The sequence below is a fragment of the Rutidosis leptorrhynchoides genome, chromosome 3 (genome assembly GCF_046630445.1).
Source record: "Rutidosis leptorrhynchoides isolate AG116_Rl617_1_P2 chromosome 3, CSIRO_AGI_Rlap_v1, whole genome shotgun sequence".
Lineage (NCBI taxonomy): Eukaryota > Viridiplantae > Streptophyta > Magnoliopsida > Asterales > Asteraceae > Rutidosis > Rutidosis leptorrhynchoides.
This window is the reverse complement of record NC_092335.1, coordinates 679,214,656-679,503,013: the sequence shown is the minus strand read 5'-3', so window position 1 is coordinate 679,503,013 and position 288,358 is coordinate 679,214,656. Positions and strand designations below refer to the sequence as shown.

General features: G+C 33.7%; 4 protein-coding genes across 4 annotated transcripts; 2 read left to right on the top strand and 2 right to left on the bottom strand.

Annotated features, from left to right (window-relative positions):
• Positions 1–2,255: 2,255 nt before the first annotated feature.
• LOC139899430 (proline-rich receptor-like protein kinase PERK10) lies at positions 2,256–6,926 on the top strand. The gene is made up of 9 exons (XM_071882258.1): positions 2,256–2,594; positions 2,857–2,944; positions 3,026–3,216; positions 3,621–3,992; positions 4,092–4,304; positions 4,452–4,823; positions 5,233–5,476; positions 5,589–5,736; positions 6,277–6,926. Exons 1-9 carry the CDS (start codon positions 2,516–2,518, stop codon positions 6,649–6,651), a joined length of 2,082 nt encoding a protein of 693 aa, XP_071738359.1. The 5' UTR covers positions 2,256–2,515; the 3' UTR covers positions 6,652–6,926.
• Positions 6,927–7,279: 353 nt separating this feature from the next.
• Positions 7,280–9,887, bottom strand: LOC139899429 (receptor-like protein kinase ANXUR2). The gene is made up of 2 exons (XM_071882257.1): positions 9,218–9,887; positions 7,280–9,114 (listed from the first exon to the last, which is right to left on the bottom strand). The coding sequence occupies exons 1-2, from the start codon at positions 9,723–9,725 to the stop codon at positions 7,280–7,282; spliced, it is 2,343 nt and encodes a 780-aa protein (XP_071738358.1). The 5' UTR covers positions 9,726–9,887.
• Positions 9,888–61,558: 51,671 nt separating this feature from the next.
• On the top strand, positions 61,559–64,892 carry LOC139899428 (pentatricopeptide repeat-containing protein GUN1, chloroplastic). The gene is made up of 4 exons (XM_071882256.1): positions 61,559–63,455; positions 63,568–63,784; positions 64,210–64,394; positions 64,487–64,892. The coding sequence occupies exons 1-4, from the start codon at positions 61,570–61,572 to the stop codon at positions 64,740–64,742; spliced, it is 2,544 nt and encodes an 847-aa protein (XP_071738357.1). The 5' UTR covers positions 61,559–61,569; the 3' UTR covers positions 64,743–64,892.
• An 8,099-nt stretch (positions 64,893–72,991) lies between these two features.
• LOC139902656 (uncharacterized) lies at positions 72,992–197,504 on the bottom strand. Its single transcript, XM_071885262.1, has 3 exons — positions 197,250–197,504; positions 73,802–74,176; positions 72,992–73,729 (listed from the first exon to the last, which is right to left on the bottom strand). Exons 1-3 carry the CDS (start codon positions 197,502–197,504, stop codon positions 72,992–72,994), a joined length of 1,368 nt encoding a protein of 455 aa, XP_071741363.1.
• Positions 197,505–288,358: the final 90,854 nt, after the last annotated feature.

The window sequence follows — 288,358 nt, the reverse complement described above, 5'->3', positions numbered from 1 at the left end:
CAAAACATTTTAATTATTTAAATTATAACAACAGCATGAAATGAGTAATATGTATGCGTGTGACATACAATATCATATCTTAGGGTTAAAAAGTGCTAATTTCCAATATTGTGAGCATTCGTGAGCGTTCATGAGATGATCATCAATTAACAATTATTGTAGAATAAAAAAGGTTCAAAATACATAAGTAATCTAGTAAAAAAAACATAGACTCCCAAAGCTTTATTACGAAATCACATTCAGACAAATCTTGAATTGAACCATACAATACACCTTCAATTCAAATACGTGAAATAGATTTTGTTGTATTTCATTAGTTTTTAGAAGAGCCGGACCTGGGGTAGGGCCGCGGGTGCGACCGCACCGGGCATCAAGTTAGAAAGGGCATCACGTATGGTGTTCAGATTTTTTTTTTTTTTTTCAAAACTAAAAATAAAAAAACAAATAACCAAGTTGTAAAGAATGGGTAAAGAGATGAATGAGAATAAAGAAAAAGAAAATATGGAGTGACGTCAAGGGAGAAAATATATACATTACTTTATAGTACAAGTAATGCATTTACATGTATTTTTTGAAGCTATATGAATATTTTAAGTAACAATGAATTGGTAATTGTGAAATGATGAAAAAATTTAGTGTCTTTAAAAACTTCATATATTAATATATTTAGATCAGTAAAAAATATATTTCTTCTATTTTGTTTCTTTGTTATAGTATATTAAACGAGATACACGATTTTTATATACAAATTTGATGTTTCTAGATTATGTTAAATACATGAATTATACAGATTAGTATTTATTTAGATAACTCTTGATTATTTTACTTTATTAATATAATAAGTTATGGTAATCATGCTCTCTTAAATAAATTTTGCAGACTATGTAATTATTTACTAAAAAGTTAAAATATATTTTTGAACTCTAATATTTTTCTAGTATCAAGTCTCACTATTACGATTAGAAAAGAACTTAGATTTAGTATTAGAATTAATTTTTGAATTTATCGATCTCATACTTGACTTATAATACGAATTATCATTATCATTATCATTTTTAAATGTAGTTTGTCTTTTCAAACGGTTGCACTATACTGTACGGAGTATTTGTTAAGATATTAATGTGAGAATGAGCAATATAAACTAGCGTTTCAAGCAATCATTGTAGTAAGTTTATAAATCTTAATAGGAGCATCTTATTGTCATCTCGCACTGGCAACAAAACTCTTAGGACCGGCCCTGGTTTTTAGTTTGTTGTTATTTAACAAACAAACAACAATATGACACTTTGGATTATTTGACAGTTAGAAAGTTTGAGATCCAATATGTTTAAATATTGCAATTGGTTTCAAATTGTTTTACATCATAATACCTGTTTCATTCAAAATATTAAAAATTGCATGATTAAATAGCATACAAAAGAGAATAACATTTTTGTTGCAATACAAAAAAAAAAAAAATGAAATAAAAAACATACAAATCGTACTACCTGCTTTTTGAAGATTTTTTTTTCTTGAGAGGAAAATACTGAGAGCCTAAACAGTGATATGAACCTATTATTGTTTTAAACTCTACCTTCCTCCTATTAATTTGGAAATTATTTATTATACGTATATTTTACCCATTTTTTATTTTTATTTATTTAAATTTAATTCATTTTAAAAAATTGTTAATTACTTGCTGACGTCACATACCTTGATGCTAATGTCACACGTGTTATGATTAAGGTTAAATTAAGGGTGAATTAGCCTAAGTGTGATATCATAATTTTAGAATTTTAATGGAATTTATAGATAGATAGATTGCATTATTTTTACTTATAAAAAATAAAGTTCTATATAATTTTACGAAGTTATGGATGGCTTATAAACTAGTAATAAAAAATAAATAAATTTAAAAAATTTACTGCATAGTATAAACGAGTACTATATATTAAAGTTTAAACTTGATGATTATGATTACTTGTAACTTTTAAGCAACATTATCCAAGTGTCCATCTCCTCACAACTCACAACAACTACTATAAAAGTGATTGACTAGTGACGTCATTACATCAATTTAACAATTGCACGGTGACGAGATTGACGGTGATAGTTTTTAACCGTTACAACACTTTCCGTTAATTTCACACGTTACCCCCAAAATACCTACACAGCTTTTAATTAAATTAAATTTAAATTAAATAATATATAATATAAATAAAAAATAATTTCATCATTTTCTACTACTAGTAATTCATAAGCTTCTCAGTACTATAATACTTCTGCAATTGATTGCTGAGTAAACCTAACGATACCTTCATTTCATTCCACATCACGTGTTTATCATTCTTAATTCTTTAATTTTTAGTTCTTGATTTTATGAATGAATTTCAATAAAATTGAATTACCGGAGGTCCGAATCTGGAATTTTCAAGCTCCGATTTAGTATAGCCATACTATACTTATATAATTATCAAATTTATTCTCATTTCAATCCAATGGATTATAAACATTGTTCTCGATTTTAGCAAGTGATATGGCTGCTGGATTGTTCAGATCTGAAGCGTCGGTGATGTCTGAACCGATTAAATCGGTCACTATTTCCAGTTCCACCGGTTCGAATTTTACTTAATTATGTATTAATTTATTGTTAATTGTAGTTTTTTTTATTTTTTATGTATATTATGTTTTTGTTACAGTTCATTAAGTTAGGGTTTGGAAAACATGTAGTTGATAATTTGAAAATATATTGACATGTTGATAAAATTAACACCGTGTATTCTAGGTTCACGGAAGTTTGTTTTATATATATTTGCACTGATGTGGATTGTTTTATACATGGTAGATCTGATAATGTAAACCCTAATTAAATTGCAGGTTCAGTTTACAGGATAGGTTGTTGTTTGTTATTTAAACAGTTTTTCGTGTTATTTATTGTTGTAAGCACGGTTGATGCTCGTTTAGCTGATAGTCGAACTGGGTCACGGATAGTAACACGGCCTATGAGACGTGTTTCGCACCATGGTGTGCCAAGGATTTTGCTAGCACCAATTGAGCCACCGAACTATGGGCCGTTGATAACTTCTGGTCATGCTCCGTCAAGCTCACATCTGTCGAAACCTTCGATGAAGAAGACTGAGACTGCACCATCTGTTGCCGACATTGCTCCTAGTCAATCTGGTCCTGGCTCATTACCTACTGGCTTAGCCCAGCCGCCCTTGTCTCCTCGTACCTCCAGTAAGGCATCTTTCTTTTTATACATTTGGGAACGAAAATTGGTGGATCATCGGTTTATGTTATTAGTTTGACTATCAGACTATGTTATTTGGGTGATGGATATGTCTAGAATTGGCAATTCCAACCCATTGACATACGAATGGGTCGTTTTGGGTTATGTTCTAATACACATGTGTTTGTGTGAGATAGGTTTAAACAAGATGTACTTGGGTAAAAAGAGGGTGGGTTAAGTGGTCAAATGGGTTAGATTGATATTAACAATAATTTAATGTTTCAATTATAATTTACTTATTTACCTATTAAAGCTTTAAGTAAATGGACCAAAATGTGTTTGCACATTGCAAGCCAATCATGTTTGGGTGATTGATATGCTCTTCTAACAATATTTTGTTTGTGTTTGGCAGATTGTTGCGGACCTGAAACGGTGCAGAAACGAGACACTGAGGGCTGCCACTGTGTATATCCTATAAAACTAGATATTCTCCTGTTTAATGTGTCATCAAGCCCAAATTGGAATCTATTTCTTCAGCAGTTTGCTACTCAACTTGGTCTACGGGTTTCTCAGATTGAGTTAATAAACTTCTATTTGCTCAGCTTATCAAGACTTAATATCTCAATGGACATAACTCCACATACAGGTGTCAGTTTTACATCAAATGAAGTTTCTGCAATTAACTCTTCACTTTCTACACATAAGGTTCAGTTAGATCCTAAACTCGTGGGTGGCTATGAACTTCTTAACTTAACATGGTTCAAGCCTGTTGCTCCTGCTCAGGGTAATTTCATGATTATGTAATACGGAGTATAAAATTGTCATACTTACTTTTTTTCTTTTTGCATATTAAAACTTTATTATTTAAAAAAAATATCTGCAGCACCTCACATCGCTACACCGCCCACTAAACCACCTCCGTCGATGCCTTCATCTCCAACAACCACAAATACTTCGAGGGGTGGAAAACGCCTTAGCCTGATTCTTGTTGTTGGCATTGGTGCCTGTATTCTTTGTGTTGCTGTTATTTGCGTTCTTATACTATGTTCATGTGCTTCACGTCGACGTAAGCCAGAATTATTGCCAAAAGAAGCCGGTATGATTTTAGCTTATTATATATATGCATATACATACATATTTGTATATATTCGTCATCTGATTGCTTTTTCAAGTGACTGATAATCAGTTTTTAATGTACTTCATTATTATATTTCTTATGCTACCTTTTATCTCTTAAAATCAGCTAAACCAAGAACCATGGAAGCTCTTCAATCAGCAGGATCGTTTGCACATCCTACTAGTACACGATTTCTTGCATACGAAGAGTTAAAAGAAGCCACAAATAATTTTGAACATGCTAGTATACTTGGTGAGGGCGGATTCGGAAGAGTTTTTAAAGGTGTATTAAGTGATGGGACACAAGTAGCTATAAAAAGGCTTTCTACTGGAGGCCAACAAGGCGATAAGGAGTTTTTGGTCGAAGTCGAAATGCTTAGCAGATTACATCATCGAAACCTTGTCAAACTTGTTGGTTACCATAGCAATCGTGACAATTCAGAAAATCTACTTTGCTATGAACTTGTACCAAATGGAAGTTTGGAGGCTTGGCTACATGGTAATGTTTGTACTCTTCTGTTAATTTATACATGCATTATGGGTATGTTTGGCAAAACTAGCTGGTAGCTTTTACCCTTTTAGCTGATAACTGGTAGCTTTTAGCTGGTAACTGGTAGCTTTTAGCTGGTAACTGGTAGTTTTTAGATTTATAGATATATTTAGTGTTTGACAGAGTAGCTGAATATGTTAAATAAAAAGTAAAATGACAAAAAGGTAGAAGCTAAAAGCTAAATGCTACTTCCAAGTAGCTTTTAGCTTTTTCCACGTCTAAAAGCTTAAGCTCCTGTAATCAAACGGAGCTTTTTATTAAATAGGAGCTTTTTCATAAAAGCTAAAAGCTTTAATAAGCTCGTCGCCAAACATAGCCTATATAAAACTGTGTTAAGGGTATTTTTGTAACTTTGCAGGGCCACTAGGGGTTAATTGTCCATTGGATTGGGATACGAGAATGAAGATTGCACTTGATGCTGCAAGAGGACTTGCATATCTGCATGAGGATTCACAACCTTGTGTGATTCATAGAGATTTTAAGGCCTCTAATATTTTACTGGAGAACAACTTTAATGCTAAAGTTGCGGACTTTGGGCTCGCTAAACAAGCCCCAGAAGGCAGAGCAACTTACTTGTCTACTCGTGTTATGGGTACATTCGGGTTAGTTCGTTTAATCATTTATATGCATCCCCAAGTTCTATTAAGCTTTGTAGTTACATAATCTTTTAAAAGGTAATTTATTTACACTTGATAAATTGGATCTTGTATACAGGTATGTGGCCCCTGAATATGCTATGACTGGCCATCTGCTGGTCAAGAGCGATGTGTATAGCTATGGTGTCGTGTTGCTTGAATTACTGACTGGAAGAAAGCCCGTTGATATGACCCAACCATCAGGACAAGAGAATCTTGTCTCATGGGTGAGTTGACTTTAATAATTCATCATTTAACATTACCTAGTCAACCTTTTAAGAATGCATTGAAATTGACAATCCTTAGAGCAGACAAAATGGGCTGGTTGTGTAACAGGTAACAATGGTCTGGTTGGGTAACGGGTCAAAATGGGCTTATTGGGTAACGGGTCAAATTGACAATTTTGACAATTACCTAATCAACCTTTTAATTCATCATTTAACAATTACCTAATCAACCTTTTATAGATGAACTGGAATTGACAATACTTGGGTAACGGGTCAAAATGGGCTGGTTGGGTAACAGGTCAAAATGTGCTGGTTGGTAACGGGTCAAAATGTGCTGGTTGGTAACGGGTCAAAATGGGCTTGTTGGTAACGGGTCAAATTGGGTTTTGGCTCTTAGCAGGTAATCATTTTGGTACATGTCCGGTCAGGATGGGTTGAATGTCTTGATTCTGACCCGTTTGACCCATTTTCTTTTTTAGCCTGTCTGTTTTTTTTTAGCGCTATAATAATATTGAATGAATGAATGTTGGTTATATGCAGTCAAGGCCAATTTTAAGAGATAAGGACCGACTAGAAGAACTTGCAGACCCAAAGTTGGGAGGAAAGTATCCAATTGAAGATTTGGGTCGTGTTTGTACAATTGCAGCTGCTTGTGTATCCCCCGAGGCAAATCAACGACCTACTATGGGGGAAGTTGTTCAGTCACTAAAAATGGTGCAACGTGTGACAGAATATCAAGATACGACAACACCCACTGATACCCGACCCGCCCAAAAGCAATCATCCACTACTTTTGAATCCGATGGAACATCTTCGATCTTCTCATCAGGTCCTTACTCGGGTCTAAGTGCTTTTGACCATGATAATATTTCTCGTACAGTTTTGTTTTCAGAAGACCTTCATGAAGGGAGATAACTACTTGTTTCCGCACGTTTATCTAATACCCGTGAGTTTCGCAAGTGGAAATTTGGACAATTTGGGCCCGGCTTGGCGGTAGCAACAAGCGAAATGACGAAAACTTTTATCGGCTTTCAGGCAAATATTGAACATCGAGACGTGTTCACGTAAACAGAAAGAGGAAAACCGCCATTACTGTTAGTGTTTCCATACTTGCATTGTACAGTAGATATTGTTGTGTATGGTGTTTTCCCCCTAATTTTTATAAGACTTTTCCTAAGAATTATTTTTCATCTTTTTCTTGTGTTTCAAGTGTTTTTAACAAACATATTACTGTCTATGATCATGTCGAAACCAGATTTACATTTTTAACTATGGCATTTAGAGCCATACAATTACTAATCAAAGGAAGCATGCTAATTAATATTCAATTACTGTTTACATAAACATCATGAGCAGTTTGTTGCTTCAGTACAGTTGTTAGCGGTTATTGGATCCTTTCGATCCCGAGCGCAACATATTGCTTCATTTCTTTCCCACCTTTTTTCGCCAACTGAATTCAAAGTTAATGATTCTGATTCCCTCGGTCGTATGGGAAAATCGACTCAAATGGATAATGATTTCTGCAGTATTTTTACGTCATCGATCATCTTCCTTTTGGAGCAACAATTTGTGAGAATGCAGCAGCACTATTAGCATCATCATCATCATCATCCAATTCCTCATCGCTATCTAGGTTTAAAGTGTTGAGATGCATGGCGATCATATCACTACTTTGTATCGGAAACTCAACCCTACCACCACCCGATGACCCTGATTTCGTCTCGGGTTTTGGTCCTTCATCACTAGGCTCCAATTTAAGCACGAACTCTAGAGTCCATAAAACATCTCCCATCGTGGGTCGTTCTAGCCCATGGTCCGCCAAACACCTCAACGAGCAATCAGTAAACTTCTTAAACGCCTCTGGCTTAATCGTCCCTTTCAAATGTGGGTCCACCATCTCCTCCAACGTCCCTTTCCTCGCAGATTGCAATGCAAAATCTGCTAAACTCACTTGCTCTTTCGGGAGGCTCGAGTTCAAAGCGGGCCGAGCACACAACACCTCAAAAAGAACCACCCCAAATGAATAAACATCTGACTTTTGAGTCAATTGTTGCCTTCTAAAATATTCAGGATCCAAATACCCGAAACTACCCTTTACCACGGTGCTAACGTGGTTCTGGTTAATATCCGGGCCCGTTTTCGATAACCCAAAATCAGACACTTTCGCGACCCAGTTATCGTCACATAAAATGTTGGTCGTTTTCACGTCTCGATGGATGATCGTGTATTTCGCTCCCGTGTGCAGGTAATGAAGTCCTTTAGCAGCACCAATTAAAAGGTCTAATCTTTGTTTCCATGAAAGTGTAATTTTGTTACCTTTATAAAGATGTTCACGCAATGTTCCTTTACCCATGTAATCATAAACCAACACCATCTCATTACCTTCTTCACAAAACCCGATTAACGACACTAAATGCCGATGTCTTAATTGCGACAACATCTCGATTTCTGTGATAAACTCGTTAACACCTTGCTCAGAAGACGGGTTTGATCGCTTCACCGCTACTTTCACGTTACCATCGATAACCCCTTTATACACCTTCCCGAAACCCCCAACTCCAATCACATTCGACTCATCGAAATTATTAGTTGCACTTTTGATCTCGACTAATGAAAAGTAACGACAATTGCATACCGCATCTGTTGACAAACTGCTACCGCATTGGCTTTTCCCGGATGTACTTGATCTACTATTCGAATGACCATAAACTGGTAGCCAACTAGTAACACCCGAATTCGACCCTGTTCCCCTTCTTTTCTTTTTAATCATGAATAATACCATAAACGCAATCCCCATTGTTGCGACCCCACCAACTGCACCCCCAACAACATGTTTCATTTGGATCGCGTCCGGGTCATAAGCTTCCCGGTTCGCGATCAACTGTTTTTGCATCATTTCGGACGGAACAGGATTCGGTCCTGCCAAGTTTGATTTCGAATCACTAATCTTAAAAATCTCCAAACCATTCAAAAGTACATCATAAAACTCCGGTTTTAAGTCGATATTAGTATGCAGAGTCACCCATATCTCCTCATCCCCTTTCTTATCACCAACATATACCGCGTAATCTTTCCTAGTCGGAACCCCCTTTTCACCCGTCCACGCAATAATATCTGCAGTGGCGAAAGCAGTTTCGTTGTTCAAATAAATCTCAAACACCCTTTGGTTAATCTTCTCAAGTTGATACTCACAAAAATGGAACCTAACAAGATAAGTAAAATTTGCATCAACATGAAACACCCATGTCACATTGCTTTGTTTGTTTATATTCGGGTCGGGCCCTTGAGATCTCGCTGTCCGGTAAACATCCACCGGAGCCGTAGCCTCCGGCAAGTCCTTATAATCAATGGTAACATTTGCTATATGCTTAATCGTACCTATTAACACAAAAACGGATTTGTTAAACCATAAGTTTTATAACAAATACAAACATATAAGGTTTTCCTATTCAGATGTACACGACGTAATCGAATTATTTACCTGCACCAAACATGTAAGGTGTGTCATCATACCAACTTCTCATCAATCCTCCAGAGTCATTCGTCGGCGGTATAAACTGTCCGCCGACGTTTAACCGGAACATGTTCTGCATGTTCGACAAAACACCGTCGATCGTGCCAGAACCTTCCGCTACACCAACTAACCCAGCTTGATCATCAAAAAGCTCGGGTTCCGTGATCAATTCAATCCCATTAACAAACCCAAACGATTTCTTTTCCGGTTTAAAAGTAACCGTAATCGAATCGGAATCAAAAGCAGCTAACGAATACTCTTTAATCAAATAAGCTTGTGAAAGTGCTTCAGCCGTTACAAAAGCGCTAAAGTTTTTTAATAATGTGATTGAGTTTGTTGTGACAATGAAATAAGAATTTGAAATATTGTAATCAGGGTAATTTGAAGGGTAAAAATGTAAACGGATAATGTAACGACTTGTTGAATTAACGTTAAATTTGTACGAGGTTTCACCGGTGAAGATTCTGGCTGTCATGTAAGGTATATCGGATGAAAGTGATGGGTCTTGTGTTAAGGCGGTTGAGGTGGTAGATTTGTCGGAAGATACGAGGTATTTGTTGTCGGATTCCCATTTTCGATTGTCGGAATCATGCCCGCTGTCTTTTGAACCGCAGTTTAAGGATAAAGGTGGTGGTGGTTGAGAAACGGTTAGGAAGTTGGAAAGAAGAGATAACAGGATTATTAAACAATTGATTAGGGAGAGGGAGTTTTTGTTAGGGTTCATTATATTATTGAGTCTGTATTCATAAAAACTGTTTTGTTGTAACTAATGAAGAAAAATGTGTTTTGTTTGATGGGGTTGTGAGATTAGCGAAAAAACCATTTTTTGTTGGCAATGGATGTCGGTTTAAAGATGATAGATTATTAAGGGTGATTAGAGAAGTTTGTGTAATTGGTGTACGTTAATTTGTTACTCCGTATATTTTTTACTTTTTTGCTTGGTCAATGTTTAATTGTGTTTTTAAATAACAAAATTACACAATTAGTCCTTAATTGTTGCTTAAAGTTTCATATATAGGCTGAAAATATTTATTTAATGTAAATGACCCTAATGTTTGAAAATGGTGCGGTCCCTGAATGTAATAGACGTTATTTTCCCATTGTTAGGGTGCACCTCGTGAGATGCACACGAGGACTTTTTAGTCATTAACAATGGGGAAATAACTATCTTATTGACGTGATGCACACTAGCAATGGGGAAAAATGTCTATTACATATGTAAAGCCCTCGTATGCATTGCAAATGTTTCACACTAGCGATGAGAAAATTAACGTCTGTTATATTCAGGGATCAACGACACAACATTTTCAAACATATAGATTATCGACGTCAACGAAATACTTTAGATCCATGTACAAAACTTTGAACAAACATTAAGAGCACATAACGTGATTTTGTTTTTTTTTAAAAGATAACATGTGAATGCGATCATTAAAAGGGAAAAAGGTGACAAAATTTGCATTAGTTATTTATCCTACGAATGTAATTAGTACGTAATCCGATTAGTTCCAACATACTAACTCTTCTTATGGTTTTAGACCATTTCGTAACGGTGAGTGGCGTTTCTTTTGGTGTCACTTGCCTTTTTGCACTTTTTAGATGACTAGGACGTGTTACTTGTTTGGGTGGAGTAGTGGTGATGTTACTTTTTGGTGTTAGTTAAGAGTATTGTGGTGATGTGTTAAAATATAATTGGGTTAAGTATTAAAAGGGGGTAAAAATAATATTTTTAAATTAATAAAAAATAAAAAAATGCAAGTGACATGCGTTTCTTGCTCCGTTGGAATGAAACGGAAACCATGGAAACGCCGGGAAGTGACACACCGCTACTCCATATGGTGGCGTTTCTTGTCCTCCAGCTAAGCAATTTGTGGCGTTTCTTCCTCCCGATACAAACAGTCTTACACTTAAAGTCACACGTGTAAGAAACAAAACAACCATAGTAGTAATAGTCTACATCATGTGTAAGTACTTCTTTGTCAGAAAATAGTTTATTATCGATGAAGCTTTTCATGGAAGGTGTAATTGTACAATGACATCTTTGAGATCGAAAATTTGGCAAGCGACGGAATGGACTTGTGTTTATCTAATGTGGCGAAATCGTAACTTCAAAGTATTTTCAAACAAATGTTAAAGTGGACCGACAACTCTAATGAAAATCCAACTCAAAGCATTCGAATGGATATCTAATCGACTCAAGAACTTGAAGATCGAGTGGATAGAATGGTTCTCTAACTCTCACTCTTATGTCGTTTAGTAAGGATAGCTAGGATAATTCTGTTTTAATTGTCCCAAGATGTTCAGTTGCGTATTCGGCAACCTAGCTGTGTTATTGTGTTAAACTGCTCCTTCTACTCGATCCCTTTGAAATGTCCCGTTCTTATTGATTAAAAACGTTCCATATTAATTGATTTCGTTGCGAGGTTTTGACCTCTATATGAGACATTTTTCAAAGACTGCATTCATTTTTAAAACAAACCATAACCTTTATTTCATAAATAAAGGTTTAAAAAGCTTTACGTAGATTATTAAATAATGATAATCTAAAATATCCTGTTTACACACGACCATTACATAATGGTTTACAATACAAATATGTTACATCGAAATCAGTTTCTTGAATGCAGTTTTTACACAATATCATACAAACATGGACTCCAAATCTTGTCCTTATTTTAGTATGCAACAGCGGAAGCTCTTAGTATTCACCTGAGAATAAACATGCTTTAAACGTCAACAAAAATGTTGGTGAGTTATAGGTTTAACCTATATATATCAAATCGTAACAATAGACCACAAGATTTCATATTTCAATACACATCCCATACATAGAGATAAAAATCATTCATATGGTGAACACCTGGTAACCGACATTAACAAGATGCATATATAAGAATATCTCCATCATTCCGGGACACCCTTCGGATATGATATAAATTTCGAAGTACTAAAGCATCCGGTACTTTGGATGGGGTTTGTTAGGCCCAATAGATCTATCTTTAGGATTCGCGTCAATTGGGGTGTCTGTTCCCTAATTCTTAGATTACCAGACTTAATAAAAAGGGGCATATTCGATTTCGATAATTCAACCATAGAATGTAGTTTCACGTACTTGTGTCTATTTTGTAAATCATTTATAAAACCTGCATGTATTCTCATCCCAAAAATATTAGTGATAATGCTAAAAACGAACATATATTTCATAGCATTATTCCCCAAGAAATACAAGCTTTTGGTTGCAATTGTTCTATTTACAAGTGATATTCGTTTAAATATTAAAAGGTGAAGACAAAAGACAGATTCGACGAATTGAAGACGCAAATGACCAAAAAGCTCAAAAGTACAAAATACAATCAAAGTGGTTCCAATTATTGATAAGAAACGTCTCGAAATTACAAGAGTACAAGATTCAAAACGTAAAGTACAAGATATTAAATTATTCGCAAGGACGTTCGAAAATCCGGAACCGGGACCAGAGCCAACTCTCAACGCTCGACGCAACGGACTAAAAATTACAAGTCAACTATGCACATAAATATAATATAATATTTAAATAATTCTTATAATTATTTATATATTATATAATATATTATAAACCGTCGGCAAGAAAGGCTCCAAACTTGTGTGAGCTGTAAAAGCAAACTCCGCGAGTTGCGGAGTTTGCAGTGCAAAAATTACGCGAGTCGCGGAGACCCCCTGAACTCAATTCCCTATAAAAGCAAACGAATTCTGATCATTTTAAATCATCCAATATATCCATCCATCTATCTATACGTAATATTTATATTTATATTTTAATTTTAATTTTAATTTTAAATCCTAATAATAAGGGTATGTTAGCGAATGTTGTAAGGGTGTAAGTCGAAATTCTATCCGTGTAACGCTACGCTATTTTTAATCATTGTAAGTTATGTTCAACCTTTTTACATTAATGTCTCGTAGCTAAGTTATTATTATGCTTATTTAATCCGAAGTAATCATGATGTTGGGCTAATTACTAAAATTGGGTAATTGGGCTTTGTACCATAATTGGGGTTTGGACAAAAGAACGACACTTGTGGAAATTAGACTATGGGCTATTAATGGGCTTTATATCTGTTTAACTAAATGATAGTTTGTTAGTGTTAATATAAAGATTTACAATTGGGCGTCCCTATAAATAACCATTTACACTCGATCGGACACGATGGGCGGGGTATTTATATGTATGAATAATCGTTCATTTAACCGGACACGGGAATGGATTAATAGCCACTAGAATTATTAAAACAGGAGTGAAATTATGTACAAGGACACTTGGCATAATTGATAACAGATTATTAAAACCTTGGGTTATACGCAGTCGATAACCTGGTGTAATTATTAAACAAAGTATTAAAATCTTGTTACAGTTTAAGTCCCCAATTAGTTGGAATATTTAAACTTCGGGTATAAGGATAATTTGACGAGGACACTCGCACTTTATATTTATGACTGATGGACTGTTATGGACAAAAACCAGACGGACATATTAAATAATCCAGGACAAAGGACAATTAACCCATGGGCATAAAACTAAAATCAACACGTCAAACATCATGATTACGGAAGTTTAAATAAGCATAATTCTTTTATTTCATATTTAATTTCCTTTATTTCATATTTAATTGCACTTCTAATTATAGCACTTTTATTTATTGTTATTGTATTTAATTGCACTTTTAATTATCGTACTTTGTAATTATCGCAAGTTTATTTTATCGCACTTTTATTATTCGTAATTTCATTATCGTTATTTACTTTACGCTTTAAATTAAGTCTTTTATTTAATATTTTACATTTGGTTTTAACTGCGACTGAAGAATTAAAATCGACAAACCGGTCATTAAACGATAAAAACCCCCTTTATAATAATAATATTACTTATATATATATTTGTATTTTTATAAAAGTAAACTAATATAGCGTTAAGCTTTGTTTAAAGATTTTTCCTGTGGAACGAACCGGACTTACTAAAAACTACACTACTGTACGATTAGGTACACTGCCTATAAGTGTTGTAGCAAGGTTTAAGTATATCCATTCTCTAAATAAATAAATATCTTGTGTAAAATTGTATCGTATTTAATAGTATTTCCTGCTAAAATTTAATAGTATTTTATACCCCTTAGCTTTGACATCAAGTATTTTTGGCGCCGCTGCCGGGGAGAAATCTAACTTAAAAGCCGGAAGCACAACGCTAAATAAATAAATAAATAAAAAAAAATTTTAGTTTACTTTTATTAAAATTCACTTTTGTAAAAATACGTTTTTAATTATTCGAAAATATAAAAAGAAAACAAAAATTTATATATATATTTTTTTAAGATTTTGTTAAATATTTAAGTTTTATAAAGTTTCTTTATTTTTATTATATAAAAATATAAGTATTATTTAAATATTTTTATTTAAAACATAAAAAAAACCGAAAAAAATTTAATATATATATAAATCTATTTTTAAGATATTTTTAAATTATAAAGTAGTTCTATTTTTATTTTAGTTTTTAAATATAAGTTTTTATTATATAAATATTTTTATTTAAACGGAAAATATAAAACAGAATATAAAAAAAAAGCGTCGAATTTTAATCAACCTGTCATCTGAAAATTGGAACCCCGCGACTCGCGGAGTTTGCAGCTTCGAATACCGCGACTCGCGGAGACACTCTGACACGCCGACAGAAACCCTAATCAGGCATTAAATACGGGGTAACTATTATTTATTTATTATTATTAACCCTAATTACTTATTTATTAGTTTTAAGTTTTTAAATTAAATTGTATTTTAGTTAAATTAGTTTAATTAAAATATAAAATTAATCGTTTAATAAAATAAATAATATAAAAATAATATTTTTATAAAAATTATAATTTTTACAACTTTTAGTATATTTTTATATTTTTTGTCCCTTTTTAATTGTTTTAGCGTAATATTTGTATTTTTCACTCGTATTTAGTTTTAAGATATAGTTTTTGCCATAGTTATTTTTTTTACTTCTAGATTTTTAGGCTTTGCCGTAAAATCCCTTAAGTGTTTTTTCTTAAGACTAAGATTTAGGTACTTTAGAATTTTGCGACGCCTTTTTAAGTTTTAGTTTCTTTTTAAGTTATTGCCATTTGGGATATAGTTTTTCTTGTAAGCTTTAATATTTTTAGACACCTTTTACCTATGTATCAATTATCATTCCAATTAGTAATCTCAATTTACGATTATAATTTTAAGTTAGTGATAGTAATAAGGTTGGGTTAGTCTAGTGTTTTTAAGTTCTATAAGTCACTCTTTTTCTTTCTTATTTTTATTTTTCGATCTTTTTCCGACACGCTCTTTTTCTTTCTTATTTCTCGCTATTCTAGTTTTTAGGACATAGATTTTTTATTCTACTTCTTATCTAAATTTCTTAAAATTGCGAAAATTTATTTTAAGTGGTTAAATTGATAGACATCAAAATTTTCTGGTTCGTAGTAATAGTTGGATTTGTACGTGGACCGGGTTATTGGAGCCAAACAGTCCTCAATTATATTGAGACCAAACGAATCCTGCCCCTCTGCTGCATCTTTTGGCTATTCGAAACGTGGGCAAAATCAGAAAAGTCTATTGATTGGATAACTTATATAATTTTTCTTTCCTTTTTAAAAACTAATAGGATATTCAGTGAATGCACCGAGCAAGACGTTCACCACCTTTTGTACGTTCACCACCTGTAACTAGATCAAGACATTTAGCAAATATTACCGCCGTTGATTTTTCATTAGAATCGTCATCCAGTCGACCAAGTACTCCAGTTCAAATTTCCGATAATCCATTTTTTGAACCCGACCTCACAATTGAGAATCCGGAGAATATTCAGGGACGATTCATAGATCCCGAACCATTAAATTTTCCTCCGGAACCACCAATCATTCAAACAGAGATTGTTGAGGAACGAACCATTAAATCAGAATCCTCTAGTGATTCCGATTCAACAAATTCAATTATGGAGAATCTGGAACCTTTAAGTATGGAAGACCGAATGAGAGCTAAACGCACTAGCCAAGGTCACGCAATTACTCATCCTGACATTAATGCGCCAGATTATGAAATCAAAAGACAAATTCTACACATGGTGACTAATCAATGCCAATTTAGTGGTGCACCGAAAGAAGATCCAAATGAACATCTTCGTACCTTTAATAGGATCTGCACACTATTTAAAATAAGAGAAGTGGAAGATGAACAGATATATCTCATGTTATTTCCCTGGACTTTAAAGGGAGAAGCCAAAGATTGGTTAGAATCGTTACCTGAAGGGGCGATTGATACATGGGGCGTTTTAGTTGAAAAATTTCTTAAACAATTCTTTCCGGCATCTAAAGCCGTAAGACTTCAAGGAGAAACTGTTACGTTTACATAGAAGCCAAATGAAACTCTATATGAGGCGTGGACAAGATTTGGAAAGTTATTAGAGGATGTCCGCAACATGGTTTAGATACCTGTCAAATAGTACAAATATTCTAACAAGGATGTGACATCACTACAAGGAAAGACATAGATATAGCAGCTGGTGGTTCCATTATGAAGAAAACCGAAACTGATGCTTATAAAATTATTGATAACACTGCTTCCCACTCACATGAGTGGCACCAAGAAAAAGATATCGTTAGATCATCTAAAGCAGCTAGAGCCGATTCTAGCCATGACTTAGATTCCATTTCCGCAAAGATAGATGCTGTCGAGAGACGAATGGAAAAGATGACTAAGGATATTCACTCAATACGAATTAGTTGTGAGCAGTGTGGAGGACCACATTTGACAAAAGATTGTCTCAGTATTGAACTAACAATGGAACAAAGAGAGAATGTTTCATATCTAAACCAAAGACCTGGAAATAATTATCAGAATAATTATCAACCGCCAAGACCGATCTACAATCAAAACCAGAACTATAACCGAAATATTCCATACAACAACCAACAAGGTCCTAGCAATCAACAAGTGTCCAACAATAATTACAATCAGCAAAGACCTAATTTTCAAAACAAACCACCACAAACCGATGATAAAAAGCCGAATTTAGAAGATATGATGACGAAGCTAGTTGAAACTCAAACGCAGTTTTTCACATCTCAAAAACAAACTAATGAACAAAATGCCCAAGCATTTAGAAATCAACAAGCTTCTATTCAAAATCTGGAACAAGAACTAAGTAACCTAGCAAGGTTAATAGGTGAAAGAAAACCGGGAAGTTTACCTAGTGATACAAATGCTAACCCCCGGAATGAAACAGCTAAAGCCATTACCACAAGAAGTGGTACAACACTTAAACCACCTGAAATACTTGTAACTTCTGATGAAGCTATTCCTACTCCACAAGAACCACAACCTGATCAAGATAAGGAAAAAGAACTGGTAGTTGAAAAGGTTAATGAAGATAACACAGTTAAGGCTAAACCTTATGTTAAACCATACCAACCACCACTTCCTTACCCGAGTAAAATGAAGAAAGAGAAACTTGAAGCCGAGCAATCCAAATTCTTGGATATGTTTAAACAGATAAATGTAAATCTTCCTTTCATTGATGTAATTTCAGAAATGCCTAGATATGCTAAATTTCTGAAAGATCTAATATCAAATAGAAAGAAAATGGAAGAACTCTCGGCTGTTACTATGAACGCTAATTGTTCAGCAGTGCTGTTGAATAAGATACCAGAAAAACTATCTGATCCAGGAAGTTTCACAATTCCATGTTTTCTGGGTAGTCTTAGTTCAATAGAAGCATTGGCAGACTTAGGTGCTAGTATAAATCTAATACCGTATTCACTATACGCTAAACTAGACCTTGGAGAATTGAAACCAACAAGAATAAGTATACAACTAGCCGATCGATCAATAAAATATCCTAGAGGGATAATGAAGAACATGCTAGTTAAAGTTGGTACTTTAGTATTTCCAGTAGATTTTGTTGTTCTGGACATGGAAGAAGATTCTCAAGTTCTTCTCATATTAGGAAGACCATTCTTAAACACGGCTAAAGCAATGATAGACGTGTTCGGTAAGAAATTGACCCTAAGTATAGAGGACGAGAGTGTTACCTTTTCAGTTGATAGAACAATGCAACAACAGCAATCTACAGATGATACATGTTATTATATTCAAACTATAGATTCACATGCAGAATTATTAGAAGAATTTCCAGAATTACAAGGAGCAGGAGAATGTTCTTTAGGAGAAGGAACTGAACCAATTGATGAAGCTGAAATGTTAGCTACACTTATAGCTAATGGATATGAACCAACAACAGAAGAAATTCAAATGCTAAAAGAAGAAGACAGATATCGATACAAATCATCGATAGAAGAACCTCCGAAATTAGAGCTAAAGCCACTTCCAAACCATTTGGAATACGCTTATTTACATGGTGAATCTGAATTACCTGTAATAATATCGTCTTCTCTTACTGAAAATGAGAAATCACAACTCATTTCTATGTTGAAAGCTCATAAACCAGCCATTGCATGGAAGATTCATGATATTAAAGGAATAAGTCCTTCGTATTGCACACATAAAATCCTTATGGAAGAAGGTCATAAAACGTATGTGCAACGCCAACGAAGACTAAATCCTAATATGCAAGATGTAGTTAAGAAAGAGATTATTAAACTGCTAGACGCAGGTCTAATTTATCCAATCTCTGATAGTCCATGGGTAAGCCCAGTTCAATGCGTGCCTAAGAAGGGTGGCATGACTGTCATTACAAATGAGAAAAATGAGCTTATTCCTACTAGGACTGTAACAGGATGGCGTGTGTATATTGATTATAGAAAATTAAATGACGCCACCAGAAAAGATCACTTTCCCTTACCTTTCATTGATCAAATGTTGGAAAGATTAGCCGGAAATAGTTACTATTGTTTTCTAGATGGATTTTCCGGATATTTTCAAATTCCAATAGCACCCGAGGACCAAGAGAAAACCACGTTCACGTGCCCTTATGGTACTTTTGCTTACAAACGCATGCCATTTGGACTTTGCAACGCCCCTGCAACCTTTCAAAGGTGTATGATGGCGATTTTTCACGACATGATAGAAGAATGCATGGAAGTTTTCATGGATGACTTTTCAGTCTTCGGTGATACATTTGAAACATGTCTAGCTAATCTTGAACGAATGCTGATTAGATGCAAACAATCAAATCTAGTACTTAATTGGGAGAAATGCCATTTCATGGTTAAAGAAGGCATCGTTCTTGGACATAAAATCTCAAAAGAAGGAATTGAAGTGGATAGAGCTAAAGTAGATGTAATTGCTAAACTTCCACATCCCACCAATGTTAGAGGAGTTAGGAGTTTTCTAGGGCATGCCGGTTTTTACCGACGTTTCATAAAAGATTTTTCTAAAATTGCCACTCCTATGAATAAACTCCTAGAAATGGATGCTCCATTCATCTTTTCAGATGAATGTATCAAATCTTTTAATATTCTTAAAGAGAAACTCACTAATGCGCCGATCATGATAACACCAAATTGGAATCTACCATTTGAACTAATGTGCGATGCAAGTGATTTTGCAATGGGAGCCGTTTTAGGACAAAGGATTGAAAAAAGATTTCAACCTATATATTATGCTACTAAGACGTTACAAGGAGCACAAACAAATTACACAACTACTGAAAAAGAACTCCTTGCTATTTTCTTTGCTTTTGACAAATTTCGTTCATATCTCGTTCTAGCAAAAACGGTGGTCTATACCGACCATTCTGCTCTTAGATACCTATTTTCGAAACAAGATGCCAAACCAAGATTAATCCGTTGGATCTTACTCTTACAAGAGTTCGATATTGAAATCCGAGATAAAAAAGGAGCAGAAAATCTCGCCGCTGATCATCTTTCTCATCTTGAAAATCCCAAATTAGAAGTTCTAAATGAATCGGCCATACAAGACAACTTTCCTGATGAATATCTATTGAAGATAGATTATAATGAAATTCCATGGTTTGCAGACTATGCAAACTATTTAGTATGTGGATTCCTTGAAAAAGGATTATCGTACCAAAAACGAAAGAAATTCTTCAGTGATATAAAACACTATTTCTGGGAAGATCCACATCTGTTTAAAAGTTGTCCCGATGGAATAATACGCCGATGTGTATTTGGAGATGAAGCTAGTAAAATTTTAAACCATTGTCACACAGGACCAACAGGAGGGCATTATGGGCCTCAATTAACAGCAAGAAAAGTTTATGAAGTTGGATTCTATTGGCCTACAATTTACAAAGATGCACACCTTCTTTGCAAATCCTGTGATGCATGTCAAAGGGCCGGAAAAATAAGTCAACGTGATGAAATGCCACAAAATGTCATCCAAGTATGTGAAGTATTTGACATTTGGGGTATTGACTTTATGGGTCCATTTCCAAAATCTCATAATAATCTCTATATTCTCGTTGCCATTGATTATGTATCTAAATGGGCAGAAGCACAAGCTCTCCCAACTAACGATGCACGAATTGTAGTCAACTTTTTAAAACGTCTTTTTGCAAGGTTTGGAACACCGAAAGCTTTAATAAGTGATCGGGGAACTCATTTCTGTAATAATCAACTTGAGAAAGTTCTTAAAATATACGAAGTAACTCATAAAATCTCCATCGCATATCATCCACAAACAAGTGGACAAGTTGAAAATACCAACCGAGCTTTAAAACGTATTTTAAAGAAAACCGTAGGATCAAATCCGAAGGAATGGTCCATTAAATTGGAGGATGCACTCTGGGCTTTTAGAACAGCCTACAAAACTCCAATTAGAACCACACCTTTTAGATTTGTTTATGGAAAAGCATGTCATCTTTCAGTAGAAATTGAACACAAAGCATTTTGGGCTTTGAAGACATGTAATCTTGATATACATGAAGCTGGACGTCTACGATTAAGTCAACTAAACGAATTAGAAGAATTAAGATATGAAGCATACGAAAATTCGTTAATCTATAAAGAAAGAACGAAGAAATGGCATGATAAAAGAATCAGAAGTTTAAAAGAATTTAAAGAAGGAGACAGAGTTCTTCTTTTCAATTCACGATTCAAGCTATTTCCTGGAAAATTGAAATCAAGATGGTCTGGACCATTCATAGTCAAAAGAGTTTTCCCATACGGAATGATAGAATTAATAAATTCAAATGGGATTGAATTTAAAGTTAATGGTCACAGAGTTGAACACTACATAGATAGTCCAATGGAAGTTGACAACGAAGTTAATCACAATTTCGATACCACAGCTAACTAAGTGTGGGGAGAATAAAATCTTTAAAGGATTTTATGTATTTCTGTTAGAGTTATATTGTCTGTTTTCGTGTAGTTCTCGAAAATGGAACCCAAATGGTCTTTCCCTAGCAGACCCTAAAGAACTAGTCTTCTCCCCCCATTCTGAATTTTTATTTTTTTAGGTTTTTACGAAATGAAGACTGCCTGTGAAATAAACCATGGTCTAATGCTACACGCTTTGATCACTAAACGTAATAATGACACACTTCCGAGTGAAATAGTATCAGTAATCAGAGAAAGATTGGACGGAGTAAGAAAAGAATCCAGATGCGAAGATAATAAGTTACAATTTGGTAAAGGAAAATCAAAATCCGCAGCAAAAAGAAGAGCACGACACCTAGAAAGATGTCACAAATGCGGAAAATGGTCACATGGAGGTAAATGTTCAAATAATCAAACCTATTCAAATACCGAATTTGTTACTTTATGCAGAGACGGACCGTTCATATGTTTAGAAGAAAAAACACTGAATGCTCGAGGTTACGCCTATGTAGCCATGGAAAATCAATTAAACCGACTATCTTATGAATGGGATAGATCATATAACTAAGAATACTATCTCGCAGGTAAGTCTGTACAGTTTTTTATTTTTATTTTTAACCTTTTGATAATAAACGCTAATTTGTTCGCTATAAAGTATTAAATTGGTATTGAATAAAATTAGGTTTGGCGACCGAAATTATTGATATCATTCAAAAATTTATTACATCACTGCGAAATTTAACGTTTATTCTTAAGGTATAAATATCTTTAATCAATCAACCCAAAATATTTCAAAAATTCGTCATGAGTTAAATTAGGTCTTGGAACCAAAATTACTTTACCGAAAAGAGGGGCGCATATTTTTGATAATATTTGATTGATTAAAGTGGGATAAAAAGCCAAAAAGATTTTTAATTTTATTTTTACCATGTTTTTAAAATTAATATATAAATCTTAAATTAATATTGTAAACTTTGTAAAAACAATATATTTAAAATTGTAAATATTTGAAAAATTAATATAAGTTTGGTGTGAATTTATAATATGAATTTTTAAATTAAGTTTGGTGTGAATTTTTAATTTTTAAAATATGAATTTTTAATTTTATGCATTTTAAATTTTAAGTTTGGTGTGAATTTTTAATATTAATTTTGAATTTTATGTATTTTTATTTTAAGTTTGGTGTGAATTTAAAAATAAAAATATACTTTATCTCATTAAGTTAAAAATATGATTTTTAAAATTCGTCGTAAGTTGAAGACTAGGTCTTTGAACCGAAATTGCTTTACCCGAGAGAGGGACGAGAACTTTTATTATCATTATTTTTAATCTTATTGAATTAAAGTATACCAAAAACATAAAAAAAAAAAAACCCCAAAAATCTTAGCTTTTAAAACAATCGCTACAAAAAGACAAATTTTAAAATTTTATCGAAGGACGGACTAGGACATCGATCCGAAACGACCTCGTCCTAAATAACAAGGGAAACAAAATTTTAAAATTAATTACTTAATTGTTTTAATTAGTATAAGATATAAAAAAAAAATACAAACTCCGCGACTCGCGGAGTTTGAAGGGTAAAATACCGCGACTCGCGGAGTTCCAAAAATACAGAAAAAAATAAAAGGGCCAAAACTGATCAGTTGCACAACCCAACACACCACAAATTCTGCGAAATAAAACCCGAAAATACACGAAAAAGACCTCCCAAATTCACAATTTTTCACCGTTAATCATCAAATCTTTTACTAAAATCATGTTGAGAAGGATGCTATCAAGGAATTACTCAAGAAAAACGGTAAATTTCTACACCTAAACACCATTTAATCCGAAAATTAGTGTTCTTGAGCAATTTTTCCCCCAATTCAATTTTGATGCTTTTTAGTGTAATTATGCTTAAATTGCTTATGTATTATGCTTGTATAACCTAGATTGATGCTATTTAACATGATTAGAAGCCTTAAACTTCAAATTTTGAGTAATCTAGGGTTTGTGTTCTTGAGCAAATTTGGGGCTTTTTGATATAAACAGGTTATGGCCGATTTTTGTCATGAATTGTTGCTAAATTAAGTAGTGTAACATGTTTAGATAGTTAAATGATCCAAACTTTGAGCCTAAGCATGATTTTGAGAATTAAAGTGAACTTTTTCAAGTCTAAAATTCATGAACTTGATTTTTGAGAGATAATACCATTTGAAACTTGTTTAATTGCTAGTAATGATTATTTTGACATGTTATTTGAGTTGAATGCTTATAAACTTGGCGAACATTTTCGTATATACTTATTTGAAAAAGTGTAGATTTGATGAAAATATGAAAATGAGCTTAAGTTTGATATAAATTGATCATGTTATTGTAATTATTTTGATTAATGATTTTGCTGACACTAATGCATATTTGGATGCACAAAAATTGTGTTTGATGTGTTTTGCAGACTGAAAGGGGTGAATCTTCATCCCAAGCTCGCAATGCTCCTGCTGAGAATGCGGAACAACAGGAGGTGGATAACTACTACAAACAAGATATACCTCATCCAGTCATGACATTTTCTGATATGCACTTGGAAGATTTGCACCCGAACCTGAGATTTGACAGACTTTGGATAGATTATCCAAAATACCAAAGGAGTTTGCATACTCTTCATTCTAAAGCTGTTGAAGTACCTAGGGTCATAGAATGGGGACCATTAGAAGCTGTAGAATTGGCCGGGCCAATTAGGGAATTACTTGCACAGAGGTATGGTAATTCTACTTTTAACGATTGGGTACGGTTATTCAACATGCGTAGATCTGTATATAAAGTATGGTGTGAAGAATTGTTGTGTAGTATAGAATTAAATGATCGGGTAGCTAGTTTAACCGATCAATCTTTTATTAGATTTTTGTTAGGAGGTTCGATGCGCCACATGTCTTTACTAGACATGGCTCAGGCTTTACGTATATATACGCCTGAGGAGCTCGCATTTGCCGATTGTAGAGGGTTGATACTAAATGGTAGAAAGATAGACGAAAATTTTGATACGCATGGTGTATGGAGTCAAATGACTAGCCATCACCGATTTAAAGGGGGAAATTACTCTTATTTGGATATAGATAGAGCTGAATTAAGAGTAATTCATAGGTTTTTATCCAATTCGATTACACAACGAGGTAAGAACAAGGAAAAGGTAAATGAACAGGATTTGTTTTACCACATGTGTATTCGAGACCCACAAAGCGCTGTAAGTATACCTTATTGTGTGGGTTATTATTTATCAGCTATGGTTAGGGGGATGAGACCGCATAGCATAATAGGAGGTGGTATATTTATTACTTTGATTGTTGAATATCTCGGTGTGGATATAAGTCGGGGGGATTACTAATCAAAGAACCAGAACCCCGAGATACAATAGGTTTAAATGTATACCATGGTGCGAAAGTTTTGAAGAGGCGAAATAACGCCGCAGTACGATATAATGGTAGACATCCACAGGTTGAGAGAAACCAACAGCAAGGTAATGTAGGAGGGGGAAATGAAATGGCAGAAATGCAAAGGTTTATAGCTTCACAAGAGTATGAAAATGCTAGACATAGAGCATTTGAAGATTGGCAAGTTCATTAAAACCAAATCATAGCTTATTGCCAACATATAGGTAGAAACTATATTCCTACTCCATCGCCCATATTCCCTCCCTGGTCTATAGAGATCCAACCACCGTATCCTACGTATAACCCCGCCGAAGCATTTTATAACACCTATGGTTATGCATGGAACCCCTACTGGTATCAGTATCATCCATAGTCTACTTAGTTTTATTTATTTTATAATTTGTAATGTTGATACATTTAATACTTATGTTGGATTTGTATTAGTTTTTATAATTTTCTAAATTTTATTATTAGATTTTAATAATTTTTGAATGTGGGGTAATATACCAAACTTCAAAAATATGTATATATGTTTGCAGTTTATTTTATGTACACAACAGGGTAAAACAACGCATTTTCAAAGACTGGCATTAAATTCAGCAAAAGCAACTAATTTTGACGACAAGATGCAAAACATATGTGAAATAACAACAAGACGGAATGAACAAATGATATGCACCATTTATCATTCAGCAAGCAAACACAAATATGTTTGGAAACTTTGGTAAAATTTAATCATTTTCACACAAATCACCCTCAATAATTTAAATTGTTACTGATTTCTTGCAAATGAGGGCATTGCAAGATCTTAAGTGTGGGAAGGGGTTAAATTCTTTCGGATTTTAAAATTTTTACTTTATACACTTGGTTACCATTAGAAATACTAGTAAAGTAGTAGTTGTATTAGAATCTAGTACTCTCTGATAATAAAGAACAGCCCTAGTCTTATATACTGACTACCCAATTCTAGTAAAAATTTTCAAAATTTTCAATTAAATGAACTCAAAATCATGTTTATACATATTTATGAACGATAAAACTAGGTGTTAACACCGAAATAATTGTTACCTCGGAAAGGACATAAATTGAGAAACAAATCAAAATGTTAAAATTCATTTAAAATGGAATAGAGAACAATAAAAAGGAAAATAAAAGCCAAGTGTGGGAAAAATTACCAAGTTATCTTAAACATATGTCACATATTTCTGTAAAAAAATAACCAAAAATACTTTTGCTTTGGACTAAACTAAACTGTTTTACCCGATGAAAGAAAAGAAGAGATGGATCTACACGATGAATCAATTCCATCGTTAAAAGGAAGTAAAGTCTTTCGAAAAAGAAACGCGCTTCTTGACTTAGGTCAAGAAATTGTCGTCCAGACCAGCTGTAGGTTGACGAAAAATCTAGAAAAGTCATCTCTAAAATCAGCAGGAAATCCACGGACCTCAGCATCAAACAGGGTCGCCAGGTGGTCAGATTTATCCTAACCATGAGAAGGATTTATCTCGTACAATGGGGGGGGGCACCGTGCAAATTAGCTTGATAAGACTAATGAATCAGATCCCCAGAAAGGATAATCTCCTTAAAGATTAAAAATTAGCTTTTAAGCCTGATATTACTCAATCCTTGAGATTGACCTTAAAGATTGAGAATTACAAATGTAGTGACCCGAACTATTCCATGTTTATATATATTAATTGAGATTGATGTTTACATGATTAAATGTTTCCAACATGTTAAGCAATCAAACTTGTTAAGACTTGATTAATTGAAATAGGTTTCATATAGACAATTGACCACCCAAGTTGACCGGTGATTCACGAACGTTAAAACTTGTAAAAAAAACTATATGATGACATATATATGGTTATATATATAGTTAACATGATATTATGATAAGTAAACATATCATTAATTATATTAACAATGAACTACATATGTAAAAACAAGACTACTAACTTAATGATTTTGAAACGAGACATATATGTAACGTTTATTGTTGTAACGACATTTAATGTATATATATCATATTAAGAGATATTCGTACATCATAATATCATGATAATATAATAATTTAAAATCTCTTTTGTTATTATAAACATTGGGTTAACAACATTTAACAAGATCGTTAACCTAAAGGTTTCAAAACAACACTTACATGTAACGACTAACGATGACTTAACGACTCAGTTAAAATGTATATACATGTAGTGTTTTAATATGTATTTATACACTTTTGAAAGACTTCAATACACTTATCAAAATACTTCTACTTAACAAAAATGCTTACAATTACATTCTCGTTCAGTTTCATCAACAATTCTACTCGTATGCACCCGTATTCGTACTCGTACAATACACAGCTTTTAGATGTATGTACTATTGGTATATACACTCCAATGATCAGCTCTTAGCAGCCCATGTGAGTCACCTAACACATGTGGGAACCATCATTTGGCAACTAGCATGAAATATCTCATAAGATTACAAAAATATGAGTAATCATTCATGACTTATTTACATGAAAACAAAATTACATATCCTTTATATCTAATCCATACACCAACGACCAAAAACACCTACAAACACTTTCATTCTTCAATTTTCTTCATCTAATTGAACTCTCTCAAGTTCTATCTTCAAGTTCTAAGTGTTCTTCATAAATTCCAAAAGTTCTAGTTTCATAAAATCAAGAATACTTTCAAGTTTGCTAGCTCACTTCCAATCTTGTAAGGTGATCATCCAACCTCAAGAAATCTTTGTTTCTTACAGTAGGTTATCATTCTAATACAAGGTAATAATCATATCCAAACTTTGGTTCAATTTCTATAACTATAACAATCTTATTTCAAGTGATGATCTTACTTGAACTTGTTTTCGTGTCATGATTTTGCTTCAAGAACTTTGAGCCATCCAAGGATCCATTGAAGCTAGATCCATTTTTCTCTTTTCCAGTAGGTTCATCCAAGGAACTTAAGGTAGTAATGATGTTCATAACATCATTCGATTCATACATATAAAGCTATCTTATTCGAAGGTTTAAACTTGTAATCACTAGAACATAGTTTAGTTAATTCTAAACTTGTTCGCAAACAAAAGTTAATCCTTCTAACTTGACTTTTAAAATCAACTAAACACATGTTCTATATCTATATGATATGCTAACTTAATGATTTAAAACCTGGAAACACGAAAAACACCGTAAAACCGGATTTACGCCGTCGTAGTAACACCGCGGGCTGTTTTGGGTTAGTTAATTAAAAACTATGATAAACTTTGATTTAAAAGTTGTTATTCTGAGAAAATGATTTTTATTATGAACATGAAACTATATCCAAAAATTATGGTTAAACTCAAAGTGGAAGTATGTTTTCTAAAATGGTCATCTAGACGTCGTTCCTTCGACTGAAATGACTACCTTTACAAAAAAGACTTGTAACTTATTTTTCCGACTAGAAACCTATACTTTTTTTGTTTAGATTCATAAAATAGAGTTTAATATGAAACCATAGCAATTTGATTCACTCAAAACGGATTTAAAATGAAGAAGTTATGGGTAAAACAAGATTGGATAATTTTTCTCATTTTAGCTACGTGAAAATTGGTAACAAATCTATTCCAACCATAACTTAATCAACTTGTATTATATATTATGTAATCTTGAGATACCATAGACACGTATACAATGTTTCGACCTATCATGTCGACACATCTATATATATTTCGGAACAACCATAGACACTCTATATGTGAATGTTGGAGTTAGCTATACAGGGTTGAGGTTGATTCCAAAATATATATAGTTTGAGTTGTGATCAATACTGAGATACGTATACACTGGGTCGTGGATTGATTCAAGATAATATTTATCGATTTATTTCTGTACATCTAACTGTGGACAACTAGTTATAGGTTACTAACGAGGACAGCTGACTTAATAAACTTAAAACATCAAAATATATTAAAAGTGTTGTAAATATATTTTAAACATATTTTGATATATATGTATATATTGTTATAGGTTCGTGAATCAACCAGTGGCCAAGTCTTACTTCCCGACGAAGTAAAAATCTGTGAAAGTGAGTTATAGTCCCACTTTTAAAATCTAATATTTTTGGGATGAGAATACATGCAGGTTTTATAAATGATTTACAAAATAGACACAAGTACGTGAAACTACATTCTATGGTTGAATTATCGAAATCGAATATGCCCTTTTTATTAAGTCTGGTAATCTAAGAATTAGGGAACAGACACCCTAATTGACGCGAATCCTAAAGATAGATCTATTGGGCCTAACAAACCCCATCCAAAGTACCGGATGCTTTAGTACTTCGAAATTTATATCATATCCGAAGGGTGTCCCGGAATGATGGGGATATTCTTATATATGCATCTTGTTAATGTCGGTTACCAGGTGTTCACCATATGAATGATTTTTATCTCTATGTATGGGATGTGTATTGAAATATGAAATCTTGTGGTCTATTGTTACGATTTGATATATATAGGTTAAACCTATAACTCACCAACATTTTTGTTGACGTTTAAGGCATGTTTATTCTCAGGTGAATATTAAGAGCTTCCGCTGTTGCATACTAAAATAAGGACAAGATTTGGAGTCCATGCTTGTATGATATTGTGTAAAAACTGCATTCAAGAAACTTATTTTGTTGTAACATATTTGTATTGTAAACCATTATGTAATGGTCGTGTGTAAACAGGATATTTTAGATTATCATTATTTGATAATCTACGTAAAGCTTTTTAAACCTTTATTGATGAAATAAAGGTTATGGTTTGTTTTAAAATGAATGCAGTCTTTGAAAAACGTCTCATATAGAGGTCAAAACCTCGCAACGAAATCAATTAATATGGAACGTTTTTAATCAATAAGAACGGGACATTTCAGTTGGTATCCGAGCGTTGGTCTTAGAGAACCAGAAAATTTGCATTAGTGTGTCTTATCGAGTTTGTTAGGATGCATTAGTGAGTCTGGACTTCGACCGTGTTTTCTTTAAAAATGATTGCTTAACATTTTTGTTGGAAACTATATATTTTTAACATATGAATATTATGTGATATATTAATCTCTTAACGTGTTTGATATTATGTGATAGATGTCTACCTCTAGAACAAGTCCCATTGACTCACCTAATAATAATGAAGAGTCAAATGTAAATTGGAATGATTTGTGGACTGATTCACAAGTTCCCGAAGAGGAACCGGAAGAAGAGTCGGAACCGGAAGAAGAATCGGAACCGGAAGAAGAATCGGAACCTGATGAAGAAATAGAACCGGTGGGGGAAGTAATAAAACGGTTAAGTAAAAGAAAATCCTCAACCAACCGACCAAAGTTAATTATGGTCAATGGTGTTTCCGCCAAGGAAGCAAAATATTGGGAGGATTACCAATTCTCCGATGAATCGGATTCCGACGAGAATTCCGATGATGTTATAGAAATTACCCCAACTGAATTTAAAAAGGCAAAAGAAAATAATAAGGGAAAGGGCATAAAAATAGAGAAATCTAATTCCAACCCCGATGAACTTTATATGTATCGTCAACCCCCGAAGTCCTTAAGTTGTAACAATGACCCGGGAACCTCTAAACCACCAGGTTTTTCTAAACCAATGTGGACAACGACGGCTCGTATTAGGGGAACATCATATATCCCTAGAAACTTGGCAAAACGAACCAAAACCGAAGAAGAAGAAACGAGCGAGTCGGAATAAGATAGTTGTATTCGTGTGGTGTAATATATGGAATATAGTGTTCTTATGCTTTATGATATATGTAAAAATTGCTTGTATTAATAAGTATTTTTTTTATGAATCTAACTCTTGTCTATTTTACAGTTTAAAAACACAAAATGGATAGACAACCCAATATTTTAAGAGACCTACCCGGAGACATGATTGATGAAATCTTGTCTAGAGTCGGCCAGAATTCTTCGGCACAACTATTTAAGGCGAGATCAGTTTGTAAGACATTCGAAGAACGTTCCAAGAATGTCTTGGTTTATAAGAGACTTTCGTTTGAAAGATGGGGGATATCACATTGGGAAACCCATAAGTTACGATGTGTTTACTTTGACGCATATATTGCGGGGAACCCAAATGCTATTTTACGCAACGGGTTAAGAAATTATTTTGACTCAATATATCCGAATATTGGACTTCGTGATTTAGAAAAAGCGGCTAACATGCAACATAAAGAAGCATGTTATGCTTATGGATTAGTAATGTTCGCTTCTCACCAAAGTGAGAACAAGAACATCGGGCTACAACTATTAAACAAAACGTTTCCACAAGTGACGGAGTCGGTAATTGGGGTAAGAAATGAGGTTTTTAGATTATTACGGGACTGTTGGACATTACGTAACCCTCGTCCCTTTGATGACGTTACAACACGCTGTCTTATCAACGGCCATAACGGTTATGTTGCACAAGACCAAGGATGGGAAGTAGTCCTAGTAAAACCAGAATGCATGACTTGTTTCTGGACGTATGAATTACGTGTCTTTATTGCCTTTGCTGAACGACTTGTGTACTAGCTAGAATTGTCTTCACAACTATCTTGTATCAAAGTTATTGTGTGCTATATTTCATGCTTTATGTAAAATAAGCGGTATTGTAAGTTTGTAAAATATTGTATAAAAGTTTGAACGCGAAATATTATTATAATCAGTTTTTCATATAGAATTGTAGTAGTTGAATTGTATATTAGCTACTAAGTATGAACTTAACGGGTAGGTACTACCCGAATTTAAACTTATAAAACGCTAATATGAAGAAAAAGCTTTTATAAATGAGTTCATATTATGCTACGAAATACTATTAACTACTCTTAATATTCTGTATGATTAACTTGTTCCATTTAACTATTTTGAAGGAAATGGCACCGACTACTCGACACACCGTGAATATGAATGAAGAGGAATTCCGTACTTTTCTAGCTTCAAACATAGCCGCAGTACAGGCTGCGCTACATACCAACAATAACCTTGGATCTAGCAGTACAGGAAATCGTGTAGGATGCACCTACAAAGAATTCACTGCCTGCAAACCTTTGGAATTTGATGGAACCGAAGGACCGATCGGATTGAAACGGTGGACCGAGAAGGTTGAATCGGTGTTTGCCATAAGTAAGTGTACTGAAGAGGACAAAGTGAAGTACGCTACGCATACCTTCACAGGTTCTGCGTTAACATGGTGGAATACCTATCTAGAGCACGTGGGACAAGACGATGCGTACGCACTACCGTGGTCAGCATTCAAGCACTTGATGAACGAGAAGTACCGTCCCAGAACCGAGGTCAATAAGCTCAAGACAGAACTTAGAGGGTTACGAACCCAAGGATTTGATATTACCACGTACGAAAGACGATTCACAGAATTGTGCCTATTGTGTCCGGGAGCATTCGAAGATGAGGAAGAGAAGATCGACGCGTTTGTGAAAGGATTACCGGAAAGAATCCAAGAAGATATAAGTTCACACGAGCCCGCCTCCATACAACAGGCATGTAGAATGGCTCACAAACTAGTGAACCAGATTGAAGAAAGAATTAAAGAACAGACTGCTGAAGAGGCCAATGTGAAGCAAGTCAAAAGAAAGTGGGAGGAAAACGGTGATAAGAATCACCAATACAACAACAACAGCAATTACAACAATAATCGCAACAATTATCCCAACAATCGCAACATCAATCGCAACTACAACAAACGGCCCAACAACAACAACAACAACAACAACAGCAACTACAACAATCATCCCAACAACAATAATAACCGCAACAACAACAACAATCAGAAGCAACTATGCCAAAGGTGTGAAAAGAATCACTCGGGGTTCTGCACCAAATTTTGCAACAAGTGTAAAAGAAATGGTCATAGCGCGGCAAAGTGTGAGGTCTACGGACCAGGGGTTAATAGAACGAATGGAACAAATGGTGTCGGAACGAGTAATGGCGGAGCAAGTAGTGTCGGAGCAAGTTATGCCAATGTAGTTTGTTATAAATGTGGAAAACCAGGCCACATTATTAGAAATTGCCCGAACCAGGAGAACACGAATGGACAAGGCCGTGGAAGAGTTTTCAATATTAATGCGGTAGAGGCACAGGAAGACCCGGAGCTTGTTACGGGTACGTTTCTTATTGACAATAAATCTGCTTACGTTTTATTTGATTCGGGTGCGGATAGAAGCTATATGAGTAGAGATTTTTGTGCTAAATTAAGTTGTCCATTGACGCCTTTGGATAGTAAATTTTTACTCGAATTAGCAAATGGTAAATTAATTTCAGCAGATAATATATGTCGGAATCGAGAAATTAAACTGGTTAGCGAAACATTTAAGATTGATTTGATACCAGTAGAGTTAGGGAGTTTTGATGTGATAATCGGTATGGACTGGTTGAAAGAAGTGAAAGCGGAGATCGTTTGTTACAAAAATGCAATTCGCATTATACGAGAAAAAGGAAAACCCTTAATGGTGTACGGAGAAAAGGGCAACACGAACCTACATCTTATTAGTAATTTGAAGGCACAAAAACTAATAAGAAAAGGTTGCTATGCTGTTCTAGCACACGTCGAGAAAGTACAAACTGAAGAAAAGAGCATCAATGATGTTCCCATTGCAAAAGAATTTCCCGATGTATTTCCGAAAGAATTACCGGGATTACCCCCACATCGATCCGTTGAATTTCAAATAGATCTTGTACCAGGAGCTGCACCAATAGCTCGTGCTCCTTACAGACTCGCACCCAGCGAGATGAAAGAACTGCAAAGCCAATTACAAGAACTTTTAGAGCGTGGTTTCATTCGACCAAGCACATCACCGTGGGGAGCTCCTGTTTTGTTTGTCAAGAAGAAAGATGGTACATTCAGGTTGTGTATCGACTACCGAGAGTTGAACAAACTTACCATCAAGAACCGCTACCCACTACCGAGAATCGACGACTTATTTGATCAACTACAAGGCTCGTCTGTTTATTCAAAGATTGACTTACGTTCCGGGTATCATCAAATGCGGGTGAAAGAAGATGATATTCCAAAGACTGCTTTCAGAACACGTTACGGTCATTACGAGTTTATGGTCATGCCGTTTGGTTTAACTAATGCACCAGCTGTGTTCATGGACCTTATGAACCGAGTGTGTGGACCATACCCTGACAAGTTTGTCATTGTTTTCATTGATGACATACTTATTTACTCAAAGAATGACCAAGAACACGGTGAACATTTGAGAAAGGTATTAGAAGTATTGAGGAAGGAAGAATTGTACGCTAAGTTTTCAAAGTGTGCATTTTGGTTGGAAGAAGTTCAATTCCTCGGTCACATAGTGAACAAAGAAGGTATTAAGGTGGATCCGGCAAAGATAGAAACTGTTGAAAAGTGGGAAACCCCGAAAACTCCGAAACACATACGCCAGTTTTTAGGACTAGCTGGTTACTACAGAAGGTTCATCCAAGACTTTTCCAGAATAGCAAAACCCTTGACTGCATTAACGCATAAAGGGAAGAAATTTGAATGGAATGATGAACAAGAGAAAGCGTTTCAGTTATTGAAGAAAAAGCTAACTACGGCACCTATATTGTCATTGCCTGAAGGGAATGATGATTTTGTGATTTATTGTGACGCATCAAAGCAAGGTCTCGGTTGTGTATTAATGCAACGAACGAAGGTGATTGCTTATGCGTCTAGACAATTGAAGATTCACGAACAAAATTATACGACGCATGATTTGGAATTAGGCGCGGTTGTTTTTGCATTAAAGACTTGGAGGCACTACTTATATGGGGTCAAAAGTATTATATATACCGACCACAAAAGTCTTCAACACATATTTAATCAGAAACAACTGAATATGAGGCAGCGTAGGTGGATTGAATTATTGAATGATTACGATTTTGAGATTCGTTACCACCCGGGGAAGGCAAATGTGGTAGCCGATGCCTTGAGCAGGAAGGATAGAGAACCCATTCGAGTAAAATCTATGAATATAATGATTCATAATAACATTACTACTCAAATAAAGGAGGCGCAACAAGGAGTTTTAAAAGAGGGAAATTTAAAGGATGAAATACCCAAAGGATCGGAGAAGCATCTTAATATTCGGGAAGACGGAACCCGGTATAGGGCTGAAAGGATTTGGGTACCAAAATTTGGAGATATGAGAGAAATGGTACTTAGAGAAGCTCATAAAACCAGATACTCAATACATCCTGGAACGGGGAAGATGTACAAGGATCTCAAGAAACATTTTTGGTGGCCGGGTATGAAAGCCGATGTTGCTAAATACGTAGGAGAATGTTTGACGTGTTCTAAGGTCAAAGCTGAGCATCAGAAACCATCAGGTCTACTTCAACAACCCGAAATCCCGGAATGGAAATGGGAAAACATTACCATGGATTTCATCACTAAATTGCCAAGGACTGCAAGTGGTTTTGATACTATTTGGGTAATAGTTGATCGTCTCACCAAATCAGCACACTTCCTACCAATAAGAGAAGATGACAAGATGGAGAAGTTAGCACGACTGTATTTGAAGGAAGTCGTCTCCAGACATGGAATACCAATCTCTATTATCTCTGATAGGGATGGCAGATTTATTTCAAGATTCTGGCAGACATTACAGCAAGCATTAGGAACTCGTCTAGACATGAGTACTGCCTATCATCCACAAACTGATGGGCAGAGCGAAAGGACGATACAAACGCTTGAAGACATGCTACGAGCATGTGTTATTGATTTCGGAAACAGTTGGGATCGACATCTACCGTTAGCAGAATTTTCCTACAACAACAGCTACCATTCAAGCATTGAGATGGCGCCGTTTGAAGCACTTTATGGTAGAAAGTGCAGGTCTCCGATTTGTTGGAGTGAGGTGGGGGATAGACAGATTACGGGTCCGGAGATTATACAAGAAACTACCGAGAAGATCATCCAAATTCAACAACGGTTGAAAACCGCCCAAAGTCGACAAAAGAGCTACGCTGACATTAAAAGAAAAGATATAGAATTTGAAATTGGAGAGATGGTCATGCTTAAAGTTTCACCTTGGAAAGGCGTTGTTCGATTTGGTAAACGAGGGAAATTAAATCCAAGGTATATTGGACCATTCAAGATTATTGATCGTGTCGGACCAGTAGCTTACCGACTTGAGTTACCTCAACAACTCGCGGCTGTACATAACACTTTCCACGTCTCGAATTTGAAGAAATGTTTTGCTAAAGAAGATCTCACTATTCCGTTAGATGAAATCCAAATCAACGAAAAACTCCAATTCATCGAAGAACCCGTCGAAATAATGGATCGTGAGGCTAAAAGACTTAAGCAAAACAAGATACCAATTGTTAAGGTTCGATGGAATGCTCGTAGAGGACCCGAGTTCACCTGGGAGCGTGAAGATCAGATGAAGAAGAAATACCCGCATCTATTTCCAGAAGATTCGTCAACACCTTCAACAGCTTAAAATTTCGGGACGAAATTTATTTAACGGGTAGGTACTGTAGTGACCCGAACTATTCCATGTTTATATATATTAATTGAGATTGATGTTTACATGATTAAATGTTTCCAACATGTTAAGCAATCAAACTTGTTAAGACTTGATTAATTGAAATAGGTTTCATATAGACAATTGACCACCCAAGTTGACCGGTGATTCACGAACGTTAAAACTTGTAAAAAAAACTATATGATGACATATATATGGTTATATATATAGTTAACATGATATTATGATAAGTAAACATATCATTAATTATATTAACAATGAACTACATATGTAAAAACAAGACTACTAACTTAATGATTTTGAAACGAGACATATATGTAACGTTTATTGTTGTAACGACATTTAATGTATATATATCATATTAAGAGATATTCGTACATCATAATATCATGATAATATAATAATTTAAAATCTCTTTTGTTATTATAAACATTGGGTTAACAACATTTAACAAGATCGTTAACCTAAAGGTTTCAAAACAACACTTACATGTAACGACTAACGATGACTTAACGACTCAGTTAAAATGTATATACATGTAGTGTTTTAATATGTATTTATACACTTTTGAAAGACTTCAATACACTTATCAAAATACTTCTACTTAACAAAAATGCTTACAATTACATTCTCGTTCAGTTTCATCAACAATTCTACTCGTATGCACCCGTATTCGTACTCGTACAATACACAGCTTTTAGATGTATGTACTATTGGTATATACACTCCAATGATCAGCTCTTAGCAGCCCATGTGAGTCACCTAACACATGTGGGAACCATCATTTGGCAACTAGCATGAAATATCTCATAAGATTACAAAAATATGAGTAATCATTCATGACTTATTTACATGAAAACAAAATTACATATCCTTTATATCTAATCCATACACCAACGACCAAAAACACCTACAAACACTTTCATTCTTCAATTTTCTTCATCTAATTGAACTCTCTCAAGTTCTATCTTCAAGTTCTAAGTGTTCTTCATAAATTCCAAAAGTTCTAGTTTCATAAAATCAAGAATACTTTCAAGTTTGCTAGCTCACTTCCAATCTTGTAAGGTGATCATCCAACCTTAAGAAATCTTTGTTTCTTACAGTAGGTTATCATTCTAATACAAGGTAATAATCATATCCAAACTTTGGTTCAATTTCTATAACTATAACAATCTTATTTCAAGTGATGATCTTACTTGAACTTGTTTTCGTGTCATGATTTTGCTTCAAGAACTTTGAGCCATCCAAGGATCCATTGAAGCTAGATCCATTTTTCTCTTTTCCAGTAGGTTCATCCAAGGAACTTAAGGTAGTAATGATGTTCATAACATCATTCGATTCATACATATAAAGCTATCTTATTCGAAGGTTTAAACTTGTAATCACTAGAACATAGTTTAGTTAATTCTAAACTTGTTCGCAAACAAAAGTTAATCCTTCTAACTTGACTTTTAAAATCAACTAAACACATGTTCTATATCTATATGATATGCTAACTTAATGATTTAAAACCTGGAAACACGAAAAACACCGTAAAACCGGATTTACGCCGTCGTAGTAACACCGCGGGCTGTTTTGGGTTAGTTAATTAAAAACTATGATAAACTTTGATTTAAAAGTTGTTATTCTGAGAAAATGATTTTTATTATGAACATGAAACTATATCCAAAAATTATGGTTAAACTCAAAGTGGAAGTATGTTTTCTAAAATGGTCATCTAGACGTCGTTCCTTCGACTGAAATGACTACCTTTACAAAAAAGACTTGTAACTTATTTTTCCGACTAGAAACCTATACTTTTTTTGTTTAGATTCATAAAATAGAGTTTAATATGAAACCATAGCAATTTGATTCACTCAAAACGGATTTAAAATGAAGAAGTTATGGGTAAAACAAGATTGGATAATTTTTCTCATTTTAGCTACGTGAAAATTGGTAACAAATCTATTCCAACCATAACTTAATCAACTTGTATTATATATTATGTAATCTTGAGATACCATAGACACGTATACAATGTTTCGACCTATCATGTCGACACATCTATATATATTTCGGAACAACCATAGACACTCTATATGTGAATGTTGGAGTTAGCTATACAGGGTTGAGGTTGATTCCAAAATATATATAGTTTGAGTTGTGATCAATACTGAGATACGTATACACTGGGTCGTGGATTGATTCAAGATAATATTTATCGATTTATTTCTGTACATCTAACTGTGGACAACTAGTTATAGGTTACTAACGAGGACAGCTGACTTAATAAACTTAAAACATCAAAATATATTAAAAGTGTTGTAAATATATTTTAAACATATTTTGATATATATGTATATATTGTTATAGGTTCGTGAATCAACCAGTGGCCAAGTCTTACTTCCCGACGAAGTAAAAATCTGTGAAAGTGAGTTATAGTCCCACTTTTAAAATCTAATATTTTTGGGATGAGAATACATGCAGGTTTTATAAATGATTTACAAAATAGACACAAGTACGTGAAACTACATTCTATGGTTGAATTATCGAAATCGAATATGCCCTTTTTATTAAGTCTGGTAATCTAAGAATTAGGGAACAGACACCCTAATTGACGCGAATCCTAAAGATAGATCTATTGGGCCTAACAAACCCCATCCAAAGTACCGGATGCTTTAGTACTTCGAAATTTATATCATATCCGAAGGGTGTCCCGGAATGATGGGGATATTCTTATATATGCATCTTGTTAATGTCGGTTACCAGGTGTTCACCATATGAATGATTTTTATCTCTATGTATGGGATGTGTATTGAAATATGAAATCTTGTGGTCTATTGTTACGATTTGATATATATAGGTTAAACCTATAACTCACCAACATTTTTGTTGACGTTTAAGGCATGTTTATTCTCAGGTGAATATTAAGAGCTTCCGCTGTTGCATACTAAAATAAGGACAAGATTTGGAGTCCATGCTTGTATGATATTGTGTAAAAACTGCATTCAAGAAACTTATTTTGTTGTAACATATTTGTATTGTAAACCATTATGTAATGGTCGTGTGTAAACAGGATATTTTAGATTATCATTATTTGATAATCTACGTAAAGCTTTTTAAACCTTTATTGATGAAATAAAGGTTATGGTTTGTTTTAAAATGAATGCAGTCTTTGAAAAACGTCTCATATAGAGGTCAAAACCTCGCAACGAAATCAATTAATATGGAACGTTTTTAATCAATAAGAACGGGACATTTCAACAAACTCATGGAATTCAATGATATCTAAACTCGAGCTTGAACGAGAAAATATTTTGATCAAATTATAAACCAATTTGTTTTATGAAAAACCATTTTCAATGCGTTCATTACCATTGAACGTAAAATCCTAGGAATTCACCCGAAATTCATTAGGTCACCTGAACCAAATCGGGTGTCAACCGTAAGAACGGTGGTTGTATAGCATGGTCAAAGACAGGACCTTGTGCCAGACCAAAAAATCATAAGGGTGAGCTTTACTATTGCTCCTACCAAGGATAGTAATTGCGTCCGACACGTTATAGACCATAATTAAAAGCATGTCAGGGGACATTGCCTTAACAGTTGCTTGTTCAACGCTTTCCTTTACAACCGGACGGTAGTTTACCGAAAGGTAATATACGGGACAAGTAAACTGGACGTGTTGCTTTCCAAATACAAGGTTAACAAGTGGGTGACACAAAACCATAAGTTTTGAGCTAAAATTTTCAAATATGAAACCCACCAAACCCACAAAAATAATTTGCAAACACCGGTAAAGGGTTATTCCGGAAAACTTATCTAGGGTAAAAACTAGATTTAATTTTCAAAAGATCAAATATTTTCATAAAGATCCAATTTCCTTAATGGATCTAAATTTTTATAGTCATGTGGGACTGTAAACCATATCGTTATTACCATTGTTTATACCGCCGTATAGAAATCACTGATGTACAAAGTGTGAAGAATAAAGAAGTGATTCTAGTATTTCAAGACTATATTGCTTGAGGACAAGCAACGCTCAAGTGTAGGAATATTTGATAATGCTAAAAACGAACATATATTTCATAGCATTATTCCCCAAAAAAGACAAGCTTTTAGTTGCAATTGTTCTATTTACAAGTGATATTCGTTTAAATATTAAAAGGTGAAGACAAAAGACAGATTCGACGAATTGAAGACGCAAACGACCAAAAAGCTCAAAAGTACAAAATACAATCAAAGTGGTTCTAATTATTGATAAGAAACGTCTCGAAATTACAAGAGTACAAGATTCAAAACGCAAAGTACAAGATATTAAATTATTCGCAAGGACGTTCGAAAATCCGGAACCGGGACCAGAGCCAACTCTCAACGCTCAACGCAACGGACTAAAAATTACAACTCAACTATGCACATAAATATAATATAATATTTAAATAATTCTTATAATTATTTATATATTATATAATATATTATAAACCGTCGGCAAGAAAGGCTCCAAACTTGTGTGAGCTGTAAAAGCAAACTCCGCGAGTTGCGGAGTTTGCAGTGCAAAAATTACGCGAGTCGCGGAGACCCCCTGAACTCAATTCCCTATAAAAGCAAACGAATTCTGATCATTTTAAATCATCCAATATATCCATCCATCTATCTATACGTAATATTTATATTTATATTTATATTTTAATTTTAATTTTAAATCCTAATAATAAGGGTATGTTAGCGAATGTTGTAAGGGTGTAAGTCGAAATTCTGTCCGTGTAACGCTACGCTATTTTTAATCATTGTAAGTTATGTTCAACCTTTTTACATTAATGTCTCGCAGCTAAGTTATTATTATGCTTATTTAATCCGAAGTAATCATGATGTTGGGCTAATTACTAAAATTGGGTAATTGGGCTTTGTACCATAATTGGGGTTTGGACAAAAGAACGACACTTGTGGAAATTAGACTATGGGCTATTAATGGGCTTTATATTTGTTTAACTAAATGATAGTTTGTTAGTGTTAATATAAAGATTTACAATTGGGCATCCCTATAAATAACCATTTACACTCGATCGGACACGATGGGCGGGGTATTTATATGTACGAATAATCGTTCATTTAACCGGACACGAGAATGGATTAATAGCCACTAGAATTATTAAAACAGGAGTGAAATTATGTACAAGGACACTTGGCATAATTGATAACAGAGTATTAAAACCTTGGGTTACACGCAGTCGATAACCTGGTGTAATTATTAAACAAAGTATTAAAATCTTGTTACAGTTTAAGTCCCCAATTAGTTGGAATATTTAAACTTCGGGTATAAGGATAATTTGACGAGGACACTCGCACTTTATATTTATGACTGATGGACTGTTATGGACAAAAACCAGACGGACATATTAAATATCCAGGACAAAGGACAATTAACCCATGGGCATAAAACTAAAATCAACACGTCAAACATCATGATTACGGAAGTTTAAATAAGCATAATTCTTTTATTTCATATTTAATTTCCTTTATTTCATATTTAATTGCACTTCTAATTATAGCACTTTTATTTATTGTTATTGTATTTAATTGCACTTTTAATTATCGTACTTTTTAATTATCGCAAGTTTATTTTATCGCACTTTTATTATTCATAATTTCATTATCGTTATTTACTTTACGCTTTAAATTAAGTCTTTTATTTAATATTTTACATTTGGTTTTAACGGCGACTGAAGAATTAAAATCGACAAACCGGTCATTAAACGGTAAAAACCCCCCGTTATAATAATAATATTACTTATATATATATTTGTATTTTTATAAAAGTAAACTAATATAGCGTTAAGCTTTGTTTAAAGATTTTCCCTGTGGAACGAACCGGACTTACTAAAAACTACACTACTGTACGATTAGGTACACTGCCTATAAGTGTTGTAACAAGGTTTAAGTATATCCATTCTCTAAATAAATAAATATCTTGTGTAAAATTGTATCGTATTTAATAGTATTTCCTGCTAAAATTTAATAGTATTTTATACCTCTTAGCTTTGACATCAATTAGATTTTAAAAGTGGGACTATAACTCACTTTCACAGATTTTTACTTCGTCGGGAAGTAAGACTTGGCTACTGGTTAATTCACGAACCTATAACAATATATACATATATATCAAAGTATGTTCAAAATATATTTACAACACTTTTAATATATTTTGATGTTTTAAGTTTATTAAGTCAGTTGTCCTCGTTAGTAACCTACAACTAGTTGTCCACAGTTAGATGTACAGACATAAATTGATAAATATTATCTTGAATCAATCCACGACCCAGTGTATACGTATCTCAGTATTGATCACAACTCAAACTATATATATTTTGGAATCAACCTCAACCCTGTATAGCTAACTCCAACATTCACATATAGAGTGTCTATGGTTATTCTGAAATATATATAGATGCGTCGACATGATAGGTCAAAACATTGTATACGTGTCTATGGTATCTCAAGATTACATAATATACAATACAAGTTAATTAAGTTATGGTTGGAATAGATTTGTTACCAATTTTCACGTAGCTAAAATGAGAAAAATTATCCAATCTTGTTTTACCCATAACTTCTTCATTTTAAATCCGTTTTGAGTGAATCAAATTGCTATGGTTTCATATTGAACTCTATTTTATGAATCTAAACAGAAAAAGTATAGGTTTATAGTCGGAAAAATAAGTTACAAGTCATTTTTGTAAAGGTAGTCATTTCAGTCGAAAGAACGACGTCTAGATGACCATTTTAGAAAACATACTTTCACTTTGAGTTTAACCATAATTTTTGGATATAGTTTCATGTTCATAATAAAAATCATTTTCCCAGAATAACAACTTTTAAATCAAAGTTTATCATTGTTTTTAATTAACTAACCCAAAACAGCCCGCGATGTTACTACGACGGCGCAAATCCGGTTTTACGGTGTTTTTCGTGTTTTCAGGTTTTAAATCATTAAGTTAGCATATCATATAGATATAGAACATGTGTTTAGTTGATTTTAAAATTCAAGTTAGAAGGATTAACTTTTATTTGCGAACAAGTTTAGAATTAACTAAACTATGTTCTAGTGATTACAAGTTTAAACCTTCGAATAAGATAGCTTTATATGTATGAATCGAATGATGTTATGAACATCATTACTACCTCAGGTTCCTTGGATAAACCTACTGGAAATGAGAAAAATAGATCTAGCTTCAAAGGATCATTGGATGGCTTGAAAGTTCTTGAAGCAGAATCATGACATGAAAACAATTTCAAGTAAGATTTCCACTCGAAATAAGATTGTTATAGTTATAGAAATTGAATTAAAGTTTGAATATGATTATTCCTTGTATTTGAAAGATAACCTACTGTAAATAACAAAGGTTTCTTGATCTTGGATGATTACTTGGAATGGATTTAGAAAACTTGGAAGTAAACTTGCAATCTTGGAAGTATTCTTGATTTTATGAAACTAGAACTTTTGGAATTTATGAAGAACACTTAGAACTTGAAGATAGAACTTGAGAGAGATCAAGTAGATGAAGAAAATTGAAGAATGAAAGTGTTTGTAGGTGTTTTTGGTCGTTGGTGTATGGATTAGATATAAAGGATATGTAATTTTGTTTTCATGTAAATAAGTCATAAATGATTACTCATATTTTTGTAATTTTATGAGATATTTCATGCTAGTTGCCAAATGATGGTTCCCACATGTGTTAGGTGACTCACATGGGCTGCTAAGAGCTAATCATTGGAGTGTATATACCAATAGTACATACATCTAAAAGCTGTGTATTGTACGAGTACGAATACGGGTGCATACGAGTAGAATTGTTGATGAAACTGAACGAGGATGTAATTGTAAGCATTTTTGTTAAGTAGAAGTATTTTGATAAGTGTCTTGAAGTCTTTAAAAAGTGTATGAATACATATTAAAACACTACATGTATATACATTTTAACTGAGTCGTTAAGGCATCGTTAGTCGTTACATGTAAATGTTGTTTTGAAACCTTTAGGTTAACGATCTTGTTGAATGTTGTTAACCCATTGTTTATTATAATAAATTAGATGTTAAATTGTTATATTATCATGATATTATGATATATAATATATCTTAGTATGATATATATATAGTTAAATGTCGTTACAACGATAATCGTTACATATATGTCTCGTTTCGAAATCATTAAGTTAGTAGTCTTATTTTTACATATGTATTTCATTGTTAATACACTTAATAATATATTTACTTATCATTTAACATAATTAACCAAGTGTATCAATATCTTAATATGATTCATATGTGTAGTGACCCGAACTTTTCCATGTTTATATATATTAATTGAGATTGATGTTTACATGATTAAATGTTTCCAACATGTTAAGCAATCAAACTTGTTAAGACTTGATTAATTGAAATAGGTTTCATATAGACAATTGACCACCCAGGTTGACCGGTGATTCACGAACGTTAAAACTTGTAAAAAAACTATATGATGACATATATATGGTTAATATATAGTTAACATGATATTATGATAAGTAAACATATCATTAATTATATTAACAATGAACTACATATGTAAAAACAAGACTACTAACTTAATGATTTTGAAACGAGACATATATGTAACGTTTATCGTTGTAACGACATTTAATGTATATATATCATATTAAGAGATATTCGTACATCATAATATCATGATAATATAATAATTTAAAATCTCTTTTGATATTATAAACATTGGGTTAACAACATTTAACAAGATCGTTAACCTAAAGGTTTCAAAACAACACTTACATGTAACGACTAACGATGACTTAACGACTCAGTTAAAATGTATATACATGTAGTGTTTTAATATGTATTTATACACTTTTAAAAGACTTCAATACACTTATCAAAATACTTCTACTTAACAAAAATGCTTACAATTACTTTCTCGTTCAGTTTCATCAACAATTCTACTCGTATGCACCCGTATTCGTACTCGTACAATACACAGCTTTTAGATGTATGTACTATTGGTATATACACTCCAATGATCAGCTCTTAGCAGCCCATGTGAGTCACCTAACACATGTGGGAACCATCATTTGGCAACTAGCATGAAATATCTCATAAGATTACAAAAATATGAGTAATCATTCATGACTTATTTACATGAAAACAAAATTACATATCCTTTATATCTAATCCATACACCAACGACCAAAAACACCTACAAACACTTTCATTCTTCAATTTTCTTCATCTAATTGAACTCTCTCAAGTTCTATCTTCAAGTTCTAAGTGTTCTTCATAAATTCCAAAAGTTCTAGTTTCATAAAATCAAGAATACTTTCAAGTTTGCTAGCTCACTTCCAATCTTGTAAGGTGATCATCCAACCTCAAGAAATCTTTGTTTCTTACAGTAGGTTATCATTCTAATACAAGGTAATAATCATATTCAAACTTTGGTTCAATTTCTATAACTATAACAATCTTATTTCAAGTGATGATCTTACTTGAACTTGTTTTCGTGTCATGATTGTGCTTCAAGAACTTTGAGCCATCCAAGGATCCATTGAAGCTAGGTCCATTTTTCTCTTTTCCAGTAGGTTCATCCAAGGAACTTAAGGTAGTAATGATGTTCATAACATCATTCGATTCATACATATAAAGCTATCTTATTCGAAGGTTTAAACTTGTAATCACTAGAACATAGTTTAGTTAATTCTAAACTTGTTCGCAAACAAAAGTTAATCCTTCTAACTTGACTTTTAAAATCAACTAAACACATGTTCTATATCTATATGATATGCTAACTTAATGATTTAAAACCTGGAAACACGAAAAACACCGTAAAACCGGATTTACGCCGTCGTAGTAACACAGCGGGCTGTTTTGGGTTAGTTAATTAAAAACTATGATAAACTTTGATTTAAAAGTTGTTATTCTGAGAAAATGATTTTTATTATGAACATGAAACTATATCCAAAAATTATGGTTAAACTCAAAGTGGAAGTATGTTTTCTAAAATGGTCATCTAGACGTCGTTCTTTCGACTGAAATGACTACCTTTACAAAAACGACTTGTAACTTATTTTTCCGACTAGAAACCTATACTTTTTTTGTTTAGATTCATAAAATAGAGTTCAATATGAAACCATAGCAATTTGATTCACTCAAAACGGATTTAAAATGAAGAAGTTATGGGTAAAACAAGATTGGATAATTTTTCTCATTTTAGCTACGTGAAAATTGGTAACAAATCTATTCCAACCATAACTTAATCAACTTGTATTATATATTATGTAATCTTGAGATACCATAGACACGTATACAATGTTTCGACCTATCATGTCGACACATCTATATATATTTCGGAACAACCATAGACACTCTATATGTGAATGTTGGAGTTAGCTATACAGGGTTGAGGTTGATTCCAAAATATATATAGTTTGAGTTGTGATCAATACTGAGATACGTATACACTGGGTCGTGGATTGATTCAAGATAATATTTATCGATTTATTTCTGTACATCTAACTGTGGACAACTAGTTGTAGGTTACTAACGAGGACAGCTGACTTAATAAACTTAAAACATCAAAATATATTAAAAGTGTTGTAAATATATTTTGAACATACTTTGATATATATGTATATATTGTTATAGGTTCGTGAATCAACCAGTGGCCAAGTCTTACTTCCCGACGAAGTAAAAATCTGTGAAAGTGAGTTATAGTCCCACTTTTAAAATCTAATATTTTTGGGATGAGAATACATGCAGGTTTTATAAATGATTTACAAAATAGACACAAGTACGTGAAACTACATTCTATGGTTGAATTATCGAAATCGAATATGCCCCTTTTTATTAAGTCTGGTAATCTAAGAATTAGGGAACAGACACCCTAATTGACGCGAATCCTAAAGATAGATCTATTGGGCCTAACAAACCCCATCCAAAGTACCGGATGCTTTAGTACTTCGAAATTTATATCATATCCGAAGGGTGTCCCGGAATGATGGGGATATTCTTATATATGCATCTTGTTATTGTCGGTTACCAGGTGTTCACCATATGAATGATTTTTATCTCTATGTATGGGATGTGTATTGAAATATGAAATCTTGTGGTCTATTGTTACGATTTGATATATATAGGTTAAACCTATAACTCACTAACATTTTTGTTGACGTTTTAAGCATGTTTATTCTCAGGTGATTATTAAGAGCTTCCGCTGTCGCATACTTAAATAAGGACAAGATTTGGAGTCCATGCTTGTATGATATTGTGTAAAAACTGCATTCAAGAAACTTATTTTGTTGTAACATATTTGTATTGTAAACCATTATGTAATGGTCGTGTGTAAACAGGATATTTTAGATTATCATTATTTGATAATCTACGTAAAGCTTTTTAAACCTTTATTGATGAAATAAAGGTTATGGTTTGTTTAAAAATGAATGCAGTCTTTGAAAAACGTCTCATATAGAGGTCAAAACCTCGCAACGAAATCAATTAATATGGAACGTTTTTAATCAATAAGAACGGGACATTTCAGTTGGTATCCGAGCGTTGGTCTTAGAGAACCAGAAAATTTGCATTAGTGTGTCTTATCGAGTTTGTTAGGATGCATTAGTGAGTCTGGACTTCGACCGTGTTTTCTTTAAAAATGATTGCTTAACATTTTTGTTGGAAACTATATATTTTTAACATATGAATATTATGTGATATATTAATCTCTTAACGTGTTTGATATTATGTGATAGATGTCCACCTCTAGAACAAGTCCCATTGACTCACCTAATAATAATGAAGAGTCAAATGTAAATTGGAATGATTTGTGGACTGATTCACAAGTTCCCGAAGAGGAACCGGAAGAAGAGTCGGAACCGGAAGAAGAATCGGAACCGGAAGAAGAATCGGAACCGGATGAAGAAATAGAACCGGTGGGGGAAATAATAAAACGGTTAAGTAAAAGAAAATCCTCAACCAACCGACCAAAGTTAATTATGGTCAATGGTGTTTCCGCCAAGGAAGCAAAATATTGGGAGGATTACCAATTCTCCGATGAATCGGATTCCGACGAGAATTCCGATGATGTTATAGAAATTACCCCAACTGAATTTAAAAAGGCAAAAGAAAATAATAAGGGAAAGGGCATAAAAATAGAGAAATCTAATTCCAACCCCGATGAACTTTATATGTATCGTCAACCCCCGAAGTCCTTAAGTTGTAACAATGACCCGGGAACCTCTAAACCACCAGGTTTTTCTAAACCAATGTGGACAACGACGGCTCGTATTAGGGGAACATCATATATCCCTAGAAACTTGGCAAAACGAACCAAAACCGAAGAAGAAGAAACGAGCGAGTCGGAATAAGATAGTTGTATTCGTGTGGTGTAATATATGGAATATAGTGTTCTTATGCTTTATGATATATGTAAAAATTGCTTGTATTAATAAGTATTTTTTTATGAATCTAACTCTTGTCTATTTTACAGTTTAAAAACACAAAATGGATAGACAACCCAATATTTTAAGAGACCTACCCGGAGACATGATTGATGAAATCTTGTCTAGAGTCGGCCAGAATTCTTCGGCACAACTATTTAAGGCGAGATCAGTTTGTAAGACATTCGAAGAACGTTCCAAGAATGTCTTGGTTTATAAGAGACTTTCGTTTGAAAGATGGGGGATATCACATTGGGAAACCCATAAGTTACGATGTGTTTACTTTGACGCATATATTGCGGGGAACCCAAATGCTATTTTACGCAACGGGTTAAGAAATTATTTTGACTCAATATATCCGAATATTGGACTTCGTGATTTAGAAAAAGCGGCTAACATGCAACATAAAGAAGCATGTTATGCTTACGGATTAGTAATGTTCGCTTCTCACCAAAGTGAGAACAAGAACATCGGGCTACAACTATTAAACAAAACGTTTCCACAAGTGACGGAGTCGGTAATTGGGGTAAGAAATGAGGTTTTTAGATTATTACGGGACTGTTGGACATTACGTAACCCTCGTCCCTTTGATGACGTTACAACACGCTGTCTTATCAACGGCCATAACGGTTATGTTGCACAAGACCAAGGATGGGAAGTAGTCCTTGTAAAACCAGAATGCATGACTTGTTTCTGGACGTATGAATTACGTGTCTTTATTGCCTTTGCTGAACGACTTGTGTACTAGCTAGAATTGTCTTCACAACTATCTTGTATCAAAGTTATTGTGTGCTATATTTCATGCTTTATGTAAAATAAGCGGTATTGTAAGTTTGTAAAATATTGTATAAAAGTTTGAACGCGAAATATTATTATAATCAGTTTTTCATATAGAATTGTAGTAGTTGAATTGTATATCAGCTACTAAGTATGAACTTAACGGGTAGGTACTACCCGAATTTAAACTTATAAAACGCTAATATGAAGAAAAAGCTTTTATAAATGAGTTCATATTATGCTACGAAATACTATTAACTACTCTTAATATTCTGTATGATTAACTTGTTCCATTTAACTATTTTGAAGGAAATGGCACCGACTACTCGACACACCGTGAATATGAATGAAGAGGAATTCCGTACTTTTCTAGCTTCAAACATAGCCGCAGTACAGGCTGCGCTACATACCAACAATAACCTTGGATCTAGCAGTACAGGAAATCGTGTAGGATGCACCTACAAAGAATTCACTGCCTGCAAACCTTTGGAATTTGATGGAACCGAAGGACCGATCGGATTGAAACGGTGGACCGAGAAGGTTGAATCGGTGTTTGCCATAAGTAAGTGTACTGAAGAGGACAAAGTGAAGTACGCTACGCATACCTTCACAGGTTCTGCGTTAACATGGTGGAATACCTATCTAGAGCAAGTGGGACAAGATGATGCGTACGCACTACCGTGGTCAGCATTCAAGCACTTGATGAACGAGAAGTACCGTCCCAGAACCGAGGTCAATAAGCTCAAGACAGAACTTAGAGGGTTACGAACCCAAGGATTTGATATTACCACGTACGAAAGACGATTCACAGAATTGTGCCTATTGTGTCCGGGAGCATTCGAAGATGAGGAAGAGAAGATCGACGCATTTGTGAAAGGATTACCGGAAAGAATCCAAGAAGATATAAGTTCACACGAGCCCGCCTCCATACAACAGGCATGTAGAATGACTCACAAACTAGTGAACCAGATTGAAGAAAGAATTAAAGAACAGACTGCTGAAGAGGCCAATGTGAAGCAAGTCAAAAGAAAGTGGGAGGAAAACGGTGATAAGAATCACCAATACAACAATAACAGCAATTACAACAATAATCGCAACAATTATCCCAACAATCGCAACATCAATCGCAACTACAACAAACGGCCCAACAACAACAACAACAACAACAACAGCAACTACAACAATCATCCCAACAACAATAATAACCGCAACAACAACAACAATCAGAAGCAACTATGCCAAAGGTGTGAAAAGAATCACTCGGGGTTCTGCACCAAATTTTGCAACAAGTGTAAAAGAAATGGTCATAGCGCGACGAAGTGTGAGGTCTACGGACCAGGAGTTAATAGAACGAAAGGAACAAATGGTGTCGGAACGAGTAATGGCGGAGCAAGTAGTGTCGGAGCAAGTTATGCCAATGTAGTTTGTTATAAATGTGGAAAACCAGGCCACATTATTAGAAATTGCCCGAACCAGGAGAACACGAATGGACAAGGCCGTGGAAGAGTTTTCAATATTAATGCGGTAGAGGCACAGGAAGACCCGGAGCTTGTTACGGGTACGTTTCTTATTGACAATAAATCTGCTTACGTTTTATTTGATTCGGGTGCGGATAGAAGCTATATGAGTAGAGATTTTTGTGCTAAATTAAGTTGTCCATTGACGCCTTTGGATAGTAAATTTTTACTCGAATTAGCAAATGGTAAATTAATTTCAGCAGATAATATATGTCGGAATCGAGAAATTAAACTGGTTAGCGAAACATTTAAGATTGATTTGATACCAGTAGAGTTAGGGAGTTTTGATGTGATAATCGGTATGGACTGGTTGAAAGAAGTGAAAGCGGAGATCGTTTGTTACAAAAATGCAATTCGCATTATACGAGAAAAAGGAAAACCCTTAATGGTGTACGGAGAAAAGGGCAACACGAAGCTACATCTTATTAGTAATTTGAAGGCACAAAAACTAATAAGAAAAGGTTGCTATGCTGTTCTAGCACACGTCGAGAAAGTACAAACTGAAGAAAAGAGCATCAATGATGTTCCTATTGCAAAAGAATTTCCCGATGTATTTCCGAAAGAATTACCGGGATTACCCCCACATCGATCCGTTGAATTTCAAATAGATCTTGTACCAGGAGCTGCACCAATAGCTCGTGCTCCTTACAGACTCGCACCCAGCGAGATGAAAGAACTGCAAAGCCAATTACAAGAACTTTTAGAGCGTGGTTTCATTCGACCAAGCACATCACCGTGGGGAGCTCCTGTTTTGTTTGTCAAGAAGAAAGATGGTACATTCAGGTTGTGTATCGACTACCGAGAGTTGAACAAACTTACCATCAAGAACCGCTACCCACTACCGAGAATCGACGACTTATTTGATCAACTACAAGGCTCGTCTGTTTATTCAAAGATTGACTTACGTTCCGGGTATCATCAAATGCGGGTGAAAGAAGATGATATTCCAAAGACTGCTTTCAGAACACGTTACGGTCATTACGAGTTTATGGTCATGCCGTTTGGTTTAACTAATGCACCAGCTGTGTTCATGGACCTTATGAACCGAGTGTGTGGACCATACCTTGACAAGTTTGTCATTGTTTTCATTGATGACATACTTATTTACTCAAAGAATGACCAAGAGCACGGTGAACATTTGAGAAAGGTGTTAGAAGTATTGAGGAAGGAAGAATTGTACGCTAAGTTTTCAAAGTGTGCATTTTGGTTGGAAGAAGTTCAATTCCTCGGTCACATAGTGAACAAAGAAGGTATTAAGGTGGATCCGGCAAAGATAGAAACTGTTGAAAAGTGGGAAACCCCGAAAACTCCGAAACACATACGCCAGTTTTTAGGACTAGCTGGTTACTACAGAAGGTTCATCCAAGACTTTTCCAGAATAGCAAAACCCTTGACTGCATTAACGCATAAAGGGAAGAAATTTGAATGGAATGATGAACAAGAGAAAGCGTTTCAGTTATTGAAGAAAAAGCTAACTACGGCACCTATATTGTCATTGCCTGAAGGGAATGATGATTTTGTGATTTATTGTGACGCATCAAAGCAAGGTCTCGGTTGTGTATTAATGCAACGAACGAAGGTGATTGCTTATGCGTCTAGACAATTGAAGATTCACGAACAAAATTATACGACGCATGATTTGGAATTAGGCGCGGTTGTTTTTGCATTAAAGACTTGGAGGCACTACTTATATGGGGTCAAAAGTATTATATATACCGACCACAAAAGTCTTCAACACATATTTAATCAGAAACAACTGAATATGAGGCAGCGTAGGTGGATTGAATTATTGAATGATTACGATTTTGAGATTCGTTACCACCCGGGGAAGGCAAATGTGGTAGCCGATGCCTTGAGCAGGAAGGATAGAGAACCCATTCGAGTAAAATCTATGAATATAATGATTCATAATAACATTACTACTCAAATAAAGGAGGCGCAACAAGGAGTTTTAAAAGAGGGAAATTTAAAGGATGAAATACCCAAAGGATCGGAGAAGCATCTTAATATTCGGGAAGACGGAACCCGGTATAGGGCTGAAAGGATTTGGGTACCAAAATTTGGAGATATGAGAGAAATGGTACTTAGAGAAGCTCATAAAACCAGATACTCAATACATCCTGGAACGGGGAAGATGTACAAGGATCTCAAGAAACATTTTTGGTGGCCGGGTATGAAAGCCGATGTTGCTAAATACGTAGGAGAATGTTTGACGTGTTCTAAGGTCAAAGCTGAGCATCAGAAACCATCAGGTCTACTTCAACAACCCGAAATCCCGGAATGGAAATGGGAAAACATTACCATGGATTTCATCACTAAATTGCCAAGGACTGCAAGTGGTTTTGATACTATTTGGGTAATAGTTGATCGTCTCACCAAATCAGCACACTTCCTACCAATAAGAGAAGATGACAAGATGGAGAAGTTAGCACGACTGTATTTGAAGGAAGTCGTCTCCAGACATGGAATACCAATCTCTATTATCTCTGATAGGGATGGCAGATTTATTTCAAGATTCTGGCAGACATTACAGCAAGCATTAGGAACTCGTCTAGACATGAGTACTGCCTATCATCCACAAACTGATGGGCAGAGCGAAAGGACGATACAAACGCTTGAAGACATGCTACGAGCATGTGTTATTGATTTCGGAAACAGTTGGGATCGACATCTACCGTTAGCAGAATTTTCCTACAACAACAGCTACCATTCAAGCATTGAGATGGCGCCGTTTGAAGCACTTTATGGTAGAAAGTGCAGGTCTCCGATTTGTTGGAGTGAGGTGGGGGATAGACAGATTACGGGTCCGGAGATTATACAAGAAACTACCGAGAAGATCATCCAAATTCAACAACGGTTGAAAACCGCCCAAAGTCGACAAAAGAGCTACGCTGACATTAAAAGAAAAGATATAGAATTTGAAATTGGAGAGATGGTCATGCTTAAAGTTTCACCTTGGAAAGGCGTTGTTCGATTTGGTAAACGAGGGAAATTAAATCCAAGGTATATTGGACCATTCAAGATTATTGATCGTGTCGGACCAGTAGCTTACCGACTTGAGTTACCTCAACAACTCGCGGCTGTACATAACACTTTCCACGTCTCGAATTTGAAGAAATGTTTTGCTAAAGAAGATCTCACTATTCCGTTAGATGAAATCCAAATCAACGAAAAACTCCAATTCATCGAAGAACCCGTCGAAATAATGGATCGTGAGGTTAAAAGACTTAAGCAAAACAAGATACCAATTGTTAAGGTTCGATGGAATGCTCGTAGAGGACCCGAGTTCACCTGGGAGCGTGAAGATCAGATGAAGAAGAAATACCCGCATCTATTTCCAGAAGATTCGTCAACACCTTCAACAGCTTAAAATTTCGGGACGAAATTTATTTAACGGGTAGGTACTGTAGTGACCCGAACTTTTCCATGTTTATATATATTAATTGAGATTGATGTTTACATGATTAAATGTTTCCAACATGTTAAGCAATCAAACTTGTTAAGACTTGATTAATTGAAATAGGTTTCATATAGACAATTGACCACCCAGGTTGACCGGTGATTCACGAACGTTAAAACTTGTAAAAAAACTATATGATGACATATATATGGTTAATATATAGTTAACATGATATTATGATAAGTAAACATATCATTAATTATATTAACAATGAACTACATATGTAAAAACAAGACTACTAACTTAATGATTTTGAAACGAGACATATATGTAACGTTTATCGTTGTAACGACATTTAATGTATATATATCATATTAAGAGATATTCGTACATCATAATATCATGATAATATAATAATTTAAAATCTCTTTTGATATTATAAACATTGGGTTAACAACATTTAACAAGATCGTTAACCTAAAGGTTTCAAAACAACACTTACATGTAACGACTAACGATGACTTAACGACTCAGTTAAAATGTATATACATGTAGTGTTTTAATATGTATTTATACACTTTTAAAAGACTTCAATACACTTATCAAAATACTTCTACTTAACAAAAATGCTTACAATTACTTTCTCGTTCAGTTTCATCAACAATTCTACTCGTATGCACCCGTATTCGTACTCGTACAATACACAGCTTTTAGATGTATGTACTATTGGTATATACACTCTAATGATCAGCTCTTAGCAGCCCATGTGAGTCACCTAACACATGTGGGAACCATCATTTGGCAACTAGCATGAAATATCTCATAAGATTACAAAAATATGAGTAATCATTCATGACTTATTTACATGAAAACAAAATTACATATCCTTTATATCTAATCCATACACCAACGACCAAAAACACCTACAAACACTTTCATTCTTCAATTTTCTTCATCTAATTGAACTCTCTCAAGTTCTATCTTCAAGTTCTAAGTGTTCTTCATAAATTCCAAAAGTTCTAGTTTCATAAAATCAAGAATACTTTCAAGTTTGCTAGCTCACTTCCAATCTTGTAAGGTGATCATCCAACCTCAAGAAATCTTTGTTTCTTACAGTAGGTTATCATTCTAATACAAGGTAATAATCATATTCAAACTTTGGTTCAATTTCTATAACTATAACAATCTTATTTCAAGTGATGATCTTACTTGAACTTGTTTTCGTGTCATGATTGTGCTTCAAGAACTTTGAGCCATCCAAGGATCCATTGAAGCTAGGTCCATTTTTCTCTTTTCCAGTAGGTTCATCCAAGGAACTTAAGGTAGTAATGATGTTCATAACATCATTCGATTCATACATATAAAGCTATCTTATTCGAAGGTTTAAACTTGTAATCACTAGAACATAGTTTAGTTAATTCTAAACTTGTTCGCAAACAAAAGTTAATCCTTCTAACTTGACTTTTAAAATCAACTAAACACATGTTCTATATCTATATGATATGCTAACTTAATGATTTAAAACCTGGAAACACGAAAAACACCGTAAAACCGGATTTACGCCGTCGTAGTAACACAGCGGGCTGTTTTGGGTTAGTTAATTAAAAACTATGATAAACTTTGATTTAAAAGTTGTTATTCTGAGAAAATGATTTTTATTATGAACATGAAACTATATCCAAAAATTATGGTTAAACTCAAAGTGGAAGTATGTTTTCTAAAATGGTCATCTAGACGTCGTTCTTTCGACTGAAATGACTACCTTTACAAAAACGACTTGTAACTTATTTTTCCGACTAGAAACCTATACTTTTTTTGTTTAGATTCATAAAATAGAGTTCAATATGAAACCATAGCAATTTGATTCACTCAAAACGGATTTAAAATGAAGAAGTTATGGGTAAAACAAGATTGGATAATTTTTCTCATTTTAGCTACGTGAAAATTGGTAACAAATCTATTCCAACCATAACTTAATCAACTTGTATTATATATTATGTAATCTTGAGATACCATAGACACGTATACAATGTTTCGACCTATCATGTCGACACATCTATATATATTTCGGAACAACCATAGACACTCTATATGTGAATGTTGGAGTTAGCTATACAGGGTTGAGGTTGATTCCAAAATATATATAGTTTGAGTTGTGATCAATACTGAGATACGTATACACTGGGTCGTGGATTGATTCAAGATAATATTTATCGATTTATTTCTGTACATCTAACTGTGGACAACTAGTTGTAGGTTACTAACGAGGACAGCTGACTTAATAAACTTAAAACATCAAAATATATTAAAAGTGTTGTAAATATATTTTGAACATACTTTGATATATATGTATATATTGTTATAGGTTCGTGAATCAACCAGTGGCCAAGTCTTACTTCCCGACGAAGTAAAAATCTGTGAAAGTGAGTTATAGTCCCACTTTTAAAATCTAATATTTTTGGGATGAGAATACATGCAGGTTTTATAAATGATTTACAAAATAGACACAAGTACGTGAAACTACATTCTATGGTTGAATTATCGAAATCGAATATGCCCCTTTTTATTAAGTCTGGTAATCTAAGAATTAGGGAACAGACACCCTAATTGACGCGAATCCTAAAGATAGATCTATTGGGCCTAACAAACCCCATCCAAAGTACCGGATGCTTTAGTACTTCGAAATTTATATCATATCCGAAGGGTGTCCCGGAATGATGGGGATATTCTTATATATGCATCTTGTTATTGTCGGTTACCAGGTGTTCACCATATGAATGATTTTTATCTCTATGTATGGGATGTGTATTGAAATATGAAATCTTGTGGTCTATTGTTACGATTTGATATATATAGGTTAAACCTATAACTCACTAACATTTTTGTTGACGTTTTAAGCATGTTTATTCTCAGGTGATTATTAAGAGCTTCCGCTGTCGCATACTTAAATAAGGACAAGATTTGGAGTCCATGCTTGTATGATATTGTGTAAAAACTGCATTCAAGAAACTTATTTTGTTGTAACATATTTGTATTGTAAACCATTATGTAATGGTCGTGTGTAAACAGGATATTTTAGATTATCATTATTTGATAATCTACGTAAAGCTTTTTAAACCTTTATTGATGAAATAAAGGTTATGGTTTGTTTAAAAATGAATGCAGTCTTTGAAAAACGTCTCATATAGAGGTCAAAACCTCGCAACGAAATCAATTAATATGGAACGTTTTTAATCAATAAGAACGGGACATTTCAATATGTACCTAGTAAGACGTTATTATAACGATAATTGTTATATATATCGTTTTCGAGTTTCTTAAATTAATAGTCTCATTTTTATGTATATAACTCATTGTTAAAATACCTAATGAGATACATACTTATAATAAAATCATGTTAACTATATATATAACCATATATATGTCATCGTATAGTTTTTACAAGTTTTAACGTTCGTGAATCACCGGTCAACTTGGGTGGTCAATTGTCTATATGAAACCTATTTCAATTAATCAAGTCTTAACAAGTTTGATTGCTTAACATGTTGGAAACACTTAATCATGTAAATAAAAATTTCATTTAATATATATAAACATGGAAAAGTTTGGGTCACTACAGTACCTACCCGTTAAATAAATTTCGTCCCGAAATTTTAAGCAGTTGGAGGTGTTGACGTATCTTCTGGAAATAAGTGCGGGTATTTCTTCTTCATCTGATCTTCTCGTTCCCAGGTGAACTCGGGTCCTCTACGAGCATTCCATCGAACCTTAACAATTGGTATCTTGTTTTGTTTAAGTCTTTTAACCTCACGATCCATTATTTCAACGGGTTCTTCGATGAATTGAAGTTTTTCGTTGATTTGGATTTCGTCTAATGGAATAGTGAGATCTTCTTTAGCAAAACATTTCTTCAAATTCGAGACGTGGAAAGTGTTATGTACAGCTGCGAGTTGTTGAGGTAACTCAAGTCGGTAAGCTACTGGTCCGACACGATCAATAATCTTGAATGGTCCAATATACCTTGGATTTAATTTACCTCGTTTACCAAATCGAACAATGCCTTTCCAAGGTGCAACCTTAAGCATGACCATCTCTCCAATTTCAAATTCTATATCTTTTCTTTTAATGTCGGCGTAACTCTTTTGTCGACTTTGGGCGGTTTTCAACCGTTGTTGAATTTGGATGATCTTCTTGGTAGTTTCTTGTATTATCTCCGGACCCGTAATCTGTCTATCCCCCACTTCACTCCAACAAATTGGAGACCTGCACTTTCTACCATAAAGTGCTTCAAATGGCGCCATCTCAATGCTTGAATGGTAGCTGTTGTTGTAGGAAAATTCTGCTAACGGTAGATGTTGATCCCAACTGTTTCCGAAATCAATAACACATGCTCGTAGCATGTCTTCAAGCGTTTGTATCGTCCTTTTGCTCTGCCCATCAGTTTGTGGATGATAGGCAGTACTCATGTCTAAACGAGTTCCTAATGCTTACTGTAATGTCTGCCAGAATCTTGAAATATATCTGCCATCCCTATCAGAGATAATAGAGATTGGTATTCCATGTCTGGAGACAACTTCCTTCAAATACAGTCGTGCTAACTTCTCCATCTTGTCATCTTCTCTTATTGGCAGGAAGTGTGCTGACTTAGTGAGATGATCAACTATTACCCAAATAGTATCAAAACCACTTGCAGTCCTTGGCAATTTAGTGATGAAATCCATGGTAATGTTTTCCCATTTCCATTCCGGAATTTCGGGTTGTTGAAGTAGACCTGATGGTTTCTGATGCTCAGCTTTGACCTTAGAACACGTCAAACATTCTCCTACGTATTTAGCAATATCGGCTTTCATACCCGGCCACCAAAAATGTTTCTTGAGATCCTTGTACATCTTCCCCGTTCCAGGATGTATTGAGTATCTGGTTTTATGAGCTTCTCTAAGTACCATTTCTCTCATATCTCCAAATTTTGGTACCCAAATCCTTTCAGCCCTATACCGTGTTCCGTCTTCCCAAATATTAAGATGCTTCTCCGATCCTTTGGGTATTTCATCCTTTAAATTTTCCTCTTTTAAAACTCCTTGTTGCGCCTCCTTTATTTGAGTAGTAAGGTTATTGTGAATCATTATATTCATAGATTTTACTATAATGGGTTCTCTGTCCTTCCTGCTCAAGGCGTCGGCTACCACATTTGCCTTCCCCGGGTGGAAATCATTAAGTTAGTAGTCTTATTTTTACATATGTATTTCATTGTTAATACACTTAATAATATATTTACTTATCATTTAACATAATTAACCAAGTGTATCAATATCTTAATATGATTCATATGTACCTAGTAAGACGTTATTATAACGATAATCGTTATATATATCGTTTTCGTGTTTCTTAAATTAATAGTCTCATTTTTATGTATATAACTCATTGTTAAAATACCTAATGAGATACATACTTATAATAAAATCATGTTAACTATATATATAACCATATATATGTCATCGTATAGTTTTTACAAGTTTTAACGTTCGTGAATCACCGGTCAACTTGGGTGGTCAATTGTCTATATGAAACCTATTTCAATTAATCAAGTTTTAACAAGTTTGATTGCTTAACATGTTGGAAACACTTAATCATGTAAATAACAATTTCATTTAATATATATAAACATGGAAAAGTTTGGGTCACTACACCCTTGGTAATATGGTTTGGGCTCCCAGAATTAGTCATGTAATAACACGTCCCACATCGGCTACACATTGAAAGTATTGGTCCCTTATAAGCTTTGAGTTGTGGCTAATTAGTATCACTCACCATGGTTTTTAGTGGAGATTCCGGGTTAGTTCACTTCTTACACTTATGACGGATGATTGTCTTCCGGGTTGCGACCAGCACTCTGCTCGTGCATCTCTTGGGGCCGATTAAAGGGTCGTTTCATTTGGTATCAGAGTCATATGCCTCTCGAGGTGTGGCATACACTCAGTTCGTGCATCTCCTGAGGTATCCTCATCGGGTGTGACGGGCACGATGTTCGTACATATCATGGGATATTTATCTTGGTATTAAGAATGTTTCGGCCTGACGAGGACGTCATGAATTTAAGTGGAGAGTTTGTAACAACCCGTCCCACATCGACTACATGTTGAAAGTATTGATCCCTTATAAGCTTAGAGTTGTGGCTAATTAGTATCTCCCACCATGGTCTTTCAACATTGAAACCTGGAGATACTCGGTTACTTCACTGCTTACGCTTATGAGGGGCGATTGTCTCTCGGGTTGCGACGAGTACTCGACTCGTGCATCTCTTGGGTCCGATTCGAGGGTCGTTTCAAGTCCGTTCGTGATTTAAATAAAGTTTTGTTTTTCGAAAAAAAGGAAAACATGATTTTTTAATAATATTATTATTATTATAATTATTACTATTACTACTATTATTATCATTACCGAGTATTACATTAACTTTTTTGAGCTATAAATTAAATTTGTTGTATATAGTATTTTGATATTTGATATTATAAATTAACTTTCAAGTTTCATATGATAAATAGATATTTAAATGTTCGAGATAATATTTTTCCTCTTATTTATATGAACTTTTCTCACTACATCAATTTTAAATTTTGTTTACCGTCTGTAACAAAAGTAGATACAATAAGATAAAATGTAGTACTCTACTAAAATTTACAAAACCGAAAAAAGTAAATTAAAATATGAAGTTTAGAATCTGTGTGCCCTAAAATAGCATAACAAAAAGCTAAAGGGTCAAAACTTAAAAAAACTAACTACAAATAGTTGTCTTCAAACTCTTTTTGTTGACTTACATATTCAGCTGCTTATGTGGATTTTGATTGTATATTCCAATGTTTAGGTAAACACATCACTCCCTCACCTCACCTCACCTATCTATACACCCACTCTGTATCTATAACCAAACCCTAATCACCACCCACCCTTATCCGGTGATGGCGTCATCCACCCCACCCACCCTCACCACCGCTAAACCCTACCAAAACCACCGTATCCCCGGAATCCAAAACCACAATCACCGCCGTGCTGCCACCGGCCACCACCCACCTCCAAGAAACCCCACAGCCACCGTAGGTAAACCTCCGGCCGCGGTACCCACCACCGTTTCAGCTTCTGGGCCGTCTTTTCGGAACCCTAATTTCATACCCTTATCATCAAAATCCGAACTTGCCGCCGATTTCTCCGGCCGCCGGTCAACCCGGTTCGTTTCCAAGATGCATTTTGGTCGGGTCAAAACCGGGTCAGGTAGCAGACATTCGATACTAGCTGAAGATGCTTTGCAACATTTGATTCGTTGTAGTGGTGATGATAAGTTAATTGACTCTGTTTTACTTAATTTTCAATCCAAATTGTGTGGTTCTGATGATTACAATTTCTTGTTAAGAGAATTAGGTAATAGAAATGAATGGTCAATGGCAATTCAATGTTTCGAATTCGCGGTTTCTCGCGAAAGACGTAGAACTGAACAAGGTAAATTAGCTAGTTCTATGATTAGTGTACTTGGTAGATTAGGTAAAGTCGAAATAGCTAGAAATGTATTCGAAACCGCAGTTAGTCAAGGGTACGGAAACACTGTTTATGCTTACTCTGCTTTAATAAGTGCTTATGCTAAAAGTGGTTTATGTGATGATGCTATTAAACTATTCGAAACAATGAAAGTTACTAGTTTAAAACCAAATCTTGTTACTTATAATGCGTTAATTGATGCTTGTGGTAAAGGGGGTGCAGATTTCAAACGGGCTTCGGAGATTTTTGATGATATGTTGAGTAACGGGTTTCAACCCGATCGAATTACTTATAACTCGCTTCTTGCGGTTTGTAGTGGTGGCGGGTTATGGGAAACCGCGATGAATTTGTTTAACGAAATGAGTTATAGAGGGATCGAACCCGATATTTATACGTATAACACTCTTTTAGATGTTGCTTCGAGTGGTGGCCATATGGATGCCGCGTTTCAAATAATGGCCGAAATGCCTATAAAGAATATAATGCCTAATGAGGTGACATATAGTACCGTTATTCGTGGGTGTGCAAAATCGGGGAGGTTGGATCAAGCGTTAAGTTTAGTAAGTGAAATGAAGTATGCAGATATTCGTCTTGATCGGGTTTCATACAACAATTTATTAGCAATTTATGCAAGTTTGGGTCGATTTGAAGAAGCGTTAAACGTCGTGAAAGAAATGGAAAACACGGGTTTTAGGAAAGACGTTGTTACTTACAACGCGCTTCTTGATGGGTTTGGAAAACAGGGGAGGTACGATAAAGTTAAAGAATTGTTTAAAAGGATGAAAACCGAAAAAGTTCCCGCTAATTTATTAACGTATTCGACGTTAATTAGTGTATATTTAAAAGGTGGGTTGTATCAAGAAGCTACGGATGTGTACAAGGAGTTTAAGAAAGAAGGGTTGAAAGCCGACGTTGTTTTGTATAGTGAAATAATCGATTCGTTATGTAAAAAAGGGTTTGTGAAATCATCGGCTTTATTACTTGATGAGATGACTAAAAAAGGGATTCAACCAAATGTTGTAACATATAATTCCATCATTAATGCTTTCGGTCAGTCAGCTAATACAAATTTTTCGATTGATTCTAAACGTAAGATCGAGTGTTTAGAAAATGGTGATAAGAAGATTGATAACCGAGATGAAGATAGAATTGTCAAGGTTTTTGAGCAGTTAGCTTCTGGCGATTTGAATATCGTTGAAAATGCTAATAAGGATCAAAAGGAGATTATATGTGTCTTAGGTGTATTCAAGAAGATGCATGAACATGAAATTAAACCGAATGTGGTGACGTTTTCAGCTATTCTAAACGCGTGCAGGTTTGTACTTGCCCTTATAATCATTAAGCAATTCACTAATTACTTGCATATTATTATAGAATATATATAATATATGTAGAATTATAAAGTGTTACTATGTATATGTTTGTAGTCGTTGTAGTTCGTTTGAAGAAGCTTCATTGTTGTTAGAAGAACTGCGTTTATTCGATAATCAAGTGTATGGAGTTGCACACGGGCTTTTGATGGGGTATAGAGAAAATGTATGGGTTCATGCTCTTTCGCTTTTTGATGATGTGAAACGTATGGATTCTTCAACTGCGTCTGCCTTCTATAATGCCTTAACAGACATGCTATGGCATTTTGGACAGGTATGAATTACTTTGTTCTAAAATCCAAATTACGGATAGTTTGTTAATCTTATAATTTGACACTAAGGGGCGTTTGATTACCTCTCAATTGAATGGTTCAGCACTCTGAACCATTCACATTCAGAGCGTTTATTTTGATTTCTGAATGACATATGGTACGGAATGGTTCAGCTTAGTGCCCAACCATTCAGAGTTAAAATACTCTCTTAACCATTAAACACCTATATTTTATGTAATCTAAAAGGTTAATAAGGTAATTTTACATCATTTACATTGTTTATTCAAATTGATAATCAAACATTTTATTGTCATTTAATACCAAGTTCATCTGGGACCTTTGAATCATGATTATGAATCATTAAACTCCTAATCATTGAGTTTTATCAAAAACGCACAAGTTAAATATTGATTTTGTAATGATTTAGAAACGAGGAGCTCAACTAGTTGTGCTTGAAGGAAAACGTAGACAAGTTTGGGAGAACAATTGGTCCAATGATTGTTTAGATTTACATCTCATGTCTTCGGGTGCTGCTCGAGCCATGGTTCACGCTTGGTTGCTAAATATATGTTCAATCGTTTACGAAGGCCACGAGTTGCCAGGTTTATTGAGGTGAGCCGATTTTTTTACATTTTACCTTCAATATCAAATATTATCCTAGTATCCATGAACTCGTGACATATTTCTAGTCCCCGTTGAAACAGCATATTAACAGGGTGGGGTAAACATAGCAAAGTAGTAGGCGATTGTGCGCTTAAACGAGCTATTGAAGCACTCTTAGGTAGCATGAATTCGCCTTTTAGGGTTGCTACATCTAATATCGGCCGGTTCATATCACCGGGCCCCATGGTTGCTGCGTGGATGAGAGAATCAGACACACCTAGGTTACTTGTTCTTCAAGATGATCGAGCTTACTCTAATAATGTTACCGCTAAATTGCAACCACTTCTTCCATTGTAGTAGTTTACGTGTGTATTTGTTTTGTTACCCCTTTTATTCCGTCATTAAGATGGTAATTTTGTGTTAATTGTAAAAGGGAACGAACGGTTACCTTCTCATCCATGTATATTGAACTTAAATCGGTAAATATATGCTTTGACGTTGCGTCTAGTTTATCTTCTTCACTTAAAACCCGTGATTTCACGGGTCATGCAACTAGTTAATTATTATAATGCTATTACTTTAGGACAATGGTAAGTAGCAGTTTTAACTTTGAACTACAAGTAAATGTATTAATTTAATGCCTTCAAAACTTTGTTTAATCTGTGAAGTTATGATATTAGTAAGTACTCACGGTTAAAGATGTGAAGAAAACGATCCAACGTTTGATCATTACCTTCTTACGGTTCAAAAATACGGTTGCTTGATGGAAGGGATTCGTAAAGTGCTTGTAATGATGACCATCGTGTTTTTTGTAGCAGTGGAAGGTTGAAGAATCACTAACGACACGATTGAACGAGGTTAGTGTTGGTGGTGGCTTTGACGGCGAGTTTGGCGGTGAAAATGGTGGTTTTGGTGGTGGTGGTTATTGTTATGGGTGGTTATACAAATTCATAGTTAGAAATGATATAACATACTGTTAATATTTCTATATATTTATGTATTTATGTCTTAGATAAATTGTATGTGATGTATGATGTATTCTTGATGCATATACGATCTGATCATCATATTTTTGTAATTTTATATAGTATTATTTATGGATTTTTATTTTTATCAACATCAGTTCATAATTAAATTATGTTTTCCTAAACAATTTTCATATTTGAACATACACTAACAAATTAAACGAGTTGGGTTTCTTCACGCGTTGCGCCGGAAGAACATTTGTTGAATTCGATAGATAAAAGAAAAATAGAAGCAAAAGGAAACAAATCGAATTGAGTGAAAATCCCAAGTTTTTTTAATGGATGTTGTCACTCATTTTTGTGTTTTAGATAGTTGTTTGATTTAATTTAAATTAAATTGGAAAAATAGTACGCAGTATTAGAAAAAATAGGGTTAATAACGTTGTTGCATTGCCTCCGTTACTAGTTCTTGATAATACTTGCTCCACCTGCAATTTGTAACATCTCATTTAGATATTAACTCCAAATCTACATCTACATATTTAATCAAAGTCATCCAGAAATAGGTACAAAATCACAAGCACCAATTTAAACATCTACTTAAATCTAGATAAAACATCATGATTCACAATTAATTAAATTAATTCAAATTACAAACAAAATAACCAAAGTAAAGAAAACAGAAACAAGATAAGAATAAAACGAGATATATTATTTGAAACAAACCCAGCCAGAAGAATATAATCAAGAAATTGAGCTTCCTCTTAATAACTAGTTTGCAATCGAAAAGACATATTACGAGTTTGTGCGTGAATCTAAGAAACCAAATACTAGAGTAGTACGTAATAATTAACCTAGCTCATGAAAACAATATTTGACGACGGCCATGGATCGAGGGAGTGGATTCAGCCACATGAAATTCCTCATGAAGAAGAATCTGCAAAATATCCCGACAAGAAAAGAAGACTATATTAGATGAATTTTGCAGAGTTACATTTCACAAATAAACATGTTGTGTGATCATCCTGCAAAAATGTCCCTTGATTATTATCAATTAATTTAATGGATGGAGGCATAACACGATATCTTCTTCTTTTACCTCACTTTGTGTAATTTTTATAATTAATTCACGCAAAGAAATCGAGACATTAATTAAAATGTATTACAAAAAATTAACGTAGTGAAAGACCCAAAGTTCATCGGATAGATAAGAAGCACAAAACACACCATTAGTAGTCACGATGGTAGCAGCAGCAGCAGCAGCAGCAGCAGCTGCTGCTGCTTCTTTCTCAGCAACTTCTCTCGCATACTCCGCCTTGCGTTCGTGTAATTCCCATTTTAACCGTTCGATCTAATCACATCAATTATATAGCAGCAGCTCAATTTACAACACACGGGTCAAGTTAAGTTGAAATGAATAGCCAGACAAACATGTTATCAGCAAGTTAACCAATTAAGTGTGTAAACAATGTACTATATTAATTAATAATTGATCAACATTCAAACCGTTTTTGCATAAACTGCCCGTCGATCTGGCGTCCGTAACGTATAGCAGGTCTAAAAAAAAACATTGCTTAATGAACATTCTTATATTCTATGTAATGTAAATATGTAATACACATGCATGAGAGAGTGCTTACGTCATTCAATAGTTCCGGGTCTTCATCTTTAGTAAGATTAAGATACACCGCCAAAAGGCCTAAAATATATATAGTACATACCATGACAATTTTAGTTAGCATTTACATACGAATTTACAAGGATATATCTAAAATATAATCAATACTACATTTGCCGGTCCTCAAACCCACCGGTTGCCGATCCGACGTGGTAAAAGCAGATCTCGATGGATCGATCTTAGAACACGCCGATACGGCACGCTCCCCCCGGGTTCCAAGCTCCCTGATTTGAGTGACGTACGATTCATACGTACGCACACTCAAAAGACGACCTTGTGGATAATGGAGGGAGCCGCGGATGTCCCGGTACCCGTTGAGTACGGCATGTGGATGAAACCCATCATCCACCAAGGCAGTTTAATACTGTACTTACTAGCTAATGTTGATAATCACTGTTCCAAAATTAGCCAACTACTTAAAATAAACTGTGATAATTGGCAAACCAAAAACAAATAACTCGAAATCCTTGCAATCAACGTGTGTTTAGCAGCACCTTTTACCCTTTATACTATAACAAACAGCTCAACATGTTTAGCAGCACCTTTTACCCTTTATACTATAACAAAACTTAAACAATATATTTAACAAACTGCATCATACTGCATAAACCCTAAAATTATGCAACCCACAAAAGTAACAGAACAATTATATAAAAAAAACACATACACACATATGTAGCTTTCCGTAAACCCTAGCAAACTAACATTACACAAATAATTTATAATTTATTGCAACAGGCAACAGGCCAATAGCATAATCGATTAAATACTGTAAAATAACGAAAACAGGATAAACGCAATTAATAAGTTATTAGGATGAAAAAAGATTACAAGCTCCGCCGGTTATTGCCACTTTTCCAAGATTAATCATCCGATCCATAGTCATAGAATTAGAGAAAGTTTGGAGAGTAAGCTTCGAGAACGAGAATATATTTATTATTTATTATTTATTTATTTATATTACTATTATTATTACTGTTATTATTACTATTACTATTACTATTACTATACTATTATTATTACCATTACCCTATTGTATTAAACCATTAATAATATCAAGGTCATTTTCATCTTTTTACTTTTTTTCCTCTTTTCAAAAAACCTCACACTTTCTCTCTTTCCAAAAACCTACAACACTTTGTTCGAAATTTAAAAACGACCCCTCAAACAGGGGGTAAAGTGTCAAATCAACATTTTCATAAATAATCTTGACTAAACTCCACCCAAATATTCAACAGGTCATATCTTCTCGCCCGCAACGAGTTAAATTTTTTCGACACCATCGTTAAGCTCGAAATAATTTTACGAACACAATGTCACTAACTATACGCAAAACGGACGCTTCTTAAAAAACGCTAAATATTTGAGTCCACCTTTCATACACGTTGATTTTTTTCTTACGGGCTCCGTACCTATTTTTATCTATTAACAACATATACATATGGGTCTTATTATTTTTTTAAAAAAATTATTTAGTAATTTTTTTTGATATTACTCAGTAAATATTCTATTCTTAAATCATACGGAGTGTTAATATAAGCTAACGAGTTAATTGCGTTAAATTTTAAAAAGTCAACAACTCCATAGCGAAACGCGAAAATACACATATTGTTAATTTAAAATAACATCTAAAACTTTGACGGGTTATATCTTTTCGTTCGACTCGAGTTGCGCTTCAACGACATCATCGTTAGCCACAAAATAATTTTGCAAAATAAACATAATAAAATACATTGGAAACCGAACCCCGGCGCGAAGCGAGGGTTGAAAAACTAGTTTCTATCTACCTACCAGGTACTCATAAAAAGACTCATTTGTTTACTGTAACAGGGATAGCTTAGTAATTTCATCTAGGTGTCCGACTTCCAATGCTTAATGATATCTACCACCAAACACAAAAACTACATGATATCACCAAAAACGTGTCATTCAGTCATTAAGACCAAATTTTGTTAGGATTATTGGACCCAACAATAAGAGTGATTTGCAGAAATCACCCACTCACAATAGGTAAATGAAGACAAAAAATAAAGAAAACAAGAACGCGAAGATTTAACGTGGTTATATGTAATCAACGGATTGATTACTTTAATCCACATACCAAACTAGAGAGATTTTATTGATAATTTTCGTGATACATTGTATGGGTTACATTAGGGTGCTTAAATAGGCAAACCTCAACAAGGAAACAACTTTGGGAACAAGAAAACTCGTTTCTAAAATGTTCTCCCGTCAGGACCCACTTCGCGACCTCGATAGAAAAGTTATGGTCGCAACTTTTGACTTCCAAGCTAACTGATCTTCTGATGAGCTTTTCGCGATCATAGCTCACTTTTATCCTGTCGCGAAAGGAACTTGGTGACTGCTTGGTGACCGCGAGTCATCCTCCTATGGTCGCAAGAATCAGAAATAAGGAAATTCTTCTTTTTGTTTCAATCTTCTTCACCACTCCAACAATCTCCCACTTGAAGGAGTATTTAAACAAACCCAATCTTCATCAACCCAACACATCAACAAACTAACCAAGATAGTCGAACCACCATACATACCGCCAAAACGACATTTGGGATACGCACACTCATCACATACGTCGAATGAGTAGACTTTCGATACAAGGTCTTCAACACTTCTTGTTAGACTCGAACCATCATCTCTCTATCTCTCTAGTAGGTCATCTTCTCTCATCAATTCATGAGAAGAACGTTTGAGGCAATGCAAAACCTCAAATTGTCCGTCGTCACCACCTTAGTAAACATATCCGCGGGACTCTCTTTACCAAGGACTTTCTTCAAAATTAAAGTACCATCTCTTATATGATGTCGAATGAAATGATACCACAACTTGATGTGTTTCGTACGAATATGAAACACCGGAATCTTCCCAAGATGAACCGCACTTTGATTATCACAATACAAGACGCAATAGTCTTATCTTTTACCCAACTCACTCAAGAAGTCCTTCAACCACATAAGCTCTTTAGTAGCTTCCGCGATAGCCATGTATTCGGCCTCCGTTGTAGATAAAGCAACACTTCTTTGTAGTCGAGACATCCAACTAATCGCCTTCTTCCCTAATGTGAAATAATTAGCCGTAGTGCTTTTCCCCGAATCATCACATCCACCCAAATTAGCATCCGCATAACCTTGAAGTATGACATTGTTTTTAGTGAAACACAATCCCATATTAGAAGTACCTTTCAAGTAACGAAGCAATCATTTGACCGCTTCTCAATGCTCTTTCCCTAGTTTAGACATATAACGGCTTATTACTCCCACTGCATGGGCAATATCCGGTCTCGTACAAACTATGGCATACATAACACTACCCACGGCCGATGCATACGGAACCTTTTCCATCTCCGCTTTGTCTTCTTCCGTTTTAGGTGATTGACGTTTCGATAACCTCATTGAGCTTCCCAAAGGCATAGAACGAGCCTTTGAATTCTCCATGTTGAACCTCTCTACTACTTTCTCAATGTATTTAGTTTGAGACAAGTATAGAGTTCCTTTCACATGATCACGCACAATACTTATCCCAAGTATTTGCCTAGCTCCACCAAGATCTTTCATCTCGAACTCATGGGAAAGTAATCTCTTCAATGTGACGACCCGGAAATTTCCGACTAAATTTAAACTTTATCTTTATATTATTCTGACACGATAAGCAATGTTTATTAAGTTAAATCTCAAGGATTTTAAACTATGTTTATACATTCATTTAAACCTCGACCAAATTCCAATGATTCACGAACCATTAAATGAACATATATGAATATGTATGTATATGTGTATATGTTATAAATTGAAAATGTCAACAAAGTATTTAAACATATAATGCTTTATATGAACGTATTTGTTTCAATATAATTATCGACGAAATTAAAAAAAATAATATATTAAATGATTGGATTATCAGAAACATTGAATTATGATTACAAGTCTCTGTTGAGAGGTCCACTATGATTTGAGAAAATCTATTCCTCTTAACGATATTCGGAATAATTTGTAAAGCTATTTATAAATAAAAATAAAAAGTGTCATTTACGAAAGTTAGACAAAAGCTAGTGGAGAATTGGTTTCCATAATATTCTATTAATCTATTTTCAAACGTACAAAAACGTTTTCAGTTTAAAAAGAACTTTATTATTAAAACGTATATAACTTTTCTAAATATCTAGAATCACTTTTGACAACTCATTACTTAACCAGTATAATAAATATAACGATATTTATATTTTATTTCATTAAATATATATAACGATTTAAATTAATATTATATATATTTATACGCGTATTATACATACATAGTTTTTATACTTTTACTATACTTTAACTTTACTTTTATTTTACTTTTACTTTACTTTAACTTTAATAATTCATACTTTAATAATTCATACTTTAATAATTCACTTTAATAATTCATACTTTAATAATTCATACTTTAATAATTCACTTTAATAATTCATACTTTAATAATTCACTTTAATAATTCATACTTTAATAATTCATACTTTAATAATTCACTTTAATAATTCATACTTTAATAATTCACTTTAATAATTCAAAAATCTATTATAAATAGAATTCAATAGGTTTCATTATTTCATAAAAACTTGAAAATATATTTCTCTAAACTCTTTCAATCGATTTATATATATATATATATATATATATATATATATATATATATATATATATATATATATATATATATATATATATATATATATTTGCTCTGTATTATTTCAAGATATTATTAGTATACATAAAATATTATGACGGAGTGATGTCCGAGTGATTTCAAAATAGTTTTTTGAATGAGTCGAAGCTAAGAAAATTATGGTTATAGCTATGGAGGTGATGAGTATGGTTCATGGGTATGCTCGTGAGGTCAACCTAACGTTTATCATTTTCAGTGCCATCATATACATAATTGCTACGAAATACAGTATGGTGAGTTTCATTACTCCCTTTTTATATATATTTTTGGGCTGAGAATACATGCGCTGTTTTATAAATGTTTTACGAAATAGGCACAAGTACTAAAAATAATTCTATGTGGGTTTAAACCAGAAATATACCCTTAGCTTGGTAACATTAAACTACTTGTCTATGTACGGTAGGCGCGAATCCTAAAGATAGATCTATTGGGCATGACAAACCCCATCCTGACTATGAGATGCTTTAGTACTTCGAGGTTATTTTAAACACACCTAATCTGGTGTACTTCAGAGGGTAAAACATGAATGTTAAGGCTTGTTACCGGGTGCCTACAAACCGATTTGACAAGAGAAAGTCGACCCCCAGACGAAAGCATATTGCTTTTCCACGCTGAAAGTTTAGCACGAAACTTTAAAATCAAAGAGTCCCCATTCTTACATAAATTCATATTAGCTCCGATAGGAACACCTAAGTACTTAGTAGGAAAAACGCCAACTCTAGCACCCGTCATAGCAGTAAATGAATTGATCTCATCCTCAATAGTTCCAACACCAAATAAATGAGACTTGGAAACATTAATTCTCAACCCCGAAACCAAATAAAAAATCTCTAGAATCATAAGAATTCTATTCAATTCTCTAACGTTCCAATCAGAAAAAATAATAACGTCGTCAGCATAGATAAAATGGGAAAGACGAAGATTATCGGAACCCACACAAATACCACGAACCAAACTACACTCTGTCGCTTTTTTAAACGCCAAATGGAGACCTTCCATGACAATAATAAACAAAAAGGGCTTAACGGGTCACCTTGACGAAGACCCCGTTTTATATCAAATTCACGTGTGGGACTTCCGTTCACTAGAACCGACGTTTTAGCTGAACTAAGACAACCCATGATCCATGAACACCATTTTTGTTCGAAACCTAACGGAGATAACATGAACATGAGGTACCCCCAATGAACCGAATCATAAGCCTTTTCGAAATCTACTTTAAACAAGAGCATTTTTTTATTCAACTACTTATACGAAGAGATAATCTCTGACAGCATCATCGGACCATCTAAAATCTGGCGTCCCGCGATAAATGCAGATTGAACCGGACTAATAACTTTATCAATAACATGTAACAATCGATTTGTAAGAATTTTCGAAATAATCTTATAAAAGAAACCCACTAACGAAATGGGTCGAAAATCGGTAACTACCGTCGGATTAGCAATCTTTGGAATCAACGAAAAGAAAGCTGATTTAGCACCATGAGGCATAGTGTTATGAGTAAAAAATAACCTGATGTCCCTGCACAAATCATGTTGCAAAATGTCCCAAAAATGTTTTATAAAACGAAAAGACATACCATCAGGTCCAGGAGCTTTAAAACTCCCGCAATCACACACCGCTCTTTTTATCTCCGCGTCGTCAATATCTCTTTCAAGATTCGCTACCTCATCAGAAGATAACACATAATTAGGCGATATAGATGTACAAGAAGCATCCGTATCAAAAGCATCGAATTTACTTTTGAAAAACTCGAAAAACGTATTCTTGACATCATTCGGATCATCTACCCAAACACCATTAACCATTAAGCCATGAATCTGTTGAACACTTCTTTTACGTTTAAGGTAAGCATGGAAAAATTTCGAATTTTCATCCCCTTCCACGTCCCATTTAACTCTAGCTTTTTGAATAGCATCAGAATTAACAAGAGCCAAAAGATCGTAACGTTCATTAAACAACTTGTTCCTTAACATGACCTGCTCCGAATTAGCATTTCCCCCATCAATAATCACATCAAGTTCATCAATCTGTTGAGCTAACTATTTTACACGACTTGCTTCAAACGAACGTGACTGATGAATCCATGCTTTAAGTTTCGATTTCATGATTCTAAGTTTAGCAACAATGTCCAAATCACGCGTAGTACAAATTGAATCCCAAGCCGATCGAACAGTTACATCGAAGTCAGTTCTATCGAACCATGAGTCGAAAATCTTAAAGTATGTAGGGCCAAAATCAACCTTATCTTGAAAAAGAAAAATCGGAGAATGATCCGAATAACCACGAGACAAAACCGATCCTTTGATATCATCAACAACGGAAAGCAAATTATTGGATAAGAAGAACCTATCCAATTTACTTAATTTGGAGCCCGCTTTGTTGCGATAAGTAAAACGTAACCCTCCAAGAGGTAACTGATAATGCTAAAAACGAACATATATTTCATAGCATTATCCCTCAAGAAAGACAAGCTTTTAGTTGCAATTGTTCTATTTACAAGTGATATTCGTTTAAATAATAAAAGGTGAAGACAAAAGACGGATTCAACAAATTGAAGACGCAAACGACCAAAAAGCTCAAAAGTACAAAGTACAATCAAAGTGGTTCAAATTATTGGTGAGAAACGTCTCAAATTACAAAAGTACAAGACGCAAAATGTAAAATACAAGATATTAAATTGTACGAAAGGACGTTCGAAAATCCGGAACCGGAACCAAAGTCAACTCTCAACGCTCGACGCAACGGACTAAAAATTACAAGTCAACTATGCACATGAATATAATATAATATATAATTAATTCTTAAAATTATATATATATATATATATATATATATATATATATATATATATATATATATATATATATATATATTATATTTATAAAACCGTCGGCAAGAAGAAACAAACTCATGTGAGCTGGAAAAAGAGGCCATGCGATCGCATGGCCTGGCAGTTATAATACCATGCGATCGCATGGTGAACAGTAGCTGGCCACACTCCTATAAATTTCGCAGTTTGGTGATCAATTTAACACATCTTTATCTTTTTCTTCTCCTCAATCTCAACGTATATATATATATATATATATATATATATATATATATATATATATTATAATTTTAATTTTAATTTTAATTTTAATTTTAATTTTAATAATAAGGGTATGTTAGCGAATGTTGTAAGGGTGTAAGTCGAAATTCTGTCCGTGTAACGCTACGCTATTTTTAATCATTGTAAGTTGTGTTCAACCTTTTTAAATTAATGTCTCGTAGCTAAGTTATTATTATGCTTATTTAAGCCGAAGTAATCGTGATGTTGGGCTAAATATTAAAATTGCGTAATTGGGCTTTGTACCATAATTGGGGTTTGGACAAAAGAACGACACTTGTGGAAATTAGACTATGGGCTATTAATGGGCTTTATATTAACTAAATGATACCTCGTTAATTTAATATATAGACTTATAATTTGACGTATTTATATATAACCACATACGCTTGACTAGGTACGGTGGGCGGGATATCTATAAATACCAATTATTGTTCATTTTACCAGACAAGGAACTGGATTAATTGTTAATAGACTTGTTAAAACAGGGGTGGATTACATTCAAGGGTAATTGGTGTAATTGTTAACAAAGTGTAACGACCCGGATTTTTCCGATCGTTTTACACTTATAAGATTAATATTTACATAAATTAAACCTTACCAACATGATAAGCAATCTAAATTGTTGAGATTTATGTTTTTGAAAAGAGTTTTACACAACGTTTGACCGTCCAATTTGACCGATGATATCACGAACTATATAACATACGATAATTATACGTTTGTGTATATATATGTATTTATATATATTCAACATGATCTAAGAATGTTTTAACATCCCATTGTGTATTAATAACAATGAGTTATAAGTATATTTTGAAACTACTAACTTAAGTTTTCAAAATGATAACTATACGTAACGTTTTTCGAAATAAATACTTATAACCTATAATATTTATACATGCATTGTATAGATATGTATTTTATCACTTTTAAAGGGCTTACATACATAAAACAATATAAGTATATTTACAAAAGATAGCTATATTTGAATCCTCGTTCCGTTTTCTCAAAGATTTCTATACGTACACCTAGGGTATAGGTACCCGTATCATACCCATCTTCTAGATGTATTTACTATTGGTATATACACATCAAATCAACCTTTTTAATCAGCCATGTTATTGCCTTATGTATAAGGTAATTGGAATTTGGAAGTTTTTTGACTAATTTCACAAGATTACAACATAAAAATTTGTCCTTGTTTTTACCATTCATGTTTTTAAAGGCTCTCCATCATTTCATTTTTAACTCATCATCTCACTTCCAAATTACTCTCTAAAAACACCTACTTACAAGTCATAAGGAACCCATAACCATTCAGCTAGTATCCATGAAGATCTAGCCATAAAAACAACACTTAAATACCATAAGAAAATCCTTCCAAAAACACTTCAAAAATCCTTCCAAATTTACAAGTTTACTTCCAACCTTTTGATCCAACTCCACCACTCTTTTGGTTCTAGGATTTTACTCATCTTTTACAGTAATCTTTTCCAAGTAACTTGAGGTAGTAACCTTGTTCATAATTTTATTCGATTCATATTTATATAGCTATCTTATTTTGTGATATAAAATTTTAACAACAAGAACATAGTTTGAATGATTTCAAATTTGTTCGCAAACTAAATAGATCCTTCTAACTTAACTTTTAAAATACTTCAAGACTTGTAATATATCATAATGATATGCTAATTTAACAAGATACAACTTGTTTTTACAAAGAACACCTTAAAACTGAATCTATGTCGTCGGAGTGTAACCGGAGGCTGTTTTGGGTTGGATAATTAAAAACCATCTTGAACTTTGAATTAGAAGTTCATGTTCTGAAAAAATGATATTTCTTATGAATATGTTAACACATAAAAATTTCATGGTTTAATTCAAAGTATAAGTATTTTTAGAAAAATGACCATTAAATGTTGTTTTTATGACAAAAATGATTACTTTCATAAGATTCACCTAGAGTTTGGACTATAACCTGTGATTCCGAATGTAAAACAAGGTATTTACAGTTCATATTCTTAAAATTTGACTCGATCCAAGGAAGTGGCAAGTTGAATCAACAAAAACGGAGTTGTAACGAAGAAACTACGACTAAAATAAGATCGGGTATCCAAAGCTTGTTTAACAACGAAAATAATTGGAGAAAAATTAAATAAATCATATCTTTCCTAATTAATATGATATTTCATATATATTTACTCATGATTTAATTTTATATATTTCAGGACCACCCGTAAACAATACGAGAAGATTAATCATAAGACCTCATGTACGTACGCAACACGTCATTTGACAACACGGTACTTTATGTACGCAACACGTCATTTGACAACACGGTACCGTGGGTCAAGATTAATTCCGATCAACATGAATACGATGGGGTCTTTATTTTTTTTTAGCAACTAATTGTGGACTACTAACATCGGACTGCTAACTACGGACTAAGAAATTATTAAAAGTATTAAAAGTATATATATGAAACGTTTATTTCTTAAAAAGAAAATATGTTAATATATCATATATATGGTTAGGTTCGTGATATCTATCGGAGACCAAGTCGAGTTAAATACCTTCAAGACAAAAGTGAGTATATAGTCCCACTTTTAAACTCTAAATATTTCGGGATGAGAATACATGCATTTTATGATTTACGTTATGGACACAAGTGATTAAAAATATATATTCTACGTTGATTTGTACCACTGGCATACTTCCCTGTAACTTGGTAACTACTATTTACATGAGGTATTGTAAACGCGAATCCTGTTGATAGATCTATCGGGCCTGACAACCCCAACCGGACTGGACGACCAGTATTCAACGGTTGCACAGTACTTCATTTCGGTGACTACACTTGGTACGGTGTAGTAAGATTTCATAATAAAGGGAATATGCGACGTTGATTAAATGTTAAGTATGGTTATCAAGTGCTCAACAACTTAGAATATTTTTATTGAAACGTTTATATATGAAATCTTGTGGTCTATATTTATAACGCTGCCGGCATTAAACCTATATCTCACCAACTTTATATTGACGTTTTAAGCATGTTTATTCTCAGGTGATAACTAAAAGCTTCCGCTGCAACATGTTGAATTTAAGCAAGATCTTGAGTATGCATATTTGTGTCAAAAATAAAACTGCATATCGGAGGATTTGTAATGTAAAATATGTTGGAGGTCGTATTGTTATTATCACATGTAAAGTTTGTAAGTCTAAGATTATTGCTAAACGATAATCATTATTAAGTTGTTTAAACCTTGTATTTGTAATAAAAGCTATGGTTTGTATTGTAAAAATAAATGCAGTTTTTGAAAAATGTCGCATATAGAGGTCAATACCTCGCGATGAAATCATATGTTATTGTATTCGTCCTTATGGTTAAGGTCGGGTCGTCTCATGTGGTATCAGAGCGTTGGTCTTAGAGAACCAGAAAATTTGCATTAGTGTGTCTTATCGAGTTTGTTAGGATGCATTAGTGAGTCTGGACTTTGACCGTGTTTGATTTTGAAAAAAATATTGCTTATCATTGTTGGTTAAAAATTAATATGTAAATATTATGTGATACTAATTTACTAGTTGTTATGTGATAGATGTCTGGCTTAGAACTTGTTATCACATTCAGCGACTCCGAACCAGAATCTTCAGATGGTGTTCCAGTCATTAACCTATCCGATGATGAAAACGACACCTTTGGGGAAGACTCACAAGTTCCGGATGAATCAATTGAAGAGGAAACGGAAAGTGATCCTGAGGAGAAAGAAATACAGGAAATTACGAAAGACAAGTTCGAACGAGGAAGGAAACGAAAGGCTACTGAAATAGAAAATCAAAATCCCGAGTCTAGAGAGGATGTTGTGGCACCAACTCCACCAGATACTTCCACACCTATTCCCGCTATTCCTATTCGTTCTATCCCGACATCCAGTTCTTCGGTTCCTCAGCCAAAATGCAGGGAGACAACCAGGATAACCTTTAAGCGATTTCTTTGAACACAAACGCTTTGGGTTAAATGATGCGCTGTTGTTTTAAACCATGGGATCATATAATGTTGTGTATAATATTACTAGTGTGGTTTGCTTAATGTTTGATGTAAGATAAGCATATGTAAAATAGTGAAGTGTGAAATGCAATAATTTTCCATGGTTAAGTATTATTTGGGTGGTAGTAAATGATTTTCGTACTAAGCTATTAAGTATGAACTTTAACGGGTAGGTACTACCCTAGATATAATTATAAAACGCTAATAAGAAGAAAAGGCTTTTATAATAATAACTGGTTCATATTATTAATAAGCTACGATGTACTGTAAATACATACTACATCTATAATATTCCATGTGAATAATTATTTTTTTTCATTCTTATTGAAGATTATGGCGCGATTGAACCGAATGACGGAACAAGAAATCCAGGAACTCATCAATCAGCGAGTGAACGACAGAATGTTATGGGTCGAGGCTGCAAGAGGTGCTGCAGTTAACCCAAATCCTCGTGTGGGGTGCACTTACAAAACTTTTCAAGGTTGCAAACCCTCATCATTCAGTGGAACAGAAGGACCGGTTGGTTTAACCCGGTGGATTGAAAAGACTGAGTCTGTGTTTAAAATCAGTGGTTGTATTGAGAAGGACATGACCAAGTATGCATCGTGCACCCTACAAGATAGTGCACTCACGTGGTGGAAAAACTATGTGAAGGCCGTAGGAGGAGATGTAGCTTATGATACTCCTTGGGAAGAATTCAAAACAATGCTAATCAACGAATATTGTCCAAGGAACGAGGTTAGGAAGTTGGAAGCTGAATTACGAAGCCTGAAAGCTATTGGTACTGAACTCACCAACTACAATCAGCGATTCATGGAATTAGCTTTGCTATGTCCCGAATTGGTACCAACCGAAGAACGGAAGATTGAACTGTACAAAGACGGTTTGCCTAAAAAGGTTAAGGCAAATGTTACAGCATCCAAACCCAAGACTATTCATGAAGCTATCACCATGGCGAACGAATTGATGGACCAGATTATTCTGGATAAGAACACCGATGTCAAGACATCGGGAAACAAAAGAAAGTGGGAAGGTAATCATCAACAATCCAACAAGAAACAAGAAACCACGCAAGGTGCGGGTAGCGGTTCAAACTCAGGTTACAAAGGACGAAATCCTTTATGTAACAGATGCCACAAACATCACTCTGGTTATTGTAACGTGGTGTGCAACAATTGTAATCGAAAAGGTCATCTTGCTGAAGATTGTAGGGTTCCCGCTACAAATACAAACGGTACCAAGACTCCTGCCACCAATGCAAATAGAACTGCCTTGGCCACTGTTACTTGTTATGGGTGTGGGAAACAGGGTCATTATAAGGGCCAGTGTCCGAATCCAGAGAAGAATAATGGATCTGCACGTGGAAGAGCATTTGTTATTAATGCTAGAGAGGCATGTGAAGACCCGGAGCTTGTTACGGGTACGTTTACCATTAATAACTTATCTGCATCTATTATATTTGATACTGGTGCCGATAAAAGTTACGTGAGTAGAGACTTTTACGCTAAATTGAATTGTTCATTATTACCTCTAGATGCTAAGTACATGATTGAGTTAGCTAATGGTAAACTAATTAAAGCCGATAAAATTTGCCGTGATTGTAAAATAAATTTAGCCGGAGAAACATTTAAGATTGATTTGATACCCGTAGAATTAGGAAGTTTTGATGTAATAGTCGGCATGGACTGGATGTCCAAAATAGGAGCTGAAGTTGTGTGCGCCAAGAAGGCAATTCGTATTCCTCGTAAGGATAAAATGCCAGTAATGATTTATGGAGAGAAGGGTAACTCAAAGCTAAAACTCATTAGTTATTTGAAAGCTCAAAAGTGCTTGAAGAAAGGGTGCTATGCTATCTTAGCACATGTTAATAAAGTCGAAACGAAGGAGAAAGTGAAGAGCATCAATGACATGCCTGTGGCAAGAGATTTTCCTGAAGTCTTTCCAGAAGAGTTGCCGGGATTACCTCCATTTAGATCTGTAGAATTTCAAATAGATCTAGTACCAGGAGCTGCACCAGTGGCTCGTGCTCCATATAGACTTGCACCATCTGAGATGAAAGAGTTACAAAGCTAGTTACAAGAATTACTGGACCGTGGTTTCATTCGACCAAGCACTTCACCGTGGGGAGCTCCGATTTTATTCGTCAAGAAGAAAGACGGATCTTTCCGAATGTGTATAGATTATCGTGAATTAAATAAGTTAACTATCAAGAATCGGTATCCACTACCGAGAATTGATGACTTATTTGATCAATTGCAAGGATCATGTGTTTACTCAAAAATCGACCTAAGGTCGGGCTATCATCAACTACGCGTCAAAGAAGAAGATATTCCGAAAACTGCTTTTCGGACACGCTATGGTCATTATGAATTTTTGGTCATGCCGTTTGGATTAACGAATGCGCCAGCTGTATTCATGGACCTCATGAATCGAGTTTATAGTCCGTATTTAGATAAGTTTGTTATCGTTTTCATTGACGATATTCTTATCTATTCCAAGAGTGAGCAAGAGCATGAACAGCATTTAAGATTGGTATTAGAATTGTTAAGAAAAGAACAATTATACGCCAAATTTTCTAAGTGTGCGTTTTGGTTGAAAGAAGTGCAATTTCTTGGCCATGTTGTTAGTAGCAAAGGAATTCAGGTTGACCCAGCTAAAATTGAGGCCATTGAAAAATGGGAGACTCCTAAGACACCAACGCAGATACGCCAATTTTTGGGTTTAGCCGGTTATTATAGAAGGTTTATTCAAGATTTTTCCCAAATAGCTAAACCATTGACAGCGTTAACACAAAAAGGGAAGAAGTACGAATGGACCTTTGAGTAGGAGAGTGCATTTCAATTACTCAAGAAGAAGTTGACCACGGCACCTATTTTATCGTTACCTGAAGGGAACGATGATTTTGAGATATATTGTGACGCCTCGCGACAAGGTTTTGGTTGCGTCCTTATGCAACCAAAGAAAGTTATTGCATACGCATCCCGACAATTGAAGATTCACGAGCGGAATTATACGACGCATGATCTAGAATTGGGGGCAGTAGTGTTTGCATTGAAGATATGGAGACACTATTTATATGGAGTTAAATGCACTGTGTTTACTGATCATAAAAGCCTTCAACATATTTTCGATCAGAAACAGCTGAACATGAGGCAACGTAGGTGGGTCGAGCTGATAAATGACTACGATTGTGAGATTCGCTATCATCCCGGGAAAGCGAATGTAGTGGCCGACGCTTTAAGCAGAAAGGAACGAGAACCAATTCGAGTACGAGCAATGAACATAAAAATTCGCATGAATCTCAACTCACAAATCAAAGAGGCTCAACGAGAAGCTATTACTAAAGAAAACATAGGAAATGAAATAATGAAGAAGTATGGGAAATAACTCATTATGCGGGAAGATGGAATTCGATATTTTGCAAACCGTATTTGGGTACCAAAGTTGGGTGGATTAAGGAAGTTAATATTGAATGAGGCACATAAGACAAGATACTCGATACATCCTGGAGTTGGAAAGATGTATCAAGATCTTAAGACGCATTATTGGTGGCCTAATTTGAAGACAGACGTTGCAACATATGTTGGGGAATGTTTAACTTGTTCCAAAGTCAAAGCAGAACACCAGAAGCCGTCAGGATTACTTCAACAACCAGAAATCCCAGAATGGAAATGGGATGGTATTACCATGGATTTCATCACAAAATTACCTAAGACTGCCTGGGGTTATGACACCATTTGGGTAATAGTTGATCGTCTCACCAAATCTGCACATTTCTTGCCTATAAAGGAAACGGATAGAATGGAGAAACTATTAAGATTATACATAAAGGAAATTGTTTCAAGGCATGGAATACCTATTTCCATTATATCCGATCGTGATAGTAGATTTACATCAAAGTTCTGGCAATCACTACAGGAGGCCCTAGGAACTCGTTTGGATATGAGTACCGCATATCATCCGCAAACTGACGGGCAGAGTGAAAGAACAATTCAGACTCTTGAAGACATGCTTAGGGCATGTGTGATCGATTTTGGAAACGGATGGGATAAATATCTACCATTAGCAGAATTCTCGTATAATAATAGTTATCATGCGAGCATTAAAGCTGCACCATTCGAAGCACTGTATGGAAGGAAGTGTAGATCCCCTATCTGTTGGAACGAAGTAGGAGATCGACAATTAACTGGACCCGAGATCATATATGAAACTACTGAGAAGATAGTGCAAATCAAGGAGAAATTGAAAACAGCCCGTAGTCGCCAAAAGAGCTACGCCGATGTCCGAAGGAAACCATTAGAGTTTCAGATCGGTGACATGGTTATGTTAAAGGTGTCACCTTGGAAAGGTGTAATACGTTTTGGAAAAAGAGGTAAACTGAACCCAAGGTATATAGGCCCGTTCAAGATCATCGAACGCATTGGACCGGTAGCTTATCGACTCGAATTACCACAACAACTCGCCGGAGTACATAATACATTTCACATCTCAAACCTTAAGAAATGTCTTGCAAAGGAAGATCTCACCATTCCTCTTGAAGAAATTCAAGTCAACGAGAAACTACAATTCATAGAAGAACCAGTTGAAATCATGGACCGTGAGGTTAAACGGCCTAAGCAGAGCAACATACCAATCGTCAAGGTTCGTTGGAATGCTCGAAGGGGTCCCGAGTTTACTTGGGAATGAGAGGATCAAATGAAACAAAAGTACCCACATCTGTTTTCCGATGACGCACAATAGGTACAATTTTAAAATTTCGGGACGAAATTTATTTAACGGGTAGGTAATGTAACGACCCGGATTTTTCCGATCGTTTTACACTTATAAGATTAATATTTACATAAATTAAACCTTACCAACATGATAAGCAATCTAAATTGTTGAGATTTATGTTTTTGAAAAGAGTTTTACACAACGTTTGACCGTCCAATTTGACCGATGATATCACGAACTATATAACATATGATAATTATACGTTTGTGTATATATATGTATTTATATATATTCAACATGATCTAAGAATGTTTTAACATCCCATTGTGTATTAATAACAATGAGTTATAAGTATATTTTGAAACTACTAACTTAAGTTTTCAAAATGATAACTATACGTAACGTTTTTCGAAATAAATACTTATAACCTATAATATTTATACATGCATTGTATAGATATGTATTTTATCACTTTTAAAGGGCTTACATACATAAAACAATATAAGTATATTTACAAAAGATAGCTATATTTGAATTCTCGTTCCGTTTTCTCAAAGATTTCTATACGTACACCTAGGGTATAGGTACCCGTATCATACCCATCTTCTAGATGTATTTACTATTGGTATATACACATCAAATCAACCTTTTTAATCAGCCATGTTATTGCCTTATGTATAAGGTAATTGGAATTTGGAAGTTTGTTGACTAATTTCACAAGATTACAACATAAAAATTTGTCCTTGTTTTTACCATTCATGTTTTTAAAGGCTCTCCATCATTTCATTTTTAACTCATCATCTCACTTCCAAATTACTCTCTAAAAACACCTACTTACAAGTCATAAGGAACCCATAACCATTCAGCTAGTATCCATGAAGATCTAGCCATAAAAACAACACTTAAATACCATAAGAAAATCCTTCCAAAAACACTTCAAAAATCCTTCCAAATTTACAAGTTTACTTTCAACCTTTTGATCCAACTCCACCACTCTTTTGGTTCTAGGATTTTACTCATCTTTTACAGCAATCTTGTCCAAGTAACTTGAGGTAGTAACCTTGTTCATAATTTTATTCGATTCATATTTATATAGCTATCTTATTTTGTGATATAATATTTTAACAACAAGAACATAGTTTGAATGATTTCAAATTTGTTCGCAAACTAAATAGATCCTTCTAACTTAACTTTTAAAATACTTCAAGACTTGTAATATATCATAATGATATGCTAATTTAACAAGATACAACTTGTTTTTACAAAGAACACCTTAAAACTGAATCTATGTCGTCGGAGTGTAACCGGAGACTGTTTTGGGTTGGATAATTAAAAACCATCTTGAACTTTGAATTAGAAGTTCATGTTCTGGAAAAATGATATTTCTTATGAATATGTTAACACATAAAAATTTCATGGTTTAATTCAAAGTATAAGTATTTTTAGAAAAATGACCATTAAATGTTGTTTTTATGACAAAAATGATTACTTTCATAAGATTCACCTAGAGTTTGGACTATAACCTGTGATTCCGAATGTAAAACAAGGTATTTACAGTTCATATTCTTAAAATTTGACTCGATCCAAGGAAGTGGCAAGTTGAATCAACAAAAACGGAGTTGTAACGAAGAAACTACGACTAAAATAAGATCGGGTATCCAAAGCTTGTTTAACAACGAAAATAATTGGAGAAAAATTAAATAAATCATATCTTTCCTAATTAATATGATATTTCATATATATTTACTCATGATTTAATTTTATATATTTCAGGACCACCCGTAAACAACACGAGAAGATTAATCATAAGACCTCATGTACGTACGCAACACGTCATTTGACAACACGGTACTTTATGTACGCAACACGTCATTTGACAACACGGTACCGTGGGTCAAGATTAATTCCGATCAACATGAATACGATGGGGTCTTTATTTTTTTTTAGCAACTAATTGTGGACTACTAACATCGGACTGCTAACTACGGACTAAGAAATTATTAAAAGTATATATATGAAACGTTTATTTCTTAAAAAGAAAATATGTTGATATATCATATATATGGTTAGGTTCGTGATATCTATCAGAGACCAAGTCGAGTTAAATACCTTCAAGACAAAAGTGAGTATATAGTCCCACTTTTAAACTCTAAATATTTCGGGATGAGAATACATGCATTTTATGATTTACGTTATGGACACAAGTGATTAAAAATATATATTCTACGTTGATTTGTACCACTGGCATACTTCCCTGTAACTTGGTAACTACTATTTACATGAGGTATTGTAAACGCGAATCCTGTTGATAGATCTATCGGGCCTGACAACCCCAACCGGACTGGACGACCAGTATTCAACGGTTGCACAGTACTTCGTTTCGGTGACTACACTTGGTACGGTGTAGTAAGATTTCATAATAAAGGGAATATGCGACGTTGATTAAATGTTAAGTATGGTTATCAAGTGCTCAACAACTTAGAATATTTTTATTGAAACGTTTATATATGAAATCTTGTGGTCTATATTTATAACGCTGCCGGCATTAAACCTATATCTCACCAACTTTATGTTGACGTTTTAAGCATGTTTATTCTCAGGTGATAACTAAAAGCTTCCGCTGCAACATGTTGAATTTAAGCAAGATCTTGAGTATGCATATTTGTGTCAAAAATAAAACTGCATATCGGAGGATTTGTAATGTAAAATATGTTGGAGGTCGTATTGTTATTATCACATGTAAAGTTTGTAAGTCTAAGATTATCGCTAAACGATAATCATTATTAAGTTGTTTAAACCTTGTATTTGTAATAAAAGCTATGGTTTGTATTGTAAAAATAAATGCAGTTTTTGAAAAATGTCGCATATAGAGGTCAATACCTCGCGATGAAATCATATGTTATTGTATTCGTCCTTATGGTTAAGGTCGGGTCGTCTCACAAAGTAATAAAACCTTGGATTACACGTAGTCGATAACCTGATGTATTCATTAAACAAAGTATTAAGACTTTGTAACAATTCGAATCCCTAATTAGTTGGAATATTTGACTTCGGGAATAAGAATAATTTGACGAAGACTTCCGCACTTTATGATTATGACTGATGGACTATTATGGACAAATCCTTATGGACATATCGAATAATCCAGGACAAAGGACAATTAACCCATGGTACTAATCTAGAAACAACACGTCGAACATCATGATTACGGAAGTTTAAATAAGCATAATTCCTTTATTTCATATTTAATTGCACTTTTAATTATCGCACTTTTATTTACTGTCATTTTATTTAATTGCACTTTTAATTATCGTACTTTTTAATTATCGCAATTTTATTTATCGCACTTTTATTAATCGCAATTTCATTATTGTTATTTACTTTACGCTTTAAATTAAGTCTTTTATATATTTAATATTTTACATTAGGTTTTAACTGCGACTTAAGTTTTAAAATTGTAACACCCTAGGCAAATCCCACATCGCCCACATACATGAGTGATCATGGGATTATAAGGTAATACTCACGCTTAAATGACACAACGCGTTTTGGGATCACAAGCTGAGTAGAAGTGCGAGTACGTTGTGGTTAAGCATGCTCGGGCGAGAGCACTACCAGGATGGGTGACCTCCTGGGAAAGTGCTTCTCGTGTGTGGTCGCCAAGAAAAAGCCGTGCGCCTGCGGGCAAAGCGGACAATATTGTGGTCATGTTAAGCTGGGGTGTTACAGAATGGTATCAGAGCCACTCATGTGCCGTTGGGGGTGGTGGGGCAAACCTCATCGAGGACGATGAGTCCCTAAGGGGGGGTGAATGTAACACCCTAGGCAAATCCCACATCGCCCACATACATGAGTGATCATGGGATTATAAGGTAATACCCACGCTTAAATGACACAACGCGTTTTGGGACCACAGGCAGAGCGAGTGTGCGAGTACGTTGTGGTTAAGCGTGCTCGGGCGAGAGCACTACCAGGATGGGTGACCTCCTGGGAAAGTGCTTCTCGTGAGTGGTCGCCAAAAAAAAGCCGTGCGCCTGCGGGCAAAGCGGACAATATTGTGGTCATGTTAAGCTGGGGTGTTACAGAATGGTATCAGAGCCACTCATGTGCCGTTAGAGGTGGTGGGGCAAACCTCATCGAGGACGATGAGTCCCTAAGGGGGGATGAATGTAACACCCTAGGCAAATCCCACATCGCCCACATACATGAGTGATCATGGGATTATAAGGTAATACTCACGCTTAAATGACACAACGCGTTTTGGGATCACAAGCTGAGTAGAAGTGCGAGTACGTTGTGGTTAAGCGTGCTCGGGCGAGAGCACTACTAGGATGGGTGACCTCCTGGGAAAGTGCTTCTCGTGTGTGGTCGCCAAGAAAAAGCCGTGCGCCTGCGGGCAAAGCGGACAATATTGTGGTCATGTTAAGCTGGGGCGTTACAAAAATCGACAAACCGGTCATAAAACGATAAAACCCCCCTCTTATAATAATAATACTACATATATATATTTTTATATTTGTTAAAAATATAGCGTTAAACTTGGTGAGTTCCCTGTGGACGAACCGGACTTACTAAAAACTACACTAATGTACGATTAGGTACACTGCCTATAAGTGTTGTAGCAAGGTTTAGGTATATTCATTCTATAAATAAATAAATATCTTGTGTAAAATTGTATCGTATTTAATAGTATTTTGTAGAAAAAATTATCTATTTTGTATACACCTCTACGCACATCAAGTATTTTTGGCGCCGCTTTCGGGGACATTAAAATGCCGAAAGCGCAACTCTATATATATATAAAAAAAGATCCTTAGTTTACTTTTGTAAAAATACGCTTTTGTAAAAATAAGTTTTTAATTATTAAAAATATATAAAAATATTAAAAGAAGAAAAGAAAAACAAAATATATATATTTTTAAGAGTTGTTAAATATATATAAAGTTAAAAAGTATTTTTATTTTAGTTTTTAAAATTAAATTTTTATTTAAGTTATATATATATTTTATAAAAACAGAAATTAAAAACATATAATATATATATATATATATATATATATATATATATATATATATATATATATATATATATATATATATAGTGACCCAAACTTTTCCATGTTTATATATATATATATATATATATATATATATATATATATATATATATATATATATATTAAATGAAATTGTTATTTACATGATTAAGTGTTTCCAACATTTTAAGCAATCAAACTTGTTAAGACTTGATTAATTGAAATAGGTTTCATATAGACAATTGACCACCCAAGTTGACCGGTGATTCACGAACGTTAAAACTTGTAAAAACTATATGATGACATATATATGGATATATATATATAGTTAACATGATATTATGATAAGTAAACATATCATTAAGTATATTAACAATGAACTACATATGTAAAAACAAGACTACTAACTTAATGATTTTGAAACGAGACATATATGTAACGATTATCGTTGTAACGACATTTAATGTGTATATATCATATTAAGAGATATTCATACATCATAATATCATGATAATATAATAATTTAAAATCTCATTTGATATTATAAACATTGGGTTAACAACATTTAACAAGATCGTTAACCTAAAGGTTTCAAAACAACACTTACATGTAACTACTAATGATGACTTAACGACTCAGTTAAAATGTATATACATGTAGTGTTTTAATATGTATTCATACACTTTTGAAAGAGACACTTATCAAAATACTTCTACTTAACAAAAATGCTTACAATTACATCCTCGTTCAGTTTCATCAACAATTCTACTCGTATGCACCCGTATTCGTACTCATACAATACACAGCTTTTAGATGTATGTACTATTGGTATATACACTCCAATGATCAGCTCTTAGCAGCACATGTGAGTCACCTAACACATGTGGGAACCATCAATTGACAACTAGCATGAAATATCTCATAAAATTACAAAAATATGAGTAATCATTCATGACTTATTTACATGAAAACAAAATTACATATCTTTTATATCTAATCCATACACCAATGACCAAAAACACCTACAAACACTTTCATTCTTCAATTTTCTTCATCTAATTGATCTCTCTCAAGTTCTATCTTCAAGTTCTAAGTGTTCTTCATAAATTCTACAAGTTCTAGTTTCATAAAATCAAGAATACTTTCAAGTTTGCTAGCTTACTTCCAATCTTGTAGAGTGATCATCCAACCTCAAGAAATCTTTCTTATTTACAGTAAGATATCTTTCTAATACAAGGTAATACTCATATTCAAACTTTGATTCAATTTCTATAACTATAACAATCTTATTTCGAGTGGAAATCTTACTTGAACTTGTTTTCGTGTCATGATTCTACTTCAAGAACTTTCAAGCCATCCAAGATCCTTTGAAGCTAGATCCATTTGTCTCTTTTACAGTAGGTTTATCCACAAAACTTGAGGTAGTAATGATGTTCATAACATCATTCGATTCATACATATAAAACTATCTTATTCGAAGGTTTAAACTTGAAATCTCTAGAACATAGTTTAGTTAATTCTAAACTTGTTCGCAAACAAAAGTTAATTCTTCTAACTTGAGTTTTAAAATCAACTAAACACATGTTCTATATCTATATTATATGCTAACTTAATGATTTAAAACCTGGAAACACGAAAAACACCGTAAAACTGGACATACGCCGTCGTAGTAACACCAAGGCTGTTTTGGGTTTGATAATTAAAAACTATGATAAACTTTGATTTAAAAGTTGTTCTTCCGGGAAAATAATTTTTCTTATGAACATGAAACTAAATCCAAAAATCATGGTTAAACTCAAAGTGGAAGTATGTTTTTCAAAATGGTCATCAAGACGTCGTTCTTTCGACTGAAATGACTACCTCTTACAAAAACAACTTGTAACTTATATTTCCGACTATAAACCTATACTTTTTCTGTTTAGATTCATAAAATAGAGTTCAATATAAAACCATAGCAATTTGATTCACTCAAAACGGATTTAAAATGAAGAAGTTATGGGTAAAACAAGATTGGATATTTTTGATTTTTGTAGCTACGGGAAATATTAACAATTCTATACAAATCATATCCTAGCTAACTTATATTGTATTATACATGTATTCTAATATATTATGTAATCTTGGGCTACCATAGACACGTATGCAAATGTTTTGACATATCATATCGATCCATGTATATATATTATTTGGAACAACCATAGACACTCTATATGCTGTAATGTTCGAGTTCGCTATACAGGGTTGAGGTTGATTCCAAAAATATATATACTTTGAGTTGTGATCTAGCCTGAGACGTGTATACACTGGTTCGTGGATTGATTCAAGATAATATATATCAATTTATTTCTGTACATCTAACTGTGGACAACTAGTTGTAGGCTACTAACGAGGACAGCTGACTTAATAAACTTAAAACATCAAAATGTATTAAAAGTGTTGTAAATATATTTTGAACATACTTTGATATATATGTACATATTTGTTAAAGGTTCGTGAATCGAATAGTGGCCAAGTCTTACTTCCCGACGAAGTAAAAATCTGTGAAAGTGAGTTATAGTCCCACTTTTAAAATCTAATATTTTGGGATGAGAATACATGCAGTTTTATAAATGTTTTACGAAAAAAACACAAGTAATTGAAACTACATTATATGGGTGAATGATCGAAGTCGAATATGCCCCTTTTGCTTGGTAGCCTAAGAATTAGTAAACCGATCTACTAATTGACGCGAATCCTAAAGATAGATCTATTGGGCCTAACGAACCCCATCCAAAGTACCAGATGCTTTAGTACTTCGAATTCGTTATTATCATGTCCGAAGAATTTCCTGGAATGATAGGGGATATTCTTATATGCATCTTGTTAATGTCGGTTATCAGGTGTTCACCATATGAATGAATTTTATCTCTATGTATGGGATGTATATTGAAATATGAAATCTTGTGATCTATTATTATGATTTGATAATATATAGGTTAAACCTATAACTCACCAACATTTTTGTTGACATTTTAAGCATGTTTATTCTTAGGAGATTATTAAGAGCTTCCGCTGTTACATACTAAAATAAGGACAAGATTTGGAGTCCATGCTTATATGATATTATGTAAAAACTGCATTCAAGAAACTTATTTTTGATGTAATATATTCTTATTGTAAACCATTATGTAATGATCTTGTGTAAACGGTATATTTTAGATTATCATTATTTGATAATCTACGTAATGGTTTTTAAACCTTTATCGATAAAATAAAGGTTATGGTTGTTTTAAAAATGAATGCAGTCTTTGAAAAACGTCTCATATAGAGGTCAAAATCTCGCGACGAAATCAATTAATATGGAATGTTTATAATCAATATGTGAAAGGACCCGTTCATATACATTATAAACGATTCACAATAGTTGATTACATCGCGAGGTATTTGACCTCTATATGATACATTTTACAAACATTGCATTCGTTTTTAAAAAACAAACTTTCTTTACAACGAAAATTGACGTTATTCACACCATTTCATAATACATCCAACTATAATTGACTTAATAATAATCTTGATGAACTCAATGACTTGAATGCAACGTCTTTCAAAATATGCCATGAATGACTCCAAGTAATATCTTTAAAATGAGCTAATGCACAGCGAAAGATTTCTTTAATACCTGAGAATAAACATGCTTTAAAGTGTCAACCAAAAGGTTGGTGAGTTCATAGGTTTATTGATAATGCTAAAAACGAACATATATTTCATAGCATTATTCCTCAAGAAAGACAAGCTTTTAGTTGCAATTGTTCTATTTACAAGTGATATTCGTTTAAATAATAAAAGGTGAAGACAAAAGACAGATTCGACGAATTGAAGACGCAAACGACCAAAAAGCTCAAAAGTACAAAAGACAATCAAAAAGGTTCCAAATATTGATAAGAAACGTCTCGAAATCACAAGAGTACAAGATTCAAAACGCAAAGTACAAGATATTAAATTGTATGCGAGGACGTTCGAAAAACCGGAACCGGGACCAGAGTCAACTCTTAACGCTCGACGCAACGGACTAAAAATTACAAGTTAACTATATATATAAATATAATATAATATATAATTAATTATATTAATTATATATATATTATATATATATATTTAAAACCGTCGGCAGCAGGAATCTCCAAGGGTGTAAACTGAAAATACCTCTCCGCGACTCGCGGAGTTTGAAGGCCTTTTTGCCGCGAGTCGCGGAGCCACAAAAATCATTCCTGGCTATAAATCAACCCGAATTCTGATCAAAATTATCATCATTTTTTCTTCTCATTCATACGAAATAATATATATTTATATTTATAATTTATATTTTAATTTTAATTCTAATAATAAGGGTATGTTAGCGAATGTTGTAAGGGTGTAAGTCGAAATTCTGTCCGTGTAACGCTACGCTATTTTTAATCATTGTAAGTTATATTCAACCTTTTTATATTAATGTCTCGTAGCTAAGTTATTATTATGCTTGTTTAAAACGAAGTAATCATGATGTTGGGCTAATTACTAAAATTGGGTAATTGGGCTTTGTACCATAATTAGGGTTTGGACAAAAGAACGACACTTGTGGAAACTAGACTATGGGCTATTAATGGGCTTTATATTTGTTTAACTAAATGAAAGTTTGTTAATGTTAATATAAAGATTTACAATTGGGCGTCCCTATAAATTACCATATACACTCGATCGGACACGATGGGCGGGGTATTTATATGTACGAATAATCGTTCATTTAACCGGACACGGGAATGGATTAATAGCCACTAGAATAATTAAAACAGGGGTGAAATTACATTCAAGGGTAATTGGTGTAATTGTTAACAAAGTAGTAAAACCTTGGTTTACACGCAGTCGATAACCTGGTGTATTCATTAAACAAAGTATTAAAACCTTGTTACAATTCGAATCCCCAATTAGTTGGAATATTTATCTTCGGGTATAATAATAATTTGACAAGGACACTTGCAATTTATATTTATGACTGATGGACTGTTATGGACAAAAACCAGACGGACATATTGAATAATCCAGGACAAAGGACAATTAACCCATGGGCATAAAACTAAAATCAACACGTCAAACATCATGATTACGGAAGTTTAAATAAGCATAATTCTTTTATTTCATATTTAATTTCCTTTATTTTATATTTAATTGCACTTCTAATTATCGCACTTTTATTTATTGTTATTTTATTTAATCGCACTTTTAATTATCGTACCTTTTAATTATCGCAATTTTATTTTATCGCATTTTTATTCGCAATTTCATTATCGTTATTTACTTTACGCTTTAATTTAAGTCTTGTATTTATTTTATATTTTACATTAGGTTTTAACTGCGACTAAAGTTTTAAAATCGACAAACCGGTCATTAAATGGTAAAAACCCCCCCTTTATAATAATAATATTACTTATATATATATTTGTAATTTTAATAAAAGTAAACTAATATAGCGTTGAGCTTTGTTTAAAGATTTCCCTGTGGAACGAACCGGACTTACTAAAAACTACACTACTGTACGATTAGGTACACTGCCTATAAGTGTTGTAGCAAGGTTTAAGTATATCCATTCTATAAATAAATAAATATCTTGTGTAAAATTGTATCGTATTAAATAGTATTTTCTAATAAAATTTAATAGTATTTTATACCCCTCTGCTTTGACATCAAGTATTTTTGGCGCCGCTGCCGGGGACCATCTTAAAATCCGGAAGCGCAACGCTAATAAAAAAAAAAAAAAAAAAAAGATTTTTATCTACTTTTATTAAAAGTCGTTTTTGTAAAAATACGTTTTAATTATTCAAAAATATAAAAAGAAAAACAAAAATATAAGTATTTTTAGGATTTTGTTAAATATTTAAGTTTTATAAGTTTCTTTATCTTTATTTTAATTTATAAAAATATAAATTTTATTAAAAATCGTTTATTTAAACTAAAAACAGAAAAAAAAGAAAATAAAAAAAAAAAAATAAAGAAAAACGCGTAAAAAGTGAAACCTGTCAACTGTTTTTCTGAACCCCGCGACTCGCGGGGTTTTCTTCTCTTTTTGCCGCGACTCGCGGAGGTCTTCTGACACACGGACAAAACCCTAAAGTTGCATTGATTACGGGGTTTTAATTATTATTATTATTATTTAACTTAATTATTATTATTATTATTATTAATTTTAAGTTTTATTTTTACTTTTTACTTTATATTTATGTATTTTGTTTAATTAGTTTTATTAAAATTGTAAAATTAGTAGTTTTTATTAAATAATAATATAAAAATAATATTTTTTATAAAAATTGTACTTTTTACATCTTTTTGTATATTTTTATATTTTGTACCTTTTTAATCGTTGTAGCGTAACTTTTGTATTTTTAGCTCATAATTAATTTTAAACTTAGTTTTTGCTATAGTTATTTTTACTCCTAGATTTTTAGGCTTTGCCGTAGAATTCCTTAAGTGCTTTTTCTTTAGACTAAGATTTAGGTGCTTTAGAATTTTGCGACACCTTTTTAAGTTTTAGTTTCTTTTTAAGATATTTCCATTTGGGACTTAGTTTTTCCTGTAAGCTTTAATATTTTTAGACACTTTTTACTATGTATCAATTATCATTCCAATTAGTAATATCAATTTGCGATTATAATTTTAAGTTAGTTATAGTAATAAGGTTAAATTAGTTAAGTATTTTTAAGTTTTTATAAGTTTCTTTTATTTTTCCGTCACCTTTTATTTTTCAACCATTTCTTTTTCGACATTTTGCGACGAACTCTTTGTCTTTCTTATTTCTCGCTATTCTAGTTTTAGGACTTAGAATTTTTTCTACTTCTTATCTAAATTTCTTAAAATTACGAAAATTTATTTTAAGTGGTTAAATTGATAGACATCAAAATTTTCTGGTTCGTAGTAATAGTTGGATTTGTACGTGGACCGGGTTATTGGAGCCAAACAGTCCTCAATTATATTGAGACCAAACGAATCCTGCCCCTCTGCTGCATCTTTTGGCTATTCGAAACGTGGGCAAAATCAGAAAAGTCTATTGATTGGATAACTTATTATAATTTTTCTTTCCTTTTAAAAACTAATAGGATATTCTGTGAATGCACCGAGCAAGACGTTCATCACCTTTTGTACGTTCACCACCTGTAACTCGATCAAGACATCGTTTAACAAATATAACCGCCGTTGATTTTTCTTTAGAATCGTCATCCAGTCGACCAAGTACTTCAGTTCAAATTTCCGATAATCCATTTTTTGAACCCAACCTCACAATTGAGAATCCAGAAAATATTCAGGAACGGTTCATAGATCCTGAACCATTAAACTTTCCTCCGGAACCACCAATCATTCAAACAGAGATTGTTGAGGAACGAACCATTAAATCTGAAGCATCTAGTGATACCGAGTCAACGAATTCAATTATGGAGAATCTGGAACCTTTAAGTATGGAAGACCGAATGAGAGCTAAACGCACTGGCCAAGGTCACGCAATTACTCATCCAGACATTAATGCGCCAGATTATGAAATCAAAGGACAAATTCTACACATGGTGACTAATCAATGCCAATTTAGTGATGCGCCGAAGGAAGATCCAAATGAACATCTACGTACCTTTAATAGGATCTGCACACTATTTAAAATCCGAGAAGTGGAGGATGAACAGATATATCTCATGTTATTTCCCTGGACTTTAAAGGGAGAAGCCAAAGATTGGTTGGAATCATTACCTGAAGGGGCGATTGATACATGGGACGTTTTAATTGATAAATTTCTTAAACAATTCTTTCCTGCATCTAAAGCCGTAAGACTTCAAGCAGAAATTGTTACGTTCACACAGAAACCAAATGAAACTCTATATGAGGCGTGGACAAGATATGGAAAGTTGTTAAGAGGATGTCCGCAACATGGTTTAGACACCTGTCAAATAGTACAAATATTCTACCAAGGATGCGACATCACTACAAGGAAAGACATAGATATAGCAGCTGGTGGTTCGATTATGAAGAAAACCGAAACTGATGCTTACAAAATTATTGATAATACTGCTTCCCACTCACATGAGTGGCACCAAGAAAAAGACATCATTAGATCATCTAAAGCAGCTAGAGCCGATTCTAGCCATGACTTAGATTCCATTTCCGCAAAGATAGATGCTTTCGAGAGACGAATGGAAAAGATGACTAAGGATATTCATGCTATACGAATTAGTTGTGAGCAGTGTGGAGGACCACATTTGACAAAAGATTGTCTCAGTATTGAATTAACAATGGAACAAAGAGAGAATATTTCATACATAAACCAAAGGCCTGGAAATAATTATCAGAATAATTATCAACCGCCAAGACCGATTTACAATCAAAACCAGAATTATAACCGAAATATTCCATACAACAACCAACAAGGTCCTAGCAATCAACAAGTATCCAATAATACTTACAATCAGCAAAGACCGAATTTTCAAAACAAACCACCACAACAAACCGATGATAAAAAGCCGAATTTAGAAGATATGATGACGAAGCTAGTTGAAACTCAAACGCAGTTTTTCACATCTCAAAAACAAACCAATGAACAAAATGCTCAAGCATTTAGAAATCAACAAGCTTCTATTCAAAATCTGGAACAAGAAGTAAGTAACCTAGCAAGGTTAATAGGTGAAAGAAAACCGGGAAGTTTACCTAGTGATACAAATGCTAACCCCCGGAATGAAACAGCTAAAGCTATTACCACAAGAAGTGGTACAACACTTAACCCACCTGAAATACCTGTAACTTCTGATGAAACTATTCCTACTCCACAAGAACCACAACCTGATCAAGATAAGGAAAAAGAACCGGTAGTTGAAAAGGTTAATGAAGATAACATAGTTAAGGATAAACCTTATGTTAAACCATACCAACCACCACTTCCTTACCCGAGTAAAATGAAGAAGGAAAAACTTGAAGCCGAGCAATCCAAATTCTTGGATATGTTTAAACAATAAATATAAATCTTCCTTTCATTGATGTGATTTCAGGAATGCCTAGGTATGCTAAATTCTTGAAAGATCTAATCACGAATAGAAAGAAAATGGAAGAACTCTCGGCTGTTACTATGAATGCTAATTGTTCAGCAGTGCTGTTGAATAAGATACCAGAAAAACTATCTGATCCAGGAAGTTTCACAATTCCATGTTTTCTGGGTAGTCTTAGTTCAATAGAAGCATTAGCAGATTTAGGTGCTAGTATAAATCTAATGCCGTATTCACTATACGCTAAACTAGACCTTGGAGAATTAAAACCAACTAGAATAAGCATACAACTAGCCGATAGATCAATAAAATATCCTAGAGGGATAATGGAGAACATGCTAGTTAAAGTTGGTACTTTAGTATTTCCAGTAGACTTTGTTGTTTTGGACATGGAAGAAGATTCTCAAGTTCCTCTCATATTAGGAAGACCATTCTTAAACACGGCTAAAGCAATGATAGACGTGTTCGGTAAGAAACTGACCCTAAGTATAGAGGATGAGAGTGTTACCTTTTCAGTGGATAGAGCCATGCAACAACCACAATCTGCAGATGATACATGTTATTATATTCAAACTATAGATGCACATGCAGAATTATTAGAAGAATTTCCAGAATTACAAGGAACAGGAGAATGTTCTTTAGGAGAAGGTAATGAACCAATTGATGAAGCTGAAATGTTAGCTACACTTATAGCTAATGGATATGAACCAACAACAGAAGAAATTCAAATGCTAAAAGAAGAAGACAGATATCGATATAAATCATCGATAGAAGAACCTCCGAAATTAGAGTTAAAGCCACTTCCAAATCATTTGGAATACGCTTATTTACATGGTGAATCTGAATTACCTGTAATAATATCGTCTTCTCTTACTGAAAATGAGAAATCACAACTCATTTCTGTGTTGAAAGCTCATAAACCAGCCATTGCATGGAAGATTCATGATATTAAAGGAATAAGTCCTTCGTATTGCACACATAAAATCCTTATGGAAGAAGGTCATAAAACGTATGTGCAACGCCAACGAAGACTAAATCCTAATATGCAAGATGTAGTTAAGAAAGAGATTATTAAACTGCTAGATGCAGGTTTGATATATCCAATTTCTGATAGTCCATGGGTAAGCCCAGTTCAATGCGTGCCTAAGAAGGGTGGCATGACTGTTATCACAAATGAGAAAAATGAGCTTATTCCTACTAGGACTGTAACAGGATGGCGTGTATGTATTGATTATAGAAAATTAAATGACGCCACCAGAAAAGATCACTTTCCCTTACCTTTCATAGATCAAATGTTGGAAAGATTAGCCGGAAATAGTTACTACTGTTTTCTAGATGGATTTTCCGGATATTTTCAAATTCCAATAGCACCCGAGGACCAAGAGAAAACCACATTCACGTGCCCTTATGGTACTTTTGCTTACAAACGCATGCCATTTGGACTTTGTAACGCCCCTGCAACCTTTCAAAGGTGTATGATGGCGATTTTTCACGACATGATAGAAGAATGCATGGAAGTATTCATGGATGACTTTTCAGTCTTCGGTGATACATTTAAATCATGTCTAGTTAATCTGGAACGAATGCTAATTAGATGCGAAAAATCAAATCTAGTACTTAATTGGGAGAAATGCCATTTCATGGTTAAAGAAGGCATCGTTCTTGGACATAAAATTTCAAAAGAAGGAATTGAAGTGGATAGAGCTAAAGTAGATGTAATTGCTAAACTTCCACATCCCACCAATGTTAGAGGAGTTAGGAGTTTTCTAGGGCATGCCGGTTTTTACCGACGTTTCATAAAAGATTTTTCTAAAATTGCCACTCCTATGAATAAACTCCTAGAAAAGGATGCGCCATTCATCTTTTCAGATGAATGTATCAAATCTTTTAATATTCTTAAAGAAAAACTCACTAATGCACCGATCATGATAACACCAAATTGGAATCTACCATTTGAACTAATGTGCGATGCAAGTGATTTTGCAATGGGAGCCGTTTTAGGACAAAGGATTGAAAAACGATTTCAACCTATATATTATGCTAGTAAGACGTTACAAGGAGCACAAACGAACTATACAACTACTGAAAAAGAACTCCTTGCTATTGTCTTTGCTTTTGACAAATTTCGATCATATCTCGTTCTAGCAAAAACGGTGGTCTATACCGACCATTCTGCTCTTAGATACCTATTTTCAAAACAAGATGCTAAACCAAGATTAATCCGTTGGATCTTACTCTTACAAGAGTTTGATATTGAAATCCGAGATAAAAAAGGAGCAGAAAATCTCGCTGCTGATCATCTTTCTCGTCTTGAAAATCCCAAATTAGAAGTTCTGAATGAATCGGCCATACAAGACAACTTTCCTGATGAATATCTATTGAAGATAGATTATAAAGAAATCCCATGGTTTGCAGACTATGCAAACTACTTAGTTTGTGGATTCCTTGAAAAAGGATTATCGTACCAAAGACGAAAGAAATTCTTCAGTGATATAAAACACTATTTCTGGGAAGATCCACATTTGTTTAAAAGTTGTCCCGATGGAATAATACGCCGATGTGTATTTGGAGATGAAGCTAGTAAAATTTTAAACCATTGTCACACAGGACCAACAGGAGGGCATTATGGGCCTCAACTAACAGCAAGAAAAGTTTATGAAGCTGGATTCTATTGGCCTACAATTTACAAAGACGCGCACCTTCTTTGCAAATCCTGTGATGCATGTCAAAGGGCCGGAAGAATAAGTCAACGTGATGAAATGCCACAAAATGTCATCCAAGTATGTGAAGTATTTGACATTTGGGGTATTGACTTTATGGGTCCATTTCCAAAATCTCATAATAATCTATATATACTCGTAGCCATTGATTATGTATCTAAATGGGCGGAAGCACAAGCTCTCCCAACTAACGATGCACGAGTTGTAGTCAACTTTTTGAAACGTCTTTTTGCAAGGTTTGGAACACCGAAAGCTTTAATAAGTGATCGGGGTACTCATTTCTGTAATAATCAACTTGAGAAAGTTCTTAAAAGATATGGAGTAACTCATAAAATCTCCACCGCATATCATCCACAAACAAGTGGACAAGTTGAAAATACCAACCGAGCTTTAAAACGTATTCTAGAGAAAACCGTAGGATCAAATCCGAAGGAATGGTCCATTAAATTGGAGGATGCACTCTGGGCTTTTAGAACAGCCTACAAAACTCCAATTGGAACCACACCTTTTAGACTTGTGTATGGAAAAGCATGTCATCTTCCAGTAGAAATTGAACACAAAGCATTTTGGGCTTTAAAGACATGTAATATTGATTTACATGAAGCTGGACGTCTACGATTAAGTCAACTAAACGAATTAGAAGAATTAAGACATGAAGCATACGAAAATTCGTTAATCTATAAAGAAAGAACGAAGAAATGGCATGATAAAAGAATCAGAAGTTCAAAAGAATTCAAAGAAGGAGACAGAGTTCTTCTTTTCAATTCACGATTCAAGCTATTTCCTGGAAAATTGAAATCAAGATGGTCTGGACCATTCATAGTCAAAAGAGTTTTCCCATACGGAACGATAGAATTAATAAATTCAAATGGGATTGAATTTAAAGTTAATGGTCACAGAGTTAAACATTACATACATGGTCCGATGGAAGTCGACAACGAAGTTAATCACAATTTCGACACCACAGCTAACTAAGTGTGGGGAGAATCAAGTCTTTAAAGGATAATATGTATTTCTGTTAGAGTTAGATTGTCTGTTTTCGTGTAGTTCTCGAAAATGGAACACGTATGGTCTTTCCCTAGCAGACCCTAAAGAACTAGTCTTCTCCCCCCATTCTGAATTTTTATTTTTTTAGGTTTTTACAAAATGAAGACTGCCTGTGAACTAAACCATGGTCTAATGCTACACGCTTTGATCACTAAAAGAAATAATGACATACTACCGAGTGAATTAGTATCAGTAATCAGAGAAAGAATGGACGGAGTTAGAAAAGGATCCAGATGCGAAGATAATAAGTTACAATTTGGTAAAGGAAAATCAAAATCCGCAGCGAAAAGAAGAGCACGACACCTAGAAAAATGTCACAAATGCGGAAAATGGTCACATGGAGGTAAATGTTCAAATAATCAAACCTATTCAAATACCGAATTTGTTACTTTATGCAGAGACGGACCGTTCATATGTTTAGAAGAAAAGACAATGAATGCTCGAGGTTACGCCTATGCAGCCATGGAAGACCAATTAAACCGACTATCTTATGAATATAATAGATCATATAACTAAGAAATCTATTTCACAGGTATGTCTGTACAGTTTTTATTTTTATTTTTATTTTTAACCTTTTGATAATAAACGCTAATTTGTTCGCTAAAAAGTATTAAATTGGTATTAAATAAAATTAGGTTTGGCGACCGAAATTATTGATATCATTCAAAAATTTATTACATCACTGCGAAATTTAACGTTTATTCTTAAGGTATAAATATCTTTAATCAATCAAACCAAAATATTTCAAAAATTCGTCATGAGTTAAATTAGGTCTTGGAACCGAAATTACTTTACCGAAAAGAGGGGCGCATATTTTTGATAATATTTGATTGATTAAAGTGGGATAAAAAGACAAAAAGATTTTTAATTTTATTTTTACCATGTTTTTAAAATTAATATTTAAATCTTAAATTAATATTGTAAACTTTGTAAAAACAATATTTTTAAAATTGTAAATATTTGAAAAATTAATATAAGTTTGGTATGAATTTATGAATTTTTAAATTAAGTTTGGTGTGAATTTTTAATTTTTAAAATATGAAATTTTAATTTTATGCATTTTAAATTTTGAGTTTGGTGTGAATTTTTAATTTTAATTTTGAATTTTATATTTAAGTTGTGTGAATTTAAAAACAAAAATTTACTTTATCTCATTAAGTTAAAAATATGATTTTAAAATTCGTCGTAAGTTGAAGACTAGGTCTTTGAACCGAAATTGCTTTACCCGAGGGAGGGACGAGAACTTTTATTATCATTATTTTTAATCTTGTTGATTTAAAGTATGCCAAAAACATAAAAAAAAAAAAAAAAAACCCAAAAATCTTAGCTTTTAAAACAATCGCTACAAAAAGACAAATTTTAAAATTTTGTCGAGGGACGGACTAGGACATCGATCCGAAACGACCTCGTCCTAAATAACAAGGGAAACAAAATTTTAAAATTAATTTCTTAATTGTTTTATAAGTTAAAGATTATAAAAAAAAAAAAAAAAAAAAAAAAAAAAGTAACTCCGCGACTCGCGGAGTTTTCAGTAAAAACCTCCGCGACTCGCGGAGGGTCCAAAACCCAGAAAAAAAAAATAAAAGAGCTGCTCGACTGATCACTCACACACACACAAAAACACCCAAATACAGCTCGAAAAAACCCGAGAAAACCCACGAAAATCATCCCAAAAACTCGATTTTTCACCGTTAATCTTCAAATTTTTCACTACAATCATGTTGAGAAGGATGATATCTAGGAACTACTCAAGAAAACAGGTACAATTACACCCCAAATCACCTTTAAATCCGAATTTTAGTGTGTTCTTGAGCATATTTTCATAATTTGAATTTTGTTAATTTTTAGTGTAATTAGTGTTAAATTGTTAGTATATTATGCATGTAAAACCTAGATTGATGCTTGTTAACATGATTTGAAGCCAAAAACTTCAAAATCTTTAGAATCTAGGGTTTGTGTTCTTGAGCAATTTGGGGCTTTTTGATATAAACAGGTTATGGCCGATTTTTGTCATGAATTGTTGCTAAATTGAGTAGTGTAACATGTCTAGGTAGTTAAATGATCCAAACTTTGAGCCTAAACATGATTTTGAGAATTAAAGTGGACTTTTTCAAGTCCAAAATTCATGAACTTGATTTTTGAAAGATAATGCCATTTGAGACTTGTTTATTTGCTAGTAATGATTATTTTGACATGTTATTTGAGTTGAATGCTTATGAACTTGGCGAAAATTTTCGTATATGCTTATTTGAAAAAGTGTAGAATTGAAAAAAATGTGAAAATAAGCTTAAGTTTGATATAAATTGATAATGTCATTATAATTATTTTGATTGATGATTTTGCTGACACTAATGCATATTTGGATGCACAAAATTTGTGTTTGATGTGTTTTGCAGAATGAAAGGGGTGAATCTTCATCCCAAGCCCGCCATGCTCCTGCTGAGAACTTGGAACAACAGGAGGTAGATAACTACTACAAGCAGGATGTACCTCATCCAGTCATGACCTTTTCAGATATGCACTTGGAACAGTTGCACCCGAACTTGCGATTTGACAGACTTTGGATAGATTATCCAAAATATCAACGGGGTTTGCATACTCTTCACTCAAAGGTTGTTGAGGTACCGAGGGTCATAGAATGGGGACCCTTGGAAGCTGTAGAATTGGCCGGGCCAATTAGGGAATTACTGGTACAGAGGTATGGTAATTCTTATTTTAATGACTGGATATGTTTATTCACCATACGCAGACCTGTATATAAAGTATGGTGTGAAGAGTTGTTATGTAGTATAGAGTTGAATGATCGGATAACTAGTTTAACCGATCGTTCTTTTGTTAGATTTTTGTTAGGCGGTTCGATGCGCCACATGTCTTTACTGGACATGGCTCAGGCTTTACGTATATATACGCCTGAGGAATTAGCGTCTGCCGATTGTAGAGGATTGATACTAAACGGTAGGAAAATAGATGAGAATTTTGATACACACGGTGTGTGGAGTCAAATGACAAGCCACCACCGTTTCAAAGGGGGAAACTACTCTTATTTGGATATAGATAGAGCCGAATTAAGAGTAATACATAGGTTTTTAGCTAATTCGATTACACAAAGGGGTAAAAACAAAGAAAAGGTAAATGAACAAGATTTGTTTTACCATATGTGTATTCGAGACCCACACAGCGCTGTAAGTATACCATATTGTGTGGGTTATTATTTATCAGCTATGGTTCGAGGGATGCGTCCACATAGCATAATAGGGGGTGGTATTTTTATTACTTTGATTGGTGAATATCTCGGTGTGGATATAAGTCGGGGGGGATTATTAGTAGAAGAGCCGGAACCCCGCGACACTATAGGTTTAAATGTGTACCATGGTGCGAAAGTGTTGAAGCGGCGAAATAACGCCGCAGTACGATACAATGGTAGACATCCACAGGTAGAGAGAAACCAGGAACAAGGTAATGTAGGAGGGGGGCAAGAAATGCATAGGTTTATAGCTTCTCAGGAATACGAAAATGCTAGACAGAGAGCATTTGAAGATTGGCAAGTTCATCAGAACCAGATCATAGCGCATTGCCAACACATAGGTAGAAACTATATTCCTACACCGAAACCCGTCTTCCCTCCTTGGTCGATAGAGATGCAGCCACCATATCCTACGTATGACCCTGCCGAAGCATTCTATAGCACTTATGGTTATGCGTGGAACCCCTATTGGTACCAATATCATCCTTAGTTTACTTATTTTATTTTTTATTATTTTGTAATTTGTAATTATTGATACATTTAATATTTTTGTTTATATTGTAATCATTTTTATAATTTCTAACTTTTATTCTTAGATTTTAATAATTTTTGAATGTGGGGTAATAAACCAAACTTCAAAAATATGTATATATGTTTGCAGTTTATCTTATGTAAACAACAGGGTAAAACAACGCATTTTCAAAGACTGGCATTAAGTTCAGCAAAAGCAAGTAATTTTGACGACAATGATGCAAAATGTATGTGAAATAACAACAAGACGGAATAAACAAATGACGTGCACCATTTATCATTCAGCAAACAAACGCCAATATATTTGGAAACTTTGGTAAAAATTTAATCATTTTCACACAAATCACCCTCAATAATTTAAATTGTTACTGATTTCTTGCAAATGAGGGCATTGCAAGATCTTAAGTGTGGGAAGGGGTTAAATTCTTTCGGATTTTAAAACTTTTACTTTATACACTTGGTTACCATTAAAAATACTAGTAAAGCAGTAGTTGTATTAGAATCTAGTGCTCTCTGATAATAAAGAACAGCCCTGGTCTTATATACTGACTACCCAATTCTAGTAAAATTTTTAAAAATTTTCAAATAAATGAATTCAAAATCATGTTTAAACATATTTATGAACGATAAAACTAGGTTTTAACACCGAAATTATTGTTACCTCGGAAAGGAGATAAAGATTGAGAAACAAACTAAAATGTTAAAATTCATTTAAAATGGAATAGAGGACGATAAAAAGAAATAAAAAGCCAAGTGTGGGAAAATTTACCAAGTTATTTTAAACATATGCCACATATATTTGTAACAAATAACTGAAAATACTTTTGCTTTGGACTAAACTAAACTGTTTTACCTGATGAAAGAAAAGAAGAGATGGATCTACACGATGAATCAATTCCATCATTAAAAGGAAGTAAAGTCTTCCGAAAAAGACACGCGCTTCTTGATTTAGGTCATGAAGTTGTCGTTCAGACCAGCTGTAGGTTGACGAAAAATCTAGAAAAGTCATCACTAAAATCAGCAGGAAATCCACGGACCTCAGCATTAAACAGGGTCGTCAAGTGGTCAGATTTATCCTAACCATGAGAAGGATTTATCTCGTACAATGGGGAGGCACCGTGCAAATTAGCTAGATAAGACTAATAAATCAGATCCCCAGAAAGGATAATCTCCTTAAAGATTAAAAATCAGCTTTTAAGACTGATATTACTCAATCCTAGAGATTGACCTTAAAGATTGAGAATTCAAACTCATGGAATTCGATGATATCTAAACTCGAGCTTGAACGAGAAAATATTTTGATCAAAAATACAAACCGATTTGTTTTCTGAAAACCCTATTTTCAATACGTTCATTACCATTGAACGTAAAATCCTAGGAATTCACCTGGAATTCATTAGGTCACCTGAACTAAATCGGGTGTCAACCGTAAGAACGGTGGTTGCATAGCATGGTCAAAGACAGGACCTTGTGCCAGACCGACAAATTATAAGGGTGAGCTTTACTATTGCTCCTACCAAGGATAGTAATTGCGTCCGACACGTTATAGACCATAATCAAAAGCATGTCACGGGACATTGCCTTAACAGTTGCTTGTTCAACGCTTTCCTTTACAACCGGACGGTAGTTTGCCGAAAGGTAATATACGGAACAAGTAAACTGGACGTGTTGCTTGCCAAATACAAGGTTAGCAAGTGGGTGACACAAAACCGCAAGTTTTGAGCTAAAATTTTCAAATCTGAAACCCACCAAACCCACAAAAATATTTTGCAAACACCGGTAAAGGGTTATTCCGGAAAATTTATCTAGGGTAAAAACTAGATTTAATTTTCAAAAGATCAAATGTTTTCATAAAGATCCAATTTCCTTAATGGATCTAAATTTTTATAGTCATGTGGGACTGTAAACCATATCGTTACTACCATTGTTTATACCGCCGTATAGAAATCACTGATGTACAAAGTGTGAAGAATAAAGAAGTGATTCTAGTATTTCAAGACAATATTGCTTGAGGACAAGCAACGCTCAAGTGTGGGAATATTTGATAATGCTAAAAACGAACATATATTTCATAGCATTATTCCTCAAGAAAGACAAGCTTTTAGTTGCAATTGTTCTATTTACAAGTGATATTCGTTTAAATAATAAAAGGTGAAGACAAAAGACAGATTCGACGAATTGAAGACGCAAACGACCAAAAAGCTCAAAAGTACAAAAGACAATCAAAAAGGTTCCAAATATTGATAAGAAACGTCTCGAAATCACAAGAGTACAAGATTCAAAACGCAAAGTACAAGATATTAAATTGTATGCGAGGACGTTCGAAAAACCGGAACCGGGACCAGAGTCAACTCTTAACGCTCGACGCAACGGACTAAAAATTACAAGTTAACTATATATATAAATATAATATAATATATAATTAATTATATTAATTATATATATATTATATATATATATTTAAAACCGTCGGCAGCAGGAATCTCCAAGGGTGTAAACTGAAAATACCTCTCCGCGACTCGCGGAGTTTGAAGGCCTTTTTGCCGCGAGTCGCGGAGCCACAAAAATCATTCCTGGCTATAAATCAACCCGAATTCTGATCAAAATTATCATCATTTTTTCTTCTCATTCATACGAAATAATATATATTTATATTTATAATTTATATTTTAATTTTAATTCTAATAATAAGGGTATGTTAGCGAATGTTGTAAGGGTGTAAGTCGAAATTCTGTCCGTGTAACGCTACGCTATTTTTAATCATTGTAAGTTATATTCAACCTTTTTATATTAATGTCTCGTAGCTAAGTTATTATTATGCTTGTTTAAAACGAAGTAATCATGATGTTGGGCTAATTACTAAAATTGGGTAATTGGGCTTTGTACCATAATTAGGGTTTGGACAAAAGAACGACACTTGTGGAAACTAGACTATGGGCTATTAATGGGCTTTATATTTGTTTAACTAAATGAAAGTTTGTTAATGTTAATATAAAGATTTACAATTGGGCGTCCCTATAAATTACCATATACACTCGATCGGACACGATGGGCGGGGTATTTATATGTACGAATAATCGTTCATTTAACCGGACACGGGAATGGATTAATAGCCACTAGAATAATTAAAACAGGGGTGAAATTACATTCAAGGGTAATTGGTGTAATTGTTAACAAAGTAGTAAAACCTTGGTTTACACGCAGTCGATAACCTGGTGTATTCATTAAACAAAGTATTAAAACCTTGTTACAATTCGAATCCCCAATTAGTTGGAATATTTATCTTCGGGTATAATAATAATTTGACAAGGACACTTGCAATTTATATTTATGACTGATGGACTGTTATGGACAAAAACCAGACGGACATATTGAATAATCCAGGACAAAGGACAATTAACCCATGGGCATAAAACTAAAATCAACACGTCAAACATCATGATTACGGAAGTTTAAATAAGCATAATTCTTTTATTTCATATTTAATTTCCTTTATTTTATATTTAATTGCACTTCTAATTATCGCACTTTTATTTATTGTTATTTTATTTAATCGCACTTTTAATTATCGTACCTTTTAATTATCGCAATTTTATTTTATCGCATTTTTATTCGCAATTTCATTATCGTTATTTACTTTACGCTTTAATTTAAGTCTTGTATTTATTTTATATTTTACATTAGGTTTTAACTGCGACTAAAGTTTTAAAATCGACAAACCGGTCATTAAATGGTAAAAACCCCCCCTTTATAATAATAATATTACTTATATATATATTTGTAATTTTAATAAAAGTAAACTAATATAGCGTTGAGCTTTGTTTAAAGATTTCCCTGTGGAACGAACCGGACTTACTAAAAACTACACTACTGTACGATTAGGTACACTGCCTATAAGTGTTGTAGCAAGGTTTAAGTATATCCATTCTATAAATAAATAAATATCTTGTGTAAAATTGTATCGTATTAAATAGTATTTTCTAATAAAATTTAATAGTATTTTATACCCCTCTGCTTTGACATCATTTATCATAACAATCATTTCAATATATTAATAGACCACAAGATTTCCGTTTATAAATATATGTACACTCGCAAGTGTATAAAAGTATTCTATAAGTTGTAGGCACCCGGTAACAAGCCTTAACGTTCATATTTTACCCTCTAAAGTACACCAGATCAGGTGTGTTTAAAATAACCTCGAAGTACTAAAGCATCCCATAGTCAGGATGGGGTTTGTCAGGCCCAATAGATCTATCTTTAGGATTCGCGCCTACCGTACATAGACAAGTAGTTTAATGTTACCAAGCTAAGGGTATATTTCTGGTTTAAACCCACGTAGAATTAGTTTTAGTACTTGTGCCTATTTCGTAAAACATTTATAAAAACAGCGCATGTATTCTCAGTCCCAAAAATATATATAAAAGGGAGCAAATGAAACTCACAATACTGTATTTTGTAGTAAAAATACATATGACGTCATTGAACAAGTGCAATGTTGGCCTTGGATTCACGAACGTATCAATATTGAGATTCAATATTGCAGAAAAAGTACGTAGACGCAACGGAGATGATAAACACTAGTTTGACTCACGAGCAATACTCCCGAACCATACCCATAACCTCCATAGCTTTAACCCATAATTTTCTTAGCTCTATCCCGCTCGAAAAACAATTTCGAAATCACTCGGACAGCACTCCGTCGTAATATTTTATGTATACTGTTAATATCTTGAAATAATACGGAGTAAATATATATATGTAAATCGATTGAGAGAGTTTAGAGAAAATATTTTCAAGTTTCTATCAAATAATGAAACCTATTGAATTCTATTTATAATAGATTTTTGAATTATTAAAGTGAATTATTAAAGTATGAATTATTAAAGTGAATTATTAAAGTATGAATTATTAAAGTGAATTATTAAAGTATGAATTATTAAAGTGAATTATTAAAGTATGAATTATTAAAGTGAATTATTAAAGTATGAATTATTAAAGTGAATTATTAAAGTATGAATTATTAAAGTGAATTATTAAAGTATGAATTATTAAAGTGAATTATTAAAGTATGAATTATTAAAGTGAATTATTAAAGTATGAATTATTAAAGTGAATTATTAAAGTATGAATTATTAAAGTGAATTATTAAAGTATGAATTATTAAAGTATGAATTATTAAAGTGAATTATTAAAGTATGAATTATTAAAGTGAATTATTAAAGTATGAATTATTAAAGTTAAGGTAAAGTAAAAATAAAGTAAAGGTAAAGTTTAAGTATAGTAAAAGTATAAAACTATGTACTTATAATACGCGTATAAATATATATAATATTAATTTAAATCGTTATATATATTTAATAAAATAAAATATAAATATCGTTATCTTTATCATACTGGTTAAGTAATGAGTTGTTAAAAGTGGTTCTAAATATTTATAAAAGTTATATACGTTTTAATAATAAAGTTCTTTTTAAACTGAAAACGTTTTTGTATGTTTGAAACTAAATCAAATAAATATGATAATTTTGTTTTCCAAAACTAAATATATTTAAGAAGCATTTTGTTTAAAGGTTAAAATAATGTAAATCGTTATATCATAAAACGTTTTAGAAAAGTAAAATCATATATTTTCATAATAGGTTTCAAGTTTTTAAATTACAGTCTGTTGGTGAAGCATGCGATAAAGTTCAAAGGTTAAATAAACGTATGAAATAATCTTAATGAAAAATGTCGAGTTACTTAACTTATCGATATCCAACATCTAAGTTATTTACACTCCACGTTCTTACTTATAAATCACTTTACCATTTTCGGAATGTCGTCAAAAAAAAAAAAATAGATTTCTTAAATCACAGTGGACCTTATAACATAGACCCGTAATCATATCACAATGTATCTAATAAATCAATCATTTGATATTATCTTCTAATTCCATCGATAAACATATTGAAACAAATACGTTCATGTAAAGTATTATACGTTTAATACTTTATTAATATTTTTAAGTTATAATATATATATATATATATATATATATATATATACATACATATATATACATATTTATTTATATATAACGGTTCGTGAATCGTCGGAATTTGGTCGAGGTTATAATGAATGTATGAACACAATTTAAAATTCTTGAGATTTAACTTAACAAACTTTGCTTATCGTGTCGGAATAATATAAAGATAAAGTTTAAATTTGGTCAGAAATTTCCGGATCGTCACAGTACCCACCCGTTAAAGAAATTTCGTCCCGAAATTTGAGTAAGGTCGTCATGGTTAACCATAAAACCGTTTTCATGACGAATATGAGTTAATAAATAGAGTTTCATCATTACTGAGTAATGTAGATAAAACGATTCGATTATGTGAAGCGTACGAGGTTAGCTGTCACAACAGTTTGAGATAGAAATTTAACTTTTGACGTAGTCACGGTGGATTTCTGGAATTCAAGGGATTTAAAGAAATCTTTAAAATCTGAATAAAATTTGATTCTTCAGAGATTAAGGAATAGGATCTTCTTTGGTTAAATGCGATAATCTGTTTTGATTGCTCTGTCGGATATTTCATTATAAATCCACCCTCTTTATTTTCTTTATATTTTGGAGTTCCATCCTTTTGTTTTCTCTTCTCGACTTTAAGTCAGCGAATAATGGTTCAAAATTCGTAAGTATGGAGTTTCGAATGAACATGACTAATGTTCTAAGGAAGAAATTGTAACAACACGATCTTGATTGGTTAAATTACCAGAATTCAAGAGAAAAGACAGAATTATCAAGAAATTATGTTCTTGATATGTTTAGAGATTAGATAGAATGTAAGAGTCGCGTAACATGGCACATGATGATGTTATAGTCTGTGAAACATCATGTTTCATTAGAAACTCAGCATGACTTACTGTAATATAATCACGTTGATCAAGTGTCATTATATTATACTAACTCATGTTTTAGTTCCCAACACTACTTCGAAAACATTCATACTTCAAACTCGAAGATTTTAGATTTTAGAAACTAAATAGTTTCCTTTATGATATAACACTGATATCGCGAAGGGATAAATGATTTCGGACAAGAATACTTATGAAAATATCCTCAGAAATATAGAAAATATTTATGATGATATTTTTGGAATTTCTAAGATCGAAGGTTGATGAAGAAAGATATTCCGCAAGATTTTAACATGACTTCGAAGCAGGATATTCTCTAAAGATTTCATCGAATCCAGAATTACCTAGATTCTTTGAATATAGGGTTTGGTCCTTGTATTTGTCCTTGGTCTCCTTCATGGTTAGCTCAATCTGTTTTTCAGTACCAAATTTTCTATCAAGCGTTCCCAACATTCTATTCTTTATTATCAAACTTTTGGCCGTTTAGACCATCTACGATTTTGCTGTTTCCTCTGCATTTAATGCTACCATATCTGGGTCATCGATTATTAATCCGAGGTGGTTTCAAGAGAATTGTGTTTTTAGATGATTAAACGTTAATGGTAATATGGTGGAATATAAAAGGTTCCCCGGTAACAATAAAGAGCACGCATATATATCAAAATTATGATATGGTTGTTTCGAACGAAAAGTCAAAGTTGATTTGCTGGAGCTGTGACAAAATTTGCTACTTTGAAAAGGAATTGCAAAGTGATTTTCGGTAATAACAACGCCCAGGGAGCTAGCACAGATACGTGTTAAACGTTTACTCAGGTTCCGAGTGTTTTCAGGTGCATAACTATATGCATCGATCTTTTCTTCCGTAGATGAAGTGCGGTTGGTTTATCCTCTCGATTGAGGTGTTTTCAAGAATCATGAAAGATTTGAATGCAGATTGTAACCGTCAAGATACAAATGAAGTTTAGGATGAAATCAAGTGGCAAACTTGAAGAATTGTTTAGTTTCATATGTTATAATCAATATTTTAATTCATTTTAATTGTCCAATGTTATTAGTCCACAGTCGATAGTCCACAGTTAGCAGTCCAATAATTCATATATAGTTTAATATATAATATTTGAATTAATTAATACGTATCGTGACCCGTATACATGTCTCAGACTCGATCACAACTCAAAGTATATATATTATTGTAGAATCAACCTCAACCCTGTATAGCTAACTCCAGCATTACTGCATATAGAGTGTCTATGGTTATTCCAAATAATATATATATATATGCGTCGATATGATATGTCAAAACCTTGTATACGTGTCTCGATATTTAAAGTGCGTAAAAATAAATAACAGAAATTAAATGACGATAAATAAAATTGCAAGAATATAAATTGCGATAAATAAAATGTAATCAGTTAGCTAGGAACAGTTAGCTAGGAACAGTTGGCGTGGATTCTTAACAAAATTTCTCATAGTTAATTTGTTTGTTTCTAACAAATTTTATTTTGTCCAATGTTTTCTTCATTATGCCACTTGTTGGATTCTGATAGGTCAAAATCCAAATATAAAATTGGATGAAAATGATTATTCTGCGGTGAACGGATACGTATATCGGTGGTTGTAAGTAGGATAGTAAATGACTGTTGAATCAGATTCGAAGAATGTACAATGTAACTTATTAATGTGAAATCTAAATATTCCTCAGGTATTACCTACTCGTTAAAATATTTTCACCATTAACAGTTTGTACGAAAGAATTTTTAATTACAATCTTTATGAAAAAAATATATATATACCTATATATTTTCTTCGGATGTAATCATGGATTTAATGAGTCAATATGATATTAAACTCATTTGATTTACCATTAGAACAAGAATATATAATCTCTAAAACATTAGAGATTACATAATCGCTATGTCGAATGAAAATAAATGATGTAGAATGTCATGTAGAACGATGATTATACTCGAGGTACAGAATGAGATGTCGAAGCTGGTGACACGGATGTTGTTGTTGGTGGTACTAGTGCTGTTGGTGCTGAGGCTGGTGATGTTACTGGTGTTGATGATACTGCAGGTGCTTGCAAATTGTGTATCGTGCTCTCTAAAGTTAACACTCGAGCTCCGAGTTCTTTAACTTCTTCTACTAACCCTGGTTAGTTATCGGTGTGAGGTAAAGGTCAGATATCTTCTCTAGTTCCGTTAATGGTAGTCTCAAGACGAAAAATTCTTGCAAAAAGGGTATAAACGGTGTTGCGAACGGGTTCGCCGGTTAGCGGGTCAAGTACTCCAAGGTTAGGTGGTAGATTTGGTTCATGATATGGAGTACCTTCTTCCCTTCTCCATAGGGTGAGTATGTCACGAACCCACCCCCATTTTCTCCAGTAATCACGGTAGTTGATTAGTTGGTGTGCTCCTGTCACGCTGTCTTCGGAGTCAGAGGAACTTGGTCGATTCGTAGAGGCCATCTTAAGCGATCACAGAAAAGATTTTTGGTATGAAGAGTTTAGTGACAGAAATTGATAGTTGGATGGTATTCTCAATGCATAATGTGCATAGATATATATAGTACCAGGAGCCCTTAAATTACGGAGAAATTTACGAGAGATATCAGGCAAGGTCTACGGTAACAGATACGCTAAGATATGAATTTTGTCTATACACTTATTCATGCAATCAATGCAGTAAAAGGTGTCTAGACTAAGAATAATGAGCAGGTAATTTCCTAAAGATGATAAGCAAATGATTTTTGACAAAAATGATAAGCGAAACTTTTGACATGCAGACACGGTCGAAGTCCAGACTCACTAATGCATCCTAACGACTATCAGTTAGACACACTAATGCAGACCTGGTTCGCTAAGACCACCGCTCTGATACCAACTGAAAGGACCCATTCATATACATTATAAACGATTCACAATAGTTGATTACATCGCGAGGTATTTGACCTCTATATGATACATTTTACAAACATTGCATTCGTTTTTAAAAGACAAACTTTCTTTACAATGAAAATTGACGTTATGCACACCATTTCATAATACATCCAACTATAATTGACTTAATAATAATCTTGATGAACTCAATGACTTGAATGCAACGTCTTTCAAAATATGCCATGAATGACTCCAAGTAATATCTTTAAAATGAGCTAATGCACAGCGGAAGATTTCTTTAATACCTGAGAATAAACATGCTTTAAAGTGTCAACCAAAAGGTTGGTGAGTTCATAGGTTTATCATAACAATCATTTCAATATATTAATAGACCACAAGATTTCCGTTTATAAATATATATACACTTGCAAGTGTATAAAAGTATTCTATAAGTTGTAGGCACCCGGTAACAAGCCTTAACGTTCATGTTTTACCCTCTGAAGTACACCAGATCAGGTGTGTTTAAAATAACCTCGAAGTACTAAAGCATCCCATAGTCAGGATGGGGTTTGTCAGGCCCAATAGATCTATCTTTAGGATTCGCGCCTACCGTACATAGACAAGTAGTTTAATGTTACCAAGCTAAGGGTATATTTCTGGTTTAAACCCACGTAGAATTAGTTTTAGTACTTGTGCCTATTTCATAAAACATTTATAAAAATAGCGCATGTATTCTCAGTCCCAAAAATATATATAAAAGGGAGCAAATGAAACTCACAATACTGTATTTTGTAGTAAAAATACATATGACGTCATTGAACAAGTGCAATGTTGGCCTTGGATTCACGAACGTATCAATATTGAGATTCAATATTGCAGAAAAAGTACGTAGACGCAACGGAGATGATAAACACTAGTTTGACTCACGAGCAATACTCCCGAACCATACCCATAACCTCCATAGCTTTAACCCATAATTTCCTTAGCTCTATCCAGCTCGAAAAATAATTTCGAAATCACTCGGACAGCACTCCGTCGTAATATTTTATGTATACTGATAATATCTTGAAATAATACGGAGTAAATATATATATGTAAATCGATTGAGAGAGTTTAGAGAAAATATTTTCAAGTTTCTATCAAATAATGAAACCTATTGAATTCTATTTATAACAGATTTTTGAATTATTAAAGTGAATTATTAAAGTATGAATTATTAAAGTGAATTATTAAAGTGTGAATTATTAAAGTGAATTATTAAAGTATGAATTATTAAAGTGAATTATTAAAGTATGAATTATTAAAGTGAATTATTAAAGTATGAATTATTAAAGTGAATTATTAAAGTGTGAATTATTAAAGTGTGAATTATTAAAGTGAATTATTAAAGTATGAATTATTAAAGTGAATTATTAAAGTATGAATTATTAAAGTGAATTATTAAAGTATGAATTATTAAAGTGAATTATTAAAGTATGAATTATTAAAGTGAATTATTAAAGTGAATTATTAAAGTATGAATTATTAAAGTTAAGGTAAAGTAAAAATAAAGTAAAGGTAAAGTTTAAGTATAGTAAAAGTATAAAACTATGTACTTATAATACGCGTATAAATATATATAATATTAATTTAAATCGTTATATATATTTAATAAAATAAAATATAAATATCGTTATCTTTATCATACTGGTTAAGTAATGAGTTGTTAAAAGTGGTTCTAAATATTTATAAAAGTTATATACGTTTTAATAATAAAGTTCTTTTTAAACTGAAAACGTTTTTGTACGTTTGAAACTAAATCAAATAAATATGATAATTTTGTTTTCCAAAACTAAATATATTTAAGAAGCATTTTGTTTAAAGGTTAAAATAATGGAAATCGTTATATCATAAAACGTTTTAGAAAAGTAAAATCATATATTTTCATAATAGGTTTCAAGTTTTTAAATTACAGTCTGTTGGTGAAGCATGCGATAAAGTTCAAAGGTTAAATAAACGTATGAAATAATCTTAATGAAAAATGTCGAGTTACTTAACTTGTCGATATCCAACATCTAAGTTATTTACACTCCACGTTCTTACTTATAAATCACTTTACCATTTTTGGAATGTCGTCAAAAAAAAAAATAGATTTCTTAAATCACAGTGGACCTTATAACATAGACCCGTAATCATATCACAATGTATCTGATAAATCAATCATTTGATATTATCTTCTAATTCCATCGATAAACATATTGAAACAAATATGTTCATGTAAAGTATTATACGTTTAATACTTTATTAATATTTTTAAGTTATAATATATATATATATATATATATATATATATACATATATATACATATTTATTTATATATAACAGTTCGTAAATCATCGGAATTTGGTCGAGGTTATAATGAATGTATGAACACAATTTAAAATTCTTGAGATTTAACTTAACAAACTTTGCTTATCGTGTCGGAATAATATAAAGATAAAGTTTAAATTTGGTCGGAAATTTCCGGATCGTCACAATCTGAACGGGACATTTCAGTTGGTATCCGAGAGTTGGTCTTAGAGAACCAGAAAATTTGAATTAGTGTGTCTTATCGAGTTTGTTAGGATGCATTAGTGAGTCTGGACTTCGATCGTATTTTCTTTAAAAATGATTGCTTAACATTTTTGTTGGAAACTATATATTATTAACATGTAAATATTATGTGATATATTAATCTCTTAACATATTTGATATTGTGTGATAGATGTCTATCTCTAGCACAAATCCCATTGACTCACCTAATAATAACGAAGAGTCGAATATATATTGGCAAGATTCACAAGTTCCAGAATGTGACAACCCGGAAATTTCCAACCAAATTTAAACTTTATCTTTATATTATTCCGACACGATAAGCAAAGTTTGTTAAGTTAAATCTCAAGAATTTTAAATTGTGTTCATACATTCATTATAACCTCGACCAAATTCCGACGATTCACGAACCGTTATATATAAATAAATATGTATATATATGTATATATATATTATAACTTGAGAATATTAATAAAGTATTAAACGTATAATACTTTACATGAACGTATTTGTTTCAATATGTTTATCGATGGAATTAGAAGATAATATCAAATGATTGATTTATCGATTACATTATGATATCATTACGGGTCTATGTTATGAGGTCCACTGTGATTTAAGAAATCTATTCTTTTTGACAATATTCGAAAAATGGTAAAGTGATTTATAAGTAAGAACGTGAAGTGTAAATAACTTAGATGTTGGATATCGACAAGTTAAGTAACTCGACATTTTTCATTAAGATGATTTCATACGTTTATTTAACCTTTGAACTTTATCTCATGCTTCACCAACAAACTGTAATTTAAAAACTTGAAACCTATTATGAATATATATGATTCTACTTTTCTAAAACATTTTATGATATATAACGATTTCCATTATTTTAACCTTTAAACAAAATGATTCTTAAAAATATATTTGGTTTTGGAAAACAAAATTATTATATTTATTTGATTTAGTTTCAAACGTACAAAAACGTTTTTAGTTTAAAAAGAACTTTATTATTAAAATGTATATAACTTTTATAAATATCTAGAACCACTTTTGACAACTCATTACTTAACCAGTATGATAAAGATAGTGATATTTATATTTTATTTTATTAAATATATATAACAATTTAAATTAATATTATATATATTTATACGCGTATTATACGTATATAGTTTTATACTTTTACTATACTTAAACTTTACCTTTACTTTATTTTTACTTTACTTTAACTTTAATAATTCACTTTAATAATTCATACTTTAATAATTCATACTTTAATAATTCACTTTAATAATTCAAAAATCTATTATAAATAGAATTCAATAGGTTTCATTATTTCATAGAAACTTGAAAATATTTTTCTCTAAACTCTAAACTCTCTCAATCGATTTACATATATATATTTACTCCGTATTATTTCAAGATATTATTAGTATACATAAAATATTACGTCAGAGTGCTGTCCGAGTGATTTCGAAATTGTTTTTCGAGTGGGATTGGATTAAGGAAATTATGGGTTATAGCTATGGAGGTGATTGGGTATGGTTCATGGGTATGCTCGTGAGGTCAATATAGTGTTTATCATCTCCGTTACGTCTACGTACCTTTCCTGCAATATTGAATCTCAATATTGATACGTGAGTACTCATAATTTAACTTTTACATACTAATAGTGTATACCTGACTAGTGCTCGAGTATATAGGATTATGCATGTTTGTTTTTTTGATATTACCTTTAGTTAGGTTATGTTGAATCCTGAATTAGTTATATATGCGACTGAGATAAGGTATAAGATATGCATGTCGTTGGAAAGCTAGTAAAAAATTAAGAACTTTTCATTTAGATATCGAATGATTTCGATGAACGGATTTGAAGTTATAGTCCATCGAATTTTTGTATTATTATTAAAAATGATTATTATTATCGTCGTTATTATCGTCGTTCTAGTTTTATCTTATTATTATTATTATTATTATTATTATTATTATTATTATTATCTTTATCAATAAAAGGATTTATCATTAAAAAATGTTATTTTTTTTATTATTACTATCGTTATTATCGTTAAAGTTATAATTAGTATTATTATTATTTTCCAATTATTATTATTATTATTATTATTATTATTATTATTATTATTATTATTATTGGTATTATTATTATTATTATCATTATTAATATATATATCATTATTTAAAAATGGTTATTGTTATTGTTATTATTATTATTACTATATTATCATTAAGATAATTATTAGTATTATCGTTAATAATGTTATAGTAACTATCATTATTAATATTAGTGTAATTAAAATAAATATTTGTAACACCTAATTATTTTGATTACTATTATTATCATTATTACCAACACGATATAAAAGACGATTAAAAGCTATTAAATGAAACGATTAGAAAATAATGGGTAAGAGTATCATGATGAAATTAAAATATTATAAGATATTGATTTAGATAAAATTATCGTTCTTATTATTTTTATCATTACTATTATTATTAAAATTATCGTTAGTATTAAAACTATCATTTTAACAAAAATTATCATTTTAATAGAAATGTCATTGTTACTATAAAATATTATTATTATTATTATTATTTTAAATAGAATTATTATTTTAAAGATAATATTAAAAATTATTGTAAATATTAAAGTTATCATAATTAGAATTATCGTTTTATCATAATGTCATCTTAGTAATTCTAAATATTGATATTTTTATAATAATAATTATTATTACAAAATAATACAACTTTTACTTACTATCATTATAGATATTATTTTATCAAATAAATATTTGATACAAACATATTTTACTACGTGTAATAACTTACTTTAATAATACATATCATATTATCTTTATAATATTAAATGAACCCTATAAATTTTATTACTTAATATATATAAAAGTATATTTTATTATATAAATATAATATAAAATTTTATTTATTAATAAATAAATTATATTATTTACTCTAATAAATCTTTTAAAAATATTTAAAAATATAAAACGACGATATTTAAACTATATATTAATCATGTATAGATTTTTGGAAATTATTTTTAGTCAAATTTACTTTTGTTGACTTTTGCATATTAGTCTCGAGCATTAGGATTGTGGTACACTATGACTTGACCTAATTTGTTAGACAAATATTGACCAACACATAAATATATATAATTAATTTAGGTTCGTGAATCCGAGGCCAACCTTGCACTTGTTCAATGACGTTATATGTATTTTTACTACGAAATACAGTATGGTGAGTTTCATTTACCTTTTTACCCTTTATATTTTTGGGACTGAGAATACATGCGCTTTTATAAATGTTTGACGAAATAGACACAAGTAATTGAAACTACATTCTATGGTTGAATTATCGAAATCGAATATGCCCCTTTTTATTAAAGTCTGGTAATCTAACAATTAGGGAACAGACACCCTAATTGACGCGAATTCTAAAGATAGATCTATTGGGCCTAACAAACCCCATCCAAAGTACCGGATGCTTTAGTACTTCGAAATTATATCATGTCCGAAGGAGGATCCCGGAATGATAGGGGATATTTTTATATGTATCTGGTTAATGTCGGTTACCAGGTGTTCACCATATGAATGATTATTTTTTGTCTCTATGCATGGGACGTATATTTATGAGAACTGGAAATGAAATTCTTGTGGTCTATTAAAATGATGGAAATAAATGATTATGATAAACTAATGAACTCACCAACCTTTTGGTTGACACTTTAAAGCATGTTTATTCTCAGGTATTAAAGAAATCTTCCGCTGTGCATTTGCTCATTTTAAAGATATTACTTGGAGTCTTTCATAGCATATTTCGAAGAACGTTGCATTCGAGTCATTGAGTTCATCAAAGATTATTATTAAATCAATTTATAGTTGGATAGTGGATATTATGAAATGGTATGCATGCCTGTCAATTTTTGATGTAAAGAAAGATTGTCTTTTAAAAACGAATGCAATGTTTGTAAAATGTATCATATAGAGGTCAAATACCTCGCAATGTAATCAACTATTGTGAATCGTTTATAATGTATATGAACGGGTCCTTTCAGTTGGTATCAGAGCGGTGGTCTTAGCGAACCAGGTCTGCATTAGTGTGTCTAACTGATAAGTCATTGGGATGCATTAGTGAGTCTGGAATTCGACCGTGTCTGCATGTCAAAAGTTTTGCTTATCATTTCTAGTCGGAAATCATCTGCTTATCATCCATAGGAAATTACCTGCTTATCATTATTAGTCTAGACACGTCTTGCTACATTAATTGCATGAGTAGTGTATAGACAAAATTCATATCTTAGCGTATCTGCTAAATCATATCTTATCGTATCTGTTACTTTAAACTTTGCCTGACATATCCCGCAAATTCCTTCGTAATCTATGAAATCTTTTGATCTCTATATATAGATATCCTACGTAAATAGAATACCACCCGATAACCGAAAAATCATTTTTATATCGAAAATCTTTTATCCAATCGTACGAAATGGAATTTGTCATCAGTTCAAGTCACTCGGATTCCGAAATGGAATCTCACTCAAGCTCCGAAAGCAGTGTGACCGGAATGGATCAACCAATCAGACATCACCTATTCTGGATGAATTGGGGATGGGTTCGTAGCCTCCTTAATCATTGGAAACAAGAAGAAGGCGATCATTTCCATCCACCACATTGCCCTATTGGCGAAGAACCTGAAGCACTTACCGGCGAACCTGTTCGAGACACCATTTTCTCTCTCATTTCCAGGGTATCTCGTCACGATTATATACTACATCAAATTCTAGATTTTATTTATTCGCTCGTTCCGACCGACAATCATCCTGGAATAATAGAAGAAGTCAACGAACTTCGCGCTCGGGTAGTGGCTTTGGAGAATATGGTGCAGAGATTACAAACACTAGCAGCAGCACCAGCAGCATAACCAGTACCACCATCATCAACGCTAACAGTACCATTACCACCTCCAACCACAACCGCGTTGTAAACCTCAACTTCACAATCTATCCCACGAGCATCAACGTCATACGCACCATAGATACCAAGGAGTACCAACAACAATAACTGACGATGTATTAATTCATAACTTCATTGGAGAAACATTCCGCGGCGATTATATAATCTCTAAAGTCTTAGAGATTATCTAATCTAGCCCTAACCATAAATCAGTTAAGCGAACCAAAATGATAGAAGGAAGAGTAGAAACCCTGATAAAAATGGTGTGTGATTAACAAGTTAAACTTGTTTTACCAACAGCATCAACAGTATCTTCAACGTCATCAGCATCGTCAGTACAGTCAACATCAGAATCAACAACACCTATAACATCACAAACTCCGTCAGTTCAAGAATCACTGTGGACATCATTACGAATCAATAACGTGTATATTGTATCAACAAGTTATGAAGAATTAACTCATTCCCTCTGAAGAAATTATATATATATATTTTGAAATAAAAAATAAATCTTTTCGTGCTAAGCTATTGTGTGTGAATCTTAACTACTCGGTTAATTCATATTACAAATATGCAATAATGTACGTCCCTCGCCCGCGACTTAACCATCGTTAACTACAATCTCTGTCTCAATTCAACAAATTCCAATTCCTAATAAATCAAGTATATATTTGATTTTACACTTCATCATTGATGTAACCGAAACTTTTCAGATAACATCATTCGTACTTTGCGAAGTTCACAAGAATTTAACGAAAACCAACATCACATCTCAACAAATAACGAAGTATTGATTCATAATTTCAATATTATTGAAGAAATACTTATGTAACCTCTAAAGCCTTCAAGGAATTATTCAATTCTAGTTCCAACCGTAAATCGAATGAGTTTAATTTAGTATTAACTCATTAAAATCTATGTTACATCTGAGGAGAATATATACATATATATTTTCATAAAGACTGTAATAAAATTCTTATGTACAAAATATTAATTGTAAAAATTTTTTTACCGGGTAGGTAATACTCGAGAGATATATATAAATTCACAATTAATATGTTACATTCTTCGAATCAGATTAAGCAAATTATCAATTATACTTCCTACTTTCACAATAATATACATTCTTTCATAGAAATCAAAACAATCATACTCATTCAAACCCAATTACATATTATGCTTTTAAAATATCAGAATTCAATTCGAGATATAACCGGTACCATCACTTTTAGATTCCTACATCTTTCAAAGCTATACTTTAACTTCAAAAGTGTGTTAGAATATCAAATGTATACAAACGATTACAATCTGTGTTAAAACCCTTCAAAAATCTCTGAAGACACTTCAAATAATGAGCAATCGAGATGATGATCCAACCACATATTACCCATAGTTATGTACTTAAAAAGTTCTCGAAACCAAAGTCATAATTCAACACATATCTGTGTCAGATCTTTTGGCATTTATTAGCAAAAATAACCTTGCAATTCCTTTGCAAAGTAGCAAATTATATCACAGCTCCAGCAAGGCAACTTCGATTTTTTCATTCGGAGTAGCCTTATCATAATTTTGATATATGTGATTACCCTTTTGTTACCGAAGAACCTTTCATATTCCACCACATTAGCAATAAACTTACCAACAACTTCACTGATCTTGGGCATTCCGAAGAATCTTTATATTTATCGAAACCTCATCATTTACTCATCTGCCTCTTGTAACGAGAATTGCCATACGAATCATTGGGAATTAGCAATCAGTATTTTGAAATCTCACAGCATGTTGACTCCAACAGTTATACATAACGTCTATTTCCAAGGCTTACATACTTCGATTGTGAAGTTTCTAAAAAATACTCTGAACCGTGAACTAGTTCTCGAAATGCTGATGAAGCAACAAAAACTGTAAACGACCTTAGCAGTAAAAAGTTTGATGATAAAGATTAGTGTAGTAACAAAGCTCAGAAATAGAGAAGTTTTGGAACTGGAAAACGGATTGAGCAAAGTATGAAGGAGGCTGTGGACAAATCACAAAGACTGAACCTGCCTTCAAAGAATTCAAATGATTCAGTGTCTGCTGAATTCATTAACAAATACCTTGCTCCTGATACAAAACCCTTACAGACAATATTCTTCATCATTCTCTGATATTAGAAATTTTAAGATATCATCGTATCTTTCATTATAAATATCCTCCATATTTCTGAAGATATTTCCATAACTATTCTTATCTGGAATCATTTATCTCTTTGCGCTATCTGTATTACATCAAAAAGGAAACTGTTTAGTTCCTATACTCTGTAAACCTTTGAGTTTAAAATATGAATGTTTTTGAAGTAGTGTTGGAAACTGAAGCATGAGTTAGTATAATATAATGACACTTGATCAACGTGATTATATTACAGTAATTCATGCTGAGTTTCTAAATGGAACGTGATGATTCACAGATCATAACATCATCATGTGCCATGTTATACGACTCTTTTATTCTATTTAACCTCTAAAATATCAAGAAAATATTTCTTGATGATTCGGCCTTTTCCAAGGTATTCTAGTAATTTGACAAGTCAAGATCGTGCCATCACAATTTCCTTCCTAGAACATTAACAATGTTCATTCCGAAATTCATATCTGTGAATTCTGGACCATTACAAGCGGTGCTTAATCACAAGAAGAAGAAACGAAAGGACAAAACTCCGAAATAGAAATTGGGGTATAAATTGCAGCAAATAAAAGAGAGCATTAACTATGGATGCCAATGATTATAGAAGATAGAAACAGAGACTTTGAAATATAAGGGAAGATATAAAGCCCAACGACAAATCAAAAAAATTATAAATCATATATATCGATGCATATAGCAATATAAAGACACGGGAGAACTAGAAACACTATAAACCCAAGAGTATAGTAGAAGTAAATAGATTCTTCCGGCGGTAGATGAAAAAGAAGAATGACCGATATGAAAGTTATAAGTATATCGAGAATCAGAACTGGATGGAGCATATTGATGAATACTTTAAAATATGAGTTGAGGGGGAAAGAATAGAAGGTGATGAAACATGACTAGGAACTTAGAAATCAACAGATTTAACTCACACAATGACGGAATAAGTGAATCAAACCCTCTAGTGAATAGGTTAAGCTTTTTGGGATTAATTTAGTCATACCACAACTAAATCAAGTGTGATTAGATCAACACCTAGAGCTATTATTCACCACCTGGGTGATTTGGGTTGAGAGAGAATCGGAGGAGCTCACCATATCTGAGTGTGTGTAACAAATGAGAGGCTTAACCTAAAATGAAGAACATAAGACTTTATATGCCCCTGCTGTTGACTCACCCGTACGATTCATCCATCACACATACGAGTTGGCTTCATCAGCCGTACGGGTGATCACTCACTCGTGTCTTCTCATTTTGGTTGTAATTGTGACTTAGCTCAGCATCAACCGTGCGTATGAGCCTGTCAGTCGTACGAGTGAGGCTTCACTCGGACGTCTGACTAAGTCTAACATAGTCAAACATCTAAATCTCGTTCCTGCAGTTGCTGTAACCACATACAAACACGGATAGGATAATAATGAACGATCATGGTGGCCTATAAACTGTTGTACCTGCAATGGACGTGGGTAGATGTCCAGGGACTTGCATAAAATGTATCAACAGAAGGTGTGAGTTGTAAGAAAACGAAGGAGGTGAATTTATAAGAAAATCTCTGACAGAACAATTAAAATGGACGATCGCATTTAAAGCGGATCCTAATTCCTTTTGTTACCGGAGAATCAAATCTTATTACAAAGATTTTCTTCAAATCCCTTGAAATCTGGAAATCAATCAAATCTACGTCAAACGATAAGATGAATCTACACTTACTCATTTCACTCTTCTATGTTAGCTTCATTCGTACTCTTCATATAAATGGATTGTTTATCTAAATTATTCGCTGATGATAAAACTCTAATTTTCAGCCTGTATGCATCATGAAAACATAATTATTATCATTCACGACCTTTCCACTCAAATTTCGGGACGAAATTTCTTTAACGGGTAGGTACTGTGACAACCCGGAAATTTCCAACCAAATTTAAACTTTATCTTTATATTATTCCGACACGATAAGCAAAGTTTGTTAAGTTAAATCTCAAGAATTTTAAATTGTGTTCATACATTCATTATAACCTCGACCAAATTCCGACGATTCACGAACCGTTATATATAAATAAATATGTATATATATGTATATATATATTATAACTTGAGAATATTAATAAAGTATTAAACGTATAATACTTTACATGAACATATTTGTTTCAATATGTTTATCGATGGAATTAGAAGATAATATCAAATGATTGATTTATCAGATACATTATGATATCATTACAGGTCTATGTTATGAGGTCCACTGTGATTTAAGAAATCTATTCTTTTTGACAACATTCGGAAAATGGTAAAGTGATTTATAAGTAAGAACGTGAAGTGTAAATAACTTAGATGTTGGATATCGACAAGTTAAGTAACTCGACATTTTTCATTAAGATGATTTCATACGTTTATTTAACCTTTGAACTTTATCTCATGCTTCACCAACAAACTGTAATTTAAAAACTTGAAACCTATTATGAATATATATGATTCTACTTTTCTAAAACATTTTATGATATATAACGATTTCCATTATTTTAACCTTTAAACAAAATGATTCTTAAAAATATATTTGGTTTTGGAAAACAAAATTATTATATTTATTTGATTTAGTTTCAAACGTACAAAAACGTTTTCAGTTTAAAAAGAACTTTATTATTAAAACGTATATAACTTTTATAAATATCTAGAACCACTTTTGACAACTCATTACTTAACCCGTATGATAAAGATAGTGATATTTATATTTTATTTTATTAAATATATATAACGATTTAAATTAATATTATATATATTTATACGCGTATTATACGTACATAGTTTTATACTTTTACTATACTTAAACTTTACCTTTACTTTATTTTTATTTTACTTTAACTTTAATAATTCACTTTAATAATTCATACTTTAATAATTCATACTTTAATAATTTACTTTAATAATTCATACTTTAATAATTCACTTTAATAATTCAAAAATCTATTATAAATAGAATTCAATAGGTTTCATTATTTCATAGAAACTTGAAAATATTTTTCTCTAAACTCTAAACTCTCTCAATCGATTTACATATATATATTTACTCCGTATTATTTCAAGATATTATTAGTATACATAAAATACTACGTCAGAGTGCTGTCCGAGTGATTTCGAAATTGTTTTTCGAGTGGGATTGGATTAAGGAAATTATGGGTTATAGCTATGGAGGTGATTGGGTATGGTTCATGGGTATGCTCGTGAGGTCAATATAGTGTTTATCATCTCCGTTGCGTCTACATACCTTTCCTGCAATATTGAATCTCAATATTGATACGTGAGTACTCATAATTTAACTTTTACATACTAATAGTGTATCCCTGACTAGTGCTCGAGTATATAGGATTATGCACGTTTGTACTTTTGATATTGCCTTTAGTTAGGTTATGTTGAATCCTGAATTAGTTATATATGCGACTGAGATAAGGTATAAGATATGCATGTCGTTGAAAAGCTAGTGAAAAATTAAGAACTTTTCATTTAGATATCGAATGATTTCGATGAACGGATTTGAAGTTATAGTCCATCGAATTTTTGTATTATTATTAAAAATGATTATTATTATCGTCGTTATTATCGTCGTTCTAGTTTTATCTTATTATTATTATTATTATTATTATTATTATTATTATTATTATTATTATTATTATTATTATCTTTATCAATAAAAGGATTTATCATTAAAAAATGTTATTTTTTTTATTATTACTATCGTTATTATCGTTAAAGTTATAATTAGTATTATTATTATTATCCAATTATTATTATTATTATTATTATTGGTATTATTATTATTATTATCATTATTAATATATATATCATTATTTAAAAATGGTTATTGTTATTGTTATTATTATTATTACTATATTATCATTAAGATAATTATTAGTATTATCGTTAATAATGTTATAGTAACTATCATTATTAATATTAGTGTAATTAAAATAAATATTTGTAACACCTAATTATTTTGATTACTATTATTATCATTATTACCAACACGATATAAAAGACGATTAAAAGCTATTAAATGAAACGATTAGAAAATAATGGGTAAGAGTATCATGATGAAATTAAAATATTATAAGATATTTATTTAGATAAAATTATCGTTCTTATTATTTTTACCATTACTATTATTATTAAAATTATCATTAGTATTAAAACTATCATTTTAACAAAAATTATCATTTTAATAGAAATGTCATTGTTACTATAAAATATCATTATTATTATTATTATTTTAAATAAAATTATTATTTTAAAGATAATATTAAAAAGTATTGTAAATATTAAAGTTATCATAATTAGAATTATCGTTTTATTATAATGTCATCTTAGTAATTCTAAATATTGATATTTTTATAATAATAATTATTATTACAAAATAATACAACTTTTACTTACTATCATTATAGATATTATTTTATCAAATAAATATTTGATACAAACATATTTTACTAGGTGTAATAACTTATTTTAATAATACCTATCATATTATCTTTATAATATTAAATGAACCCTATAAATTTTATTACTTAATATATATAAAAGTATATTTTATTATATAAATATAATATAAAATTTTATTTATAAATAAATAAATTATATTATTTACTCTAATAAATCTTTTAAAAATATTTAAAAATATAAAACGACGATATTTAAACTATATATTAATCATGTATAGATTTTTGGAAATTATTTTGAGTCAAATTTACTTTTGCTGACTTTTGCATATTAGTCTCGAGCATTAGGATTGTGGTACACTATGACTTGACCTAATTTGTTAGACAAATATTGACCAACACATAAATATATATAATTAATTTAGGTTCGTGAATCCGAGGCCAACCTTGCACTTGTTCAATGACGTTATATGTATTTTTACTACGAAATACAGTATGGTGAGTTTCATTTACCTTTTTACCCTTTATATTTTTGGGACTGAGAATACATGCGCTTTTATAAATGTTTGACGAAATAGACACAAGTAATTGAAACTACATTCTATGGTTGAATTATCGAAATCGAATATGCCCCTTTTTATTAAAGTCTGGTAATCTAACAATTAGGGAACAGACACCCTAATTGACGCGAATTCTAAAGATAGATCTATTGGGCCTAACAAACCCCATCCAAAGTACCGGATGCTTTAGTACTTCGAAATTATATCATGTTCGAAGGAGGATCCCGGAATGATAGGGGATATTTTTATATGTATCTAGTTAATATCGGTTACCAGGTGTTCACCATATGAATGATTATTATTTGTCTCTATGCATGGGACGTATATTTATGAGAACTGGAAATGAAATTCTTGTGGTCTATTAAAATGATGGAAATAAATGATTATGATAAACTAATGAACTCACCAACCTTTTGGTTGACACTTTAAAGCATGTTTATTCTCAGGTGTTAAAGAAATCTTCCGCTGTGCATTTGCTCATTTTAAAGATATTACTTGGAGTCTTTCATAGCATATTTCGAAGAACATTGCATTCGAGTCATTGAGTTCATCAAAGATTATTATTAAATCAATTTATAGTTGGATAGTGGATATTATGAAATGGTATGCATGCCTGTCAATTTTTGATGTAAAGAAAGATTGTCTTTTAAAAACGAATGCAATGTTTGTAAAATGTATCATATAGAGGTCAAATACCTCGCAATGTAATCAACTATTGTGAATCGTTTATAATGTATATGAACGGGTCCTTTCACCGAAGAACCGAAAACGAAACCGGAAGAAGAGGAACCGGAAGAAGAGGAACCAGAAGAAGAGGAACCAGAAGAAGAAGAGGTTCCGGAGGGGGGAATAGTAGGAACCACATAAAACCGGTCAAATAAAAGAAAATCCTCAACCAATGGACTAAAGTTAATAATGGTCAATGGTGTTTCCGCTAAGGAAGCAAAATATTGGGAAAATTACCAATTTTCCGATGAATCGGATCCTGATGAGGATTCTGATGATGTTATAGAAATTACCCCGACCCAATTTAATGAGGCAAAAGAAAATAATAAGGGAAAAGGCATCAAAATAGAGAAATCTGATTCCGACCTCGATGAACTTTATATGTACCGTCAACACCCGTATTTTCAATATTGTGACAATAACCCGGGAACCCATAAACCACCAAGTTTTTCTAAACCAATGTGGAAAACGATGACTCGTATTAGAGGAACATCATATATCCCTAGAAGATTAGGAAAAAGAACCAAGTCTGAAGAAGAAGAAACCAGCGATTCAGATTAAAGGGGTGTGAGCATGTTGTGTAATAAATGTATTGTAGTATGCTTGTACTTTTATGTTCTATGTAAAAATTGCTTGTATTGTTTGTTATTACGAATCTAATCCTTGTCTATTTTACAGTATAAAAATAAAATGGACGTTAAGGGTAGACAATCGAATATTTTAGAAGACCTACCAGAGGATATGACTGAGGAAATCTTGTCTAGAGTCGGTCAGAATTCATCAGCACATTTAGTTATGGCGAAATTAACTTGTCAAACATTTGAAAGACTTTCCGGAAATGCCTTAGTTTATAAAAGGCTTTCCTTTGATAGGTGGGGTATATCACATTGGGGAGACCGTAAGTTACGCCGTATTTTCTTTAAAGCATTAAATGCGGGGAACCCAAATGCAATTTTACACTACGAGTTAAGAACCTATTTTGACTCAACATATCCCAACATAGGATTTCGTGAATTAGAAAGAGCTTCTAACATGTAACATAAAGAAGCATGTTATGCTTACGGGTTAGTGAAGTTCGCTTCTTACCAAAGTGAGAAAAAGAATATCGGATTGCAACTTTTAAATAAAACCTTCCCACAAGTGACGGATTTAGTAGTTGGGGTGAGAAACAAGGTTTTTAGATTATTACGGGACTATTGGACATTACGAAACCCTCGTCCTTTTGACGACGTTACAACATGCTGCCTAGCCAATGGTCATAACGGTTATTTTCCACAAGACTAAGGATGGAAAGTTGTCTTAGTAAAACCAGAATGCATGACTTGTTTCTGGACTTATGAATTACGTGTCTTTATTTCCTTTGCTGAACAACTTGCGTATTAACTAGATTTATCTTCAAAACTGTCCTGTATCATAGTGTACTATATTTCATGTTATATGTAATATAGCGAAGTTGTAAGTTTGAAGAATATTTGTATGTGATATATTATTATAATCAGTTTTTCATATGGAATTGTAGTAGTTGAATTGTATATTAGCTAATAAGTATGAACTTAACGGGTAGGTAGTACCCGAATTTAAGCTTATAAAACGCTAATATGAAGAAAAAGCTTTTATAAATGAGTTCATATTATGCTACGAAATACTATTGACTACTCTTAATATTCTGTATGATTAACTCAATTCAATTGTCTATTTTGAAGAAAATGGCACCGACTACTCGACACACCATGAATATGAACGAAGAGGAATTTCGTACCTTTCTTGCTGCAAACATAGCCGCAGTACAGGCTGCGCTATATACCAACAATAACGTTGAATCTAGCAATGTAGCTAGCGGCGCAAGAAATCGTGTAGGATGCACCTACAAAGAATTCACTGCCTGCAAACCTTTGGAATTTGATGAAACCGAAGGACCAATTGGATTGAAACGGTGGACCGAGAAACTCGAATCGGTGTTTGCCATAAGTAAGTGTACTGAAGAGGACAAAGTTAAGTACGCTATGCATACCTTCACAGGTACTGCGTTAACTTGGTGGAACACCTATCTTGAACAGGTAGGACAAAATGCTGCTTACGCACTACCGTGGTTGGCATTCAAGTAATTGATGAACGAGCAGTACCGTCCTAGAAACGAAGTCAATAAACTCAAGGCAGAACTTAGAGAGTTACGAACACAAGGGTTCGACGTTACCACATATGAACGACGATTCACAGAGTTGTGCCTATTGTGCCCGGGAGCATTCGAAGATGAAGAAGAGAAGATCGACGCGTTTGTAAAAGGGTTACTAGTAAGGATTCAATAAGATGTAAGTTCACACGAGCCCGCTTCTATATAGAAGGCAAGTCGAATGGCTCATAAACTCATAAATCAGATTGAGGGAAGAATTAAAGAGCAGGCGGCCGAAGAAGCCAACACGAAACAACTCAAGAGGAAGTGGGAGGAAAACGGTGACAAGTGTTACAGTACAACAACAATAACAATTACAACCACAATCGCAACAACTATCCCAACAACCGCAACAACAATCGCAACAATAACCGCAATCCTAACAATAACTACAACAAACATCCCAACAACAACAACAACAACTACAACAACCATTTCAATAACAATAACAATCCAAACAACGATCTCAATAACAACAACGGCAACAAAAACCAAAAACAGCCATGTCATAGGTGTGAAGAAAATCACCAGGGGTTTTGCACGACATTTTGCAACAGGTGTAAAAGAAATGGTCATAGCGCGACAAAGTGTGAGGTCTACGGACCAAAGTTTAATAGAACTAAGGGAGCAAATAATACCGGAACAAGTAATGCCGAAACGAATAGTGTCGGAGCAAGTAATACCAACGCTGTTTGTTATAAATGTGGAAAACTGGGCCACATTATTAGAAATTGCCCGAATAAGGGGAATACTAATGGGCAGGGCCGTGGAAGAGTTTTCAATATTAATGCGGCAGAAGCACAGGAAGACCCGGAGCTTGTTACGGGTACGTTTCTTATTGATGATAAATCTGCTTATGTTTTATTTGATTCGGGTACGGATAGAAGCTATATGAGTAGAGAATTTTGTGCTAAATTAAGTTGCCCATTGACGCCTTTGGATAGTAAATTTTTACTCGAATTAGCAAATGGTAAATTAATTTCAGCAGATAATATATGTCGGAATCGAGAAATTAAACCGGTTAGCGAAACATTTAAGATTGACTTGATACCAGTAGAGTTAGGGAGTTTTAATGTGATAATCGGTATGGACTGGTTGAAAGAAGTGAAAGCAGAGATCGTTTGTTACAAAAATGTAATTCGCATTATACGAGAAAAAGGAAAACCCTTAATGGTGTACGGAAAAAAGAGCAACGTAAAGTTAAATCTTATTAGTAACCTGAAGGCACAAAAACTAATAAGAAAAGGTTGCTATGCTGTGCTAGCACACGTCGAGAAAGTCAATTCTGAAGAAAAGAACATCAATGATATTCCCGTGGCAAAAGAATTTCCCGATGTATTTCCGAAAGAATTACCGGGACTACCTCCACACCGATCCATTGAATTTCAAATAGACCTTGTACCGGGAGCTGCACCAATAGCTCGTGCTCCATAAAGACTCGCACCTAACGAAATGAAGGAACTTCAGAGCCAATTACAAGAACTTTTAGAGCATGGTTTCATTCAACCAAGCACATCACCATGGGGAGCTCCTGTTTTTTTTTTCAAGAAGAAAGATGGTACATTCAGGTTGTGTATCGACTACCGAGAGTTGAACAAAATTACCATCAAGAACCGCTATCCACTACCGAGAATCAACGACTTATTTGTTCAACTACAAGGCTCGTATGTTTATTCGAAGATCGATTTACATTCTGGATATCATCAAATGCGGGTGAAGGAGGATGATATTCCAAAGACTGCTTTTAGGACGCGTTACGGTCATACGAGTTTATGGTTATGCCATTTGGATTGACTAACGCACCAGCTGTGTTCATGGACCTCATGAACCGAGTGTGTGGGCCATATCTTGACAAGTTTGTCATTGTTTTCATCGATGACATACTTATTTACTCGAAGAATGATCAAGAGCACGAAGAACACTTGAGAAAAGTGCTAGAGTTGTTAAGGAAAGAAAAACTGTACGCTAAGTTTTCAAAATGTGCATTTTGGTTGGAAGAAGTTCAATTCCTCGGTCACATAGTGAACAAAGAAGGTATTAAGGTGGATCCGGCAAAGATAGAAACTGTTGAAAAGTGGGAAACCCCGAAAACTCCGAAACACATACGCCAGTTTTTAGGACTAGCTGGTTACTACAGAAGGTTCATCCAAGACTTTTCCAGAATAGCAAAACCCTTGACTGCATTAACGCATAAAGGGAAGAAATTTGAATGGAAGGATGAACAAGAGAAAGCGTTTCAGTTATTGAAGAAAAAGCTAACTACGGCACCTATATTGTCATTGCCTGAAGGGAATGATGATTTTGTGATTTATTGTGATGCATCAAAGCAAGGTCTCGGTTGTGTATTAATGCAACGAACGAAGGTGATTGCTTATGCGTCTAGAAAATTGAAGATTCATGAACAAAATTATACGACGCATGATTTGGAATTAGGCGCGGTTGTTTTTGCATTAAAGACTTGGAGGCACTACTTATATGGGGTCAAAAGTATTATATATACCGACCACAAAAGTCTTCAACACATATTTAATCAGAAACAACTGAATATGAGGAAGCGTAGGTGGATTGAATTGTTGAATGATTACGACTTTGAGATTCGTTACCACCCGGGGAAGGCAAATGTGGTAGCCGATGCCTTGAGCAGGAAGGACATAGAACCCATTCGAGTAAAATCTATGAATATAATGATTCATAATAACCTTACTACTCAAATAAAGGAGGCGCAACAAGGAGTTTTAAAAGAGGGAAATTTAAAGGATGAAATACCCAAAGGATCGGAGAAGCATCTTAATATTCGGGAAGACGGAACCCGGTATAGGGCTGAAAGGATTTGGGTACCAAAATTTGGAGATATGAGAGAAATGGTACTTAGAGAAGCTCATAAAACCAGATACTCAATACATCCTGGAACGGGGAAGATGTACAAGGATCTCAAGAAACATTTTTAGTGGCCGGGTATGAAAGCCGATGTTGCTAAATACGTAGGAGAATGTTTGACGTGTTCTAAGGTAAAAGCTGAGCATCAAAAACCATCAGGTCTACTTCAACAACCCGAAATCCCGGAATGGAAATGGGAAAACATTACCATGGATTTCATCACTAAATTGCCAAGGACTGCAAGTGGTTTTGATACTATTTGGGTAATAGTTGATCGTCTCACCAAATCCGCACACTTCCTACCAATAAGAGAAGATGACAAGATGGAGAAGTTAGCACGACTGTATTTGAAGGAAGGCGTCTCCAGACATGGAATACCAATCTCTATTATCTCTGATAGGGATGGCAGATTTATTTCAAGATTCTGGCAGACATTACAGCAAGTATTAGGAACTCGTCTAGATATGAGTACTGCCTATCATCCACAAACTGATGGGCAGAGTGAAAGGATGATACAAACGCTTGAAGACATGCTACGAGCATGTGTTATTGATTTCGGAAACAGTTGGGATCAACATCTACCATTAGCAGAATTTTCCTACAACAACAGCTACCATTCAAGCATTAAGATGGCGCCGTTTGAAGCACTTTATGGTAGAAAGTGCAGGTCTCCGATTTGTTAGAGTGAAGTGGGGGATAGACAGATTACTGGTCCGGAGATAATACAAGAAACTACCGAGAAGATCATCCAAATTCAACAACGGTTGAAAACCGCCCAAAGTCGACAAAAGAGCTACGCTGACATTAAAAGAAAAGATATAGAATTTGAAATTAGAGAGATGGTCATGCTTAAAGTTGCACCTTGTAAAGGCATTGTTCGATTTGGTAAACGAGGGAAATTAAATCCAAGGTATATTGGACCATTCAAGATTATTGATCGTGTCAGACCAGTAGCTTACCGACTTGAGTTACCTCAACAACTCGCGGCTGTACATAACACTTTTCACGTCTTGAATTTGAAGAAATGTTTTGCTAAAGAAGATCTCACTATTCCGTTAGATGAAATCCAAATCAACGAAAAACTTTAATTCATCGAAGAACCCGTCGAAATAATGGATCGTGAGGTTAAAAGACTTAAGCAAAACAAGATACCAATTGTTAAGGTTCGATGGAATGCTCGTATAAGACCCGAGTTCACCTGGGAACGAGAAGATCAGATGAAGAAGAAATACCCGCATTTATTTCCAGAAGATACGTCAACACCTCCAACTGCTTAAAATTTCGGGACGAAATTTATTTAACGGGTAGGTACTGTAGTGACCCGAAATTTTCCATGTTTATATATATATATGTAGTGACCTGAACTTTTCCATGTTTATATATATTAATTGAGATTGATATGTACATGATTAAATGTTTCCAACATGTTAAGCAATCAAACTTGTTAAGACTTGATTAATTGAAATATGTTTCATATAGACAATTGACCACCCAAGTTGACCGGTGATTCACGAACGTTAAAACTTGTAAAAACTATATGATGACATATATATGGATATATATATAGTTAACATGATACTATGATAAGTAAACATATCATTAAGTATATTAACAATGAACTACATATGTAAAAACAAGACTACTAACTTAATGATTTTTAAACGAGACATATATGTAACGATTATCGTTGTAAAGACATTTAATGTATATATATCATATTAAGAGATATTCATACATGATAATATCATGATAATATAATAATTTAAAATCTCATTTGATATTATAAACATTGGGTTAACAACATTTAACAAGATCGTTAACCTAAAAGTTTCAAAACAACACTTACATGTAACGACTAACGATGACTTAACGACTCAGTTAAAATGTATATACATGTAGTGTTTTAATATGTATTTATACACTTTTGAAAGACTTCAATACACTTATCAAAATACTTCTACTTAACAAAAATGCTTACAATTACATCCTCGTTCAGTTTCATCAACAATTCTACTCGTATGCACCCGTATTCGTACTCGTACAATACACAGCTTTTAGATGTATGTACTATTGGTATATACACTCCAATGATCAGCTCTTAGAAGCCCATGTGAGTCAACTAACACATGTGGGAACCATCATTTGGCAACTAGCATGAAATATCTCATAAAATTACAAAAATATGAGTAATCATTCATGACTTATTTACATGAAAACAAAATAACATATCCTTTATATCTAATCCATACACCAACGACCAAAAACACCTACAAACACTTTCATTCTTCAATTTTCTTCATCTAATTGATCTCTCTCAAGTTCTATCTTCAAGTTCTAAGTGTTCTTCATAAATTCCAAAAGTTCTAGTTTCATAAAATCAAGAATACTTTCAAGTTTGCTAGCTCACTTCCAATCTTGTAAGGTGATCATCCAACCTCAAGAAATCTTTGTTTCTTACAGTAGGTTATCATTCTAATACAAGGTAATAATCATATTCAAACTTTGGTTCAATTTCTATAACTATAACAATCTTATTTTAAGTGATGATCTTACTTGAACTTGTTTTCGTGTCATGATTCTGCTTCAAGAACTTCGAGCCATCCAAGGATCCATTGAAGCTAGATCCATTTTTCTCTTTTACAGTAGGTTTATCCAAGGAACTTAAGGTAGTAATGATGTTCATAACATCATTCGATTCATACATATAAAGCTATCTTATTCGAAGGTTTAAACTTGTAATCACTAGAACATAGTTTAGTTAATTCTAAACTTGTTCGCAAACAAAAGTTAATCCTTCTAACTTGACTTTTAAAATAAACTAAACACATGTTCTATATCTATATGATATGCTAACTTAATGATTTAAAACCTGGAAACACGAAAAACACCGTAAAACCGGATTTACGCCGTCGTAGTAACACCGCGGGCTGTTTTGGGTTAGTTAATTAAAAACTATGATAAACTTTGATTTAAAAGTTGTTATTCTGAGAAAATGATTTTTATTATGAACATGAAACTATATCCAAAAATTATGGTTAAACTCAAAGTGGAAGTATGTTTTCTAAAATGGCCATCTAGACGTCGTTCTTTCGACTGAAATGACTACCTTTACAAAAACGACTTGTAACTTATTTTTCCGACTATAAACCTATACTTTTTCTGTTTAGATTCATAAAATAGAGTTCAATATGAAACCATAGCAATTTGATTCACTCAAAACGGATTTAAAATGAAGTAGTTATGGGTAAAACAAGATTGGATAATTTTTCTCATTTTAGCTACGTGAAAATTGGTAACAAATATATTCCAACCATAACTTAATCAACTTGTATTGTATATTATGTAATCTTGAGATACCATAGACACGTATACAATGTTTCGACCTATCATGTCGACACATCTATATATATTTCGGAACAACCATAGACACTCTATATGTGAATGTTGGAGTTAGCTATACAGGGTTGAGGTTGATTCCAAAATATGTATAGTTTGAGTTGTGATCAATACTGAGATACGTATACACTGGGTCGTGGATTGATTCAAGATAATATTTATCGATTTATTTCTGTATATCTAACTGTGGACAACTAGTTATAGGTTACTAACGAGGACAGCTGACTTAATAAACTTAAAACATCAAAATATATTAAAAGTGTTGTAAATATATTTTGAACATACTTTGATATATATGTATATATTGTTATAGGTTCGTGAATCAACCAGTGGCCAAGTCTTACTTCCCGACGAAGTAAAAATCTGTGAAAGTGAGTTATAGTCCCACTTTTAAAATCTAATATTTTTGGGATGAGAATACATGCAGGTTTTATAAATGATTTACAAAATAGACACAAGTACGTGAAACTACATTCTATGGTTGAATTATCGAAATCGAATATGCCCCTTTTTATTAAGTCTGGTAATCTAAGAATTAGGGAACAGACACCCTAATTGACGCGAATCCGAAAGATAGATCTATTGGGTCTAACAAACCCCATCCAAAGTACCGGATGCTTTAGTACTTCGAAATTTATATCATATCCGAAGGGTGTCCCGGAATGATGGGGATATTCTTATATATATGCATCTTGTTAATGTCGGTTACCAGGTGTTCACCATATGAATGATTTTTATCTCTATGTATGGGATGTGTATTGAAATATGAAATCTTGTGGTCTATTGTTACGATTTGATATATATAGGTTAAACCTATAACTCACCAACATTTTTGTTGACGTTTTAAGCATGTTTATTCTCAGGTGATTATTAAGAGCTTCCGCTGTCGCATACTTAAATAAGGACAAGATTTGGAGTCCATGCTTGTATGATATTGTGTAAAAACTGCATTCAAGAAACTTATTTTGTTGTAACATATTTGTATTGTAAACCATTATGTAATGATCGTGTGTAAACAGCATATTTTAGATTATCATTATTTGATAATCTACATAAAGCTTTTTAAACCTTTATTGATGAAATAAAGGTTATGGTTTGTTTAAAAATGAATGCAGTCTTTGAAAAACGTCTCATATAGAGGTCAAAACCTCGCAACGAAATCAATTAATATGGAACGTTTTTAATCAATAAGAACGGGACATTTCAGTTGGTATCCGAGCGTTGGTCTTAGAGAACCAGAATTTTGCATTAGTGTGTCTTATCGAGTTTGTTAGGATGCATTAGTGAGTCTGGACTTCGACCGTGTTTACTTGAAAAATGATTGCTTAACAAATTTTGTTGGAAACTATATATTTTTAACATGTGAATATTATGTGATATATTAATCTCTTAACGCGTTTGATATTATGTGATAGATGTCTACCTCTAGAACAAGTCCCATTGACTCACCTAATAATAATGAAGAGTCAAATGTAAATTGGAATGATTCGTGGACTGATTCACAAGTTCCCGAAGAGGAACCGGAAGAAGAGTCGGAACCGGAAGAAGAATCGGAACCGGAAGAAGAATCGGAACCGGATGAAGAAATAGAACCGGTGGGGGAAATAATAAAACGGTTAAGTAAAAGAAAATCCTCAACCAACCGACCAAGGTTAATTATGGTCAATGGTGTTTCCGCCAAGGAAGCAAAATATTGGGAGGATTACCAATTCTCCGATGAATCGGATTCCGACGAGAATTCCGATGATGTTATAGAAATTACCCCAACTGAATTTAAAAAGGCAAAAGAAAATAATAAGGGAAAGGGCATAAAAATAGAGAAATCTAATTCCAACCCCGATGAACTTTATATGTATCGTCAACCCCCGAAGTCCTTAAGTTGTAACAATGACCCGGGAACCTCTAAACCACCAGGTTTTTCTAAACCAATGTGGATAACGACGGCTCGTATTAGGGGAAAATCATATATCCCTAGAAACTTGGCAAAACGAACCAAAACCGAAGAAGAAGAAACAAGCGAGTCGGAATAAGATAGTTGTATTCATGTGGTGTAATATATGTAATATAGTGTGCTTATGCTTTATGATATATGTAAAAATTGCTTGTATTAATAAGTATTTTTTTTTATGAATCTAACTCTTGTCTATTTTACAGTATAAAAACACAAAATGGATAGACAACCCAATATTTTAAGAGACCTACCCGGAGACATGATTGATGAAATCTTGTCTAGAGTCGGTCAGAATTCCTCGGCACAACTATTTAAGGCGAGATCAGTTTGTAAGACATTCGAAGAACATTCCAAGAATGTCTTGGTTTATAATAGACTTTCGTTTGAAAGATGGGGGATATCACATTGGAAAACCCATAAGTTACGATGTGTTTACTTTGATGCATATATTGCGGGGAACTCAAATGCTATTTTACGCAACGGGTTAAGAAATTATTTTGACTCAATGTATCCGAATATAGGACTTCATGATTTAGAAAAAGCGGCTAACATGCAACATAAAGAAGCATGCTATGCTTATGGGTTAGTAATGTTCGCTTCTCACCAAAGTGAGAAAAAGAACATCGGGCTACAGCTATTAAACAAAACGTTCCCACAAGTGACGGAGTCGGTAATTGGGGTAAGAAATGAGGTTTTTAGATTGTTACGGGACTGTTGGACATTACGTAACCCTCGTCCCTTTGACGACGTTACAACACGCTGTCTTATCAACGGCCATAAAGGTTATGTTGCACAAGACCAAGGATGGGAAGTAGTCCTAGTAAAACCAGAATGCATGACTTGTTTCTGGACGTATGAATTACGTGTCTTTATTGCCTTTGCTGAACGACTTGTGTACTACCTAGAATTATCTTCACAACTATCTTGTATCAAAGTTATTGTGTGCTATATTTCATGCTTTATGTAAAATAAGCGGTATTGTAAGTTTGTAAAATATTGTATAAAAGTTTGAACGCGAAATATTATTATAATCAGTTTTTCATATAGAATTGTAGTAGTTGAATTGTATATTAGCTACTAAGTATGAACTTAACGGGTAGGTACTACCCGAATTTAAACTTATAAAACGCTAATATGAAGAAAAAGCTTTTATAAAAGAGTTCATATTATGCTACGAAATACTATTAACTACTCTTAATATTCTGTATGATTAACTTGTTCCATTTGACTATTTTGAAGGAAATGGCACCGACTACTCGACACACAGTGAATATGAATGAAGAGGAATTCCGTACTTTTCTAGCTTCAAACATAGCCGCAGTACAGGCTGCGCTACATACCAACAATAACCTTGGATCTAGCAGTATAGGAAATCGTGTAGGATGCACCTACAAAGAATTCACTGCCTGCAAACCTTTGGAATTTGATGGAACCGAAGGACCGATCGGATTGAAACGGTGGACCGAGAAGGTCGAATCGGTGTTTGCCATAAGTAAGTGTACTGAAGAGGACAAAGTGAAGTACGCTACACATACCTTCATAGGTTCTGCGTTAACATCGTGGAATACCTATCTAGAGCAAGTGGGACAAGACGATGCGTACGCACTACCGTGGTCAGCATTCAAGCACTTGATGAACGAGAAGTACCGTCCCAGAACCGAGGTCAATAAGCTCAAGACAGAACTAAGAGGGTTACGAACCCAAGGATTTGATATTACCACGTATGAAAGACGATTCACAGAATTGTGCCTATTGTGTCCGGGAGCATTCGAAGATGAGGAAGAGAAGATCGACGCGTTTGTGAAAGGATTACCGGAAAGAATCCAAGAAGATATAAGTTCACACGAGCCCGCCTCCATACAACAGGCATGTAGAATGGCTCACAAACTAGTGAACCAGATTGAAGAAAGAATTAAAGAACAGACTGCTGAAGAGGCCAATGTGAAGCAAGTCAAAAGAAAGTGGGAGGAAAATGGTGATAAGAATCACCAATACAACAACAACAGCAATCGCAACAATTATCCCAACAATCGCAACATCAATCGCAACTACAACAAACGGCCCAACAACAACAACAACAACAACAGCAACTACAACAATCATCCCAACAACAATAATAACCGCAACAACAACAACAATCAGAAGCAGCTATGCCAAAGGTGTGAAAAGTATCACTCGGGGTTCTGCACCAAATTTTGCAACAAGTGTAAAAGAAATGGTCATAGCGCGGCGAAGTGTGAGGTCTACGGACCAGGGGTTAATAGAACGAAAGGAACAAATGGTGTCGGAACGAGTAATGGCGGAGCAAGTAGTGTCGGAGCAAGCTATGCCAATGTAGTTTGTTATAAATGTGGAAAACCGGGCCACATTATTAGAAATTGCCCGAACCAGGTGAACACGAATGGACAAGGCCGCGGAAGAGTTTTCAATATTAATGCGGCAGAGGCACAGGAAGACCCGGAGCTTGTTACGGGTACGTTTCTTATTGACAATAAATCTGCTTACGTTTTATTTGATTCGGGTGCGGATAGAAGCTATATGAGTAGAGATTTTTGTGCTAAATTAAGTTGCCCATTGACGCCTTTGGATAGTAAATTTTTACTCGAATTAGCAAATGGTAAATTAATTTCAGCAGATAATATATGTCGGAATCGAGAAATTAAACTGGTTAGCGAAACATTTAAGATTGATTTAATACCAGTAGAGTTAGGGAGTTTTGATGTGATAATCGGTATGGACTGGTTGAAAGAAGTGAAAGCAGAGATCGTTTGTTACAAAAATGCAATTCGCATTATACGAGAAAAAGGAAAACCCTTAATGGTGTACGGAGAAAAGGGCAACACGAAGCTACATCTTATTAGTAATTTGAAGGCACAAAAACTAATAAGAAAAGGTTGCTATGCTGTTCTAGCACACGTCGAGAAAGTACATACTGAAGAAAAGAGCATCAATGATGTTCCCATTGCAAAAGAATTTCCCGATGTATTTCCGAAAGAATTACCGGGATTACCCCCACATCGATCCGTTGAATTTCAAATAGATCTTGTATCAGGAGCTGCACCAATAGCTCGTGCTCCTTACAGACTCGCACCCAGCGAGATGAAAGAACTGCAAAGCCAATTACAAGAACTTTTAGAGCGTGGTTTCATTCGACCAAGCACATCACCGTGGGGAGCTCCTGTTTTGTTTGTCAAGAAGAAAGATGGTACATTCAGGTTGTGTATCGACTACCGAGAGTTGAACAAACTTACCATCAAGAACCGCTACCCACTACCGAGAATCGACGACTTATTTGATCAACTACAAGGCTCGTCTGTTTATTCAAAGATTGACTTACGTTCCGGGTATCATCAAATGCGGGTGAAAGAAGATGATATTCCAAAGACTGCTTTCAGAACACGTTATGGTCATTACGAGTTTATGGTCATGCCGTTTGGTTTAACTAATGCACCAGCTGTATTCATGGACCTTATGAACCGAGTGTGTGGACCATACCTTGACAAGTTTGTCATTGTTTTCATTGATGACATACTTATTTACTCAAAGAATGACCAAGAACACGGTGAACATTTGAGAAAGGTGTTAGAAGTATTGAGAAAGGAAGAATTGTACGCTAAGTTTTCAAAGTGTGCATTTTGGTTGGAAGAAGTTCAATTCCTCGGTCACATAGTGAACAAAGAAGGTATTAAGGTGGATCCGGCAAAGATAGAAACTGATGAAAAGTGGGAAACCCCGAAAACTCCGAAACACATACGCCAGTTTTTAGGACTAGCTGGTTACTACAGAAGTTTCATCCAAGACTTTTCCAGAATAGCAAAACCCTTGACTGCATTAACGCATAAAGGGAAGAAATTTGAATGGAATGATGAACAAGAGAAAGCGTTTCAGTTATTGAAGAAAAAGCTAACTACGGGACCTATATTGACATTGCCTGAAGGGAATGATGATTTTGTGATTTATTGTGATGCATCAAAGCAAGGTCTCGGTGGTGTATTAATGCAACGAACGAAGGTGATTGCTTATGCGTCTAGACAATTGAAGATTCACGAACAAAATTATACGACGCATGATTTGGAATTAGGCGCGGTTGTTTTTGCATTAAAGACTTGGAGGCACTACTTATATGGGGTCAAAAGTATTATATATACCGACCACAAAAGTCTTCAACACATATTTAATCAGAAACAACTGAATATGAGGCAGCGTAGGTGGATTGAATTATTGAATGATTACGACTTTGAGATTCGTTACCACCCGGGGAAGGCAAATGTGGTAGCCGATGCCTTGAGCAGGAAGGACAGAGAACCCATTCGAGTAAAATCTATGAATATAATGATTCATAATAACCTTACTACTCAAATAAAGGAGGCGCAACAAGGGGTTTTAAAAGAGGGAAATTTAAAGGATGAAATACCCAAAGGATCGGAGAAGCATCTTAATATTCGGGAAGACGGAACCCGGTATAGGGCTGAAAGGATTTGGGTACCAAAATTTGGAGATATGAGAGAAATGGTACTTAGAGAAGCTCATAAAACCAGATACTCAATACATCCTAGAACGGGGAAGATGTACAAGGATCTCAAGAAACATTTTTGGTGGCCGGGTATGAAAGCCGATGTTGCTAAATACGTAGGAGAATGTTTGACGTGTTCTAAGGTAAAAGCTGAGCATCAGAAACCATCAGGTCTACTTCAACAACCCGAAATCCCGGAATGGAAATGGGAAAACATTACCATGGATTTCATCACTAAATTGCCAAGGACTACAAGTGGTTTTGATACTATTTGGGTAATAGTGATCGTCTCACCAAATCCGCACACTTCCTACCAATAAGAGAAGATGACAAGATGGAGAAGTTAGCACGACTGTATTTGAAGGAAGTCATCTCCAGACATGGAATATCAATCTCTATTATCTCTGATAGGGATGGCAGATTTATTTCAAGATTCTGGCAGACATTACAGCAAGCATTAGGAACTCGTCTAGACATGAGTACTGCCTATCATCCACAAACTGATGGGCAGAGCGAAAGGACGATGCAAACGCTTGAAGACATGCTACGAGCATGTGTTATTGATTTCGGAAACAGTTGGGATCGACATCTACCGTTAGCAGAATTTTCCTACAATAACAGCTACCATTCAAGCATTGAGATGGCACCATTTGAAGCACTTTATGGTAGAAAGTGCAGATCTCCGATTTGTTGGAGTGAGGTGGGGGATAGACAGATTACGGGTCCGGAGATTATACAAGAAACTACCGAGAAGATCATCCAAATTCAACAACGGTTGAAAACTGCCCAAAGTCGACAAAAGAGCTACGCTGACATTAAAAGAAAAGATATAGAATTTGAAATTGGAGAGATGGTCATGCTTAAAGTTGCACCTTGGAAAGGCGTTGTTCGATTTGGTAAACGAGGGAAATTAAATCCAAGGTATATTGGACCATTCAAGATTATTGATCGTGTCGGACCAGTAGCTTACCGACTTGAGTTACCTCAACAACTCGCGGCTGTACATAACACTTTCCACGTCTCGAATTTGAAGAAATGTTTTGCTAAAGAAGATCTCACTATTCCGTTAGATGAAATCCAAATCAACGAAAAACTTCAATTCATCGAAGAACCCGTCAAAATAATGGATCGTGAGGTTAAAAGACTTAAGCAAAACAAGATACCAATTGTTAAGGTTCAATGGAATGCTCGTAGAGGACCCGAGTTCACCTGGGAGCGTGAAGATCAGATGAAGAAGAAATACCCGCATCTATTTTCAGAAGATTCATCAACACCTTCAACAGCTTAAAATTTCGGGACGAAATTTATTTAACGGGTAGGTACTGTAGTGACCCGAACTTTTCCATGTTTATATATATTAATTGAGATTGATATTTACATGATTAAATGTTTCCAACATGTTATGCAATCAAACTTGTTAAGACTTGATTAATTGAAATATGTTTCATATAGACAATTGACCACCCAAGTTGACCGGTGATTCACGAACGTTAAAACTTGTAAAAACTATATGATGACATATATATGGATATATATATAGTTAACATGATACTATGATAAGTAAACATATCATTAAGTATATTAACAATGAACTACATATGTAAAAACAAGACTACTAACTTAAGGATTTCGAAACGAGACATATATGTAACGATTATCGTTGTAAAGACATTTAATGTATATATATCATATTAAGAGATATTCATACATGATAATATCATGATAATATAATAATTTAAAAATCTCATTTGATATTATAAACATTGGGTTAACAACATTTAACAAGATCGTTAACCTAAAAGTTTCAAAACAACACTTACATGTAACGACTAACGATGACTTAACCACTCAGTTAAAAAGTATATACATGTAGTGTTTTAATATGTATTTATACACTTTTGAAAGACTTCAATAAACTTATCAAAATACTTCTACTTAACAAAAATGCTTACAATTACATCCTCGTTCAGTTTCATCAACAATTCTACTCGTATGCACCCGTATTCGTACTCGTACAATACACAGCTTTTAGATGTATGTACTATTGGTATATACACTCCAATGATCAGCTCTTAGCAGCCCATGTGAGTCACCTAACACATGTGGGAACCATCATTTGGCAACTAGCATGAAATATCTCATAAAATTACAAAAATATGAGTAATCATTCATGACTTATTTACATGAAAACAAAATTACATATCCTTTATATCTAATCCATACACCAACGACCAAAAACACCTACAAACACTTTCATTCTTCAATTTTCTTCATCTAATTGATCTCTCTCAAGTTCTATCTTCAAGTTCTAAGTGTTCTTCATAAATTCCAAATGTTCTAGTTTCATAAAATCAAGAATACTTTCAAGTTTGCTAGCTCACTTCCAATCTTGTAAGGTGATCATCCAACCTCAAGAAATCTTTGTTTCTTACAGTAGTTTATCATTCTAATACAAGGTAATAATCATATTCAAACTTTGGTTCAATTTCTATAACTATAACAATCTTATTTCAAGTGATGATCTTACTTGAACTTGTTTTCGTGTCATGATTCTGCTTCAAGAACTTCGAGCCATCCAAGGATCCGTGAAGCTAAATCCATTTTTCTCTTTTCCAGTAGGTTTATCCAAGGAACTTAAGGTAGTAATGATGTTCATAACATCATTCGATTCATACATATAAAGCTATCTTATTCGAAGGTTTAAACTTGTAATCACTAGAACATAGTTTAGTTAATTCTAAACTTGTTCGCAAACAAAAGTTAATCCTTCTAACTTGACTTTTAAAATCAACTAAACACATGTTCTATATCTATATGATATGCTAACTTAATGATTTAAAACCTGGAAACACGAAAAACACCGTAAAACCGGATTTACGCCGTCGTAGTAACACCGCGGGCTGTTTTGGGTTAGTTAATTAAAAACTATGATAAACTTTGATTTAAAAGTTGTTATTCTGAGAAAATGATTTTTATTATGAACATGAAACCATATCCAAAAATTATGGTTAAACTCAAAGTGGAAGTATGTTTTCTAAAATGGTCATCTAGACGTCGTTCTTTCGACTGAAATGACTACCTTTACAAAAATGACTTGTAACTTATTTTTCTGACTATAAACCTATACATTTTCTGTTTAGATTCATAAAATAGAGTTCAATATGAAACCATAGCAATTTGATTCACTCAAAATGGATTTAAAATGAAGAAGTTATGGGTAAAACAAGATTGGATAATTTTTCTCATTTTAGCTACGTGAAAATTGGTAACAAATCTATTCCAACCATAACTTAATCAACTTGTATTGTATATTATGTAATCTTGAGATACCATAGACACGTATACAATGTTTCGACCTATCATGTCGACACATCTATATATATTTCGGAACAACCATAGACACTCTATATGTGAATGTTGGAGTTAGCTATACAGGGTTGAGGTTGATTCCAAAATATATATAGTTTGAGTTGTGATCAATACTGAGATACGTATACACTGGGTCGTGGATTGATTCAAGATAATATTTATCGATTTATTTCTGTACATCTAACTGTGGACAACTAGTTGTAGGTTACTAACGAGGACAGCTGACTTAATAAACTTAAAACATCAAAATATATTAAAAGTGTTGTAAATATATTTTGAACATACTTTGATATATATGTATATATTGTTATAGGTTCGTGAATCAACCAGTGGCCAAGTCTTACTTCCCGACGAAGTAAAAATCTGTGAAAGTGAGTTATAGTCCCACTTTTAAAATCTAATATTTTTGGGATGAGAATACATGCAGGTTTTATAAATGATTTACAAAATAGACACAAGTACGTGAAACTACATTCTATGGTTGAATTATCGAAATCGAATATGCCCCTTTTTATTAAGTCTGGTAATCTAAGAATTAGGGAACAGACACCCTAATTGACGCGAATCCTAAAGATAGATCTATTGGGCTTAACAAACCCCATCCAAAGTACCGGATGCTTTAGTACTTCGAAATTTATATCATATCCGAAGGGTGTCCCGGAATGATGGGGATATTCTTATATATGCATCTTGTTAATGTCGGTTACCAGGTGTTCACCATATGAATGATTTTTATCTCTATGTATGGGATGTGTATTGAAATATGAAATCTTGTGGTCTATTATTATGATTTGATATATATAGGTTAAACCTATAACTCACCAACATTTTTGTTGACGTTTTAAGCATGTTTATTCTCAGGTGATTATTAAGAGCTTCCGCTGTCGCATACTTAAATAAGGACGAGATTTGGAGTCCATGCTTGTATGATATTGTGTAAAAACTGCATTCAAGAAACTTATTTTGTTGTAACATATTTGTATTGTAAACCATTATGTAATGGTCGTGTGTAAACAGGATATTTTAGATTATCATTATTTGATAATCTACGTAAAGCTTTTTAAAACCTTTATCTATGAAATAAAGGTTATGGTTTTTTTAAAAATGAATGCAGTCTTTGAAAAACGTCTCATATAGAGGTCAAAACCTCGCAACGAAATCAATTAATATGGAACGTTTTTAATCAATAAGAACGGGACATTTCAGTTGGTATCCGAGCGTTGGTCTTAGAGAACTAGAATTTTGCATTAGTGTGTCTTATCGAGTTTGTTAGGATGCATTAGTGAGTCTGGACTTCGACCGTGTTTACTTGAAAAATGATTGCTTAACAAATTTTGTTGGAAACTATATATTTTTAACATGTGAATATTATGTGATATATTAATCTCTTAACGCGTTTGATATTATGTGATAGATGTCTACCTCTAGAACAAGTCCCATTGACTCACCTAATAATAATGAAGAGTCAAATGTAAATTGGAATGATTCGTGAACTGATTCACAAGTTCCCGAAGAGGAACCGGAAGAAGAGTCGGAACCGGAAGAAGAATCGGAATATGAAGAAGAATCGGAACCGGATGAAGAAATAGAACCGGTGGGGGAAATAATAAAACGGTTAAGTAAAAGAAAATCCTCAACCAACCGACCAAGGTTAATTATGGTCAATGGTGTTTCCGCCAAGGAAGCAAAATATTGGGAGGATTACCAATTCTCCGATGAATCGGATTTCGACGAGAATTCCGATGATGTTATAGAAATTACCCCAACTGAATTTAAAAAGGCAAAAGAAAATAATAAGGGAAAGGGCATAAAAATAGAGAAATCTAATTCCAACCCCGATGAACTTTATATGTATCGTCAACCCCCGAAGTCCTTAAGTTGTAACAATGACCCGGGAACCTCTAAACCACCAGGTTTTTCTAAACCAATGTGGATTACGACGGCTCGTATTAGGGGAACATCATATATCCCTAGAAACTTGGCAAAACGAACCAAAACCGAAGAAGAAGAAACAAGCGAGTCGGAATAAGATAGTTGTATTCGTGTGGTGTAATATATGTAATATAGTGTGCTTATGCTTTATGATATATGTAAAAATTGCTTGTATAAATAAGTATTTTTTTTATGAATCTAACTCTTGTCTATTTTACAGTATAAAAACACAAAATGGATAGACAACCCAATATTTTAAGAGACCTACCCGGAGACATGATTGATGAAATCTTGTCTAGAGTCGGTCAGAATTCTTCGGCACAACTATTTAAGGCGAGATCAGTTTGTAAGACATTCAAAGAACGTTCCAAGAATGCCTTGTTTTATAAAAGGCTTTCGTTCGAAAGATGGGGGATATCACATTGGGAAATCCATAAGTTCCGATGTGTTTACTTTGACGCATATATTGCGGGGAACCCAAATGCTATTTTACGCAATGGGTTAAGAAATTATTTTGACTCAATATATCCGAATATTGGACTTCGTGATTTAGAAAAAGCGGCTAACATGCAACATAAAGAAGCATGTTATGCTTACGGATTAGTAATGTTCGCTTCTCACCAAAGTGAGAACAAGAACATCGGGCTACAACTATTAAACAAAACGTTCCCACAAGTGACAGAGTCAGTAATTTGGGTAAGAAATGAGGTTTTTAGATTGTTACGGGACTGTTGGACATTACGTAACCCTCGTCCCTTTGACGTCGTTACAACACGCTGTCTTATCAACGGCCATAACGGTTATGTTCCACAAGACCAAGGATGGGAAGTAGTCCTAGTAAAACCAGAATGCATGACTTGTTTCTGGACGTATGAATTACGTGTCTTTATTGCCTTTGCTGAACGACTTGTGTACTAGCTAGAATTATCTTCACAACTATCTTGTATCAAAGTTATTGTGTGCTATATTTCATGCTTTATGTAAAATAAGCGGTATTGTAAGTTTGTAAAATATTGTATAAAAGTTTGAACGCGAAATATTATTATAATCAGTTTTTCATATAGAATTGTAGTAGTTGAATTGTATATTAGCTACTAAGTATGAACTTAACGGGTAGGTACTACCCGAATTTAAACTTATAAAACGCTAATATGAAGAAAAAGCTTTTATAAATGAGTTCATATTATGCTACGAAATACTATTAACTACTCTTAATATTCTGTATGATTAACTTGTTCCATTTCACTATTTTGAAGGAAATGGCACCGACTACTCGACACACCGTGAATATGAATGAAGAGGAATTCCGTACTTTTCTAGCTTCAAACATAGCCGCAGTACAGGCTGCGCTACATACCAACAATAACCTTGGATCTAGCAGTACAGGAAATCGTGTAGGATGCACCTACAAAGAATTCACTGCCTGCAAACCTTTGGAATTTGATGGAACCGAAGGACCGATCGGATTGAAACGATGGACCGAGAAGGTCGAATCGGTGTTTGCCATAAGTAAGTGTACTGAAGAGGACAAAGTGAAGTACGCTACGCATACCTTCACAGGTTCTGCGTTAACATGGTGGAATACCTATCTAGAGCAAGTGGGACAAGACGATGCGTACGCACTACCGTGGTCAGCATTCAAGCACTTGATGAACGAGAAGTACCGTCCCAGAACCGAGGTCAATAAGCTCAAGACAGAACTTAGAGGGTTACGAACCCAAGGATTTGATATTACCACGTACGAAAGACGATTCACAGAATTGTGCCTATTGTGTCCGGGAGCATTCGAAGATGAGGAAGAGAAGATCGACGCATTTGTGAAAGCATTACCGGAAAGAATCCAAGAAGATATAAGTTCACACGAGCCCGCCTCTATACAACAGGCATGTAGAATGGCTCACAAACTAGTGAACCAGATTGAAGAAAGAATTAAAGAACAGACTGCTGAAGAGGCCAATGTGAAGCAAGTCAAAAGAAAGTGGAAGGATAACGGTGATAAGAATCACCAATACAACGACAACAGCAATTACAACAATAATCGCAACAATTATCCCAACAATCGCAACATCAATCGCAACTACAACAAACGGCCCAACAACAACAACAACAACAACAGCAACAACAACTACAACAATCATCCCAACAACAATAATAACCGCAACAACAACAACAATCAGAAGCAGCTATGCCAAAGGTGTGAAAAGTATCACTCGGGGTTCTGCACCAAATTTTGCAACAAGTGTAAAAGAAATGGTCATAGCGTGGCGAAGTGTGAGGTTTACGGACCAGGGGTTAATAGAACGAAAGGAACAAATGGTGTCGGAACGAGTAATGGCGGAGCAAGTAGTGTCGGAGCAAGTTATGCCAATGTAGTTTGTTATAAATGTGGAAAATTGGGCCACATTATTAGAAATTGCCCGAACCAGGAGAACACGAATGGACAAGGCCGCGAAAGAGTTTTCAATATTAATGCGGTAGAGGCACAGGAAGACCCGGAGCTTGTTACGGGTACGTTTCTTATTGACAATAAATCTGCTTACGTTTTATTTGATTCGGGTGCGGATAGAAGCTATATGAGTAGAGATTTTTGTGCTAAATTAAGTTGTCCATTGACGCCTTTGGATAGTAAATTTTTACTCGAATTAGCAAATGGTAAATTAATTTCAGCAGATAATATATGTCGGAATCGAGAAATTAAACTGGTTAGCGAAACATTTAAGATTGATTTGATACCAGTAGAGTTAGGGAGTTTTGATGTGATAATCGGTATGGACTGGTTGAAAGAAGTGAAAGCAGAGATCGTCTGTTACAAAAATGCAATTAGCATTATACGAGAAAAAGGAAAACCCTTAATGGTGTACGGAGAAAAGGGCAACACGAAGCTACATCTTATTAGTAATTTGAAGGCACAAAAACTAATAAGAAAAGGTTGCTATGCTGTTCTAGCACACGTCGAGAAAGTACAAACTGAAGAAAAGAGCATCAATGATGTTCCCGTCGCAAAAGAATTTCCCGATGTATTTCTGAAAGAATTACCGGGATTACCCCCACATCGATCCGTTGAATTTCAAATAGATCTTGTACCAGGAGCTGCACCAATAGCTCGTGCTCCTTACAGACTCGCACCCAGCGAGATGAAAGAACTGCAAAGCCAATTACAAGAACTTTTAGAGCGTGGTTTCATTCGACCAAGTACATCACCGTGGGGAGCTCCTGTTTTGTTTGTCAAGAAGAAAGATGGTACATTCAGGTTGTGTATCGACTACCGAGAGTTGAACAAACTTACCATCAAGAACCGCTACCCACTACCGAGAATCGATGACTTATTTGATCAACTACAAGGCTCGTCTGTTTATTCAAAGATTGACTTACGTTCCGGGTATCATCAAATGCGGGTGAAAGAAGATGATATTCCAAAGACTACTTTCAGAACACGTTACGGTCATTACGAGTTTATGGTCATGCCGTTTGGTTTAACTAATGCACCAGCTGTGTTCATGGACCTTATGAACTGAGTGTGTGGACCATACCTTGACAAGTTTGTCATTGTTTTCATTGATGACATACTTATTTACTCAAAGAATGACCAAGAACACGGTGAACATTTGAGAAAGGTGTTAGAAGTATTGAGGAAGGAAGAATTGTACGCTAAATTTTTAAAGTGTGCATTTTGGTTGAAAGAAGTTCAATTCCTCGGTCACATAGTGAACAAAAAAGGTATTAAGGTGGATCCGGCAAAGATAGAAACTGTTGAAAAGTGGGAAACCCCGAAAACTCCGAAACACATACGTCAGTTTTTAGGACTAGCTGGTTACTACAGAAGGTTCATCCAAGACTTTTCCAGAATAGCAAAACCCTTGACTGCATTAACGCATAAAGGGAAGAAATTTGAATGGAATGATGAACAAGAGAAAGCGTTCCAGTTATTGAAGAAAAAGCTAACTACGGCACCTATATTGTCATTACCTGAAGGGAATGATGATTTTGTGATTTATTGTGACGCATCAAAGCAAGGTCTCGGTTGTGTATTAATGCAACGAACAAAGGTGATTGCTTATGCGTCTAGACAATTGAAGATTCACGAACAAAATTATACGACGCATGATTTGGAATTAGGCGCGGTTGTTTTTGCATTAAAGACTTGGAGGCACTACTTATATGGGGTCAAAAGTATTATATATACCGACCACAAAAGTCTTCAACACATATATAATCAGAAACAACTGAATATGAGGCAGCGTAGGTGGATTGAATTGTTGAATGATTACGACTTTGAGATTCGTTACCACCCTGGAAAGGCAAATGTGGTAGCCGATGCCTTGAGCAGGAAGGACAAAGAACCCATTCGAGTAAAATCTATGAATATAATGATTCATAATAACCTTACTACTTAAATAAAGGAGGCGCAACAAGGAGTTTTAAAAGAGGGAAATTTAAAGGATGAAATACCCAAAGGATCGGAGATGCATCTTAATATTCGGGAAGACGGAACCCGGTATAGGGCTGAAAGGATTTGGGTACCAAAATTTGGAGATATGAGAGAAATGGTACTTAGAGAAGCTCATAAAACCAGATACTCAATACATCCTGGAACGGGGAAGATGCACAAGGATCTCAAGAAACATTTTTGGTGGCCGGGTATGAAAGCCGATGTTGCTAAATACGTAGGAGAATGTTTGACGTGTTCTAAGGTCAAAGCTGAGCATCAGAAACCATCAGGTCTACTTCAACAACCCGAAATCCCGGAATGGAAATGGGAAAACATTACCATGGATTTTATCACTAAATTGCCAAGGACTGCAAGTGGTTTTGATACTATTTGGGTAATAGTTGATCGTCTCACCAAATCAGCACACTTCCTGCCAATAAGAGAAGATGACAAGATGGAGAAGTTAGCACGACTGTATTTGAAGGAAGTCGTCTCCAGACATGGAATACCAATCTCTATTATCTCTGATAGGGATGTCAGATTTATTTCAAGATTCTGGCAGACATTACAGCAAGCATTAGGAACTTGTCTAGACATGAGTACTGCCTATCATCCACAAACTGATGGGCAGAGCGAAAGGACGATACAAACACTTGAAGATATGCTACGAGCATGTGTTATTGATTTCGGAAACAGTTGGGATCGACATCTACCGTTAGTAGAATTTTCCTACAACAACAGCTACCATTCAAGCATTGAGATGGTGCCGTTTGAAGCACTATATGGTAGAAAGTGTAGGTCTCCGATTTGTTGGAGTGAGGTGGGGGATAGACAGATTACGGGTCCGGAGATTATACAAGAAACTACCGAGAAGATCATCAAAATTCAACAACGGTTGAAAACCGCCCAAAGTCGACAAAAGAGCTACGCTGACATTAAAAGAAAAGATATAGAATTTGAAATTGGAGAGATGGTCATGCTTAAAGTTACACCTTGGAAAGGCGTTGTTCGATTTGGTAAATGAGGGAAATTAAATCCAAGGTATATTGGACCATTCAAGATTATTGATCGTGTCGGACCAGTAGCTTACCGACTTGAGTTACCTCAACAACTCGCGGCTGTACATAACACTTTCCACGTCTCGAATTTGAAGAAATGTTTTGCTAAAGAAGATCTCACTATTCCGTTAGATGAAATCCAAATCAACGAAAAACTTCAATTCATCGAAGAACCCGTCGAAATAATGGATCGTGAGGTTAAAAGACTTAAGCAAAACAAGATACCAATTGTTAAGGTTCGATGGAATGCTCGTAGAGGACCCGAGTTCACCTGGGAGCGTGAAGATCAGATGAAGAAGAAATACCCGCATCTATTTCCAGAAGATTCATCAACACCTTCAACAGCTTAAAATTTCGGGACGAAATTTATTTAACGGGTAGGTACTGTAGTGACCCGAACTTTTCCATGTTTATATATATTAATTGAGATTGATATTTACATGATTAAATGTTTCCAACATGTTAAGCAATCAAACTTGTTAAGACTTGATTAATTGAAATATGTTTCATATAGACAATTGACCACCCAAGTTGACCGGCGATTCACGAACGTTAAAACTTGTAAAAACGACATGACGATATATATATATATGGATATACATATGGTTAACATGAGATTATGATAAGTAAGTATCTCCATAAGTATATTAACAATGAGTTATATACATATAAACAAGACTACTAACTTAAGGATTTCGAAATGAGACATATATGTAACGATTATCGTTGTAACGACATTTAAATGTATATATATCATATTAAGATATATTAATATATCATAATATCATGATAATATAATAATTTAACATCTCATTAGATATAATAAACAATGGGTTAACAACATTAATTGAGATCGTTAACTTAAAGGTTTCAAAACAACACTTACATGTAACGACTAACGATGACTTAACGACTCAGTTAAAATGTATATACATGTAGTGTTTTAATATGTATTTATACACTTTTGAAAGACTTCAATACACTTATCAAAATACTTCTACTTAACAAAAATGCTTACAATTACATCCTCGTTCAGTTTCATCAACAATTCTACTCGTATGCACCCGTATTCGTACTCGTACAATACACAGCTTTTAGATGTATGTACTATTGGTATATACACTCCAATGATCAGCTCTTAGCAGCCCATGTGAGTCACCTAACACATGTGGGAACCATCATTTGGCAACTAGCATGAAATATCTCATAAAATTACAAAAATATGAGTAATCATTCATGACTTATTTACATGAAAACAAAATTACATATCCTTTATATCTAATCCATACACCAACGACCAAAAACACCTACAAACACTTTCATTCTTCAATTTTCTTCATCTAATTGATCTCTCTCAAGTTCTATCTTCAAGTTCTAAGTGTTCTTCATAAATTCCAAATGTTCTAGTTTCATAAAATCAAGAATACTTTCAAGTTTGCTAGCTCACTTCCAATCTTGTAAGGTGATCATCCAACCTCAAGAAATCTTTGTTTCTTACAGTAGGTTATCATTCTAATACAAGGTAATAATCATATTCAAACTTTGGTTCAATTTCTATAACTATAACAATCTTATTTCAAGTGATGATCTTACTTGAACTTGTTTTCGTGTCATGATTCTGCTTCAAGAACTTCGAGCCATCCAAGGATCCGTGAAGCTAAATCCATTTTTCTATTTTCCAGTAGGTTTATCCAAGGAACTTAAGGTAGTAATGATGTTCATAACATCATTCGATTCATACATATAAAGCTATCTTATTCGAAGGTTTAAACTTGTAATCACTAGAACATAGTTTAGTTAATTCTAAACTTGTTCGCAAACAAAAGTTAATCCTTCTAACTTGACTTTTAAAATCAACTAAACACATGTTCTATATCTATATGATATGCTAACTTAATGATTTAAAACCTGGAAACACGAAAAACACCGTAAAACCGGATTTACGCCGTCGTAGTAACACCGCGGGCTGTTTTGGGTTAGTTAATTAAAAACTATGATAAACTTTGATTTAAAAGTTGTTATTCTGAGAAAATGATTTTTATTATGAACATGAAACCATATCCAAAAATTATGGTTAAACTCTAAGTGGAAGTATGTTTTCTAAAATGGTCATCTAGACGTCGTTCTTTCGACTGAAATGACTACCTTTACAAAAACGACTTGTAACTTATTTTTCTGACTATAAACCTATACATTTTCTGTTTAGATTCATAAAATAGAGTTCAATATGAAACCATAGCAATTTGATTCACTCAAAACGGATTTAAAATGAAGAAGTTATGGGTAAAACAAGATTGGATAATTTTTCTCATTTTAGCTACGTGAAAATTGGTAACAAATCTATTCCAACCATAACTTAATCAACTTGTATTGTATATTATGTAATCTTGAGATACCATAGACACGTATACAATGTTTCGACCTATCATGTCGACACATCTATATATATTTCGGAACAACCATAGACACTCTATATGTGAATGTTGGAGTTAGCTATACAGGGTTGAGGTTGATTCCAAAATATATATAGTTTGAGTTGTGATCAATACTGAGATACATATACACTAGGTCGTGGATTGATTCAAGATAATATTTATCAATTTATTTCTGTACATCTAACTGTGGACAACTAGTTGTAGGTTACTAACGAGGACAGCTGACTTAATAAACTTAAAACATCAAAATATATTAAAAGTGTTGTAAATATATTTTGAACATACTTTGATATATATGTATATATTGTTATAGGTTCGTGAATCAACCAGTGGCCAAGTCTTACTTCCCGACGAAGTAAAAATCTGTGAAAGTGAGTTATAGTCCCACTTTTAAAATCTAATATTTTTGGGATGAGAATACATGCAGGTTTTATAAATGATTTACAAAATAGACACAAGTACGCGAAACTACATTCTATGGTTGAATTATCGAAATCGAATATGCCCCTTTTTATTAAGTCTGGTAATCTAAGAATTAGGGAACAGACACCCTAATTGACGCGAATCCTAAAGATAGATCTATTGGGCTTAACAAACCCCATCCAAAGTACCGGATGCTTTAGTACTTCGAAATTTATATCATATCCGAAGGGTGTCCCGGAATGATGGGGATATTCTTATATATGCATCTTGTTAATGTCGGTTACCAGGTGTTCACCATATGAATGATTTTTATCTCTATGTATGGGATGTGTATTGAAATATGAAATCTTGTGGTCTATTATTATGATTTGATATATATAGGTTAAACCTATAACTCGCCAACATTTTTGTTGACGTTTTAAGCATGTTTATTCTCAGGTGATTATTAAGAGCTTCCGCTGTCGCATACTTAAATAAGGACGAGATTTGGAGTCCATGCTTGTATGATATTGTGTAAAAACTGCATTCAAGAAACTTATTTTGTTGTAACATATTTGTATTGTAAACCATTATGTAATGGTCGTGTGTAAACAGGATATTTTAGATTATCATTATTTGATAATCTACGTAAAGCTTTTTAAAACCTTTATCTATGAAATAAAGGTTATGGTTTGTTTTAAAAATGAATGCAGTCTTTGAAAAACGTCTCATATAGAGGTCAAAACCTCGCAACGAAATCAATTAATATGGAACGTTTTTAATCAATAAGAACGGGACATTTCACATGTGAGTCACCTAACACATGTGGGAACCATCATTTGGCAACTAGTATGAAATATCTCATAAAATTACAAAAATATGAGTAATCATTCATGACTTATTTACATAAAAACAAAATTACATATCCTTTATATCTAATCCATACACCAACGACTAAAAATACCTACAAACACTTTCATTCTTCAATTTTCTGCATCTAATTGATCTCTCTCAAGTTCTATCTTCAAGTTCTAAGTGTTCTTCATAAATTCTACAAGTTCTAGTTTCATAAAATCAAGAATACTTCCAAGTTTGCTAGCTTACTTCCAATCTTGTAGAGTGATCATCCAACCTCAAGAAATCTTTCTTATTTACAGTAAGATATCTTTCTAATACAAGGTAATACTCATATTCAAACTTTGATTCAATTTCTATAACTATAACAATCTTATTTCGAGTGAAAATCTTACTTGAACTTGTTTTCGTGTCATGATTCTACTTCAAGAACTTTCAAGCCATCCAAGATCCTTTGAAGCTAGATTCATTTGTCTCTTTTCCAGTAGATTTATCCACAAAACTTGAGGTAGTAATGATTATCATAACATCATTCGATTCATACATATAAAGCAATCTTATTCGAATGTTTAAACTTGAAATCACTAGAACATAGTTTAGTTAATTCTAAACTTGTTCGCAAACAAAAGTTAATCCTTCTAACTTGAGTTTTAAAATCAACTAAACACATGTTCTATATCTATATGATATGATAACTTAATGATTTAAAACCTGGAAACATGAAAAACACCGTAAAACTGGACATACGCCGTCATAGTAATACCGCGGGCTGTTTTGGGTTTGATAATTAAAAACTATGATAAAATTTGATTTAAAAGTTGTTCTTCTGGAAAATTATTTTTCTTATGAACATGAAACTATATCCAAAAATCATGGTTAAACTCAAAGTGGAAGTATGTTTTTCAAAATGGTCATCAAGACGTCGTTCTTTCGACTGAAATGACTACCTCTTACAAAAACAACTTGTAACTTATATTTCCGACTATAAACCTATACTTTTTCTGTTTAGATTCATAAAATAGAGTTCAATATGAAACCATAGCAATTTAATTCACTCAAAACAGATTTAAAATGAAGAAGTTATGGGTAAAACAAGATTGGATATTTTTGATTTTTGTAGCTACGGGAAATATTAACAATTCTATACAAATCATATCCTAGCTAACTTATATTGTATTATACATGTATTCTAATATATTATGTAATCTTGGGATACCATAGACACGTATGCAAATGTTTTGACATATCATATCGACCCATGTATATATATTATTTGGAACAACCATAGACACTCTATATGCAGTAATGTTGGAGTTAGCTATACAGGGTTGAGGTTGATTCCAAATATTAATATACTTTGAGTTATGATCTAGCCTGAGACGTGTATACACTGGGTCATGGATTGATTCAAGATAATATATATCGATTTATTTCTGTACATCTAACTGTGGACAACTAGTTGTAGGTTACTAACGAGGACAGCAGACTTAATAAACTTAAAACATCAAAATGTATTAAAAGTGTTGTAAATATATTTTGAACATACTTTGATATATATGTACATATTTGTTATAGGTTCGTGAATCGACCAGTGGCCAAGTCTTACTTCCCGACGAAGTAAAAATCTGTGAAAGTGAGTTATAGTCCCACTTTTAAAATCTAATATTTTGGGATGAGAATACATGCAGTTTTATAAATGTTTTACGAAATAGACACAAGTAATTGAAACTACATTATATGGGTGAATGATCGAAGCCGAATATGCCCCTTTTGCTTGGTAGCCTAAGAATTAGTAAACCGATCTACTAATTGACGCGAATCCTAAAGATAGATCTATTGGGCCTAACGAACCCCATCCGAAGTACCGGATGCTTTAGTACTTCGAATTCGCTATTATCATGTCCGAAGGATTTCCCAGAATGATAGGGGATATTCTTATATGCATCTTGTTAATGTCGGTTACCAGGTGTTCACCATATGAATGAATTTTATATCTATGTATGGGATGTATATTGAAATATGAAATCTTGTGGTCTATTATTATGATTTGATAATATATAGGTTAAACCTATAACTCACCAACATTTTTGTTGACGTTTTAAGCATGTTTATTCTCAGGTGATTATTAAGAGCTTCCGCTGTTGCATACTAAAATAAGGACAAGATTTGGAGTCCATGCTTGTATGATATTATGTAAAAACTGCATTCAAGAAACTTATTTTTGATGTAATATATTCTTATTGTAAACCATTATGTAATGATCGTGTGTAAATGGTATATTTTAGATTATCATTATTTGATAATCTACGTAATGCTTTTTACACCTTTATCGATAAAATAAAGGTTATGGTTGTTTTAAAAATGAATGCAGTCTTTGTAAAAGTCTCATATAGAGGTCAAAACCTCGCAACGAAATCAATTAATATGGAACGTTTATAATCAATATGAACGGGACATTTCAGTATAAGTACTCGGCCCAGAACTGTAGCAGTCCAATTTTTGAACCGGATCCGAGGCTCATGCGATCGCATGAGATTTTAACTATCAAACCATGCGATCGCATGGCTTGATTTGACCCGTCTGGTAACCTCTGCCGACTGCATTAATTACGGGTTAATTATTATTATTATTATTAAACCCTAATTAGGGTTATATTTTATATTAATTTGTTTAGTTTTAGTATTTAATTTGTATTATTTAGTTTTAATGTTGTTTTAATTAATATATAAAATTAATAGTTTTATAAAATAAATAATATAAAAATAATATTTTTATAAAAATTGTACTTTTTACAACTTTAAGTTTATTTTTATATTTTGTATCCTTTTATTTGTTTTAGCGTAATATTTGTATTTTTTTTGTTCGTAATTAGTTTTAAGTCATAGTTTTTGCCGTAGTTATTTTTATTTCTAGATTTTTAGGCTTTGCCGTAAAATCCCTTAAGTATTTTTTCTTTAGACTAAGATTTAGGTGCTTTAGAATTTTGCGACGCCATTTTTATAAATTTTTGTACTTTTTAAGTTTATACTGTTTTGAATATAGAATTCCTTTTAAGCTTTAATATTTTTAGACGCAACTTTTAATTCTTAGTTTTTAGACTTTTAAGTTTTGACGCGCTACGTTCTTTTTATTATTTTTCGACCTTTTATTTTTCGACGTTTTTCAACGCATTTTTTTTCTTTCTTATTTTTCGCCGCTCTAGTTTTTAGGACATAGATTTTTCTATTTCTTCTCTAAAATTTTTTTAAATTTCAACGAAAAATTATTTTAAGTGGTTAAATTGATAGACATCCAAATTTTCTGCTTCGTAGTAATAGTTGGATTTTTTAGTGGCTGAGTTGTGAGCTTCCGATTTAAAGGGTTCTGGCTCCCTGCTACATCTTTTGGCTATTCGAAACGTGGGCAAAAGCAGAAAAGTATTTAATTTGATAACTTATATAATTTTTATCTGTTATAACTAATAGGATATTCAGTGAATGCACCGAGCAAAATGTTCACCACCTTTTGTACGTTCACCACCTGTAACTCGATCAAGACATCTAGCTAATATTGTCGCCGTTAATTTTTCTTTAGAATCGTCATCCAGTCGACCAAGTACTCCAATTCAAATTTTCGATAATCCATTTTTTGAACCCGACCTCACAATTGAGAATCCGGAGGATATTCAGGGACAATTCAGAGATCCTGAACCACGAATCTTTCCTCCGGAACCACCAATCATTCAAACAGAGATTGTCGAGGAACAACTCATTAAATCAGAATCCTCTAGTGATTCAGATTCAACAAATTCAATCATGGAAAATCTGGAACCTTTAAGTATGGAAGACCGAATGAGAGCTAAACGCACTGGCCAAGGTCACGCAATTACTCAACCAGACATTAATGCGTCAGATTATGAAATCAAAGGACAAATCCTACACATGGTGACTAATCAATGCCAATTTAGTGGTGCGCCGAAGGAAGATCCAAATGAACATCTTCATACATTTAATAGGATCTGTACTTTATTTAAAATCCGAGAAGTGGAGGATGAACATATATATCTCATGTTATTTCCCTGGACTTTAAAGGGAGAAGCCAAAGATTGGTTGGAATCGTTACCTGAAGGGGCGATTGATACATGGGACGTTTTAGTTGAAAATTTTCTTAAACAATTCTTTTCGGCATCTAAAGCCGTGAGACTTCAAGGAGAAATTGTTACGTTCACACAAAAGCCAAATAAAACTCTATATGAAGCGTGGACAAGATTTGGAAAGTTATTGAGAGGATGTCCGCAACATGGTTTAGACACTTGTCAAATAGTACAAATATTCTACCAAGGATGCGACATCACTACAAGAAAAGACATCGATATAGCAGCTGGTGGTTCCATTATGAAGAAAACCGCAACTGACGCTTACAAAATTATTGATAACACTGCTTCCCACTTACATGAGTGGCACCAAGAAAAAGATATCGTTAGATCATCTAAAGCAGCTAGAGCCGATTCTAGCCATGACTTCGATTCCATTTCTGTAAAGATAGATGCTGTCGAGAGACGAATGGAAAAGATGACTAAGGATATTCACTCAATAAGAATTAGTTGTGAGCAGTGTGGAGGACCACATTTGACAAAAGATTGTCTCAGTATTGAACTAACAATGGAACAAAGAGAGAATGTTTCATACATGAACCAAAGGCCTGGAAATAATTATCAGAATAATTATCAACCGCCAAGACCAATCTACAATCAAAACCAGAATTATAACCGAAATGTTCCATACAACAACCAACAAGGTCCTAGCAATCAGCAAGTATCCAATAATACTTACAATCAGCAAAGACCTATTTTTCAAAATAAACCACCACAAACCGATGATAAAAAGCTAAATTTAGAAGATATGATGTCGAAGCTAGTTGAATCTCAAACGCAATTTTTCACATCTCAGAAACAAACCAATGAACAAAATGCTCAAGCATTTAGAAATCAACAAGCTTCTATTCAAAATTTAGAAAAAGAAGTAAGCAACCTAGCAAGGTTAATAGGTGAAAGAAAACCGGGAAGTCTACCTAGTGATACAAATGCTAACCCCCAGAATGAAACAGCTAAAGGCATTACCACAAGAAGTGGTATTACACTTAAACCACCTGAAATACCTGTAATTTCTGATGAATCTATTCCTACTCCACAAGAACCACAGCCTGAGCAAGATAAGGAAACAGAACCGGTAGTTGAAAAGGTTAATGAAGATTGTGATGCCCCGTACAAAACCATCGTGTACGAATCATCAACAACAAGATCATTACAAGGTTAAGTACTATATGCTGTAATAAAAAAAGTTGCATTAACGATAAAAAGGTGACGTCATAACCGACATCAAATGTTTTACACCAACAGTATGCTTCTATGAATATCAAGCATGAATAAATGTATGAGACCCTTAGGTCGTTACAAAACATAGTTCAAAAGTATTAAAGTTTGAATGCAAGATAAACAGTTCATGCGATGATAACACTAGAGCAACGGGTGTCTACGGCAAGGCTCGCATGACAGCGAAAGCAAATAACCTTAAGCATCTGAGAAAAACATGCTTAAAAACGTCAACACAAAGGTTGGTGAGCTATAGTTTAAGTATAACAGTATGTAAGGTAGGCCATGAGATTTCAGTGCTACAAAGAGCGTTTCAAAACAGTATGATAAAGTATATGTTAACCGTGGGCACTTGGTAACTAACTTAACGTTTATACCCCCTGAAAGTACACTTGGAAAGTGCTTATGTTTACGAAGTATTAAACACTCATTAAATGCTAGCGCTACTAGCCCGAGTGGGGATGTCAAACCCTATGGATCCATATCTAAGATTCGCGTTCACCGGTTCAAAAACCAATGACTGAACGTTACCGTGCTAAGGGGAATGTTTATGCCGTTGTATAACCCACACACATATAAAGTTTAAGTACTCGTACCTAACATGTAAAACGTAAAAGCGCATGTATTCTCAGTCCCAAAAATAGTAAAAGTGGTAAAAAGGGATGCTATAACTCACAATGATAAAGTAGCGGTAAAGTATGACTCGGAAAGTAAGCAAGTAATGAAGGTTGTCCAAACGGGTCCTCAACCTAAGTCAAATAGTACTAAGTCAGTAAATCGTCCGAATAGGTTTAAAAGTATGTAAACAAGGTCTTAAAGGTCATCATCATTCATCATTAAACAAAAGGCGTAAACTAAGTTTCGTTTATGAAAGTAGTTTAAAACAAAGGCTGAGTTCGGTCAGTCACCACGGCCTCTATACCTACTGTAATAAGGTGAGACCAGTGGACATGGCTCCGTCTATGAGTCCTTTAAGTGTGGTAAAATTTACAGAAGCAAACTCATCTTGGTTTGACCGTGGCGACGGTCTAAGTGCGAGTGGGTCAGAAATTTCTGCACAACGTTAAAAGACATAGTGACGATCGGAGGGCCATAAATCCTAAACCGTAACTCGGATTAAGTCGAGTCCTATATGAAAAGTTATCTAATCGAAAAGATCTATCTGATAATAATGGTTACAGTAGCCCAGGTGTAATGGTATGTTACAGAAACCAGAAAACAGTAGGTAGAAGACAGAAAGCAGAAAAATAATAGGTTCCGGTGAGTTTGGTGCTTGATGTTCATCATGGTTCTCTTCCTTGATGCCTATAGCTTCAAGTGTACAACTCATTGATGTATTTACATCATCTTTACCATGGTTTGACCATCATAACCCAAGTGTAAGTCTAAGACATGAAGCACAACTCAGTTAAGAGTTGTATGAAGTTTGATGAACCAAAGTTACATCAAAGTCTTAGATCTAACACTTACATGAACTTTAAAAGTAAAAACAAGTTACAAACTTGAAAGTAGACTTATGTAAACAAGATCTTAAGTTGTAGAACATAGTTCTTAGTTAGATCTTGAAGATCTTAGACCCAAAAGTCTAGATCAAACAATAGTGTACAAAGTTATAATTAAAGAGTTTCATTTACATGTTCTTGAACTAGTAAAGTTAACTTTTAGTTCAAGAGAAATGAGATCAAGACTAACTTGTAGTACTTGACCATTTAAACTAACTACATGAAATTAAAGTGCATGATGTAAGGAAATAAACTAAGTAAAACAACTAGTTCATGGGTTGTTCATACTTTAAAGATTCAAACCAAAGTTTGATCATTAAGAAAGTAAACTTTAAAGTTTACTAACATGAATTACAAGTATGAGTTTTACAACCATGAACTTACAAACTTATGAAACAATAAATGAAGAACATAAGCTAGAAACTTTATGTTCTTGTATGCCTTGTAAGAACAAGTTAGATGAAGAATCAAACTAATAAGTTTGGTTCTTGAAAGCTAGTAAGTAACAACAACTAGTAACTACAAGTAATCAAACATTAAACAAGAACAAGTAGCAACAACAAATGATGATGATGATATAAAGGGGTGTGTATGGTCACGGTTTTACAAGAGAAAAAGAAAGAAGAACACAAGCTTGTTACTTACAAAAAATGAGAGAAAAAGAGAGGAAAGTGTGAAGTGTTTTGTGAGTTGTAAAATGAAATGAAGATTATTGAAAGAGTAATAAGGAAATTCAAAAAAAGAACTCCCCACATGGCCATAAGGCCTACGGCTTCAGCAGAAAAAAAAGGGAGGAAGAGTAATGTTTAATGGTTCTTCATGTGTTAAAGCTTAAAAGTTGGATAATGAGGATGCATGCATGGGGATTATATGTTAACTAGATTCCATGTACTTAAACTAACTAGTTACATGTTCTAAATAATACTTACAAGGAAGAGTGGGCTAGTTAGTCCACTTAAAAGGTAGGGTGAGCTTATAAGCCCAATATCATGAGTCCATTACACTAATAAAGCCCAAGTTCAATTAATTAACAAATAAAGTCCAACAAAAGCCCAAGTAATTAACCAACAACCTTAGTTAATTAAAATGATTAATAAACTTAATCATGAATGTAAATAATACTTGAAAATATTATTCGTGAAGTTTCGTGTGTCACAAAGACGTTTCGGGTAATTAAATTCAAGTGCGGGTAATCATGGCAACATGTAAATGTAATAACATACATTTGTTTTATCACAAGTATTAATAATAACAATTATTAATAAACAAACGTTGGAAAATCCAGGGTCGTTACATTACCCACCTGTTAAAGAAAATTTCGTCCCGAAATTTAAGCTGAGGTAGATGGAGGAGTCGGGAAAAGGTGAGGATACTTCCGCATCATTTGATCCTCTCGCTCCCAAGTAAACTCAGGTCCTCGTTTGGAATTCCATCGCACTCGGACGATCGGAATCTTGTTGCGTTTCAAAGTTTTGATCTCACGATCCATAATTTCAACTAGTTCTTCTATAAAGTGGAGTTTGTCGTCAATTGTAAGTTCTTCCAGTGGTATGATAAGTTCAGGTGCAGCAAGACACTTCTTCAGGTTTGACACATGGAAGGTAGGATGAACTGAGCTCAATTGTGCTGGTAGATCCAAACGGTATGCAACGGGTCCAACACGTTCTAAAATTTCAAAAGGACCAATGTATCGTGGGTTTAACTTTCCATGTTTCCTAAATCGAATCACACCTTTCCAAGGTGCAACCTTTAACATTACACGATCACCAACGTTGAATTCAAAGTCTTTACATTTAAGATTGGCATAACTCTTCTGACGATCGCGGGCAGTCTTAAGTCTAGCTTAAATCTGAGCAATCTTCTCAGTTGTTTTGTGGACTACCTCGGGTCCAGTGATTTGATTTTCGCCTACTTTGGCCCAACAAATAGGAGATCGGCACTTACGGCCATACAATGCTTCAAAAGGTGCAGCATTAATGCTTGAGTGATAACTGTTGTTGTACGAGAATTCGGCTAGTGGCAAATGCCTTTCCCAGGCTTTTCAAAAGTCAATGACACATGCACGTAACATGTCCTCCAAGGTTTGAATCGTTCGTTCACTTTGCCCGTCAGTCTGAGGATGATACGCAGTACTCATGTCGAGACGGGTTCCCATGGCTTCTTGCAAAAAACGCCAAAATCTGGAAACAAAATGGGGATCGCGATCGGAGATGATCGATAAAGGTACACCATGACGAGATACAACATATTTGATGTATAATTGAGAAAGTCTCTCCATCGTATCTGTTTCCTTCATCGCTAGGAAGTGTGCTGATTTAGTAAGGCGGTCAACAATAACCCAGATGGTATCTTATCCGCCCACCGTCTTTGGTAGCTTGGTGATGAAATCCATTGTTATCCTTTCCCACTTCCATTGTGGGATTTCTGGTTGCTGAAGTAACCCAGAAGGTCTCTGATGCCCGGCTTTAACCTTCGAGCAAGTCAAACACTTACCAACATAAGTTGCAACGTCTTTCTTAAGATTCGGCCACCAATACTGTTCTTTAAGGTCGTGGTACATTTTGCCCGCTCCAGAATGAATCGAATATCTCGACTTGTGTGCTTCATCAAGTATAAGGTTCCGTAGATCTCCATAAAGAGGTACCCAAATTCTTCCGGCATAACATCAGAGTCCAAACTCCCTAATCTCGAATCGAGAGACATGTATGTTCAAATGTTCATGAGATATGTTCTCCTTCCTGAGAGCCTCATCTTGGACTACTCTGATCTGGCTGTTGAGGTTCGAATGGATGGTGATGTTCAGAGCCCTAACACGAAGAGGTGCCGTCCTCTCCTTTCGGCTTAAAGCGTCAGCTGCAACATTGGCCTTGCCAGGATGATAACAGAGTTCACAATCGTAGTCGTTTAGCATCTCGATCCATCGACGCTGTCTCATATTCAGTTGCTTCTGATCGAAGATGTGCTGCAGACTCTTGTGATCGGTGAAGATAGTGCTCTTAGTTCCATACAAATAGTGTCTCCATAATTTGAGCGCAAAGACAACGGCTCCAAGTTCAAGATCCTGAGTAGTGTAGTTCCGCTCGTGAATCTTCAATTGGCGGGAGGCATAGGCAATAACTTTTGATCGTTGCATCAGTACACAACCAAAACCACTCTTCGATGCATCACAATAAACAACAAAGTCGTCAATGCCCTCAGGAAGTGATAGGATAGGTGCGGTGGTTAACTTCTTCTTCAAAGTTTGGAATGCTGATTCATGTGCGGGTTCCCAAATGAACTTTTTGCCCTTGTGAGTCAGTGCGGTCAAAGGACGCGCAATCAGAGAAAATCCTTCAATGAACCTTCGGTAGTAACCGGCGAGACCTAGGAATTGGCGAATATGAGTTGGAGTAGTGGGGGTCTCCCACTTGCTGATGGCTTCAATCTTGGCGGGATCAACTTTGATACCCCGGTTGCTCACAACATGACCCAGAAACTAAACTTCCTTCAACCAAAATTCACACTTGGAGAATTTGGCGTAAAGTTGCTCTTGTCTCAAGAGTTCAAGTACTAGTCGGAGGTGTTGCTCATGCTCTTCTTCGCTCTTAGAGTAGATGAGGATATCATCTATGAAGATGTTAACAAACTTGTCCAAGTACGGCTTGCAGACACGATTCATGAGATCCATGAACACGGCAGGTGCATTTGTCAAACCGAATGGCATCACGAGAAACTCATAATGACCATAACGAGTTCTAAATGCAGTCTTCATCACGTCACTTTCCTTCACCCTCAACTGGTGATAACCGGATCGTAAATCGATCTTTGAGTAGACACTCGATCCTTGTAGTTGATCAAAAAGATCATCAATTCGTGGAAGAGGATACCGATTCTTGATAGTCAATTTGTTGAGTTCACGGTAGTCGATACACATACGGAAGGATCCATCCTTCTTCTTCACAAACAGAACAGGTGCGCCCCAAGGCGAGAAGCTTGGTTGGATAAATCCTCGATCAAGTAGTTCTTGTAGTTGGCTTTGTAATTCTTACATCTCGGAACGTGCGAGTCTATAAGGTGCACGAGCCACAGGTGCAGCTCCTTGCACTAAGTCGATCTGAAACTCTACTGCTCTCGGCGGCGGTAATCCAGGCAATTCTTCAGGGAAGACATCGGAAAATTCGTTCACAATTCGAACGTCGTTCACACTCTTCTCCTCAGTTTCTACCGCTTTCACATGTGCTAGGACAGCAAAACGTCCCTTCTTCATAATCTTTTGCGCTTTCATGCAACTAATGAGGTTCAACTTCGAGGTACATCTTTCTCCATAGATAACCAGTGGTTCGCCATCTCCTTGTGGTATGCGAAGTGCTTTATCTCCGCAGATAATATCGGCCCTTATCTTGCTCAACCAATCCATACCGACGATTACATCAAAACTTCCCAGTTTGATAGGTATCAAATCAATTTCGAAATCTGCACCAGCTATGTTGATAATAGCTCCTCGACTAAAAGCATACTCTCTTTTAACGGGACTAATGACCAATTAATCTTATCGCAAAAATGTCTACATACATAACTTCTATCTTCACCAGTATCAAACAAGACAGAAGCTAAAAGATTGTTGATTTTGAATATACCTGTCACCAAGTTGGGGTTTTCGCGTGCGTCCCTTGCATTAACATTGAAAGCTCTAGCGCGGGGTGATCCGCCATCTTTTCGCTTATTTGGACACGCATTTCGGAAATGGCCCGTCTGCCCGCATTCGTAACACTTCTTCGGCCCTGTGGGGTTCGGCTTCCCATTCAAAGTGGTGATCTTGCAGTCTTTTCCAACATGCCCAGACCGTTGGCACTTCTCGTAGACAACATTGCAATACCCAGTGTGGTGTTTGTAACACCTCTTGCATTGAGGTATGGTTCCCTTGTAGTTCGGGTTGGAGTTGGTGTTGTTGTTGGGGTTGGGGTTTCCACCGTTGTTGTTTCCCCCGAAACCCTCATGTCGTTTCACCGGGTTCTATTCATAGTTCCTTCTCCTGTTGTTGTTGTTGTTGTTGTTGTTGTGGTTATCCCATTTGCGCTTCTCACTAGTACCTGCTCCAGGCTTAGTTTTCTCCGGTTCATCGATGGTTATCTGATTCATTAAAGTATGCGCCATGCGCATTGCTTCGGGAACATTTGGTGGTTTGGATGAGGTGACGTTTCCCTTAATGCTCTTAGGGAGTCCCCAGAAGTATCTCTCCATTCGCTTGAATTCCGGGGTGACCATTGTCGGACACATCAGGGCTAGTTCCAAAAATCTCCTGTTGTAACCATCAAGGTCGTTCCCAACGGCCTTTAACTGCATGAATTCCATTTCCATCTTTTGTATTTCGGTTCTCGGACAATACTCCTCAATCATGGCACACTTAAATTCTTCCCATGGCGTAGCATACGCCTCATAAATGCCTTGTGCCTGTGCCAATGTGTTCCACCACGTGAGCGCGCCGTCAGATAGTGTGCAAGAAGCAAATTTGGTTTTGCTGTCCTCCGAACAGTTGCTAACTCGGAATACTGATTCAAGTTTCTCGAACCATCTGGTGAGACCAACCGGTCCCTCGGTTCCACTGAAGTTATGTGGTTTGCAGCTCTGGAATTCCTTGTAAGTACACCCATTTCAAACGGGTGGGATAACCGGTGGTGGTGGCGGTGGAGCTTGGAGGTTTCTTTCTGCTAGGGCTGCGGCTACACGTTCTTGGATCATCTCTTCAATTTGAGCAGCAGTAGCCAGTAGGTGTGGATCGACCGTTAGCCATGGTGTTCTATACAAACATTTTGACTCAAGTCAAAATCCAGCATTCAATATATAATAATATAGTATATAACAACCAACATGTAAACAGCACAACACATGTTAATTAAGTAACGCAAGTTGATACAAGTACTGCAAAACACCATACAGTAACGTAAATAGAACACTTGTGCAAAAAGTAACATCACAAAGTTTCCATTCATTAATAATAAGTTTCATACATCATGATAGATTCGTACAATACATAAGTGAAATATGAAACTACAACTAGATTACATCATGAAATCTAATACAAAAGGTCCTACGGTGAAGGTAGGTGAAGGATGTCCATAACCTCAGACAACTGCTCCTCAAGCTCAGCTACCCGAGCTCGGAGGATCTCCACCTCCCTTGTCAATTCCTCGACAGTGGGAGATGGCGGGGCTGGTGGTGCCGGTGGTGCAGGTGGTGCCGGTGGTGCGGGTGATACAGATTGCATGAAGCAGGGTGCAGATGTCCCGGCTCCAGAAATAGTCAGTACGTAATGAGGTGCCTTACGTATGAGTGGGTCGGCAGGGTACGGCACAAGCCGCTTACAGGCAGTAACCCTCCGACGCCGACCAAAAGTGTCAGTGAAAGCACGACCTCCATTCACCCCTGGAATGACGGTACCATCAGGACGGTACTGCTTCTTCGGCGGGGTGGAGGGTGCCTGTATAGGTACGTCATCAAGGTTCTCTTCGTCGGAGTTACTGGAGTCATCTGTAGAGGAGTCATCGGATGAAGGATCATCAGAATCATGTGGTGGTGACACGGGTGGCTGAACTGGTCGTCCATGAGCGGCCATCATCTGTCTGTATTTGAATGGCAGAATCGGCACTAAACGTCCATTAGGAGCGCGTCGGCACGGCATGCGCATATGGTTACGGAATGGCCCTTCCCCGAACTCCGCGGGAATCACAACACCACCGATGCGGGGCTGTGGCTCAGAGGGTCCGGGAGTAGACGGAGCTGGAATCTCTGTAGGGTCCACGTGTCCGTCAATAGTAGCCACTGGTGAAGGCGGCTGGCTGCTAGTCCCAGAAGATGATGCGCCGGGGTCACTCGTGCGTATTGGGATCGGTGGATCAGCAATGGTGGTAGGTGGGGTAGCTGAAGAGTCTAAACTGCCCAAAACGATAGCAGGTGGAACATCCAACATCTAAACAAGGAAAAATAAATTTTCCATGTCAGTAAGTCATAAAGCAAGCACGTATTAGGCCAACAGTTTAAATCATGTATAACAATAAGTAGCATGGCAATAATAACGAGTCGTACAGAAGTAGCATGCAATCGAAAGTAAGTGATATCATACAGTAGTGAAATCATGTAGTAGCATACGGCATATAGCAGTAAAAGTGAGCAGCAGCATGCAGTAAGTTCAGTAGAAACACGTAAACTAGCAAGTTGTAGATTAGTCCTATTAGTGAATCCTAATCGGGTCGGTCTTAGACTCACTAATGCAACTTAATTCCCTACAACCAATGCTCTGATACCAAATGTGATTCCCCGTACAAAACCATCGTGTACGAATCATCAACAACAAGATCATTACAAGGTTAAGTACTATATGCTGTAATAAAAAAGTTGCATTCACGATAAAAAGGTGACGTCATAACCGACATCAAATGTTTTACACCAACAGTATGCTTCTACGAATAGCAAGCATGAATAAATGTATGAGACCCTTAGGTCGTTACAAAACATAGTTCAAAAGTATTAAAGTTTGAATACAAGATAAACAGTTCATGCGGTAATAACACTAGAGCAGCGGGTGTCTACGGCAAGACTAGCACGATAGCGGAAGCAAATAACCTTAAGCACCTGAGAAAAACATGCTTAAAAACGTCAACACAAAGGTTGGTGAGCTATAGTTTAAGTATAACAGTATGTAAGGTAGGCCACGAGATTTCAGTGCTACAAAGAGCGTTTCAAAACAGTATGATAAAGTATATGTTAACCGTGGGCACTTGGTAACTAACTTAACGTTTATACCCCCTGAAAGTACACTTGGCAAGTGCGTATGCTTACGAAGTATTAAACACTCATTAAATGCTAGTGCTACTAGCCCGAGTGGGATGTCAAACCCTATGGATCCATATCTAAGATTCGCGTTCACCGGTTCAAAAACCAATGACTAAACGTTACCGTGCTAAGGGAAATGTTTATGCCGTTGTATAACCCACACACATATAAAGTTTAAGTACTCGTGCCTAACATGTAAAACGTAAAAAGTGCATGTATTCTCAGTCCCAAAAATAGTAAAAGTGGTAAAAAGGGATGCTATAACTCACAATGATAAAGTAGCGGTAAAGTATGACTCGGAAAGTAAGCAAGTAATGAAGGTTGTCCAAACGGGTCCTCAACCTAAGTCAAATAGTACTAAGTAACTAAATCGTCCGAATAGATTTAAAAGTATGTAAACAAGGTCTTAAAGGTCATCATCATTCATCATTAAACAAAAGGCGTAAACTAGGTTTCGTTTATGAAAGTAGTTTAAAACAAAGGCTGAGTTCGGTCAGTCACCACGGCCTCTATACCTACTGAAATAAGGTGAGACCAGTGGCCATGGATCCGTCTATGAGTCCTTTAAGTGTGGTAAAATTTACAGAAGCAAACTCATCTTCGTTTGACCATGGCGACGGTCTAAGTTCGAGTAGGTCAGAAATTTCTGCACAACGTTAAAAGACATAGTGACGATCGGAGGGCCATAAATCCTAAACCGTAACTCGGATTAAGTCGAGTCCTATATGAAAAGTTATCTACTCGAAAAGATCTATCTGAAAATCAAGGTTACAGTAGCCTAGGTGTACTGGTCTGTTACAGAAACCAGAAAACAGTAGGTAGAAGACAGAAAGCAGAAAAATAATGGGTTCCGGTGAGTTTGGTGCTTGATGTTCATCATGGTTCTCATCCTTGATGCCTATAGCTTCAAGTGTACAACTCATTGATGTATTTACATCATCTTTACCATGGTTTGACCATCATAACCCAAGTGTAAGTCTAAGACATGAAGCACAACTCACTTAAGAGTTGTATGAAGTTTGATGAACCAAAGTTACATCAAAGTCTTAGATCTAACACTTACATGAACTTTAAAAGTAAAAACAAGTTACAAACTTGAAAGTAGACTTATGTAAACAAGATCTTAAGTTGTAGAACATAGTTCTTAGTTAGATCTTGAAGATCTTAGACCCAAAAGTCTAGATCAAACAATAGTGTACAAAGTTATAATTAAAGAGTTTCATTTACATGTTCTTGAACTAGTAAAGTTAACTTTTAGTTCAAGAGAAATGAGATCAAGACTAACTTGTAGTACTTGACCATTTAAACTAACTACATGAAATTAAAGTGCATGATGTAAGGAAATAAACTAAGTAAAACAACTAGTTCATGGGTTGTTCATACTTTAAAGATTTAAATCAAAGTTTGATCTTTAAGAAAGTATACTTTAAAGTTTACTAACATGAAATACAAGTATGAGTTTTACAACCATGAACTTACAAACTTATGAAACAATAAATGAATAACATAAGCTAGAAACTTTATGTTCTTGTATGCCTTGTAAGAACAAGTTAGATGAAGAATCAAACTAATAAGTTTGCTTCTTGAAAGCAAGTAAGTAAGTAACAACAACTAGTAACTATAAGTAATCAAACATTAAACAAGAACAAGTAGCAACAACAAATGATGATGATGATATAAAGGGGTGTGTATGGTCACGGTTTTACAAGAGAAAAAGAAAGAAGAACACAAGCTTGTTACTTACAAAAAATGAGAGAAAAAGAGAGGAAAGTGTGAAGTGTTTTGTGAGTTGTAAAATGAAATGAAGAGAAAAAGGGAGGAAGAGTAATGTTTAATGGTTCTTCATGTGTTAAAGCTTAAAAGTTGGATAATGAGGATGCATGCATGGGGATTATATGTTAACTAGATTCCATGTGCTTAAACTAACTAGTTACATGTTCTAAATAATACTTACAAGGAAGAGTGGGCTAGTTAGTCCACTTAAAAGGTAGGGTGAGCTTATAAGCCCAATATCATGAGTCCATTACACTAATAAAGCCCAAGTTCAATTAATTAACAAATAAAGTCCAACAAAAGCCCAAGTAATTAACTAACAACCTTAGTTAATTAAAATGATTAATAAACTTAATCATGAATGTAAATAATACTTGAAAATATTATTCGTGAAGTTTCGTGTGTCACAAAGACGTTTCGGGCAGTTAAAGTCAAGTGGGGGTAATCATGGCAACATGTAAATGTAATAACATACATTCGTTTTATCACAAGTATTAATAATAACAATTATTAATAAACAAACGTTAGAAAACCCAGGGTCGTTACAAAGATAACACAGTTAAAGCTAAACCTTATGTTAAACCATACCAACCACCACTTCCTTACCCTAGTAAAATGAGAAAAGAGAGACTTGAAACCGAACAATCCAAATTCTTGGATATGTTTAAACAAATAAATGTTAATCTTCCTTTTATTGATGTGATTTCAGGAATGCCTAGATATGCTAAATTCTTGAAAGATCTAATCACAAATAGAAAGAAAATGGAAGATCTATCGGCTGTTAATATGAATGCTAATTGTTCTGCAATGCTGTTGAATAAGATACCAGAAAAATTATCAGATCCAGGAAGTTTCACAATTCCATGTTTTCTGGGTAGTCTTAGTTCAATAGAAGCATTGGCAGATTTAGGTGCTAGTATAAATTTAATGCCGTATTCACTATACGCTAAACTAGACCTTGAAGAATTGAAACCAACACGAATAAGTATACAACTAGCAGATCGATCAGTAAACTATCCTAGAGGGATAATGGATAACATGCTAGTTAAAGTTGGTACTTTAGTATTTTCAGTAGATTTTGTTATTCTGGACATGGAAGAAGATTCTCGAGTTCCTCTCATATTAGGAAGACCATTCTTAAACACGGCTAAAGCAATAATAGACGTGTTCGGTAAGAAACTGACCCTAAGTATAGAGGACGAGAGTGTTATCTTTTCAGTTGATAGAGCCATGCAACAACCGCAATCTGCAGATGATACATGTTATTATATTCAAACTATAGATTCACATGCAGAATTGTTAGAAGAATTTCCAGAATTACAAGGAACAGGAGAATGTTCTTTAGGAGAAGGAACTGAACCAATTGATGAAACTGAAATGTTAGCTCCACTTATGGCTAATGGATATGAACCAACAACAGAAGAAATTCAAATGCTAAAAGAAGAAGACAGATATCGATATAAATCATCGATAGAAGAACCACCGAAATTAGAGTTAAAGCCACTTCCAAACCATTTGGAATATGCTTATTTACATGGTGAATCTGAATTACCTGTAATAATATCGTCTTCTCTTACTAAAAATGAAAAATCTCAACTCATTTCTGTTCTAAAAGCTCATAAACCAGCTATTGCATGGAAGATTCATGACATTAAAGGAATAAGTCCTTCGTATTGCACACATAAAATCCTTATGGAAGAAGGTCATAAAACGTACGTACAACGCCAACGAAGACTAAATCCTAATATGCAAGATATTGTTAAGAAAGAAATTATTAAACTGCTAGATGCAGGTTTAATTTATCCAATCTCTGATAGTCCATGGGTAAGCCCAGTTCAACGCGTACCTAAGAAGGGTGGCATGACTGTTGAAATGTCCCGTTCTTATTGATTAAAAACGTTCCATATTAATTGATTTCGTTGCGAGGTTTTGACCTCTATATGAGACATTTTTCAAAGACTGCATTCATTTTTAAAACAAACCATAACCTTTATTTCATAAATAAAGGTTTAAAAAGCTTTACGTAGATTATCAAATAATGATAATCTAAAATATCCTGTTTACACACGACCATTACATAATGGTTTACAATACAAATATGTTACATCGAAATTAGTTTCTTGAATGCAGTTTTTACACAATATCATACAAACATTGTGACGATCACTCCAAATCCATATGGACAAACACGTCATTCATTGATTTCATTGCGAGGTATTTGACCTCTATATGATACATTTTGTAAACATTGCATTCTTTTGAAAAGGCACACCATAAATGAATATTTAAATCAAAGGTTTTCGACATCTGATGATTTCTACATATAGACAATCACCATAAATAATAGTTTACAACAGTATTTCCGTTGACAATGCAGTCAAAATAAGATACATGGTGATGATTTGGTGAATGCAACGTCTCCTTGAAAAATATGTCATGTAAGACTCCATGCACATAGCTTGTTTAACATCTAAGCAAACAGCGGAAGACTTCTAGGAAACCTGAGAATAAACATGCTAACAAGTGTCAACACAAAGGTTGGTGAGTTCATAGTTTTAATGTTGCGCATAATCTGTATATAAAGGTGGATCACAAGATTTTAGTTGTTTCATCTAGAAACGTTTATCAAAATATTCTACAAGATTGAGCACCCTGGTAACTAAACTTTAACGTCTATATAATAAGTACCCTTTGTATAATCATCTTAATAATACACGCAAACCAACGTGTACGCTTCTCAAATAGCATACGTCTGTTAAAAGGCTAGTGCTCTAGCTCGGACGGGGATATCAAGCCCTATGGATCCATATACTACTACTCGCGCCCACCAGTTCTTATAACTGACAGTTACTAGTTACCAAAGCTAAGGGATTTTTGGTTCAAACTCAGTGTAGAATTTAGTATGTACTTGTATCCATTGCGTTTAAAATAAAGTGCATGTATTCTCAGCCCAAAAATATATATTGCAAAAGCAATTAAAAAGGGAGCAAATGAAACTCACACTTTATAATTATTGTAAAACAGTTATTAAAGCATTTGCATGTATTCTCAGCCCAAAAATGTAAAGGGTAAAAGGGATCATATGAAACTCACACTTTATAATTATTGTAAAACAGTTATTAAAGCATTTGCATGTATTCTCAGCCCAAAAATGTAAAGGGTAAAAGGGATCATATGAAACTCACGCATATAAATATTGTATATCGGTTAATAAAACATTTGCATGTATTCTCAGCCCAAAAAATGTAGAGAGTAAAAGGGATCTTATGAAACTCACGCATATAAATATTGTATATAGGTTAATAAAACATTTGCATGTATTCTCAGCCCAAAAAATGTAGAGAGTAAAAGGGATCTTATGAAACTCACGCATATAAATATTGTATATCGGTTAATAAAACATTTGCATGTATTCTCAGCCCAAAAAATGTAGAGAGTAAAAGGGATCTTATGAAACTCACGCATATAAATATTGTATATCGGTTAATAAAACATTTGCATGTATTCTCAGCCCAAAAAATGTAGAGAGTAAAAGGGATCTTATGAAACTCACCTTAGCAGCATATAAAGTCGTTCACCAAAATGTGATCGAAACTCAGAGTATCAAATAACCGTAGATCTCAACGTATCAATATTGTGATTCAATATTGCAGAAATGATAAATACTAGATTTGATTCACAAATATACCCCCGAACATTACCCATAACCTCCTTGGCAATAACCCATAATTTTGTTAGCTCTATCCCGCTCAAAACCCATTTTGAAAGTGACACGCTCAAGACCTCGTCGTGGTATTTTATGTATAATAATACTACTAATAATAATAAGATTAATAATAATAATCTTAATAATAATAATAATAATAATAATAATAATAATAATAATAATAATAATAATAATAATAATAATTATAATAATAATACGGAGTAAAAAAAAATAGATTGAGGATATATATTGGCCAAATGATCGAGCTTTATAATGTCTCCTGGAAATCCTTGCCATGCGATTGCATGGCATATGTGAGGGGAACCCATGCGATCGCATGGCCCCTGGTGACAGCTCAAAGTTGCTTGTTTTCTTGCTTGTCGACATAATATTATAATATATATAATATATTTAATTTAAATAATTAATTATATATTATATTAAATTCACGTGCATAGTTGACTTGTAATTTTTGTTCCGATAAATCGTACGTCATTACGCGACTTATGTCCCGGTATCAATTTTTACTGTAGCAATTCAGTGTAGCAAAGTCAATTTCACTGTAGCAAATAGTGATTTTCGAAAACACTGTAGCATTTTGGGTACTGTAGCAATTTGAAAATGTTACTATCGTTTACTAAATAACTTGAAATTATATATATGTATATATCTTTTTTAATATACATAAATCAGTTTTTAAATACACATTGGAAGTTATTTATAAATAAATTTTAATAATAAATATTTCAACTTATCATATATATTCAAATAGATATTTAAACCAATAAATTTAATGTACGGTATCAAATAATTAATACATTGTTACCTTTTCAAGTTATAGTATATATGTATCTATTTACATATAATTGTTCGCGAATCGTCGAAAATAACCGAAGGGTATTTAAATATATAAAAGTAGTTCAAAAATTTTGAGATTCAGTTTTACAGACTTTGCTTATCGTGTCGAAAATGTTAATCATACAAAGATTAAGTTTAAATTTGGTCAGAAATTTTCGGGTCATCACAAACATGGACTCCAAATCTTGTCCTTATTTTAGTATGCAACAGCGGAAGCTCTTAGTATTCACCTGAGAATAAACATGCTTTAAACGTCAACAAAAATGTTGGTGAGTTATAGGTTTAACCTATATATATCAAATTGTAAAAATAGACCACAAGATTTCGTTTTTCAATACACATCCCATACATAGAGATAAAAATCATTCATATGGTGAACACCTGGTAACCGACATTAACAAGACGCATATATAAGAATATCCCCATCATTCCGGGACACCCTTCGGATATGATATAAATTTCGAAGTACTAAAGCATCCAGTACTTTGGATGGGGTTTGTTAGGCCCAATAGATCTATCTTTAGGATTCGCGTCAATTAGGGTGTCTGTTCCCTAATTCTTAGATTACCAGACTTAATAAAAAGGGGCATATTCGATTTCGTAAATTCAACCATAGAATGTAGTTTCACGTACTTGTGTCTATTTTGTAAATCATTTATAAAACCTGCATGTATTCTCATCCCAAAAATATTAGATTTTAAAAGTGGGACTATAACTCACTTTCACAGATTTTTACTTCATCGGAAAGTAAGACTTGGCCACTAGTTGATTCACGAACCTATAACAATATATACATATATATCAAAGTATGTTCAAAATATATTTACAACACTTTTAATATATTTTGATGTTTTAAGTTTATTAAGTCAGCTGTCCTCGTTAGTAACCTACAACTAGTTGTCCACAGTTAGATGTACATAAATAAATCGATAAATATTATCTTGAATCAATCCACGACCCAGTGTATACGTATCTCAGTATTGATCACAACTCAAACTATATATATTTTGGAATCAACCTCAACCCTGTATAGCTAACTCCAACATTCACATATAGAGTGTCTATGGTTGTTCCGAAATATATATAGATGTGTCGACATGATAGGTCGAAACATTGTATACGTGTCTATGGTATCTCAAGATTACATAATATACAATATAAGTTGATTAAGTTATGGTTGGAATAGATTTGTTACCAATTTTCACGTAGCTAAAATGAGAAAAATTATCCAATCTTGTTTTACCCATAACTTCTTCATTTTAAATCCGTTTTGAGTGAATCAAATTGCTATGGTTTTATATTGAACTCTATTTTGTGAATGTAAACAGAAAAAGTATAGGTTTATAGTTGGAAAAATAAGTTACAAGTCATTTTGGTAAATGTAGTCATTTCAGTCGAAAGAACGACGTCTAGATGACCATTTTAGAAAACATACTTCCGCTTTGAGTTTAACCATAATTTTTGGATATAGTTTCATGTTCATAATAAAAATCATTTTCCCAGAATAACAACTTTTAAATCAAAGTTTATCATAGTTTTTAATTAACTAACCCAAAACAGCCCGCGGTGTTACTACGACGGCGTAAATCCGATTTTACGGTGTTTTTCGTGTTTCCAGGTTTTAAATCATTAAGTTAGCATATCATATAGATATAGAACATGTGTTTAGTTGATTTTAAAAGTCAAGTTATAAGGATTAACTTTTATTTGCGAACAAGTTTAGAATTAACTAAACTATGTTCTAGTGATTTCAAGTTTAAACCTTCAAATAAGATAGCTTTATATGTATAAATCGAATGATGTTATGAACATCATTACTACCTCAAGTTCCTTGGATAAACCTACTGGAAATGAGAAAAATGGATCTAGCTTCAAAGGATCCTTGGATGGCTTGAAAGTTCTTGAAGCAGAATCATGACACGAAAACAATTTCAAGTAAGATTTCCACTCGAAATAAGATTGTTATAGTTATAGAAATTGAATTAAAGTTTGAATATGATTATTACCTTGTATTAGAAAGATAACCTACTGTAAGTAACAAAGGTTTCTTGATCTTGGATGATTACTTGGAATGGATTTAGAAAACTTGGAAGTAAACTTGCAATCTTGGAAGTATTCTTGATTTTATGAAACTAGAACTTTTGGAATTTATGAAGAACACTTAGAACTTGAAGATAGAACTTGAGAGAGATCAATTAGATGAAGAAAATTGAAGAATGAAAGTGTTTGTAGGTGTTTTTGGTCATTGGTGTATGGATTAGATATAAAGGATATGTAATTTTGTTTTCATGTAAATAAGTCATGAATGAATGATTACTCATATTTTTGTAATTTTATGAGATATTTCATGCTAGTTGCCAAATGATGGTTCCCACATATGTTAGGTGACTCACATGGGCTTCTAAGAGCTGATCATTGGAGTGTATATACCAATAGTACATACATCTAAAAGCTGTGTATTGTACGAGTACGAATACGGGTGCATACGAGTGAATTGTTGATGAAACTGAACGAGGATGTAATTTTAAGCATTTTTGTTAAGTAGAAGTATTTTGATAAGTGTCTTGAAGTCCTTCAAAAGTGTATGAATACATATTAAAACACTACATGTATATACATTTTAACTGAGTCGTTAAGTCATCGTTAGTCGTTACATGTAAATGTTGTTTTGAAACCTTTAGGTTAACGATCTTGTTGAATGTTGTTAACCCATTGTTTATTATAACAAATGAGATGTTAAATTGTTATATTATCATGATATTATGATATATAATATATCTTAGTATGATATATATACAGTTAAATGTCGTTACAACGATAATCGTTACATATATGTCTCGTTTCGAAATCATTAAGTTAGTAGTCTTATTTTTTACATATGTATTTCATTGTTAATACACTTAATAATATATTTACTTATCATTTAACATAATTAACCAAGTGTATCAATATCTTAATATGATTCATATGTACCTAGTAAGACGTTGTTATAACGATAATCGTTATATATATCGTTTTCGAGTTTCTTAAATTAATAGTCTCATTTTTATGTATATAACTCATTGTTAAAATACCTAATGAGATACATACTTATAATAAAATCATGTTAACTATATATATAACCATATATATGTCATCGTATAGTTTTTACAAGTTTTAACGTTCGTGAATCACCGGTCAACTTGGGTGGTCAATTGTCTATATGAAACCTATTTCAATTAATCAAGTCTTAACAAGTTTGATTTCTTAACATGTTGGAAACATTTAATCATGTAAATAACAATTTCATTTAATATATATATAAACATGGAAAAGTTCGGGTCACTACAGTACCTACCCGTTAAATAAATTTCGTCCCAAAATTTTAAACAGTTGGAGGTGTTGACGTATCTTCTGGAAATAAATGCGGGTATTTCTTCTTCATCTGATCTTCACGCTCCCAGGTGAACTCGGGTCCTCTACGAGCATTCCATCGAACCTTAACAATTGGTATCTTGTTTTGCTTAAGTCTTTTAACCTCACGATCCATTATTTCGATGGGTTCTTCGATAAATTGAAGTTTTTCGTTGATTTGGATTTCATCTAACGGAATAGTGAGATCTTCTTTAGCAAAACATTTCTTCAAATTCGAGATGTGGAAAGTGTTATGTACAGCCACGAGTTGTTGAGGTAACTCAAGTCGGTAAGCTACTGGTCCGACACGATCAATAATCTTGAAAGGTCCAATATACCTTGGATTTAATTTCCCTCGTATACCAAATCGAACAACGCCTTTCCAAGGTGCAACTTTAAGCATGACCATCTCTCCAATTTCAAATTCTATATCTTTTCTTTTAATGTCAGCGTAGCTCTTTTGTCTACTTTGGGCGGTTTTCAACCGTTGTTGAATTTGGATTATCTTCTCGGTAGTTTCTTGTATTATCTCCGGACCCGTAATCTGTCTATCCCCCACTTCACTCCAACAAATCGGAGACCTGCACTTTCTACCATAAAGTGCTTCAAACGGCGCCATCTCAATGCTTGAATGGTAGCTGTTGTTGTAGGAAAATTCTGCTAACGGTAGATGTCGATCCCAATTGTTTCCGAAATCAATAACACATGCTAGTAGCATGTCTTCAAGCATTTGTATCGTCCTTTCGCTCTGTCCATCAGTTTGTGGATGATAGGCAGTACTCGTGTCTAGACGAGTTCCTAATGCTTGCTGTAATGTCTGCCAGAATCTTGAAATAAATCTGCCATCCCTATCAGAGATAATAGAGATTGGTATTCCATGTCTGGAGACGACTTCCTTCAAATACAGTCGTGCTAACTTCTCCATCTTGTCATCTTCTCTTATTGGCAGGAAGTGTGCTGATTTGGTGAGACGATCAACTATTACCCAAATAGTATCAAAATCACTTGCAGTCCTTGGCAATTTAGTGATGAAATCCATGGTAATGTTTTCCCATTTCCATTCCGGGATTTCGGGTTGTTGAAGTAGACCTGATGGTTTCTGATGCTCAGCTTTGACCTTAGAACACGTCAAACATTCTCCTACGTATTTAGCAATTTCGGCTTTCATACCTGGCCACCAAAAATGTTTCTTAAGATCCTTGTACATCTTCCCCGTTCCAGGATGTATTGAGTATCTGGTTTTATGAGCTTCTCTAAGTACCATTTCTCTCATATCTCCAAATTTTGGTACCCAAATTCTTTCAACCCTATACCGGGTTCCGTCTTCCTGAATATTAAGATGCTTCTCCGATCCTTTGGGTATTTCATCCTTTAAATTTCCCTCTTTTAAAACTCCTTGTTGCGCCTCCTTTATTTGAGTAGTAAGGTTAGTGTGAATCATTATATTCATAGATTTTACTCGAATGGGTTCTCTGTCCTTTCTGCTCAAGGCGTCGGCTACCACATTTGCCTTCCCCGGGTGGTAACGAATCTCAAAGTCGTAATCATTCAACAATTCAATCCACCTACGCTGCCTCATATTCAGTTGTTTCTGATTAAATATGTGTTGAAGACTTTTGTGGTCGGTATATATAATACTTTTGACCCCATATAAGTAGTGCCTCCAAGTCTTTAATGCAAAAACAACCGCGCCTAATTCCAAATCATGCGTCGTATAATTTTGTTCGTGAATCTTCAATTATCTAGACACATAAGCAATCACCTTCGTTCGTTGCATTAATACACAACCGAGACCTTGCTTTGATGCGTCACAATAAATCACAAAATCATCATTCCCTTCAGGCAATGACAATATAGGTGTCGTAGTTAGCTTTTTCTTCAATAACTGAAACGCTTTCTCTTGTTCATCCTTCCATTCAAATTTCTTCCCTTTATGCGTTAATGCAGTCAAGGGTTTTGCTATTCTGGAAAAGTCTTGGATGAACCTTCTGTAGTAACCAGCTAGTCCTAAAAACTTGCGTATGTGTTTCGGAGTTTTTGGGGTTTCCCACTTTTCAACGGTTTTGATCTTTGCCGAGTCCACCTGGATACCTTCTTTGTTCACTATGTGACCGAGAAATTGAACTTCTTCCAACCAAAATGCACACTTTGAAAACTTAGCGTACAGTTTTTCTTTCCTCAATACTTCTAGCACTTTTCTCAAATGTTCTTCGTGCTCTTGATCATTCTTTGAGTAAATAAGTATGTCATCGATGAAAACAATGACAAACTTGCCAAGATATGGCCCACACACTCGGTTCATAAGGTCCATGAACACAGCTGGTGCGTTAGTCAATCCAAACGGCATAACCATAAACTCGTAATGACCATAACGCGTCCTAAAAGCAGTTTTTGGAATATCATCCTCCTTTACTCGCATTTGATGATATCCAGAACGTAAATCGATATTCGAATAAACCGACGAACCTTGTAGTTGATCAAATAAGTCGTCAATTCTCGGCAGTGGATAACGGTTTTTGATGGTAAGTTTGTTCAACTCTCTGTAGTCAATACACAACCTAAATGTACCATCCTTCTTCTTGACAAACAAAATAGGAGCTCCCCATGGTGATGTGCTTGGTCGAATGAAACCACGTTCTAATAGTTCTTGCAGTTGGCTTTGCAGTTCTTTCATCTCGCTGGGTGCGAGTCTATAAGGAGCACGAGCTATTGGTGCAGCTCCTGGTACAAGATCTATTTGAAATTCAACGGATCGATGTGGGGGTAATCCCGGTAATTCTTTCTGAAATACATCGGGAAATTCTTTTGCAACGGGAACATCATTGATGCTCTTTTCTTCAGTTTGTACTTTCTCGACGTGTGCTAGAACAGCATAGTAAACATTTCTTATTAGTTTTTGTGCCTTCAAATTACTAATAAGATGTAGCTTCGTGTTGCCCTTTTCTCCGTACACCATTAAGGGTTCTCCTTCTTCTCGTACAATGAGAATTGCATTTTTATAACATACGATCTCTGCTTTCACCTTCTTCAGCCAGTCCATGCCAACTATTACATCAAAACTCCCTAACTCTACTGGTATCAAATCAATCTTAAGTATTTTGCTACCCAGTTTAATTTCTCGATTCCGGCATATATTATCTGCTGAAATTAATTTACCGTTTGCTAATTCGAGTAAAAATTTACTATCCAAAGGTGTCAATGGACAACTTAATTTAGCACAAAAATCTCTACTCATAAAGCTTCTATCCGCACCCGAATCAAATAAAACGTAAGCAGATTTATTGTCAATAAGAAACGTACCCGTAACAAGCTCCAGGTCTTCCTGTGCCTCTGCCGCATTAATATTAAAAACTCTTCCGCGGCCTTGTCCATTCGTGTTCTCCTGGTTCGGGCAATTTCTAATAATGTGGCCCAGTTTTCCACATTTATAACAAACTACATTGGCATAACTTGCTCCGACACTACTTGCTCCGCCATTACTCGTTCCGACACCATTTGTTCCTTTCGTTCTGTTAACCCCTGGTCCGTAGACCTCACACTTCACAGCTCTATGACCATTTCTTTTACACTTGTTGCAAAATTTGGTGCAGAACCCTGAGTGATACTTTTCACACCTTTGGCCTAGCTGCTTCTGATTGTTGTTGTTGTTGTTGCGGTTGTTATTGTTGTTGAGATGATTGTTGTAGTTGTTGTTGTTGTTGTTGTTGTTGTTGTTGTTGTTGTTGTTGTTGGGCCGTTTGTTGTAGTTGCGATTGATGTTGCGATTGTTGGGATAATTGTTGCGATTATTATTGTAATTGCTGTTGTTGTTGTATTGGTGATTTTTATCACCGTTTTCCTCCCACTTTCTTTTGACTTGCTTCACATTGGCCTTTTTAGCCGTCTATTCTTTTATTCTTTCCTCAATCTGGTTCACTAGTTTGTGAGCCATTCTACATGCCTGTTGTATGGAGGCAGGCTCGTGTGAACTTATATCTTCTTGGATTCTTTCCGGTAATCCTTTCACAAACGCGTCGATCTTCTCTTCCTCATCTTCGAACGCTCCCGGACACAATAGGCATAATTTTGTGAATCGTCTTTCGTACGTGGTAATATCAAATCCTTGGGTTCGTAACCCTCTAAGTTCTGTCTTGAGCTTATTGACCTCGGTTCTGGGACGGTACTTCTCGTTCATCAAGTGCTTGAATGCTGACCACGGTAGTGCGTAAGCATCATCTTGTCCCACTTGCTCTAGATAGGTATTCCACCATGTTAACGCAGAACCTGTGAAGGTATGCGTAGCGTACTTCACTTTGTCCTCTTCAGTACACTTACTTATGGCAAACACCGATTCGACCTTCTCGGTCCACCGTTTCAATCCGATCGGTCCTTCGGTTCCATCAAATTCCAAAGGTTTGCAGGCAGTGAATTCTTTGTAGGTGCATCCTACACGATTTCCTGTACTGCTAGATCCAAGGTTATTGTTGGTATGTAGCGCAGCCTGTACTGCGGCTATGTTTGAAGCTAGAAAAGTACGGAATTCCTCTTCATTCATATTCACGATGTGTCGAGTAGTCGGTGCCATTTCCTTCAAAATAGTCAAATGGAACAAGTTAATCATACATAATATTAAGAGTAGTTAATAGTATTTCGTAGCATAATATGAACTCATTTATAAAAGCTTTTTCTTCATATTAGCGTTTTATAAGTTTAAATTCGGGTAGTACCTACCCGTTAAGTTCATACTTAGTAGCTAATATACAATTCAACTACTACAATTCTATATGAAAAAACTGATTATAATAATATTTCGCGTTCAAACTTTTATACAATATTTTACAAACTTACAATACCGCTTATTTTACATAAAGCATGAAATATAGCACACAATAACTTTGATACAAGATAGTTGTGAAGATAATTCTAGCTAGTACACAAGTCGTTCAGCAAAGGCAATAAAGACACGTAATTCATACGTCCAGAAACAAGTCATGCATTCTGGTTTTACTAGGACTACTTCCCATCCTTGGTCTTGTGGAACATAACCGTTATGGCCGTTGATAAGACAGCGTGTTGTAACGTCGTCAAAGGGACGAGGGTTATGTAATGACCAACAGTCTCGTAATAACCTAAAAACCTCATTTCTTACCCCAATTACCGACTCCGTCACTTGTGGGAACGTTTTGTTTAATAGCTGTAGCCCGATGTTCTTTTTCTCACTTTGGTGAGAAGCGAACATTACTAACCCGTAAGCATAGCATGCTTCTTTATGTTGCATGTTAGCCGCTTTTTCTAAATCATGAAGTCCTATATTCGGATACATTGAGTCAAAATAATTTCTTAACCCGTTGCGTAAAATAGCATTTGGGTTCCCCGCAATATATGCGTCAAAGTAAACACATCGTAACTTATGGGTTTTCCAATGTGATATCCCCCATCTTTCAAACGAAAGTCTCTTATAAACCAAGACATTCTTGGAACGTTCTTCGAATGTCTTACAAACTGATTTCGCCGTAAATAGTTGTGCCGAAGAATTCTGACCGACTCTAGACAAGATTTCATCAATCATGTCTCCGGGTAGGTCTCTTAAAATATTGGGTTGTCTATCCATTTTGTGTTTTTATACTGTAAAATAGACAAGAGTTAGATTCATAAAAAAAATACTTATTAATACAAGCAATTTTTACATATATCATAAAGCATAAGCACACTATATTACATATATTACACCACACGAATACAACTATCTTATTCCGACTCGCTCATTTCTTCTTCTTCGGTTTTGGTTCGTTTTGCCAAATTTCTAGGGATATATGATGTTCCCCTAATACGAGCTGTCATTTTCCACAACGGTTTAGAAAAACCTGGTGGTTTAGAGGTTCCCGGGTCATTGTTACAACTTAAGGGCTTCGGGGGTTGACGATACATAAAAAGTTCATCGGGGTTGGAATTAGATTTCTCTATTTTTATGCCCTTTCCCTTATTATTTTCTTTTGCCTTTTTAAATACAGTTGGGGTAATTTCTATAACATCATCGGAATTCTCATCGGAATCTGATTCATCGGAGAATTGGTAATCCTCCCAATATTTTGCTTCCTTGGCGGAAACACCATTGACCATAATTAACCTTGGTCGGTTGGTTGAGGATTTTCTTTTACTTAACCGTTTTATTATTTCCCCCACCGGTTCTATTTCCTCCTCCGGTTCCTCCTCTTCCGGTTCTGATTTTTCTTCCGGTTCTTCTTCGGAAACTTGTGAATCAGTCCAATATATATTCGACTCTTCGTTATTATTAGGTGAGTCAATGGAATTTGTGCTAGAGGTAGACATCTATCACACAATATCAAACATATTAAGAGATTAATATATCACATAATATATACATGTTAATAATATATAGTTTCCAACAAAAATGTTAAGCAATCATTTTTAAAGAAAACACGGTCGAAGTCCAGACTCACTAATGCATCCTAACAAACTCGATAAGACACACTAATGCAAATTTTCTGGTTCTCTAAGACCAACGCTCGGATACCAACTGAAATGTCCCGTTCTTATTGATTAAAAACATTCCATATTAATTGATTTCGTTGCGAGGTTTTGACCTCTATATGAGACGTTTTTCAAAGACTGCATTCATTTTTAAAACAAACCATAACCTTTATTTCATAAATAAAGGTTTAAAAAGCTTTACGTAGATTATCAAATAATGATAATCTAAAATATCCTGGTTACACACGACCATTACATAATGGTTTACAATACAAATATGTTACATCGAAATCAGTTTCTTGAATGCAGTTTTTACACAATATCATACAAACATGGACTTCAAATCTTGTCCTTATTTTAGTATGCAACAGCGGAAGCTCTTAGTATTCACCTGAGAATAAACATGCTTCAAACGTCAACAAAAATGTTGGTGAGTTATAGGTTTAACCTATATATATCAAATCGTAACAATAGACCACAAGATTTCATATTTCAATACACATCCCATACATAGAGATAAAAATCATTCATATGGTGAACACATGGTAACCGACATTAGCAAGATGCATATATAAGAATATCCCCATCATTCCGGGACACCCTTCGGATATGATATAAATTTCGAAGTACTAAAGCATCCGGTACTTTGGATGGGGTTTGTTAGGCCCAATAGATCTATCTTTGGGATTCGCGTCAATTAGGGTGTATGTTCCCTAATTCTTAGATTACCAGACTTAATAAAAAGGGGCATATTCGATTTCGATAATTCAACCATAGCATGTAGTTTCACGTACTTGTGTCTATTTTGTAAATCATTTATAAAACCTGCATATATTCTCATCCCAAAAATATTAGATTTTAAAAGTGGGACTATAACTCACTTTCACAGATTTTTACTTCGTCGGGAAGTAAGACTTGGCCACTGGTTGATTCACGAACCTATAACAATATATACATATATATCAAAGTATGTTCAAAATATATTTACAACACTTTTAATATATTTTGATGTTTTAAGTTTATTAAGTCAGCTGTCCTCGTTAGTAACCTACAACTAGTTGTCCACAGTTAGATGTACAGAAATAAATCGATAAATATTATCTTGAATCAATCCACGACCCAGTGTATACGTATCTCAGTATTGATCACAACTCAAACTATATATATTTTGGAATCAACCTCAACCCTGTATAACTAACTCCAACATTCACATATAGAGTGTCTATGGTTGTTCCGAAATATATATAGATGTGTCGACATGATAGGTCGAAACATTGTATACGTGTCTATGGTATCTCAAATTACATAATATACAATACAAGTTGATTAAGTTATGGTTGGAATAGATTTGTTACCAATTTTCACGTAGCTAAAATGAGAAAAATTATCCAATCTTGTTTTACCCATAACTTCTTCATTTTAAATCCGTTTTGAGTGAATCAAATTGCTATGGTTTTATATTGAACTCTATTTTATGAATCTAAACAGAAAAAGTATAGGTTTATAGTCAGAAAAATAAGTTACAAGTCGTTTTTGTAAAGGTAGTCATTTCAGTCGAAAGAACGACGTCTAGATGACCATTTTAGAAAACATACTTCCACTTTGAGTTTAACCATAATTTTTGGATATAGTTTCATGTTCATAATAAAAATCATTCTCCCAGAATAACAACTTTTAAATCAAAGTTTATCATAGTTTTTAATTAACTAACCCAAAACAGCCCGCGGTGTTACTACGACGGTGTAAATCCGGTTTTACGGTGTTTTTCGTGTTTCCAAGTTTTAAATTATTAAGTTAGCATATCATATAGATATATAACATGTATTTAGTTGATTTTAAAAGTCAAGTTAGAAGGATTAACTTTTATTTGCGAACTAGTTTAGAATTAACTAAACTATGTTCTAGTGATTTCAAGTTTAAACCTTCGAATAAGATAGCTTTATATGTATAAATCGAATGATGTTATGAACATCATTACTACCTCAAGTTCCTTGGATAAACCTACTGGAAATTAAAAAAATGGATCTAGCTTCAAAGGATCCTTGGATGGCTTGAAAGTTCTTGAAGCAGAATCATGACACGAAAACAATTTCAAGTAAGATTTCCACTCGAAATAAGATTGTTATAGTTATAGAAATTGAATTAAAGTTTGAATATGATTATTACCTTGTATTAGAAAGATAACCTACTGTAACTAACAAAGGTTTCTTGATCTTGGATGATTACTTGGAATGGATTTAGAAAACTTGGAAGTAAACTTGCAATCTTGGAAGTATTCTTGATTTTATGAAACTAGAACTTTTGGAATTTATGAAGAACACTTAGAACTTGAAGATAGAACTTGAGAGAGATCAATTAGATGAAGAAAATTGAAGAATGAAAGTGTTTGTAGGTGTTTTTGGTCGTTGGTGTATGGATTAGATATAAAGGATATGTAATTTTGTTTTCATGTAAATAAGTCATGAATGATTACTCATATTTTTGTAATTTTATGAGATATTTCATGCTAGTTTCCAAATGATGGTTCCCACATGTGTTAGGTGACTCACATGGGCTGCTAAGAGCTGATCATTGGAGTGTATATACCAATAGTACATACATCTAAAAGCTGTGTATTGTACGAGTACGAATACGGGTGCATACGAGTAGAATTGTTGATGAAACTGAACGAGGATGTAATTGTAAGCATTTTTGTTAAGTAGAAGTATTTTGATAAGTGTCTTGAAGTCCTTCAAAAGTGTATGAATACATATTAAAACACTACATGTATATACATTTTAACTGAGTCGTTAAGTCATCGTTAGTCGTTACATGTAAATGTTGTTTTGAAATCTTTAGGTTAACGATCTTGTTGAATGTTGTTAACCCATTGTTTATTATAACAAATGAGATGTTAAATTGTTATATTATCATGATATTATGATATATAATATATCTTAGTATGATATATATACAGTTAAATGTCGTTACAACGATAATCGTTACATATATGTCTCGTTTCGAAATCATTAAGTTAGTAGTCTTATTTTTTACATATGTATTTCATTGTTAATACACTTAATAATATATTTACTTATCATTTAACATAATTAACCAAGTGTATCAATATCTTAATATGATTCATATGTACCTAGTAAGACGTTGTTATAACGATAATCGTTATATATATCGTTTTCGAGTTTCTTAAATTAATAGTCTCATTTTTATGTATATAACTCATTGTTAAAATACCTAATGAGATACATACTTATAATAAAATCATGTTAACTATATATATAACCATATATATGTCATCGTATAGTTTTTACAAGTTTTAACGTTCGTGAATCACCGGTCAACTTGGGTGGTCAATTGTCTATATGAAACCTATTTCAATTAATCAAGTCTTAACAAGTTTGATTGCTTAACATGTTGGAAACACTTAATCATGTAAATAACAATTTCATTTAATATATATATATATATAAACATGGAAAAGTTCGGGTCACTACAACTGTCATCACAAATGAGAAAAATGAGCTTATTCCTACTAGGAGTGTAACAGGATGGCGTGTTTGTATTGATTATAGAAAATTAAATGACACCGCCATAAAAGATCACTTTCCCTTACCTTTCATTGATCAAATGTTGGAAAGATTAGCCGGAAACAGTTACTATTGTTTTCTTGACGGTTTTTTCGGATATTTTCTAATTCCAATAGCACCCGAAGATCAAGAGAAAACCACATTCACGTGCCCTTATGGTACTTTTGCTTACAAACGCATGCCATTTGGACTTTGCAACGCCCCTGCAACCTTTCAAAGGTGCATGATGACGATTTTTCACGACATGATAGAAGAATGCATGGAAGTTTTCATGGATGACTTTTCAGTCTTCGGTGATACATTTGAATCATGTCTAGTTAATCTTGAACGAATGCTTATTAGATGCAAACAATCAAATCTAGTACTTAATTGGGAGAAATGCCATTTCATGGTTAGAAGGCATCGTTCTTGGTCATAAAATCTCAAAGGAAGGAATTGAAGTGGATAGAGCTAAAGTAGATGTAATTGCTAAACTTCCACATCCCACCAATGTTATATCTCATATACCAAATCCAATATATTGGATAGAGCTAAAGTAGATGTAATTGCTAAAACTAACGGGTAGATGGTATATAACGCGCCAATATCTTTTACCTTAGCCATGATAATCAAGTCGTTCTCATTAACCGAAATAATATCCGTCTCATCTAACACCAATTTCTTCTTAAACTGTTTCTTTTCTGTAGCGACCCGGCCAAATCATGTTTGACGGTGCCGTCTACGTAGGTCCCATTACATGGTCATAAGTCTATAAGACAAAGTTTGACCGAAAATATGTCGCAATCATTTCATAAGTGTGGATGTTTCAAAGTTTACAAAAGTAGTTTCCATAACTAGTACATAACGATGTTTAAAGTACAAATGAAACACGTGCGACACAGTTTAAAGTAGCCAAAAGACGCTCCAACTATGCAAGTATACTCGACATCCAAAGCAAGTATCAAAAAGAATGTGCGGAAGCATGTATCACCTAATGTTCAAGGACCTGAGAAAAACATAGAAATCTGTCAACGAAAACGTTGGTGAAATCATAGGTTTAAGTAAGTAAGTATGTAAAAGTAAGTCGAACCACAAGATTTGCATCATTGATAAATAGTAATACATTCTAAAAGTTAATATTCACGAGCACCCAATTATCAAGGCTTAACGTTTCCTTCCATAGAACCCCATCACAATAGTGTTAGAACATACACTGTTTCTCGAAAATATATTTCACCCGTAGACGGTAGCGAACCGTCCGAAGTGAGGGTTTGTCAAACCCATATGGCCATACAACATAAGTTCACACCTACACTTACACCCTACAAGTGTAACTAATGATAATCGAATTGAGGATTTTGTTCTGAACTCGTATGTAGAATGTTTGTTTTCATGTACTTGTGTTCACTTAGTTAAAAGAATTGTTTATGTTTTCTCATCCCAAAAGTAAGTTCAAAAGAGTAAAAGTGGGACTATGATCTCACCTTGAGTGAAAGAGTAAATAAGTACTTCGACAAGTAACGTGTGCAAAGAACAATGCTAGCCTTGACCTAAACAAATAGGTCGTATCAATAACGGTAAACACGATAGGTCAAAGGTGTTCAATTAGTCCTATGGCTCATCATGACTCGATTATGTAGCATGTGAATCAAATTGTCAAGTTTCATGCAAGATACAAGTATAGAATCATGTTAGAAAGATTGCATAATCATTTGGCTAAGTTTGACAAAAAGTCAAACTTTGGTCGGTCAAAGTCAACGCGTTCGGGTCGGGTCCCGAACTATTTTCCTGAGGTTTTTAATCATATATGAGTATGTTAGAACAAGTTTTATGTGAATCGGAGGTCCATAGTATGCCAAACATTTTTCATATTTTGGACATGGAGGTCAGAACCTGACCACGTTATATGTCGTGCCGCGACCCAAGACTGCCGCGCCGCGGCATATAACGGGTGCTGGTACCTGGTCAGTTTCAATTGTTCAAGTCTTTTTCCGAACTTCGATCGAACACAAATCACAAATCGTAAACACTTATGACTCGCATTTTATATCGTTGGAAAGCTAATTTGACAAAGAACACAACTAAACACATTTCACCAACCGAAAACATTATTTGCAATAACCGACATTTCAAATCAAATGATCAATCAATGCACACATTTAATGCAAGTGCACATTTATGATTCGGGCATTTAATGCATACATACTACACGTCGTTTTGTAGGTAATCGAGCATACAATACAACTAACTACTTACTAACAACAATTCATGGCATTCAATGCATCAAATATTCATTTCAAGCTTATCAAACCCTAACCCAAATTCACCAAAATCACTAATCAAGTTTATGGAGTTTTCTCAAGCAACCTACACATCAAATTGAAGCTAGTGATACTAGGAACACATTTAATACATGCATATATAACATTTAACAACATTCAAACAACCAAATCACCAAATCAAACACACCAAAGTTCATACTCAAGCTAGTTACTTCAAATAACGAAATCGAGCATATAAATCATATATTCATGTTAGACTTGAGCCATAGACACTAATTAACAACTTTATAAGTTAAAAACATCAAGAACACAAAATCTAGTGATTTTTGAAAGTTACCCAAATGAGATGTAATCGGTATGGAATCGAAGAGGAAGTTGCAAGGATTCCAAATATGTAATTAGTTTAGATTGAAGCTTGCTAGATTTTGATTAGATGATGAATCTTTGAAATGGTGTTTGAGAGAATTTGTGAAAGTATTAGAGAAAAATGGAAAAAGAAAAGAAATAATGAATGGAGGAGGAAGAGTGTTGACTCTTTGACCTAGTCACCTCTTTGCTCCTTTGTCAAACTTAGTCCCTCAACTTTGGAAACGGTTGCGTGAATTACCTAAACGAGATAATTTAAAACGCGTATTAACGGGGGATGTTATAAACATATAACGGAGTTTAAAATAGTATAACGGAAAAGTAAACGGAAAAGGCGGGATGTTACATTTTCCGAGACTTTAGACGCGTATGATTGTCCATCATTCTGTTTATCCCCGTTATTTACAATCTCCTCAACAACAGGAGAAGGAATCACAGGTGGCTTAACAGGTTTTTGAACAACGTGAGTCTGCGGTACGTTATTCTTCTTTGGAGGCACAACTTTATCAACCGATCTAGTCGTCTTTGCTGAATCAAATCTAGAGGCTTCAACATACAAGTGAAAATTATCGATCCAAACATCAGCTAATCTATTCTCCATCTCCAATACATTCTTCCGGTTAAAAACCTAACGAAAGCGAACCTCTTACCGGATTTAGCCCGCTTGTTAGCAACATACACATTCGTCAGGCAGCCATATAATTCGAAAACTCTCCACAAATCTGATCTAGTAACGTGTTCTGGGAAATTAGTTACGTAGAAAGATTGTGAATCGTTAGTCTTGCCTTCTGAAATATCGACGCCAATCTTACGAAACGTGTCCTTATTGTTTCTCTGTTCCAAAACGTACCAACCATCATTCGTTTGTGTTGATCGAATGTTTCCAGCCATGATCCGGCGTTTGATCCCGCCTGTGAATCAGTTGATCCGAAGAAAAAACCTTGCCGTCGCCCGAGGTTTTTGGAGTATTAGGGTTTTTGGAGTATGAATTTAAATCGTTTGTCAACTCCCTTGTATCTCCTTATCTCCAGAAGTAACAAGAGGCTTAAGATACAAACTTTAATTACAAATGATACCTTGAGAGCGAAAATAACGTTATTGATGTCTCTTTTGCTTTAGACCTCTGTTTTTATTTTTAACGGCCAAAGAATAAATATAATAAAAAAAACTACTTAACTTACAGTCTTACTGTGTTGTTAATAAAAAAGCAAAATTAAACTAGTTTGTTGAAGTGGTTCTGTTTACAAGAACTTTTCATTAGACAAAAGTGGTTTCTAATATTCATGGGAAGAATGTGTCTACATCTACATTTACAGTGGGTAACGGCCTGGGTGACAAAATTGTGTTTGTTCGACTGATGGGTGTTTTGGGGTGTGCAATAAACGTTTTTTTTTTCACAAGAAAAATTGGGTTCCTGATCAAACGTATTTCCGTCAACTATAGGCGTAGTCGGTTGACGTCAATATCCTTGAGTGCAGTTGTTTTTGGGATATTAGTTAAAACTTGCCAAAAGATACGGTATATAATTGTATCTGAAATCAAGTTTCTTAATATGATGAAAGATTGGTTGAGATTAGTAGACGACATAGTTCTCGTAAGCCATAAGGCTATATGTTGTGACTTGTGACGATTGAGATTCCAATATAATTTCAAACTTAGATAAAATTAAGTCTTAATATAGGCTAGTGAAATAGGTTTCTACTAGCTAGTACTATGTATAAACAAGGGTACAAAAAGAGAAGTCTCAAACTTAATAGAGGCCGAAGCTAGTTTATATTCAAACCCAAGCCTATGAAATATAGAATATGGCATACCATTAATCCCTACACCTAAATCCGCAAGAACTACATATTTACCATCATCATCACCCATTGAACAAACAATCAAAATCAAATACTCACCATGATCCTTGAGCTTAGGCGGAATCGAATATTGCACTATAAACTCACTTTTTAATGGTGTCAATTCAGGGCCGGACCTGGGGTGGGGCTGGAGGTGCAACCGCACCTGGGCATCATGAAAGAGAGGGCATCATGTGTTCAATGGTTGTTCTTGAGTTTTTACAGATTTGAGATACGTAAGTGTGTAAAAATCGAGTTTTGAACAATTTAAGTATGTTATATATATATATATATATATATATATATATATATATATATATATATATATATATATATATATATATATATATATATATATAGTATGTTTAGATGGTTAATTTTTGTTTCTTGGCACGAACTTAAAAGCTTCATTTAGGTTTATGGAGTTAGGATGTTGCAGAGAATTTTGGAGAAAATTTGGAGAATGTGATTCCCTGACACGATCAATTAACTTTTTTGCTACTTACCCCTTCACTATTATACTAACTTACATATTAACCCTTCTCTTTAGATTTTATTATTTAAAACTTTTTTTATCAATACTCCATTATTGTAATTATATACGAGTAGTACTGTATGTGAGTATATTAAAGAATTAAAGAACACTTTTGTACTTGTAATACAAAATAAAATAGGACCATATAATGTACTCGTATGTTATTTAGTTTGTGTCAATTTATATCTAGACTAAAAGATATAGTTTAAATTAATAAATTAATAAAAAATTATTTTAATATTAATGTATAAACATATTTGAAATCTAATTGAATGAATATATTAATATTAATATTAACGTGATATTTTTACAAACTAGAATAAGTGAAATATTTATTTGAATTCTTAATTTTGTTTAAGAATCATACAATCACATATGATTGGATCTTAAAATCACGTGTGATTGTCATGACAATCACATGTGATGGATCCGTCAAATCACATTTGATTTTAATTCTAGCCATTGATTATTTTAATCCAAAGGCTGAGTTTCAGCTCTTGGTTTTCAAACAAAATTAAGTATTAAAATGAATATTTCTCAATAGAACATATGTAGCATGTATTAATAAACCTTGCAAGTTGACTTGAAGTGAGGTTATATTTTTTAGTGTCTATATTATTCTATAAATGTATGTATTATAGCATATATTCAGTTAAATAAAACATAAAATTTAACACAAGGTTATAACCATTTATTTATACTTATATTTTTAAAGATAGTATAATAGTACTATTTGCTTACAAAAATTAAAGGGGCATATTTTTATATTTATGCACCGGGCATCAAAAATGACAGTACCGGCCCCGTGTCAATTGCACCCATAGAGTCAGATGTGCCTTCGCCTCTATGTATTAGACCTCTCGCAACCTTAACAAAGTCGTATGTTGTACTTTTTGATTAGAAAAAATAACTTTGACGTGGTAGTGTCACTTTTTGACACTGAATAGTAGTGAGTTTCAGTGTCAAATTTTACTTGGACTTACCAGTTTTTTATTTTTACTCTCTCCATTACTAATAATAAATAAATATAAAAGCGGTCTGAAGATTATCATGCCTTTTTAATTAGGCAAGAGTTTGCCTCGGAGTCTTTGTAATACCCTCCTTATACTTTGCCAAACTATCCATAAAGTCTTCCACTTTCGATGACTGAGAACTAAATAAATAAAACATTTTCATTTAAAAATATGTTTGGACGACCTTGCAGTGTCAGTCCCGCCGCCGCATTAACGATGTTAGGAGGCGTTAGAAATGTCAGATTTTATCAATACAAAAGAAACGTGACTCGTGAAGGCTACCCATCACATTGTGTTTATTTATTTGTCCATCTTTTTAAAGGACCGATATGACGTGCTGCCACATGGTAGCATAATCCATGCGAGACAAATTTATTGACCGGAACAATTTGTTGGGTTATCAAGTTTCTCCCTGGAGATTTTCAGTCATGTTAAAAGGATGAGTAAGCGTTGCTGGTTGATTGGTCCCCTACAATGTTTTTGTAAAATACCCGTTCGTGAAACAGATGCAGATTTTGTGACATACATACACATCAACTAAGTTGGAAAATTATCATGTAAGCATTTAACTTAAACAGTTACATGTCATGTACCAGAAAAAAGAAAACACAAATCAATAAAATCATGACAGATATCGTTGACGATTCACGAGACCCAAAACGAATGTTGCCTACAAGAAAAGGAGAGTTGTTTTTACACTAGCTAGTGTGTAACTAATAATAATAATCTGGTGTAGATATCATCATCATCATCATCATCATTATCCATCAACCTCTCGTCCTGCTATGGCATCTCGATAGATAGACATAGCTTGTTCCATCACATAAGGTTCAGACAGCAATTTGCTTCGTGTCATTCCACATGGATGGGTACAAGTGTAATTTTCCAAAAAAACAGAAAAACGCCCATCTGATTCAGCCAAATTTTCATATACCTTCGGTGCAACACGTGGATCATACCCAAACTAGATGGCTTAGTGTAAACCTTTTTTTGACTAGCACATGGACTTGAGTCATTACTCAATCATATCATCTTACAACTGCTAATCAAAAACATGCATAAGTTAATAACTAAAACTCATCAACAAATGTTGTTAGATGAAATAGACCCCGTAAGATTATAGCATACCTAGGGGAGAAAAGCTAAGTAAGTACAAAATCGGCCATCATTTCAACATATACTCGTACAAACCCGTATACAGAAGTAAAGGCCCCACTATAAAAAACAGGCGATTCGTCAATCTCTCAGCTGCATGTCTTACCACTAGCATGTAAAACCTACAACATCCCATATACAAGTCGTTAATGCACATAAAGAACAAAGTTCTAAGAAACAAGTTAATACTGTATTTACACATAAATACACGAATAATTTCTGACTAATCACATACTGGTGTGTTATATAATACATTAATACTTGATAAACATTATATCGGTAAAAATATATTCAAAATCCAATCCATTGATATAAATTTCCATTGGTCAAAATTTATCATCTTTAAGTGAAACCAGATCTGAAAGTTAGGTTTTTGAAATCTATTTTCAAAAAGTATGATCTAATTCTCTGGTTCAAGGTAAAACTTGTTAAAATAATTTTTTCAATCAACGTTAAAATCACTAAAAATAGTAGGATTAACTTAAAAATACTTATCTAATGTCAAAAGAACCCAAAAACACATATTTATAACTTGGTTAAAATGCAAGTTCATAAAAAGGTATGCTCTTTTACAGAGACTCAAAGTTTTGTACAACGAAAATCAATAAGCTAAAAATATAAAGATTTAGGAAGCCTGAGAGGAGCGTCAGGCCAAAACATATAATGATTCAGCTGTTAAACGAAATGGTTACTTTTTGTTTGAGTTGACTCTCTCACATTCTTTTATGTCCTTTTTTTAACAAAAAAATTGTATGCAAAATTTTAAGAAACAAGTTAATACTTTATTTACACATAAATACTGTACACGAATGATTTCTAACTAATCACATATTGGTTAGCTGTTAAACAAATAAGTTACCATCCCAGACAGATTCAATCAACTTACCTAACAGCTACAAGTTATTAATGCACATAAAGAATAAAGAACAAAGTGGCCAGGTCAAAAAAGAGCACATGCATACAGATACAAATACAAATTCTAACAATTTTAGAAATTGGCTTGATGTATATGTAGTTACCATACGTGGTCATGTGTATTTCTTCCAGCCTGCAGGTTCATCGCGAGACAGGTATTTAAGCTCTCTACTTCCTCCTCAGCCTGTCTGAAATGCTAAACTTAGGATAATTAGTTAAGTTTACTAGAGCATTTATTTCGGGGAAAAATAATATTACCCATAGATAGATAGATTACATACCAGCCTCATAAACTGGAATCTTTTGTTCTATCTGTTTGTGTATATGATAAATATTATCATTTGACATTTCTTATATGCTGATTTGTACAAGACAGCCTTTTGTTGCTACTATAACCTATGGGTCTGATAATGAGTTGTTTCGAGTAAAATGACTGATGGATACATCCAAGATTTTGGGCTTGTTTTTTTAGTTTCTCTTTACATATGTTATGTATTCATGAGTGGCTTCTGAGAATTAAGTAATATATATTTTAATACATTTAAATACAAACATCTAGCTTCGACGGCCCCTTTGGTGGATAACCAGCTCGATCTATGTGGAAGTAGATGGGAAGGTATGGCATATTTTGCAATACATTTTGAGATACAAATCCCCAATGTATGTAAACATTGCTGTTTGTACTTGCCTTTAGGAAGTCGGAGTGGTTCATAGAAGATGGCACCTCTGGAAGAGGATTTATGATCTGTATTTGGAGAAGTAATGTTGTTGTTATTATTATTAATTATTATATGCAGTTTATTTATATTTATTTACTTATTCATCGCTTGTTCATTATCTATTTTGATTTCTAAATATTAAAACGGTTTCTTTTGCAGTGATGATCGGTTTGCAGTGGTTGAGAACCTTGAATTTTGGTACTGGAAATTTACTTTGAAGGACGCTAATGGTGAGGTCTTTGTTGAGATACACCATGACTGGAGAGGTTTTGCTTACGAGGTTAGTCGGTCAAATTCAGTCGAAGTTGGTCAATGTCCAATCAGTCCAATTCGGACTTTGCCCATTAGTCTTAACAAATGGTTCTTCTTACATGGAATAATGTTGCCTTGAATTTTATGCATGTATTCGCTGATGTTGGTCAATATGTAATCCGATTTGTGAATGCGGCTCATAACCCTGTATCGAATCTATTGATAAAGTATTAATTACTACATACACTTTTACCAATTTATAATTTCCCACCAAAAAATATGTTGTAGTGTTAATTAATATGATTCATCTGTTTTTTTGTTTTTTAGTTTCCCGAATTTAAAGTAGCTCGTCCACTAACATTGCCAGAGAGAGTTGTTAATGTTGGACTTGATGTGTTAATCGACAACTATTATTTCTCAAAACAAAGAGGCTAGTAAATATTTGTTTCATAATTTTGTACGTCACTATATAATAGAAGTAATTAATTTTAATTAATAAAATAATAATAAAGGGCTAGAATGGAAGAATTACAATTAACACCTTTCATTAACTTTTTAACGTCACCTTAATATTCTATTGCTATTGCTATTACTAAAGAAGCTCCTTTGTTTGAACGTGTGTGGTAGTAGATGAAAACTTGTGGAAGAGTGTATCGTGCCTAATTAAGTACTACTATTTCACAAGTTTTCATCTACTAGCACAGAGGTTAAAACAAAGGAGCTCCCTAGTAATAGCAATGGCTATACAATATTAAAGTGATGTTAAAAAGTTGATGAAAGGTGTTAATCGTATTTCTTCAATTCTAGCCCTCCCTTATTATTTTATTAATTATTAAAGAATTAATTACTCGTAACATATAATAACGAACAAAATTATGAATCAAATATTTATCAGCCTCCTTGTTTTGAGAAATAATCGTTGTCCAGTAACACAACAATTCCAATAGTAACAGGCTAGCAATGTTAGGAGACGGGCTACTTTGAATTCGGGAAAAAAAAAAAAGAAAAATAGATAAATCATATTAATCAACACTAAAACATATTTTTTTGTGGAAAATTACAAATTAGCCAAAGTGTATATAGTAATTAATACCTTATCAGATTGATCGGATACGGGATTATGAGCCGCATTCCCAAATCGAATTACATACTGGCTAGCATCAGTGAACACCTACATAAAATTCAAGGCAATATTATTCAATGTAAGAAAAATCATTTGTAGAGACTAATGGGCAAAGTCGTAATTGGACTGATTGGACATTGACCAGCTTTAACTTTGACTGAATTAGACCGACTAACCTCGTAAGCAAAAACCTCTCCAGTCACAGTCTATCTTAGCAAAGACCTCACCATTAGCATCCTTCAAAGTAAAATTCAAGTACCAAAATCCATGGTTATCAACCACTGCAAACTGGTCATCAATGTAAAAGGATGATTTTAATATTTAGAAATACAAATAGATAAGAGCAGGCGGATATATAAGTAAATAAATATAAATTTAAATAAACTGCAAATAGTAGTAGTAATAATAATAATAATAATAATAACAATAGTAATAGTAATAATAATAATAATAGTAATAGTAGTAACAGTAACACTTCTCCAAACTTGTCATCATAGATCCTCTTCCGAGATGCCATCTTCTATGAACTACTCCAACGAGGCAGGTACAAACAAACAACAACGTTTACATACATACATAATATCCAAATACAGATCACAGATCAAAGTCATTAATTTAATAAATAAAAATTACATCAACTGTCCCTCTCATTTATGGGTAAAATATAAAAAGTGTTAAAACTTAACAAATAGTTCCTAAATACATTTTTAATAAGCCTAAATTTTATAGAACTCATTTTCGTATAACCGTTTATTTCAAAATTACATAAGTTTGAATTTAACTTGCTGAATATCAATCAAAACATCAAACGAGTATTACAATCATTTAATATTTATTTTTAATATACTTTATTTATATATAGAAATATATTTTAAATAATAATTATTATAATATCCTATTTTTATTTTATTAATTTTTTTATAACAACAACATATAATACTTTAAATTATATTTCGAATTATTATTCATATATACATACACACATATCTATTTACAATTAATTGTTCGTGAATCGTCGAGAACAGTCGAAGGTCAATTGAATATATGAACATCGTTCCAAAATTTTCTAGACTTCAATATTACAGACTTTGCTTATCGTGTCGGAAACATATAAAGATTAAGTTTAAATTCGGTCGGAAATTTTTGGGTCGTCACAGTACCTACCCATTAAAGAAATTTCGTCCCAAAATTTGATTGGGATGGTCATGACTGACAATAAGTATGTTTTCATGATGCATACGAGTTGAAAATTAGAGTTTTATCATCAGCGAGTAATATGGATTAAACAATTTGTTTATGCGAAGCGTACAAGCGAAGCTATCACAAAAGAGTGAAAATGAGAAAATAACGTTTCGTCATATCTCTTGATGTAGATACAGTTGATTTCCGGAATTCAAGGGATTTAGAGAAAATCTTCGTAATAAGATTTGGTTCTTCGATAATTAAGGAAATTAGAATCCTCTTTGGTTAAATGTGATGATCTGATTCAATTGCTCTGTCTGATATTTCATTATAAATCCACCCTCTTTATTTCCTTTATATTTTGGGGTTCCATACTTTTGTTTTCTCTTCACGAGTTTAAGTCAAGTGAATAATGGTCCAGAATTCGTAGGTATGAAGTTTCGAATGAACATGACTAATGTTCTTAAGAGAGAAATTGTAATAGCACGATCTTGATTAGTTAAATTACCAGAATTCAAGAGAAAATATAGAACTATCAGGAAGATATGTGTAACGACCCGGATTTTTCCGATCGTTTTACACTTATAAGATTAATATTTACATAAATTAAACCTTACCAACATGATAAGCAATCTAAATTGTTGAGATTTATGATTTTGAAAAGAGTTTTACACAACGTTTAACCGTCTAGTTTGACCGATGATATCACGAACTATACAATATATGTTAATTATACGTTTGTGTATATATATGTATATATACATATTTAACATGATTTAAGGATGTTTAAATATCTCATTTTGTATTAATAACAATAAGTTATAAGTATATTTTGAAACTACTAACTTAAGCTTTCAAAACGATAACTATACGTAACGTTATTTGACATAAATACTTACGACCTATAATGTTTATACATATATCGTATATATAATGTATTTAATCACTTTTAAAGACTTAAATACATAAAGCAATATAAGTATATTCACAAAAGATAGCTATATTTGAATCCTCATTCCATTTTTCACAAGATTTCTATACGTATATCTAGAGTATATGTACTCGTATCATACCTAGCTTCTATACGTATTTACTATTGGTATATACACATCAAATCACCACCAACCAGCCCTTGTTCATGCCTTATGTATAAGGTAACTACTTTTGTTATTTAGTATGACAATTTCACATGATTAAAAGATCTTTTCACAAAATTACAAATTTATACACCTTTTACACCACCATAAATACATGCATCCATTTTCAATTTTTGGAACATCATTTCTCTAGCTAAACACACACACTTACTAGCCTCATGTCTCTCTAAGAACTCCAGCAAAAATCCTCTCAAGAATCACCTTAAACACCACCATAAAAAGATCAACAAAAACACTACAAAAATACAACTTTCAATTCAAGTTTATGTCTTAAGTTGCTTCCAATCTTTCATCCAATTTCATCACTCTTTTGGTTCTAGGTTTTTACTCCTCTTTTATAGCAATCTTGTCCAAGTAACTTGAGGTAGTAACTTTGTTCATAACCTTATTCGATTCATATATATATAGCTATCTTATTGTATGGTATACAATTTTAACAACAAAAACATAGTTTGAATGATTTCAAACTTGTTTGCAAACTAAATAGATCCTTCTAACTTAACTTTTAAAATACTTCAAGACCTGTAATATAACTTAAATATATGCTAATTTAACAAGGTATAACTTGGTTTTTCAAAGAATACCTTAAAAAACTGTTTTTATGACGTCGGAGTGCAACCGGGGGCTGTTTTGGGTTGGATAATTAAAAACCATCTTGAACTTTGAATTGGAGGTTTATATTCTGGAAAAATGATATTTCTTATGAATATGTTAACACATAAAAATTTCATGATTTAATTCATAGTATAAGTATTTTTAGAAAAATGGTCATTAAATGATGTTTTTGTAACAAAAATGATTAACTTCATAAGTTTCACCAAAATTTGACCTATGACCTATGATTTCTAATACAAACTAAGGTATTTACAGTTCATATTCTTAAAGAGGGACTCGATCCAAGGAAGTGGAAAGTTGAATCAACGAAAACGGAGTTGTAACGAAGAAATTATGACCAAAACAAAATCGGATATCCAAGACTAGTTTAGCCACGAAAATAATTGGAGAAAATTAAATAAATCACATCTTCCTAAAGTAACATGATATTTTATACATATGTACTCATAATTTAATTTTATATGGTTCAGGATCACCCGTAAATAATACGAGAAGATTAATCATAAGATCCCATGATTGTACGCAACACGTCATTTGACAACACCGGTACTTTATGTACGCAACACGTCATTTGACAACACCGGTACCGTGGGTCAAGATTAATCTCGACCAATACATATACGATGGGGGTTTTATTGATTTCATTGGGGGTTTATTAAACACCTAAAAATGAACCATTAAAATTGAATTACTAACATCGGACTGCTAACTACGGACTAAGGAATTATTAAAAGTATTAAAAGTATTATAAGTATATATATATGTGACGATTGTTTTAAAAAGAAAAAGTATTGATATATTATATATGGATAGGTTCGTGATATCAATCGGAGACCAAGTCGAAATTACATATCTTCAAGACAAAAGTGAGTATATAGTCCCACTTTTAAACTCTAAATATTTCGGGATGAGAATACATGTATTTTTATGTTTTACGTTATGGACACAAGTAACTGAAAAATATATTCTACGTTGAGTTGTACCACTGGAATACTTCCCTGTAGCTTGGTAACTAATATTTACAGCGGTATTGTAAACGCGAATCCTGTTGATAGATCTATCGGGCCTGACAACCCCAACCGGACTGGACGACCAGTATTCAACGGTTGCACAGTACTTCGTTTCGTGACTACACCTTGGTACGGTGTAGTAAGATTTCATAATAAAGGGAATATGCGACGTGATTAAATGTTAAGTATGGTTACCAAGTGCTCAACCACTTAGAATATTTTTATTAAAATGTTTATATATGAAATATTGTGTTCCATTGTTATAACGCTGCTAGCATCAAACCTATATATCTCACCAACTTTATGTTGACGTTTTAAAGCATGTTATTCTCAGGTATGAATTAAGTCTTCCGCTGTGCATTAGCTCATGTTAAGGATACTACTTGGGACCTTTTAAGCCATGATACAAAGACGTTGCATTCGAGTCATTGGAGTTCAATAGAGAATATAAATAAGTAAATGACAGATTAGGTCATTTGGATATTATGAAATGTTAGACGAAAATGTCAAATATTGATGTAATGATAGTTTGCCTTTTAAGAATAAATGCAACGTTTGTAAAATGTATCATATAGAGGTCAAGTACCTCGCAATGTTATCATATGTTATTGTATTCGTCCCTATGGATTGGGTCGGGTCGTCTCATGTGGTATCAGAGCGTTGGTCTTAGCGAACCAGGCCTTGCATTAGTGTGTCTAACTGGTAGTTGTTAGGATGCATTAGTGAGTCTGGACTTTGACCGTGTCTACATGTCAAAAGTTTTGCTTATCATATCTAGTCGAAAATCATCTGCTTATCATCCTTAAGAATTGCCTGCTTAGTATTCTTAAGTCTAGACACGTCTTACTGCATTTGGTGCATCGATAGTGTATAGACAAAATTCGTATCCTAGCGTATCTGTTGCTATAGACATTGCCTGACGAATTTCAAAGATTCTCCGTAATTCACGGGATTTTGAGTATTATAAATACATATGTAAATTATGTATTGAAGATTACCAAACCCAACTCCTATAATCTATTCCAAACCAAAAATTCATTTCCCCGACTATACAAGATGAACTCCGCGTCCAGTTCGAATTCCTCCGACTCCGACAGCTACGCTGATATGGATTTCCATTCGTGCTCCGAAGGCAGCGTCACTGGAATGGATCAACCAATTTCTCATCATCTGTTCTGGATGAATTGGGGATGGGTTCGTAGTATACTAAATTATTGGAGACAAGAAGAAGGTGATCCCTTTCACCCACCGAATTGCCCCATTGGCGACGAACCTGAAGCACTTACCGGCGAACCTGTTCGAGAAACCATTTTCTCTCTCATTTCTTGAGTATCTCGTCACGATTATATCCTATCCCATATTTCGGATCTTGTTCATTCGCTCACTCCAACCGCCAATCATCCTGGTGTACTAGCAGAAATTAACGAACTTCGCGCTCGTGTGACGGCTTTGGAGAACACGGTGCGAAGGTTACAAACACCAGCAGCAGCACCAGCAGCATAACCAGTACCGTTAACAACATCAACCTTGCAATCTTCAGTACCAGTAGCATCATCGACGTCAACAGCATCATCAGCATCAACACCAACCGTATCATTACCACCACCAACAATCACATCCGCACCACGTACCTCAACATCATCATCTGAACTTCGAATATGATCTTTGTTCTACATATCATTCTACACCGATTACCTCTTCTTTACGTATCGTTCTTCGTTCGACATGACGATTATGTAATCTCTAATGTTTTGGAGATTATGTAATCTAGTAATAACGATAAATCAAATGAGTTGAATATTTTATTGACTCATTAAATTCATAGTTACATCCGAAGAAAATATATATGCAAATATATTTTCATAAAGATTGTAATTAAAAATTTCTTTCGTACAAACGGTTAATGATGAAAATATTTTAACGGGTGGGTAGTACCCAAGGAATATTTAGAATTCACATTAACAAGTTACACTTTACATTCTTCGAATCTGATTCAACGATCATTTATTATCCTACTTACAATTACCGATATACGTATCCGTTCACCCCAGATTAACCATTTCCATTTAAATTTCATATTTGGATTTTTACCTATCCGAATCCAACAAGTGGCATAATGAAGAAACATTGGCAAAATAAAAATTGTTAGAAACAGATGAATTAATTAATTGAAATTGTGATAGGATTACACGCTAACTGTTCCGGCTAACTGTTCCCAGCTAACTGATTAATATTTAATTTATCGCAATTTACATTCTTGCAATTTTAATTTCTGTACTTTACATACCGTCAGGACACATGTACAACAACACGTCAGATTAATTCTGAGACAACACGTTGTATAATGGGTCATGATATATATTTATTTATTTTACGTATTTTAAATAACGGGACACGTATACAAGGTTTCGACTTATCATATTGATCCATCTATATATATATTTCGGAACAACCATAGACACTCTATATGTGAAGGTGGGAGTTGGCTATACAGGGTCGGAGTTGATTCCAAAATATATATATACTTTGAGTTGTGATCGACACCGAGACCAGTACACGGGTCACGATACGTATTAAGTAATTCGAATATTATATATTTAGTTCATATATGAATTTATTGAACCATTGGACAATCGGACTATTGGACTGCTAACTTTGGACAATTAAAAATGAGTTAAAATGATGATTATTACATATGAAACTAAACAATCCTTCAAGTTTGCCACTTGATTCTATTTTAAACCTCATTTGTATCTTGACGATTACAATTCGCATTCACAACTTTTCATGATTCTTGAAAACATCTCGATCGAGAAGTTCAACCAGCCGCACCTCGTCTACGGAATAAAGATTTATGCATACAGTTATGCACCTAAAAATTTTTGAACTCGAAGTTATAGTTAAAACGTATCCGCATCGAATTCCTTATCATCCATTAGCAAAAACAATCACGCGATTCCTTTTCAATTAACTAATTTTGTCACAGCTCCACTTCGATATCTCATTAAGACTACTCTTATTACAATCTCGATATATATATATACGTTGTTCTTTCGCCATCGTTACCGGAGAACCTTTTATATTCCATCATATTACCATCAGCGTTTAATCATCTAAAAATACAATTCTCCTTAAACCATCTTGGTTTGATAACCAATGACCCAGATCCGATAACTTTGAAAATACTGACGAAGCAGCATGTTGTAGAAGGTCTTAATGACCAAATGTTGATGATAAAAGAAGGAAGTGTTAGGAACGCTCGATAGAAAATTGGTACTGAAAACCGGATTGAACAAACCATGAAGGAGACTCTGAACAAGTTACAAGGACTAAACTTGTACATAAAGAATTATGACGATTCTGTAGCAAACACCTTGCTTCTGAATCTAAACCCTTACGGGTCAATCTTCATCATCATCCTTCGACATTAGAAATTCCAAGATATTATCATATCTTTCATTATAAATATCCTCAATATTTCTGAAGATATTTTCACCACTATCCTTATCTGAAATCATTTATCTCTCTGTAATATCTGCGTTACAATATAAAGGAAACTGTGTTAGTTTCTAAATCCTTCAAGTTTAAAATAGGAATGTTCTGAAGCAGTGTTGGGAACTGATGCATGAACTAGTATAATATAATGAAACTTGATCAACTTCATTATATTACAGTAAGTCATGTTAAGTTTCTAATGGAATATGATGATTCACAGTACCGTCATCATGTGCCATGTTACACGACTTTTACATTCTATCCAATTCCGAAACATATTAAGAACAAATCATCTTGATAGTTCTATTTTCCTGGATATTCTGGTAATTTGACAAATCAAAATCGTGCCATTACCATTCCTTTCTTAGAGCATTAGCTATGTTCATTCCGAATTTTATACCTACGAATTTCGAACTATTGATCGCTTGACTCAAGGACGGGAAGAAGAAACGAAGGGACAAAGTCCCAAAATAGAAATTGGGGTATAGATTACAGCAAATAGGAGAGAGTATTAACTATGGATGACAATGATTATGGAAAACAGAACAGGAGCATCGAAATATAAGGAAAGATATCAAACCCAATAACCACCCAGAAACTACAAACCGTGTGTATCAATACGTATGGCGACGTAAAGACACGGGAGAATTAGAAACATTATAATTCCAAGAAAATCATAAAAGTGAATAGATTCTTCTAGCGGTAGATGAAAGAGAAGAATGAAAGATATGAAAGTTAGAAGTATAACAAAAATCAGAACGGGATGAAGCATTTTAAAGGATACCTTAAGGTATGAATTAGAGGAGGAAGAGTAAGAGATGTGAGGTATGGAAGTAAGAAAGGGAAGGAGGTGGATTTATAGTGAAATATCCGACAAAGAAATCGAAACAGATTATCGCATTAAATCAAAGGAGATCCTGTTTTCTAAATCATCGAAGAACCAAATCTTATTACATAAGATTTTCTTTAAATCCCTTAAATTCTGGAAATCAATCCTAATCTCGACATCGGTTAAAACAATTCTATATCCACTCATTTCATTCTTTTGTGATAGCTTCACTCGTGCGCTTCACATGACCGAATCGTTTTATCCATATCTTCCAATAATGATAAAACTCTATTAATACCTCATATTCGTCATGAAAACATTCCTATTGTTATTTATAGCAACCTCTACCAAATTTCGGGACGAAATTTCTTTAACGGGTGGGTACTGTAACGACCCGGATTTTTCCGATCGTTTTACACTTATAAGATTAATATTTACATAAATTAAACCTTACCAACATGATAAGCAATCTAAATTGTTGAGATTTATGATTTTGAAAAGAGTTTTACACAACGTTTAACCGTCTAGTTTGACCGATGATATCACGAACTATACAATATATGTTAATTATACGTTTGTGTATATATATGTATATATACATATTTAACATGATTTAAGGATGTTTAAATATCTCATTTTGTATTAATAACAATAAGTTATAAGTATATTTTGAAACTACTAACTTAAGCTTTCAAAACGATAACTATACGTAACGTTATTTGACATAAATACTTACGACCTATAATGTTTATACATATATCGTATATATAATGTATTTAATCACTTTTAAAGACTTAAATACATAAAGCAATATAAGTATATTCACAAAAGATAGCTATATTTGAATCCTCATTCCATTTTTCACAAGATTTCTATACGTATATCTAGAGTATATGTACTCGTATCATACCTAGCTTCTATACGTATTTACTATTGGTATATACACATCAAATCACCACCAACCAGCCCTTGTTCATGCCTTATGTATAAGGTAACTACTTTTGTTATTTAGTATGACAATTTCACATGATTAAAAGATCTTTTCACAAAATTACAAATTTATACACCTTTTACACCACCATAAATACATGCATCCATTTTCAATTTTTGGAACATCATTTCTCTAGCTAAACACACACACTTACTAGCCTCATGTCTCTCTAAGAACTCCAGCAAAAATCCTCTCAAGAATCACCTTAAACACCACCATAAAAAGATCAACAAAAACACTACAAAAATACAACTTTCAATTCAAGTTTATGTCTTAAGTTGCTTCCAATCTTTCATCCAATTTCATCACTCTTTTGGTTCTAGGTTTTTACTCCTCTTTTATAGCAATCTTGTCCAAGTAACTTGAGGTAGTAACTTTGTTCATAACCTTATTCGATTCATATATATATAGCTATCTTATTGTATGGTATACAATTTTAACAACAAAAACATAGTTTGAATGATTTCAAACTTGTTTGCAAACTAAATAGATCCTTCTAACTTAACTTTTAAAATACTTCAAGACCTGTAATATAACTTAAATATATGCTAATTTAACAAGGTATAACTTGGTTTTTCAAAGAATACCTTAAAAAACTGTTTTTATGACGTCGGAGTGCAACCGGGGGCTGTTTTGGGTTGGATAATTAAAAACCATCTTGAACTTTGAATTGGAGGTTTATATTCTGGAAAAATGATATTTCTTATGAATATGTTAACACATAAAAATTTCATGATTTAATTCATAGTATAAGTATTTTTAGAAAAATGGTCATTAAATGATGTTTTTGTAACAAAAATGATTAACTTCATAAGTTTCACCAAAATTTGACCTATGACCTATGATTTCGAATACAAACTAAGGTATTTACAGTTCATATTCTTAAAGAGGGACTCGATCCAAGGAAGTGGAAAGTTGAATCAACGAAAACGGAGTTGTAACGAAGAAATTATGACCAAAAAAAAATCGGATATCCAAGACTAGTTTAGCCACGAAAATAATTGGAGAAAATTAAATAAATCACATCTTCCTAAAGTAACATGATATTTTATACATATGTACTCATAATTTAATTTTATATGGTTCAGGATCACCCGTAAATAATACGAGAAGATTAATCATAAGATCCCATGATTGTACGCAACACGTCATTTGACAACACCGGTACTTTATGTACGCAACACGTCATTTGACAACACCGGTACCGTGGGTCAAGATTAATCTCGACCAATACATATACGATGGGGGTTTTATTGATTTCATTGGGGGTTTATTAAACACCTAAAAATGAACCATTAAAATTGAATTACTAACATCGGACTGCTAACTACGGACTAAGGAATTATTAAAAGTATTAAAAGTATTATAAGTATATATATATGTGACGATTGTTTTAAAAAGAAAAAGTATTGATATATTATATATGGATAGGTTCGTGATATCAATCGGAGACCAAGTCGAAATTACATATCTTCAAGACAAAAGTGAGTATATAGTCCCACTTTTAAACTCTAAATATTTCGGGATGAGAATACATGTATTTTTATGTTTTACGTTATGGACACAAGTAACTGAAAAATATATTCTACGTTGAGTTGTACCACTGGAATACTTCCCTGTAGCTTGGTAACTAATATTTACAGCGGTATTGTAAACGCGAATCTTGTTGATAGATCTATCGGGCCTGACAACCCCAACCGGACTGGACGACCAGTATTCAACGGTTGCACAGTACTTCGTTTCGTGACTACACCTTGGTACGGTGTAGTAAGATTTCATAATAAAGGGAATATGCGACGTGATTAAATGTTAAGTATGGTTACCAAGTGCTCAACCACTTAGAATATTTTTATTAAAATGTTTATATATGAAATATTGTGTTCCATTGTTATAACGCTGCTAGCATCAAACCTATATATCTCACCAACTTTATGTTGACGTTTTAAAGCATGTTATTCTCAGGTATGAATTAAGTCTTCCGCTGTGCATTAGCTCATGTTAAGGATACTACTTGGGACCTTTTAAGCCATGATACAAAGACGTTGCATTCGAGTCATTGGAGTTCAATAGAGAATATAAATAAGTAAATGACAGATTAGGTCATTTGGATATTATGAAATGTTAGACGAAAATGTCAAATATTGATGTAATGATAGTTTGCCTTTTAAGAATAAATGCAACGTTTGTAAAATGTATCATATAGAGGTCAAGTACCTCGCAATGTTATCATATGTTATTGTATTCGTCCCTATGGATTGGGTTGGGTCGTCTCAATATGTTCTTGATATGTTTAGAGATTAGGTAGAATGTAAGAGTCGTGTAACATGGCACATGATGACGTTATGGTCTGTGAATCATCAGGTTCCATTTAGAAACTCAGCATGACTTACTGTAATATAATCACGTTGATCAAGTGTCATTATATTATACTAACTCATGCTTCAGTTCCCAACACTTCTTCAATAACATTCAAATTTTAAACTCAAATTTTTATAGAAGGATAGAAACTAAAACAGTTTCTTTTATGATGTAACATAGATAGCACGAGGAGATGGATAATTTCGGACAAAGATATTTATGAAGGTATCTTCAGAAATATCGAAGATATTTATAACGATAGATACGATGATATCTTATAATTTCTAATATCGAAGAATGATGAAGAAGATTTGTCCGCAAGGTTTAGAGTCAGGAGCAAGGTATTCGCTAAAGATTTCATCAGAAACAGAATCATCTGGATTCTTTATGTACAAGTTTAGTCCTTGTGATTTGTTCAGAGTCTCCTTCATGGTTTGCTCAATCCGTTTTCCAGTTCCAAATTTTCTTATTTTATGAGCTTTTTCAACACACTACACTTTATAATCAAACTTTCGACTGTTAAGGTCGTTTACAGTTTTTTTGCTGCTTCATTCAGCTTTTTCAAACTTCAAAGTATTGATTCGTAGACTGGGTGCTTTTCAGAATTTCAGAATTGAAGATCAAAATTTTAAGAGATAAATGTTATATGTATACATATAACTGTTGATGTAGACATGTCGCGAGATTCAAAATACTGATTGCTGATTCTCGGTATTGGTATGGCAATTTTCGTTATAAGATGTGGATGAGTATATGATAAGGTTTTAATAAACAAATATAATGGTTCTTCGGAAAGACTTAAGTCAATGAGTGACGAAGTTGCTGATAAGTTTACTGCTAATGTGGTGGAATATAAACGGTTCTCCGGTAACGATGATGAATGGAAAACTTATATATCAAAGTTATAATAAAGTTTATTTGAATGAAAAAGTCAAAATTGATTTGCTGAAGCTGTGACAAAATTTGGCTACTTTGGAAAGGGATTGCAAAGTTATTTTCGGTAATAACAACGCCAAAGGAGCTAGTACGGATACGTATTAAACGTTTACTCAAGTTCCGAGTGTTTTTCAAGTGTATAACTATATGCATCAATCTTTTCTTCCGTAGATGAAGTGCGGTTGGTTCATCCTCTGGATTGAGGTGTTTTCAAGATTCGTGGAAGACTTGAACGCAGATTAGAATTGTCAAGATACAAATGAGGTTTAAGATGAAATCAAGTGGCAACTTTAAGAAATGTTTAGTTTCATATGTTATAATTAATATTTTAATTAATTTTAATTGTCCAATGTTATTAGTCCACAGTTAGCAGTCCACAATTAGTAGTTCAACAATTCATATATAGTTTAATATATAATATTCGAATTAATTAATACGTGTCGTGATGTGACGACCCGGGAATTTCCGACCAAATTTAAACTTATTCTTTATATGATTTTGACATAATAAGAAAAGTCTCTTAGGTTGAGTCTCAAGAATTTTGAACTGTTTCATATATGCATTTGACTTTCGACCGTTCTCGACGATTCACGAACAATTAATTGTAAATAGATACGTGTGTATGTATATATATAAATAATAATTCGAAAAATAATTTGAAGTATTATATGTGGTTGTTATTAAAAATTAATAAAATAAAAATAAGATATTATAATAATTATTGTTTAAAATATATCTCTATATATAAATAAAGTATATTAAAAATAAATATTAAATGATTTTAATACTCTGTTGATGTTTCGATTGATATTAAGCAAGTTAAATTCAAACTTATGTAATTTTAAAATAAACGGTGATACGAAAATGAGTTCTCTAAATTTTAGGCTTATTAAAAATGTATTTAGAAACTATTTGTTAAGTTTCAACACTTTTTATATTTTACCCAGAATTGGGAGGGACAAATGATGTAATTTTTATTTGACAAATTAAGGATCAAATTTTATACCATAATGACCAAAATAAATAAATATAGTAAATTTAAAATTTTGGGATTTATCTGAGTAACTTTTTATCCACCACTGATTAACAACGTACCACGATATAATATTCGAAATTAAAAACTGTCTGTAGAGAGGCTGCTGAATTATTGATATGCACGTTTTAATAGAATATTAATTATTATTATTGAGCACATTTATGATTCAAGTAGACAAATGCAAAAGGGCAAAAGGTTAGTGTGCTTATTGTACTAATTGATGATTTATATCCACAAACTTTAGCCTCATATAGACGTACATAGTTATACTTGAATTAAATATTTACACAAAACCACAAAATCATCTATTCATCTTTCACTTTCTGTTACTTGTCAAATTCTTGGCAAATCATAAGAGTATTATATTTATTAATTATTATTAATATTGTAATTATAATTATAATTATATATGGCATATATCTATCCATATATATGTATATGTGTAAACATGTTTAACGCAGTCCACCACTCTTATAAAACTCACAACAAACGACCTCACTTCATCGGCCACCATCTCACCGGTCACCACCACCATAACCGGAGCACCACCCTTTGAACCACCATCCTCCGTTCAAGCACCGTGAAACCCGCCACTTTCACTTTCTTCACCATAACAACTATGAACACCCACTTTCTATTTATGTTTCGATTTAACAAGTAAAGATGATGGACAAGGTAATGATAATAAACGTTGAAGAACTATTATTGCTGTCATTCGCTATACTTCTGTTCCTGTTCGAGAACCACCTATTCCACACCTTCATCAACAACCAAAAATTGCTACGCTACTACTTGTTCCTACAACCTATTTTTCAGTCGACACCCTTGCCAACGAAACCTTTGTATATATTTTTTTTCTTCTTCTTGCTTGTCTGTCCAAGAACATACTCCACCAACCATCATCTTATGTTATTAACCGCTGCTGTATTTCTTCTGTTCCTACTGCTGTAACAAACAATGGAGATGGAAACTTGAATTGTAATGGTGATACATATGGAATAATGAATGAAGAGCCGATTTATTTGAAACTTGGTCAAGTGGGAGGTATTAAATATTAAAATACCACATATTATCTATCTCATAGACAAATTTATGCAAGTGGAACCAAGAATAACCAAATGGTCGACTAAAAGCATCCACTAGGTGATATTCTATTACTATTTCTTTTGTGAGGTTGTAGTGATAGTGGAACATGATGCAAGTAATATTGGGGTAATGATATTAAGTCATGATCTTTTTTTTTGTACAGCACGATCCCACTGTCCCTTTTGTTCAATCATCAAACCGAACCCAATGAGTATATCGAAGTTGGCTGCTATTATTATTTTTATTTTGTCACTTTATGGTTAGTGACTTCTTGTGGGACAATTTACATCCTATAGACGACCAACAGGTTCCAAGGAACAAATTGTTATTATCTTATATGATTGATTACGTGAAGCTTTATGACCATGGGATAAACTATAGCATTACCGAGTGCCTTTTATATATTACTAAATTTTTATGACATTAAGTAAACTATATATAAAATATATTAATTAATATAAATATATATACTTATTATATATAAACTTTGAAATAAATTTCTATTAGTAATATATTATGATAAATGATAAATATTATATTATTAAACTACTTTAATAAGTATTTACTATATTAATATTAATAAATATAATATATAAATAAATATTAACTACCTAAAATACATAGGATAAATATAACTTAATTAGTAATATGATGTGTAAATTATTAATATATCAACTCGTTAGTTGCTATTATATGTTTTAATATATATAACTGATATAGGTTCGTGAATCCGAGGCCAACCCTGCATTGTTCAGTTGTTCAATGTCGTCATATGTATTTTTACTACAAAATACATTATGTGAGTTTCATTACTCCCTTTTTAAATGCTTTTGCAATATATATTTTTGGGACTGGGAATACATGCGCTTTTATAAATGTTTTACGAAATAGACATAAGTAATTGAAACTACATTATATGGGTGAATGATCGAAGTCGAATATGCCCCTTTTGCTTGGTAGCCTAAGAATTAGTAAACCGATCTACTAATTAATGCGAATCCTAAAGATAGATCTAGTGGGCCTAACGAGCCCCATCCAAAGTACCGGATGCTTTAGTACTTCGAATTTATCATGTCCGAAGGGAGTCCCGGAATGATGGGGATATTCTATATGCATCTTGTTATGGTCGGTTACCAGGTGTTCACCATATGAATGATTTTTATCTCTATGCAGTTTGCAAAATGCCTGATATGAGATTATTTTATGAGAAATGGAAATGAAAATCTTGTGGTCTATTAAAATGATGAAAATGAATGATTACGATAAACTGATGAACTCACCAACCTTTTGGTTGACACTTTAAAGCATGTTTATTCTTAGGTATGAAAGAAATCTTCCGCTATGCATTTGCTCATATTAGAGATATTACTTGGAGTCATTCATGACATATTTTAAAATACGTTGCATTCGAGTAGTCGAGTTCATCAAGATTATTACTAAGTCAATTATAGTTGGATATATTATGAAATGGTATGCATGCCATCAACTTTCGATGTAATGAAAGTTTGTCTTTTAAAAACGAATACAATGTTTGTAAAATGTATCATATAGAGGTCGAGTACCTCGCGATGTAACCAAATGTTGATGACTTCATCCAGATGGATTAGGACGGGTCTCTATAGGTGGTATCAGAGTGGTGGTTGTAGCGAACCAGGTCTTGCATTAGTGTGTCTAACAGGTAGTTGTTAGGATGCATTAGTGAGTCTGGACTTATACCTAGTAGTTGTTAGGTTATATTAATGAGTCTATACTTGAACCTGGTCTGCATGTCAAAAAGTTTTGCTTATCTATTCTTGTCGAAAATTATCTTCTTATCATTCTTAGTCTAGACATATGTTACTGCATTGATTGCATGAATAGTGTAAAGACAAAATTCATATCTTAGCGTATTTGTTACTGTAGACTTTACCTGACATATTCCATAAATGTGTCTGTAATCTACGGGATCTTCTGTACTAAACATAAGTATTCTATGTAAATAGAATATCATCCGATATTCGAAAATCATTTCATATCGAAAAATCCTTTATTCAATCGTACGAAATGGAACTCGCCACTAATTCAAGTTCTTTGGAATTCGACAGCTATTCCGACATGGATGTTCACCTAAGCTCCGAAAGCAGTGTGACCGAAATGGATCAACCAATTAGCCACCATCAATTCTGAATGAATTGGGGCTGGGTTCGTAGCCTACTTAGTTATTGGAGACAAGAAGAAGACGATCCCTTTCATCCACCATATTACCCTCTTGGCGAAGAACCTGAAGCACTTACCGGAAAACCTGTCCGAAACACCATTTTCTCTCTCATTTCCAGAGAATCTCATCATGATTATATACTATCTCAAATTCTAAACCTTATTCACTCGCTCGTTCCTACCGACAATCATCCCGGAGTAATAAGTCAACGAGCTTCACACCCGAGTTGTAGCCTTGAAAAATATGGTGCAAAACGTACCAGCTTCAGCAACATCACTGGCACCAACAGTACCACCATCAGCAACATTAACAGTACCATCACCAACACCAACAGCAACATCCGCATCCCATACCTCAACATCACAATTTGTCCCTCGAACATCAATATCATACGCACCATAGATACCAAGGAGTACCAACAACAATGAACGATGAAGTATTGATCCATAACTTCATTGAAGAAATATTCTGCGAAGAATATGTGGTTCCTAATAGTTAACGATGAAGTATTGATCCATAACTTCATTGAAGAAATATTCTGCGACGAATATGTGGTTTCTAAAAGTTTTAAAGATTACTTATTCTAGCTCAAACTGAAAAGCAAATGAGATTAATATCATATCAACTCATTAAATCCATGATTACATCTGAAGAAAATATATATGTATATATATTTTCATAAAGATTGTAATTAAAAATTCTTTTTGTACAAACTGTTAATGGTGAAAATATTTTAACGGGTAGGTAATACCCGAGGAATATTTAGATTTCACATTAATAAGTTACACTGTACATTCTTCGAATCTGATTCAACAGTCATTTACTATCCTACTTACATCCACAGATATACGTACCCGTTCACCACAGAATAACCATTTTCATTCAATTTCATATTTGGATTTTGACCTATCAGAATCTAACAAGTGGCATAATGAAGAAAACATTGGACAAAATAAAATTTGTTAGAAACAAACAAATTAACTATGAGAAATTTTGTTAAGAATCCACGCTAACTATTCCTAGCTAACTGTTAATTCTGTATTGAATTTTATTTATCGTAATTTATTTCTCGCAATTTAATTATCGCAATTTATTTATCGCAATTTTAATTCTCGCAATTTTATTTATCGTCATTTAATTTCTGTTATTTATTTTACGCACTTTAAATATCGGGACACGTATACAAGGTTTTGACATATCATATCGACGCATCTATATATATTATTTGGAATAACCTAGACACTCTATATGCTGTAATGCTCGAGTTCGCTATACAGGGTTGAGGTTGATTCTACAATAATATATATACTTTGAGTTGTGATCGAGTCTGAGACATGTATATAACGGGTCACGACATGTATTAATTAATTCGAATATAATATATTAAACTATATATGAATTATTGAACTGCTAACAGTGGACCATCAACTGTGGACTGCTAACATTGGACAATTAAAATGAATTAAAATATTGATTATAACATATGAAACTAAACATTTCTTCAAGTTTGCCACTTGATTTCATCTTAAACCTCATTAGTATCTTGATGATTACAATCTGCGTTCAAACCTTTCATGATTCTTGAAAGCACCTCAATCGAGAGGATGAACCAACCGCACTTCATCTACAGAAGAAAAGATTGATGCATATAGTTATGCACCTGAAAACACTCGGAATCTGAGTAAACGTTTAACACGTATCTGTGCTAGCTCCTTTAGCATTGTTATTACTGAAAATAATTTTACAATCCCTCTCCAAATTAGTCAATTTTGTCACAGCTCCAGCAAATCAACTTCGACTTTCATTCGGATTAGCCTTATTATAACCGTGATATATAAGTTTCCTTTCGTCATCGTTATCGGGGAACCGTTTATTTCCACCACATTAGCAGTAAACTTACCAGTAACTCCATTAATCTTTTATTTTCCGAAAAATTATTACATTCATCGAAACCCTGTCATATACTCATCCACATCTTGTAACGAGAATTTCCATATCAATTTCTGATAATCAGCAATCAATATTTTAAAACTCGCCGCGTTTCTACATCAATAATTATATGTATACATATAACATCTATCTCTTAGAATTATGACCTCAATTCTGAATTTCTGAAAAGCGCTTTAGCCTATGAATCAGTTTTCAGATAACTGATGAAGCAGTGAAAACTGAAGACTACCTTAACAGTTAAAAGTTTGATAATAAAGAATGGCATGCTGAAAAAGCTCAAGAATGTTGAAACTGGAAAAACGGATTGAGCAAACCATGAAGGAGACTCTGAACAAATCACAAGGACTAAACTTGCACATAAAGAATCCAGATGATTCTGTTTCTGATGAAATCTTTAACGAATACCTTGTTCTGTAATTGTTCTAAATCATTGTGAATGAATTTCTTCATCACATTTTGATTGTAGAATTATAAGATATTATCGTATCTTTCATTATAACATCCTCAATATTTCTGAAGATATCTTCATAAATATTCTCGTCCAATATTAATTATCTCTCCGCACTATCTGTATTATATCATTAAAGGAAACTATTTTAGTTTCTATATTCTGTGAACCTTCGAATTTAAAATATGAATGTTTTTGAAGTAGTGTTGGGAACTGAAGCATAAGTTAGTATAATTTAATGACACTTGATCAACGTGATTATATTACAGTAAGTCATGCTGAGTTTCTAATGAAACATAATGATTCACAGACCATACCATCATCATGTGCCATTTTACACGACTCTTACATTTTATCTAATCTCCAAACATATCAAGGACATATCTTCCTGATAGTTCTATCTCTTCTCTTGAATTCTGGTAAATTAACCAATCAATATTATGCTATTACAAACTCTCTCTTAGAACATTAGTCATGTTCATTCGAACTTCATACTTACAAAATTCTGAACCATTATTCGCTTGACTTAATGTCGGGAAGAGAAAACAAAAGTATGGAACTCCAAAATATAAAGGAAACAAAGGGAGTGAATTTATAGTGAAATATCCGACAAAGCAATCAAAACAGATTACCGCATTTAATCAAAGAGGATTCTAATTTCCTTAATTACCGAAGAATCAAATCTTTTAGATTTCAAAGATTTTCTTTAAATTCCTTGAATTCCGAAAATTCACTGTGATTTAGTCAAAAGTTAAATCTCTATCTCAATCTTTTGTGATAGCTTCACTCGTACTCTTCAAATAATTGAATTGTCTTATTCATATTATTCTATGGTAATCAAACTATATTTATCAACTCATAGTCGTCATGAAAACATTCTTATTGTTAGCCATGATGACATTGATCAAATTTCGGGACGAAATTTCTTTAATGGGTAGGTACTGTGACGATCCGGGAATTTCCGACCAAATTTAAACTTAATCTTTATATGATTTTGACATGATAAGAAAAGTCTGTTAGGTTGAGTCTCAAGAATTTTGAACTGTTTCATATATGCATTTGACTTTCGACCGTTCTTGATGATTCATGAACAATTAATTGTAAATAGATACGTGTGTATGTATATATATAAATAATAATTCGAAAAATAATTTGAATTATTATATGTGGTTGTTATTAAAAATTAATAAAATAAAAAAAAGATATTATAACAATTATTGTTTAAAATATATCTCTATATATAAATAAAGTATATTAAAAATAAATATTAAATGATTTTAATACTCGTTTGATGTTTCGATTGATATTAAGCAAGTTAAATTCAAACTTATGTAATTTTAAAATAAACGGTGATACGGAAATGAGTTCTCTAAATTTTAGGCTTAATAAAAATGTATTTAGGAACTATTTGTTAAGTTTCAACACTTTTTATATTTTACCCAGAATTGGGAGGGACAAATGATGTAATTTTTATTTAACAAATTAAGGATCAAATTTTATACCATAATGACCAAAATAAATAAATATAGTAAATTTAAAAATTTGGGATTTATCTGAGTAACTTTTTATCCACCACTGATTAACAACGTACCACAATATAATATCCGAAATTAAAAACTGTCTGTAGAGAGGCTGCTGAATTATTGATATGCAAGTTTTAATAGAATATTAATTATTATTATTGAGCACATTTATGATTCAAGTAGACGAATGTAAAAGGGCAAAAGGTTAGTGTGCTTACTGTACTAATTGATGATTTATATCCACAAACTTTAGCCTCATATAGACGTACATAGTTATACTTGAATTAAATATTTACACAAAACCACAAAATCATCTATTCATCTTTCACTTTATGTTACTTGTCAAATTCTTGGCAAATCATAAGAGTATTATATTTATTAATTATTATTAATATTGTAATTATAATTATAATTATAATTATATATGGCAAATATCTATCCATATATATGTATATGTGTAAACATGATTAACGCAGTCCACCACTCTTGTAAACTTCACAACAAATGACCTCACTTCATCGGCCACCATCTCACCGATCACCACCACCATAACCGGAGCACCACCCTTTGAACCACCATCCTCCGTTCAAGCACCGTGAAACCCGCCACTTTCACTTTCTTCACCATAACAACTATGAACACCCACTTTCTATTTATGTTTCGATTTAACAAGCAAAGATGATGGACAAGGTAATGATAATAAACATTGAAGAACTATTATTGCTATCATTCGCTATACTTTTGTTCCTGTTCGAGAACCACCTATTCCACACCTTCATCAACAACCAAAAATTACTAAGCTACTACTTGTTCCTACAACCTATTTTTCAGTCGACACCCTTGCCAACGAAACCTTTTTATATATTTTTTTTCTTCTTCTTACTTGTCTGTCCAAGAACATACTCCACCAACCATCATCTTATGTTATTAACCACTGTTGTATTTCTTCTGTTCCTACCACTGTAACAAACAATGGAGATGGAAACTTGAATTGTAATGGTGATACATATGGAATAATGAAAGAAGAGCTGATTTATTTGAAACTTGGTCAAGTGGGAGGTATTAAATATTAAAATACCACATCTTATCTATCTCATAGACAAATTTATGCAAGTGGAACCAAGAATAACCAAATGGTTGACCAAAAGCATCCACTAGGTGATATTCTATTACTATTTCTTTTGTGAGGTTGTAGAGATAGTGGAACATGATGCAAGTAATATTGGGGTAATGATATTAAGTCATGATCTTTTTTTTTTGTACAGCACGATCCTACTGTCCCTTTTGTTCAATCATCAAACCGAATCCAATGAGTATATCGAAGTTGGCTGCTATTATTTTTTTTATTTTGTCACTTTATGGTTAGTGACTTCTTGTGGGACAATTCACATCCTATAGACGACCAACAGGTTCCAAGGAACAAATTGTTATTATCTTATATGATTGATTATGTGAAGCTTTATGACCATGGGACAAACTATAGCATTACCGAGTGCCTTTTATATTTTTTATATTTTTTTTTCTCTACAAACTGTTACTTCTAGGGTAGTGTTTTAAGCCACTCTTCTTATTCTTTTTGGGCTGTAAAAATTCATAGGTTGTGGGCCGATTGGGCTGGCACGTTACAAATTGGGCCGAAGTTTTGTTGGTGATCCGAAAATATGAGAATAAGGATGGGTTATGAGATGATGATGATGGTGATAATAAACGATAATAAAGTGTGTTGGGCGAGATTAAATTAGAAGATGGGTATTAGGATGAATGATGAAATTAGTTCACGATGGTGAAACATATAGATATTGGAGTGGAGTTATTTCAGAAAACCAAGCTAGCTTAGATGGTTCAGGGTGTTTGTTTAAGCGAGAGGTTTCGAGTTCGAAACCAGGCTGTGGCATATCCGTATTTTTTTTTAAAGAAAGAAGTAGAACGGACCGAGATATAGGTTAAATAAAATTTAGTTAAGTGTTATGACAGAAAAGAAGCTGCAGTGTATTGGTTAAGGGGTGTTTCAGGTTAGCGAGACGTCGCGGGTTCAAACCCGGGCTTGGGCATTTTTTTTAAGGGCTACTTCATTGAGGTAGTTTACTTATTACTCATTTTTATTTTAATTATTATTATTGTTATTATTAGTTATTATTGTTATTAGGTTATTATTATTACTAACATTGATATTAGAATTAACATTATTATTATCATTTAGGTTATTATTATTAGTATCATTATTGAAATTATTATTAATACCATTTATACTAAAAATTATCATTATCAAAAGTATCACTTATATTATCACTATTATTGTTATTATTACAAATAAATATTATTTTACAAAAATGCATTACAAATATATTATATATATTACTAAATTTTTATGACATTAAGTAAGCTATATATAAAATATATTAATTAATATAAATATATATACTTATTATATATGAACTTTGAAATAAATTTCTATTAGTAATATATTATGATAAATGATAAATATTATATTATTAAACTACTTTAATAAGTATTTACTATATTAACATTAATAAATATAATATAGAAATAAATATTAACTACCTAAAATACATAGGATAAATATAACTTAATTAGTAATATGATGTGTAAATTATTAATATATCAACTCGTTAGTTGTTATTATATGTTTTAATATATATAACTGATATAGGTTCGTGAATCCGAGGTCAACCCTGTATTGTTCAGTTGTTCAATGTCGTCATATGTATTTTTACTACAAAATACATTATGTGAGTTTCATTACTCCCTTTTAAATGCTTTTGCAATATATATTTTTGGGACTGGGAATACATGTGCTTTTATAAATGTTTTACGAAATAGACACAGGTAATTGAAACTACATTATATGGGTGAATGATCGAAGCCGAATATGCCCCTTTTGCTTGGTAGCCTAAGAATTAGTAAACCGATCTACTAATTGACGCGAATCCTAAAGATAGATCTATTGGGCCTAACGAGCCCCATCCAAAGTACCGGATGCTTTAGTACTTCGAATTTATCATGTCCGAAGGGAGTCCCGGAATGATGGGGATATTCTATATGCATCTTGTTAAGGTCAGTTACAAGGTGTTCACCATATGAATGATTTTTATCTCTATACAGTTTGCGAAATGCCTGATATGGGATTATTTTATGAGAAATGGAAATGAAAATCTTGTGGTCTATTAAAATGATGAAAATGAATTATTACGATAAACTAATGAACTCACCAACCTTTTGGTTGACACTTTAAAGCATGTTTATTCTCAGGTATGAAAAAAATCTTCCGCTGTGCATTTGCTCATATTAGAGATATTACTTGGAGTCATTCATGACATATTTCAAAAGACGTTGCATTCGTGTAGTCGAGTTCATCAAGATTATTACTAAGTCAATTATAGTTGGATATATTATGAAATGGTATGCATGCCATCAACTTTCGATGTAATGAAAGTTTGTCTTTTAAAAACGAATGCAATATTTGTAAAATGTATCATATAGAGGTCGAGTACCTCGCGATGTAACAAAATGTTGATGACTTCGTCCAGATGGATTAGAACGGGTCTCTACACGTGACCCATTATATACATGTCTCAGACTCGATCACAACTCAAAGTATATATATTATTTAGAATCAACCTCAACCCTGTATAGCGAACTCGAGCATTATAGCATATAGAGTGTCTATGGTTATTCCAAATAATATATATAGATGACGTCGATATGATATGTCAAAACATTGTATATGTGTCCCGATATTTAAAGTGCGTAAAATAAATAACCGAAATTAAATGACGATAAATAAAATTGCGAGAATTAAAATTGCGATAAATAAAATGCGATAAATAAATTGCGATAAATAAAAGGTAATACGGAATTAACAGTTAGCTAGGAACAGTTAGCTAGGATTTTTTTAGCGTGGATTCTTAACAAAATTTCTCATAGTTAATTTATTTGTTTCTAACAAATTTTATTTTGTCAAATGTTTTCTTCATTATGCCACTTGTTGGATTCTAATACGTCAAAATCCAATTAACAGTTTTGTACAGCGGAATTTGAAATATGTCATGAATGACTCCAAGTAATATCTCTAATATGAGCAAATGCACAACGGAAGATTTCTTTCATACTTGAAAATAAACATGCTTTAAAGTGTCAACCAAAAGGTTGGTGAGTTCATTAGTTTATCATAATCATTCATTTCCATCATTTTAATAGACCACAAGATTTCATATATTGACACGCGTAACTCGCGAATTAAAATTCATTCATATGGTGAACACCTGGTAATCGACCTTAACAAGATGCATATAGAATATCCCCATCATTTTGGGACTCACATCGGACATGATAAATTCGAAGTACTAAAGCATCCGTAACTCGGATGGGGCTCGTTGGGCCCGATAGATCTATCTTTAGGATTCGCGTCAATTGGTGACAATTATCATAAACACCAATTCTTAGGCTACCAAGCTAAAAAGGGGGCATATTCGGTTTGATAATCCAACCATAGAATGTAGTTTTGATCACTTGTTTCTATTTTGTAAAGCATTTATAAAAGCAGCACATGTATTCTCAGTCCCAAAAATATATATTGCAAAAGCATTTAAAAAGGGAGCAAATGAAACTCACCTTACAATATTTTGTAGTAAAAATGTTCATACGACGATACTGAACAATGCAGGGTTGGCCTCGGATTCAACAACCTATATCAAGTATATATATTAACACTTCTAATTGTAGTCGAACAGATTTATATATTAGATTTATATATTATAAATGTTATCTTAGTAGATTAGGTGTTTCATTAGTAACTTAATTAAATGTATTTATTTTGTATACTTTAAAGAAATAAATATATTAATATAGTTTTGTTAAGTATATTTTTATATGACTAATTTTTATAGTCATATTGATAATAATATTAATAGTAGTATTGATAATAGTAATATAGTTATAATGATAATAATAACAATACTAGTAGTAAAAAATAATAATAATAATAATAATAATAATAATAATAATAGTAATAATAGTAATAACAATAATAATAAAAATGTAAATTTTAATAAGGATAAAGATAATAACTTTACTAATAATGTTAAATTTTGATAAAAATGATAGGTTTAATAAAAATGATAACTTTGATAATTTTAGTTATAATGATACTTTTAATAGAAATGATAATAATAATAATAATAATAATAATAATTTTAATAATAATAATAATAAAAATGATAATTTTTGTAAAAAAAGAAAAATGATAATAAAGATAATAGTTTTTAATAATACTCATAATACTTATTTTAATGATAATAATGTAAACTATATTAATGATATTAATAAAAATGATGATATTAATATCAATAATTAGTATAACAATAATATCAATCAATAACAATAATAATAATAATAATAATAATAATAATAATAATAATAATAATAATAATAATAATAATAATAATAATAATAATAATAATAATAAAACTGATTACTACCTTAAAAGCTTTTACTAAAAAAATATGCCTCGGCCCGGGTTTGAACCCGCGACCTCCTGGATAACCAACACGCCTCTAAATCATTCCTCTATTTCGATTTTCTGATTTACATTGCACCCGATTATATATAAGCCTTTTATTTGCCTTGTTTGAGCCCAACATATTAACTGGAGCCCAAATTGGCAGCCCAACCATATTTATTGTTAAAAGAAAAAAAAGCCCAAATTAGCAGCCCAACCAGATTTATTGTTAAAAGAAAAAAAATGTTCCAGTCTAGAATCGAACCCTGATCCTCTCGTTTCACGCAAACACCCTCAACCATTACTCCATCTGTTTCATCAGTCTCTTCTTCTTCCTCATCATCATTATCTTAACCTTTCATTATATCTTACGTATCATATCCTTAAACTATTATCATCATAATCAATATAATCATAATCCTATCTATATCATAACATAATGATAAATCATAATCATAAATCATACCATCGTTATTATCTTAGTCCACATCTTTTATTCGAGTTTCATCATCACCAAATCCATTTATTATCTTTATACATGTCTTCGATCATAATCATCATTTATATCCCACCATCATTATCATAGTAACCTTAATACACCATTTTCGATCAAACATTATTATCATGAAATCACTATTTGCGTATCGCCTTTTCTTTCTCATTATCTAATTCCTTACTTTGTTTATCATAATCATAATCTAACATCACAACATCCTATGATTATCATCATAATTCCATCATGTTGTCGTTGTAAAATTGAGACCAACATCATCAATAAACTAATTGCAGTAATCGATTAGAAAACTAATGGGTTTATAATATATCTAGCCCTATAGTTTGGCCCACTATTTATACTTATGATATTCGGCCCAACAAGAGTAAATATAATGGCCCAACTTGTAAAAAAAGTTTTCAGCCCTGGTTTAATGAATACCAAGTAACAATCTTGATTGAATAATAGTCATCCTTCTCGTCATCATCCATTACATAAAACATCATCATTATCATTTACTTTTCTTCTATCATCTTTCCTTGTCATCGTCATTCTCCTTCATGACTAGTTTCGATGGTTTTGTTTTGAGATAGCCTGGAACAGAATTAACGAGGCAGCAGTAGCAGTTTACACGAAGGTTGCAGGAGATCTTTGATTTGAACAGCAAATAAAATGGGATGTTTAGTTTAGTGAACATCGATTAGAAACAGAAGCTTAACAGCTGCAGTTTGTGAGGGTTACATGGTAGTGTGTGATTGTATTTTTTTTTTTTTTTGTGATGATAACCGAAAAGAAAAACAGGAACAGTAAGTGGCGGTGTTAGTGGTTTGCAAGGTGATTGTTAGTGATGATTCTAACGGTGATGGTTTTCGGTGAATAAGAGGGTGGCGTTTGAGGTGAAAATAGTGACGGGTTATGGGTGATTCTTTGGTGTTGTGATTTATAACGAGAGAGAGACATAAGCAATGGTACTCGGTGGTGTTTAGTGGTTGTTTCAAATGTAATAAAAGTGGAGATGAAAAGAAAAAGAGGGTGATCAACGATGGGGGATGGTGTTGTTTGATGATGATGGTGGTTTCAAGGTTGTCAACAACAATCGAAGGTGGTTCGTAGGTTTGTTCATGGTGGTGAAGTGGTGTCCCTGGGGAATTTTGTCAAGTAACAATTGAATGAGGTGGTGATCGAAACAAGAATTAATATAGTAACTCGTTGGTGGTTTGAGATGGTTGTTCATGGTGAGTGAGCCGTAGATGGTGGTTGATGGAAAGTGAAGGTGTCGATGATAATTGTTTTTGCAGAGAAGGTGAAGAATGTTGAATGGAGAAGGAGAAGGAGAAGTGGTGTGGTGATATCTAACACCCACATCCATATATGTAGAAAGATAGAAATATAATTTAATATTATAATATTTATCTTAATTCACAGAAGTTTAGAAACGTGCACAAACATACAGTTCCTCTGCCGTCAGTTTTCACGGGCTGTGTATCGTGCGAAATCAGTGACGGATAAGAGTGTTCAGAAAAATCTCATATTTTTAAATTAACTATATTTATTTATTTTGGTCATTATGGTATAAAATTCAGTCATTAATTTAATAAATAAAAATTACATCAACTGTCCCTCTCATTTATGGGTAAAATATAAAAAGTGTTAAAACTTAACAAATAGTTCCTAAATACATTTTTAATAAGCCTAAAATTTATAGAACTCATTTTCGTATAATCGTTTATTTCAAAATTACATAAGTTTGAATTTAACTTGCTTAATATCAATCGAAACATCAAACAAGTATTACAATCATTTAATATTTATTTCTAATATACTTTATTTATATATAGAGATATATTTTAAATAATAATTATTATAATATCCTATTTTTATTTTATTAATTTTTTTATAACAACAACATATAATACTTCAAATTATATTTCGAATTATTATTCATATATACATACACACATATCTATTTACAATTAATTATTCGTGAATCGTCTAGAACAGTCGAAGGTCAATTGAATATATGAACATCGTTCCAAAATTTTCTAGACTTCAATATTACAGACTTTGCTTATCGTGTCGGAAACATATAAAGATTAAGTTTAAATTTGGTCAGAAATTTTCGAGTCGTCACACAACGGAGTTGAACTCCTGACCTCTCGGTAAGAGATGCAGGCCACTAAGGGATTCGGTTCCAAACGAATTGCTCTCTGGGTTCTTGATGGGGGTGTATATATTAACACTAAGAGTAACTTCCTGAGATAAAATATGTGCGACTTATAGTGGCTAGACAATGATAGTTTTTCCAATTCTTGATCAAATTGAAAAAGTCTTCCTTCCAAATGAATAATAATCCACATGGCCTTCTGTTTGAACTAACTTGTACATATTTTCAGGTCACTTAACTAGATGAATGACCTCATGAAATTGTTTTTCGGGAATGCTAACGGACTTAAAGTAGATCGACATACACAAAGGGTCTGTCCACAGAACTACCATACGTAATAATTGCTTCCACATGAATAACTTGTCGACGTCGTTGAGAGGAGCATACACACGCTGATGATAAAACAATTTATTGCGTTGGAATATATCTTACCACATGGTATGTTTCATATAACTTGAGGGATCACCATAGTATCATTTGTTTCATGGAGAGTCCATTTACCTAACGTCCGTCAGAGAGATATGTGTTAAATAGCTTCACATGCTTTGCACGTGAGGTTAATTTTGGTATTTTAAAAAATATCATATTTTTCTTAATATAGCTTGTACCACATGCAGAATTACTTGTACCATCCATAAAAAATAAAAAAGCTCAAACAAACCAACATATATCAATACCTAGGTTATAAAGTTTCGTAAAAATCAAACGTATAAGATATTTTCCTCTCCAACTTACTCTCATTCCAATTGTCACAATCACTCTCACTACCTCTAACTTTCTTTATCATTATCTTATCATCATTACTATCACAATCACCCTATTCCAATTCACGCTTCACATCCCTAGATTATACCTCTTGATTAGAACCCGATGAACTAAAATTTGAACTATTCGAATTGCTCTTAAGATGACTAACCACTAGCTTCTATCTATTATCCGTACTCTGAGACACTATCTTATTAATAAACGTCACCTTACTCACCTCTTTAGAACCAAGAGCCCATTTGGTACATCTATATTGGCTCACCGTAGTAGCTAAAAATGCTCTTCCTAGAGTTAGTGGCACCTTTCTATCTTCCTACATATGAATAACAATATAATATGCTAAGAAAGTCATGCAACTAACATTTACCTCTAAATTCATAGCTACACCTAAAAGTTTCCTAATACTTTGATCAATCTTCCTAATATGAACATCAGTGGGTTATAACTTACTCAACCCAAGCCTATGAAATATAGAATATGGCATAACATTAATCCATGCACCTAAATCTGCAAGAAGTACATATTTACCATCATCATCACCCATTGAACAAACAATCAAAAACTCACCAGGATCCTTTGTGGCAACCCGGAAATTTCCGACCAAATTTAAACTTTAATCTTTATATGTTTCCGACACGATAAGCAAAGTTTGTTAACTTAAATCTCAAGAATTTTAAACTATGTTCATACATTCATTTAAACCTCGACCAAATTCCGAAGATTCACGAACCATTAAATGAATGGATATGATTAATATATTATAACTTGAAACATTAACAAAGTACTAAACATGAACGTATTTGTTTCAATATGATTATCGATGGAAGTAGAAGATAATATCAAATGATTGATTTATCAGATACATCGTATGATTACAAGTCTCTGTTAAGAGGTCCACTTTAATTTAGGAAACCTTTCCTTTTTTTAACGATATTCAGAATAATTGGTAAAGTGAATTACAAGTAAGAATAAATGTGTCAATTAACGGGAACTAGACTAGGGTTAGTAGGAATTTTTAATTCATACTTTACAATAATTTCCTTGTGACTCTGGATAAGTTAACTTATCTAATTTTCAGAGTAAATTATTGAGTTAACGATTGCCGACAAGATAAACTCATTTGATAAGTTACATTAAGATGATTTCGTATGTTTATTTATTCATTGGACTTTACATGTAATTATACTTTCCTATAATGTTTTATGAATTAACGATGTCCATTTATTACAACATTTAAAATAAGTTATAATATAATTAGCTTTGAAAAACTAAAATTTATAATATTTATTTAATTTAGTTTTAAACTTATGAAAACGATTTCAATAACATAGTTATTAAAACCTATTGTTTATAAAGGTAAATTGTTTTATAGAATTAAAAGAATTTAATTAAAGCTTTATATACACACATATATATATATATATATATATATATATATATATATATATATATATATATATATATATATATATATATATATATATATATATATATATATATATATATATTGTTTCAAAAACGTAAATGTGTTACGACATAATATTTTTTTCCTATTGTCTAAATGATTATAAATGAAAGTTGAAATATAATTACTTTTGAAAAACTAAACGAATATTCAGAATTTATATTTCGAAATGAATATATATTTTACAAAGTAATAGGACATAATAATAAAACATTTTATTTTAAAATAATATACTTGGGTAAACAATAAAACATTGATTTATAGAAGCAAATGACCACAACACTCAAATGAATAAGTTACATTTCAATTAGTACAATTATTGGTGAAATAAATCTAATTATTGATAAAGGAACGTGTCGCTAAACGTAAAGTACAAGTTTTCTAAGCGTACGAAAGGACGTTCGAAAAATCGGAGTCGGTACGTAAGTTGAGCGTCAACGTACCATTCATTGGTGCTAAAATTATAAATCAACTATGCACGAGAATATAATATAATATTTAATTAATTCTAAAGATTAAATATATTATATATTAAATAATATATATATATATATATATATATATATATATATATATATATATATATATATATATATATATATATATATATATATAAACATTATAGAAGTGTTGGCAGCACAACATTTCATTTATGAGATGAATGTAAGCCTCATGCACTCGCATGAGGCCACCCTCACATTCTCATGCGAGTGCATGAAGGGTAGGTGAGGTGAACACATTATAAACGATCGAATTCTGGTTCAGTGTATCCATTCTCAATCTCTCTTTCTCTATTACTTACTCTGTATTATATATTTTATTTATATTATTATTATTATTATTATTATTATTAAGATTAATATTATTATTAATCATATTATTATTAGTAGTAGTATTATTATTATTAGTAATAGACATAAAATATTACGACGTGGTCATGAGCGAATTATCTCAAGACGAGTTTTTCGAGTGGGATAGGGCTAAGGAAATTATGGGTTATAGTTATAGAGGTGATGGGTATGGTTCATGGGTATGCTCGTGAGGTCAATTTAGTATTTGTCATCTCCGTTGCGTCTACGTACTTTTCCTGCAATATTGAATCTCAATATTGATACGTAAGCACTTATAACTTAACTTTTATATATTAATAGTGTATCCCTGACTAGTGCTCGAGTAAATAGGATTATGCATGCTTGTATCTTTGATATTGTCGTTAGATAGGTTATGTTGAATCCTGAATTAGATACATATGCTACTGAGATAGGGTATATGATATGCATGTCGTTGGAAAGCTAGCAAAAAATTAAGAACTTTTCATTTAGAACTCGAATGATTTCGATGAACAGATTAGAAGTTATAGTCAACTGAATTTTTGTATTATTGTTAAAATGATTATTATTACTATCGTGTTATTATCGTCGATATAATTACTATCAAATTATTATTATTATTATTATTATTATTATTATTATTATTATTATTATTATTATTATTATTATTATTAATATTATTATTATTATTATTATTATTATTATTATTATTATTATTATTATTATTATTATTATTATTATTATTATTATCATTATCGTTATTAATAAAAGGTATTATCATTAAAAATTATTTTTTTTATTATTATTACTATCGTTATTATCGTTAAGGTTATAATTAGTATTATTATTTATTATTAAAATAGTTATTAGTATTATCATTAATATTATCATAATATTTATTATTATTAGCATTATTATAATTAAAACTAATATTAGTAACATCTAATTATTATGATTACTATTATTATTATTATTATGAACGTGATATAAAAGACGACTAAAAGCTATTAACAAATTGATTAGGAAATAATGAGTATGAGTATCATGATGAAATTTAAATATTGAAAGGTATTGGTTTAGATAAAAATATCGTTTTTATTATTTTTATCATTATTATTATTATTAAAAGTATTATTAATATTAAAACTATCATTTTTTTACAAAAATTATTTTTTGTAGGAATATCATTGTTAATATAAAATATCATTATCATTTTAATAAAAATTATCATTTTATCATAATATCAATTTTTAGTAAATATAAATATTGTTATTATTATTAGTAGAACAATAATAATTATTATTATTACAAAATAATACAATTTTTACTTATTATTATTATTAGAAATATTATTTTATCAAAGAGTTATATGATACAAAGATATATTTTTTACCACACGTAATATAATTACATTAATATCACATACCACTATATTTTTATGATATTAAGTGAACTTTATGAATTTTATTATTTAAAATATATAAAGTATATTTTTATCATATATATATTTTAATATAAGTTCTTATTTATTAATAAATGACTTTTATTATTTACTTTAATAAAATCTGATAAATATATTTAAATATATATAAGACGACTATATTTAAGTTATATAATAATCATGAAAGTCATTTTTGGTCAAAATGTCTTTTGTTGACTTTTGCATATTAGTCTCGAGCATTAGAATTGTGGTACACTATGATTTAACCTAAATTATTAGACAGATATTGACCAAAATATAAATATATATATAATATAATTAATATAGGTTCGTGAATTCAAGACCAACCTTGCACTTGTTCAATGATGTCATATGTATTTTTACTACGAAATACAGTATTGTGAGTTTAATTTGCTCCCTTTTTAAATGCTTTTGCAATATATATTTTTGGGACTGAGAATACATGCGCTGCTTTTATAAATGTTTGACGAAATAGACACAAGTACTTAAAACTACATTATATGGTTGGATTACTATATCGAATATCGCCCCTTCAACTCTGGTAACCTAAGAATTAGGGAAATGTCCCCTAATTAATGCGAATCCTAAAGATATATCTATGGGCCTAACAAACCCCATCTGGAATTTGGAATGCTTTAGTACTTCGATTTAAATGGTGATTGCGATTGCCAATATTTATGGCATACTTGCGAGTATGTGGGGGATATTCTATATGCATTATGTTAATGTCGGTTACCAGGTGGTCATCATACGAATGATTTTTATACACTTGCGTGTAATATTATTTATGAAAAATGAAATCTTGTAGTCTATTAAAATTTTGGAAATGATTGATTACGATAAACTAATGAACTCACCAACCTTTTGGTTGATGAAATGTCCCGTTCTTATTGATTAAAAATGTTCCATATTAATTGATTTCGTTGCGAGGTTTTGACCTCTATATGAGACGTTTTTCAAAGACTGCATTCATTATTAAAACAAACCATAACCTTTATTTCATAAATAAAGGTTTAAAAAGCTTTACGTAGATTATCAAATAATGATAATCTAAAATATCCTGTTTACACACGACCATTACATAATGGTTTACAATACAAATATGTTACATCGAAATCAGTTTCTTGAATGCAGTTTTTACACAATATCATACAAACATGGACTCCAAATCTTGTCCTTATTTTAGTATGCAACAGCGGAAGCTCTTAGTATTCACCTGAGAATAAACATGCTTTAAACGTCAACAAAAATGTTGGTGAGTTATAGGTTTAACCTATATATATCAAATCGTAACAATAGACCACAAGATTTCATATTTCAATACACATCCCATACATAGAGATAAAAATCATTCATATGGTGAACACCTGGTAACCGACATTAACAAGATGCATATATAAGAATATCCCCATCATTCCGGGACACCCTTCGGATATGATATAAATTTCGAAGTACTAAAGCATCCGGTACTTTGGATGGGGTTTAGTAGGCCCAATAGATCTATCTTTAGGATTCGCGTCAATTAGGGTGTCTGTTCCCTAATTCTTAGATTACCAGACTTAATAAAAAGGGCCATATTCGATTTTGATAATTCAACCATAGAATGTAGTTTCACGTACTTGTGTCTATTTTGTAAATCATTTATAAAACCTGCATGTATTCTCATCCCAAAAATATTAGATTTTAAAAGTGGGACTATAACTCACTTTCACAGATTTTTACTTCGTCGGGAAGTAAGACTTGGCCACTGGTTGATTCACGAGCCTATAACAATATATACATATATATCAAAGTATGTTCAAAATATATTTACAACACTTTTAATATATTTTGATGTTTTAAGTTTATTAAGTCAGCTGTCCTCGTTAGTAACCTACAACTAGTTGTCCACAGTTAGATGTACAGAAATAAATCGATAAATATTATCTTGAATCAATCCACGACCCAGTGTATACGTATCTCAGTATTGATCACAACTCAAACTATATATATTTTGGAATCAACCTCAACCCTGTATAGCTAACTCCAACATTCACATATAGAGTGTCTATGGTTGTTCCGAAATATATATAGATGTGTCGACATGATAGGTCGAAACATTGTATACGTGTCTATGGTATCTCAAGATTACATAATATACAATACAAGTTGATTAAGTTATGGTTGGAATAGATTTGTTACCAATTTTCACGTAGCTAAAATGAGAAAAATTATCCAATCTTGTTTTACCCATAACTTCTTCATTTTAAATCCGTTTTAGGTGAATCAAATTGCTATGGTTTCATATTGAACTCTATTTTATGAATCTAAATAGAAAAAGTATAGGTTTATAGTCAGAAAAATAAGTTACAAGTCGTTTTTGTAAAGGTAGTCATTTCAGTCGAAAGAACGACGTCTAGATGACCATTTTAGAAAACATACTTCCACTTTGAGTTTAACCATAATTTTTGGATATAGTTTCATGTTCATAATAACAATCATTTTCTCAGAATAACAACTTTTAAATCAAAGTTTATCATAGTTTTTAATTAACTAACCCAAAACAGCCCGCGGTGTTACTACGACGGCGTAAATCCGGTTTTACGGTGTTTTTCGTGTTTCCAGGTTTTAAATCATTAAGTTAGCATATCATATAGATATAGAACATGTGTTTAGTTGATTTTAAAAGTCAAGTTAGAAGGATTAACTTTTGTTTGCGAACAAGTTTAGAGTTAACTAAACTATGTTCTAGTGATTACAAGTTTAAACCTTCGAATAAGATAGCTTTATATATATGAATCGAATGATGTTATGAACATCATTACTACCTTAAGTTCCTTGGATAAACCTACTGGAAAATAGAAAAATGGATCTAGCTTCAACGTATCCTTGGATGGCTCGAAGTTCTTGAAGCAGAATCATGACACGAAAACAAGTTCAAGTAAGATCATCACTTGAAATAAGATTGTTATAGTTATAGAAATTGAACCAAAGTTTGAATATGATTATTACCTTGTATTAGAATGATAACCTACTGTAAGAAACAAAGATTTCTTGAGGTTGGATGATCACCTCACAAGATTGGAAGTGAGCTAGCAAACTTGAAAGTATTCTTGATTTTATGTAACTAGAACTTGTAGAATATATGAAGAACACTTAGAACTTGAAGATAGAACTTGAGAGAGATCAATTAGATGAAGAAAATTGAAGAATGAAAGTGTTTGTAGGTGTTTTTGGTCGTTGGTGTATGGATTAGATATAAAGGATATGTAATTTTGTTTTCATGTAAATAAGTCATGAATGATTACTCATATTTTTGTAATTTTATGAGATATTTCATGCTAGTTGCCAAATGATGGTTCCCACATGTGTTAGGTGACTCACATGGGCTGATAAGAGCTGATCATTGGAGTGTATATACCAATAGTACATACATCTAAAAGCTGTGTATTGTACGAGTACGAATACGGGTGCATACGAGTAGAATTGTTGATGAAACTGAACGAGGATGTAATTGTAAGCATTTTTGTTAAGTAGAAGTATTTTGATAAGTGTATTGAAGTCTTTCAAAAGTTTATAAATACATATTAAAATACTACATGTATATACATTTTAACTGAGTCGTTAAGTCATTGTTAGTCGTTACATGTAAGTGTTGTTTTGAAACCTTTAGGTTAACGATCTTGTTAAATGTTGTTAACCCAATGTTTATAATATCAAATGAGATTTTAAATTATTATATTATCATGATATTATCATGTATGAATATCTCTTAATATGATATATATATATACATTAAATGTCTTTACAACGATAATCGTTACATATATGTCTCGTTTAAAAATCATTAAGTTAGTAGTCTTGTTTTTACATATGTAGTTCATTGTTAATATACTTAATGATATGTTTACTTATCATAGTATCATGTTAACTATATATATATCCATATATATGTCATCATATAGTTTTTACAAGTTTTAACGTTCGTGAATCACCGGTCAACTTGGGTGGTCAATTGTCTATATGAAACATTTTTCAATTAATCAAGTCTTAACAAGTTTGATTGCTTAACATGTTGGAAACATTTAATCATGTAAATATCAATCTCAATTAATATATATAAACATGGAAAAGTTCGGGTCACTACAGTACCTACCCGTTAAATAAATTTCGTCCCGAAATTTTAAGCTGTTGAAGGTGTTGACGAATCTTCTGGAAATAGATGCGGGTATTTCTTCTTTATCTGATCTTCACGCTCCCAGGTGAACTCGGGTCCTCTATGAGCATTTCATCAAACCTTAACAATTGGTATCTTGTTTTGCTTAAGTCTTTTAACCTCACGATCCATTATTTCGACGGGTTCTACGATGAATTGAAGTTTTTCGTTGATTTGGATTTCATCTAACGGAATAGTGAGATCTTCTTTAGCAAAACATTTCTTCAAATTCGAGACGTGGAAAGTGTTATGTACAGTCGCGAGTTGTTGAGGTAACTCAAGTCGGTAAGCTACTGGTCCGACACAATCAATAATCTTGAATGGTCCAATATACCTTAGATTTAATTTCCCTCGTTTACCAAATTGAACAACGCCTTTCCAAGGTGCAACTTTAAGCATGACCATCTCTCCAATTTCAAATTCTATATCTTTTCTTTTGATGTCAGCGTAGCTCTTTTGTCGACTTTGGGCGGTTTTCAACCGTTGTTGAATTTGGATGATCTTCTCGGTAGTTTCTTGTATAATCTCCGGACCCGTAATCTGTCTATCCCCCACTTCACTCCAACAAATCGGAGACCTGCACTTTCTACCATAAAGTGCTTCAAATGGCGCCATCTCAATGCTTGAATGGTAGCTGTTGTTGTAGGAAAATTCTGCTAACGGTAGATGTCGATCCCAACTGTTTCCGAAATCAATAACACATGCTCGTAGCATGTCTTCAAGCGTTTGTATCGTCCTTTCGCTCTGCCCATCAGTTTGTGGATGATAGGCACTACTCATGTCTAGACGAGTTCCTAATGCTTGCTGTAATGTCTGCCAGAATCTTGAAATAAATCTGCCAACCCTATCAGAGATAATAGAGATTGGTATTCCATGTCTGGAGACGACTTCCTTCAAATACAGTCGTGCTAACTTCTCCATCTTGTCATCTTCTCTTATTGGCAGGAAGTGTGCTGATTTGGTGAGACGATCAACTATTACCCAAATAGTATCAAAACCACTTGCAGTCCTTGGCAATTTAGTGATGAAATCCATGGTAATGTTTTCCCATTTCCATTCTGGGATTTCGGGTTGTTGAAGTAGACCTGATGGTTTCTGATGCTCAGCTTTGACCTTAGAACACGTCAAACATTCTCCTACGTATTTAGCAACATCAGCTTTCATACCCGGCCACCAAAAATGTTTCTTGAGATCCTTGTACATCTTCCCCGTTCCAGGATGTATTGAGTATCTGGTTTTATGAGCTTCTCTAAGTACCATTTCTCTCATATCTCCAAATTTTGGTACCCACATCCTTTTAGCCCTATACCGGGTTCCGTCTTCCCGAATATTAAGATGCTTCTCCGATCCTTTGGGTATTTCATCCTTTAAATTTCCCTCTTTTAAAACTCCTTGTTGCGCCTCCTTTATTTGAGTAGTAAGGTTATTATGAATTATTATATTCATAGATTTTACTCGAATGGGTTCTCTGTCCTTCCTGCTCAAGGCATCGGCTACTACATTTGCCTTCCTCGGGTGGTAACGAATCTCAAAGTCGTAATCATTCAATAATTCAATCCACCTACGCTGCCTCATATTCAGTTGTTTCTGATTAAATATGTGTTGAAGACTTTTGTGGTCGGTATATATAATACTTTTGACCCCATATAAGTAGTGCCTCCAAGTCTTTAATGCAAAAATAACCGCGCCTAATTCCAAATCATGCGTCGTATAATTTTGTTCGTGAATCTTCAATTGTCTAGACGCATAAGCAATCACCTTCGTTCGTTGCATTAATACACAACCGAGACCTTGCTTTGATGCGTCACAATAAATCACAAAATCATCATTCCCTTCAGGCAATGACAATATAGGTGCCGTAGTTAGCTTTTTCTTCAATAACTGAAACGCTTTCTCTTGTTCATCATTCCATTCAAATTTCTTCCCTTTATGCGTTAATGCAGTCAAGGGTTTTGCTATTCTGGAAAAGTCTTGGATGAACCTTCTGTAGTAACCAGCTAGTCCTAAAAACTGGCGTATGTGTTTAGGAGTTTTCAGGGTTTCCCACTTTTCAACAGTTTCTATCTTTGCCGGATCCACCTTAATACCTTCTTTGTTCACTATGTGACCGAGGAATAGAACTTCTTCCAACCAAAATGCACACTTTGAAAACTTAGCGTACAATTCTTTCTTCCTCAATACTTCTAACACCTTTCTCAAATGTTCACCGTGTTCTTGGTCATTCTTTGAGTAAATAAGTATGTCATCAATGAAAACAATGACAAACTTGTCAAGGTATGGTCCACACACTCGGTTCATAAGGTCCATTAACACAGCTGGTGCATTAGTTAAACCAAACGGCATGACCATAAACTCGTAATGACCGTAACGTGCTCTGAAAGCAGTCTTTGGAATATCATCTTCTTTCACCCGCATTTGATGATACCCGGAACGTAAGTCAATCTTTGAATAAACAGACGAGCCTTGTAGTTGATCAAATAAGTCGTCGATTCTCGGTAGTGGGTAGCGGTTTTTGATGGTAAGTTTGTTCAACTCTCGGTAGTCGATACACAACCTGAATGTACCATCTTTCTTCTTGACAAATAAAACAGGAGCTCCCCACGGTGATGTGCTTGGTCGAATGAAACCACGCTCTAAAAGTTCTTGTAATTGGCTTCGCAGTTATTTCATCTCTCTGGGTGCGAGTCTGTAAGGAGCACGAGCTATTGGTGCAGCTCCTGGTACAAGATCTATTTGAAATTCAACGGATCGATGTGGGGGTAATCCCGATAATTCTTTCGGAAATACATCGGGAAATTCTTTTGCAATGGGAACATCATTGATGCTCTTTTCTTCAGTTTGTACTTTCTCGACGTGTGCTAGAACAGCATAGCAACCTTTTCTTATTAGTTTTTATGCCTTCAAATTACTAATAAGATGTAGCTTCGTGTTGCCCTTTTCTCCGTACACCATTAAGGGTTTTCCTTTTTCTCGTATAATGCGAATTGCATTTTTGTAACAAACGATCTCTGCTTTCACTTCTTTCAACCAGTCCATACCGATTATCACATCAAAACTCCCTAACTCTACTGGTATCAAATCAATCTTAAATGTTTCGCTAACCAGTTTAATTTCTCGATTCCGACATATATTATCTGCTGAAATTAATTTACCATTTGCTAATTCGAGTAAAAATTTACTATCCAAAGGCATCAATGGACAACTTAAATTAGCAAAAAAATCTCTACTCATATAGCTTCTATCCGCACCCGAATCAAATAAAACGTAAGCAGATTTATTGTCAATAAGAAACGTACCCGTAACAAGCTCCGGGTCTTCCTGTGCCTCTGCTGCATTAATATTGAAAACTCTTCCGCGGCCTTGTCCATTCGTGTTCTCCTGGTTCGGGCAATTTCTAATAATGTGGCCCGGTTTTCCACATTTATAACAAACTACATTGGCATAACTTGCTCCGACACTACTTGCTCCGCCATTACTCGTTCCGACACCATTTGTTCCTTTCGTTCTATTAACCCCTGGTCCGTAGACCTCACACTTCGCCGCGCTATGACCATTTCTTTTACACTTGTTGCAAAATTTGGTGCAGAACCCCGAGTGATACTTTTCACACCTTTGGCATAGCTGCCTCTGATTGTTGTTGTTGTTGCGGTTATTATTATTGTTGGGATGATTGTTGTAGTTACTGTTGTTGTTGTTGTTGTTGTTGTTGTTGTTGGGCCGTTTGTTGTAGTTGCGATTGATGTTGCGATTGTTGGGATAATTGTTGCGATTATTGTTGTAATTGTTGTTGTTGTTGTATTGGTGATTCTTATCACCGTTTTCCTCCCACTTTATTTTGACTTGCTTCACATTGGCCTCTTCAGCAGTCTGTTCTTTAATTCTTTCTTCAATCTGGTTCACTAGTTTGTGAGCCATTCTACATGCCTGTTGTATTGAGGCGGGCTCGTGTGAACTTATATCTTCTTGGATTCTTTCCAGTAATCCTTTTACAAATGCGTCGATCTTCTCTTCCTCATCTTCGAATGCTCCCGGACACAATAGGCACAATTCTGTGAATCGTCTTTCGTACGTGGTAATATCAAATCCTTGGGTTCGTAACCCTCTAATTTCTGTCTTGAGCTTATTGACCTCGGTTATGGGACGGTACTTCTCGTTCATCAAGTGCTTGAATGCTGACCACGGTAGTGCGTACGCATCGTCTTGTCCCACTTGCTCTAGATAGGTATTCCACCATGTTAATGCAGAACCTGTGAAGGTATGCGTAGCGTACTTCACTTTGCCCTCTTCAGTACACTTACTTATGGCAAACACCGATTCGACCTTCTCGGTCCACCGTTTCAATCCGATTGGTCCTTCGGTTCCATTAAATTCCAAAGGTTTGCAGGCAGTGAATTCTTTGTAGGTGCATCCTACACGATTTCCTGTACTGCTAGATCGAAGGTTATTGTTGGTATGTAGCGCAGCCTGTACTACGGCTATGTTTGAAGCTAGAAAAGTACGGAATTCCTCTTCATTCATATTCACGGTGTGTCGAGTAGTCGGTGCCATTTCCTTCAAAATAGTCAAATGGAACAAGTTAATCATACAGAATATTAAGAGTAGTTAATAGTATTTCGTAGCATAATATGAACTCATTTATAAAAGCTTTTTCTTCATATTAGCGTTTTATAAGTTAAAATTCGGGTAGTACCTACCCGTTAAGTTCATACTTAGTAGCTAATATACAATTCAACTACTACAATTCTATATGAAAAACTGATTATAATAATATTTCGCGTTCAAACTTTTACACAATATTTTACAAACTTACAATACCGCTTATTTTACATATAGCATGAAATATAGCACACAATAAATTTGATACAAGATGGTTGCGAAGATAATTCTAGCTAGTACACAAGTCGTTCAGCAAAGGCAATAAAGACACGTAATTCATACGTCCAGAAACAAGTCATGCATTCTGGTTTTACTAGGATTACTTCCCATCCTTGGTCTTGTGGAACATAACCGTTATGGCCGTTGATAAGACAGCGTGTTGTAACGTCGTCAAAGGGACGAGGGTTACGTAATGTCTAACAGTCCTGTAACAATCTAAAAACCTCATTTCTTACCCCAATTATCGACTCCGTCACTTGTGGGAATGTTTTGTTTAATAGTTGTAGCCCGATGTTCTTGTTCTCACTTTGGTGAGAAGCGAACATTACTAATCCGTAAGCATAACATGCTTCTTTATGTTGCATGTTAGCCACTTTTTCTAAATCACGAAGTCCAATATTCGGATATATTGAGTCAAAATAATTTCTTAACCCATTGCGTAAAATAGCATTTGGGTTCCCCGCAATATATGCGTCAAAGTAAACACATCGTAACTTATGGATTTCCCAATGTGATAACCCCCATATTTCTAACGAAAGCCTTTTATAAACCAAGGCATTCTTGGAACGTTCTTCGAATGTCTTACAAACTGATCTCGCCTTAAATAGTTGTGCCGAGGAATTCTGACCGACTCTAGACAAGATTTCATCAATCATGTCTCCGGGTAGGTCTCTTAAAATATTGGGTTGTCTATCCATTTTGTGTTTTTAAACTGTAAAATAGACAAGAGTTAGATTCATAAAAAAAATACTTATTAATACAAGCAATTTTTACATATATCATAAAGCATAAGCACACTATATTACATATATTACACCACACGAATACAACTATCTTATTCCGACTCGCTTGTTTCTTCTTCTTCGGTTTTGGTTCGTTTTGCCAAGTTTCTAGGGATATATGATGTTCCCCTAATATGAGCCGTCGTTGTCCACATTGGTTTCGAAAAACCTGGTGGTTTAGAGGTTCCTGGGTCATTGTTACAACTTAAGGACTTCGGGGGTTGACGATACATATAAAGTTCATCGGGGTTGGAATTAGATTTCTCTATTTTTATGCCCTTTCCCTTATTATTTTCTTTTGCCTTTTTAAATTCAGTTGGGGTAATTTCTATAACATCATCGGAATTCTCGTCGGAATCCGATTCATCGGAGAATTGGTAATCCTCCCAATATTTTGCTTCCTTGGCGGAAACACCATTGACCATAATTAACCTTGGTCGGTTGGTTGAGGATTTTCTTTTACTTAACCATTTTATTATTTCCCCCACCGGTTCTATTTCTTCATCCGGTTCCGATTCTTCTTCCAGTTCCGACTCTTCTTCCGGTTCCTCTTCGGGAACTTGTGAATCAGTCCACGAATCATTCCAATTTACATTTGACTCTTCATTATTATTAGGTGAGTCAATGGGACTTGTTCTAGAGGTAGACATCTATCACATAATATCAAACGCGTTAAGAGATTAATATATCACATAATATTCACATGTTAAAAATATATAGTTTCATACAAAATTTGTTAAGCAATCATTTTTCAAGTAAACACGGTCGAAGTCTAGACTCACTAATGCATCCTAACAAACTCGATAAGACACACTAATGCAAAATTCTGGTTCTCTAAGACCAACGCTCGGATACCAACTGAAATGTCCCGTTCTTATTGATTAAAAACGTTCCATATTAATTGATTTCGTTGCGAGGTTTTGACCTCTATATGAGACGTTTTTCAAAGACTGCATTCATTTTTAAAATAAACCATAACCTTTATTTCATAAATAAAGGTTTAAAAAGCTTTACGTAGATTATCAAATAATGATAATCTAAAATATCCTGTTTACACACGACCATTACATAATGGTTTACAATACAAATATGTTACATCGAAATCAGTTTCTTGAATGCAGTTTTTACACAATATCATACAAACATGGACTCCAAATCTTGTCCTTATTTTAGTATGCAACAGCGGAAGCTCTTAGTATTCACCTGAGAATAAACATGCTTTAAACGTCAACAAAAATGTTGGTGAGTTATAGGTTTAACCTATATATATCAAATCGTAACAATAGACCACAAGATTTCATGTTTCAATACACATCCCATACATAGAGATAAAAATCATTCATATGGTGAACACCTGGTAACCGACATTAACAAGATGCATATATAAGAATATCCCCATCATTCCGGGACACCCTTCGGATATGATATAAATTTCAAAGTACTAAAGCATCCGGTACTTTGGATGGGGTTTATTAGGCCCAATAGATCTATCTTTAGGATTCGCGTCAATTAGGGTGTCTGTTCCCTAATTCTTAGATTACCAGACTTAATAAAAAGGGGCATATTCGATTTCGATAATTCAACCATAGAATGTAGTTTCACGTACTTGTGTCTATTTTGTAAATCATTTATAAAACCTGCATGTATTCTCATCCCAAAAATATTAGATTTTAAAAGTGGGACTATAACTCACTTTCACAGATTTTTACTTCGTCGGGAAGTAAGACTTGGCCACTGGTTGATTCACGAACCTATAACAATATATACATATATATCAAAGTATGTTCAAAATATATTTACAACACTTTTAATATATTTTGATGTTTTAAGTTTATTAAGTCAGCTGTCCTCGTTAGTAACCTACAACTAGTTGTCCACAGTTAGATGTACAGAAATAAATCGATAAATATTATCTTGAATCAATCCACGACCCAGTGTATACGTATCTCAGTATTGATCACAACTCAAACTATATATATTTTGGAATCAACCTCAACCCTGTATAGCTAACTCCAACATTCACATATAGAGTGTGTATGGTTGTTCCGAAATATATATAGATGTGTCGACATGATAGGTCGAAACATTGTATACATGTCTATGGTATCTCAAGATTACATAATATACAATAAAAGTTGATTAAGTTATGATTGGAATAGATTTGTTACCAATTTTCACGTAGCTAAAATGAGAAAAATTATCCAATCTTGTTTTACCCATAACTTCTTCATTTTAAATCCGTTTTGAGTGAATAAAATTGCTATGGTTTCATATTGAACTTTATTTTATGAATATAAACAGAAAAAGTATAGGTTTATAGTCGGAAAAATAAGTTACAAGTCGTTTTTGTAAAGGTAGTCATTTCAGTCGAAAGAACGACGTCTAGATGACCATTTTAGAAAACATACTTCCACTTTGAGTTTAACCATAATTTTTGGATATAGTTTCATGTTCATAATAAAAATAATTTTCTCAGAATAACAACTTTTAAATCAAAGTTTATCATAGTTTTTAATTAACTAACCCAAACAGCCCGCGGTGTTACTACGACGACGTAAATCCGGTTTTACGGTGTTTTTCGTGTTTCCAGATTTTAAATCATTAAGTTAGCATATCATATATATATAAAACATGTGTTTAGTTGATTTTAAAAGTCAAGTTAGAAGGATTAACTTTTGTTTGCGAACAATTTTAGAGTTAACTAAACTATGTTCTAGTGATTACAAATTTAAACCTTCGAATAAGATAGCTTTATATATATGAATCGAATGATGTTATGAACATCATTACTACCTTAAGTTCCTTGGATAAACCTACTGGAAAAGAGAAAAATAGATCTAGCTTCAACGGATCCTTGGATGGCTCGAAGTTCTTGAAGCAGAATCATGACACGAAAACAAGTTCAAGTAAGATCATCACTTGAAATAAGATTGTTATAGTTATAGAAATTGAACCAAAGTTTGAATATGATTATTACCTTTTATTAGAATGATAACCTACTGTAAGAAACAAAGATTTCTTGAGGTTGGATGATCACCTTACAAGATTGGAAGTGAGCTAGCAAACTTGAAAGTATTCTTGATTTTATGTAACTAGAACTTGTAGAATATATGAAGAACACTTAGAACTTGAAGATAGAACTTGAGAGAGATCAATTAGATGAAGAAAATTTAAGAATGAAAGTGTTTGTAGGTGTTTTTGGTCGTTGGTGTATGGTTTAGATATAAAGGATATGTAATTTTATTTTCATGTAAATAAGTTATGAATGATTACTCATATTTTTGTAATTTTATGAGATATTTCATGCTAGTTGCCAAATGATGGTTCCCACATGTGTTAGGTGACTCACATGGGCTGCTAAGAGCTAATCATTGAAGTGTATATACCAATAGTACATACATCTAAAAGCTGTGTATTGTACGAGTACGAATACGGGTGCATACGAGTAGAATTGTTGATGAAACTGAACGAGGATGTAATTGTAAGCATTTTTGTTAAGTAGAAGTATTTTGATAAGTGTATTGAAGTCTTTCAAAAGTGTATAAATACATATTAAAACACTACATGTATATACATTTTAACTGAGTCGTTAAGTCATCGTTAGTCGTTACATGTAAGTGTTGTTTTGAAACCTTTAGGTTAACGATCTTGTTAAATGTTGTTAACCCAATGTTTATAATATCAAATGAGATTTTAAATTATTATATTATCATGATATTATCATGTATGAATATCTCTTAATATGATATATATACATTAAATGTCTTTACAACGATAATCGTTACATATATGTCTCGTTTAATGTAACGACCCGGATTTTTCCGATCTTTTTATACTTATGAGATTAATATTTACATAAAATAAACCTTACCAACATGATAAGTAATCCAAACTGTTGAGACTTATGTTTTTGAAAAGAGTTTCACACAACATTTGACCGTCCAATTTGACCGATGATATCACGAACTATATAACACACGATAATTATACGATTATGTATATGTACATATCTATACATATTTAACATGATTTAAGGATGGTTTAACATTTCATTGTGAACTAACAACAATGAGTTATAAGTATACTTTGAGACCACTAACTTAAGTTTTCAAAACGATAACTATATGTAACGTTCTTTGACATATATACTTACGATTATGTGGAGTGCTCACTTGTTTGAACTTATCTTGATTATGACGGGGGTTCGAGGGCAGCGCCCCCGATAAGCGGGGTCCAAGGGGTGGCAACCCCTGACGGGGTCCAAGGGGCAGAGCCCCTGGCTGGGGTCGAGCTGCCAGGTCAGCTTGGAGGGAACGAAGTTGACTACATCACCTATTGTATCATTACCTGAAGGGAACGATGATTTCGAGATATATTGTGATGCTTCGCGACAAGGTTTTGGTTGCGTCCTTATGCAACGGAAGAAAGTTATAGCATACGCATCCCGGCAATTGAAGATTCACGAGCGGAATTATACGATGCATGATTTAGAATTGGGAGCAGTAGTGTTTGCATTGAAGATATGGAGACACAATTTATATGGGGTTAAATGCACTATGTTTACTGATCATAAAAGCCTTCAACATATTTTTGATCAAAAACAGCTGAACATGAGGCAACGTAGGTGGGTCGAGCTGATAAACGACTATGATTGTGAGATTCGCTATCATCCCGGGAAAGCGAATGTAGTGGCCGACGCTCTAAGCAGAAAGGAATGGGAACCAATTCGAGTACGAGCAATGAACATAAAAATTCGCATGAATCTCAACTCACAAATCAAAGAGGCTCAACGAGAAGCTCTTTCTAAAGAAAACATAGGAAATGAAATAATGAAGAAGTATGAGAAGCAACTCGTTATACGGGAAGACAGAATTCGATATTTCGCAAACCGTATTTGGGTACCGAAGTTGGGTGGATTAAGGAAGTTGATATTGAACGAGGCACATAAGACAAGATACTCGATACATCCTGGAGTTGGAAAGATGTATCAAGATCTTAAGACGCATTATTGGTGGCCTAATTTAAAGACAGATGTTGCAACATATGTTGGGGAATGTTTAACTTGTTCCAAAGTCAAAGCAGAACACCAGAAGCCGTCAGGGTTACTTCAACAACCAGAAATCCCAGAATGGAAATGGGATGGTATTACCATGGATTTCATCACAAAGTTACCTAAGACTGCCTGGGGTTATGACACCATTTGGGTAATAGTTGATCGTCTCACCAAATCTGCACATTTCTTGCCTATAAAGGAAACAGATAGAATGGAGAAACTATTACGATTATACATAAAGGAAATTATTTCAATGCATGGAATACCTATTTCCATTATATCCGATCGTGATAGTAGATTTACATCAAAGTTTTGGCAATCACTACAGGAGGCCCTGGGAACCCATTTGGATATGAGCACCGCATACCATTCGCAAACTAACGGGCAGAGTGAAAGAACAATTCAGACTCTTGAAGACATGCTCAGGGCATGTGTGATCGATTTTAGAAATGGATGGGATAAATATCTACCATTAGCAGAATTCTCGTATAATAATAGTTATCATGCGAGCATTAAAGCTGCACCATTCGAAGCACTGTATGGAAGGAAGTGTAGATCCCCTATCTGTTGGAATGAAGTAGGAGATCGACAATTAACTGGTCCCGAGATCATCCATGAAACTACTGAGAAGATAGTACAAATTAAGGTGAGATTGAAAACAGCCCGTAGTCGCCAAAAGAGCTACGCGGATGTCCGAAGGAAACCATTAGTGTTTCAGATCGGTGACATGGTTATGCTAAAGGTGTCACCTTGGAAAGGTGTAATACGTTTTGGAAAAAGGGGTAAACTGAACCCAAGGTATGTAGGCCCGTTCAAGATCATCGAACGCATCGGACCTGTAGCTTATCGACTCGAGTTACCACAACAACTCGCCGGAGTACATAATTCATTTCACGTCTCAAACCTCAAGAAATGTCTTATAAAGGAAGATCTCACCATTCCTCTTGAAGAAATCCAAGTCGATGAGAAACTACAATTCAGAGAAGAACCAGTCGAAATCATGGACCGTGAAGTTAAACGGCTCAAGCAGAGCAACATACCAATCGTTAAGGTTCGTTGGAATTCTTGAAGAGGTCCCGAGTTTACTTGGGAACGAGAGGATCAGATGAAACAAAAGTACACACATTTGTTTCCCGACAACGCAAAATAGGTACAACTTTAAAATTTCGGGACGAAATTTATTTAACGGGTAGGTACTGTAATGACCCGGATTTTTCCGATCGTTTTATACTTATGAGATTAATATTTACATAAAATAAACCTTACCAACATGATAAGCAATCCAAACTGTTGAGACTTATGTTTTTGAAAAGAGTTTCACACAACGTTTGACCGTCCAATTTGACCGATGATATCACGAACTATATAACATACGATAATTATACGATTATGTATATGTACATATCTATACATATTTAACATGATTTAAGGATGGTTTAACATTTCATTGTGAACTAACAACAATGAGTTATAAGTATACTTTGAGACCACTAACTTAAGTTTTCAAAACGATAACTATATGTAACGTTCTTTGACATATATACTTACGATTATGTGGAGTGCTCACTTGTTTGAACTTATCTTGATTATGACGGGGGTTCGGGGGCAGCGCCCCCGATAAGCGGGGTCCAAGGGGTGGCAATGAAATGTCCCGTTCTTATTGATTAAAAACGTTCCATATTAATTGATTTCGTTGCGAGGTTTTGACCTCTATATGAGACGTTTTTCAAAGACTGCATTCATTTTAAAACAAACCATAACCTTTATTTCATAAATAAAGGTTTAAAAAGCTTTATGTAGATTATCAAATAATGATAATCTAAAATATCCTGTTTACACACGACCATTACATAATGGTTTACAATACAAATATGTTACATCGAAATCAGTTTCTTGAATGCAGTTTTTACACAATATCATACAAACATGGACTCCAAATCTTGTCCTTATTTTAGTATGCAACAGCGGAAGCTCTTAGTATTCACCTAAGAATAAACATGCTTTAAACGTCAACAAAAATGTTAGTGAGTTATAGGTTTAACCTATATATATCAAATCGTAACAATAGACCACAAGATTTCATATTTTAATACACATCCCATACATAGAGATAAAAATCATTCATATGGTGAACACCTGGTAACCGACATTAACAAGATGCATATATAAGAATATCCCCATCATTCCGGGACACCCTTCGGATATGATATAAATTTCGAAGTACTAAAGCATCCGGTACTTTGGATGGGGTTTGTTAGGCCCAATAGATCTATCTTTAGGATTCGCGTCAATTAGGGTGTCTGTTCCCTAATTCTTAGATTACCAGACTTTATAAAAGGGGCATATTCGATTTCGATAATTCAAGCATAGAATGTAGTTTCACGTACTTGTGTCTATTTTGTAAATCATTTATAAAACCTACATGTATTCTCATCCCAAAAATATTAGATTTTAAAAGTGGGACTATAACTCACTTTCACATATTTTTACTTCGTCGGGAAGTAAGACTTGGCCACTGGTTGATTCACGAACCTATAACAATATATACATATATATCAAAGTATGTTCAAAATATATTTACAAAACTTTTAATATATTATGATGTTTTAAGTTTATTAAGTCAGCTGTCCTCGTTAGTAACCTACAACTAGTTGTCCACAGTTAGATGTACAGAAATAAATCGATAAATATTATCTTGAATCAATCCACGACCCAGTGTATACGTATCTCAGTATTGATCACAACTCAAACTATATATATTTTGGAATCAACCTCAACCCTGTATAGCTAACTCCAACATTCACATATAGAGTGTCTATGGTTGTTCCGAAATATATATAGATGTGTCGACATGATAGGTCGAAACATTGTATACGTGTCTATGGTATCTCAAGATTACATAATATACAATACAAGTTGATTAAGTTATGGTTGGAATAGATTTGTTACCAATTTTCACTTAGCTAAAATGAGAAAAATTATCCAATCTTGTTTTACCCATAACTTCTTCATTTTAAATCCATTTGAGTGAATCAAATTGCTATGGTTTCATATTGAACTCTATTTTATGAATCTAAATAGAAAAAGTATAGGTTTATAGTCGGAAAAATAAGTTACAAGTCGTTTTTGTAAAGGTAGTCATTTCAGTCGAAAGAACGACGTCTAGATGACCATTTTAGAAAACATACTTTCACTTTGAGTTTAACCATAATTTTTGGATATAGTTTCACGTTCATAATAAAAATCATTTTCTCAGAATAACTACTTTTAAATCAAAGTTTATCATAGTTTTTAATTAACTAACCCAAAACAGCCCGCGGTGTTACTACGACGTCGTAAATCCGGTTTTACGGTGTTTTTCGTGTTTCCAGGTTTTAAATCATTAAGTTAGCATATCATATAGATATAGAACATGTGTTTAGTTGATTTTAAAAGTCAAGTTATAAGGATTAACTTTTGTTTGCGAACAAGTTTAGAATTAACTAAACTATGTTCTAGTGATTACAAGTTTAAACCTTCGAATAAGATAGCTTTATATGTATGAATCGAATGATGTTATGAACATCATTACTACCTTAAGTTCCTTGGATAAACCTACTGGAAAAGAGAAAAATGGATCTAGCTTCAACGGATCCTTGGATGGCTCGAAGTTCTTGAAGCAGAATCATGACACGAAAACAAGTTCAAGTAAGATCATCACTTGAAATAAGATTGTTATAGTTATAGAAATTGAACCAAAGTTTAAATATGATTATTACCTTGTATTAGAATCATAACCTACTGTAAGAAACAAAGATTTCTTGAGGTTGGATGATCACCTTACAAGATTGTAAGTGAGCTAGCAAACTTGAAAGTATTCTTGATTTTATGTAACTAGAACTTGTATAATTTATGAAGAACACTTAGAACTTGAAGATAGAACTTGAGAGAGATCAATTAGATGAAGAAAATTGAAGAATGAAAGTGTTTATAGGTGTTTTTGGTCATTGGTGTATGGATTTGATATAAAGGATATGTAATTTTGTTTTCATGTAAATAAGTCATGAATGATTACTCATATTTTTGTAATTTTATGAGATATTTCATGCTAGTTTCCAAATGATGGTTCCCACGTGTGTTAGGTGACTCACATGGGCTGCTAAGAGCTGATAATAGGAGTGTATATACCAATAGTACATACATCTAAAAGCTATGTATTGTACGAGTACGAATACGGGTGCATACGAGTAGAATTATTGATGAAACTGAACGAGGATGTAATTGTAAGCATTTTTGTTAAGTAGAAGTATTTTGATAAGTGTATTGAAGTCTTTCAAAAGTGTATAAATACATATTAAAACACTACATGTATATACATTTTAACTGAGTCGTTAAGTCATCGTTAGTCGTTACATGTAAGTGTTGTTTTGAAACCTTTAGGTTAACGATCTTGTTAAATGTTGTTAACCCAATGTTTATAATATCAAATGAGATTTTAAATTATTATATTATCATGATATTATCATGTATGAATATCTCTTAATATGATATATATACATTATATGTCTTTACAACGATAATTGTTACATATATGTCTCGTTTAAAAATCATTAAGTTAGTAGTCTTGTTTTTACATATGTAGTTCATTGTTAATATACTTAATGATATGTTTACTTATCATAGTATCATGTTAACTATATATATATATATATATCCATATATATGTCATCATATAGTTTTTACAAGTTTTAACGTTCGTGAATCACCGGTCAACTTGGGTGGTCAATTGTCTATATGAAACATATTTCAATTAATCAAGTCTTAACAAGTTTGATTTCTTAACATGTTGGAAACATTTAATCATGTAAATATCAATCTCAATTAATATATATAAACATGGAAAAGTTCGGGTCACTACAGTACCTACCCATTAAATAAATTTCGTCCCGAAATTTTAAGCTGTTGAAGGTGTTGACGAATCTTCTGGAAATAGATGCGAGTATTTCTTCTTCATCTGATCTTCACGCTCCCAGGTGAACTCGGGTCCTCTACGAGCATTCCATCGAACCTTAACAATTGGTATCTTGTTTTGCTTAAGTCTTTTAACCTCACGATCCATTATTTCGACGGGTTCTTCGATGAATTGGAGTTTTTCTTTGATTTGGATTTCATCTAACGGAATAGTGAGATCTTCTTTAGCAAAACATTTCTTCAAATTCGAGACGTGGAAAGTGTTATGTACAGCTGCGAGTTGTTGAGGTAACTCAAGTCGGTAAGCTACTGGTCCGACACGATCAATAATCTTGAATGGTCCAATATACCTTGGATTTAATTTCCCTCGTTTACCAAATCGAACAACGCCTTTCCAAGGAGTAACTTTAAGCATGACCATCTCTCCAATTTCAAATTCTATATCTTTTCTTTTAATGTCAGCGTAGCTCTTTTGTCAACTTTGGGTGGTTTTCAACCGTTGTTGAATTTGGATGATCTTCTCGGTAGTTTCTTGTATAATCTCCGAACCCGTAATCTGTCTATCCCCCACTTCACTCCAAAAAATCGGAGACCTGCACTTTCTACCATAAAGTGCTTCAAACGGCGCCATCTCAATGCTTGAATGGTAGCTGTTGTTGTAGGAAAATTCTGCTAACGGTAGATGTCGATCCCAACTGTTTCCGAAATCAATAACACATGCTCGTAGCATGTCTTCAAGCGTTTGTATCGTCCTTTCGCTCTGCCCATCAGTTTGTGGATGATAGGCAGTACTCATGTCTAGACGAGTTCCTAATGCTTGCCGTAATGTCTGCCAGAATCTTGAAATAAATCTGTCATCCCTATCAGAGATAATAGAGACTGGTATTCCATGTCTGGAGATGACTTCCTTCAAATACAGTCGTGCTAACTTCTCCATCTTGTCATCTTCTCTTATTGGCAGGAAGTGTGCTGATTTGGTGAGACGATCAACTATTACCCAAAAAGTATCAAAACCACTTGCAGTCCTTGGCAATTTAGTGATGAAATCCATGGTAATGTTTTCCCATTTCCATTCCGGGATTTCGGGTTGTTGAAGTAGACCTGATGGTTTCTGATGCTCAGCTTTGACCTTAGAACATGTCAAACATTCTCCTACGTATTTAGCAACATCGGATTTCATACCCGGCCACCAAAAATGTTTCTTGAGATCCTTGTACATCTTCCCCGTTCCAGGATGTATTGAGTATCTGGTTTTATGAGCTTCTCTAAGTACCATTTCTCTCATATCTCCAATTTTTGGTACCCAAATCCTTTCAGCCCTATACCGGGTTCCGTCTTTCCAAATATTAAGATGCTTCTCCGATCCTTTGGGTATTTCATCCTTTAAATTTCCCTCTTTTAAAACTCCTTGTTGTGCCTCCTTTATTTGAGTAGTAAGGTTATTATGAATCATTATATTCATAGATTTTACTCGAATGGGTTCTCTGTCCTTCCTGCTCAAGGCATCGGCTACCACATTTGCCATCCCCGGGTGGTAACGAATCTCAAAGTCGTAATCATTCAACAATTCAATCCACCTACGCTGCCTCATATTCAGTTGTTTCTGATTAAATATGTGTTGAAGACTTTTGTGGTCGGTATATTTAATACTTTTGACCCCATATAAGTAGTGCCTCCAAGTCTTTAATGCAAAAACTACCGCGCCTAATTCCAAATCATGCGTCGTATAATTTTGTTCGTGAATCTTCAATTGTCTAGACGCATAAGCAATCACCTTCGTTCGTTGCATTAATACACAACCGAGACCTTGCTTTGATGCATCACAATAAATCATAAAATCATCATTCCCTTCAGGCAATGACAATATAGGTGCCGTAGTTAGCTTTTTCTTCAATAACTGAAACGCTTTCTCTTGTTCATCATTCCATTCAAATTTCTTCCCTTTATGCGTTAATGCAGTCAAGGGTTTTGCTATTCTGGAAAAGTCTTGGATGAACCTTCTGTAGTAACCAGCTAGTCCTAAAAACTGGCGTATGTGTTTCGGAGTTTTCGGGGTTTCCCACTTTTCAACAGTTTCTATCTTTGCCGGATCCACCTTAATACCTTCTTTGTTCACTATGTGACCGAGGAATTGAACTTCTTCCAACCAAAATGCACACTTTGAAAACTTAGCTTACAATTCTTCCTTCCTCAATACTTCTAACACCTTTCTCAAATGTTCACCGTGTTCTTGGTCATTCTTTGAGTAAATTAGTATGTCATCAATGAAAACAATGACAAACTTGTCAAGGTATGGTCCACACACTCGGTTCATAAGGTCCATGAACATAGCTGGTGCATTAGTTAAACCAAACAGCATGACCATAAACTCGTAATGACCGTAACGTGTTCTGAAAGCAGTCTTTGGAAAATCATCTTCTTTCACCCGCATTTGATGATACCCGGAACGTAAGTCAATCTTTGAATAAACAGACGAGCCTTGTAGTTGATCAAATAAGTCGTCGATTCTCGGTAGTGGGTAGCGGTTCTTGATGGTAAGTTTGTTCAACTCTCGGTAGTCGATACACAACCTGAATGTACCATCTTTCTTCTTGACAAACAAAACAGGAGCTCCCCACGGTGATGTACTTGGTCAAATGAAACCACGCTCTAAAAGTTCTTGTAATTGGCTTTGCAGTTCTTTCATCTAGCTGGATGCGAGTCTGTAAGGAGCAGGAGCTATTGGTAAAGCTCCTGGTACAAGATCTATTTGAAATTCAACGGATCGATGTGGGGGTAATCCCAGTAATTCTTTCGGAAATACATCGGAAAATTCTTTTGCAATGGGAACATCATTGATGCTCTTTTCTTCATTTTGTACTTTCTCGACGTGTGCTAGAACAGCATAGCAACCTTTTCTTATTAGTTTTTGTGCCTTCAAATTACTAATAAGATGTAGCTTCGTGTTGCCCTTTTCTCCGTACACCATTAAGGGTTTTCCTTTTTTTCGTATAATGCGAATTGCATTTTTGTAACAAACGATCTCTGCTTTCACTTCTTTCAACCAGTCCATACTGATTATCACATCAAAACTCCCTAACTCTACTGGTATCAAATCAATCTTAAATGTTACGCTAACCAGTTTAATTTCTCGATTCCGACATATATTATCTGCTGAAATTAATTTACCATTTGCTAATTCGAGTAAAAATTTACTATCCAAAGGCGTCAATGGACAATTTAATTTAGCACAAAAATCTCTACTCATATAACTTCTATCCGTACCCGAATCAAATAAAACGTAAGCAGATTTATTGCAATAAGAAACGTACCCGTAACAAGCTCCGGGTCTTCCTGTGCCTCTGCCGCATTAATATTGAAAACTCTTCCGCGGCCTTGTCCATTCGTGTTCTCCTGGTTCGGGCAATTTCTAATAATGTGGCCCGGTTTTCCACATTTATAACAAACTACATTGGCATAACTTGCTCCGACACTACTTGCTCCGCCATTACTCGTTCCGACACCATTTGTTCCTTTCATTCTGTTAACCCCTGGTCCGTAGACCTCACACTTCGCCGCGCTATGACCATTTCTTTTACACTTGTTGCAAAATTTGGTGCAGAACCCCGAGTGATACTTTTCACACCTTTGGCATAGCTGCTTCTGATTGTTGTTGTTGTTGTTGCGGTTGTTATTGTTGTTGGGATGATTGTTGTAGTTGCTGTTGTTGTTGTTGTTGTTGTTGTTGTTGTTGTTGTTGTTGTTGTTGTTGTTGTTGTTGTTGGGCCGTTTATTGTAGTTGCGATTGATGTTGCGATTGTTGGGATAATTGTTGCGATTATTGTTGTAATTGCTGTTGTTATTGTATTGGTGATTCTTATCACCGTTTTCCTCCCACTTTCTTTTGACTTGCTTCACATTGGCCTCTTCAGCAGTCTATTCTTTAATTCTTTCTTCAATCTAGTTCACTAGTTTGTGAGCCATTCTACATGCCTGTTGTATGGAGGCGGGCTCGTGTGAACTTATATCTTCTTGGATTCTTTCCGGTAATCCTTTCACAAACGCGTCGATCTTCTCTTCCTCATCTTCGAACGCTCCCAGACACAATAGGCATAATTTTTTGAATCATCTATCGTACTTGGTAATATCAAATCCTTGGGTTCGTAACCCTCTAAGTTCTATCTTGAGCTTATTGACCTCGGTTCTGGGACGGTACTTCTCGTTCATCAAGTGCTTGAATGCTGACCACGGTAGTGCGTAAGCATCATCTTGTCCCACTTGCTCTAGATAGGTATTCCACCATGTTAACGCAGAACCTGTGAAGGTATGCGTAGCGTACTTCACTTTGTCCTCTTCAGTACACTTACTTATGGCAAACACCGATTCGACCTTCTCGGTCTACCGTTTCAATCCGATCGGTCCTTCGGTTCCATCAAATTCCAAAGGTTTGCAGGCAGTGAATTCTTTGTAGGTGCATCCTACACGATTTCTTGTACTGCTAGATCCAAGGTTATTGTTGGTATGTAGCGTAGCCTGTACTGCGGCTATGTTTGAAGCTAGAAAAGTACTGAATTCCTCTTCATTCATATTCACGGTGTGTCGAGTAGTCGGTGCCATTTCCTTCAAAATAGTCAAATGGAACAAGTTAATCATACAGAATATTAAGAGTAGTTAATAGTATTTCGTAGCATAATATGAACTCATTTATAAAAGCTTTTTCTTCATATTAGCGTTTTATAAGTTTAAATTCGGGTAGTACCTACCCGTTAAGTTCATACTTAGTAGCTAATATACAATTCAACTACTACAATTCTATATGAAAAACTGATTATAATAATATTTCGCGTTCAAACTTTTACACAATATTTTACAAACTTACAATACCGCTTATTTTACATATAGCATGAAATACAGCACACAATAAATTTGATACAAGATAGTTGTGAAGATAATTCTAGCTAGTACACAAGTCGTTCAGCAAAGGCAATAAAGACACGTAATTCATACGTCCAGAAACAAGTCATGCATTCTGGTTTTACTAGAATTACTTTCCATCCTTGGTCTTGTGAAAAATAACCGTTATGGCCGTTGATAAGACAGCGTGTTGTAACATCGTCAAAGGGACGAGGGTTACGTAATGTCCAGCAGTCCCGTAACAATCTAAAAACCTCATTTCTTACCCCAATTACCGACTCCGTCACTTGTGGGAACGTTTTGTTTAATAGTTGTAGCCCGATGTTCTTGTTCTCACTTTGGTAAGAAGCGAACATTACTAATCCGTAAGCATAACATGCTTCTTTATGTTGCATGTTAGCCGCTTTTTCTAAATCACGAAGTCCAATATTCGGATATATTGAGTCAAAAAAATTTCTTAACCCATTACGTAAAATAGCATTTGGGTTCCCCGCAATATATGCGTCATAGTAAACACATCGTAACTTATGGATTTCCCGATGTGATATCCCCCATCTTTCGAACGAAAGCCTTTTATAAACCAAGGCATTCTTGGAACGTTCTTCGAATGTCTTACAAACTGATCTCGCCTTAAATAGTTGTGCCGAAGAATTCTGACCGACTCTAGACAAGATTTCATCAATCATGTCTCCGGTTGTGCCGAAGAATACAACTATCTTATTCCGACTCGCTTGTTTCTTCTTCTTCGGTTTTGGTTCGTTTTGCCAAGTTTCTAGGGATATATGATGTTCCCCTAATACGAGCCGTCGTTTTCCACATTGGTTTAGAAAAACCTGGTGGTTTAGAGGTTCCCGGGTCATTGTTACAACTTAAGGACTTCGGGGGTTGACGATACATATAAAGTTCATCGGGGTTGGAATTAGATTTCTCTATTTTTATGCCCTTTCCCTTATTATTTTCTTTTGCCTTTTTAAATTCAGTTGGGGTAATTTCTATAACATCATCAGAATTCTCGTCGGAATCCGATTCATCGGAGAATTGGTCATCCTCCCAATATTTTGCTTCCTTGGCGGAAACACCATTGACCATAATTAACCTTGGTCGGTTGGTTGAGGATTTTCTTTTACTTAACCGTTTTATTATTTCCCCCACCGGTTCTATTTCTTCATCCGGTTCCGATTCTTCTTCCGGTTCCGATTTTTCTTCCGGTTCCGACTCTTCTTCCGATTCCTCTTCGGGAACTTGTGAATCAGTCCACGAATCATTCCAATTTACATTTGACTCTTCATTATTATTAGGTGAGTCAATGGGACTTGTTCTAGAGGTAGACATCTATCACATAATATCAAACGCGTTAAGAGATTAATATATCACATAATATTCACATGTTAAAAATATATAGTTTCCAACAAAATTTGTTAAGCAATCATTTTTCAAGTAAACACGGTCGAAGTCCAGACTCACTAATGCATCCTAACAAACTCGATAAGACACACTAATGCAAAATTCTGGTTCTCTAAGACCAACGCTCGGATACCAACTGAAATGTCCTGTTCTTATTGATTAAAAACGTTCCATATTAATTGATTTCGTTGCGAGGTTTTGACCTCTATATGAGACGTTTTTCAAAGACTGTATTCATTTTAAAACAAACCATAACCTTTATTTCATAAATAAAGGTTTAAAAAGCTTTATGTAGATTATCAAATAATTATAATCTAAAATATCCTGTTTACACACGACCATTACATAATGGTTTACAATACAAATAAGTTACATCGAAATCAGTTTATTGAATGCAGTTTTTACACAATATCATACAAACATGGACTCCAAATCTTGTCCTTATTTTAGTATGCAACAGCGGAAGCTCTTAGTAATCACCTGAGAATAAACATTCTTTAAACGTCAACAAAAATGTTGGTAAGTTATAGGTTTAACCTATATATATCAAATCGTAACAATAGACCACAAGATTTCATATTTCAATACACATCCCATACATAGAGATAAAAATCATTCATATGGTGAACACCTGATAACCGACATTAACAAGATGCATATATAAGAATATCCCCATCATTCCGGGACACCCTTCGGATATGATATAAATTTCGAAGTACTAAAGCATCCGGTACTTTGGATGGGGTTTGTTAGGCCCAATAGATCTATCTTTAGGATTCGCGTCAATTAGGGTGTCTGTTCCCTAATTCTTAGATTACCAGACTTTATAAAAGGGGCATATTCGATTTCGACAATTCAACCATAGAATGTAGTTTCACGTACTTGTGTCTATTTTGTAAATCATTTATAAAACCTACATGTATTCTCATCCCAAAAATATTAGATTTTAAAAGTGGGACTATAACTCACTTTCACAGATTTTTACTTCGTCGGGAAGTAAGACTTGGCCACTGGTTGATTCACGAACCTATAACAATATATACATATATATCAAAGTATGTTCAAAATATATTTACAACACTTTTAATATATTATGATGTTTTAAGTTTATTAAGTCAGCTGTCCTCGTTAGTAACCTACAACTAGTTGTCCACAGTTAGATGTACAGAAATAAATTGATAAATATTATCTTGAATCAATCCACGACCCAGTGTATACGTATCTCAGTATTGATCACAACTCAAACTATATATATTTTGGAATCAACCTCAACCCTGTATAGCTAACTCCAACATTCACATATAGAGTGTCTATGGTTGTTCCGAAATATATATAGATGTGTCGACATGATAGGTCGAAACATTATATACGTGTCTATGGTATCTCAAGATTACATAATATACAATACAAGTTGATTAAGTTATGGTTGGAATAGATTTGTTACAAATTTTCACGTAGCTAAAATGAGAAAAATTATCCAATCTTGTTTTACCCATAACTTCTTCATTTTAAATCCGTTTTGAGTGAATCAAATTGCTATGATTTCATATTGAACTCTATTTTATGAATCTAAGCAGAAAAAGTATAGGTTTATAGTCGGAAAAGTAAGTTACAAGTCGTTTTTGTAAAGGTAGTCATTTCAGTCGAAAGAACGACGTCTAGATGACCATTTTAGAAAACATACTTCCACTTTGAGTTTAACCATAATTTTTGGATATAGTTTCATGTTCATAATAAAAATCATTTTCTCAGAATAACAACTTTTAAATCAAAGTTTATCATAGTTTTTAATTAACTAACCCAAAACAGCCCGCGGTGTTACTACGACCGCGTAAATCCGGTTTTACGGTGTTTTTGGTGTTTCCAGGTTTTAAATCATTAAGTTAGCATATCATATAGATATAGAACATGTGTTTAGTTGATTTTAAAAGTCAAGTTAGAAGGATTAACTTTTGTTTGCGAACAAGTTTAGAATTAACTAAACTATGTTCTAGTGATTACAAGTTTAAACCTTCGAATAAGATAGCTTTATATGTATGAATCGAATGATGTTATGAACATCATTACTACCTTAAGTTCCTTGGATAAACCTACTGGAAAAGAGAAAAATAGATCTAGCTTCAACGGATCCTTGGATGGCTCGAAGTTCTTGAAGCAGAATCATGACACGAAAACAAGTTCAAGTAAGATCATCACTTGAAATAAGATTGTTATAGTTATAGAAATTGAACCAAAGTTTGAATATGATTATTACCTTGTATTATAATGATAACCTACTGTAAGAAACAAAGATTTCTTGAGGTTGGATGATCACCTTACAAGATTGGAAGTGAGCTAGCAAACTTGAAAGTATTCTTGATTTTATGTAACTAGAACTTGTAGAATTTATGAAGAACACTTAGAACTTGAAGATAGAACTTGAGAGAGATCAATTAGATGAAGAAAATTGAAGAATGAAAGTGTTTATAGGTGTTTTTGGTCGTTGGTGTATGGATTAGATATAAAGGATATGTAATTTTGTTTTCATGTAAATAAGTCATGAATGATTACTCATATTTTTGTAATTTTATGAGATATTTCATGCTAGTTGCCAAATGATGGTTCCCAAATGTGTTAGGTGACTCACATAGGCTGCTAAGAGCTAATAATTGGAGTGTATATACCAATAGTACATACATCTAAAAGCTGTGTATTGTACGAGTACGAATACGGGTGCATACGAGTAGAATTATTGATGAAACTGAACGAGGATGTAATTGTAAGAATTTTTGTTAAGTAGAAGTATTTTGATAAGTGTATTGAAGTCTTTCAAAAGTGTATAAATACATATTAAAACACTACATGTATATACATTTTAACTGAGTCGTTAAGTCATCGTTAGTCGTTACATGTAAGTGTTGTTTTGAAACCTTTAGGTTAACGATCTTGTTAAATGTTGTTAACCCAATGTTTATAATATCAAATGAGATTTTAAATTATTATATTATCATGATATTATCATGTATTAATATCTCTTAATATGATATATATACATAAATGTCTTTACAACGATAATCGTTACATATATGTCTCGTTTAAAAATCATTATGTTAGTAGTCTTGTTTTTACATATGTAGTTCATTGTTAATATACTTAATGATATGTTTACTTATCATAGTATCATGTTAACTATATATATATCCATATATATGTCATCATATAGTTTTTACAAGTTTTAACGTTCGTGAATCACCGGTCAACTTGGGTGGTCAATTGTCTATATGAAACATATTTCAATTAATCAAGTCTTAACAAGTTTGATTGCTTAACATGTTGGAAACATTTAATCATGTAAATATCAATCTCAATTAATATATATAAACATGGAAAAGTTCGGGTCACTACAGGCAACCCCTGGCGGGGTCCAAGGGGCAGAGCCCCTGGCTGGGATCGAGCTGCCAGGTCAGCTTGGAAATTTTTTTTTGGGCTAACATTGCTTTATTAAAAATGTCTTAAAATTTTATTTTGGCCCGGTTTGACCCAAAAATAAAAGCCCAGTTTTGAGCCTCTTTTACAGTTATAAACCCGTCCATATTTGAATTCTCGTTCCGATTCCTCAAAATTTCTACAAGTATATCTAGGGTATATGTAACCGTATCATACCCAGCTTCTATACGTATTTACTATTGGTATATACTAACAATAAACTTCAATGATCAGCCACTAGACATGATGTTACATGTGGGAACTAGCCATTTAACCTCATGTGTGACTTTTATGCAAGATAACAAACTAAATCTCCTATATATCCATCCCATAATCATGCTATTTTGCACACACACACATACAATTTCATTTTCAATTTTCTTTCAAGTTAATTCACTCCCTAATCTCTCTTCATTTACCTACTCAAGAACGTATCAATATAGTCATCCGATTTCAAGGAGATTACTTCCAATCTTTCAATCCCACTCCACCACTCTTTTGATTCCAATATATTTCTTACCTTTTCCAGTAGCTTTGTCCAAGTAACTTGAGGTAGTAACCTTATTCATAACCTTATTCGATTCATATTTATATAGCTATCTTATTTTGTGTTGTAAAATTTTAACAACAAGAACATAGTTTGAGTGATTTCAAACTTGTTCGCAAACAAAATAGATCCTTCTAATTTGATTTTTAAAAACACTTCAAGACCTGTAATATATCATATTATGACAAAATCGAATTAATCATATCTTGGCTAATTAACATAATATTTAATATATATTTACTTATGATTTGATTTTATATATTTCAGGACCACCCGTAAACAACACGAGAAGATTAATCATAAGACCTCATGATTGTACGCAACACGTCATTTGACAACACGGTACTTTATGTACGCAACACATCATTTGACAACATGGTACCATGGGTCAAGATTAATTCTGATCAATACGAATACGATGGGGTCTTTATTTATTTTATTTAAGCAACTAATTGTGGACCACTAACATCGGACTGCTAACTACGGACTAAGAAAATATTAAAAGTATTAAAAGTATATATATATATATATATATATATATATATATATATATATATATATATATATATATATATATATATATATATATATATATATATATATGTAACGATTACTTGAAAAGAAAATATGTTGATATATTATATATATGGTTAGGTTTGTGATATCAATCGGAGACCAAGTCGTGATAAATACCTTCAAGGCAAAAGTGAGTATATAGTCCCACTTTTAAACTCTAAATATTTCGGGATGAGAATACATGCATTTTATGATTTACGTTATGGACACAAGTGATTAAAAATATATATTCTACGTTGAGTTGTACCACTGGCATACTTCCCTGTAACTTGGTAACTATTATTTACATGAGTTGTAAACGCGAATCCTGTTGATAGATCTATCGGGCCAGACAACCCCAACCGGACTGGACGACCAGTATTCAACGGTTGCACAGTACTTCGTTTCGGTGACTACACTTGGTACGGTGTAGTAAGATTTCATAATAAAGGGAATATGCGACGTTGATTAAATGTTAAGTATGGTTATCAAGTGCTCGACAACTTAGAATATTTTTATTAAAACGTTTATATATGAAATCTTGTGGTCTATATTTATAACGCTGCCGGCATTAAACCTATATCTCACCAATTTTATGTTGACGTTTTAAGCATGTTTATTCTCAGGTGATAACTAAAAGCTTCCGATGCAACATGTTGAATTTAAGCAAGATCTTGAGTATGCATATTTGTGTCAAAAATAAAACTGCATATCGGAGGATTTGTAATGTAAAATATGTTGGAGGTCGTATTGTTATTATCACATGTAAAGTTTGTAAGTCTAAGATTATCGCTAAACGATAATCATTATTAAGTTGTTTAAACCTTGTATTTGTAATAAAAGCTATGGTTTGTATTGTAAAAACGAATGCAGTTTTTGAAAAATGTCGCATATAGAGGTCAATACCTCGCGATGAAATCATATGTTATTGTATTCGTCCTTTTGGTTAAGGTCGGGTTATGACATGTGGTATCAGAGCGTTGGTCTTAGAGAACCAGAAAATTTGCATTAGTGTGTCTTATCGAGTTTGTTAGGATGCATTAGTGAGTCTGGACTTTGACCGTGTTTGATTTCGAAAACTATTGCTTATCCTTGTTGGTTAAAAATTAATATGTAAATATTATGTGGTATTAACGTGCTAGTTGTTATGTGATAGATGTCTGGCTTAGAACTTATTATCACATTCAGCGACTCCGAACCAGAATCTTCAGATGGTGTTCCAGTTATTAACCTATCCGATGATGAAAACGACACTTTTGGGGAAGACTCACAAGTTCCGGATGAATCAATTGAAGAGGAACCAGAAAGTGATCCTGAGGAGGAAGAAATACAAGAAATTACGAAAGACAAGTTCGAACGAGGAAAGAAACGAAAGGCTACTGAAATGGAAAATCCAAATCCCGAGTCTAGAGAGAATGTTGTCGCACCAACTCCACCAGATATTTCCACACCTATTTCCGCTATTCCTATTAGTTCTATCCCGACATCCAGTTCTTCGGTTCCTCAGCCAAAACACAGGGAGACAACCAGGATAACCTTTAAGCGATTTCTTTGAACACAAACGCTTTGGGTTAAATGATGCGCTGTTGTTTTAAACCATGGGATTATATAATGTTTTGTATAATATTACTAGTGTGGTTTGCTTAATGTTTGATGTAAGATAAGCATATGTAAAATAGTGAAGTGTGAAATGCAATAATTTTCCATGGTTAAGTATTAATTGGGTGGTAGTAATTGATTTTCGTACTAAGCTATTAAGTATGAACTTTAACGGGTAGGTACTACCCTAGATATAATTATAAAATGCTAATAAGAAGAAAAGGCTTTTATAATAATAACTGGTTCATATTATTAATAAGCTACGATGTACTGTAAATACATACTACATCTATAATATTTCATGTGAATAATTATTTTTTTTTCATTCTTGTTGAAGATTATGGCGCGATTGAACCGAATGACGGAACAAGAAATCCAGGAACTCATCAATCAGCGAGTGAACGACAGAATGTTATGGGTCGAGGCTGCAAGAGGTGCTGCAGTTAACCCAAATCCTCGTGTGGGGTGCACTTACAAAACTTTTCAAGGTTGCAAGCCCTCATCATTTAGTGGAACAGAAGGACCGGTTGGTTTAACCCGGTGGATCGAAAAGATTGAGTCTGTGTTTAAAATTAGTGGTTGTATTGAGAAGGACATGACCAAGTATGCATCGTGCACCCTACAAGATAGTGCACTCACGTGGTGAAAAAACTATGTGAAGGCCGTAGGAGGAGATGTAGCTTATGATACTCCTTGGGAAGAATTCAAAACAATGCTAATCATCGAATATTGTCCAAGGAACGAGGTTAGGAAGTTGGAAGCTGAATTACGAAGCCTGAAAGTTGTTGGTACTGAACTCACCAACTACAATCAGCGATTCATGGAATTAGCTTTGCTATGTCCCGAATTGGTACCAACCGAAGAACGGAAGATTGAACTGTACAAAGACGGTTTGCCTAAAAAGGTCAAGGCAAATGTTACAGCATCCAAACCCAAGACTATTCATGAAGCTATCACCATGGCGAACGAGTTGATGGACCAGATTATTCTGGATAAGAACACCGATGTCAAGACATCGGGAAATAAAAGAAAGTGGGAAGGTAATCATCAACAATCCAACAAGAAACAAGAAACCACGCAAGGTGCGGGTAGTGGTTCAAACTCAGGTTACAAAGGACGAAATCCTTTATGTAACAGATGCCACAAACATCACTCTGGTTATTGTAATGTGGTGTGCAACAATTGTAATCGAAAAGGTCATCTTGCTGAAGATTGTAGGGTTCCCGCTACAAATACAAACGGTACCAAGACTCCTGCCACCAATGCAAATAGAACTGCCTTGGCCACTGTTACTTGTTATGGGTGTGGGAAACAGGGTCATTATAAGAGTCAGTGCCCGAATCCAGAGAAGAATAACGGATCTGCACGTGGAAGAGTATTTGTTATTAATGCTCGAGAGGCGTATGAAGAACCGGAGCTTGTTACGGGTACGTTTACCATTAATAACTTATCCGCATCTATTATATTTGATACTGGTGCTGATAGAAGTTACGTGTGTAGAGACTTTCATGCTAAATTGAATTGTTCATCATTACCTCTAGATGCTAAGTACATGATTGAGTTAGCTAATGGTAAACTAATTAAAGCCGATAAAATTTGCCGTGATTGTAAAATAAATTTAGCCGGAGAAACATTTAAGATTGATTTGATACCCGTATAATTAGGAAGTTTTGATGTAATAGTCTGCATGGACTGGATGTCCAAAATAGGAGCTGAAGTTGTGTGCGCCAAGAAGGCAATTCGCATTCCTCGTAAAGATAGAACGCCATTAATGATTTATGGAGAGAAGGGTAACTCAAAGCTAAAACTCATTAGTTGTTTGAAAGCTCAAAAGTGCTTGAAGAAAGGGTGCTATGCTATCCTAGCACATGTTAATAAAGTCAAAACGAAGGAAAAAGTGAAGAGCATCAACGACGTGCCTGTGGCAAGAGATTTTCCTGAAGTATTTCCGGAAGAGTTGCCGGGATTACCTCCATTTAGATCTGTAGAATTTCAAATAGATCTAGTACCAGGAGCTGCACCAGTGGCTCGTGCTCCATATAGACTTGCACCATTTGAGATGAAAGAGTTACAAAGCCAGTTACAAGAATTACTGGACCGTGGTTTCATTCGACCGAGCACTTCACCGTGGGGAGCTCCGATTTTATTCGTCAAGAAGAAAGATGGATCTTTCCGAATGTGTATAGATTATCGTGAATTAAATAAGTTAACTATCAAGAATCGGTATCCACTACCGAGAATTGATGACTTATTTGATCAATTGCAAGGATCATGTGTGTACTCGAAAATCGACATAAGATCGGGCTATCATCAATTACGTGTCAAAGAAGAAGATATTCTGAAAACTGCTTTTCGGACACGCTACGGTCATTATGAATTTTTGGTCATGCCGTTTGGGTTGACTAATGCGCCAGCTGTATTCATGGACCTCATGAATCGAGTTTGTAGTCCGTATTTAGATAAGTTTGTTATCGTTTTCATTGACGATATTCTTATCTATTCCAAGAGTGAGTAAGAGCATGAGCATCATTTAAGGTTGGTATTAGAATTGTTAAGAAAAGAACAGTTATACGCCAAATTTTCTAAGTGTGTATTTTGGTTGAAAGAAGTGCAATTTCTTGGCCACGTTGTTAGTAGCAAAGGAATTCAGGTTGATCCAGCTAAAATTGAGGCCATTGAAAAATGGGAGACTCCTAAGACACCAACGCAGATACGCCAATTTTTGGGTTTAGCTGGTTATTATAGAAGGTTTATTCAAAATTTTTCCTGAATAGCTAAATCATTAACAGCGTTAACGCAAAAAAGGGAAGAAGTACGAACGGACTTCTGAGCAAGAGAGTGCATTTCAATTACTGAAGAAGAAGTTGACTACAGCACCTATTTTATCATTACCTGAAGGGAACGATGATTTCGAGATATATTGTTACGCTTCGCGACAAGGTTTTGGTTGCGTCCTTATGCAACGGAAGAAAGTTATAGCATACGCATCCCGGAAATTGAAGATTCACGAGCGGAATTATACGACGCATGATTTAGAATTGGGAGCAGTAGTGTTTGCATTGAAGATATGGAGACACTATTTATATGGGGTTAAATGCACTGTGTTTACTGATCATAAAAGCCTTCAACATATTTTTGATCAGAAACAGCTGAACATGAGGCAACGTAGGTGGGTCGAGCTGATAAACGACTATGATTGTGAGATTCGTTATCATCCCGGGAAAGCGAATGTAGTGGCCGACGCTCTAAGCAGAAAGGAATGGGAACCAATTCGAGTACGAGCAATGAACATAAAAATTCGTATGAATCTCAACTCACAAATCAAAGAGGCTCAACGAGAAGCTCTTACTAAAGAAAACATAGGAAATGAAATAATGAAGAAGTATGAGAAGCAACTCGTTATACGGGAAGATGGAATTCGATATTTCGCAAACCATATTTGGGTACCGAAGTTGGGTGGATTAAGGAAGTTGATATTGAACGAGGCACATAAGACAAGATACTCGATACATCCTGGAGTTGGAAAGATGTATCAAGATCTTAAGACGCATTATTGGTGGCCTAATTTAAAGACAGATGTTGCAACATATGTTGGGGAATGTTTAACTTGTTCCAAAGTCAAAGCAGAACACCAGAAGCCGTCAGAGTTACTTCAACAACCAGAAATCCCAGAATGGAAATGGGATGGTATTACCATGGATTTCATCACAAAGTTACCTAAGACTGCCTGGGGTTATGACACCATTTGGGTAATAGTTGATCGTCTCACCAAATCTGCACATTTCTTGCCTATAAAGGAAACGGATAGAATGGAGAAACTATTATGATTATACATAAAGGAAATTGTTTCAATGCATGGAATACCTATTTCCATTATATCCGATCGTGATAGTAGATTTACATTAAAGTTTTGGCAATCACTACAGGAGGCCCTGGGAACCCGTTTGGATATGAGCACCGCATACCATCCGCAAACTGACGGGCAGAGTGAAAGAACAATTCAGACTCTTGAAGACATGCTCAGGGCATGTGTGATCGATTTTGGAAATGGATGGGATAAATATCTACCATTAGCAGAATTCTCGTTTAATAATAGTTATCATGCGAGCATTAAAGCTGCACCATTCGAAGCACTGTATGGAAGGAAGTGTAGATCCCCTATTTGTTAGAATGAAGTAGGAGATCGACAATTAACTGGTCCCGAGATCATCCATGAAACTACTGAGAAGATAGTACAAATCAAGGAGAGATTGAAAACAGCCCGTAGTCGCCAAAAGAGCTACGCGGATGTCCGAAGGAAACCATTAGTGTTTCAGATCGGTGACATGGTTATGCTAAAGGTGTCACCTTGGAAAGGTGTAATACGTTTTGGAAAAAGGGGTAAACTGAACCCAAGGTATGTAGGCCCGTTCAAGATCATCGAACGCATCGGACTGGTAGCTTATCGACTCGAGTTACCACAACAACTCGCCGGAGTACATAATTCATTTCATGTCTCAAACCTCAAGAAATGTCTTGCAAAGGAAGATCTCACCATTCCTCTTGAAGAAATCCAAGTCGATGAGAAACTACAATTCAGAGAAGAACCAGTCGAAATCATGGACCGTGAAGTTAAACGGCTCAAGCAGAGCAACATACCAATCGTTAAGGTTCGTTGGAATGCTCGAAGAGGTCCCGAGTTTACTTGGGAACGAGAGGATCAGATGAAACAAAAGTACCCACATTTGTTTCCCGACAACGCAAAATAGGTACAACTTTAAAATTTCGGGACAAAATTTATTTAATGGGTAGGTACTGTAACGACCCGGATTTTTCCGATCATTTTATATTTATGAGATTAATATTTACATAAAATAAACCTTACCAACATGATAAGCAATCCAAACTGTTGAGACTTATGTTTTTGAAAAGAGTTTCACACAACGTTTGACCGTCCAATTTGACCGATGATATCACGAACTATATAACACACGATAATTATACGATTATGTATATGTACATATCTATACATATTTAACATGATTTAAGGATGGTTTAACATTTCATTGTGAACTAACAACAATGAGTTATAAGTATACTTTGAGACCACTAACTTAAGTTTTCAAAACGATAACTATATGTAACGTTCTTTGACATATATACTTACGATTATGTGGAGTGCTCACTTGTTTGAACTTATCTTGATTATGACGGGGGTTCGGGGGCAGCGCCCCCGATAAGCGGGGTCCAAGGGGTGGCAATGAAATGTCCCGTTCTTATTGATTAAAAACGTTCCATATTAATTGATTTTGTTGCGAGGTTTTGACCTCTATATGAAACGTTTTTCAAAGACTGCATTCATTTTAAAACAAACCATAACCTTTATTTCATAAATAAAGGTTTAAAAAGCTTTATGTAGATTATCAAATAATGATAATCTAAAATATCCTGTTTACACACGACCATTACATAATGGTTTACAATACATATGTTACATCGAAATCAGTTTCTTGAATGCAGTTTTTACACAATATCATACAAACATGGACTCCAAATCTTGTCCTTATTTTAGTATGCAACAGCGGAAGCTCTTAGTATTCACCTAAGAATAAACATGCTTTAAACGTCAACAAAAATGTTGGTGAGTTATAGGTTTAACCTATATATATCAAATCGTAACAATAGACCACAAGATTTCATATTTCAATACACATCCCATACATAGAGATAAAAATCATTCATATGGTGAACACCTGGTAACCGACATTAACAAGATGCATATATAAGAATATCCCCATCATTCCGGGACACCCTTCGGATATGATATAAATTTCGAAGTACTAAAGCATCCGGTACTTTGGATGGGGTTTGTTAGGCCCAATAGATCTATCTTTAGGATTCGCGTCAATTAGGGTGTCTGTTCCCTAATTCTTAGATTACCAGACTTTATAAAAAGGGCATATTCGATTTTGATAATTCAATCATAGAATGTAGTTTCACGTACTTGTTGCAAACATTTAATCATGTAAATATCAATCTCAAATAATATATATAAACATGGAAAAGTTCGGGTCACTACAGTTGACACTTGAAAGCATGTTTATTCTCAGGTTTGAAAGAAATCTTCTGCTGTGCATTGAAATGTCCCGTTCATATTGATTATAAACGTTCCATATTAATTGATTTCGTTGCAAGGTTTTGACCTCTATATGAGACGTTTTTCAAAGACTGCATTCGTTTTTAAAAACAAACCATAACCTTTATTTTATCGACAAGGTTCAAAGGACACCACCTAGATTATCCAGAAATGATAATCTAAAAATATCACACTTACAAACTACCAATACATATTGGTTTACAATATTAATATATTACAACAAAATATATCTCGAATGCAGTTTTAAACAATATTATACAAACATGCTGACATCAAATCTTGTCCATATTTTAGCATGCAACAGCGGAAGCTCTTAATAATCACCTGAGAATAAACATGCTTTAAACATCAACAAAAATGTTGGTGAGTTATAGGTTTAACCTATATATTTATCAAATCGTAATAATAGACCACAAGATTTCATATTTCAATATACATCCCATACATAGAGATAAAAATCATTCATATGGTGAACACCTGGTAACCGACATTAATAAGATGCATATAGAATATCCCCATCATTCCGGGACACCCATCGAACATGATAATTTCGAAGTACTAAAGCATTCCAAATTCCAGAATGGGGCTTGTTGGGCCCGTTAGATCTATCTTTAGGATTCGCATCAATTTGGGAGTCTGTTCCCAAATTCTTAGGCTACCAAGCTAAAAAGGGGCATATTCGGCTTCGATCATTCACCCATATAATGTAGTTTCATTTACTTGTATCTATTTCGTAAAACATTTATAAAATTGCATGTATTCTCATCCCAAAATATTAGATTTTAAAAGTGGGACTGTAACTCACTTTCACAGATTTTTACTTCGTCGGAAAGTAAGACTTGGCCACTGGTTGATTCACGAACCTATAACAAATATGTACATATATATCAAAGTATGTTCAAAATATATTTACAACATTTTTAATATGTTTTAATGTTTTAAGTTTATTAAGTCAGCTGTCCTCGTTAGTAACCTACAACTAGTTGTCCACAGTTAGATGTACAGAAATAAATCGATATATATATTATCTTGAATCAATCCACGACCCAGTGTATACACGTCTCAGGCTAGATCAAAACTCAAAGTATATATATTTTTGGAATCAACCTCAATCATGTATAGCTAACTCAAACATTACTGCATATAGAGTGTCTATGGTTGTTCCAAATAATATATATACATGGGTCGATATGATATGTCAAAACATTTGAATACGTGTCTATGGTATCCCAAGATTACATAATATATTAGAATACATGTATAATACAATATGAGTTAGCTAGGATATGATTAATATAGATTTGTTACCAATTTTCACGTAGTTACAACAAGCAAAAATATTCAATCTTGTTTTACCCATAACTTCTTCGTTTTAAATCCGTTTTGAGTGATTCAAATTGCTATGGTTTCATATTTAACTTAAGTTTATGAATCTAAATAGAAAAATTATAAGTTTATAGTCAGAAATACAGGTTACAAGTCATTTTTGTAAAGGTAGTCATTTCAGTCGAAAGAACGACGTCTAGATGACCATTTTGAAAAACATACTTCCACTTTGAGTTTAACCATGATTTTGGATATAGTTTCATGTTCATAAGAAAAATTATTTTCCCAGAAGAACAACTTTTAAATCAAAGTTTATCGTAGTTTTTAATTAACTAACCCAAAACAGCCCGCGGTGTTACTACGACGGCGTATATCCGGTTTTACGGTGTTTTTCGTGTTTTCAGGTTTTAAATCATTAAGTTAGCATATCATATAGATATAGAACATGTGTTTAGTTAATTTTAAAAGTCAAGTTAGAAGGATTAACTTTTATTTACGAACAAGTTTAGAATTAACTAAACTATGTTCTAGTGGTTTCAAGTTTAAACCTTCGAATAAGGTAGTTTTATATATATGAATTGAATGATGTTATGAACATCATTACTACCTCAGGTTTTATGGATAAACCTACCAGAAATTAGAAAAATAGATCTAGCTTCAAATGATCCTTGGATGGCTTGAAAGTTCTTGAAGCAAAATCATGACACGAAAACAAGTTCAAGTAAGATTTCCACTCGAAATAAGATTGTTAAAGTTATAGAAATTGAATCAAAGTTTGAATATGAGTATTACCTTATATTAGAAAGATATCTTACTATAAATAAGAAAGATTTCTTGAGGTTGGATGATCACTCAAAGTGGATTTGCAAGATTGGAAGTAAGGTAGCAAACTTGGAAGTGTTGTTGGTGTGTTCTTGAGTAGTTGTTTTATAACTTGGTTTATGTATGGATTTATGAACTAGATTGAGCTAGATTTTGTTGAAGATGATGAAGAACACTTAGAACAAAGGAAGAACACTTGAGAGAGAGTAATTTGATTCAATAAAATTGCAAAGTGAATGTGTTTGTGAGCTCTCAAAATCACGTGAATGTGTAGTCTCCATATAGGCTCCATTAGTTTGTAATTTTGTGAGATATTTCATGCTAGATATTAAATGATGGTTCCCACATGGTTAGGTGACTCACATGGGCTGCTAAGAGCTGATCATTGGAGTGTATATACCAATAGTAAATACATTTAGAAGCTGTGTATTGTAAGAGTACAAATACGAGTAGAATTGTTGATGAAAATGAATGAGGATGTAATTGTAAGCACTTTTGTTAAGTAGAAGTACTTTGATAAGTGTCTTGAAGTCTTTCAAAAGTATATAAATACATATTAAAACACTACATGTATATACATTTTAACTGAGTCGTTAAGTCATCGTTAGTCGTTACATGTAAGTGTTGTTTTGAAACCTTTAGGTTAACGATCTTGTTAAATGTTGTTAACCCATTGTTTATTATATCTAAAGAGATGTTAAATTATTACATTATCATGATATTATGATGTATTAATATATCTTAATATGATATATATATATACATTTAAATGTCGTTACAACGATAACCGTTACATATATGCCTCGTTTCGAAATCTTTAAGATAGTAGTCTTGTTTTTACATATGTAGTTCATTGTTAATATACTTAATGATATGTTTACTTATCACAATATCATGTTAACTATATATATATATATATATATATATATATATATATATATATATATATATATATATATATATATATATATATATATATATATATATATATATATATATATATACTTAATGATATGTTTACTTATGTAGTTAATGATATGTTTACTTATGTACTTATATATATATAGTTAATGATATGTAGTTAATGATATATATATATATATATATATATATATATAGTTAATGATATGTTTACTTATGTAGTTAATGATATGTTTACTTATGTACTTATATATATATAGTTAATGATATGTAGTTAATGATATATATATATATATATATATATATATATATATATATATATATATATATAGTTAATGATATGTTTACTTATGTTTACTTATATATATATATATATATATATATATATATATATATATATATATATATATATATATATATATATATATATATATATATGTATATATAGTTAATGATATGTTTCAAAATCTTTAAGTTAGTAGTCTTGTTTTTACATATGTAGTTCATTGTTAATATACTTAATGATATGTTTACTTATCACAATATCATGTTAACTATATATATATATATATATATATATATATATATATATATATATATATATATATATATATATATATGACATCATATAGTTTTTACAAGTTTTAACGTTCGTGAATCACCGGTCAACTTGGGTGGTCAATTGTCTATATGAAACCTATTTCAATTAATCAAGTCTTAACAAATTTGATTGCTTAACATGTTGGAAACACTTAATCATGTAAATATCAATTTCATTTAATATATATAAACATGAAAAAATTCGGGTCACTACAGTACCTACCCGTTAAATAAATTTAAACAGTTGGGGGTGTTGACGTATCTTCTGGAAATAAGTGCGGGTATTTCTTCTTCATCTGATCTTTTCATTCCCAGGTGAACTCAGGTCCTCTACGAGCATTCCATCGAACGTTAACAATTGATATCTTGTTTTGCTTAAGTCTTTTAACCTCACGATCCATTATTTCGACGGGTTCTTCGATGAATTGAAGTTTTTTGTTGATTTGGATTTCGTCTAACGGAATAGTGAGATCTTCTTTAGCAAAACATTTCTTCAAATTCAAGACGTGGAAAGTGTTATGTACAGCCGCGAGTTGTTGAGGTAACTCAAGTCGGCAGGTTACTGGTCCGACACGATAAATAATCTTGAATGGTCCAATATACCTTAGATTTAATTTCCCTCGTTTACCAAATTGAACAACGCCTTTCAAAGGTGCGACTTTAAGCATGACAATTTCTCCAATTTCAAATTCTATATCTTTTCTTTTAATGTCAGCGTAGCTCTTTTGTCGACTTTGGACGGTTTTCAACCGTTGTTGAATTTGGATGATCTTCTCGGTAGTTTCTTGTATTATCTCCCTACCCGTAATCTGTCTATCCCCCACTTCACTCTAACAAATTAGAGATCTGCACTTTCTACCATAAAGTGCTTCAAATGGCGCCATCTCAATGCTTGAATGGTAGCTGTTGTTGTAGGAAAATTCTGCTAACGATATGTGTCGATCTCAACTGTTTCCGAAATCAATAACACATTCTCGTAGCATGTATTCAAGCGTTTGTATCATCCTTTCGCTCTGCCCATCAGTTTGTGGATGATAGGCAGTACTCATGTCTAGACGAGTTCCTAATGCTTGCTGTAATGTCTGCCAGAATCTTGAAATAAATCTGCCATCCCTATCAGAGATAATAGATATTAGTATTCCATGTCTGGTGATGACTTCCTTCAAATACAGTCGTATTAACTTCTCCATCTTGTCATCTTCTCTTATTGGCAGGAAGTGTGCTAAATTGGTGAGACGATCAACTATTAGCCAAATAGTATCAAAACTACTTGCAGTCCTTGGCAATTTAGTGATGAAATCCATGGTAATGTTTTCCCATTTCCATTCCGGGATTTCGGGTTGTTGAAGTTGACCTGATGGTTTCTGATGCTCAGCTTTGACCTTAGAACACGTCAAACATTCTCCTACGTATTTAGCAACATTGGCTTTCATACCCGGCCACCAAAAATGTTTCTTAAGATCCTTGTACATCTTTTCCGTTCCAGGATGTATTGAGTATCTGGTTTTATGAGCTTCTCTAAGTACCATTTCCCTCATATCTCCAAATTTTGGTACCCAAATTCTTTCAGCCCTATACCGGGTTCCGTCTTTCCGAATATTAAGATGCTTCTCCGATCCTTTAGGTATTTCATCCCTTAAGTTTCCCTCTTTTAAAACTCCTTGTTGCGCCTCCTTTATTTGAGTAGTAAGGTTAGTGTGAATAATTATATTAATAGCTTTTACACGAATAGGTTCTCTATCCTTTCTGCTCAAGGCGTCTTCTACCACATTTGCCTTCCCCGGGTGGTAACGAATCTCAAAGTCGTAATCATTCAACAATTCAATCCACCTGTGCTGCCTCATGTTCAGTTGTTTCTGATTAAATATGTGTTGAAGACTTTTGTGGTCGGCATATATAATACTTTTGACCCCATATAAGTAGTGCCTCCAAGTTTTTAATGCAAAAACAACCGCGCCTAATTCCAAATCATGCGTCGTATAATTCTGCTCGTGAATATTCAATTATCTAGACGCATAAGCAATTACTTTCGTTCGTTGCATTAATACACAACCGAGACCTTGCTTTGAGGCGTCACAATATATCACAAAATCATCATTCCCTTCAGGTAATGACAATATAGGTGCTGTAGTTAACTTTTTCTTCAACAATTGAAACGCTTTCTCTTGTTCATCTTTCCATTCAAATTTCTTCCCTTTATGCGTTAATGCAGTCAAGGGTTTTGCTATTTTGGAAAAATCTTGGATGAATCTTCTGTAGTAACCAGCTAGTCCTAAAAATTGGCGTATATGTTTCGGAGTTTTCGGAGTTTCCCACTTTTTAACGGTTTCAATCTTTGCTGGATCCACCTTACTACTTTCTTTGTTCACTATATGACCGAGGAATTGAACTTCTTCCAACCAAAATGCACACTTTGAAAACTTAGCGTACATTTTTTCTTTCCTTAACAACTCTAGCACTTTTCTCAAATGTTCTTCGTGCTCTTGGTCATTCTTCGAGTAAATAAGTATGTCATCGATGAAAACAATGACAAACTTGTCAAGATATGGCCCACACACTCGGTTCATGAGATCCATGAACATAGCTGGTGCGTTAGTCAATCCAAACGGCATAACCATAAACTCATAATGACCGTAACGCGTCCTAAAAGCAGTCTTCGGAATGTCATCCTCCTTCACCCGCATTTGGTGATATCCAGAATGTAAATCGATCTTCGAATAAACCGACGAGCCTTGTAGTTGATCAAATAAGTCGTCGATTCTCGGTAATAGGTAACGGTTCTTGATGGTAAGTTTGTTCAACTCTTGGTAGTCGATACATAACCTAAATGTACCATCCTTCTTCTTGACAAACAAAACAGGATCTCCCCACGGTGATGTGCTTGGTCGAATGAAATCACGCTCTAAAAGTTCCTGTAACTGACTTTGTAATTCTTTCATTTCACTGGGTTTGAGTCTATATGGAGCACGAGCTATTGGTTCAGCTCCTGGTACAAGGTCTATTTGAAATTCAACGGATCGATGTGGGGGTAATCCCGGTAATTCTTTCGAAAATACATCGGGAAATTCTTTTGCGACGGGAACATCACTGATGTTCTTTTCTTCAGGTTTAACTTCCTTGATGTGTGCTAGAATGACGTAACAACCTTTTCTTATTAGTTTTTGTGCCTTCAAACTACTAATAAGATTTAATTTCGCGTTGTTCTTTTCTCCGTACACCATTAAAGGTTTTCCTTTTTCATGCATAATGCGAATCGCATTTTTGTAACAAACGACCTCTGCTCTCACCTTTTTCAACCAGTCCATGCCAATTATTACATCAAAACTCCCTAACTCGACTGGTATTAAATCAATTTTAAACGTTTCATCCCCCAGTTTAATTTCTCTATCCCGACATATATTATCTGCTGAAATTAATTTACCGTTTGCTAATTCGAGTAAAAATTTACTATCCAAAGGCATCAATGGGCAACTTAATTTAGCACAAATATCTCTACTCATATAGCTTCTATTCGCACCCGAATCAAATAAAACATAAACAAGTTTATTGTAAATAAGAAACCTACCCGTAACAAGCTCCGGGTCTTCCTGTGCTTCTTTCGTATTAATATTGAAAACTCTTCCGCGGTCCTGCCCATTAGTATTCCCCTGATTCGGGCAATTACTTCTAATGCGGCCCGGTTTTCCACATCCATAACAAACAAAGGCGACATTACTTGTTTCGACACTATTTTTCCCTTTAGTTCTGTTAAACTTTGGTCTGTAGACCTCACACTTTCTCGCACCATGGCCAGTTCTTTTACACTTGGTGCAAAATGTTGTACAGAACTCATTCTGATGGTACTCATCACACCTTTGGTATTTTTGGTTTTTGTTGCCGTTGTCGTTATTGAGGTTTTTGTTGGGATTGTTATTGTTGTTGGAACGGTTGTTATAGTTGTTGTTGTTGGGACGTTTGTTGTAGTTATTGTTAGGATTGCAGTTATTGTTGCGATTGTTGTTGCGGTTGTTGGGATAGTTGCTGCAATTGTGGTTGTAATTGTTATTGTTGTTGTACTGGTGATTCTTGTCACCGTTTTCCTCCCACTTCCTCTTGAGTTGTTTCGTGTTGGCTTCTTCGGCCGCCTGCTCTTTAATTCTTCCCTCAATCTGATTTATAAGTTTATGAGCCATTCGACTTGCCTTTTGTATGGAAGCGGGCTCGTGTGAACTCACATCTTCTTGAATCCTTACTGGTAACCCTTTTACAAACGTGTCGATCTTCTCTTCTTCATCTTGGAATGCTCCCGGATACAATAGGCACAACTCTGTGAATCATCGTTCATATGTGGTAATGTCGAACCCTTGTGTTCGTAACTCTCTAAGTTCTACCTTGAGCTTATTGACTTCGTTTCTAGGACGGTACTGCTCGTTCATCAATTGCTTGAATGCCGATCACGGTAGTACGTAAGCAGCATTTTGTCCTACCTGTTCAAGATAGGTGTTCCACCACGTTAACGCAGTACCTGTGAAGGTATGCGTAGCGTACTTAACTTTGTCCTCTTCAGTACACTTACTTATGGCAAACACCGATTCGACCTTCTCGGTCCACCGTTTCAATCCAATTGGTCCTTTGGTTCCATCAAATTTCAAGGGTTTGCAGGCAGTGAATACTTTGTAGGAGCATCCTACACGATTTCTTGTGGAATTAGTTCCACTGCTAGATCCAGAGTTATTGTTATTTTGCATCGCAACCTGTACTGCGGCTATGTTCGCAGCAAGGAAAACACAGAAATCTTCCTCACTCATGTTCAAGTTCTGACGAGTCGTCAGTGCCATTTCCTTCAAAAATAGTCCAAAAGAATTAAGTTAATCATATAGAATTTTAAGAGTAGTCAATAGTATTTCGTAGCATAGTATGAACTCATTTATAAAAGCTTTTTCTTCATATTAGCATTTTATAGTTTTAATTCGGGTAGTACCTACCCGTTAAGTTCATACTTAGTAGCTAATATACAATTCAACAACTACAATTCTATATGAAAAAACTGATTATAATAATATTTCACGTTCAAATTTTATACAAAATATTACAAACTTACAATACCGCTATTATACATATAGGATGAAATATAGCACATAATAACTTTGCTACCCGGAAGCTATAAAGGCAATTCTAGTTAATACGCAAGTTGTTCAGCAAAAGAAATAAAGACACGTAATTCATAAGTCCAGAAACAAGTCATGCATTCTGGTTTTACTAAGACGACTTCCCATCCTTGGTCTTGTGGAAAGTAACCGTTATGACCATTAGATAGGCAGCATGTTGTAATGTCGTCAAAAGGACGAGGGTTTCGTAATGTCCAACAGCCCCGTAATAATCTAAAAACCTTGTTTCTCACCCCAACTACTGAATCCGTCACTTGTGGGAAGGTTTTATTTAAAAGTTGTAACCCGATGTTCTTTTTCTCACTTTGGTAAGAAGCGAACATCACTAACCCGTAAGTATAACATTCTTCTTTATGTTGCATGTTAGAAGCTCTTTCTAACTCACGAAATCCTATGTTGGGATATGTTGAGTCAAAATAGGTTCTTAACCCGTAGCATAAAATTACATTTGGGTTCCCCGTATTTAATGCTTTAAAGAAAACACGGCGTAACTTACGGTCTCCCCAATGTGATATACCCCACCTATCAAAGGAAAGCCTTTTATAAACTAAGGCATTTCTGGAAAGTCTTTCAAATGTTTGACAAGTTAATTTCGCCATAACTAAATGTGCTGATGAATTCCGACCGACTCTAGACAAGATTTCCTCAATCATATCCTCTGGTAGGTCTTCTAAAATATTCGATTGTCTACCCTTAACGTCCATTTTGTTTTTATACTGTAAAATAGACAAGGATTAGATTCGTAAAAGATAATTAACAAACAATACAAATAATTTTTACATAGAATATAAAAGTACAAGCACACTACAATACATATAATACACAACCTAATTACAACCCTCTAATCTGAATCACTGGTTTCTTCTTCTTCGGACTTGGTTCGTTTTCCTACTTTTCTAGGGATATATGGTGTTCCTCTAATACGAGCTGTCGTTTTCCACAATGGTTTAGAAAAACCTGGTGGTTTAGAGGTTCCCGGGTTATTGTTACAATTTAGAAAATACAGATGTTGCCAATACATATAAAGTTCATCGGGGTTGGAATCAGGTTTCTCTATTTTTATACTTTTTCCCTTATTATTTTCTTTTGCTTTATTAAATTGGGTCGAGGTAATTTCTATAACATCATCGGAATCCTCATCGGGATCCGATTCATCAGAAAATTGGTAATCTTCCCAATATTTTGCTTCCTCGGCGGAAACACCATTGACCATTTTTAACATTGGTCCGTTGGTTGAGGATTTTCTTTTATTTAATTGATTTACTGTAGGTATTAATATTTCTTCCTCCGGAACTTTTTCTTCTTCCGGTTCCTCCTCTTCCGGTTCCTCCTCTTCCGATTCCTCCTCTTCTGGTTCCTCATCTTCCGGTTCCTCCTCTTCCAGTTCCTCTTCGGAAATTTGTGAATCTTCTCAAAGTATATTCTACTCTTCATTATTATTAGGTGAGTCGATGGGATTTATACTAGTGGTAGACATCTATGGTAGACATCTATCACACAATATAAACACATTAAGAGGTTAATATATCACATAATAATTACATGTTAATAATATATAGTTTTCCACAAAAGTGTTAAGCAATCGTTTTTAAAGAAAACACGGTCGAAGTTCAGACTCACTACTGTATCCTAACAAACTCGATAAGACACACTAATGCAAATTTTTTGTTCTCTAAGAACCTGGCTCTGATACCAACTGAAATGTCCTGTTCATATTGATTATAAACGTTCCATATTAATTAATTTCGTTGCGAGGTTTTGACCTCTATATGAGACATTTTTCAAAGACTGCATTCATTTTTAAAAATAAACCATAACCTTTATTTTATCGACAAGGTTAAAAGGACACCACCTAGATTATCCAGAAATGATAATCTAAAAATATCACACTTACACACTACCAATACATATTGGTTTACAATATTAATATGTTACAACAAAATAAATCTCGAATGCAGTTTTAAACAATATTATACAAACATGCTGACATCAAATCTTGTCCATATTTTAGCATGCAACAGCGGAAGCTCTTAATAATCACCTGAGAATAAACATGCTTTAAACATCAACAAAAATGTTGGTGAGTTATAGGTTTAACCTATATATTTATCAAATCGTAATAATAGACACAAGATTTCATATTTCAATATACATCCCATACATAGAGATAAAAATCATTCATATGGTGAACACCTGGTAACCGACATTAATAAGATGCATATAGAATATCCCCATCATTCTGGGACACCCATCGGACATGATAATTTCGAAGTACTAAAGCATTTCAAATTCCAAAATAGGGCTTGTTGGGCCCGATAGATTTATCTTTAGGATTCGCGTCAATTTGGGGGTCTGTTCCCAAATTCTTAGGCTACCAAGCTAAAAAGGGGCATATTCGGCTTCGATCACTCACCTATATAATGTAGTTTCATTTACTTGTGTCTATTTCGTAAAACATTTATAAAATTGCATGTATTCTCATCCCAAAATATTAGATTTTAAAAGTGGGACTATAACTCACTTTCACAGATTTTTACTTCGTCGGGAAGTAAGACTTGGCCACTGGTTGATTCACGAACCTATAACAAATATGTACATATATATCAAAGTATGTTCAAAATATATTTACAACATTTTTAATATATTTTAATGTTTTAAGTTTATTATGTCAGTTGTCCTCGTTAGTAACCTACAACTAGTTGTCCACAGTTAGATGTACAGAAATAAATCGACATATATTATCTTGAATCAATCCACGACCCAGTGTATACACGTCTCAGGCTAGATCACAACTCAAAGTATATATATTTTTTGAATCAACCTCAACCCTGTATAGCTAACTCAAACATTACTGCATATAGAGTGTCTATGGTTGTTCCAAATAATATATATACATGGGTCGATATGATATGTCAAAACATTTGCATACGTGTCTATGTTATCCCAAGATTACATAATATATTAGAATACATGTATAATACAATATGAGTTAGCTAGGATATGATTAATATCGATTTGTTACCAATTTTCACGTAGTTACAACAAGCAAAAATATTCAATCTTGTTTTACCCATAACTTCTTCGTTTTAAATCCGTTTTGAGTGATTCAAGTTGCTATGGTT

Bases quoted from the DNA above. Each gene is read 5' to 3' on its own strand.
- LOC139899430 (XM_071882258.1), top strand. From the start codon at position 2,516: ATGGCTGCTGGATTGTTCAGATCTGAAGCGTCGGTGATGTCTGAACCG. The intron at 3,993-4,091 runs GTAATTTCATGA...AAATATCTGCAG, and splicing joins GCCTGTTGCTCCTGCTCAGG to CACCTCACATCGCTACACCG. The intron at 5,737-6,276 runs GTGAGTTGACTT...GGTTATATGCAG, and splicing joins AAGAGAATCTTGTCTCATGG to TCAAGGCCAATTTTAAGAGA.
- LOC139899429 (XM_071882257.1), bottom strand. From the start codon at position 9,725: ATGACAGCCAGAATCTTCACCGGTGAAACCTCGTACAAATTTAACGTT. The intron at 9,115-9,217 runs GTAAATAATTCG...TTGTGTTAATAG, and splicing joins ACCTTACATGTTTGGTGCAG to GTACGATTAAGCATATAGCA.
- LOC139899428 (XM_071882256.1), top strand. From the start codon at position 61,570: ATGGCGTCATCCACCCCACCCACCCTCACCACCGCTAAACCCTACCAA. The intron at 63,456-63,567 runs GTTTGTACTTGC...ATATGTTTGTAG, and splicing joins GCTATTCTAAACGCGTGCAG to TCGTTGTAGTTCGTTTGAAG. The intron at 63,785-64,209 runs GTATGAATTACT...GTAATGATTTAG, and splicing joins TGCTATGGCATTTTGGACAG to AAACGAGGAGCTCAACTAGT.
- LOC139902656 (XM_071885262.1), bottom strand. From the start codon at position 197,504: ATGGAGAATAGATTAGCTGATGTTTGGATCGATAATTTTCACTTGTAT. The intron at 74,177-197,249 runs GTAACATCCCGC...GTTCGTTTTTAG, and splicing joins CGTCTAAAGTCTCGGAAAAT to CATTATCAGTTACCTCTTGG. The intron at 73,730-73,801 runs GTAAAATAGTTA...AATTCGGAGCAG, and splicing joins GTTCGTTTGAAGCAAGTCGT to GTCATGTTAAGGAACAAGTT.